This window comes from Tamandua tetradactyla, chromosome 4 (genome assembly GCF_023851605.1).
Source record: "Tamandua tetradactyla isolate mTamTet1 chromosome 4, mTamTet1.pri, whole genome shotgun sequence".
NCBI classification, from domain to species: domain Eukaryota; kingdom Metazoa; phylum Chordata; class Mammalia; order Pilosa; family Myrmecophagidae; genus Tamandua; species Tamandua tetradactyla.
Window position 1 is genome coordinate 80,888,228 of NC_135330.1, and position 247,206 is coordinate 81,135,433.

The following is a 247,206-nucleotide window of genomic DNA, read 5'->3' on the forward strand; positions in this document are numbered from 1 at the left end:
CATGAATCTTCCCGCTGGACCATTGCCTTGGAGATGAGCCTTGCTCAGGCACAAGATGACTTTTCATCCACATTCTTTTGGAGTCATGGATCACAGCTGCAGAAGACTGCTGGACTGTGGTCACTAACCCATCTCCCCGAGGTACCCTTGGTCCTATGCCTAAACTGGCTTTCTGATCGCTGGCAGCTCCTGCTTACAGGCGATGATTTCCTTGCTCATCGTGCAGACACCTCCTGGGCCCCATCTCACGTTCTCTCACCCCAGCCTTTACTCCAGCCACTGCTGTGACAACCAGCTTCAGGCAGGTGTCAACCTGAAGGCAGGTTGGCTCAGCTGCATTTTGTTATCTTTTGGGGCTTCTCTGAGACCATGTACTAGAACATCTGCGGGAAGTGGTCTGGCACTCAGGCCAGTACAGCCTGGATGAGAGGGAGTTCAAGCCCCACAAGGTAACTCTCAACGTATGGGAGAAGAAGGCAGTGGATAAATTCGGAGGTGCATTCTACATGGCCTCTCAGAAGTTTACCCACAGTGGCGGTCACTCAAGTGCATATCCTCGCATTGGCTTTCCCTCCCTCCCTGTTTCGGTGTCCTTATTCCCTCATTTCTGTTCCCTACGAGAGCTTCCCCAAATCAGCTAACTGCCTGCAAGCCCTTGCCTGGCTCTGCTCTCTGTGAGGATTCTAGGCTAACGCTCGCCTTAGAGGCTCATCCCGTCTGAGCTATGGCTCTCTGTTACTGTCACTTACTGGTTTCCCTGTCAGCTGCTGCACTGAGTCCTTTGGCCTCAGGCCTTTCTTCCTCGCAGAGACCCTGGCCATTGTCCTGAACAATTTCAGAATCTAATAAGATGGTCCACCCACCACCCAAGCGTTACAGACTGCTTTAATCTTCTCTACCTAAGTGACTCCACTTCACTGTCCCCACTGGAAATTTAAATCACCCTGCAGTGCTCCATCTCAGAAACCTTAAATGTCAGGATCTATCCTTAAACATCAGTATCCCACTGTTTGTCCTGATTCATCACTCTTGGCCACACTCTCTAGTCTTTAAGCCTCACTGAGTCCCTAATCCTTTGATCCCTCCGTTTTTATTCTCCTTGAGCTTTATTCCCTTCCCTATGGGTCCTAGACTTCACGCTCATTACTTCAATCACTCTCTTCTCTGCCCTCCTGGTCCTGCATATTTTGCCTTCTGAAACTTTTTTTTAATTGTCTAACTCATCCAACATCTCCATTCACATAGGAAGCAGCTGAGCACTGCTGCAGAAGGTCACACCAACCAGGCAGAATAGAGCCACTCCAGATATGGTCTCCAAACTCAACTGGACATTCCTCTCTTTCCGATCTCATTTGATTATGTGCCCTGTTTCCATGTTATCAGAGCACACTGAGCATTTGATATGCACATCATTCAACACATATTCAATAAGCAACTATTATATGGCAGGCACTGCGTTAAGTGTTAGGGATAGAATCAGGAATGGCAATTATGGTCCCTGCCCTCCTGGAGCTTGCATTGTTCGATAACACAATGTGCTTTATCCATTGTATTGTACTTGTTCTCTCTATCATTAGACTCTGCTGTATTCACTTTTTGAATTCAAAGTGTATATGGCATGTCATAGAGGTCCCGATGTATTTTTTTTGTATGAATGAAAAGGATAACTAAAGCCTACCTATAATATCAGAATTTCCCTATTCAACACTCAAAAGGTAATCTGCTCTCAGTGTGGGCCCTTGGGTACTATCTGCAAGGTGCACGAAGAAAAAATATGCAAAATGTGATTATCTTTCACTATTCCAAATGTTCTTTGTCATTCTTTTTAGGATGGCAAGTTCAAAAACAAAAATCTGTGGAGAAATTTAGGACAAATGGTGCCTGAAATGGTACATTTCCTCTCCTGTGTGGGTTTCCTTTTCCATGTCTTCTAAGTCCTGTATGTTTTGTTCTCTGCCTCCAGGTCTTTCTCCAGATCTTTTCTAGGCATGTGGTCTCTGTCTGCCCTGGTCATTACTTCCTGGGTTGCAGTGGGGAGTGTAGGGGCACCTAGTGACAATCTGGGTTCACATCCAGTTGCCTTTTGATCACAGGTGACCTCCCTGGCCAAATGGACCAACAAGTCTTGGGATGGGCATAGCAACCGAGAGGGACTTGGCTAGTTTAATTAAGTTGGAGAAGGCTATTTTATTAAGGGCAGGCTCCCTTCCTTCACATTGAAGTCGTTTATGTCCAGAGTGCTTTAGTTGTGGAGTTTTTTTTTTTTTTAACTTTTTTATTGTAAACTGTAACATATATAAAAAGAAAAGAAAGTAAATAATTTTCAGAACACATTTTAGCTAGTAAAGAGAAGATTTCAAGTTTGTCATGAGTTATCATTCCACTGTTTCAGATTTTTCCTTCTAGCTGCTCCAAAACACTGGAGACTAAAAGAAATATCAGTGTAGTGATTCTGCAGTCAGACTCATTTGTGAAATTCTCTCTTCTCTCTTATAACTCCACTTTCTCCTTTGATCTTTTTCCCAATTGATGAGGATCTTTGAGCAATGCCCATTTCTACTTTTTTGCATTCATAGGGGGTGTCCAAATAAGGGATTGGGGCATGTAATTAGTTGATAATCTTAGAAAGGCTGTTCCCTCTGTGTTTCAGGATTTATCTGGCCTAGGAACCCTCTGGAGGTTACAGGTTTCAGGAAAATAGACTAAGTGCATGAAACTTTCATAGCGTCTCAGGGCCATAGGTGCTCTTTAATTTTTTTTTCATTTTTAAACAGCTTTATTCGCGCATCGTACAATCCAACAATCACAATCGATATGAGGACATTCCTTTTCTTCCACAAAGAATCTCCCACCCCTGCCTCATACCCCTGTGCAGAGTCTTTTTACCTAATCATTGCATCGGTGTGTATTGGGCACATGTCCCCAGAAAGCCTGGTGAATAAGCAATAGGGTAAAGGGGAAAGAGCAACGCGGAGCGAGTCTTGCTGATGGAAACCGTCACCTCCTGGGTGAGCCTCTCTGAGCCACGCCCCATCTCGACCCCATTTCGTAAGAACAGTCTGAGTCTGAAGAGGCCACATGAGCCATCTCTGGGACTGGGTGGTACTACATCGTGTTCCTCTCTCCTGATCACATGAATGCAATGATTCTTCACATGTCTTCTAGACCCTGCGCATTTGGAGTGATGTTTTCTTGTTTATGTAACTCCAGGACTCAGCTAATATTAGTTATACAACAAATTCCAGATTAAATATTTTACCTCCAATTTGCATAGTACTCACAGCAAAGAAAAGGATTTCAAACCCAATTAGAAATACTCCAGTATTTTGCCATTATTTTGAAGATTGTTGAAGATATTTTTGGAATAATCCTTAAAGTAAAATTAACTTATCCGCATCAATAAAATACATATACGTTGTAAAATTCTGGTTTTTTTTCTGATAGAGAAAGTGACTAGAGTGAGCATATCCCCCAATTTCAGAGAGTTGGCATCAGACGCTGAGAAGTGCCTTTAAGATGCTACAGAGAATATCTCTGACCCAGACCCTTCTGTTCCTCCAGGGAGAAGGGGTCACAGTCAAAGTAAAAGTACAGGTTGGCACTTAGGTTTCAGCTGGGCACAGGGAAAGAAGGAAACTGAGTCACTGCAGAAGGTTAGAGACTTGAGGATGTCAGTGGCCTGCCTGGCAGTCTGACGTAGGACTTTCCTCTCCTGCCTCTTTTTTTTTCCTTTAATTTTTATGTATTTTTATTAATATATCCTCACATCATAGATTCCATCCAAATTACACAATCAATGGTTCGCAATAGCATTACATAGTTGGGTATTCATCACCGTGATCATTTTTAGAACATTTGCACCACTCCAGAAAAAGAAATAAAAAAAGAAAAGCCCATGCATCCCATCCCCCTTACCCCTCCCTCTTTTTAACCACTGGTATGGCAATCTACCAAATTTTAAGACTTACAGAAGAGGTAGGTTAACTAAGACTGTGTCGTTTGAGACATATATATGTGTATTAGTGGAACAAAATAAATCATCCAGAAGTAGATCCACAGAAACTCTGGCAGCTGACTTTTTTGTCTCACATTATTGTGGAACCATGAAAGACCTGGTCCAGCCCCCCTTAGATCCTGCCTGCCCGGCCACACTTGCACTCCAGGCCTCAGCCACTGTCAGCCCATTCCTTGACATCCCTCAAGCTGCACATGCTTCTCCTACTCCTAGCCTCTGCACTTCCTCTACCTGTGCTTAAAAGACCTCCCTCTCCTCTTCCCACCCCTTCTCTGTTTTACTGGATAAATGGATGCATGTGGTAGGAGATCCTCATACCACTTATTGTTTATATTTAAGCTGCATGATTACTTGCCTGTCTTCCCCCGTCGGACCATGGACTCTGTGAGGGAAGGGGCCGCGTTCATTTTGTTCCCTATTTATTATATCCCCTGCACTGCTGCACTGTCTGGCTCATGGCAAATGCACAACAAACTTTAGTGAATGAATGAACCCTACTAATGGCTTGTACTTCTGAATTGACCACTTGACTCAAGTTTTGCCTATCTAACCTGGATTTAGGGATGCTTCTCCCAGCTATACATTCTACTGCAGAATTCCTAAGCCATTTGACATCAAAATCCCTTTTAAAATACAACAGATATTTATAAAAATGTACTTTCATCAGTTGAAACAAATGTTCTACACCAATGCAAGGTGTTAATAATAGGGTGGTATACGGGAATTCTGTATTTTATGCATGATTGTCCTGTAACCCCATAACTTCTCTAATAAAGAAAAAAAATTAAAAGGCAAATGACCAAGCAGGGAAAATCTTCACAATATATTTAATGTTCTTGATCTAGATATTTAAAAAATAAGTTTAACAAATGAAATCCAAATGGAAAAACAGGTAAAGGATATGACAGACAATTCACAGAAGAAGAAACATGAATGGATAATAAATATGTGAAAATGTTTCAAAACCTAGGGAAGGCAAATTAAAATAAGATACTGTTTTACCTTTCAAATTGGTAACAATATTTAGAAATTAAACTACGCTGTTTTGACAAATGTACAGTGGCATGAACTATCTTATAGCCTTCTTCTAACATTATAAATTGGTATGATTTCCTGAAGGGCAATTTGCAATATGGCTCAAGGACCTTAGAAAAATCATCATAAATGGACCCAACAATTCTACTTCCAGGAATTATACTAAGGAGATAATCTAAATGTACATAATGATTAATGTGCAAGGAGCGCCCTCCTACTTTTGTCCATAGTAGAGAAAAATTGAGAATAACCTAAAAGAACAGCTAAATAAAAGATGGCACATTTATTTAATAAAACCTTAAACATCCATTAAAGAAAATGTGTTCAAGCAATATTTAACTATAGGAGAAAATGCTCAGAATGTACTGGGAAAAACAAGATACACAACTGTGTATTTCATATTGCTATGTTATGGTAAAATGCATAGGGAAGCAATGAAGCAATGTTAAGAGTGGTCTCTGTTGTGGGGTTATGAATGGTTTTTAGTTTCTTCTTTATTCTTCCCTGTTTTTTTTTTCTTCACATTTTCAACAATGAAAGGTTTTTATGTTTATAATCAAGGGAAAAGGAATAAAATGAAAGTAATGTATTGAAAGACTATTGGCAGGAAGTCAAGAGATATTAGGGGGTTGATTTATACTCATATTGGGAAAATAACAGGAAAACCATTGATACAATTAATTAAACTGATGAAAATTTGATCAGTTTGAGTTTTTATTTTTTTGCACTTTATGTAACAGAGAAAACATTTACACATGATCCTGCATGGATTCCTAAGGAGAGTATTTTGTTTGCCGCAGGGGTGACGGGTTTGGGTGTAGACAGGCAGGTCTGCATGAGCTGGAGAGCTGGGAGAGTACACCAAAGCAGGAAGGAAGGAAAAGTGGACAGAGAAACAGAGACGAGCAGACCTGGCAGCTGGCAGGCTAGAATAAAGTCTTGGGGAAGGATGACTCAAGGGAAATTTTGTAATAACGTTACCCATCATGTGAAGGGAACAGCTACTTGTCTCTACCATGAAATCTTCAGCAACATCTAGATAGCAGGCGGGCCACGGTGGCTCGGTGGCAGAGTTCTCGCCTGCCACGCCAGAGAGCTGGGTTTGGTTTCCGGTGCCTGCCCATGGAAGCAAAAGGAAAAGAACATCTAGACCGCACACCCATGCCCTGTGGAGTAGATATTGCATCATGGCGGTTGGTAGGAGAACTGCCAATAACAACACGGGATAAACACAGAGGATGCCGTGGAGACAGTAACTCTCTGAGTTCCCACTTGAAGGTCTACCTCAGTTTAGGACACACCTAAAAGAAACACAAATCCAAGTTCAATAGCCCTAAAAATTAATAATGACAATTTTTAAATACAGGTGCTACTAGCAAAGGAGAGAATTATACTGCAATGCATAGAGAAAAACTAGGAAGTTTTCCCCATCCTTCTTAATACAAAAGTTATGTTCTTCACAGCTGCTACTTCCAGTTCTCTTCTCTGTCTTTCCAAGTCTCCAACAATCTGTCTCTGTGCATCTAAATTCCTGCATCATTCTTTTCTTCATGACCTTTTCTGTGCACCCATTAACTTTCTCATAGTTTCTCTCAATCTTTCATCCATCTTTCATCATATTAATACAGCAAAGACACAAAGAAAATCATAGAGTATTCTTTAGAAGGTATGAGGAGAAAAGATATAATATTTAAGGTTTTATATTTATCATCCCTTACATAAATTTATCACAAGGAATAATTTAAGAGAAAAGCTTTATAAAAAACATTTTACATTTAATATAGAACATGGTATCAGAAAGCACATTTTCAATAAAAAGTTTGTGGGTTTTTTGTCCTTTTTTTCCATAGATCTTAATATTAGAATGATGTAGTTGAGTCAAAATCTAAATGTAAAGTGCAACATTAAATCCATTGTACATTTTCCTTTCATTGCCAAGGAGTACAAAAAAATCCCACTTTGTACAGATGTGTTATAAGAAAAGGAAAAGCCCATATTGAATATTTTTGCAAAATTTTAATACTATTGACTTCGATTATTCCAAAATAATTCATTATTTCATTTTGGACAGCTCACTTCTAAGTATCCTTAGAAAGCAAAATTTTAACCTTTATTTTGAAGTATTCCAAATTATGGGGTTTTTTTTACTGTGACACAGTTTGAGAATCTCAGGACTCTTTTTTCCTTTAAAAGCATCCTTCTTTTGGCTACAGATCTGTAAATAATGAGTTTGGATAGCATAAATCCATGATATAAAAGAAACGTTAAATATTAATTTATGTTGAAATTGTAAGACAAGATACATAACATACAGCCAAGGTTGTTGAGTATATGACATGTTAATAAGGCAATACTGCTTATGCATCAATACACAGGGTGAACAGTTTGCAGTCTTCTATTACATGATAATCTTTCAAAGAAAGTCTTCTAGAGAATGGCAGATCACCACATAATATTTGGGGTCATTATATGAAGCATGTTTTGCTTTGCTCTTTCTAAGAACATCTAAGTAAAAAACAATCACTAGCATTAGTTTGATCTACTTTATTTTCTAGAGCATCAGTTAGTGTCTTGAGATAGAGAAGTGCTTCAGGGAACCAAATTTGGGAAATGATGCTTGTGGCAAGAAGACTCTAAGATATTCCCCCAAATTCCTGCTTCCTGACATTCCTGCCTTTGTGTAATTGCCTCCCCTTAAGTGGGGATGGGACATGTGACTTCTCACCAATAAAGAATAACAAAGATGATGGGACGTCACTGTGAAATTATGCTACATAATATGGTGACATATGTCTTGCTAGCAGACTCTTTCTCTTGCAGACTCTAATGAAGAAACCTGCCTTGCTGATGAGGCCCAGATGACAAGGAACCAGGAGCAACCTCCAGCCAAAATCAACAAAGACCTGAATCCTGTCGATAGCCACAGGAGCTTGGAAGTGGATCCTTCCTCAGTTGAGCTTTCATATGAGAACGCAGCACTGACATCCGCTTTGACTGCAGCTTTGTGAGAGACTCTGGACAGAGAACCCAGGTAAAAAGCTGCGCCCAGGTTTCGGACCCAGAGAAAACATGAAATAAAAACTGTGTTGTTTTAAGCCACTAAGATTTTGAAAATATGTAGAAATAAATAATGAATGCACTGCAAGTTAGAATTGAAGTATTAATGCTAAGAAATTTGCTCTTTTCACGGAGAATGTCCATTATGCCAGAGGCTTCCATGTACAATATAAGTTACAGGGAAGATATGTTCCTTTTCTCTTCCTTTGGGAAAACCTTGGCTTTGTGGGGTGATATCAATTGATAAGTAATGAATGTGACATGATCCTGCCTTAAATTGACCCTTTTAAAATGAATTAATAAAATGGAGTTTTAATGGAGCTAGAAACTTTGTTTCCTTTGTAATTTTCCCAGCCCTTTTCCAGGCTGGTCCCATTCATTCAGCCTTGCTCTATTGTTCAATTTCTATGTAGGCAGGTTCAGATCCAAATAAAGACAACAGGAGCTAATATTTACCAAGAACATACTAGTGTTAGACACAGCACGATATGCTTTACCTTCATAAATTAAAGCACATCGCAACCCAGTGAAGTGGGCACTGTAGCTATCTCCATTTTACAGAGGTGAAGACCAAGGTATATAGAGGTTAAGTAACTTTCCCAAGGTCAAATATTAAACAGGAAGTGGCAGAGCCAGGCTCTAGACCCAAACAGTCTGAATTTAAAATCCAGGCTCTTAGTTACTCTGCACTGCCTGGAGAAAGAAAGATGAAATCTACCTGACTGCATTCTTTTCTGTACTCTAATTAAGGGATTTGTTTGTTGATTGTTTAACAATGGATTGGCATTTTCTAGAGATTACACATAGCAGAGATCACAAGTGCCCCCTCATTCTTGCAACCCACCTGCTAACCATTCTTTGATTAGATATATTTTGGGGAGTTCAAGAGATACTTGAACTATGCAAGTCCAATATAGGGCTTATCCTACTCGAATTTCATAGTAAATTTCAGAGCCTGCCTGCAATAGATCTCTGAATACCACCCCAGCCTACTCTCTAAGACTGTAAATCTTGCCCATACCTTCCACTCTATTCCAACTGCACAGCCCCTAATGTCAGCTCTGGCCTCGAGTCATGCATTAACTATGAGGAGTGCCACTCTACATGCTTCTCTTGTCTACTGCTGCAACCACCCCTGAGGCTCCAAATGCTGTTGTCTTCTTTGTGGTCCTGTTTGGCTCTATCCTGGATCACTTCTGACTCAGGACTGATGGCATCTTCCTGGATACCACTTAGTTGGTGTATCAGTTTGCCAATGCTTCTGGAAAGCAGTATACCAGAAATGGAACAGCTTTCAAAAAGGGAATTTAATAGGTTACAAGTTTATAGTTCTAAGTCCATAAATATGTCCTAACTAAGGCATCCAGAGAAAGATACCTTGGCTCAAGGAAGGGTGGTCTGGGAAGGCACGTGGCTGGTCCGTGTTCCCGGTTTCATTGCTTCCAGGTTTTGATGGCAGTGGTTTTCGCTCTAAGCATCTGTTGGCCTTCACTTAGCTGTTCCAGGACAAAACTTTCAATCTCATCTCTTATCGTAGCATCTGCTGGGGCCAGAGATTTATTCCCTTGCTTAGCACCTGGACTACTTCTGTCTCAATTTCCAAATATCTGCATCAGCTCTGAGCTTTCTTCACAATGCTTCCTCTTTTGAAGGATTCCAGTAAACTTATCAAGACCCACCATGACCAGGTGGAGTCACATCTCCACCTAATCAAAAGGTCATACACACAATTGGGCACATCACATCTCCATGGGGATAATCTGATGAAAAGTTCCCACCAGATAGTATTGGATTAGGATTAAAAGAAGTGGCTGCCCCCACAAGATTGGATCAGGATTGAAACATGGCTTTTCTAGGATATATAATAGCTTCAAACCAGAACATTCCACCATCTCGACCCCCAAAAAGAAATGTCCCTTCCATATACAAAATACATTAATTCTATTATAATATCACAAAAGATTTAAACCATTTCAGTAACAATACAAATGCAATACAAAGTCCAAAATAGTACAAGATCTCATCAAAGTCAGCTACAGGCATGGTCTATTCTAAGGCAAAAATTTCCTTCTGGCTGTGGACCTGTGAAACTCAGAACAAGTTATCTGATGCCAATATACAAAGGAGGGATAGTCATAGGATATGTTTTTCCATTGCTATAGGGGAAATCAAAAGGTAAACAGAGGTCACCAGAACCAAACAGTTCTAAAAACCTGCAGGGCAAACTCCATTGGATTTCAAAGTCTGAGAGTCATTTATTCTCAGAACTTTAGAAAGTGGCAGCCCCACCCTTTCCAAGGGCCTACACAGAAGCCTTGCTCTCTGCAAATGCTGGAGTGTGTTTTCCAGCACTGGAGAACATTGTGGGGACCACCCTTGCCTCAGCGCCACCCTCTCCAAGCATCGGGGTGGCACCCAGGGTTTCTGCCATCCCCAGGGTTTGTGCTCGTGGGACCCAGGCTCCCCACAATCCCAGTTTATGTGTTTCACCCTCTCTGAAGCCTGGGGCACCATAACTCTTCCAGAACATGTAGGCGGAAGGCCCACCCTCTGCCGTCAGGGCAAACTCACCCTCTCCACGTATAGTGGTGGGTCTGCTGTCTTGGCCTGGAGTTTCCTGGCTCCAGATGTTAGTTTCCATAGTTCTGCCTGTGAAGCCATGTTTCCTTCAATTTGCCCCTGTTCTGTCCCTTTTAGCCCAGATTGGCAGTGGTTCTGTTTACACAGATCACACAACACTCTTGTTAATTTTCTACACAGTACTCTGGAGTCATAACCATCAGATAATAGGACCTCCCACACATTCTTTCTGGATAACTCCATTTCCAATCCCTGCTTTTCCTGAAATGGCTGACTGGTTTCATGTTTGGTTAAATCCCCACATGGGGCCCTATTTACTGGGGTCTCACTTTCTGTAAGTCCCACATTTTTCAGACCATCAATTTCTGTTTTCTTTGTACCCAAGAGTTCAGTTCTCAATTTGTCTCTTTCCACTCACATTTACTATAAGCTGCAATGAGCAGCCAGAATGCATTTTTCACATTTAGTTTGGAAATTTCTTTTGCTGAATATCCAAGTCCATCACTCTCAAATTCTCTTTCCATCCACAAAAAATGCCTTCCTTCCAGTTTGCAATGACACATTCAGCATTTCTGTCTAAAGCCTTATCAAAAGTATCCTGAGGGTCCAGGAAACTTCTACCAACAGTTTCTGCAAAGTATTCTAGGCCTTCTCTATCAAGTATATCCCAATTATTCCAAAATCTTCCTATTAGTCATTTAAAAAGCCATTCCAACATGTTTGGTATTTGCAAACTGCAGCAGCACCCCACTTCTCTAGTACCAAATCTGTATTGACACCCCATAAGATTGGATCAGGATTAAAACATGGCTTTTCTGGGGTACATAATCACTTCAAACTGGCATAGTTGGTGTGGTAACCTGGAGCAGTTATGTACCCCAAAAAGCCTTGTTCTTTGAATCCAGCCCTGTGGGTGCAGACCTATTGTGGGTGGGACTTTTGATTAGGGGGTTTCAGTTGAGATGTGACCCACCCAATTCAAGGTGGGTCTTAATTCTTGACTGCAGTCCTTTTATGAGCGGAGTCTGGAGGGAGAGCACATGTGGTAGTTAGACTCACTTGTCACCTTGGTCAGGTGAAGGCACCTAGTTCTATTGCTGTGGACATGAGCCAATGGCCTGTGAACCTCATCTATAGTTGATTACATCTGTGGTCGGTCAGGAGGCGTACCTGCTGAAGTGAATGATGTTTGACTTAATTGGCTGGTGTTTAAATGAGACACTCAACATAGCACAGCCCAAGCAGCTCAGCATACCTCATCTCAGCACTTGCAGCTCAGCCCAGGCCTTTGGAGGTGCAGAAAGGAATCACCCTCGGGAAAGTTGTTGGAACCCAGAGGCCTGGAGAGAAGGCCAGCAGAGATCACCCTGGGCCTTCCCACATAAGAAAGAACCTCAGTTGAAAGTTAACTGCATTTCCTCTGAAGAACTAACAAAATAAATCCCCTTTTATTAAAAGCCAATCCATCTTTAGTGTGTTGCATTCCGGCAGCTAGCAAACTACAACAGCACACAAAGAAAGAAATACCAAGAGAGCTTGGAGAGAGGAAAACCCCAGAACTGCTAAGAAAGGATCCACAGACTCTGGACTCAGAAACTGAAAGCAACAGAACCTGGGGGCAGAGGACCAGCAGATACTGGCCATGTGCTTTCCCATGTTCAGAGGAATCCTGGACACCAGCAGTCTTTTCTCAGAGACGGTGTATTCCTTTTGATGCCCTAATTTGGACATTTTCATGGCCTTAGAACTGTAAATTTGTAAATGAATAAATCCCCATTATAAAACCCATTTCTGGTGTACTGCATTCTGAATGCTTTAGCAAACCAAAACAATTGGTGATTCTTTACCTGGCATGTATGAGACAGTCCCCTAGGTTTTTTTTTTTTTAACATGGGCAGGCACCGGGAATTGAACCCGGGTCCTCTAGCATGGCAGACAAACATTCTTGCCTGTTGAGCCACCATGGCCCACCCTCCCCTAGGTTTTTAAATACACTGAATCATATCTATTTAGAGGAGAGGCCCAGGAAACCATATGTAGGAAAAGCTCCCCAGTTAAGTCCTAAGAACCTTCAATAGAGAAATGGACTGGAAATCCAGTGCAGAAAGAGACTCCAGTAGTCTGAGGAGGTCCCCCTGCCTGCAAACCAGGACCATATGGATTTCAGGCAGTCAGCTGTGGCTCACAGGGTAACACCTGTGCATGCCCCACAGACTCCTCAAATTATGTACTATGTGAAAAGAACATGCGAATCTCCCGCGTGGGCATAAGCATTTTAGCTACTTCCAACACAGACTGATGCCAGCATGGGGACTTCCACTGATGTGGGGGCAGCAGTGCTTCCGGGCAGCTACATCTTCCCTTTGCATTCAACATGGTGAGTGGGCAGTGAGAAGCATGACATACAGGAGTGGAGGGGGCATTTCTGTGCTTTCCCCTCATCAACTCAGGCCCTGAAGTTGACATGGCCTCAATCCCACTCATTAACAGTTGCCGTCTTCCAAGTAATGCTGGACACGTTGTTTAGTTTATCAGTGCTCCACAATAATTCTTTGTACCCCTCCTTGAAATTACAGTAAGTATTAAGGGATACAAGCCCACAAACGGTTCTGGACTCCTTTAAGGCATAGAGGGGGAAAATATGAAAGGAAAGCCAGTGACAGTCCTGATTTTCTTGGCTTGACCCCTGGCTTTTCCTCCCTAACTACATCAAGATGTTCAGAATTGTTGACCAAGGTGAGAATGCCATCTCCATTAAAACAGGGAACATATTTTCTTTCAAAGTATTTTCAGTCTCCACACATAATATACATTTATCTCCTGTGGCAAACAGGATATAAACAGGAAATATTTACCCTAATGCTAATCCTTTAAGATATAATATCATGTAATAGGCAGGTATGCTCTATACCCAACTGAACTATTACCAAGGCAACTGACACATTTAAAGTCATGTTTTTGTTTGGCTGTACCTGCCGCCCATCCTTCACTTTGAACTCTTTGCAGAACTGCTTGGGGCACCATTGCATACGAATGCAGGCGTGCATTTTTTTTCTTTTGTTTATCCTAAGAAATATAAGAACTCTTTTACTTAAAACCAGCATTGTAAATTACATTTGTTTTTTATTTTGAGGAGAACACCTATCAATCTCTCTCTCTCTCCCTCTTTCTCTCCCTCTCTCTGTCTGCATCACTCCCTCCTTCCCTCCCTCCCGTTCTTTCTCCCTCCCTCGCTCTCCCTCCCTCTCTCTCTCTGTCTCCCCCTTGTCCTCCTCCTCCTCCTCCTTCTTCAGTATAGAGATGAAGGAGGAAAGCAGCTTCTCTATCTAGTTCTTAATCCCAGGCGCCTCATTGTGTGAGAACATTGGTAAATACATAAAAACTCAGATAATGATGATGATGATAAATGTAGTAGTAATGAGTCAAGAGGAGATACTAACAGACTTACCCATAACAAAAATGATTTCCTATATTTCTGCAGCTTACTTCATTACTCTAAGGGGACAACAAATATTAGAGGATTTCTTCTACTTTCTAAGGCAACAAATAGCTAATTGGAAAAATTTACCTGCATTTGTGGCAGTGGTAAGTAAAGAGCCTTCCTTCCCTTCAAGTCACATATTTAACTTTCAAGAGTAATATATTGGGAATATCTTCATGACCTGCTTCCTAGTTCATCTCTTGATAGTCAAAGAAAAGATTGACACCATAGGCTGTTGTGGACATTTTTGGGGGAGACTTGGGGTCTTTCAATGACCTGAAAGTTATTCGTTGTTACGAGAATGCCTTCATTATTGGCTAATACCTGCAATAGAGAGCACTTTTTCTAACCATGCTATGATGTCAAATGTGGTTCAACTCCGTATGGTTTAAGTACTATTTCAGAACTAGTTAATGGACATTTATTATTTAACAATGTCTTTTAAGGTCATTTGCAACCAGGAAGGATAAACTAACCTCTATCCTCTCTCCACTCCACTAAGAAACATGTTCATTACCGAAAATACGTAGTGACTTCAGCTTATTAATTTAAGTCGTTTAGTTCTTGATAAATAGGGGTGCAATAATTTGGCTAGATGAGTCAGTTGCAAAGAGTCTTTTAAAGAGAAAATACTTCACTATCATTACAGCGCATTTTTTCTGAAAGGCTACAAGCTGCTATTTAGAGGTGTTCCTAGACTTTCTCCCCATACAAATTCACCTTTTGAGGGCCCAGCCTCTCCAGAACATCAGCTAGTTCATCTCCCTCCCCCATATAAGTGACAGCCCCTTCCAACATGAAAAAGTTAGAATGGTCATAGCCCAAATACCCCTGGGATAGAACGATCAAAGGTGAGGGTGGAGCTTTACAGAGAAGGTAGGGTCTAACAAAGAGAGTAGGATTGCTGAATCATTACGTTGATATTTCTTTTAGTCTCCAGTGTCTTAGAGCAGGTAGAAGTAAAAATCTACAATTGAGGAACTGTAACACATGCCAAACCCTGAAATCTGCTCTACAACTAACTGCTATGCTGTGCTTTGAAAACTTATTGCTTTGTTGTATATATGTCATTTTTCACAAAAAAGAAAAAAAGAGTCATCCATGTTGCTTCATGGCTTGTAGGTCATTTCTTTTTATGCTGAATAATATTCTGCTGCATGGATGTATCCATTAATCCTCTGAAGGACATGTTGGTTGCTTATAGTTTGGGGTGATTATGCTATAAACATTTAGATGCAGGTTTTCACATGGATATTAATATTCACATCAGTTGAGAAAATACCTGGAAGTGTAACTGTTGGATCACGTGGTCAGACTATGTTTAGCTTTGTTGGAAATTGCCCAACTGCCTTCCCAACTGGCTGTACCACTATTATCTATTTTTTTTTAATAAAATAATTTAGAAATACTTAAAGCAAAAATAAATAAATAAATAAAATTCCCCTCTTGAGCTGCCATACTCACGGTCATTGCTCGGCACAGGCAGAGACTGCCATTATGGAAAGCCACAGAGCTCTGCCCCACTAACATGCAGATGTCTTCCCAGTGATCACCTCCAGTCTAGCCCGTGGAAGGTCACTGCCGGTGGGATCTCTAACAGTTGTGTCAGCTTCCTTTCCCAGTCATCCTTCGTGCACGGCAGCTGGGCTCCTCTTTGAGTCAACAGCAGTTCCACCCTCCCGATTGTCATAAACATGCCTGCGATGCCGACCCCAGTCTTCAGAGGGCTGCTCAGCTCAGCGCAATCCTTCCATGCGGGATAGCAGAGGAGCAGCCTTGTGCAGGAGGATAAAAGGAAGGTGGAATTTAATGAAATTACATCCCAGCCATTTGGAGCTGGAAGGGCTCTAGTTTCTGGACCTGGTTCTGACACTCTTCTCTTCCCAGCCTGGTAGAGGAAACTAGGTTAATCAGCCCCGTCTGACCACGGAAATAAGTGCTGCAAAAGAAACACAAATTGCTGAGCGCACAAAGAGGGGCATTTAAACGTGATTGAGGGAGCAGGGTATGAGGATTCTGGGAGAAGAGGTGAGGCTTGAGTTCGCTGTTGTTTTTTTTAAAGCAGTTTAATGGGGATATATACACATATCATACAACCCATCTAAAGCATACAACCCATGGCTCACAGTATAGTCACATAGCTGTGTGTATATCACCGCAGTCAATTTTAGAACATTTTCCTTACTCCAAAAATAAAAATACCATACCCCTCATACCCCATTATTATTGACCTTTAGCACTGGTATGGTACTTTTGCTACAAGCAATGAAAGGAATATTAAAATATTACTGTTAACTACAGTCCATAGTTTGCATTAGGTGGATTTTCCCCCATATACCGCTGATACTGGACAAAGGGTTGGGTTCTCTGACCCATGCACAACAGCCAATCTATGACACCCAGCTTTCAAAGGGAAAAAGCTATGGTACCCGCGAAGCAGGAGAGCAGAAGGCCTATGGTCCAAACATCTGTCTTCCCAAGTCTAAGGATTTCAGGGTTTTTGTGGATTCAAACAAGGAGGGGTGGAGGTGTAGCCATTACAGTAGCTATGCAGTAGAGGTACAAACGGGGCTGAGACCTGGCTGTAGTAACCAGGTTCATAGTAGGAAGTATGAACAAGGCTGAGACTAGGCTGTGAGAACCATCACAATGTTAAGTAAGTTCAGGCGGAGACCAGGTCATAATAACCAGTATGAGAATAAGTAGACAGAGGGCTGAGACTAGGTTAGAGTAAACCCTACATAGAAAGTGCAAACACGGGGGAGACTAGTTGAGTTTCAGTAGTTTCAGTTATTCCCGTCTGCCTAATCTAACCATATAGAAGGAAAAACATCTGTATAATGAGTTGTTAATCCCAATCATTTCTTAATTCTTAATTTTGGTGTTACACCGCCCTATTTTTAGCACCTTTTAATAGTGATGTACGTTTGTTCTAGTTCATGTGTGAACATTCTTAATGTTTGTACTATTAACCGGAGCTATCACCTCGAGGTCCCCATGTCACAGGGTCTCATGTGTCATCCTCTAGCTTTCTTTCTAGTGCACTCATGACCCTAAACGGCCCCTTTCAACCACTTCAAGCACACACAACATCAGTGCTGTTACTTATACTCACAATAATGTGCTTCCATCACCTATATCTACCTTTAAACATTTATAATCACCCTAATTAAAAATGTAAGCATCGGCTCCCCAGTCTCTACTCTCTTTCTGTCTCTTGGTAACCTTTATTCTAGATGTTCACTCTATGAGTTTGTTTATTATAATTAGATCATTCTAGTGAGATCATACAATATTTGTTCTTTTGTGTCTGACTTATTTCACTCCATATAATATCCTCAAGGTTCATCCATGTGGGTGTATGCATTAGGACTTCATTCCTTTGTACAACTGAATAATATTCCATCGTGTATGTACCACATTTTGTTTATCCATCCATCAGTTGATGGACACTTGGGTTGCTGCCATCTTTTGGCAATTGTGAATAAGACCATTGAGTGCAAATGCCTGCCCATGTCCCTGCTTTTGGTTCTTCTTGTGTATATACCTAGTAGTGGGATGGCCAAATCATATGGCAATTACATACTTAGTTTCCTGAGGAAACACCAAAGTATCTTCCATAATGGCTGTAAAGTCTGTATTCTCACCAGCAGTGAACGCGTGTTCCTCTTTCTCCATATCCTTGTCAACACTTGTAGTTGTCCTGGTTTTTTAGGGGCCATTCTAGTAGGTGTGAAACGAAATCTCACTGTGGTTTTGATTTGTATTTCCCTAATAGCCAAGAATGTGGAGCATCTTTTCATGTGCCTCTTAGCCATTTGTATTTCTTCTTTGGAAAAATGTCTATTCAAGTCTTTTACCAATTTTTAATTGAGTTATTTTTACTTTTATTGTTGAGTTGCAGATTTTTAATATATTTTAGATATTAAACACTTATCAGATATGTGATTGCCAAATATTTTCTCCCACTCAGTAGGCTGCCTTTTCCCACTCTTGACAAAACCCTTTGGAGCACAAAAGTATCTTCATTTTGAGGAGGTCTCATTTATCTATCTTTTCATTCATTGCTTGTGCTTTGGATGAAAAGTCTAAGAAACCATTGGCTACCACAAGATCTTGAGGATGCTTCCCTACATTTTCTTCTAGGAGTTTTATGGTCCTGGCTTTTATTTGTAGGTCTTTGATCCGTTTTGAGTTAATTTTTGTATAAGGCATGACATGGGGTTTTCTTTCATTATTATAATTATGGATCTCCATTTCTACCAGCAACATTTATTGAAGAGGAAATGTTTTCTTAATTGAGCGGATTTAGTAGCCTTGTCAAGAACCAATTGACCATAGATGTGAAAGTCTATTTTTTAACTCTCAATTCAATTCCATTTTCAATATATCTGTATTTTTGTCATTACCATACTGTTTTTGACCACTGTAGCTTTGTAATTTGCTTTAAAGTCAGAAAGTATGAGTTCCCCACCTTCTTTCTTCTCTTCCAAGATGTTTTTGGCTAGTCAGACACCCCTACCCTTCCAAATAAAGTTAATAATTGGCTTTTCCATTTCTGCAATGTACGCTGTTAGACACTCTATTGGTATTGCATTGAATCTGTAAATCAATTTGGGTAGAATTGATATCTTATTGGAATTCAGTCTTCCAATACATGAACATGGAATATCTTTCCTTTTTTTTAGGTCTTCTTTGATTTATTTTAGCAATGGTCTGTAGTTCTCTGTGTACAAGTCCTGCATATCCTTGGTTAAATTTATTCCTAGGTATTTGATTATTTAGTTGCTATTGTAAATGTAATTTTTTTCTTGATTTCCTCCTCAGATTGCTTTACTAGTGTATAGAAACACTGCTGATTTTTGCATGTTGATCTTATATCCTGCCACTTCGTTGAATTAGTTTATTAACTCTAGGAACTTTGTTGTAGATTTTTTGGGACTTTCTAAATATAGGATCATGTCATCTGCAAGTAGTGAAAGTTTTACTTCTTTCTTTCTAATTTGGGTGCCTTTTCTTTCTTTTTGTAGCCTAACTGCTATAGCTAGAACTTCTGGTACAATGTCGAATAACAGTGGTGACATTGGGCATCCTTATCTTGTTCCTGATCTTAAAGGAAAATTTTTCTGTCTTTTGCCATTCAGTATGATGTGAGCTGTGAGCTTTTAATATATGCCCTTTATCATGATGAGGAAGTTTCCCTCTATTTTTATCTTTTGAAGAAAATATAAAGATCAAGAAAGGATCCTTTTTATCAAGAAAGGATCTGGGTTTTGTCAAATGCCTTTTCTGCATCCATCAAGATGAGTATATGATTTGTCCCTTTTGATTTGTTAACATGGTATATTACATTAATCAATTTTCATGTGTTGAGTTACTCTCACATACTTGGGATAAAACCCACTGCATATGGTATATAATTCTTTTAATGTGGTGTTGAGTTTGATTTGCAAGTATTTTGTTGAGTCATTGTCCATCTAAATTCATTAGAGAAATTGGTCTTCAATTTTATTTTCTTGTAGTACCTCTACCTGGCTTTGGTTTTAGGGTAATGTTGGATCCATAGTATAAATTATGTGGTGTTCCCTTGTGTTCAATTGTTTAGGAGAGTTTGAGCAGGGTTGATATTAATTCTTCTTGGAATGATTGGTAGGATTCACCTATGAAGCCATCTGGTTCTGTGTTTTATTGGTTGGGAAGTTTTTGATGATTGATTCAGTCCCTTCATTTGTGATTGCTCTGTTGAGGTCTTCTATTTCTTCTAGAGAAAGTTTAGGTTGTTTGTGTGTTTCTAGGAATTTGTCTGTTTTATCTAGGTTGTCCTATTTGTTGGCATAAAGTTGTACACAGTACCCTCTCATGATCTTTTTATTTCTGTGGGCTTAGTAGAAGTGACTCTATCTCATTTATGATTTTATTTATTTGCATCTTCCCTCTTTTTTTCTTTGTCAATGTAAGGGTTTGCAAATTTTATTGATTGTCTAAAGAAACTACTTTTGGTTTTGTTAATTCTCTCTATTTTTTTTAATTCTCAATTTCATTTATTTCTGCTCTAATCTTTATTATTTCTTTCCTCTTGACCACTATGGGATTAGACTGTTTTCTTCTAGTTCCTTCGGGTTTGTTGTTAGGTCTTTGACTTTAGTTCTTTCTTCTTTTTTAATGTAGGTATTTAGGCAATAAATATCCCTCTTGGCACTGCCTTTGCTTCATTCATAAGTTTGATGTGTTTTCGTTTTCATTTTTCTTCGATACTTACTGATTTCGCTTCCAATTTCTTCTTTGACTCATTGATTGTTTGAGTGTTTTGTGTAAATATAATCATGTCTCACTCATATGGGCTAGCTATAATATACAAACTCAGAGACTTGAAGTCAAGAGATTGGGTTATCAGGTTGGGGCCTATTGTAAAGGGTCCTATATTTAGCAGTAACATATATTTAGGAGTTGTAACTGGTATTTCTAAATTCTGATTTAGAAATTTAGCTATTTGTAAATAACCTCATCATCCCCTGAGACTTTGGGTATTTATGTGGCACCTGAGACTCAGAATTAGAGCACTGAAGCTATGACAGATAGCATTACCCCATTTAGCAACTGTTTAAAAAGCTGAAAAAGTGATCAGACTTCACCTAGAGACATGAATAAAGCTGACATGGATGAGACTAAGGTAAATCAGAATACAGAGTAAAAGATGATATGGTCCATTATTTTCAAACTTCAAACTCTGTGCAGACAAAAGGGAAAGATGTTTATTTGGTGCAAAATTTATATGTTGGGTAGCACATTATCTAATTTAATTTGTATGGTCAGTTTATGTGAACACCATAATTACATGGAATCTTGAATAGGGCATGAGGCTTTGTTCATTTGTCCAGGTTAGTGTGATGCCCCAATATATCCCAGATCAGTTTGGGCAGAGAATAAAAGAGCATTTGCAAAGTCCTCTTGGGGGACTGGGAAGAAAGGAGGAAATATTCAACTTCCCCATCTGGTGAATTTTTTATATTCTCGCAAGCAGTGAGGACAACCAATTCAATAGTCTGAGCCCTCGATCTTGGGGTTCATCCCTATGAAGCTTATTCCTATAAAGGAGAAGCTAAGCCTACTGATAATCATGCCCAAGAGTCACCCTGAGAGAACCTCTTTTGTTGCTCAGATGTGGCCTCTCTCTTTAGGCTAACTCGGCAGGTGAACTCACTGCCCTCCTCCCTATGTGGAACGTGACTCCCAGGGGTGTGAATCTCCCTGGCAACATGGGACATGACTCCCAGGGATGATTGGGACCTGGCATCATGGGAATGAGAAAGCCTTCTTGACCAAAAGGAGGAAGAGAGAAATGAGACAAAATAAAGTCTTAGTGGTTGAGAGATTTCAAACAGCACTGAGAGGTTATCCTGGAGGGTATTCTTACACATTATATAGAGATCCCTTTTTAGTTTATGGTGTGTTGGAGTGGCTGGAGGGAAGTACCTGAAACTGCTGAACTGTGTTCCAGTAGCCTTGCTTTTTTTTTTTATTGTATAGTATGACATATATATAAAGCAAAGAAAGAAAAAAGCAATAGTTTTCAAAGCATTCTTCAACAAGTAGTTACGGAACAGATCCCAGAGTTTGTCATGAGCTACCATACCATCTTCTCATATTTTTCTTTCTAGCTGCTCCAGAATATAGGAGGCTAAAAGGCTTAAATATTTTTTTATCATCACAATCGACTTTTCTCCCTATTTTTTTTGTGAAAAATAACACATATACAAAAAAGCAATAAATTTCCAAGCACAGCACCACAATTAGTTGTAAAACATATTTCAGAGTTTAACATGGGTTACAATTTCACAATTTTAGGTTTTTACTTCTAGCTACTCTAAAATACTGGAGACTAAAAGAGATATCAATTTAATGATTCAGCATCCATGTTCATTTGTTGAATCCTATCTTCTCTTTGATCTTTCCATCCCTCTCTTTAGGGGTGTTTGGTCTATGGCCATTCTAACTTTTTCATATTGGAAGGGTCTGTCAGTAATATGGGGTAGGGAGATGGAACTATCTGATATTCTGGAGAGGCTGAGCTAGATTTAGGACTTATCTAGACTAGGGACCAATCTGGAGGTTATAGGTTTCTGGAAAGTTACAATAGTGCATGGAACCCTTGTGGAGTCTTACATATTGCCCTAGGTGTTCTTTGGAATTGGCTGGAATGGTCCTGGTTGGGGGTTGGCAGGTTATGATAGGTAGCAAGGTCTACCTGAAGCTTGCATAAAAGCAACCTTCAGAGTAGCCTCTCGACTCTATTTGAACTCTCTCTGCCACTGATACTTTATTTATTACACTTCTTCTCTCCCTTTTGGTCAGGAGGGAATTGTTGATCCCACAGTGCCAGGCCTTAATTCCTGAAGAAGACTGTATAACTATATAGTTTTTACAATGTGACTGTGTGATTGTGAAAATTTGTGTCTGATGTTCCTGTTATCCAGGGTATGGACAGATGAGTTGAAAAAAAAATAAATAAGGGGAGATAAAGGGTAAAAATAAGGTAGATTGAAATACTGTGGGTCAATGAGAGGGAGGTGTGAGGGGTATGGGTTGTATAAGTTCTTTTTTTCCTTTTTATAGTTCTTCTGGAGTGATGCAAATGTTCTAAAGATGACCATGGTGAAGAATACACAACTATGTGATGATATTATGAGTCTTTGATTGTATAATATGGTTGGACTCTGTGGGTGGATATTTCTCAATGAAAATGTTAGAGAAAAAGAAGTGTGTGTGTAGCTTCCATATATTTGCGAATTTTCCAGTTCTCCTATTATTGATTTCCAGCTTCATTTCATTATGGTCAGAGAAAGTACTTTGTATAGTTTCAACCTTTTGACATTTATTGAGACTTGTTTTGTGACCCAGCGTATGGTCTATACTGGAGAATGATCCGTGAACTCTTGAAAAGAATGTATATCCTGCTGTTTGGGGGGTGCACTGTTTTGCATATGTCTGTTAGGTCTAGTTCATGTATCATATTATTCAGGTTCTCTGTTCCTTATTGATTCTCTGTCTAAGTGTTCTATCTGTTGGTGAGAGTGACGTATTGAAATCTAAAACTATTATTGTAGAGATGTCTGTTTCTTCCTTCAGTTTTGCTAGTGATTGTCTCATGTATTTGGGGGTGCTCTGGTTAGGTGCATAAATATTTTAAGATGGTGATTTATTATTAGTGAATTGCCCCTTTTATTAATATATAGTGTCCTTCTTTGTCTCCTACAATACTTTTCCATTTAAAGTCTCTTGTGTTGAATATTAGTATAGCTACCTCAGTTCTTTTTGGCTATTGTTTTCATGTAGTGTCTTTTCCAACCTTTCACTTTCAACATATTCATCTCTTTGTGTCTAAAATAAGTCTATTATAGACAGAATATAAATGGGTGATACTTTTTAAATCCATTTTGCCAATCTGTTTCTTCTGATTGTGAAGTTTCACCCATTAACATTGAATGACATTACTGTAGAGGTGGTACTTCAACCATTTTATCCTTTGGTTTTTATATGTTGTGCTGCTTTGGAAGGATGTGTGGACCTTAGAAAAGCCATGTTTTAATCAAAATCCCATTTCATAAAGGTAGAATAATCCCTAGTCAATACTATATGTTTGAAACTGTAATCAGATCATCTCCCTGGAGACGTGATTTAATTAAGAGTGGTTGTTAAGCTGGATTAGGTGACGACATTTCTCCACCCATTTGGGTGGGTCTTGATTAGTTTCTGAAGTCCTATGAAAGAGGAAACATTTTGGAGAATGGAAGATTCAGAGAAAGCAGAGCAGAACAACATAGCTATGAGAAGCAGAGTCCACCAGCCAGTGACCTTTAGAGAGGAGGAAGGAAAATGCCTCCCAGGGAGCTTCATGAAACAGGAAGCCAGGAGAAGCAGCTAGCAGATGATGCTGTGTTCACCATGTGCCCTTCCACTTGAGAGAGAAACCCTGAACTTCATCAGCCTTCTTGAACCAAGGTATCTTTCCCTGGATGCCTTGATGGGACATTTCTATGCTTTAATTAGAACATTTTCTTGGCCTTAGAACTGTAAACTAGCAACTTATTAAACTCCCCTTTCTAAAAGCCATTTCGTTTCTGGATATTGCATTCCGGCAGCTAGCAAACTAGAACATATGTCATATCTTATTTTTTTTCTCCTTCTATCTTTGACTTATTCTTTTACTGATAATCCTCATCTCTCCTGTCTTTTCCTTTCAGCCTGCAGAACTTCCTTTAGTATTTCTTGGTAGGGCAGGTCCCTTGCTAATGAACTTTCTCAGTTTCTATTTTCCTGTGAATATTTTAAACTCTCTCTCATTTTTGAAAGACACTTTTGCCAAATAAAGAATTCTTGCCTGGCAGTTTTTCTCTATCAGTGCCTTAAATATATCATACTATTGCCTTCTTGCCTCCATGACTTGTGATGAGAAACAGGCGCTGAGCCTTATTGTGGTTCTCTTGTATGTGATGAATCAATATTCTCTTGCTGCTTTCAGGATTCTCTATCTTTGGCATTTGATGTTCTCACTAGTATGTTTCTTGAAGTATATCTACAAGGATTTATTCTGTTTGCAGTATGTTGTGCTTCTTGAATATGTTATATGTGTCCTTCATAAGAGTTGGGACATTTTCAGTCCTTACTTCCTCAAATATTCCTTCTGCCCCTTTTTCCTTCTCTTCTCCTTCTGGTATACCCATGGTGCCTACTTACACACTTTGTGCTGTCATTCAAATCCCTGAGACCCTGCTCAATTCTTCCTATTCTTTTCTTTACTGTTCTATGTCTTTAAGATTTCAACTGTCTTGTCCTCTAGCTTGATGGTTCTTTCTTCTGCCTGTTCAAGTCTGCTGTTGTATGCCTATAGTGTTTTTGTTTTATCTCTTCTACTGTGTCTTTCATTCCCATTGGTTTTGTTATGTATTATTTTATGTTTTCAAATTCTTCTTTGTGTTCACACCGTGTCTTAATACCCTTTATCTTTTTAGCCATATTTCCCTTCATCTCCTTGGATTGATTTGGGAGGGTTGTTTGATTATCTTTGCTTAGTTGTTTCAAAATCTCTCTCCTCTGAAGTTTTAATTTGCTCCTTTGACTGGGTGATATCTCTAATTCATACTATGGCTTGACAATTTTTTTGCTGGTGTCCAGGCATCTGATTATCTTGATGAGTTTACCCTGGAGGTCAGTTCTTCTCTCTTGCCTGGGGTTTTTGTGGTTGTCCTTGCTGTTGACAGGCTTCTTGCCAAAGCACTTTCTTGGCGCATGGCTCAAATTAATACAGACCTTTAGAATAGCTTGTTTAACTGGTCAGATATTGTCAGCTCTTCTTCATTTGATTTCTGCCGTGGATATAGCGTATGAGTTTTGAAATCACTCTATTTGTGCAATGTTCCACTCCCAGAAGAAAGCTTTCTTTCCCTGTTCTTTCTCTGGGAATGTTGATCTGTTTTTGATTTGCCTCTGTAGTTTTTTTAACATTCCTTTTGTTACCTGTAGCTGTTTTAGTCTGGAGGGCACATTCTGGGGGAAGGGTCACCCGAGAGAGGACTTTCTAAATCAGTTTTTCACAGAGCCAGGGACCCTGAATGGGCAGAGATTGGTTCCAATGTGCCCTGAGGAGGAAACCCAGGACACCAAACTTCTGTGGTGGCCCCAAGTCTGTGCTTTCCTGGCCTTCCCAGCAGATGACGTTCTTCGACCAACTGTTCCGGCAGTCCTGTGGTGGTACGGGGCCTTTTCGTTTCAACCAGCTATGCTCCAGTTGAGGATGTGGTTGAAACAGAGGCTTCCAGTCACTTTCGTCCATGGCAGGTTGAAACCGTAGCAGAGCTGGACCCAGCAATCTGAACGGGCTAATCAAAAGCAGCAAAAATTGTTGAGCTGTGCACTGCACTCCCCCGCCCCCATCCCTGTTCTTGGAAATGAGCTGCTCTTCAGCAGCCCCAAGAAAGGACTGTGTCTCTCCAGGGGCCCCACTTCCATCCATCAGGGACGGGGTTGAAACAGGGGCCATATACTGCTTTCCCTCTTGGGCTGTTTGAAACTGTAGCTGCTCTCAGAGTCAGGACTCTGTTCCAAATTCACTAATCAAGGCTGTCATTGGTGCTCAGCCGTGCCCCTCCCTGCTGTTCTTGGGGAAGAAGACTTATTTCCTGTCAGGGACTGGATCCCAGGGCAGCCTGCCTAGAGAGCAGGGATGGCCAGCAGCCTCGGCCACGTGGAGAGTTTTATCCACAGCTCTTCACCACAGGTTAGCAATCCCTTCCACTTTTCCCTGGATGGTACACAATATTATTCTGGTCTCTGGAGCCCCCAAACAGTTGTTTCAGACAGCTCCTGGCTGTTTACTAGCTGCTCTGAAGGAAGAACTGCATTTTGAAGCCCCTACTCAGCCTTCTTACCCGGGAGCCTCTTGAGGTCATTTTGAAGGATGAGTTGGAATCAGCTTGTGGATGAGAGTTCCTTGGGAGGCAGGAAACCTGAGTTCTGCATCCTGCAATGTCACTTGTATGATCTTGCACAAGAATCTCTCCATATATTAAAAAAAGGGGGGGCAGGAAAATCTTATGCAAGAGCACAGAGAACCCAGGCCATGGCCATTTCTCAAACCCTAGGACCCCATCAGCAGGAGAGAAGACTCAGAGAGGAACTCTTCACGCTGCTCACCAACAGCAGCAGTGCTTGGGACTCTGGCCACGGTTTTATATTTGAAATGACAAGTGAGAACAGTTGCTCTCTGAAGTCTTCTACCCTGAAAGCCACAAAGGTTTTCAGACTGGGTATTTCTCTTATTTCCCTGGGCTTTTGTACAGGTTTTCAGTGTTCACACTTAGGAAATGTGTCATGACCTTGCTTCAGTGGGTGCCTAGGGCAGAGAACAGGATCCTTCCCTCAGACGTTGGGCCTATATTTTGTTCTTGTTTACTTGTGACTCACTATTAGCATGTACTAAGTGTCTTTTCAGAGGCATACACTGTGCTAAAGCTACTGTTCAAATACAACGTGGTCACAGTCTTTACAACATGTGCAGCTCAGCAGGAGAGACTGACCAGGAGACCCACGGTTATAGGACAGTCTAATAAATCCTACCTGGATGAGCAGGACCTGAATGGGCAGGGGCAGGGGTCTTTCGGGGTGGGAGAGGTCAGGAAGGCATTCCTAGAGGCAACCCTTGAGTAGAAATTTTGAAGCAAAGAGTGAAATTAGCTGGATGGATACAGTGTATGTGTACAAGGGGTGGGTGGGAAGGCTATGGTTAAAACCATCCTCTGAACATAGAAAGATCTGGTTACGTCATGTCTTAAAATGCTGTGCATACAAAGAACCTAAAAAATAATCCCAGAGTGATTGCATATACCTTTCTCTTAGTTTTAAAGCCAACTACTAATGAAACTTAGTTTCCCTATGCAGTGTAGGGTAATCTTACAGTAGGAGGAGATGTCAGAGAACATTTATTCACAGTCCCCTTCATTGCCCACGTTTATTATGCAAAATCATTGAAAAAGAACTTTTCAGGTATTTTAATGACAGTCAAGTTAAAAGACAGAAAAATGCGATAGGTTTGAACTTCCTCTTTATATCCAGAAGGTCATGAGGCATGAAAGGTTAAGGACATGGGCCTGGAACCAGACTGGAATCAAATTCTGACACTCCTACTTTCTAGGTGGTGACCTAAAGCAAATCACTTAACCTCTATTACAGAGAGGTTTTGTCATCTCAAAAATAGAGACAGAAATAGTATCTACCTCATGGGGTAATCACAGAACCTGATAAAGAGTAAATGCTTCAATTATATACACATACAATATCCATCATTCTATCTATCTATATATCATCATCATTACTATCTATTTATACTGATCAATCTATCATCTATTGATCGATCAATCTATCATTCTATCGCTCTATGCATCATTTACCTATATCTATTTATCCATCTAGCTGTCATCTCACGACCTATTTATCTAATCTATCTCTAACCATCTTACCTACATAAGCCTTACCCCTGGCCCTATCCTAAATAGGCAGCTGGACCAAGTCAAGTTCCTTTGTTTACTCTTGCATTCATATCCACCCTCACCGCAGTTATCGCAAAGCTAAGGAAGAGCATAAAAATAAATTTCATTAGGAAATTTTGTTAGGAAAATTATGTGGGTTCTTGATATTTTATGACTGCGATATTTTATGACTATGAGAAATGAGTACCTCCCAGGAAATGTATCATAAAACCGGGAAAGTTAAATCTGTGAAGAAACTGCAGAGTGGATGTACACAGTAGCTGTGCCCTGCCCTTCCTGTGTTCCAGTGCATGTCTGTTCCCAGAGCTAGATAACCCAGCACACACAGGCTGTTGGCACGCCAAGCTATGTGGCAGCAGTAAGAGTCATGGGCGAGCTGGCGGGAACATAGCAATTGCCCTGTCTCTTCCTGCTGCTCACACAAATGCCTGCAGGCATTCTAGCTGGGGTTCCTTTCCTTTCTCAATGCCCAACATAAGTAAGAACATGGATTGATAATCATTTCAATTAAACTATATTTGATCAGTGCTAAGACTTGGAAGGAATGTAAAGTCTCATTGTGAAGCGATTAAATCATACCATGAGCAAGCTTGTTACTAGATTAATTCTTGGTTTGACAGTAATTCCATGCTGTGTTTGTGGAGGAAGGCCAAAGCCTTGGCCCCCCAAACCTTGCTTGCCCGTATACATATTCTGAGGTGCAGCATGCTCTTGTTTCAGCCAGCGGCTTCCTAGGGCAAGGGTCTTGACCCTTCCTTCTATGTTTTGAGACAACGTATTTCCAGAGAAAAGAATGTACGTAGGCAAACCTGATCAGTTTCCATTTCTTCAAGTTGAAAAAGAAGACTTGACCTGAAGGCTCTGTCATATTGCAAGGAAAAATGATTTGAAGATTGAAAGCTGTTTCTAAGGTATACTGTGGGGTTTTTACTACATTGTGTTTTATTTTAATGTGTGCTATTTCCTTTCCTTGGAACACTTTTCTTTCTTCAACCCTATTCTCTTATATCAGATGTCATCTCTGACTCTCCACCCCTGTTCTTGCCCCAGTGGGGTCGGATATCACTGCTGCATGAGTCCATGGAGAATGCTTTCTACTTTTCTTATCAAAATGCCCATCACATGTACTGTAATTGCTTTCTTCTTTAATTGTCTTCCTCCCTAGAAGAAGGTAAATGCTGAGAGGGTGGGACCCATGTAAGTCTTGTTTGCCACTGATTTCCCAGGGCATAGCAGAGTCTCTTGCACTCAACAGGCACTCAGTGAAAACTTGTGGATCGAATTTAGTCTATTCAGAAATTGTCAGATTTCTCCCTTTTTTTTTCAATGTTCTCTTCTCAACTACCTTTACTGCCATTCAGCCTATCATCACTTCACATATGAATTATGGCAAAGCCTCCACCCTTCTCCACCCTGCAATTCCCATCCTCCAAAATAATTAATGCATCAGTGGCACACTCATATGCCCAAACTTTTCCTGTCACTGCCTTGAAAATAATTTGCAATTGTTTTCTATTATTTATCAGATTAACTGCAATGTGCTCTCATTCCCAGACCTTAATGTTCTAGACTTACCTAAATATACAAACCCAGGTACCTGCTATTCCACAATATAAATTTCTATTTCTAGAAAGGCTTTCTTAGTAATCCTGCATAATGCTAAAGCTATTCTCATCTCTTTTATTACTTACTGTTTCTCTGTCTTCCCTTGTCATCCTTCTCTCTACCCAACTCTTTCCCATCCTTCAAAGCTCAGCCCCAGGCCCATGTCCAGGATGACTTCTGTCAGCCATTCACGTACACATTAATTGCACAGCTTAATTGTCTTTGAAATTTATAAACAACATCAGCACTCTTTGATGTGTTTCTAATTTCATAGACAATTTCATCAACTTAATTTTAAGATGCTTGAAATCAAGAATTAAACCTTGTAAGTAAATGCATCTGAACCTGGCCTGGCAGGTTAGATTCCTTGATATACTATGCTTTAAGCCTGTTGATTGGTTGATACACTAGAGAAGTCATCCCAGGTATTAAATTAAGACATCAAATAAAGGTCACATAAGAATGGTTTAAGGTACTTTAATTAAAATACTTTTGTACTACGTATTATCTTGTTACCCAAGGGAATAAAACTATAAGTCCAATATACTTCAACCCCATCCCAGGCAAGTATTTCTGAATGAGATCCCCAAAATTGTGTTTTGTGACATTTGTCAAATGTTCAAAACACTGGTGGGCATTTGACATTGCAGTTCCCAGATGAATGGAACAGCACTGAGCAACCCAAGCAAGGAGCAAGCAAGAAGAGGTGGAAATGCCAATTAATGCTGAAATAATAAGGACTGCTGTGAGATCCTCTCTACCGTCCATCAGTAAGGAAGTAGAAGCCAAGACAGGTCCAGTTGCTGGCAGGGCACATGTAGAAGAATGAATCACTGTTCCAGCCCTCTGGGCACTTCAGCCCAGTAAGGGCAAATAACTTATTATACAGAATAGTGTGTGTCAGATGCAAGCCCATGTGCTGAAGGCTTCAGTAGATGTGAGGGTTAAACTACACATAGTTGGTCTGGGATACTGAAATGAAATGAACTGCCAGGAAGAGAAGCCGTTGGGAGGAAGAAAGTTACTGATTTTGGTTTGTGCCCATTTGAAATGAAGGCATTTGAGTAGAACTATACTTAATTTCACTGGGAGTAGATTGAAAAAGAGTGACCTTGGTTGGGAATGTAATTTGGGGAGTTGGGGGCCTAGAGGGAACAATGCAAGCTGCCTCATCCAAAAAGTATGAGTTTTCCTACATTAAAAAAAAAATCTCTATCTTGAATTTAATAATCCTTGATTTCTACTTCACTGCATGTTCTGACAATTATTCCTGGGTCACGAAAGCTCTTTATCTAACTTGTACTGACGGATACTGTAGGCTTTCATCACGCTGCTAAGTTCCTGGGAAGCTTCAATAGAGGGGAGGGGGCAGGACCCTCACACTCAGGGGTGTGGCTGCTTAACAGCCATGGTGCCTGGTGAGTGGCCGGCTGAAGGACCGGGATGTGCCAGAACCAATCGAGTGGTTGGACTTGCACAACAGCTCTTCGTGGAAACAATCAAACTGTAAAACAAAGCATCCCTGACCCTAATTAAGAAAGTCCAGATCCATTCATGTCCGCGCCCTACCAATTAGCTTAAATTCTATGAATAACGCCCTTGTTTATTACGTAGTCCTTCAGTTTAGAATGCCTTTACATAAACTGCCTCATATTTATGCCTGCATATCTGCGTTCTAGCTGGGTAAAGCTGCCCTTCCTTGAGAGCTTTCTATATGCTCGGCTTGGATTAGATGCTTCACACACACAAGGTTGGCCTCATGGAACGTGAACTGTGCAACTGCACAACTGCCTCAGAAGGGCCCTGCACGTGGTTTAATGCTGTTGTTCTGTCCGCTCTGGTCTGAGGGTCCCGAGGCTGTGCTGTCAATCTCCGCTTCCAGATGAGCATTGATCTAAGTGTGCCCGAGGCCAACGTGCACCAGATTTACCTGAGAAGCTTGTGAAGTTGCAGATTTCTAACAAGTGGGTTCTGGGGCCAGGATCTGGGATTTTGCCTTTTAATTCACTGCCCAGGTGATTCTTGTGCACACCCAAGTCTGAGAACTAAAGCTGCATGGTGGTGGATTTCAACTCTCTTTTGGTCCTAACCCACGTAAGAGATGCATTTGATATCAAGACCCTGTCCACATATAATAAAATTCACAAAATAGGACCTGCTCCTAGTACTTGCTCTACGTATGAGACACGGGTGATTGCTTTATTCTAGTCTAGTCCACCTGTTTAATGTCTGTAGTGATTCACGGTGTGGGTCTGGACTTGTAGCTTGAAAAGCAGTGGATAGATAAAGAAGAAATGTTAAACAGGGCTTGAGTCTAACTAACACTTTGGAGAACTTCGGCAGAGAATAAAGAAAGAGAACTACTCTTTCATTTAGGATTGCTTAAATTAGAGGTTTAAACTTTTTCATGGCCCTCCTTAAAATCTGATTTTTAAAACGAAGGCCTCATCTCACTGAAAAATTCATATAAATACAAAGTTTCGCATACCTTTTCAAGGGGGTTCTGGCTCTCTTCCCTTCTTGGACTCAGATAGATAATCTTGAATGAAATTGTAGCTCTATGTAGAAGGAGGAGTAAAAGTGGGCAGTGTCCCATCATTGCATCATAGGGGGGTGGCAAGAAGTGCTAGGAATTTATTCCTTTTTAGACTTAAAGTTTATAAAGACTGATCCCCACTGGCTCTTCTTCCTTATTTTCTACTTATCTACTATCACAGGAATGCAGTCATTAGAGAAAAATGTTGCTGAAGAATCAGGATGGCTGCTTGGAAGCAGTTTTTGAGGAGGCAGAGGTCATTAATGGAGAATGGCAGAGGTCACCAATATCAAAGGCTGGGAAGGAGGACAAACGTGCTCCAGCCGTTCCAGACGTCCACTGTCTCTGGGTCAGGAATTGGGACATTGGAGGACCTAACATTCCACTCCGATGTGTTAAGGCTCTGACTAAGCTGCAGCCACAGCACGTCTCTGTTGTCTCCCCATGTAGCCCGGGAGTGATGTGCAACTTTGGAGCTGTTTGGGCAAGCCTAGAATCTTCGGTTTTCTTTACAAGAAGCCTATACCTATTCTCAGCGATAAAAGAATTAGTCAGATTCATCTCTGGACTCAAAATGGGGAAAGATCCTGCCTCTAAAACTCTGAGTCCTGGAAACTTGCCCGTGCATAGTCATCCCTGTCCATGTTATGAGCATTTTCTTGAGAGGACCCAGGAAGAGATGAAAGGAGGAGAGTCCAAGAAGGGTACTGTAGAGCTATGCTACTCAAAGTGTGGTCCACAGACCAGTGACTGTGAATTGTCCATTCTCCTTCAGTGATGAGCGCGGGACAAACTGAGAGTGAATGGAAACACGCAGCAATTAGACAGAGTAATTTTATGTCTGTTGGATCTCATAAAATTTAAGCTTGTATTTTGTATATCTATGTTCTTAAATTTTATTTTTCCTTTAATTTATTTTTATTATATTTTACAAAAGTATCAGTCTTTGACAGATTGAATATTTGGAGGGAAAAAACTGTTTCTTCAGCATAGAAGTGAGAGAAACGCTGCTGTAGAGCAATATACATCTATTGAGAAGCCTAGGAGAGTATTCAAAGGCCAGAGCTACAAATGCTTCCCTCAGAACTGGGTCAAATCTAAACGAATACAATCTTCAGTTGCATTTTGGTCAGCATCTGAGAGATCTGAAGTAAATGATCAATATTCTATTCTGGTGACTTTTCTTATTATTCAACACAGATTTTATATTTTTGCCATTAAGAGGAAGGAATGAGTACTTTCAAGTCTGTATTTGTACTTCACTGGGACTCTGAACATAGTCTGAAGCATTTAGTCTAAAGTGAGAGTGGTTATCTTCAACTAACAGGTAAAGAAACAGGTGTAGGGAAATGAACATAAGCAGGACATGCTGAAACCAGGAATGAGACCCAGAGTTCCTATCATTTCATCCATTTGGTATGGCTTAACATCCAGACCGCATTTCCTCCCCAAAGGAGATTCTGGTGGGTTTGGATTGCATTAGCTTATTGTTTAAAGCCCTTGCTACCACAAATAAATGATCTATAAAAATAACAGACAGCAAAGGAAAGTAAACAGCTTTCCTCAGTAATGCATTAAATTTATCTCACACACACAAAAGAGTTTCTACATGTTAAGCAGCAAAATACTTCTTCACTATAAATAGCTATGGTCTTACTTTAGGAAAGAATGTCAGAAAAGACGCATTAATACATTTCAGCTATAAATAAAAATTGTATTCCACACTTAGGGAAATAGAAAATTTTGAAGCATGTTTTTTAAAAACTAGGGCCTATAGACCCAAGGGAGTGAGTGCTGCTAGAATTCAAAGCAGTCCAAAGATAAGGAGAATTAAATGATTCCATTGGGAAAAAAACTATAAAGGAAATGAAAAGAGCAAGTAATGGTTCCCAGCATTATTTTAAAGCCTTCTCAGTAGACTCTCATGCTTCTACATTTGGTCATGAAATTCTATTCTGGGAAAGAATTCTTTCACATATAAGCACGCATATGAGTCCTTAAATATTTTTTCGCCTGAATGATTCTCCTGGACAACTTAAAACTTTGTTCTCGTCAGACAAATCTACTTGTCATCTCCTGTATACAACATGCTCATCCTTGCCTCCATGCCTTTGCCCGTTACACGTTCCTCAGAGAATGCCTGATTCACTCCTCTTCACACTTATTTGTCCTTTTCTTGTGTTTTAAAATGCAGTTTAAAGTCCTACTTCCCCTGAAAGTCTTTCCTAATTCACCTCCATGTCGAACTCCAACCCACTTAGTTGTTTCCTCACGCCCCTCATATATGCATTTTACACTACATTTTAAGGCAGTTTTTCCACCTTGTAACAGCTTTTGACTTTGTGTCTGTTTGTGGTGTGCATGTGTGTGTGTGTCAGTTCTGCAGGTGGAGTGAGACGAGGTGGGGTAGGAGGTCTGGTTTAACTGATTAGATTGTGAGCTCCTTGAGAATAGGGCCAATTCCCTCGGGTGGTATCAGAGTGGTGGGATTGGGCATTTTCCGTAAGTGTGTGCCTTTGGGCCATGGGGATTAAACGTGAGGATAAATGTGAACAGCGGGATACTCGGTGGGTGTTAAAGAATGGGGACCAATTGTGTATGCATGCATGTGTGTATACGTGTACGTATGCATGCATACGTGCATGTATATATGTGTGCAGACGTGTATGTATGTATATACTGTGATTTTGGTACAAGGCTTCAGACTTGCGCCTTTATGTTCTGATTGCTGGTTACTATTACTGCTGTTGCTGTTATGGTTGCTTAATAAAATGGCTCACGTTTGTTCTTCTGAGATAGACAGATGGTCAGAAAAACCAACACTGGTGTTAAGAACACACCTTGTCTTTCCCTAACTGCTTATCCTCCTTGTGCATGTGGGTATAAGTTTAGTGATGCTTGTATGGGACTGAGGTCATCCCCTCCTTACCCAGTATTTCTGGAGCATACAAAGAAGAAGAGGAGGAGAAGAGGAGGAGGATTTGTGGTGCTGTGCTTCAGAATTTATTGCTTATTTATATATATGTTATTTTTCACAAAAAAGAAGGAAAAAAGTCAATTGTGATGATAAAAAAAATTTAAGCCTTCTAGCCTCCTATATTCTGAAATAGTGAGAGAAAAATCTAAGAGGATGGTATGGTAGCCCACGACAAAGTCTGGGATCTGTCCTGTAACTACTTGCTGAAAGTGCTTTGAAAACTTTTGCTTTTTTATTTCTTTGCTTTGTATCTATGTTATACTATACAATAAAAACTTTAAAAAAAAAATCTTTGCTCTGCAGTAGCCTGTCTCTTCTTAAATGTGCATTGATTGAATACACTTAGAATCATTTCTAGCATGTTGTTTAAGAATTTGCTCTCCCCATACCATAATAAAAGACCTTAATGCCTTTTGCAACACAATTAGTCCACAAGCCCTATTCCAACCATCATCCAGGCAAAGTCTCTCTCCATTTCTGTACATAGGTGCTCCCACTTATTACCCTTTCTTCTTTGGGGATGGGCTAAGAATACTTTTCTGCTCACATGACCTTTTAGAGTAGATTACAGGAGATAATGTAAACAAAAGGTGTTAAAAAACACATATAAACATTAGCCCTTAATGAAGATGGTGATGATATGCATTGATGCTTCTATATGCAGTCTCCTCTTCACCTTCCTTTGCTGCTAGTGACCTTTGGATACTTAGTAATGAACACTGTATTTTTTTCCCTTAACTTTTCATATCTTTCCATTAGGACTGCATGTTCCTTAAATGCATGCACCTGACTTTGTATAGATGTGATTATAAAACCATGTGTCCTTCTCTTAAAATGGTCACTTTTCAGGGTTTTGTGCTTGTTCCACAGAAGCTGTCATCTTTCAGGGTTTTAAATGTTTCTTTAAGACCTGACCCATTTTGACGAATATAAGAAAATTTTAGTTTTAGCTGTTATACTTCTGATGTTTCATCAGATGTGGGATTTTCCAGCTTACTCATCCATACCACTCATTAAAGTTGCTTCTGAATGATTCAGTTAAAAACAAATTTTAAAAAAACAGAGATTTACCACTACCAAGACTACACAAAAGATCACCTATCAGATCAAGAGACAATTCCAAAAAAGGATATCTTAATGTGCAACATCAGCACCACGTGATTATCTATATACTCTCTCAGGGTGACCACTCGGAAGGTTCTGCTCACATTTTGCTATATTTGTATTTATGTAAAAATCAACTGCAACACGTTATACCTTATGCCGGATCTACTTAGAAGAGTAGGTCTTCAATAGCATGTAATTGATTTGTGACTCAGTATACAGACAGAATCAGGAAAGGGTTTGAAATGTAATAAGTAGATAGCAAAAGAATGGTTAAAAATTTTGCAAAGGAAACATCTAATAAAAACCCTTGGTAAACCTGGATTCTAGCCATGATAACTTCTGAGATACATATTCCTTTATTTTAATGCTTTTGAAGAGGCACTTATAACTTTAGGAGTCTGGATATTTGTTCCAGAACTAGAAAAAAAAAAGCATTTTAGCAAATAGTGGAAAAAGTTAATCTGGGAACCGCGGCAACTGAGCTGTTAAGCAATGGTGGCAAGTGCCCAAGACATTGGGGGACATTGTTTGGGGGGTGATAATGGAGGGCCACTTTGGAACATGAAGGCACTCTTACTTAGACTGGGTGCTTGACTAATGAGTGCCAATATACTAAGGCTGCCTGAAAGAAATATGGAATATGATTTAAATTTTTTTTTTTTGGAATAAAGTCCTTTTTATTTTTTCTCGCTAGCAATTACTCTTTATTGATTAAATCAACAGGAATCAGCACAAGATTTACCATACCAATGACCACCAAAAAATGGGTCATTGGGTTCTGGGGCTCACTCCACCTTTCCCGGTCCTTAATGGGGTTTAGAGGGAGAAACATCAATAACAGAGACCAGGCCAGATGGCTATGGGTCCTTCTTTCCCAGTTATTAGACAAGTTGCTCAATTCTTGCCCAAAGTAGGAAAAAGTCAATACTTCACAAAAATCTAATAAAGAATTTGACATTGCATTATAAGATCTCTTCGCAAGCTGTTTAAATGCTTTTCATTTTGCAATTTACTTAATGTGTGCATATAATTTACTTTTAATAATCCCATTCCCTGTGCAGAAATTAACCCAGTGCCAAGAAAACCCCTTAAAACTGGAATAGCTTCATTTTGCCCTTGGAAACAATGAACAGGTCACTGCTCCTCTTCTACCCAAGAGATAAACAAACCTGCTCCCAAACTAAAAACGTTACTTTCGATCTTGGAATATGCACAAAGGCAGCTTTTAATAGGCACCTGGAACTAACTAGGCAGGTGGACTTGTTTGGAAATTTCTTCTTAAAAGCAACTTTTGAGAACCATCCAAGATTGTGTACGAAGGCTTGAAGTCCAAACACCTTCCGTCCTATCTCACGAACCAGGCTCAAAGGAGGCGTTGGAGTTGTCAGAAGCAGCAGCAGCAGCAGCAGCAGCAGCCCCACGAGGTAAGACCTTGATAACTCAAGGCTTGTCAACGATACGGGCCGCCTGGTTTCCCTTCTCCACGATGCCCACGACCCACGCCTGGTGACCCTCTAGGTAGTTGGAAGATTGGATTTCGGAACAAAAGCCAGCCGCCTGTTCTCCCGGCAGACGGTTCAGTAACCCCTGAGGTTTCTGCCGAGGTTCCCTGAAGGAGCCCGAAGCGCCCTCGGGCCTTGCTGACGGCCGCCGTCTTGGCAATAGCCGACAGATTACGCATGACAAGGACACCTCGTTTCTCTGTCCTTGCGCGGGGTCCTGCGCGTGTCCCGGGATGCCGAAGCCTGTGACATGTGGCGGGCACTAAAGTGTGCGCGAAGCCGGCAGCAGGCCCGTGGAGGGCGGCCGCACTGAAGGCTCCCTGAGAAGCCGGCTCTCCCTCTTCTCCGGACACCACCAGTTTGATCCTATTCCATCTTTCACGGTTATCAAGCCCCTGGTGGGCACGGACGGCCACTCGGGTTCCTAAGGGTCTGGTCAGCACCAGCACGTCGCCAACCGCGGCACCGTCGGGCACGACGCGCTCACTCGGCTGACAGACCACGGTGGCGACCCCGCCAGCGGTCATCCAAGGACTCGCCGCGGTCTGCCCACCGGTCACCACAGGGCGGCCTCCTCGGCGGCAGCGCGAGGGCCTCGGACCACGAGGGGCGTTCTCTTCCGTCTCCTCCTCGCTGGGCTCTGCGGACGCTGGGCGGCACCGACCCGCCGGCACGTGCAGTAACGCCCCCGGCCTCCAGGCCGCTCGGCCCCCGCTGGCCCAGCTGCGCGCCCCGTCGGGCAAGGGCCGCCCACCCAGGGGCGGGAGGAGTCCGCGCTCTGCGCCCGCGCCGGCCCCCGCGCCGCCGGCGGCAAGCCCATGCCCAGGGTGGGGGAACTGGGCCCGGGTCCCGCCCGGCTGGCTGGCAGGCCGCCTCCGGGGCCGCCGCCTCGGGGCCTCCGACCCGGCCCCAGCCACGCGGCCGCACCTCGGGCCGCTGCAGTCCCGCCGGGAGTCCGGGCAGCGGCTCCTGGGGGCCCTTGCGGCCTCAGCCCGTCAGGCCGGAGAAGCCCGTCAGCCGCCAGCTGGGGCTCAGGCCCGACGCGGGGGCTCGAAGGGCGGGTAGCTGGAGAAGCCCCGGCCGGGAGGAGCCCACTGGCCCGAGGAGCCTTCCGCCGTCGGGCCAGACCAAGTCGCGCCGCACGAGGGACTCCAGGCTCTTCTGACGTCTGATTTAAATTTAATGGGTAAGTTTGGGGAAATTATTGACTCTAGCATTTTTTTTTAATTTAATTTAAATTTAGTGAAATTATTGAATCGTATATTCATTCCATCAGATAAGGGTAACCGATGAACTGGCCTTCCAGGCAGTGCGCTGGGCGCCGGACGTACGGAGCGGACCGGACACTCACTGCCTCCCTGGTGGGTGTTCTTACGGCAGCGACGGAGGAAGAACTGAACATACCTTAGAAGGAACAGGCATCTTCATTTCTACAGGAGATGGGCAGGAAAGAACACTCTGATACCGTTTCTTTATCTAAAGTAAAAAGTACTGACAAAATGGCTCTCACCATAGATTCCTACTTATTATATGAATCTTGTTGCACGACAGAAATATTGATATTTATCTGAAGCTACTGGAAATACAGAGAAAACTGTCAGCGATTGAAGATGATGCAATTTGTAATGATAAAATCTAATAAGTATATTGCTATCAATTAATAAAGCCAGGAGATATTACAAGATGTAGATCAAATACAAGTCACCCAGTCAGGAAGGCGGTGGTTTTACTTTGGTTTCGCGGGGGACTACCCAAGCTACTTGCGGAACCAGCTGAAGCTGTTTATCTGGAGGAAGGCCAAAACATTAAAGAGAGGAACAGTTACATTTAGATTGGAGAAAAGATCTAACTACTGCAATTCATTAATTAAAAAAAATTAATTAGGATGCTTGCGTTTGTTAAAAGAGAAAAAGAATCAATGCATAAACACAAAATGCTATATGTATTACAGAAGCCTCTGGTTTTGAACTACCTAAACACTGAAAGTGTCTTTCAAAATGTAAACCTCACATGGGCCTGATTTTTTCCTGCTTTGACTACTGCTCTACCTGAGGAGCTTAGAATAGTGCCTGGAATGATCAGGGCTCCATATTTTTGAATGAATAAATGATTGCATGCATGAAAAGTAAAGTAATAGTGTATCAATATTTATGTAGGAAAGGGGGAAAATCATCAAAATGTAAATGATGTTACATTTAACAAAAAATCTGAAAGGATTGGGTAAATTGAGTTTATGGGGAAAAAACTATAAAACTAATATTTTAATAATAACAAAATAAGTACATAAATTTAAGGCAGCAGTTCATGAAATATGTTGTCCATGAAATCAGATAACCACATTTCAAGGCTGTTTAAAAGGGGATTGAATTAAAATTAGCTCAACTTGTAATTGCTAATGCCAAGTGGAAGGTAACAACTCCTAGTGTAGGGAGGTTACCATAAGACCTTCAAAGGGCTTTTTTCTTCCTAGGTGACATTACCAAACTGCAGTTTTATACAGTTTTTATAGCATGGGCATATCTGCACTTACAAATTTATGAGTCTATGCACAACAATTATCTCTTTATTTGAAGATGATGCTATCAATATTGATTTCATCTGCATTTTTGAATGTTTGCTAGAAAAACCAAAACATAACTCACCACCAATGGTTGCTTCCATGTGAACACCTTGTTCTTTTGTTTACTGTCCCAGTTTGTACTGCCGACTCATGTGGGGATAGTCTGCCTAAATGCTTTTGCTGAGAAAGAGCCACCAGATTCCTGATGACAGTCCCTGGAATTGATAGATCAGCTCTATTGCTTCCCAGCACAACATAAGCATCTTATTCTATTTAAAAATTTTTCAATCTAATGTTGAAGTGCTTCCACCTGGCCAAGTACTTGCTGTCAGTACACTTTGGTTTATGTGTAAACTTGTTTAAAATATTGTTCTGTTGAAATATCAGTGATCATCAAACCTACGTTTAGAGAAAATGAATGCGTTAGAGTAACATCAAAATTAGCAACGCTATCTTAAGCCACCACTGTTTAGGAGATAAGACACAGTCACTTTGCTGCCCAGCCAATAACATTTATTGGGGGAAATGTTTTGCATGATGTATGAAGTCCTATCTACTCCTATAGCTCCAAGTTGTAAACTAATTATTCTCCTATAATATATTCTAAATTCTTATGCGATGCTTCTTAGAAATTAAGAAAAAGGTAGAAATGCAAGACAATTCACAATACAGGGCAAATCAATAAAGAAATTGGACATCAACTATTTGCTCTGCACTGTGCTAGGCTCTGGGCAAAAGGAGTTAAATATGACATATTCCCTGCCCTTGTCCAGCTCACAGCTGGGTATGGGACAGTCATGTACACAGTACAGTGACAGCAACAATAAGGGAATGTCCAAGGTACAGAAGAAGAAGAGGGAGTGATTAATTAACTCTGTGGGTTTAGGGTGTCAGGGAAGACTTCCAAGAGAGAGTTTTTAAAAATCAACTATGCCCGAGTCCATCGGGCAGAAAAGAGGGCAGGACAGTCGAGGAAGAGAACAAACGACACACAGGCACAGAGGAGTCAAGCAGTACGGTGTGTTTGGAGAATTCCAAACAGTACAACCTTGCTGAACCAGGGTGCTTGCGGGAAATGGAAGGAGATTAAATGTCATTTAGACGTAGGCTGTGCTTGGGAGGTGTGGAGTGGCACAACCTAAACAAACACACTGGCTGACTCAGGCTCAGAGAGGACATGTAGATACACGTCTGCGTGTACACTGATGGCTGTGAAGACAAGTGCAGCTCATGCAGTCACAAGGGCTTTTCAGTCCCTCTGTACCCATATATAAAATAGAAAAGGCAGCAATCTTCTACACTTCTTTACTTTAGAGGCCCTTTTCCATTTCAGTGATTTTACATTTCAAGTGCTCAGTGTTGACACAATAAAAATTTCCCTTATCCACCAAAGTGCAATCAAGATCCAGTTTATTTATGAAAAGAACTGATTGTTCTTTCCTGATGGATGTTAGCCATGTTTCTCTTTAGTGGGGACAGTTCTTTGTTACTGCACAGCATTGCCCATCTTGTAGTTTTCTTGTGGCCATTAAGTGAAGGATTCTAAGTAGGCTTGTATTGTACCTGAAACAAAGTACGCCCCAATAAAATATTGACTGACCAAGTCTATCAGACAGTAGATACAATTAAAGTGCATGATATAGGAAATAAACAGTTTTATGGATTTACTATTAACTGCTGATTCTGACACATTTGATAAATCTTTGTTTATAAATGACTACAAAATTCATTTGTATGAATTTAACATGTTTTTCATTAAGCTCCTTTAAAGGGATATTGTGATGTTAATTGGCTGGTTACTATTACCTAAAGCTTAGCCTCTTTGAACAGTACACTGCTTGGCATGTGACAGAGTGCTACTCAATAAATAATCATTTGTTGAGTCAAAGAATGAAATTAATAGCATCTAATAAAGACCTTTGATTTTTTAAAATTTTTTTATTAATTAAAAAATTAACAAACAAAACATTTAGATATCATTCCATTCTACATATACAATCAGTAATTCTTAATATCATCACATAGTTGCATATTCATCATTTCTTAGTACATTTGCATCGATTTAGAAAAAGAAATAAAAAGACAACAGAAAAAGAAATAAAATGATAATAGAGAAAAAAAGACTATACATACCATACCCCATACCCCTCGCTTTCATTTACCACTATTTCAAACTGAATTTATTTTAACATTTGTTCCCCCTATTATTTATTTTTATTCCATATGTTCTACTCTTCTGTTGATATAGTAGCTAAAGGGAGCATCAGACATAAGGTTTTCACATTCACAGAGTCTCACTGTGAAAGCTGTATCATTGTTCAATCATCATCAAGAAACATGGCTACTGGAACACAGCACTACATTTTCAGGCAATTCCCTCCAGCCTCTCCACTACATCTTGAACAACAAGGTGATATCTACTTAATGCAAGATCTTTGATTCTTAAGGAACTAAACTTCTTTATTCTCAATTTTGATCTTACAGAGAAGTTATGTCCAAAATTTTTAGTGGTCATCTTTGGAAAAGTAAACAGTTGAAATTAATTTTAATATATTTTATGCAGCCTAATACATAAAAATATTGACGTTTCAACATGTAATCAATATATTTATTAATGAAATGTTTTATACTCTTTATATAAAATCTGATGTGATTTTTATACTTAAAAAAATCTCGATTCAGATGCTAAATTTTTAACAGAAATAATTGCCCTGCATTTCAACTGCAAAACACTTACAGTTGGGAAAGTAAATTGATATACTGAAGATCTTTTCAAACATACTTAAAATACTTTCAATAACTGAATCAAATAAATATTTTAAACAAAACTTCAGTTTCTCAGCTATACTAGTACATATCAAGTGTTCCATGAGGCTAGTGTCCCTCCTATAGGACAGGGCAGGTCTGCAGAATTCTCCTCCACTGGGTCAGTGGTGCGCAGTGCTCTCAGTACATTTCAGGGTGTGTTTAGCGCCTTGTAGCCTTTTATTTCTTTTGTTTTCTCAGAACTTCATTTTCTCCTGAAATTTTTGTTCTTTACCCTAACACTTTAAGTTAGAAGCCTCTTGACCATGTCACATTTGGCTAATAACTCTAAATGAAATTATTCAAAGCCTAAACACATTATTTTCATTTCTTCATAGTCGCAAGGATAAGAAACGATGTGACACCCACAAATAATTTTGTTCATGAGCATCATCGTTATTGAAGACTGTGGCTCAACAGTTTTGATTCAGTCATAATACTGCCTTGTCATTCTGAGGGAAGGAGAGCTCACATTTGGGTAAACACTCAGTGATGCCTTAAAAAAACACATTGTTTAGCTTCTGTAAAACACATTTTCATTTGTTTCATTATATGCTAAGCCTGAAACTATGGGTACTGGGTATGACAAGGATTATTCGCATATGGAGAGTGTTCCTATCTCTAGTATATTTGTTTGTTTTAAAAGACCTCACTTTTTTTTTTTTTTTTGCATGGGCAGGCACCAGGAATTGAACCTGGGTCTCTGGCATGGCAGGTGAGAATTCTGCCTGCTGAGCCACCATGGCCAGCCTATTTCTGTCTCTAGTATATTTTGTTAGCCAGAATTATGGATTTGCTTTCCTAGTAATGATTATTTTAGAATGTACTCTCACTGTTATAGAACTTTTGCTACTCTAAGTTACTTTCTTGTGGGTTGATTTTAAAAACGTGTCTCTTATTACTATTACTTAATATTCAGTGTCTTAATATGTGAGGCATAGTATAGCAAATACAGTTAAGGGATTTGCCCAAGACTTCTAAATTTACGCTTAAAGTCTGTGGAAGTTACTGTGCCAGAATCCAGGGCTCTCCTTTAAGGTCTGTCTCTAATTAGCTGTTGCCCTTCACAGGGGGGAACCCGTGGGCCTTGGTGCCTGGTGCCAGATTGAACAGCACCACATATTCTGACTATCTTCTGTATGCTATTAGCCTGAGCCGTTTGTGATAGTAAGTCAACTGAGTGAAATTTTGTGAAATGGAAATAAATATACCTGTCAGGGTCGCCTCAAGGATAAAGTGATAGGATAATATCTAGTGTGCTTTGAAAAGCAAAATCCAAGCTACTAGTTGAAGGAATGATTCAAAATCCAATGGGGCTGGATACCCTTTCACAAATACTTGTTTATTCCCAGGTCAGTATGAGGACTCTTGTAACCTAAAGATTTCTTCTACGCCTCCAGCACTCAGGGGTGTGCTGACACCTGTCAGCAGCTGACACTGTCAGCAGCCCCTATGAGCAGCATGGCTCTAGTTGATCACAGATATGGAAGTAGAAGCTTCTGCCCTGGTAGTGTCAATACATCTTGGCGATTCAGAATTGTCACAGAGCCACTGTAAAAGCTTGGCATTCCCAGCTGCAATGGCAATGCCTGCATACCGTTTGAGGAGCAGTGAGGATCAGCAAAGGGAGCTTTGATTTTTATTTGCTTTGTGAAATTAGTAAGTGTTTACAAGATGAAATGCTAAAGAAATACATAGACTGCATAACTGGTGTTCTAGAAGTGAATATAAACGGGGTGAAAACCTTTTTTTTTCTTTCAGATAATTTTTTGTATTTGTTATTTTTAGGTCTTTTCGAACATATTTTAGGAGTCCAGTGTTAACTTTTCAGAAACAACCTTTAATGAATCAGGATAAAAACCATCTGGTGTGGGGATTCTTCTGCTTCAAATGGATGAACTTCAGGGGAAAGGAAGAATTTCCCACTATCTTAAGATTCCCTTTGGAGATTTATGGAAATAGATGAAAAAAACAAAACAAACTGGCTTCATCTAATATCTACTGCTCCTTCGAGCTTCCTGCTCACCCATGAGACGTGACAAAGCAATACTGGAAAGAAGAGGGATAGAGAGATGGTGAGGTTTTTGTTCTGCGGGGAAGAATATGCAAACTGGAAGCTCTCAAATAAGAGAGGAGAAAGGGCATATCAAAGGAATGATGGCCCTAGACATTGCGCCGTCTACCTGGACAGGTGTGGGGTATAGTGAGCTGAAGGTCGAGGAAGCCACGCGAAGAGGTGGGGTAGGCCCCAAACGGGACAGCTCTGCTCTCGCCCTGATCCAGGTGTCTAATGACACCGACCCCTGTCCCGGGAAGTGGTGAGCAGCCCGCGTGGTCGCTGGGACTCTGGGTGTCTCCCTCTCGAGCGCTGCCGGGCGCGCCAGGAGCGCTCCTTAGCTTGCCCTTCCCCAGTGCGGCCACCTGCCCGAAAGCCCACGCCCCGAGGGTGCTGGCCCAACCGACGGGGTGACCCGAACCCCACAGCTCCCTGCGGAAGGGAGAGGAGGCTCGGGGGAGGACGCACAATGGAGAAAGCTTGGGAACTGGAGCGCGGGAGGATTTAAGAACGGGAGAAGTCCTGCGGTAGGAGACGGGAGTGGAGGCACCGGGGTAGGGCCACACCCGATGCTGCCCCACGAGACGGACACAGATCGCCCCCGTCTTCGGCAGGTCCCTGTCGCTTCAGCCCCGCACAAACCGAACCAGAATAAAAATAAAACCACCAAAGGCTCTTACACGACCGTACACTCCGCGGGTGGGGCGAGAAACAAACCGACACAACAGGGCCCGGCCGGCAGGAGCGCGCGGAAGGAGGGGGAGGCGGCGGCGGCCCCAAGGCCCCAGCGAGGGCGTGAACCGAGAGGCCCCTCGGCCGGCGCCCGCCCACCCAGCGGCGGCCGCCAAGTGCCTCTGGGCGCCGCGTGCCGCGCCCGCAGCTCCGCGCGCAGCCGGCTGGGGCCGCGGGTACAGGCGGAGGCGCGGCGGCGGCGGCGAGCGCGCGGACCCAGCCGGGACGGGCGCGCCGGGACGCGGGGCCCGGGGGGCGGGAGCGCCGCCGCCGCTGAGCCCCGAGCGCGTGGCTGCGGCTGTGGCGGGGGGCGCCGCACACCTGAGGCGGGGCGCGGCGGGAGCAGGCGGCGCGCTGAGGCCGCGGCCCCGGGCAGCGCCAGGCAGAGATTTGAGGCGCCGGTTCGCCGTCAGCCACGGCCGGGAGAGCCTAGCGGGGCCCGGACACCGCCCCTCCGCGCCCCTTCCCCGCCTCCCAGCCCTCGGCGCCCGCCCGCACCCGGCGCCCTCCCTCGCTCCTGCCGGCGTCCGCCGCCACCGCCGCCGCGGGAAGCGGCTCCCCCTCGTCTTCCTCCGCGTCCTCGTGCCCCGTTCCCCGGCCGCTGGCTGCAGCGCCCCGCGGCCTGCGGGAGCCGCTCGCCCCGGCCCGGCCCCGGCCTTGCGCTCGCGTCTGCGCCCTCCTCCTCCGGCCCCCAGGGCCCGCAGCTCGGCGGACGGTGAGACCCGGTCCGACCCCTCCGCCCGCCCAAGATGTCGGCCCGGACGCCATTGCCGACGGTGAACGAGCGGGACACGGAGAACGTGAGTAACCGAGGCCGCCCCCGGCTGCTGCCCGGCCGACACCCCCGCCCCGCGCCGCAGCCTCGGCTGGGGCCGCCCCCGCCCGCGAACGGTTCTCCGCCGCGAGCCCGGCGCCCCCCTGCCCGCCGCTCAGCCCCACTCCTCATTCAACCCCATTTCCCTCCTTCCCTCCAGGCCCGGGGGGCTGCCCGCGCGCCCCCTTTGCGGAGGCCGGCCTCCCGGAGGGGTGTGCGTGATGGGCGGGCGGAGAGGCGGCGCCCGGGACGGCTGCATTTCCACCTCGGCGTCTGGGTCCCAACCCGAGTGTGTGCTGGGCGCTGACGGACGGGTCGGCGGGCCTCCTCTTCCACCCTTCTCTGCACCTTTCAGCCCCTTGCACACGCGCGCGCGCACACACACGCACCCCTTTCCCCCGCAGTGCCCCATGACTGTGCTTTTTGGAACATGGTGTCCACACTTTGGGTTGTGGGCAACCGGGGGCGAATGTCGGGAATGTCAGAAGGGAATGGAAGTAGATGTGTGTGCCAGAGTGTGTGTGTGTGTGTGTGTGTGTGTGTGAGTGCGTGTGTGGGTGTGGGTGTAAGAGTTCTCTCTGCTTGGTCCTCTTTAGGGGTGATGAGTAGAAAAATTTCAAGAAGAGCTTCTGTGGCCCTGGGTTACAGCAGATGTTTAACGCTGTGTGAAGCCAGTGTCTCTCTGTTAACTTCCTCAAGTCACGGTCAGAATTCAGGGCAGGTTTTACTTTAAATGTCTGGGAGCATCACAAGTTGCGTTTCTTTTGAGAAGGATTTTCTGTGTCAATCAAAGAGCCCTCGGGGTTGGTTTTTATTTTAATCAAGATGCCATCGTCGTCCCTGGTGTTTAAACTCTTGAAAACCAAAAGAGCAGTATCAGTTGTTCTTTCTGCTTTTTGGAAAGTACGAGTGTGTGTGAGTGTGTGTGTGAGATAGAGAGACAGAGAGACAGGGATCCTTTGTGGGAAAGGTGGTGATTTTTGTTGTTGTTTTAGATAGAAACTAAAACAAAACCCCTGTGACATGTAAATAGAACCTTTGCTTATTTTCTGTTAGGTTTTAAGGGGTTGGAGGGTGCTGAGCTCAGCCGGCTGTCCAGTTGTCTGCTTGTCTAGTTAACTCACCTGCCCTCTAGCTCTTGGTGTACCAGTGCCTTCATAGGTTGGTGAAATTAAATAATCAAGTGCTTTGGCGTTCTTAAACAAAATGAGAGATACGGGCGCCCTTTGAAGGGTTGGAGGAAAGTGTAAGCGTTATTTAATCTTGGAGAGTAGGAAAACAAAAACTTACTATAATTGTGTGAAGGGAGAAGAAATTCTAGTCAGAGGCCATTGTTAGAGGATGTAGTAAGATGTTTCAGAGCCTGCTTTTGTCCTTTCTAGTGTCGTGCATTTAAAATGATATAGTATAAGGCTGCTGTTACAACTTGTGATTTAAATTGCATCCCAACTATAGTTTTTAACGATACAATTGAAGAACAGTTTGGATTGGGAGATTGCAAATCAGAGAAAAAGATAAAAAATATTCATTAAAGTTGATTTTAAAGCCAAGTTCAGAATCTTTCCAGAGAAACTGTAAAATAATTCCTGCCATTCAGATGTGTGAATGAAAAGCAAGGCAAGTGATGACCTGTGTTTTTATTAGCAAAATACTGTGTGTTCACCTAGGATGGGTAGAAAAATACAACATTTTTCTTTTCCTTTGAAGTTTTGAGTAGTTTAGCTTGTTTCCATACTCACATTATATGAATAAGGAACTTCATTAGACACAAGATTAAAAGTATAGAAATACAAAAAAAACAAACAAACAGAAAAGGGCCTGCCACGGTGGCTCAGCAGGCAGAATTCTTGCCTGCCATGCTGAGACCCGGCTTCGAGTCCTGGTGCCTGCCCATGCAAAAAACAAAATGAAAGTGTAGATATATTCATCAAGGAAGAGTATAAAATGCAACATTGCATGCAGACAAAAAAGTGAATTTTTTAGCTAAGCTAAAATAGCGTAAATTTGATTGTACCTTCTGGAAATGATTTTTACCATGAAACTCCTTTGCTTTGTTTCTGAACATGTAATTTCAAAGTCACTTTTATGGTCTTTTCTCTTGCATTGTGCATAAATATATCTCCATTTAGCTTACTTTACCCACATCCTAATTTTTTCCAAATTGCTGTGGAAAATGGCCATTTTACCATAGCTGTTTAACGTTAAGTATGCACTCAACCGAAGCTGGAAGGGATACAGAAAAAGTATTAACATAAGACCTTTGCCCTCCAGGAGTTTACAGAAAATAAATTTTGTGTCAAATAAATAATAAACTGTAGAAGACACGACGTAGGAAACAGTATGTAATAGGGCTAAATTGGCTTATAAGTGCTATCGGTATTTATCAGAGGAATGACTAAAGATGGCTATAAAATTACCATTTGTTACTCTCTCTGGTTGGTAGTAAATGTCATCATCCAGGCTCACTTACTTACCTTTTTATGTTTTATGACCACTAAAGGCTTGTATGACCTTTGGAACATCAAAGACAATAACTAGAATAATTTTATTGACTTTAGAAATTAAATCAACAAATATGGTCATTTAAAAAACCTTCATAGGTATTTTATTGTCATTTGCAGTTAATATAAAAATTTATATTTTATTTAGATTTAGATTCTGCATCCTTGGAAATATATAGCATCTACCTTTCCCAATGTCATTAATACATATTGAGGATAAATGGAGAAATTCAGGAGAGGAATGCCACAGCACTGATCTCTTATATACTACTGCTAGTATAAAGTAGAGTGAAAAAGAATTGCTTTTCCTTGAGAACATTCCACACTTGCTTTTTCAGGAGTATGTTCTTAGATGAAGGAGTTCTGGCTGCATTGTTAATAGGCCTCAAATGGTTCACTATGACAGAACTACCAGTGATTAACTTTTAAGGGAATAAATGCTCATCGCGAAGTAAAACAGACCTGTTGCAGATAATAGAAATGATTTAGGCAAAATGCATTTGATTTTAGATTGTAAAGAGTAAGTCTCAGAAAAGAATGAATATTTGAAAGATTTTTTTTCTTTCTGTTAGATTATACTTGGGTAGTTACAGCATGTATATAGATAATATATTCCCGTTACTCTTATGTGCCTTTCAAAGAAAAAAAAAGAGTTGTGTTTTGTGTTTTGGAGAAACTGATGACACTAATTTTTATGGATAAAAAATGTGCTGACGAGCATTCTGTGATGAAATATTGGTCAGTATGATGAGAATTGATTTGGCTTGTATGTTTAAACATTGAATTTGGTTAAATTTATCTTAATATCTATCAAAAGGACTCTTTTTTTTTTTTTTTTTACATGGGCAGGCACCGGGAATCGAACCCGGGTCCTCTGGCATGACAGGCAAGCATTCTTGCCTGCTGAGCCACCGTGGCCCGCCCTATCAAAAGGACTCTTGGTGGTGATTCTTTTGATAGGTCTTGAACTCATTCTGGTGAGTGTAAGAAGTACTTGCTGTAACTGAGGTGGCCGTCAGTCGTTTGCCCTATGAGGTCATTAGTGATAATGTGAAAAAAACAGGAAGGAAGCGTGCCTTTGTACTACCCTTGGGTTGGTTCAGTGCCCGTGCAGCCCTCTTATGCTGAGCACCTTTTACACGAAGCCTCATTGCTGGCTGATTGTGTCTCCTCCCGAGACTGAATCCTGAGGGCTGGTCCTTCTTTCATTCTGTATCACCAATCAATGTCTTGTAGTGGTATATAAGAGATCAGTACTGTAGTATTCCCCTTTTGAAGTTTTTCATTTATCCTCGGAATATTTTAGTGACATTGGGAAGAGTCGCTCTTACAATTTGTAAGCTAAGCCACTGAACTCTTCAGAAAGAAAGTTAAGTAACCTGCCCAAGGATGTAATGAAACGGACATCTTCCACTGTTGCTTTACTCATGCTGTTGCTTCTTGGAGGCAGTTTTTTGTTTTGTTTAGGTTGTCGAGATTTTAAAAGAGCATATGAAATGATGCACTTCGTTAGAGGGAGAAATGGGTTTGTCGTGCACATCTCGTCTGCATCTTTGCTGTTTTCTCTGGAATGTCCTGTTCTTTTCCCCTTATCCCCAACTTACAAATCCTTTAATGCTTAGCTCATGTTTATAAAACTTCTGATGATTGATGCCAACATTGCCGTCTGCTGTAGCTGGACACCTACAGTTTATATTGGTGGTCCCCAAAGCAGGTCTGCTGGGCAATCCATCACCTCTGGCCTGTGTGCTGTTAGTTAGTCGTCGTCTTTTAGGCTCAGATTGTTTATATTTAGCCATACAACTAATATTTTTTTAACCATTTTTCCTTGCATCTCAGTTTCCTTTGGGGGCCATTTTCCCTTTTTCTGATGAACGTATTTAAAATTCTTTTGGTGAAGGGTTGTCAGAAACTTTTTTTCGAAAATTTGGAAATGTATTTTGTCCTTTTTTTTAAACTTTTAAAATTGTTTAATATAACATATATACAAAGCAAAGAAAGAAAAAAGTGGTAGTTTTCAAAGCACTCTTCAATGCGTAGTTACAGGGCAGATCCTATTTTGCCCTTATTCTTGAAGGATAGCTTTACTCATCGTATAGTTTAGGATGCTGGCTATCCTTTCACTGCTCAGAAAGTAATATTCTACTGTCTGCTGACTTTCATTGTTTCTCTTCAGAAGTCAGCTGTCAGTTGGTAGGTGATCTTTTCTGTCTCTTCAAGGTTGTCTCTTTTTCTTTGGTGTCTCCAGTTCCATTATAATGTATTAGGTGTATTTTTTTATCCTACTTGCTTCCTATGTCTGTGAATTCATACTTTCAATCAGTTCTGGAAACTTAACTGTATTCTTTACATATGACATTACTTCAGGCCTCTCTCCTGTTTCTCTTTGGGACACAAATTAAATTATGTTAGACTTTAACATTCGTTCCCCCCTCCCCCCCCCCCAGGATTCATTGTTTCTCTGTACTGCAAGCTGCATAATTTGTTTAGGTCTGTCTTCTGTGGATTCATATCTTTCATCAGTTCTGGAAGGCTATTAACCATTTTGCCTTTGAGTATCGCCTTACCTCTTTTCTAGCTAGTGTTTCTTTCTGATATTCTGATTAGATATGTTAGATTTTCTCATTACATCTTCCATATGTCTTAACCTCTCATTTTTTTCTATTTCATTGTTTTTCTGTACTCCAATCTATACTCTCTCCATTCTGCAATCTGTAGTACAACATGTACAATTTAATAATCCAGATTTATTTATTTACGTATTCTCAAACACAGTGTGTTATGGATCACCTGGGAAGATTGCTTCAAAGGCACACTCCCTATTTCTGGATCTTCCCACCCCATATCCCTGCTCAGTTTCACTAGTTTCAGGTCCCAGGATCTGTTTCCACAACCCCTGAGATAATTCTGATGCAGGTATCCTCTGACTGGGGTAGAAAAATACTGTTTTGTTTGATGAAGATAATTACATTGAATGCATCTCATCTTTAGATGAAAATAGAAAGGATTATAGGTTGATGGTTATATTTTAGGATGTGGGATGAGAAAAAATGATGAATCTTTCCTTTCAGTGGATGATGATAGCAGTAAAAAATACCAGGAATTGTCTTACCTGTAGATAATAAGGAACCAATGTGTGTTATCTGATAGTTTAAGGAGGGGGTAACAAAAAGAAATTCCATGTTCTTCCACTTCCTTCCCCCAGCTTTTTATGGTTAACTGTGTTGGGAGGGGAGTGGCCACAAGAAGGTTCACCATATGGTGCCTTTGATTACAGGCTGACTCTTTCTTCCAACAAAGTATTATTTAATACTGTGTACCACCATGTTCGTTAACTTCAGGTGGTAAACAAATATAAGCTGAGAAACAGTCCAAAGTTTAGGTGAATTACCTGTAAAGGATAGAGTAACAAGTTTATTTTAAATCATTAGAGAATGGCTGCTTTTCCTTGGAATCAGTGGTCGTGCTTTCACAATTTGAAATGAGGGTTTGCTCTTATTTTCTTTCTAGTCCCTTCATCTCAGTTGAGGATGATAGGCCTACCAGGGCAGATGAAACCTGTTCTCTGCTCTGGAGGGACTCAGTGCCTGAGAAGGAATATAGACAGATGAGCGTAGTAGAAAGTGACAGCATCTTGTCCTCTGAGTGATCCGAGCACAGAATAATAAAGGAGCGGGAGGCAGGTGGGCGTGCTCAAGAAAGGTTCCTAGCCTTTGAACCAAGACTTCAGAGATGAATGCCTCCTTTGGCGGGTAGCTCTGGGGACAGTTGAGTCTTTGGGAAGAGGAGGATATTGGGCTGAAGGAGTCTTCTGCAGAGGCCCTGAGTGTGGAGCTGAGCAGGACCCCATGGTAGGGGACAGCGTTTAGGGAGAAACATGGGCAGGAGAGTAGGCCAGGCTTTCCTTGCACACCTTACCAAGAATTGGTCCTGGAGGTCGTGGTAGCCTCTGTAGCAGTTGAGGAGAGGGCAGCATGATTAGATTTGCATTCTGTGTATTTTTATTGAGAGTCTTTCACACCATGCAGCCCATCCAAAGCGTAGAATCAGTGGCTCACAATATCATCACTGATCATTTTTAGAACATTTGCATCACCCCAGATAAAAAAAAAATAAAAAGAAGGCAAACCACATATCCTGTACCCCTCCCTCTTATTGACCACTAGTATTGTGATCTACCTGATACTTTTTTTATCCCTTATCCCCCCCCCATTATTTATTTATTTTTCGTCCTTATCTGTTTGTTTATCTGTCCATACCCTGGGTAAAGGGAGCATCAGCCACAAGGTTTTCCCAATCACACAGTCACATTGTAAAAGCTATATCGTTATACAGTCATCTTCCGGAAACAAGGCTACTGTTTTAGGTACTTCCTAACACAGCTCTACAGTTTTAGGTACTTCCCTCCAGCCACTCCAATACACCATAAACTAAAAAAGGATATCTGTATAATGCATAAGAATAATCTCCAGGATAACCTTTCGACTCTGAAATCTCTCAGCTGCTGAAACTTTTATCCCATTTCTCTCTTCCCCCTTTTGGTCAAGAAGGCTTTCTCAGTCCCATGATGCTGGGTCCTGATGAATCCCGGGAGTCAGGTCCCATGTTTCCAGGGACATTTACACCCCTGGGATTCATGTCCCACATAGCAGAGAGGGCAGTGTGTTCACCTGCTGAGTAGGCTTACAGAAGGAAGCCGTATCTGAGCAGCAAAAGAGGTTTTCTGGGGGTAACTCTTCGGCATAAGTGTCAGTAGGCTTAACTTCACCTTTGCAGGAATAAACTTCATACGGCGAGCCCCAAGATCGAGAGGTTAGCCTATTGAAGTTATCCCCACAGGAAATGGTGTCCCCTGCGAGTAATATCAGGAATTCCCCAGATGGGGAAGTTTAATATTTCCTCTTTTCTCCCTTGTCTCCCAAGGGGGCTTTGCAAATACTTTATTCTCTGCCCAAATTTTTCGGGGATATATTGGGGCATCACACTAATCTGTTCAAACCAACAAAATTTCATGCCCTATTCAAGATTCCATTGTAACTATGGTGTTTAAGTAAATGGACCATACAAGTTAAATTAGGTAATGTGCTGCCCAAAATATAAATTTTATACCAAATGAACGTCTCTCCCTTTGGTCTTGTGCAGAGGTTGAAGTTTGAAAATATGGGCCATATCATCTTTACCGTGTATTCTGATTTACAGTAGTCCTATCCATATCAGCTTCATTCATATCTCTAGTTGAAGTCTGATCACTTTTTCAACTTTTTATCAGTTGTGGTATAGGTTAATGCTGGGTTTCATAACTTCAGAGCTTTAACTCTGAGTCTCAGGTATCACGCAAACATAACCCAGAGTTACAGGGAACTGCCGGGTTACGCACAGATAGGTCCGCATCTCAGAATCTAGAAATGGCAGTTACAACTCTGGAATAGATGTCACTGCTCTAAAGAGCTTACAAGCTAGGAACCTTTACAGTAGGCCCCAACCTGAGAACCCATGTTTTTAACTTCAGTTTTCCGAGTTTGTATATTATAGTTAGTTCGTATGAGTGAGGCATGATAATATTTGTCTTTTTGCTTTTGACGCTTCATCCAACATATCGTCCCCAAGGTCCATTCATGTAGTTGTACGGCTCACGAGTTTATTCCTCCTTGTAGCTGCTCACTAGTCTGTTGTGTTTACACCACAGCTCTGCCATTCCACTCCTGAGTCGATGTTCCCTTAGGCTGCCTCCATCCATTGCAGGTCAGGAACACTGCTACTGTAAACACCAGTGTGCAAATGTCCATTCCTGTCCCTGTTCTCAGGTGCTCCAGGTATACACTGAGCAGTGGGGCTGCAGGGTCATACGGCCTCCCCACCCCAGCCTCCTGTGGACCCCCACACTGCCCTCCATAGGGCTGCACCTCGCAGCTTCCCTACCACGGTCATTGGGTGCATCTCTTTCTCCACATTTTCGCCAGCACTTGTGTCTCTGTTCAGTTTTTGTTTGTTTTTGGCATGGGCAGACTTTGGGAATCCAACCTGGGTCTCTAGCATGGATCTGTTCAGTTTTAAACAGCTTTATTCACACATCATACAATCCAACCTAAGTAGGTAATCAGTGGTTCTCAGTATAATAAAAGTCATGCCTTTGCCAGCACAATCTGTATGAGGACACATGAAAGAGCTGTTAATATAGTAGTTATAAAAACTTTTTTTTTGGTCTGTTGGGAGAAAGAGTTTGTAAAGGGGGAGATGTCATTGCTAGTTAGTAAAGAGTTCATAATGAGAAGATTTCATAATGAAATCCCATACTTACAAGACTGTAATTGCTGTGAGGTTAAAGAAACCTATAAAACCCAAAAATCACTTACTGGAGTAGAAATTAGAGCTTCTCTAGATATGGGGAAAAATAGGATGATATAAAGGGGCCAGGAGAAGGATTTAGCCAATGCTGGGATTGGTAATTCATTTCTTTTAATGATATTCTGTCTTTGTGATTTAATTACTGGCGAGTAGTTGTTTTTGGGGAGAAGATGTTTACTGCTGCTTTTTTCTGATTTACATTTATATTTCTATCATTACATCTTAAATTCAGCTGTTTTAAGAAGAGTGTTAATGCTATTTAAAGAAAGTCTCCAACCTGTTCCAGCTAATGAAAAGAGCTCAGAGAGAAATCAGAAAGCTGTGGTGCTAATGAGTGACTGGCTCGTTTTCCCAGGGTAGGTCGCGTAGCCTTCCTTCCTCATAGCACTTACCCATTTTGGTACTTACCTGTAACCTGCCTTGCATACTTTTCTGTACAGAAATCAATGTAGCAATAGTATCTGGCACATTGGCTTTCAGAAGATTGTGGAACTGCTTGGAGTGCTAGATTAAAAACGGAATATGGCAGTTAATTGCCTTCTTCCTGTTAAAGTACTTTAGCTCAGTTCAGGGAACCAGTGATTACTTCAGTGATAGCTTAGTAAATACACACAGTGAAGATTCGTTCATTCTGTGAAAATGTGCACGTGCTTTAAGGATCTGAGTGGTGCTGTGTAGATGCAGTAATGTAGTGCTATAAATTCTCTTCATTTCTTTGTTTTTTAGAATAGTCAGGCACCGGGAAACAAACCCAGGGGTCCAGCGTGGCAGGCGAGAATTCTGCCACAGAGCCATTGTCGTACCGCCCCGGTCATTTCTTTTTTAAGTTCTGGCCTATGAATTTATAAGTGTTGTGGAGAGCAATTCCCCTCACCCCCTCTCATCTTTGCGTTTGTAAGTTTTAAAGTCATCTGTTATTTCATTATATTAAAAAAAATTACTCAGAAAGCATATTGACATTTATGTTGATATTAATAGGTTATATTTGGGAATAATTACTGGGTTTTGTTAGATTTACAAAGTTTAACTGAACTGAATGTCTTGCAATAAAGCTTTGACTGTTAAAGTATTGAATTAAATCAAATGTAATGATTTAAAGAACAGACATCCCTTGTAATGTAAGGTTTTATACTTGTGGGAGTGAAAGAGTGATGAAGTATCTAAAAAAATTAATAACTGTATTTTTAGATATAATTTAGTCAGATGTTATCTTTTATCCCCTGGGGTCTCAGCTGCTTTAGCTCCTAATGTCATCTGGCAAGCAAGAGTGAAAGCTTTCCCAGAGGATTTGTTTTGAGGTGGAAGGGAGAGTATCTTAGGGAAAAGTGCCTGAAGAATTGAAATATAGGCTCAACCACTCCCTGTCCCTCTCATGTATGTTAACTCCCACGTCTAGTTTGTGTGGTGGGAAAGGAATTGCTCTCTGCTCTAATTGCGCTCTGGACCAACAGTTCTCAAACTTACTAGACTCAGTACTTCTGTTTAGAAGACATATTTTCTAACTTTTCTCTTTATAATTGAGAAAATAAATCTAAAGTAATTAAACCCACACAATTAAAATTGACATGGTATCAACCTTCTGAATAAAGGAGATGAAAAAGGAAAGCAATTTTATGGAAAAGATAAATATTTCAATATGTGAATTACTGAGCATGACACATCGGAACTTGCAATGACTTAGGTGGTTGCACGTATATATATATAGGATCACAGATTTGCACAGCAGCCGCCAGTGCAGATTTGCAGTATATGGTACTGGCAACTCCTGTACCGCCAGCATTGTTAACACCAGTGACGGATTTTCTGAAATGATGAACAACTCTTCATAAAGTCCCACACTCTAAACAAAGAAGTTTTCCCTCGAGTTATGTGGCATAGGCATCCAAGCAAAATTCCTCATATAGTAAAAGAGTAAAATAATGGTTTGTGTTTATTTTATATATAAAATTGAGTTAAAATGTAGGGTCAGATATTTATGAACATACTTTTCTACATAAATATTCTGTGGACTATATGAAAGTTATGTGGGACACGGGACAATTCTTTATCATTAGGACTGTTTAGTGTGTTTTAGGCCACCTGGCTGCCCAGGTCCCTACTCACTAAATGCTAGGAGTTCCCTCAGTCTTTGGATCAACCCCAGAAACACCCTACAGAAAACTGCCCTCTGTGGGGTGATACCACCCCACCCCTACTGAGAAAAACTGAAAGAAGCAAATGAAATATGAAATTATGTTATTTCATATTTGAAATGAAATTGTCAATTTTAATTGTTGGGCCGCTCAAGGCTGCTGCCTGAAGTATTAGCTAGTTCAGTCAGACCTAATGCTTAAAGCCTAATGCTAGTTTATAAATTTATAATATATCATGTTTCCATAAAATAAAAATATTTTTACATTAAAAAAAGCATTGTTGAGGTGGTGCAGTTTGAAAGGAGCTCCCACATGAACTGTATTTAGTGACATGGAAAAATCTCACAATATTGAAACAGGATAAAAATGGTGTTTAAGTATACCCCATCATATCTAGAGGCAGGATAGCTTGGTGAAGAGTACATACTTTGAAGCCAGGTCCCATGGGTCCAAATACCAGCTCTGCCTTTGCTTAGCACTCTCACTTTAGGAAACCACTTAATTTCGTTGTCGCTCAGGTTCTTTATCCACCGAAGTAGGGTAAGCATAGTGCCTGCTTTATAGGACTATTGTGAGGTTTAAATGCTCTAACACATATTGCCCTTAGAACAGTGCCTGACAGTGAAAGCTATGTACGTGTTAGCTGCTGCCATTATTATTATGTTTTTATTATTTATTATATTTAGATAAAGGTTGGAAGAAGTAAGTTTGCCAGTTCTAAGGGCTTATTTCAACATTTCTGGATTATGCGTGAATTTGAGTCTTAAAAATTTCTGTATTTTAAGTCAAGGGTTTATTTCCTTTTTATACCAAGAAAAAATACTAAATTTACAATGTCAAGTATGGATTTCTGGTTTAATGGAATGCTTTTAGTTAGTGTAAAAAGGCAAAGTGGAAGGCTGAATTATCTGTAAGTAGCTTGGAGAAAGGGAGTCCAAGCAGATAACAGAGGAGAATAGTTGTTTAATGACATCCGTTTACTCGGTGGGATCGGACACGCCTGACTTATTGTATAATGTTTAAGAGCACAAACTTTGTAGACAAGATGTCCCTGGGGTTTAATTCAAGCTTGGCCATTTACAAGGTGTGTAACATTGGACGTTTCCTTATCTGCGAAATGAGGATAATACCTGGTTGGGTGGTTGCCAAGTTTAAATTAGTAGTTATGTGCATCAAACTTTGCAGCAGTAGGGTCCGTTTGATACCATTAATGAATGAACCAAAGAAACAAGGACTCAAAACTAAGTTGATGAAAAAATTTGAAGTTGCTGACTAGAATACATTCTTCCTTCAACCCTGCAATGATGAAACAGCTAAATTCATGCTCTTTGGATGTTTTTTTTTCTCATGTTTACCATTTTCTTCATGTTAATACATTCTTTTTTCAGACTGTAAAACTATACTTGATCACTGCTTTAAACATAGCTAATGAAATCTCTCTTTGATGACTACAGTGCTTTTCCTGAATCCAGATGTAAAGGCAAGTCTAAAGTCAGGCATTTACCGATGGAGTTTATTTTGATAATGTCAGTTTTATTGATGGGATATAATGTTCTTCTACTGTTGCCTTGCCGAATCATAATACTTATATTTTTGCCATTTAGAAATTACAGATAATGGTTTGATGAGCAAGGTTTTGTTGGTGGAATTATAAAAAATTCCAGCTCTGTGTTTGTCCTTTCTCTTTAAAGAAGGACATTTCTCTTCATCTTTCTGAAAATGCTTGATTGGTACTTCTTTCCATTCAGAGGAATTAATTTCACCTTAGTCAAGTTTACCTAATAGTAAGTTAAACTAAGAAAACAGTCCTGTGTTCGACTTGTTTTAAAAGTAAGGAAATAGCAGTTTTACCAATAATATTGTATCAGCGTTTGAACAGGATGCAGGATCCTTATGTGGAATAAGGCTTTTAATACAGGGCTTACGTTTACACGGTTGTGGGAACTGGTTACACACTCCGGTTATAGGTTGCTGCTTCCGATTCTGGTGTTAGGAGGCTGAAGGCAGCAGGGTCAGTAGTCAGGAAGGAAAGGTGGATGAGGGGAGAGCAAGGACACTCTGGAACCTATGAGGATCAACTGGGACGTGTGTTTGTCTTTCACTGAGTCCAGTCTCTTAAGATGTGGGTGCCTGCAGGATAAGCTGCTGCCCTTCCTCGTAGAGTTGCTTACAGAACTGATGCAGAATTCAAAGCAAATGAAGCAGCTGCTCCAGGGGTGCTGAAGGAGCCTGGCCGCTGCCCCATGCCCACGAGATAGATACGCCAGCGCGTCTGCTGTCACTGTGAGCTGCACAGTGTTTGCCCTGCACGGACCTTCAGAGCATAGAAGTGTTTCGTTTCTGCATCTAACTCTTGTACAAATTTCTCTTACGGCTAATGCTAACACAGGAGAATAGAGGGAAGCAAAACACAGTTCCAGATTAGCTAACTTAACATACAAGAGGCATTTCAGTCCGTTCCTTGTCAACTTGGCCGTCCCTCTTAAGTGTGGAATGCAGCTGTGCTTCTCTTAACCATGTTTAACTTCCAAATAGAAGTTATACTTCCAAATAGAAGAACTTTCCCAATAGCAAAGTTATACTTTTGCCTAACATAATTCGACTATCCTAGTTATACCAAAAGCATGCTAATTCTCTTCTCAAGAGAAGTTATGAAGTACCTTCATCCACTTTTGAATGATGTTCATTTCTTTCCTAAGTCACACCCCCTGTTTTATACCCTACAGCTTGACTATTAACATCAAAAGTTAGGTTATGTTAGCTCTGTAATATTGGATGGTAGGGAAGTAGGGAAGGATAATAGAAAGAAAATAATTGGTTAATATATAGACAAATATATTCAAACCAACATAAGAAAGAAATACATATAACTGTCAGAGTTCTTGTTTCTACAATTCGTCACATGCTCAGAGATGGTAGTTATAGTTAACTTCTTCCACTACTATTTCCATAGTCCCTTTGTGCTTCAACAGATACTTGAGCTAATGGTAGTTTCTTGCCTGGTGTGGTAACCCAAACCCTCATTCCTGAAGGAGCTGGGTCGTTGGAAGTCTTGCCTGTATTAGGTTTTTGTAATTTTCCATTGACTTATGTCCAGACATGGGAGTAATATGAAGTGCCCCAGGGGATTTCCTGCATTTTAGACATATTCCTTCTTTCAGCCGTTGTGTAGTAACAAAGTAGTTTCCCCTGATAATCATGACCAGTCACCCCAGTTAGTGTACTAACCCCCTTCTTTGTTTGGCTAATCCCCCCTCTCTGCTTGTTGATTCACTGCCATGAAGAGCCGACAGTGGTCAGGTGGCAGTCTCACCTTCCTGGTTAATGGACCGTTGTTGTGTTACCTGGTGGACACTTCCCTTCCGTGAGGCACTAGGACTTCCAGACCAGGAGAATCTAAAATTGTGGGGATTAGGAACAAAAATTTCATTAATGGATCCCTAATAGTGAGAGGAGCCACTTCCATTTCTAGTTCTTAATTTCTGGACCTGTGAATCTTGGTTATGGAGGAAATAGTACTGTATACTAGTCGTTGGTTTAGAGCACATATTGCATCCTGGAAGGTGCTGCCCCAGCCCTGCATCGTATTATCACCCAATTTGGTATCATAACTGAATCTTTTTTTTTCTTCCTATCTATCCATATAGTTTCATTTTTTCAAATAACTTGTTAAAAATAAATGTTATCTTTTAGAACAGTTTCAGACTTACAGAAAAATTAAGGAAGTACAAAGAATTCTCCTGTACTGCACCTAGGTCTCCCTGTTATTAACATGGTAAGTTAGTATGATACATTTGTTACAGTTAGTGGGCCAGTATTGATTTATTTTTTTGTTTTTATTTTTTTATTGAAAAATAATTGTATACACAAAAGACATTAAATTTCAAATTTATTAAACAGTCGTGTCGTATCATATTTAACAATCGATTAATACGTTTAATCGTATTAAACAATCCACAATTTTACATTTTTATTTCTAGCTGCTCCAAGACACCGGAGACTTAAGGAAATATTAATATAATGATTCAGCTGTCCTACTCATTTGTTTAACCCTACCTTCTCTGTGTAACTTCACCATCCCTTTGATCTTTCTCCCGGTCTTTAGGGTTGTTTGGGCTATGCCCGCTCTATCTTTTTCATGTTGGAAGGGCCTGTCAATAACATGGGAAGGGGAATAGAGCTAGTTGATGTTCTTGAGAGGCTGGCCCTGCTGAGTTTTAGGATTTATCTGGCCTAGGAACCCACCTGAAGATTATAGAAGTTTCTGGAAAGTAATCATAGTGCATGGAACCTTTATAAAATCTCAGATAGAGCCCTAGGTGTTCTTTAGGATTGGCAGGAATGGTTTTAGTGGGGAGCAAACTATGATAGGTAGCAATGTCTAGCTGAAGCTTATGTAAGAGTAGCCTTCATAGTAGGCTCTCCACTCTATTTAAACTCTCTCAGCCACTGATGCCTTATCTGTTACACTTCTTTTCCCCTTTTTACTCAGGATAGGATTGTTGATCCCACAGTGCCAGGGCCAGGGTCAACCTAAGAGTTATATCTCATGTGTAACTGAATCTTAAAAAGACCATTGGACTATTTTATCAAGTCACCTGCTTTGGAGTTTTGGAGAACATTGTGAGGTCAGTGAATTTTCCAGGCAAATCCATATGTGGTGAGATTGCCCCTTGTGTGATGGAAGTTTCCCAAATAATCAACCTGCCACCAGGTTAACTGGCTGTCCTGGGGGTCCCACTAAGCCCCCCCAAAATGGTGTAATTTTGAGCACTTGACATTGTTCTGTGCAGTTGGCAAATTAGCCTTGTGAGTATTAGTGCATGTTGCTTGACCCATGTATGACCTTCATGCCTGCCAGTCTAACTCCTTTGTTCATGAATCCGTCAGGCTGGGTCGGGGTGGCTGGGGAAAGAGGCTGATTAATATCCACGGCATGAGTCATCCTGGTTCACAAGGCACACAGCATGCTGTGCCCATTCAGCACATCCATCCACGGAACTTCTCCAGTGTCATTAGTTTTTAAATCATGTTCCTTTATCTAGGTCCTTGATTATTCAGCCATTACTTGGCACTAGTCTGAATTGCTGTAGAATCGTGCATCACATCTTTCTTTTTCTAGGCAGAATGAACAGCCAGGTCTGCTGTTCAAAGTTCTGCTACTGGGAAATTGTCTCTTTGCCATCATTATGGAGCACCCAAGAGTGGTCCATAGAGCTGCAGCTGTCCATTTTTAGGCGATTCCAGCATATTGTGTGGAACCAGTGTAAACTAAGCTTGAATGTTTTCTTCATCTGTAAACTGGTCAAAGGGAGTTCCCCATCAGGCCATAGGTATGAATTTAGACAGAAGAGGCAGTGAAGCAAGAATATGGGCCTGGGGTATTCAGCCACTTGCTTGTGCAATGAACGTTTGCCTTCACAACCTGCTCAAGCCTTATCTGGTATATATCACTTCTGTTTGGTGGTGGAATTTTGCTGCACATGCCCAGGCTATGGCTTGATGAATCAGACAACACCCATGTCATAATGAGAAGCTTAGATTGAATGGTGACTTGATGGCTTATGATCAAATGTTCCATTTCTACTAGAGCCCAGCAGCAAGCCAGAAGCTGTTTCTCCAGGTGAGAATAGTTATCTGCAGAGGATGACGTAGTTTTGCTCCAAAAATCCTGAAGGTTTGCAATGTGATTTACTTACAGGGACCTGCTAAAGGTTCAATATAGGATTTCTATCTGCCTCGGATACTTCAAGCACCAGTGAGTCTTCTGGATTCAGGGGGCAGAGCAGCTTGCATGGTGGCCTAAACCTGTTCTACAGCCCACTAGTTATTGCCCCTCCTCAAAAGTGGCAGCCTTTTGTATTACCTGTAATTGTAATGTGGTACATGGTGCCTTCAAAATCCACGTGCATAGTGCCCTTTCTTAGGGGTATGAGGGCATAGATGCAACAATTTGTTCCTCACCTTGGAAGGAATCTCATTATGCCCCAGACAACTGGGGCCTAGGAATTTCGCTACGGTAGCTGTGGAGCAAGTTGCTACATGGTGTGTCATGGGAACACAGATTCAGGCACAAAGAAACTTTCAACACATAACTGCTTTATTGCTTACGCAGCACAAAGGATCCAGAAGAGCAGGAGAAGAGATCCCATTATGGCCGGTCTCTCAGGGAGGCCAGCTGCTTGGGTCGAGGTTAGTGGATCCCACTTTTCTGTTGGAGACAAGAAACCCTGTACTGTTTGAGTGTGGAGTATTTATCCACCCCAGAGAGAGGGTTCCTTGTCCCTGAGAATCCTTGCCCTGATAAGTATCTGGGGCTGCTTGTTCCTGCTCTCTGGACTTAAGGTCTCTCTGGCTTTTTCATTAGACCTAACATCTCCCCCTGGTTGAGGAATGGAAATAAACTGAAACATTATTTCCCAGAGGAAGAGTAGGCATTTGGATAGGTGAAAGCAGGGAAGTGGCCACTGAGTGTGTGCCTGTGACTTCCGCAGCGATGGCAGTTAGGGTTTCTGCAGGATTTGTTTCCCCCTCTCTGGTGTACATGTTTTATCAGCGTGTTCAGAGTAGTTGTAACTTCCGCATAACTAGACCCAGTCAGCACAACATCGTCTGCCCGTTGGACGAGGATGATGGCCTGTGGAGGGACAGGTGATTAAGGCCCCTAGGATTAGGTTAGTAGTTCTCAGCTGGGGGATGTTTTGCCCCCGGGGGACATTTGGCAATGTCCGAAGGCATTTTTGGTTATCACGTGGCGGCCTGTGCTACTCCATCTATTGAGTAGAACCCAGGGATACTGCCAAAGATGCTGCAATGCCCAGGACAGATCCCTGTCACAGAGCATTTTCTGGCCCAAGATGTCAACAGTGCCAAGGTTGAGAAACCCTGGCCTAGGTTATGACGTAAGTCTGTAGTTTTTTGAAACAGCCCTGAGGTGAATGAAGCAGCAAATTGCTTCTGTTGTTCTTTATGAAAAGATGATATTGGGGGAAAAAAAAGCATTCACCAGCTCAATTGGTGCATATCAGGTGTCAGGGTGTGTTGAATAGATCAGGCAAATACCAAAAAAAAAAGCCCCAAAAAAACAGAAACACATATCTGGAATGTCAGCTGCAGTTGGAATTACCACCTGATTAAGTTTAAATAATTTATGGTCATTTTCCAAGATTCATATATCATCTGCCAAATAGGCAAATTGAATGGAGATGTGGTAGGAATGGAGACATGGTGAGACTTACTGTTCCAGTTCTAGTTTGTAAGCTGCCAGAGCAATATACCAGAAACAGAACGGCTTTTATAAGGGTGGTTTTATTAAGTTGCACGTTTACAGTTCTAAGGCCATGAAAATGTCCAAATTAAGGCAGCAGCAAGAGGCTACCTTCACTCAAGAAAGGCCGATGACGCTCAGGGTTTCTCTATCAACTGGAAAGGCTCATGGCGAATATGGAGGCATCCTCTAGCTTTCTCTCCAGGCTTCTTGTTTCATGAAGCTCCCTCGGGGGTGTATTCCTTCTTCCTCTCCAAAGGTCTCTGGCTGCGTTGGTTTGTGCCTCTGAAGCTCTTTCCAAAATGTTCCTCTTTTTTTTTTAATTCCAGTAAACTAATCATGACCCACCTGGAATGGGTGAGTCACATCTCCCTCTAATCAAAGTTAATACCCACAGTTGGGTGTGTCACATCTCCGTGGAGAGAAGCTAGTCAGGTTTCCAGACTACATTACTGAATAGGAATTAAAAGAACCGTCTGCCTCCACAAGACGGATCAGGATTAAAACATAGCTTTTCTAGGGTACATAATCCTTTCAGATCGGCACACTTACTATCCTTGGATCTTTTAAGTCCTTTACAGTGGCGCTTATCTCTTTAGTCCCCCCGGGGAGCAGTATTGCTTTTGGTAAGCCCAGGTAGTTCTAGTGGCTTCTGTTTGCCCTTCCACATTTAATAGACTTTATTTCATAGGCCGGAGTATAGGTTCTGCCGGTATGAGTATGTGTATTCCAACTCGTCATTGCAGAGCCAGGGAAGCAACCGCAGGATGGGCTTGGGGATGCATTGGCTTCACTGTGAAATGTACCTGATCCGACAGTCCATCCATCGTCTCACCTCCGTAAGCCCCTGCTCCGATTGGTGGGACACAGTGGTGTTCAACCTCCCCAACTACTTCTGAGTCTGTGAACCAGCTCACACCTGGGAAGTGTGTGAGGGGCTGTGACTATATTGTGATTTAAGTCACAGTGTGTACTACAGTAACATAAGCAAAAACAACTAACAGGTCATGACCCTTCCAATGACCACGTCTTGTGTGAATTTCCCTTGCAGACCATGGTGACTCAGAACCATATAAGGTGGAAGCTCTGAAAAACACAGTCGCTGTTTAGCCAAGTTGACCAATACAGCAGCACCACAGTTATGTTGTTATTATTTGTATTGACCATGGGTGATTTTACTTTTCAAACTGACCTGTGCTGCTTATAAATGGTCATCTCAGTGCCTGCCTCGGCTTCAGTATCCATTTAGAACAGCTGAGACCATGACCACTGAGTGTGGCCAGACTCTGTGGGGGGCACCGTTCATACGGCTTAGAATGTGAAAGGCGTGTCCTAGAGTTGTGCAACACAGCAGCTCTCAGTAGGGCTAACAGGGCTCTTTGTGACCAGCATGTAGTACATACATATTTAAAACAGCTGAGTGTATCTGTTGACTATTCAACTTTGTGATGCGGTTTTCACTCTCTTTAGTGTGCAGGTACCCAGCGATGACATAAAAACCAGGCATATTACAGATGTTGATTTTGTCAGGTAAAATGTTGATGTGTAGTTGTTTTAAATTGAGGTAATATTTAGATACAAATGTATAGATATTATGGAATCAATTAGTTATTTTTTTAAAGATTTTTCTTTTGAAATATTTTCAAACTTAAGGGCATTTGCAAAAATAATACAAAACACATATGGAGCACTCCAGCATGCTACCCACCCAGACACCCAGACTTGCTGATTTAACATTTTTCCACATCTGCTGAATCGTTCTCTTTATCTTTCTTTTTACCTGTCAATCCATCTGGCTGGCTGACTATTTTCTCCACATTTGAGAGTAGGTTATTTGCACCATGCTCCATGAGCACATAATACTTCGATGTCATTTAGTAAGAGCGAGGATATTCACTTATGTAACTATTTTAAGTACAGTTATCAAGTTCAAGAATTTAACATTGACATGGAGCTTATAGTCCACTTTCCAGTTTTTTCACATGTCTAAATAATGTCCTTTTGGGCTTTTTCTCCTCCATTATTGGATCTCATCCAGGATTATGTAATGTTTAATTGCCATTTGTCTATAATTGGCTCTTTTTAAAAATCATTGTGGAAACATTTATATAAAATAAACTTCCCCATCTCACCCGCTCCCAAGCGCACCCTTCAGTGGGATTAATCCCATTACTGCTGTGCTGCTCTGACCAACATCCGCTACCAGGACTTTCCCATCACCCCAAACACAAACCCTACACCCCTTATGCGTTGACTCCCCATTACCCCTCCCCCTGCCCCGGTAACCCGTACTCTACTTTTTGTCTCTACATGTTTGCGTGTTCTAGCTATTTCATATTAAGTGGAATTATACAATATCTGTCCCTTTGTGTCTGATTTGTTTCACTCAACACGATGACATTGGGGTTCATCCGTGTAGTATTGCGTATCAGAATTTCATCCCTGTTTAAGGATGAATAATACTCCATTTTGTGTGCATACCACAGTTTGTTTGACCTTTCATTGCTATTGGACAGTTGGAATGCTTTGACCTTTTGGCTGTTGTGAATAATGGTGCTGGGAACATTAGCGTACAGATATCTGAGTGTGTGCAGTCCGTACTTTTGGGTATTTACCTAGGTGCGGTTGCTGGGTCACATGGTAGTTTTATGTTGAACTTTCTGAGTGCCCGCCAACCTGTTTTCCATAATGACTTTGCCTCGTACAAGGGTCCTTGCTTCTCTGTGTCCTCATCAATACTTAACTATTTTCCTGTTTTTACTAATAGCTACTCTAGTGGGTGTAAAATGGTATCTCATGTGGTATGATTTGTATTTCCCCAATGGCTAATGTTGATGAGCGTCTTTTCATACGCTTATTGGTCGTTGTATATTTTCTTTGGAGAACTGTCTATTCAAGACCTTTGCCCATTTTTTAATGGGGTTGTTTTAGTCTTTTTGTTGTTGAGTTGTAGGAGTTCTTTCTATATTCTGAATATTAAGCCTTTATCAGATATATGGTTTCCAAATATTTTCTCCCCTGTTGTGTCAGTTGTCTTTTCGCTTTTTAAATGAAATATGGCTTATCTACTTTTTCATTTGTTTCTCGTGCTTCCAATGTAAAGTCTAAGAATCCATTGAACAATACAAGGTCCTGCAGATGGTTTTCTTGTGTTTAAAAGTTTTAAGGTTTTAGCTCTTAAATTTAGGTCTTGATCCATTTTGAGTTAATTTTTGTATATGGTGTGAGGTAGTGGCCTATTTATATTCTTTTGCATGTGAATATCCAGTTTTCCAAGCAACCTTTGTGGAAGTACTTCATTGTTTTGGTAAGTATATCCATTCCCAGTCAAGATAAAGAGCACTTCTGTCCTTATCCCAGAAAGTTATTTTCTGCCTTTTGCTAATCCGTCTACCCCCTCACTGCCCCACCTCACATTAGGCTGTTACTGTAGATTAGGTTTGCTTGTTGTAGAACAGTGATCAAGTGGAATGAAGCAGTACATTTACTTTTATGTCTGACCTCTTTCATTTATCCTCTCTGTGAGTTTCATCCATGTTGCTTTATGTATCAGTAATTCATTCAGTTTTGTTACCAAGTAATATTTCATGTGTATGAATATCCAGACATTTCCATGTTGATAAATATCTGGATTGTTTTCAGTTCTGAGATATTATAAATAAAGCAGTTATGAACATCTTTTATGAGTCTTTTTGTGAAATTATATTTTCATTTCTTCTGGTGAAACATGTAAGAGAGGATTGCTAGGTCATGGAAAGGGAATATTTCTAACTTAATAAGGAACTGCCAAAACATTTCCAAAGCAGTTGTATCATTTTACTCTCCCAGTAGCAGTTATGCAAGTTCTCACTGTTTCACTTCCTCAGCAACATTTGTTATTGTAAGGTCTTGTATTTTAGGAATTCTAGTGGGTACATAGTGGTATCTCATTGTGATTTTCAATTTCCATTTCCCTATTGATTAATGAGGTATACAATCTTTTCTGTGCTTACTGGCCATTTGTATATATTCTTTTGTGATGTGTGTGACAAGTCTTAAGTCTCTATTAAATAGGGTTGCTTGTCTTTTTTGTTTGTTTGTTTGTTTGTTTTTACTGATTCGTAGAGTATAGATTCTAGGTGTAAGTCCTTTGTTAGCTCTATATATTACAAACATTTTTCCCTAACTCTGGTTTGTGTGATGGTATCTTTTGATGAGCAGAAAGTTTTATTTTTAAAACCAATTTTTTTTCTTTTATGTTCATTGCATTTTGATTCTAAGAAACCTTTGAGTACCCCTAAGTCACAAAAATATTTTTCTATGTTTTTTTCTTGAGACTTTATCATTTTTAGTCTTTATATTTTGGTCCACAATCCATTTAAAATTAATTTTCGTGTGGTGAGATAGGGTAGAATTTGTGAGATGTCTTTGTGTGTGTTGTGATTTTGTTTTTCCATCTTCCTTCCTTTTTTTTTTTTTTAACATGTAGATTTCAGGTTGTTCCAGCACTATTTTTTTAAAGAAACATTCTTTTCCTTATTGAATTGTCTTGGTCCATTTTCCAAAAAAACTATGGATTACATAAGTGTGGTTCTAGTTTTAGACTTGTTATTCAATTCCATTGCTCTATTTGTCTATCCTTATGCCATTACTATAATGTCTTGAGTACTCTAGCTTTAAGTCTTAAAATCAGGTAATATAATTTCTCATAATTTATACTTTTTCAAGATTTCTTTTCCATGTACATTTTTAAATGTTTTTCTTAAATTGTGAAATGTAACATATATACAGAAAAAGCAAGAAATTTCCAAGTACATTTTAACAAGTAGTTACAGAACAGATTTTAAAGTTTGGTATGGGTTACAATTCCGTGATTTTTCGTTTTTTTTCCGAGCTACTGCAAGACACAGGAAACCAACAGAAATATCAATATAATGATTCAGCATTCATACTCACTTGTTAAATCCTAATTTCTCTGTTATACTCTTCCTTCTCTTTAAATAACATATATACATGAAAGGAATAAATTTCAAAGTACATCACAACAATTAGTTGTAGAACAGATTTCAGACTTTGGTATGAGTTACAGTTGCACCATTTTGAGTTTTTATTTCTAGCTGCTCTAAGGTACTGGAGGCTAAAAGAGATATCAGTATAATGATTCAGTACTCATACTCATTTGTTAAACCCTACCTTCTCTGTGTAACACCACCATCACCTTTGATCTTTATCCCACTCTTTAGGGGTATTTGGGCTATTTTCATTCTAAGTTTTTCATGTTGGAAAGGGCTGTTGATAATTTGGGATGGGGGATGGAACTAGTTGATGCTCTGGAAGGCCTGGCCCCTGTAGGTTTCAGGACTTATCTGGCCCAGGGGCACATCTGGAGGTTGTAGGTTTTGCAGAGCTACCTTAGTGCATAGAACATTTGTAGAATCTTATATAATGCCCTGGGTTTTCTTTAGGATTGGCAGGAATGGTCTTGGCTGGGGTCCACAAGCCGTAATAGACAGCAGTGTCTAACTGAAGCATGCCCAAGAGCGATCTCCAGAATAGCTTCTCGATTCCGTTTGAATTGGATATTGGAGACCAACAGCCATTGACACCTTATATATTACACTTCCTTTCTCACTACTGGCCAGGATGGCACCATTGATCCCATGGTCTCAGGGCCAGGCCCATCTTCAAGGGTCATCCCCAACGCCACCAGTGAGACCTTCATTCTGGACATTACGTCTTATGCAGTGGGGAGGGCAATGGCTTCACCCACAGAGCTGGCTCAGAGAGAGAAAGACCACATCTGAGCAACAAAAGAGGTCTTCCAAGGTGACTCCCAGGCACACCCACAGGTAGGCTAAGCCTCTCTGCCACCACAGAGCCTCACAAGGGCAGGCCTCAAGCTCAGGGCCTTGGCCCACTGACCTGGGTGTCCCCAGTGCTTGTCACAGTATTGGGGGCTTCCCTGGTGGCAAAGTTCAATAGTTCCATAATTTTTCACCCATCCCTCAAGGGACCCCACCAATACTTACTTTCTTTTTTTTTAAACTTTATTTATTGTATAGTATAACATATATACAAAGCAAAGAAATAAAAAAGCAATAGTTTTCAAAGCACTCTTCAAAAAGTGGTTACAGAGTAGATCCCAGAGCTTGTCATGGGCTACCATACAATCCTCTCATATTTTTCCGTCTAGCTTCTCCAGGATATAGGAGGCTAGAGGGCTTAAATAGTTTATCATCATCACAATCAACTTTTTTTCCTTCTTTTTTTGTGAACAATAACATATATACAAAATAGTTATAAATTTCCAAGCGCAGCACCACAATTAGTTGTAGAACGTATTTCAGACTTTGACATGGGTTACAATTTCACAATTGTAGATTTTTACTTCTAGCTGCTCTAAAATACTGGAGACTAAAAGAGATATCAATTTAATGATTCAGCATTCATGTTCATTTGTGAAGTCCTATCTTCTATGTGTAATTCCACCATCACCTTTGATCTTTTCATACCTCTCATTGGGGTTGTTTGGGCTATGGCAATTCTAAATTTTTGATATTGAAAGGTCTGTCACTAATATGGGGTAGGGAGGTGGAACTATCTGATGTTTTGGAGAGCTGGGCTAGGTTTCAGGACTTACCTAGTCCAGGGACCCATCTGTAGGGTACAGGTTTCTGGAAAGTTACTCTAGTACCTGGAACCCTTGTGGAATCTTATAAATTGCCCTTAAATGTTCTTTAGGATTGCCTGGAATGGTCTTGGTTGGGGGTTGGCAGGTTATGCTAGGTAGCAAGGTCTACCTGAAGTCTTTGTAAGAGCAACCTCCAGAGTAGCCTCTTGACTCTGCTTGAATTCTGTCTGCCTCACTGATGCTTTATCAGTTACACTTAATTTTCCTCTTTTGGTCATGATGGAATTGTTGATCTGACGGTGCCAGGGCCAAACTCTTTCCTTGGAGTCCTCTCCCACGTCACCAGGGTGATTTTTACCCCTGGATGTCATGTTCCATACAGGGGGAGCCCCAGATTTTGAAAGTAATTCTACTAAGAATTTTTTTCATTTGTTTCTACACAAAACCTATTTTTTATGTTAACTTCTCAGTTTAGTATTTCTACCCCACATACAAGTTAGGGTTGGATTTTCATTTCTTTAACATGACCATCCCCCACCCTCACCCCTGCCCGGACTTAAGGTGTTAGATACATTACAAGCTTCCTGTCAGTAACTCTAAGCAAGGGGCGCAATTTTTCCTAGTTGTACGGAAACACAGCTATCAAACCTCTGAACTTCATACAGGGGGCTCTTTTCTAGTTCCCCTCACATAGGTGGTACTGATGCCACATTCCCTGTCCCCATGAGGGTGCTGGAACCACATCTCCCAATGGTTACAGCAGGATCCAAGGCCGTAAGGGCTGCCATACTGTCCGCTTGTGCTTTGATCACTCTTCATTCCCACCTCTTTTAAAGCTTAAAAAAAGAAAGTTTTCTCATTCTAATTTAAGCCTACCTGTGTTTGCAGCAGGAAGGGAGGGAACCACATCAATTAAGTCCACCATATGATTGGGATTCTCTTTTTTCTAGCCACACATTTTCTCTAGGTGAATTTAGTGAATCACATGACTTTGAGTAGTATCTATCTCATGTGACTCCCAAACCTTTATCTTCAACAGTGATCCCTGCTAAAATTCAGATGTGTTTATCAACTGTCTATTTGATGTCTCCATTTGGATGTCTAAGAACCCCAAATTTATCATAGACAGAACTCTTCATTCTCAACCCCCAATTTGCTTCTCTCATTAACTGCAATTTTTATTAAATGGTTCTACCATCAAAAATCTGAAATTTATTTTTAGTTCCTTTCTTTCTCTACCTCATATCAAATCCATAAGCAAATCTAGTTAACATGAACTCCAAAGCATATCACAAATACTTTTCTACATCTTTGCCTTCATTATCCTAGACCAAGCTACCATCATTTATTGCCTCAATAGAGCAAAAACCACCCAACAACTTTCTCTGCTTCCACCTTTGCATTCTCTCTACTCTCTATAATTTATTCTGCCTACAGTGGTCAGTGTGATCTTTCTGAAACAAAAACTTGATCATCTGTGACTGTCCTCATTCCAGCTAATATCTCTTATGTCTTCTCACCACACTTACAAAAAAGTATATCAAAACTCCTTACCCTGACTTACAAAAAGTCCTTCAGGATCTGACCCCTGCCTTCCTTCTTTTCCTGACCTCCTTTCATACTGTTCTCTGTTTTGCCCAGTGTTTGGAAGACAAACTGTCCTTATTCCTTTTTCTCCAGGACACCAAGTTTGGTCCTACCTGATTCACTTAGGAGTTTTCTCTGCTTAGGATGCTAAGCCTTCAACGCTATTACTTTGATCTCCACAACTGCATTAAAAATAGTTTTACAACAAACAGTAATTAGGAATAAGCTCAACAAAAGGCTTTTCATTGTAATCTACAAAGTGCTACTGAGAACTGAATTAATGAAAAGACATGCCATGCTCGTGGATCAAATTATTTAATTTCTATATCTTACTATGTTACTAAGATGTCCATTCTCTGCAAATATATCTATACATTTAATGCAATTCTAATCAGAATCCCAACAAGCATTTTTTAAAGAAATTAGCAAGTTTATTTTAAAATTTACAAGGAAGAGGAATGAGAGCCTTTAATCCTGTATAGATTGGTGTCACGCATTGTGCTGGTTTGGAAGGAAGTATGCCCCCTAAGAAAAGCCATGTTTTGATATAAATCCCATTTCATAAAAGTAGAATAATCCCTATTCAATAGTGTATATTTGAGACTGTAATGAGATCATCTCCCTGGTTGATGTGATTTAGTCAAGAATGGTTGTTAAACTGGATTAGGGGATGATATATCTCCACCCATCTGAGTGGGTCTTGATTGGTTTACTGGAGTCCTATAAAAGAGGAAACATTTTGGAGAGAGAGACTCAGAGCAGAGAATGCTGTAGCACCACAGAACAGAGAGTCCACCAGCCAGCGACCTTTGGAGATGAAGAAGGAAAACGCCTCCTGGGGAGCTTCATGAAACCAGAAGCCAGGAGAGTAAGCTAGCAGATAACGCCGTATTTGCCATGTGCCCTTCCAGCTGAGAGAGAAGCCCTGACTATGTTCGCCATGCGCCTTCTCACTTGAGAGAGAAACCCTGAACTTCATCGGCCTTCTTGAACCAAGGTATCTTTCCCTGGATGCCTATGATTGGACATTTCTATAGACTTGTTTTAATTGGGACATTTTCTCAGCCTTAGAACTGTAAACTTGCAACTCATTAAATTCCCCTTGTTAAAAGCCGTTCCGTTTCTGGTATATTGCATTCCGGCAGCTAGCAAACTAGAACATGCATGGATACATGCCAGAGTATATTAAGCAGATAATCAGAAAGTATTGGCAAAGTCCCCTGAGGGATGGGAGAAAGAATATGGAAATACTAAACCTTACCATCAGGGAATCCCCTGATACTATATCAAATTTTAGGGACACCAAATCAATAGGCCATACCTTAGATTATGAGGTTTACTCTTGTGAAGCTTATATAGGTAGCAGAGAAGCTTAGACTACCTATAGCCACGTCTGAGTGTTACTTCTGGAGGACCTCTGTTGTTGCTCAGATGTGGTCTCAGTCTCTCTAAGCCCAACTCTGCAAGTGACATCATTGCCCTCCCCTCTACATGGGACATGACATCCAGGGGTGAAAGTCTCCCTTGCGACGTGGGAGAGGACTCCAGGGGGTGAGTCTGGCCCTGGCACCATCGGATCAACAATTCCATCATAACCAAAAGAGGAAAAAGGAAGTGTAACTGATAAAGTATCAGTGAGACAGAGAGAGTTCAAGTAGAGTCGAGAGGCTACTCTAGATGTTGCTCTTACGAAGACTTCAGGTAGACCTTGCTACCTAGCATAACCTGCCAACCCCCTACCAGGACCATTCTAGCCAATCCTAAAGAACACTTTGGGCAATTTATAAGATTCCACAAAGGGGACTTCCGGAGAAGATGGCGGCTTAGTAAGACGCGCGGGTCTTAGTTCCTCCTCCAGAACAGCAACTAAAGAAACAGAAACAATACGAAACAGCTCCCGGAGCCATGACAGAGACCAAAAAGACAGCGTACCCCATTCTGGAACGGCTGAACGGGCAGGGAGAATCCGCTGCGGTGAGATACCCGAGGGGCACACTCTTTCCCGGGCTGGGGCGGCTGGCGATCGGGTCCCTTCCACACATGTGGCTTCCCGGTCTGACTGGGAACGTTGGATAGCGGGGCCCTCCCGCCACACTTGGCGTCTCGGGCCAGCTGGGCAATTTGGACTGGTACTCCCCCAAGCCGCGGTGGCCGGCGACCCCCCCTCCACGCGCGGTTTCCCGGGCCGACTGCGAGATTCGGATTGGCAAGTTAAAGGAGCCACAGCATCTTTTACTGGTGGGCCCCGCAGGCAGACGAGCGCCACGAGCGCCACCTACTGGGCAGGAAAAGAAAAACAGAGCCCAGAGATTTCTCAGAAAAACCTTTCAACCAGCCAGGTCCCACACCCAGGGAAATCTGATGAAATGCCCAGACACCAGCAGAAAATAATGGATCACGCTCGGAAAATTGAAGATATGGCCCAGTCAAAGGAACAAACCAATAGTTCAAATGAGATACAGGAGCTGAGACAACTAATGCTGAATAGACGAACAGAAATGGAAAACCTCTTCAAAAACCAAATCAATAAATTGAGGGAGAACATGAAGAAGACATGGGCTGAACAAAAAGAAGAAATAGAAAATCTGAAAAAACAAATCACAGAACTTATGGGAGTGAAGGACAAAGTAGAAAAGATGGAAAAAACAATGGATACCTACAATGGTAGATTTAAAGAGACAGAAGCTACAATTAGTGAACTGGAGGATGGAACATCTGAATCCCAAAAAGAAACAGAAACTATAGGGAAAAGAATGGAAAAACTTGAGCAGGGGATCAGGGAACTGAATGACAATATGAAGCGCACAAATATACGTGTTGTGGGTGTCCCAGAAGGAGAAGAGAAGGGAAAAGGAGGAGAAAAACTAATGGAAGAAATTATCACTGAAAATTTCCCAACTCTTATGAAAGACCTAAAATTACAGATCCAAGAAGTGCAGCGCACCCCAAAGAGAATAGACCCAAATAGGTGTTCTCCAAGACACTTACTAGTTAGAATGTCAGAGGTCAAAGAGAAAGAGAGGATCTTGAAAGCAGCAAGAGAAAAACAATCTGTCACATACAAGGGAAACCCAATAAGACTATGTGTAGATTTCTCAGCAGAAACCATGGAAGCTAGAAGACAGTGGGATGATATATTTAAATTACTAAAAGAGAAAAACTGCCAACCAAGACTTCTATATCCAGCAAAATTGTCCTTCAAAAATGAAGGAGAAATTAAAACATTTATAGACAAAAAGTCACTGAGAGAATTTGTGACCAAGAGACCAGCTCTGCAAGAAATACTAAAGGGAGCATTAGAGTCAGATACGAAAAGACAGAAGAGAGAGGTATGGAGTAAAGTGTAGAAAGAAGGAAAATCAGATATGATATATATAATACAGAAGCCAAAATGGTAGAGGAAAATATTATCCAAACCGTAATAACACTAAAAGTTAATGGACTGAATTCCCCAATCAAAAGACATAGACTGGCAGAATGGATTACGACCCAGCAATACCACTGCTAGGTATCTGCTCAAAGGACTTAAAGGCAAAGACACAGATGGACATTTGCACACCAGTGTTTATAGCAGCATTGTTTACAGTTGCAAAGAGATGGAGACGGCCAAAGTGTCCGTCGACGGACGAGTGGCTAAGCGAACTGTGGTGTGTACCTACGATGGAATATTATGCAGCTTTAAGACAGACTAAACTTATGAAGCATGTAATAACATGGATGGACCTAGAGAACATTATGCTGAGTGAGTCTAGCCAAAAACTAAAGGACAAATACTGTATGGTCCCATGGATGTGAACTGACATTCGAGAATCAACTTGGAATATATCATTGGTAACAGAGACCAGCAGGAGTTAGAAACAGGGTAAGATAATGGGTAATTGAAGCTGAAGTGATAGAGACTGTGCAACAGGACTAGATACAAAAACTCAAAAATGGACAGCACAATAATACCTAATTGTAATGTAACTATGTTAAAACACTGAATGAAGCTGCACCTGAACTATAGTTTTTTGTTGTTGTTTGTTTGTTTGTATCTTGTTTTTGTTTTTTTTCTTTTTCTATATATATTTTTATTATTATTATTATTTTAATTTTCTTCTCTATATTGACATTCTATATCTTTTTCTGCTGTTTTGCTAGTTCTTTTCCTAAATCGATGCAAATGTACTAGGAAATGATGATCATGCATCTATGTGATGATGCTAAGAATTACTGAGTGCATATGTAGAATGGAATGATTCCTAAATGTTGTGTTAATTTCTTTTCTTTTTTTTAATTAATTAAAAAAAAAAAAAAAAGATTCCACAAGGGTTCCAGGTACTAGAGTAACTTTCCAGAAACCTGTACCCTACAAATGGGTCCCTGGACCAGATAAGTCCTGAAATCTAGCCCAGCTCTCCAAAACATCAGATAGTTCTATCTCCCTATCCCATGTTAGTGACAGACTCTTACAAAATGTAACAGTTAAAATGGCCGTAGTCCAAACACCCCTAAAGAGAGGGATGGAAAGATCAAAGGTGATGGTGGAGTTATACAGAAAAGGTAGGACTTAACAAATGAATAAGAATGCCCAATCATTAAATTACTATCTCTTTTAGTCTCCAGTATCTTAGAACACCTAGAAGTAAAAACCTAAAATTGTGGAATTGTAACCCTTGCAAACTCTGAAATATGTTCTATAACTAATTGTGGTGTTGATCTTTGACATTTATTGCTTTTTTGTATATATGTTATTTTTCACAAAAAAGAAAGAAAAAAGTCAACTGTGGTGATAAAAAATATTTAAGCTTTTTAGCCTCCTATATTCTGGAGCAGCTAGAAGGAAAAATCTGAGAGAATTGTATGGTAGCCCATGACAAACTTTGGGATCTGTCCTGTAACTACTTGTTGAAGAGTGCTTTGAAAACTGTTGCTTTTTTATTTCTTTGCTTTGTATCTATGTTATACTATACTATACAATAAAAAAGTTTAAAAAAATGTATATGTATATTATTCAATAGAAAAGTTAAAAAAAAAATCTGGGGCTCATGGGACTGCTGCAGGAAAAAACAAAGGATAGATTATACGAGGAAACTAATTACCTTCAGGGAGGGTGAACAAATGCAAAATAAACAGAGAAAACCCATCCCTAGAATTGGAAATAATAGAACAATGTGAACAATTTGAAATAAACCAGAAAATAAGTTTGTTTAAAATAATTTTTTCAAAAAGACAGGAATAAAAACCATAATGAAAGAACAGGAAGTGACAAATAAGCTCATTAGAAAGAGAGCTAAATAGGAATTCTAGAAATGATATACATGAAAGACTTGATGGACTGGAATACAGATCCAAGGAAATGACTTGGAATGACTCACAGAGAAGGAGACATGGAGAATATTAAAGACTGGTTAAGAAACATGGGACATAGAATGAGGAGGTGCAGCATACATCTAACAAATAGTCTTGAAAGATAACAGAAGAAATCTTTGGGCAATATTTGAAAAAATGATGGCTGAGAGTTATGTAGAATTGAAGAGATAAAGATGTCTTTAAATTGATGCATACTGAATACTTGAGAATAAACAAAAGAAAAACTTAAAATAGAAAAAATCTTAACTCAATAAAAATGATTTCTAAAATGACAGTAGTTAGACTGTGGAGTTCTTCTCAGCAATATTAAATATTTTTAGAACTGAAATAATGTCTTTAAATAATGTGAGAGAAAATACCTGTCAACTTCAAATTCTCTCCTTAATTAAATGTTCCTTCAAGAGTAAGGACAAAATAAAGTTATTTGCAGACAAATAAAGACCAAGGTTTTTCTGCCTGCATGTCCTTACTTCTTGTAAGTAACTACAAAAATTGTAGTTCAAAAGAAGGAAATAAAATCTAGAGGAAAGAAGTGAGAAGTGCTGATAAACAAAGAAATTGCATGTTGATCAATGTAAGTAAACACTGACAGTAACAAAAAAGGACCAAATGCTTATTTTTAGATTGTTGAAAAAATAAGGTGAAATAAATATTCTAGAACAACATGGGAAAGGCCAGAGGAGAGAATGGAATTAAAAGTTCTGAGGTCGTGGATTACTGGGGAGTAGGATGGAAAATGGATTAGTCTTAAATTCAAGTCAAATTATGCATTTCAAATTTTAACTAAAAGAATAAGAATAGAATGTATCACTTCATACCAGTTTGGGATGGGCAGGAAGATTAATGTAGTTGAAGGCAGGAAAAGAATTAGGTAGAATAATGACAACACTGCGGGGTGCAAGGGTAGTTCAGTGGTAGAATTCTCACCTGCCATGCAGGAGACTCCAGTTCGATTTCTGGCCCATTTACTTCTTAAAAAAAGAAAAACCAATGGTAGTGCAATAAAGAAATAGTCACATGAAAATAGAATGAAATGCTTCCGCCATATAGCATTAAAAAAAAAATCACAACATAGACATAAAAGGGTTAAACTCACCTGTTTAAAGAAAGGATTTCTCAGCTTGAATAAAAACAAACATCTATATGCTGTTTAGAAGTGATTGCTTTAAAGCTTAATGATAAAGAGAGCTTAAGAAAAGGATATAACAGAATTCTAGCATAGTAATATTAATATCAGACCAATAAGGCAAAGAGCATTATTAGAGATAAAGAAGGTTATTACCCTAAATGATAAAAGAGATTATTTACAAGGAAGCTATTTTACTGAATCTGCAAATACTTAGCATGTCCTCAAAATATATAAAACAAAAAAATTAATATACTTATATAAGAAATGGACAAATAAGTTTTAAAGAAGCATGTCTCTCTAATCTATTAGTTCTCTAGTGAACTATAGATGAAGCAAACACATAAAATTAGTAAGAACAAACATATCTAGAAGAGGCCAAATAGGCTGTACTCATTAAGCATATATAGAATTGTGTACTTTCAAAACAGACTAATTCTCTTCTTATCAAACATACCTAGAACATTTCAGCTAATGTCTATGGAACCAAGAGAAAAAATTTTTTATTCTAAGTACAGATATTAGAAAAGAAGGACTGAAAATTAATTAGCTAGTTTTCAGTTTTGCAACTTAAAGAACAGGATAAACCAAAGGAAATTAGAGGGAAGGAAATAATAAAGATTAGAACAGGCATTAGTAGAAATAGAAAAATGAAAAAAAAATAACAACCAATAACACCAAAAGCTGTTTCTTTGAAAAGGTGAACAAAATAGGAGGGGATTCAGGACAGGGTCTTGGTACAAGCCAATATTTGGTGCTAGAGAAGAGTATCAGAGGGTAGGTTAGGAGGAAAATCTGGACTATGTGGCATTGCAGAACTGAAGGGAGTAAAGAAAGAGGGATCAACTGTGTCGATTGCAGCTGTTGGATTTGTTTACGTAGTGGTAACTGGTGATCTTGACAAGGTTAGTCCAGGTGGAGGTGAACCCTGTTGGGGTGGGCTGAAGCAAAGACCAAGAAATGGTGACAGCAACTTATAAACAACTACAAAAACTTCTTTTAAGAACCTTTAATGTGGGCAGGCCACAGTGGCTCAGCAGGCAGTAAAGCTTGCCTGCGATGCCAGAGGACCTGGGTTCGATTCCCAGTGCCTGCCCATATATAAAAAATAATAATAAAATAAAAAAAAGTAGAAAAAAAAAGAACATTTCATGTGTTCTTAAAAGCAGGGATGATGAATATGCAACTATGTGTTGATATTGTGAATTACTGATTATATATGTAGAACGGAATGAGCATATTCTAAGAATGTTTGTGTTTCTTTCCTGTAATTGTTTCTTTTTTAATTAATAAAAAATTAAAAATAAAAAGAATTTTAAAAAAGCAGGAAGTATGCCATTTGTTTGGTAGGGGCCACACAGTTGTGGCAGCATATTCTTTTAAAGAAGAGATACAGAAACATGCTTATATGCTGTTGGACAAAATCCACTGGAGAGTAAGTCATGAGGCAGGCGAACCAGAATGCCCTTGTAAAGGGAAGACTGACCAGGGTCCACAGCATTGGAGGTGGTTTTGGCTTTGGAAAGACAGACTCAATTCCTGAAGACAGAGAATATGGAGTTGTAGGTAGGCTGTAGTTTTGATGTGGGTTGATGACTGAATGGCTCTCTGTTTTTTCATCATGAATGCCCTATGAAGCAGAAAAATCAGTTGGCAAGTGGAGATATAAGAGGTTTGAGGGAAGAGGAGAAAGCACAAAATAGAAATTTTAGGGAAGGGTAAGGTGAGTGTATTCAGTCAAAGTATAGAAAATTGTGAGGTGGTAGTGAATTCGCATTTGAGATTTGTGGCCAGAAATTTTAAGTGAAAATTTAAAGTGAACGGTAGCCCTCTTTGGTGTGTGTCTCTAATAATGTTGAATTGTTAGATGAGATGTGGAATAGTGGAAATGGTTGGGTTCCCCAGTGGTGGGGAGTTGCCAAGCAAATAGGGAGGAGGGAATAGAGAGTAGGGTAGTTCAGGGTATTTGCAGGGAGTGGTTATGGTACAGGACCATGCATAAAAGCTGGGCAAGGGGATAATGAGGACATAGCAAGAATGAATAGTAGTGAGAATGGGGAGAGGTCAGTGGGTTAGAGGTTTTGAGGTTGAAGAAAGCTTGGAGTATTGCAGTGTAAGACACTGAGGACAAGAGATAATCAAATAAAAGCTCTCAGTGCTGTCTCTGCTTCTCTCTGGCAGGATTGACTTAGAGGGGATAGGTACAACGCAGAAAAGTCACAAAGAGCGCATTCAAGAGGGCAGTTGGATGATAGTGTTTATATTCATGCATGGCAGGATTTAAGTACTTCCTGGAATGGTCCATATCGCTTTCAAACACAAACTCAGAAAATTTTTGTTAATATTTTCCATTATGAGAAGTACTTAAGGTCTGCTGCAATAGAATAGACAGTGGTTAATGAAAATTTGGCTTGGGTGAAAGAAGGGACAGGGGGTTAATAAAGAAAAGATCAAGTATTCAGCATTTGGAATTTGGTCAAGTGGTGGTTAATAGTGTTCTGTTTACTTCTAGATTTTCTGGATTTTGGGATTTCATGGGCTCATAAAATTTGTTAAAAAAAAACAAAAAAATAACATCTTTTGGCAGTGAGAAGACCTTGCCAGCTTTTTATTTGCTAGGTTAAGTAGGGAAAAACCCACTATGAACTGACAACATAATTACTTAAATGAAGGCTAGCTTGACACCAGAAGAGTAGAAGGATGTGATCTGGATGGTCCTTTGAAAATGAGCGTTGGGCAGTCTTGCACTAACACATGTATACACATTTACATACACACTCAAATATATTTTCCTGACTTTGCTGAGGAACCATGTAAACTTCCCCGTTTGGGAATACCTGACTTGCTCATTTGAGACTCTAGGCAGTAACCTAGTTTGCCTTTTGGTGATACTTTTATTCCATAACAGCAAAGGCAGTAGCTGAGGTAGAACTTCGGAGTTAAGGAATCTGAAGGTCCTCTCAGACCCATGTAATTGATGAGGGTTTCCATTAAGTGCCCATGGCCCTTTGTGTTATTCCTGCTTCCTCCAACTGATAGCCTTCTGTATAGACCTCTCTCCCGCTTCGTGCTGTGTTGCAGTAGGTGGCCTTGTTTGAGGCACTAAAGTAAGACACGGGTCTCTTTCCTGGCTGGGATTTTCATCTCTGTTTATACAGAATGTAATTCATAGTATGGCGCCCAATAAATGTTTGAGGTGAGCTTAAGTGAAATAATGTGTCCTGATAGCAGCACCTAGCAGTGGAAGGAGTAATCATTTCAAGCAGTGAATTAGTGCAATTCTTGATTTTGGTGAATAGCAAATAAAACCTGCAATGACAATAAGGAAAACTCTTTAAAGAGATAAAACAAATGCCAAGACTATTGATTACCTGAATAGTGATAGCTAATATTTATTGAATGCTTAAAAAGTACCTCTCACCATGTTATGTATTATTCATCTGTTTACTCAACAAATAATTATTGAGTATATTTTCTCTATACCAGATCCTCCTTCTAGGCACGAGGGATACAGAGTACCCTTAAGAGAGAAGTCAGATGAACACAAGTAAACAAAAATAACAATTGTAAACAATAAGTGCTATACCTAAAATCTAGTAGAGTTAAAGAATGAGAGAAACGGGCTGGAGACCCTTTCGAAGTCTTAGTCAGAGAAGGCCCCTCAGTGCAGTTGAATCCTATTGAGCATCACCCCTTTGAATTAAGTAGGTACTATTTGTGCCCCTTTTCCCGCTGGTGATAATTTAGGAATACTCAGGTTAAATAACTTGTGCAAGGTCACACAACTAATAAGTAACAATACCAAAATTCAAACCAGACAGCTTGATTCCTGGTTTCCACTCCTGTGTTAAAGTCTATGGAAACATAATCAAAGCATTTTTAAAGGAAATATTTTGTTTGAACCCAGCCCTTTTTTTTTTTTTTTTTTTTTGCCTTTCAAAAACTGACAATCCAATTTATATGGACCAAGCTCCTTCTTCCTTGTGCTATCTTCCTTTTAGCCATTTCATCGTAGAGTAGCATTTCTGGAGGATACTAGTGGGAAAGAGAGGGTTGACAAGTTAAAATGGCTTACATCCTTACTAAAAACATACTTGGTGGATGGAATATTTTGGGTGTTCTCTTTTACTTGTTTTCTATTTTTTGAGTAATGAAATGTTCAAAAATCTATTGTGACAATGAATGCACAGCTATACGATGATATTGTGAACCACTGATTGTACGCTTTGAATGATTATATGATATATAAATGTATATTTCAATAAAATTGCAGAAAAATAACAAATACAGAATAACAGAAAAAGAGTGAGTTGTTGAGCTTAGGGAACGGGAAAACTCATATTTTAAATTTCGTCCAAGTTCTGCCTAAATTTTGATGTTCCATTAAATGACAAAATGCAAGAAAAAAAATGGTTGTTACGTGGATGGTATAGATGGAAAATGACATTGTGATGATGGTATAGATGGTATCATGATGTTGATAATGAGAAAATTAGGATTGCTCTTTTCATTTGTCAGGAAGTTCATAATAAAAAGGTATTAAATTTAAAAAAACTATTGTTGGTAAAGGACAAAGTAGAAATGATTGCATTAAATGGATTCTATATAGCCTATAGATTTAATTTCTCTGTGTTTTCTATGCCCTTCATTTGATACCAGTAACTGAGCATTTTTTGGTTATGAATTTTTTAGTCTGTAACTTCTTTTTGTGGCATGGACTGGAACTCTATTTATTAACTAAAGGCTGTGTGTGATCTGATGAATGTAAGATACTAGACAGGGGGAAGCCCCACGATGGTTCTGTACATTTTTTGGATATTCAGTTCATTCCACACATGAGAGAATGTTGTTGGCCAGGTGTCTTCTGGAGCTAGAGTCGAGAGGACCCAGCGTCTCCAGAACATCACCTAGTTCCATCCCCCATCCCATATGATCCAACAGCCCTTTCCAACATGCAGGAGCTGGAATGGGCTTCTTCAGATCTCTTCAGAAACCTGAATATCTGAAGGTTAAAATTGGTTCTCTGAACTTTCCCCTTATTTTAAAACAATTCTTATTAGATCCACTTTTCTGATGTTAAGTGAAAGGCATTAGTTCCATTTTGGTCTATGATAATAAAGATAGTACTTCTAATACATTGTAGTTTTGAGCATATTCCAGGCACTGTGGTAAATGCTCTGTATCATGTAATCCCTATTAAAAACCATGTGAAGTGTAGTAATATCACTTTTTATAGATGAATAAACTGAGGCTCAGAGAAATAACTTCTCCGGGGTCACTTAGCTTGTAAGTGGCATAGACACTCTTCAGTCCTAGGTCTCTTTGACTGCATCACCCCTCTTTCTATCCATTTATTTTGCCTTGTGTTTTTTTGTACACCCTATTACTTTTAACGTTTTTCACTCCCATTTTGGATTTAGATGTGTCTCTTATAGGCAGCATATAGTTAAATTTAGGTATTCCCCCCTCCCCAGTGTAAATATCTTTTTCTTTCGAATAGGTTCATTTGACTCAATTATGCTTAGTGATATGATTTTTTTGTTTGTTTTTTTTTTTTGCGTAGGCAGGCACCAGGAATCAAACCCAGGTCTCCAGCACAGCAGGCGAGAACTCTGCCTGCTGAGCCACCGTGGCCTGCCCCGTAATATGATGTTTATGTTTAGTGTTGTTAAATTATTTTACTTGGGCCTTTTTAATGCTTTATTTTTTATTTTTTTTCTCTGTTAATTTTATTTACAAATGTTTATATCCACCAAACATATGTATACTTTTTAATGTTTTCTGATGTTGGCACTCCTCAGGCCCTCAAGATAGAACAGTGAATAAAATAGACACATCTCTCTGCTTTTAATGGGTGGTGAGGGATGAAAAAAGGGCTAATAAACTCTCTCTAGGTAAATAAGCAGGGCCTGGGGGCTGTTTTATCAAATAGATCAGAATATACCTCACTGTGAAGATGCAGAAAGATGTGAAGCTGCTGAGGAGGTGTCCAGACAGGCATCTGGGAGAAGAGCGTTCTGGGCAGAGGGAGCAGCTGGAGCAGAGGCCCTTGTGTGAGAGTCTGCCGGATGCGTGATGAACAACTCTGAGGGCAGTTCGGCTGGAGCAAGGCGAGTGAGAAAGGCAGTACCATGAAATGGGGTCAGAGAGGCAACGAGGGACTAGATTCTGTTGGGCCTACCTAGTAGACAAATTTACGGACTTCAGGTTTTACTGAGAGAAATATTTTTACTCTGCAAAATAGCTTTTGTAGGAATTTTAACAGACAATAGTCATGATATATGACTTATGTTTTGAAGAAATACTCTGCTCTGTTAAGAACAGACCAAGGAGAGGTAGGTGAGAGAGAGAGTGAAGGGTGGGAGCTAAGGACAATGCCCGAGTTTTGAGCTTGCACGCTTAGTAGGGTGGATTTGCCATCTGCTGAGATAGCAAAGACCATGGTGGGGCAGAGGGAGCAGGAGTTCAGTTTTCAACATGTTGAGATTGAGATACCTGCAGAGATATCCAAGTGTGGAGGTCACATTGGCAGTTGGATACATAACAGTTTGGAATTTGGAAGAGATGACGAAAGATAGAAATTTGTGACTTGTTATTTAAAGTTATATGGACTAAATTGCCTTCGCTCCTCACCTTAAATGAAGTCTCATACCAATTGAACTTCTTAGGAGGGGGAGGCAGGATACCACTGTGGTCCTTTGGTACAGAAGACAGACCAGCAGGTAGTCTAATAGCACCTTGGGATGAGGTCTTTGAACACATTATATTCCATCGGAGCCACGTTAAAGACCTCTCTGTTTGTGAGCCCCCAGACCACAGCGTTCTGTGCGTCAGGACCCAGCTATTGTTCAGTCTTCACTGGGCTCATCTACTTCTTTATTCCACTCAGTGGGTTCCTGTGAGCTTTTTGGCAGGATATCAACATGCAGCTAGTTCAGTCCAAGTTCAGTAGTCGGGCAGCAGTTTGGTGCTGTTGGTGTTGCTGGAAGCTCCTTGACATACAGAAACATCAAACAGCGGTGCCCTATCCCGAAGAAGTGCTGTTGGTTCTGCCTTTACACAGGATACATGATCTCTAAAAATACAGTCATCTCAAGGTCGCTCAAGCCCTCAGTTAGACCCTTTGAGAAAAGGCCCAGCTTTGGAAAGAGCAGGACAGACAGCCTCGGCCTGCTTACCTGCTCCAGCACCTGTTGGGAGAAGGTCCCTGTATCAACCCGGCCTGTGCCATCTGTCAGCCAAAAGCAATGGAGAATTAGCACAGGTGAGCTGAAGTGCGCCAGGTCTCAGGCCAGAAAATGAGCTGCTCAGAAGTGATAGCAAAGGACAAGCAGTTCCAGGTTTTCCTTCAGCTCCAGGGAGACCATGTGGGGGTCATCAAGGTGGCAGAGGAAAATTTGGTATTCGATGAGGTGGTCCAGTGACATTTGAGGGAGAGTTTTGACTTTGAAAGTATGAATGCATAATTTAATAAGGGAAGCAATAGAGATTTCATAATAACCGTAATTTAAAAGAAGATAAACTTGAGAAACAGGAAAAGCCTATAATGATTAAAATAAAGGAGATTAAGGAATTGATACCCAAAACAGTTAAGGAAATGTTGACGAAGAAAATCCACTTGGGCCTAATTGCTATTATGACAAAACTAAATCCTCCCTTGATAAATATTTCTTGTGACAATAGTAGAGAACCCAGACCAATCGGGGCTGAAGAAAGAAGGTTAAATGCCGGAACATTTGGAACCCCACTTCATCCAAACCATGGCTGTAGAGGGGACAGAGGCAGAGGGGGTCTTGGTTTCCTTGCGGGCTGAGGGCATGGGGCAGAGGTGGTTTCTTTTCCACCCCTCGAGGGTTTCGTTAGGGATTTGGCGGCAGAGAGTTTGCAGATTTTGAATATAAAAAAGACAGCAAAGTTGCATAGCCTACAAACAAGTCTTTGAACAGGGGTGAATTTCTAGCTCTTTGTGGTCCTGAAATTGGTTTAAGTCTTTGCAAGGAATGAAGAAGTGAATTCACTGTGTATTTGTCACCAGCACTGGGGTTTGTTTTGTTTTTCTGCTTTATTTCAAAGATATAATAGTTACTTGGGGGTGAGGGTGGGGTGGGGTTGACAGGGACTCATCTTAAAAAATGAGCATTATATATATTTAGACTAGTGGAGGGTTCAGTAATTTCTTTTTTTTTTTTTTTTTTTAACATGGGCAGGCACCGGGAATCGAACCCAGGTCCTCTGGCATGGCAGGCAAGTGTCCTTGCCTGCTGAGCCACCATGGCCTGCCCTTGACACAAGGTTATTATTATTATTTTTACACAGTAATTTCTTATGTATAGTTCAACTGAAGTAGAATTTCCATGGGACTAAAAATATTTTTTCATCACTGAGAGGGTTTTTCTTCTCACTAAATTATATTTGGCAATTATTGCAAGTTTCCTGCAGATGGGGCTGTGATGCTGTGTTTTGAGCCGTAGGGGGGTTGTGCGTGCGCATGTGTGTGTCTTTTATTCTGGAAATCCTTTTTGGATTCTGTAATATCCCTTTTGAGGTAGCTTATTTTGTCATATAATTAGGGTGTTGGATGTAGAGAATTTTCAGTCAACTATGTACACACAGTAAATACTGTTTCTTAGGTAAGGTAACTTTTTAAAATAGTTGTACAATTCCATTATATTCCGTTGCCACAGAAACATGAAGAACTTTGTATAGCTGTATAAAAAGCTATACAAAGCTTTTTTGTATATACTTTTTTTAAAGAATAAACATTTAACATTCAGCAAAAAACATCTTAAAGTTATATGACTGGGTGAGATTCTCAAAGGAATTAGTGTAGTGTGACAAGAAGACAGGATACCAAGGTCTGAATTCCTGGGGCATTCCAGTATCAGGAAGTGGTGGATGACAGATGCAAAGAACAGCAAGAAGGGACAGTCAGGCGGTGGTCAAGAAAGTGTTTAAAGAGAAAGGAGAGATCCCCTGTTTCAAAAGATGCTAGCTGGCCAAGTAAGATGTTCTCCTCTCTTCTGGTCTCTGGTTTGTATTTCTTTTCCCCTTTTAATGTAATTTCTCAGCCTATGAGATAGCCAGCAGTAGCGGCTAAGAACGTTCATCACCGAGTAACCACACCCCCTGGGTTTCGGTTCCAGCTCTGCTATTTACTAGCTTCAGAGTGACATGGGAGCCCTTCAGGTTATCCTCTGTGCCCTTTCGACGTAGTCTCATAAGTAATTACCAGAGTTCGTGCTCCTGTCACGAGATGTCTCAGGCTCCACTTGTAAATCTCCTAAACCCAGACTTGGAACTAGCCATTTCTTTATAGAGGGGCCCAGGGTTCTCATGGTTGCTGGGTCGTTTGTGTTATTAGGCCTTTTGTGTGGCCAAATTCAGGAAATACACATTTTGTTAAAGTAAAAAAACATACATTCATACTGCTAGTTCTACTTCAAATTTAATATCACAGGATCTCTATTTTGAGTTTATACTGAAAATTTTTTCGCCTTCCTTCCTTTGGTCTCAAAGAGTAGGTGAAGTTCTAAACTATAGGCAGTGTCTTCCTTAGCCCTGTATTTTGAGTACTTAATCCTGACCTGATTGGCTTTAATCTTGTCTCTAAATACCAGGTTATGCATGAATAAAACAGCCCCTCGAAGTCCGGAAATAACAGTTACCACTCGGGACTCAATGTGACCCGTGTAAGAGCTTATAATCTAGGCCCCAGTTTTCTTTTTTCTTTTTTTTTTAATATTTTTTTTATAAACAATGAACAAACATACAAACATTCTTGACATGGTTACAATCAGTGGCTCACAATATCACATAGTTGTGTATTTACCATGATCATTTTTTGAACATTTGCATCACTCCAGCAAAAGAAAGAAGAAACAAAAAAGAAAAAAACTCATACATGCCATACCCCTTACCACTACCTCTCACTGACCACTAGTATTTCAGTCTACTCAATTTATTTTAACCTTTGTTCCCCTATTATTTATTTATCCATATTTTTTACTCCTGTCCATACCCAGATAAAAGGAGCATCACACAAGGTTTTCACAATCACATGGTCACATTGTGAAAGCTATGTCATTATACAATCATCATCAAGGAGCATGGCTACTGGGACACAGCTCTACAGTTTCAGGTTCTTCCCTCTAGCCACTCCAATACACTATAAACTAAAAAAGGGATATCTATATGATATGGAAAAATAACCTCCAGGATAACTCTCAGCTCTGCTTGAAATCTCTCAGCCACTGACCATTTATTTTCTCTCATTTTTCTCTCCCCCTTTTCGGTTGAGAAGGTTTTCTCAATTCTTAATGCTGAGTCTCAGCTCATTCTAGGATTTCTGTCCCATATTGCCAGAGAGGTTTACACCCCTGGGAGTCATGTCCCAAGTAGAGAGGGGGAGGGCAGTGAGTTCACTTGCTGTATTGGCTGAGAGAGAGAGAGGCCACATCTGAGCAACAAAAGAGGTTCTCTGGGGGTGACTCTTTTAAGTAGGCTTAGCCTGTCCTTTGCAGGGATACATTTCATATGGACAAACACTAAGACTGAGGGCTTGACCTATTGATTTGGTTGTTCCCACTTCTTGTGAGAAGATCAGGAATTCTCCAAATGGGAAAGTTGAATTTCTCCCTCTTTCTCCCCATTCCCCAAAGGGATTTTACAAATACTTCTCTATTCACTGCTCAGATCAGTCTGGGATTCATCGGGGTGTCACACTAACCTGGACAAACCTACAAAAGCTCATGCCCTATTCAAGGTTCCATGTAGTTATAGTATTCAATTAAACTGTCCATATAAGTTAAATTAGGAAAAACACTAATCAGACTATAAATTTTGTACCAAATAAACATTTCTTGCATTAGTCTTACACAGAAGGTTGATGTTTTAAAATATGAATGACTATTTTCAACACCCTGTAATATTGACCTTCTTTTGTTCTTCCTCATACAAAAACATTTTTTAATTTGTACATTTAGCTACTTCCATTGCACACTCAAGGCATTCCTAGATTATACCATCTCAGTCTTTTTTGCCTATCTTTCTTTCTGGTTTCATATGTGCCCCCAGCCCTTCTCCCTCTATCATTCTCACATTCAGCATACTTACATTATTATGCTACAATCAAGTAGTATTGTGTTACCCATTTCTGAATTTTTACAATCAGTCCAGTTGCACAATCTGTATCCCTTCAGCTCCAATTACCCAATCTCTACCCTATTTCTATCTCCTGATAACCTCTGTTCTTAACTGAAATTCTCCAAGTTCACTCATTAATGTTAGCTCATATCAGTGAGACCATACAGCATTTGTCCTTTTGTTTCTGGCTAATTTCACTCAGCATAATGTCCTCAAGGTCCATCTATGTTGTTACATGCTTCATGACTTTATTTGGTCTTAAAGTTGCAGAATATTCCATTGTATGTATATACCACAGTTTGTTTAGCCACTCATCTGTTGATGGACATTTGGGCTGTTTCCGTCTCTTGGCATTTGTAAATAATGCACTATAAACATTGGTGTGCAAATGTCCATTTGTGTCCTTGCCCTCATGTCCTCTGAATAGATTATCTAGCAATGGTATTGCCGGATTTTATGGCATTTCTATACTTGGCTTCCTGAGAAACTGCCAAGCTGTCTTCCACAGTGGTTGTACCATTTTACATTCCCACCAACAGTGGATAAGTGTGCCTCTTTCTCCACAATCTCTCTCACACTCGTTGTTTTCTGTTTTTTTGATAATGGCCATTCTGGTAGGTATGAGATGATATCTCATTGTGGTTTTGATTTGCACTTCCCTAATAGCCAGGGAAGTTGAGCATCTTTTCATTTGCCTTTTAGCCATTTGTATTTCCTCTTCTGAGAAGTGTCTCTTCATGTCTTTTGCCCATTTTTTAATTGGGTTGTTTGACTTTTTGTTGTTAAGTTAAACAATCTCTTTATATATTCAGTATACTAGATCCTTACCTGATATGTCTTTTCCAAGTATTATCTCCCATTGTGTAGACTGCCTTTTTATTTTCTTGACAAGGTTCTTTCATGCACAGAAGTGTTTAATTCTGAGTTCCCATTTATCTATTTCTTTCTTCAGTGCCCTTGCTTTGGATCTAGGAAACCATCTCCTATTACAAGTTTTATAAGATATTTCCCTACATTTTCTTCAAAAAGTTTTATGGTCTTAGCTCTAATGTTTAGGTCTTTGATCCATTTTGAGTTAATTTTTATATAAGGTATGAGATATGGATCCTCTTTCATTGTTTTGCATATGGATATCTAGTTCTCCAAGCACCATTTATTGAAGAGACTGTTCTGTCCCAGGTGAGTTGGCTTGACGACCTTATCAAAGATCAGTTGCCCATAAATGAGACGGCCTATATCTGAATACTCTGTTCGATTCCATTGGTCATTATATCTGTTTTTTTGTCAGTGCCATGCTTCTTGGACCACTGTAGCTTTGTAATATTCCTTAAAGTCAGGTAGTATGAGAACTCCAACTTTGTTTTTCTTTCTCAAGATATTTTTAGCTATTTGAGGCACCCTGCACTTCCAAATAAATTTGGTTATTGGTTTTTCTGTTTCTGCAAAGTAAGTTTTGGGGATTTTAGTTGGTATTGCATTGAATCTATAAGTCAATTTAGGTAGAATGGACATCTTAACTATATTTAGTCTTCCAATCCATGAATACTGCGTGCCCTTCCATTTATTTAGGTGTTATGTGATTTCTTTTAGCAATTTCTCAGAGTTTTGTTTGTATATGTCTTTTATGTCTTTGTATAGGAAAAAAATTATTCCTAGATATTTTGTTCTTTTGGTTGCAATTATAAATGGAATTTTTTCTTCATTTTCCCCCTCAGATTGCTCATTACCACTGTATAGAAACACTACAGATTTTTGAGTGTTGATCTTGTAACCTGCCACTTTGCTGTACTCATTTATTAGGTCTAATGGTTTTGCTGTGGATTTTTGGGGTTTTCGACATATAGTGTTATCTGCAAACAAGGAAAGTTTTACTACTTCCTTTCTAGTTTTGATGCCTTGTATTTCTTTTCCTTGTCTAATTGCTCTGGCTAGAACTTCCAAAACAGTGTCGAATAACAGTGGTGACAGTGGACATCCTTGACTTGTTCTTTATCTTAGGGGGAAAGCTTTCAGTTTTTCCCGTTGAGGATGATGTTGACTGTGGGTTTTTTATATATACCCTTTATCATGTTGAGGAAGTTCCCTTCTATTCCTATTCTTTGAAATGTTTTCTTCAAGAAAGGATGTTGAATTTTGTAGAATGCGTTTTCTGCATCAATCGAGATAGATCCTATGGTTTTTCTTGCTTTGATTTGTTGATAATGGTGTATTACATTTATTGATTTTCTTAAGTTGAACTGTCCTTGCATACTTGGAATAAATCCCACTTGGTTATGGTGTATAATTCTTTTATCGTGCTCCTGGATTTGATTTTCAAGAATTTTGTTGAGAGTTTTTGCATGTATATTCATTAGAGAGATTGGTCTGTAATTTTCTTGTAGTATCTTTGTCTGGCTTTGGTATGAGGTGATGTTAGTTTCATAAAATGAGTTAGATATCCTTCCTTCCTCTTCAGTTTTTTTTTGAAAAGTTTGAGCAAGATTGGTACTAATTCTTTCTTGAATGCTTCACTCATGAAGCCATCTGGTCCTGGACTTTTCTTTTTTGGGAGCTTATTGATGATGGATTCAGTCTCTTTACTTCTCATTGGTTTGTTGAGGTCATCTATTTCTTTTTGAGTCAATGTTGGTTCATGCCTTTCTCAGAAGTTGTCCATTTCATCTACGTTGTCTAGTGTATTAGCCTAAATGTGCTCATAGTATCCTCTCATTACCTCCTTTATTTCTGCAGGGTCAGTGGTTAAGCCTCCTCTTCCATTTCTGATTTTATTTATTTGTATCTTCTCTCTTTTTCTGTTTGTCAGCCTTGCTAAGGTTTCATCAATTTTATTGATTTTCTCAAAGAACCAACTTCTCTGGTTTTCTTGATTTTCTCAATTGTTTTCATGTTCTCAGTTTCATTTATTTCTGCTCTAATCTTTGCTGTTTCTTTCCTTTTGCTTGCTTTGGGGTTAGTTTGCTCTAACCCCAAAGTTGTTAGTTTGTACAGTATTTGCTCTTTATTTTCTGATGTGTTTAGCCTCCCAAATGTCCCACAGGTTCATTCACATCATAACATGCCTTACAACTTTGTTTCTTTTTGTAGCAGTGCAGTGTTCAATCATATGTTTACACTATCATTCGCCAGTCTACTTCTCAGTTAGTGCATCTTTCAGCCCCCTCCATCTGCTGGGCCTTATGTATAACATCCAAAATCAACAGTCCATCAACAGTCTCAATTTTAGATAATTTCATTGTTCCCAGGAGAAAGATAGCCAATTAACACACCCTCACCAAATAGAAAATCCAGACCTCCTCCTAAGTCTTGTCCCTCCCCCCATTATGTACCCCTGGTATTGCTGCAGTACTGTTAATATATTCCTGTTAAACATAGCCCATAGCATGGAATAGCATTTTTCCCACTATACCCCAGAATTATACACTCTTTGTACAAGGATAATAGCTTTGCAGTAGTTCATGCAAGAACTTATTTATATTTGTAGTACGTATCAGTGGGACGCATGAGTCTGTACAAACCCTTTCAGTCATGTTCACCTTCAATGTGGTGATATTACTGATAGAGCCACCCGTGAACCACCGTCACTTCTGTCTGTTCCCTTATTTATAATTAAGTTCACCCTCGTTAGCTAATGTTTACCCATCTCAAGCTTCTGTGTATCTCTAGGTCCCTTGTATACTTTATCATAACCCTCTGATTTTACCTTTTCCATGGTCATAAAGGTGGAATCATACAACATCTATCCTTTTGTGTCCTGCTTTATTTCACTCAGCATTATGTCCTCAAAGCTCATCCATCTTGTTATATGATTCAGGATGTCATTTCTGCATAATATTCCATCATATGTACATACCATATTTTGTTAATCCACTTATCTGTTGATGGGCACTTGGATTGTTTCCATCTTTTGGCAATTGTGAATAATACTGCTATGAACATCAGTGTGCAGATATCTGTTTGTGTCACTGATTTCAGCTCTTGGGTTTATCCAAGGTAATGGTATTCCCAAATCATAGGGCAATTTGATATTTAGTTTCCTAAGGAACTGCCAAACTGTCTTCCATAGCGGCTGTGCCATTATACATTCTCACCGGTAATGCATGTGTCCCAGTTTCTCCAAATCCTCTCCAACACATGTACTTTACTGTTTGTTTAATAGCAGCCATTCTTATATGTGTGAGGTAATATCTCATTGTAGTCTCGATCTGCATTTCCCTTATAGCTAATGAAAATGAGTGTCTTTTCATGTGCTTCTTAGCCATCTGTAATGGCTCTTCAAAAAAATGCTTATTCATATCTTCACCCATTTTATAATTGAGTTGTTTGTTGTTGAGTTGTATGATTTCTTTATATATTCAGGATACCAAACCTTTATCTGATGTGTGATTTCCAAATGTTTTTTTCCATTGAGTTCGCTGCCTCTTCACCTTATTGACAAAGTCATTTGAGACGCAAAAGTGTTTGATTTTGAGGAGTTCCCATTTAACTATTTATTTTTCTTTTGTTGCTTCTGCTTAGGGTATATAGTTTAGGACGTTACCTCCCATTACTAGATCTTGAAGATGTTTTCCTACATTTTACTCTAGGAGCTTTATGATACTTATTCTTATATTTAGGTGTTTGATCCAATTGAAGTTAATTTTTCTGTAGGGTATAAGGTAGGGGTCCTCTTTCATTCTTCCGGCTTTTAAGATCCAGGTCTCCCAGGCTTATTTATTGAAAAGACTGTTTTGTCCCATTTCATTGTCTTTGGCGTCCTTGTCAAAGATCAGTTTACCGTAGATTTGATGGTCTATTTCTGTACTCTTACCTCAATTCCATGGTCAGTAGTTCTGTCTTTGTGCCAGTACCATGCTGTTTTGACCACTCTGGCTTTATAATAAGTTTAAAATCAGGGAGTGTTAATTCTTCCACTGCATTCTTCTTTTTTAGAATGCTTTTAGCTGTTTGGGGCCTCTTTCCCTTCCAGATGAATTTGGTAACTAGCTTTTCCAAGTTTTCAGAGTAGGTTTTTGGAGTATTGACTGGCACGGTGTTGAATCTGTAGATCAGTTTGGGTAGAATTGACAACTACATTTAACCTTCGTATCCCTGATCACAGAATGTCTATTTAGATCTTCTTTGATATCTTTTATCAATGTTACGTAGTTCTCTGTATACAAGTCCTTTACATCCCTCGTTAAATTCCTTCCTAGATATTTTGTTCTTTTAGTTGCTGTTTTGAAGGGAATTTTTTCCTTAATTAACTCCTTGTTTAGGTCATTGCTTATGTATAGAGACATTACTGATTTTTGCACTTTAACTTTATAACCTGCCACCTTGATGAATTTTTTTTATTAGCTCAGGTAACTTTGTTGTATATTATTCAAGATTTTCCAAGTATAGTATCATGTCATCTGCAAATAATGGAAGTTTTAGTTCTTCATCTCCAATTTTGATATTGTTTATTTCTTTTTCTTGCCTGATTGCTGTACTAGAACTTCTAGTATAACGTTGAAAATAGAGGTGACAGGGGCATCTTTGTCTTGCTCCTAATCTTAGGGGAAAAGCTTTCAGCCTCTCACCATTGAGTACAATGCTGACTATAGGTTTTTCACATATGCCTTTTATCATGTTGAGAAAGTTACCTTTTATTCCTACCTTTGAAGTGTTTTTGTCAGAAAAGCATGTTGAATTTTGTTGAATACTTTTTCAGCATCAGTCAAGATCATATGATTTTTTTCCCTTTCGATTTGTTAATGTGCTGTGTTACATTAACTGATTTTCTTCTGTTGACCCATCCTTGATTCCTGGTATAAACGCTACTTAATCGTGGAATATATTCCTTTCCTGTGCTGTTGAATTCGATTTGCTAGTATTTTGTTGAGAATTTTTGCATCTATCTTCATTAGGAAGATTTGGCTTGCAGCTTTCCTTTCTTTCAGCATCTTGACCTGGTTTTGTTATTAAAGCATTGTTGGCTTTATAAAATGATTAAGGTATTGTTCCTTTTTTCTCTATTTTTTAGAAAAGTTTGTGCAGGATTAGTGTTAGTTCTTTTTGGAATATTTGATAAAATTCCCCTGTGAAGTCATCTGGCCCTGGGCTTTTCTTTATAGGAAGATTTTTGATGATTGATTGAATCTCTTTATTCGTGATTGGTTTGTTGAGATTTTGTATTTCTTCTTGAGTCATTGTAGCTTGTTTCTGTGTTTCAAGAAATTTGTCAGTTTCATCTAAGTTGTCTAGTTTGTTGACATATGGTTGTTCATAGTATCCTCTTATGATTTTTTTTTCATTTCTTTAGTGTCTGTGGTAATGACCCCCCTCTCATTTCTGATTTTGTTTATTTGTATCCTCTCCCTTTTTTTCTGCATCAGCTTTTCTAGTAGCCCATTGATTTTCTCAAAGAACCGACTTTTGGTTTTATTGATTCTTTCTATTGTTCTTTTGTTTGCTCTTTCATTTAAGTGTGCTTTAATCTTTTTTATTTCTCTTGTATTGCTTTGAGGTTAGTTTGCTGTTCTTTCTCAAGATCCTCCAGGAGAGCAACTGTCCTTGATTTTTGCTCTTTCTTCTTTTTTAACCTATGCATTTCGGGTAATAAATTTTCATCTGAACATGACTTTGCCACATCCCATAAGTTCTGATATGTTTTATTTTCATTTTCATTCATCTCCAGATAGCTACTGATTTCCCTAGCATTTTTTTCTTTGATCCACTCATTGTTAAAGGGTATGTTATTTATTCTCCATATATTTGTGAAAATTCTTGTTCTTTGGTGGTTATTGTTTTCCAGCTTCATTACATTATGGTCAGAGAAAGTAGTTTGAATAATTTCAGTGTTTTTAAATTTATAAAGACCTATTTTGTGGCCTAGCATATGATCTATCCTGGAGAATGTTCCATGATCACTAGAGAAGAATGTATACCCTTGTGTTTTGGGGTGTAATGACCTATATATGTCTGTTAGGTCCAATCCATCTATCAAGTTATTTAATTGTCTATTTCCTTGTTGATCTTCTGTCTGGTTGTTCTACCAATAGAGGAGAGTGGTGTATTGAACATCTTCTACTATTATTGTTGAAACTTCTTAAGCTCCCTTCAGTTTTGTCAGTGTCTGTCTCATGTACTTTGGAGGTCCTTGATTGGGAGCCTAGACATTTATGATTGTCATATCTTCTTGGTGAATTGACCCTTTATTTAGTATATAGAGTCCTTCTTTGTCTCTTCTGATGTCTTTACATTTAGAGTCTATTTTGTCTGATATTAGTATAGCTACTCCTGCTTTCTTTTGGTTACAGTTTCTGTGGAACATCTTTTTTCATCCTTTCACCTTCAGTTTGTGTCCTTGTGTCTAAGATGTGTCTCTTGGAAGCAGCATATAGCTGGATTATATTTCTTAACCCCTTCTCCCAACCTGTATCTTTTAAATGGTAATTTTAGTCCATTAACATTCAAATTATTACTGAAAAGGCATTTCTAGAATCCACCATATCCTTGAATTTTATTTGTCAGATCTGTGTATTATTTTCCCTCTTTCTCTTTTAATCCTTTAGGTTACCCTTACTGGTACTCTCCATTTTTGTGCCCTCCTCCTCCCTCTCCTTTTTTTTCCAGAGCTCCCTTTCATGTTTCTTGCAGAGCCAGTCTCTTGTTGACAAATTCTCTCAGCCTTTGTTTGTTTGTGAAAATTTTAATCTGTCCCTCCGTTTTGAAGGATATTTTGTCTGGGTACAATATTCTCGGTTGGACATCTTTTTCTTTCAGTACCTTGAATGTATCATACCGCTGCCTTCTCACCTCGTAGTGCCATTTGAGTAGTCTGAACTCAGTCTTATGTGGTTCCCCTTGGGTATAGTAGATTGTTTTTCTCTTGCTGCTTTCAAGATTTTCTTCTTCTCTTCAACATTTGACAGACTGATTAGTATGTGTCTTGGCCTGGGCCTATTTGGATTTATTCTTTTTGGAGTTGGTTGGGCTTCTTTGATTTGTATATTTATGTCTTTTATAAGGGTTGGGAAGTTTTCCCTTATTATATCCTCCACTAATCTTCCTAGCCCTTTACTCTTTCTTGTCCTTCTGGGACACTGATGATTCTTAAATTTTTACACTTCTGTTTTGTCTGTCATTTCCCTGAGATATGATTGAAATTATTTCCATCCTTTTTGTCCTTTGCTCTTTTTTTTTTATTATTAATTAAAAACAGAATTAACAAAACAATTAGAAATCATTCCAATCTACATGTACAATCAGTAATTCTTAATAACATCACATAGTTGCATATTCATCATTTCTTAGTACATTTGCATCGATTTAGAAAAAGAAATAAAAAGACAACAGAATAAGAATTAAAACAATAATAGAAAGAAAAACAAACAATCAAAAAACCTATACCTCACATGCAGCTTCATTCAGTGTTTTAACATAATTGCATTACAATTGGGTAGTATTGTGCTGTCCATTTCTGAGTTTTTATATCCAGTCCTGTTGTACAGTCTGTATCCCTTCAGCTCCAATTATCCCTTCTCTTTTTTTTTTCTTTTTTTTTTTTTTTAATTAACGGAAAAAAAGAAATTAACCCAACATTTAGAGATCATACCATTCTACATATGCAATCAGTAATTCTTAACATTATCACATAGATGCATGATCATCATTTCTTAGTACATATGCATTGGTTTAGAAGAACTGGCAACATAACCGAAAAAGATATAGAATGTTAATATAGAGAAAAAAATAAAAGTAATAATAGTAAAATCAAAACAAAACAAAACAAAAACCTATAGCTCAGATGCAGCTTCCTTCAGTGTTTTAACATGATTACTTTACAATTAGGTATTATTGTGCTGTCCATTTTTGAGTTTTTGTATCTAGTCCTGTTACACCATCTGTATCCCTTCAACTCCAATTGGCCATTATCTTACCCTGTTTCTAACTCCTGCTGGACTCTGTTATCAAGGACATATTCCAAATTTATTCTCGAATGTCTGTTTACATCAGTGGGACCATACAGTATTTGTCCTTTAGTTTTTGGCTAAACTCACTCAGCATAATGTTCTCTAGGTCCATCCATGTTATTACATGCTTCATAAGTTTATCCTGTCTTAAAGCTGCATAGTATTCCATCGTATGTATATACCACAGTTTGTTTAGCCACTCTTCTGTTGATGGAGATTTCGGCTGTTTCCATCTCTTTGCAATTGTAAATAACGCTGCTATAAACATTGGTATGCAAATGTCCATTTGTGTCTTTGCCCTTAAGTCCTTTGAGTAGATTCCCAGCAATGGTATTGCTGGGTCGTATGGCAATTCTACATTCAGCTTTTTGAGGAACCGCCAAACTGCCTTCCACAGTGGTTGCACCATTTGACATTCCCACCAACAGTGGATAAGTGTGCCTCTTTCTCCGCATCCTCTCCAGCACTTGTCATTTTCTGTTTTGTTGATAATGGCCATTCTGGTGGGTGTGAGATGATATCTCATTGTGGTTTTGATTTGCATTTCTCTAATGGCCAAGGGCATTGAGCATCTCTTCATGTGCCTTTTGGCCATTTGTATTTCCTCTTCTGATAGGTGTCTGTTCAAGTCTTTTTCCCATTTTGTAATTGGGTTGGCTGTCTTTTTGTTGTTGAGATGAACAATCTCTTTATAAATTCTGGATACTAGACCTTTATCTGATATATCATTTCCAAATATTGTCTCCCATTGTGAAGGCTGTCTTTCTACTTTCTTGATGAAGTTCTTTGATGCACAAAAGTGTTTAATTTTGAGGAGTTCCCATTTATTTATTTCCTTCTTCAGTGCTCTTGCTTTAGGTTTAAGGTCCATAAAACCGCCTCCAGTTGTAAGATCCATAAGATATCTCCCAACATTTTCCTCTAACTGTTTTATGGTCTTAGACCTAATGTTTAGATCTTTGATCCATTTTGAGTTAACTTTTGTATAGGGTGTGAGAGATGGGTCTTCTTTCATTCTTTTGCATATGGATATCCAGTTCTCTAGGCACCATTTATTGAAGAGACTGTTCTGTCCCAGGTGAGTTGGCTTGACTGCCTTATCGAAGATCAAATGTCCATAGATGAGAGGGTCTATATCTGAGCACTCTATTCGATTCCATTGGTCGATATATCTATCTTTATGCCAATACCATGCTGTTTTGACCACTGTGGCTTCATAATATGCCTTAAAGTCAGGCAGCGCGAGACCTCCAGCTTCGTTTTTTTTCCTCAAGATGTTTTTAGCAATTCGGGGCACCCTGCCCTTCCAGATAAATTTGCTTATTGGTTTTTCTATTTCTGAAAAATAAGTTGTTGGGATTTTGATTGGTATTGCATTGAATCTGTAAATCAATTTAGGTAGGACTGACATCTTAACTATATTTAGTCTTCCAATCCATGAACACGGTATGCCCTTCCATCTATTTAGGTCTTCTGTGATTTCTTTTAGCAGTTTTTTGTAGTTTTCTTTATATAGGTTTTTTGTCTCTTTAGTTAAATTTATTCCTAGGTATTTTATTCTTTTAGTTGCAATTGTAAATGGGATTCGTTTCTTGATTCCCCCTCAGCTTGTTCATTACTAGTGTATAGAAATGCTACAGATTTTTGAATGTTGATCTTGTAACCTGCTACTTTGCTGTACTCATTTATTAGCTCTAGTAGTTTTGTTGTGGATTTTTCCGGGTTTTTGACATATAGTATCATATCGTCTGCAAACAGTGATAGTTTTACTTCTTCCTTTCCAATTTTGATGCCTTGTATTTCTTTTTCTTGTCTAATTGCTCTGGCTAGAACCTCCAACACAATGTTGAATAATAGTGGTGATAGTGGACATCCTTGTCTTGTTCCTGATCTTAGGGGGAAAGTTTTCAATTTTTCCCCATTGAGGATGATATTAGCTGTGGGTTTTTCATATATTCCCTCTATCATTTTAAGGAAGTTCCCTTGTATTCCTATCTTTTGAAGTGTTTTCAACAGGAAAGGATGTTGAATCTTGTTGAATGCCTTCTCTGCATCAATTGAGATGATCATGTGATTTTTCTGCTTTGATTTGTTGATATGGTGTATTACATTAATTGATTTTCTTATGTTGAACCATCCTTGCATACCTGGGATGAATCCTACTTGGTCATGATGTATAATTCTTTTAATGTGTTGTTGGATACGATTTGCTAGAATTTTATTGAGGATTTTTGCATCTGTATTCATTAGAGAGATTGGTCTGTAGTTTTCTTTTTTTGTAATATCTTTGCCTGGTTTTGGTATGAGGGTGATGTTGGCTTCATAGAATGAATTAGGCAGTTTTCCCTCCACTTCGATTTTTTTGAAGAGTTTGAGGAGAATTGGTACTAATTCTTTCTGGAACGTTTGGTAGAATTCACATGTGAAGCCATCTGATCCTGGACTTTTCTTTTTAGGAAGCTTTTGAATGACTAATTCAATTTCTTTACTTGTGATTGGTTTGTTGATGTCATCTATGTCTTCTTGAGTCAAAGTTGGTTGTTCATGTCTTTCCAGGAACCTGTCCATTTCCTCTAAATTGTTGTATTTATTAGCGTAAAGTTGTTCATAGTATCCTGTTATTACCTCCTTTATTTCTGTGAGGTCAGTAGTTATGTCTCCTCTTCCATTTCCAATCTTATTTATTTGCATCCTCTCTCTTCTTCTTTTTGTCAATCTTGATAGGGGCCCATCAATCTTATTGATTTTCTCATAGAACCAACTTCTGGTCTTACTGATTTTCTCTACTGTTTTCATATTTTCAATTTCATTTATTTCTGCTCTGATCTTTGTTATTTCTTTCCTTTTGCTTGCTTTGGGATTAGTTTGCTGTTCTTTCTCCAGTTCTTCCAATTGAACAGTTAATTCCTGCATTTTTGCCTTTTCTTCTTTTCTGATATAGGCATTTAGGGCAATAAATTTCCCTCTTAGCACTGCCTTTGCTGCGTCCCATAAGTTTTGATATGTTGTGTTTTCATTTTCATTTGCCTCGAGGTATTTACTAATTTCTCTTGCAATTTCTTCTTTGACCCACTCGTTGTTTAAGAGTGTGTTGTTCAGCCTCCAGGTATTTGTGAAGTTTCTGGCATTCCGCCTATTATTGATTTCCAACTTCATTCCTTTATGATCCGAGAAAGTGTTGTGTATGATTTCAGTCTTTTTAAATTTGTTAAGACTTGCTTTGTGACCCAGCATATGGTCTATCTTTGAGAATGATCCATGAGCACTTGAGAAAAAGGTGTATCCTGCTGTTGTGGGATGTAATGTCCTATAAATGTCTGTTAAGTCTAGCTCCTTTATAGTAATATTCAGATTCTCTATTTCTTTATTGATCCTCTGTCTAGATGTTCTGTCCATTGATGAGAGTGGCGAATTGAAGTCTCCAACTATTATGGTATTTGTGTCTATTTCCCTTTTCAGTGTTTGCAGTGTATTCCTCACGTATTTTGGGGCATTCTGGTTCGGTGCATAAATATTTATGATTGTTATGTCTTCTTGTTTAATTGTTCCTTTTATTAGTATATAGTGTCCTTCTTTGTCTCTTTTAACTGTTTTACATTTGAAGTCTAATTTGGTTGGATATTAGTATAGCTACTCCTGCTCTTTTCTGGTTGTTATTTGCATGAAATATCTTTTCCCAACCTTTCACTTTCAACCTGTGTTTATTATTGGGTCTAAGATGTGTTTCCTGTAGACAGCATATAGAAGGATCCTGTTTTTTAATCCATTCTGCCAGTCTATGTCTTTTGATTGGGGAATTCAGTCCATTAACATTTAGTGTTATTACTGTTTGGATAATATTTTCCTCTGCCATTTTGCCTTTTGTATTATATATATCATATCTGACTTTCCTTCTTTCTACACTCTTCTCCATACCTCTCTCTTCTGTCTTTTCAGTTCTGACTCTAGTGCTCCCTTTAGTATTTCTTGCAGTGCTGGTCTCTTGGTCACAAATTCTCTCAGTGACTTTTTGTATGAGAATGTTTTAATTTCTCCCTCATTTTTGAAGGACAATTTTGCTGGATATAGGAGTCTTGGTTGGCAGTGTTTCTCTTTTAGTAATTTAAATATATCATCCCACTGTCTTCTAGCCTCCATGGTTTCTGCTGAGAAATCTACACATAGTCTTATTGGGTTTCCCTTGTATGTGATGGATTGTTTTTCTCTTGCTGCTTTCAAGATCCTTTCTTTCTCTTTGACCTCTGACATTCTAACTAGTAAGTGTCTTGGAGAACGCCTATTTGGGTCTAATCTCTTTGGGGTGCGCTGCACTTCTTGGATCTGTAATTTTAGGTCTTTCATAAGAGTTGGGAAATTTTCAGTGAAAATTTCTTCCATTAGTTTTTCTCCTCCTTTTCCCTTCTCTTCTCCTTCTGGGACACCCACAACACGTATATTTGTGCGGTTCATATTGTCCTTGAGTTCCCTGATACCCTGTTCAAATTTTTCCATTCTTTTCCCGATAGTTTCTGTTTGTTTTTGGAATTCAGATGTTCCATCCTCCAAATCACTAATTCTATCTTCTGTCTCTTTGAATCTATCATTGTAGGTATCCATTGTTTTTTCTATCTTTTCTACTTTGTCCTTCACTTCCATAAGTTCTGTGATTTGTTTTTTCAGTTTTTCTATTTCTTCTTTATGTTCAGCCCATGTCTTCTTCATGTCCTCCCTCAATTTATCGATTTCATTTTTGAAGAGGTTTTCCATTTCTGTTCGTATATTTAGCATTAGTTGTCTCAGCTCCTGTATCTCATTTGAACTATTGGTTTGTTCCTTTGACTGGGCCATATTTTCAATTATTTGAGCGTGATCCGTTATCTTCTGTTGGCGTCTGCGCATTTAGACAGATTTCCCTGGGTATTGGATCCAAAAGTTTGGAAGATTTTTCTGTGAAATCTCTGGGTTCTGTTTTTCTTATCCTGCCCAGTATGTGGCGCTCGTGGCACACGTTTGTAAGCGGGTCCCACCAGTAAAAGGTGCTGTGGGACCTTAAACTTTGGAAAACTCTCGCCGTCCGGGGGGTTCGCTAGCCGAAGCGGCTTGAGCCGGCCCGGGGTCCGAACGCAGGGAGGGTTGCTGGTCGCCGCAGCCCGGGAAAGAGCCCGTCCGAATTTCGTAGTCGGCCCTGGGCCACAAGCGTGGCGGGAGGGCACCAACGGCAGCGGCCCGCCCGAGAGAGTGCACGTTCCCCGGGAGTCACGGGTTTGGAAGGGGCCTCCCCCACCCGTCACCGTTCTCCGCGACCTGGGGATTTCCGATCCAATTCTCTCAGTTGGTCCGGGGGGCTGCGCATGGTGTGGGCGCCAGCCGCCTTGGTTTCAGGGGACCGCCTCTCCAATTCTCCCACCCGGCCCGGGAAGGGGGAAGGGAGTAACTCCGGCTGCTTGCCGCCCCGCCCAGTGAGGCCCGCGCGCCTCGGCGATCTCACCCGAGTTGCTCCTCTCAGCCAGCCAGCCATTCCAGGATGGGGTACGCTGTCTTTTTTATCTCTGTTGTGGCTTTGGGCGCTTTCTGTATCGTTTCTACTCCCCTAGTAGCTGTCCTGGAGAAGAAACTAAGATCCGCGCGTCTTACTAAGCCTCCATCTTCCAGAAAGTCCCTCCTTTGCTCTTTTGTATGTTCATAATTGATTGTCCTGTCTGCTAGTTTGCTTATCTTTCTACTGCCTCTTCAAATCTGCTGTTGTGTCTCTGTAATATATTTTTTATTTGATCTACAGGACCTTTAATCTCTGTGATACCTGCTGTTTTTCTGTTCGTTCTTTCAGATTCCTCTCTGTACTGTTCTACTGTCTTCTTGATGTCCTTTATGTCATTAGCCATCCCACTGATTTTATTTAGTAGCGTTATACGAATGTCTTTGATTAGTTATTCCAAAGTCTCTGTCTCCTTCAGTGTTTTAATAGGGTCATTAGACTGGGCTGTATCTATCTTCATCTTCATAGATTAGTGATCTTCTGTTGTCTTCACCGCATTTAAATATCTTGATAGGGTTAGTTTAGAAGTTGATTTCCTTTAGTAATGTAAAGCTGTGTCTCTGCGGATGGGTATGGAGCAGGATGCAGGGCGTGAGGAGAGGCACACAGCGCAGTGAGGGGTAGCGGTGCAGGTATAGGCGTGAGTCAGGGCCTCTATGCTGGTGGCTGTGAGTGTGGGGTGTGGATTGTGGAGTTGTAGAGGTGCGAGGTCCGAGCTGGGCAGGAGGTGCAAGTCAGGCAGGCCTTGAAGCACAGGAGCAGGGCGCAGCGTGAGGGACACAGAGGTAGGGCGCAGCAGGAGGGACACAGGAGCAGGGCGCAGCGGGAGGGACACAGAGGCAGGGAGCAGCGGGAGGGACACAGAGGCGGGGCGCAGCGGGAGGGACTCAGAGGCGGGCGCAGCGGGAGGGACACAGAGGCGGGGCGCAGCGGGAGGGACACAGAGGTGGGGTGCAGCAGAGGTGGGGCGCAGCGGGAGGGACACAGAGGTGGGGTGCAGCAGAGGTGGGGCGCAGCAGGAGGGACACAGAGGCGGGGCGCAGCGGGAGGGACTCAGGCAGGGTGCAGCGGGAGGGACGCAGAGGCGGGGCGCAGCGGGAGGGACTCAGAGGCGGGGTGCAGCGGGAGGGACACAGAGGCGGGGCATAGAGGGAGGCTGACGCAGGAGCTGAGGGGATGCGCTGGGGCAGGTACATGGGCGGGATGCAGAGGGGCACATGAAGTGTGCGGGTCATGGGTATCAGGGCATGGGGTACAGGGCACCAAAGTCGGAGCACAGGGATATTGGGGCTCTAGTGTGTCTTTGCACAGGGGCGTGGGGCCCAGAGAGTCTGGGATGCAGATGTGAGAGCATATAGGGGTGAGGCAAGTTTGCGGAAGTTGTGGGACATATGTCAGAGGTGAGTGATGAGGGGTGTGCCAGGCCGTGGTACGGGTTCTCAAGTGTAGAGGTCCTGTGGGGTAGGTGTGCCCACGTAGGATGGGGGCTGTATGACACAGCTGTCCATGATAGCACCTGCCAGTTGTAGGAGAAGGGCGCTTTTGCTGTGGGGTGGGGCAAGGGTGTACACATGTGCAGGGCACGGGGTGGGGTGCCTGGTAGGGAGATTGAGGGACTGGGTGATAGGGCCCTGGTGTGCACGTGTCCAGAGCTCAGGGGCAGTGGGGTGGGATTGTACCTGCATGGGCTGGGGGTAGATGTGGTGCGGATTCACAGGCCAGCTCTTTGTCGGAGCTGAGGGGCCTGGCGTGAATGGGTGCGTGCATGTGTGTGCGTCTGGGGGAGGTGGGTGCTGATGTGCACTTGCACAGAGCTCGGGGGTGCCAGATGGGGTTAAGTGACTGCATGGGCTGGGTGCAGGTGTGGCCTGATTGTAAAGGTCAGCACCCGCAGCCCAGATGCACAGGTGACTGCCTGCAGGAGGCAGGGAGGGGTGGGGGGCAGCGAGGGGCTGCATGCTGGTATGCTGTCTTAGGAGGGGCCAGACACGAGTCTTGTGCCCTTGCACAGGAGAGGTAGCTGGGCTGATACAGGGTTGCTCACTCCTGGGGCGGGAGTGCTTGAAGCGGGGTGGGGAGGCAGGTGATGGGGTTCAGGTGCTTGAGGTGGGGGGGGGTTGGGAATCGCAGGTCGCGGTGTGGGGGCAGCATGCAAGGAACGCTGCTTGGCTTCCTTCCTCGTCCCCATCTCCCTGTCCTGCATTCCTGATGGCTCCGGGCCTCCATTTGGAAGTGGATGTGCTGGGCTGTTTGCACTTGCTAGACGGTCTCTAGTTCTGTGCGTCTCAGTCCTTCTGCTTTTCAACCAGGGCCTCCCTGCGTGCTGTGGCAGACTCGCGTAGGTCACTTACACCCGGAGTCGCTCTCCCGGTCGTTTTTCTATCACTTCTCTAGCAGTTCTTCAGAGCAGGGGTGAACTCGACCTATATTTCTATTCCACCATCTTCCTGGGACTCTGTTCTATTTTTTTGGGCACTTAACATATATACCTACTTTCTAAATTGAAGCTGCATTTCAAGATGTGTTCAGAGAAGACTTGCTTTCCTTCCTGCCTTCTCATTCCTGATCCTTTCCTAAACCATAAAATAGTGTTATTTTAGTTTCCATTTATCATTTTTTTACTCATGATTTTCCTATTTATTTATGTATTCCATTAATCACTACTATACATATACATGTTAACCATATAAAATAGCTATAGCGCATCATTTTGTGTTGTACACCTTTCAGTTACATTCAGTGTTACTCTCTGATTCACCCCAGTAATTATAATTTCATATAGTGTTGAATAAAATGAAAGAATTGGACCATGTAATAGAACTTTCACCAGCAACTTTTACTTCACATGCATTTACATGTACTAATCTATTTGGGAAAAAGTTTAATATTCTTTCCTGCTTGTCGTTCTAAAATTCTGCATTTAACATTACCATATCTCCCCACAATCCTACATTATGCCCTGTACTGAATTTTGCGATTGAATTGTGTGGGAAAGAATTGTTGTTATAGGTTTATTCCCCATCTGGTACTTCTGGTGTGAACATTAACTGAGTATTTTTCACTTGATTTTTGCACTGGCATTTTTTCAGTATGAGAGCCTTCATGCTGATGAAGGAATTTGGAATCACTAAAGATTTTCCTCATTTATTACACTGAGATTTAATAAAGAATTTTCATGTTCATTTCATTAAATATTTTCTCCAGATGCCTTCTCCAGCATTAACTCTTTGTTGTTCCGCTATTGTCTCTTCCTTCTGTTAAATATTTTCTTGTCTTATTTTCATTTTTAGGAGTTACTAGTACTGTACATTTTCACTGTACACGGAGGCTGAGGCTCAGCTGGCCTGACCTCCAGGTCATTACCACTGTAGAGTCCCTCCTAGTCAGTCCACTCCCGTTTTTTAAGTTTAAATGACAAATAAAGGCATTATCACATTGATTACCATGACATAGAATTATGCTCCCATGTAGGTTCTCTCCTGTATTTGAGTCCCCGTTCATATGAAATGCTAACAGTGACATGAAATGCCACTTATTTCTCCTTTGTATTAGGGTATGTAACTTAGATGAACTATTGTAAAAACTTTGCCACCCAGAAATTTTGTAGTTTCCTCTCTGTTTTATTGTTTCGTAACATGGGTCACAAATTAATTGTAGTGATTTTCAGGTTATCTGTAAGTCATAATTAAAAATTCAACCTTCATGAACACATCCAGATATAAGTAGAATTTTTACCTATCTAGATACAACTGAGTTTTTGTTTATATGTGAAGTTAAAGAAAAATAAGTAGTTGTAAAGATTCGTAAGGTATATCACCTACTGGCCTATCTAAAAAAAATCTCACAAACTAGAAAAAGTAAATCTAAGAAAACAGGGATGTAAGAAACAATGGTGAATAACATAACTAGTAAAAACTACAGATGATTAAAAATAGTGTCTGATAATGTGGGTGCAAAGTTTAATGTAATTCTTTTGAAAATTTATGTAACAGAACAGACATATGTGTTTTAAAAAAATCTAAAAAAACAACAGAACAATACTTGCTGATTTCAACAAAACATTCTATACTGGTAGCATCCTAACCTACTTTTACTTCCAGTAAATCACTTATCCCACTCACCCATATCTCTGGTTACAATTCCATGGCCTTCTAGCAATTTCTTCAGCTATTCTTCCTATAACTTTTTTTTAAATTCATTAGACCCTCTCCTTTACTGGCCCCTACCTTCTCCCTGTCCATCAGCTCGTTCCTGTCTTTACCACCTTCTCTACCCAGTTAGATTTTATAATAACATCACTTCACTAACCTGCACTTGACTCATGCGGCTTTCTCTTTGTTGCCTTTTTATCCAGACCCCAGACCATGATGAACTCACATGTCTGCTTTCTTGGTAACCTGCTCCTGAGCATTTGCATATTGCTGAAGCAAATGCTGAGACTGGTCAGATTGGAGTCACAATAAATCCGTGTTCACCAACCTCAGCTAGACTGTCAGCACGGCCCAGCAGCCCTACCAGGCTTCCTTAGCAAATTCATTTTCCTTTTCTTACAGAGACAATTTCAAATCTTTTCTAGTCTCATTAAACCTCTAAGGTGTCTCCTTACTCTTATCAGGTGACTTTACACAGATAAAGTGAGAACCATCAGATGGGAACTCCCTCCACTTCCTCCTTCTAAAGATAAGCATCTTCCTGCATCTAAATCTAATTTGTCTTCCTCTCTACTTGTAGAAGAGATATCTTTCTTCCTGCTTAAGATCTCCATCTGTGCTCTGAATCCTCTCACTTTTTAACCTTCCCAGGGACTGTACCATTTCTCTCCTGTTCTCTCTTTCTCTTTCTCTCTCTCTCTCTCCTTCAAATGCAAACTTCTAAGCGGCATCGTCTGTCCTCGCTACTTCCACTTTGTCATTTTCCATTTATTTCTCAGCCCACTGCACCTTGACTTTTATCCTTTTAAATTTAAAAATACCCACTAATAGAACTTCGCAAGTTCTCCATCCTGTTTGAGAGGAGGAAAAACAGAAGGAGAAAAAAACAAAACAAAAAAAATTCAATGCATCTAGCAAAGACAAAAGAGAAAACACATAAAGTAAAACAAAATAAATCTCAGAAATAAGCCCAAATATGTCAGCAGTTGCAATGAATGTAGCAAGTTAAACTCAGTTTGAAAGAGACCATCTCTCTAATCTCTGTCACTGAAACCCAGGTGTGTAGTCTTTATCATGGTGCAAACAAGACAAAATGTAAAAGAAAGATTGGAAGTAATGAAGAGGAAAAGATATACCAGGAAAATAAAAATCATGAATAGCAATGGTGACATCAGGGTAGAATTCAAGGTATAATATAAACATCACACTGGACAGAAGGGGATTGCTCCCACAGATTAGTGGTGCCGTCTTACAAGATTTATGAACAGAGAATCACTAGGACACAACTATGTGCTTTATTTCATGACCTGGCATACAAATTTGAATATGTCGTGGAAACAAAAGTCAGGAAGGATAAAATTGATCCTTATTGTGTATGATGGTTTATGATATTCTGTTTCATTCTGTGTCCCGAGTCCTCCTAGTTCAGTGACTCACTAGAAGGACTCACAGGACTCAGTATTTGTAATCATAGCTGAGATTTATTATAGTAAAGGGGAGAATCAGCAAAGGACAGTGCTTTTGTGATGAAGCCCAGTGGAAACCAGGCATAGGCTTCCAGGAGTCCTCTTATGTGGTCATACAGGGTGTGCTTAATTCCTCCATCAGTGAGTTGTAAAAACGTTTGAAGTGCTGCCTTTGGGGAGCTCATTAGAGTCGGTGCAGGTTTTTATTGGGAACTGGTCATGTAGGTACCTTCTACCTAGCATGCACCAAAATTCCAGAATCTCTAAAGAAGCGCAGGTGTGCAGCATAAATCACATTGTTTTCATGATGAATTTAGGCACAATTCCACTCTTTCCATTTGGAAAGATTTGTATCTGTGTTGGGAACTGTGTATGAGTCAAGTTCCTACGTGCTAGCCAAGCGTAAAACTTAAAAACAGGATTTTCTAAGGATAGCAGTCTCAAGCCTGCTATGTTCACTCTTTTCTACACAGATTCAATTATACGTGTAATAATGACCAGCTAAACAGACCTCACACTTTAGTGGGTAATGAAGAGTGTGAAAAACACACAGTATATCCAAATGCTAAAAAAATCCCTCTGCTGACACCAAGTTTTCTTGAAGCTTCTGACTTTTTAATCTTTCCTCCTTCACTTGAAAATTTCTCAGTGAGTATTCCATATTTTGTCTTTACACTCTCACTTCCAGTGTTTAATATTTTTGAGAAATTTTTTAAAATATAGAAAAGTACAAAGAATAATGAAAGACCCATATTTCTACCGCCCAGTACTGGTAGCTATATTTGTTTCCAGGTTTCCTTTTATTATTTTTTTCTGTTTTAAGAAATAAAATAGTACGAATGCTTAGTCTTCTTTAACCAGCCCTCTTCTTATTTCCTCATTTCTTCTCCTGATGGCATCCACTGTCATTGATGGGTTTCCTTCAAGTCCACTTTTTATTTTTGTGTGCAAGTGTATCCACGACAAGTACATAGTTGACTTATATTCTGTGTCATGCTTTCTCTCTCTCCACACACACACAACACATATACATATTTTTTTTCTGCATGGGCAGGCACTGGGAATCGAACCTGGGTCTCCTCCGGGGCAGGCGAGAACCCTGCCTGCTGAGTGACCATCGTACCTCCCTCACTCAAAATTTTTGAGGCCTATTTATACAGATAAAAATAAGATTTATAAAGCTCAGATGAAATGCTGCATGATATTCTGTCTTATGAATGCATCACATTTTATTTTTCCACTCACCTTTTGAGGTTGTTTCCAAAGTTAGCCCTTTCATGTAGTATTGCAGTGAATATCCCTGTACATGTTAACATATATATGGGACAAAAGTAATGTATCCATGTATGTGAATGAGTATCTCCATATGGAAAATCCCTGAGTCTTACAGGACGTACATTTTCAGTTTTACTGTATAATCATGTCACAAAGTGGCTATGTGGATTTAACTCCCACTACCGTACTCCGAAAATTTGCACTAAAATATTTAAAATTGTTACATATATATTTTAATTTTTTGTCTTTCCGTTGGAACAAAGATAGTATCCATTCACATTTACATTCCCTGATTAAAATTTACCTTCTCTGAGGTTTAATATGTTGAAAGTGTTTATTGTCCATTTGTAGTCATCACTGAAATGCCTATAGTGTTGTCTGTTTTTTACTATTAAGGAGGTTTCTTTTCTCTTGTAACTTCGTTGAACTCAAATTAGTACTACCAACAAATATTACTTGCATTTTCTTGGTATATACATTAATCCCAGCTGCAGAAATACGATACAAATAAAACTTTTCCCTGTATATATTTTTCTTCTTAGAAAGCATTGCTGATACTTTATTATCATGCTGAATGAGAGGGTTTGACAGAATATTCTTATTTTATTTCTGTTGTTATGGTTTATTACTCAGTACTACTTTACATTTTTCTTGTATAGAGTTAACCTTGTGTCCTGATTATGTACCTAGTTGAGTGTAGTCATAATTCTTTCATAAGTCATTGAGTGGTATTGACTAAGATTTTCCTTAAGTTCCTTGGATCACTATTAGGAAAATGTTGGTTATTTTTCTTCATTAGTATCTTACTTTTTAGGTTTTAAAAATTAAACCCTGCTGGAGACCCAGGTTCGATTCCCGGAGTCTACCTATGCGCCTCCCGCCCCCCCCCAAAATTAAACCCATTTTTGGCTCTTGAAAATAAGTCAGATCCAAAAGACTACTTCTATTATGAAAGTCTGGAAAATTATGCAGGTATTCATCAGGGAGAGGCAGGACCACGGCTTTATCCGTCTACTCCTCTGGGTTTATATAGAACATGGCATGGTAACTGTGGGAAGATTTTGGTGGCAGTTTAATGACTTTTACTGTAATTGTACTTTATTTTTTGTGCCTTGTGCTTTTGAAAATAGATGACAGTCTTATCAAATGTATTTGCATCCCATTAAAATAAGCTTTAATATATGAATATATATATAAGCTATTTTTTCTACTTGTGATTCATTTACAGTTTGTTGGCAGTTATCATTTTTGTTGAATTTAGAGAACCAAATAAAATTATTAGCCATTTTCTAAAAGCATCTGGGTGGGGAACTTATAATAAAAATACATATTTAGTGGATCCCTTCATGTAACTACCACTATATTGAGTGTTAGGATGTAGTGCTTGATAATTAAAAGTTGTCGCAGATTAGTAGGAGATGGTAAAAAAGGCAGTTGCATTGTGAGATAAGTGTTATATAAAAAAATGAACTGAGTGCTGTAAAAGCACAGAGGAGGAAGCACAGTCCTGCCATTTCAATAAGCATTCTTTTTCTGATATTTAAATTTTCTGAGACGTATAAAACTAATTTTGCTGAAGCCGTCCAGCATTGTACCATTTAGAATGAAAATGTGCCTTGGAACACTGAATCAGAGGAAAGAAGAGGACACCATGGTGCAATGCCATAATATAATAAAAAGAAGCATACCAGTTACCAATCCCTCCTTCTGTTAAAATCAGAATATTCACTGCTTGGCTCCTTTTGAAATAGGCATTAATCACTGTGAACAGTGAGATGCAGCTGTTCTTTAAGTTGTCCTCTGATAAAACACCAGGGTTGTCATATTCTAAAGAGTACTAAGATAATGTGTGTGTGTGGGTTTCTAGTAAGATCACTTCATGTGTAGAGCTTGAAAGATCTGTAGAAGAGTCCTTGACTTGGGTTCTATGAACTGTGTGCCGAGAAACCTGTAAACTCCCCTAAGTTAGTCTGGTGTTGTTCAGATACTCTGGGTCCTTACTGTTACTTTTTGGCATGCAGTGGTTTCAGGTATAGACAGATTGATGTTAAAGTCTCCAATCATGTTGTAAATTTGTCAGTTTTTCCCTTTTATCCTACCAGTTCTTGCTTTCTTTAACATGATTATTCGGCCCAAACATATTTAGGATTGTTACGTCTTTCTGATGAATTGGCCCTTGTATCATGAAATGTCTCTCTTTACCGCTAGTAGTTCTCATTATTTTGCAGTCTGTTTTGCAGGGTATTATTGTAGCTACTACAGCTCTCTCTCTCTCATGCTTACTGTTTGCAAAGTGTCTCTTTTTCCATCATTTTTCTTCCAGGCTCTCTGTATCTTCATGTTTAGAGTAATCTCTTAGAGCCTACGTGTAGTTGTTTTATTTTTAAATTTTTTTTAGCAATCTCTCTTAATTGGATTATCTCATCTAGCTACGTTAACTGTGATGACAGATGTGTTTGGATGTACGTCTGCGTGGTGGTAAATTCAGATGGGAAGTTGGCTAGGTTGTGGTGTCCGTCGTTTTCTTGGTGAAGCAAGCACTGGCCTGATTGTTATTGTGAGGACGTTTCATGGATTTTAATCAGGTCACTTGGTTGCATCTGTGGCTGTTCACATCTCCGATCAGCAAAGGAGAACTCCTTCAGCCATGAGAGAAATCTCTTCCAATCAGTTGAAATTCTGAAAGGGAGAACTGATGATTTCATCAAGCAGAATTCCTGTTTCCCCCTCAGCCAGACAGTTTCTCCCCAGAAATTCATCGAAAACTTCATCCAAGTTCCCAGCTTGTGGCCTGCTGCCCCATGGAATTCGGACGTGCCGATCTCCACAGTCTCACAAGCCAGTTCCTAGAATAACTCTAACAATATTTACACACTCAGTTACTTACATACGTGTGTGTTTCCTGTTGGTCCTTTCCCCCAGAGAGCCCCGACTAATACAGATTATAATTTTGCTCTTCAGTTTTTCTTTGTTCCATCTCTTTTGGTTGTTGTTCCTGTCTTCTTCCTTTTTAGCTACTTTTGTGTTAATTAGATATTTATTATTCCATTTTAGTTCCTCTGTTGGATTTTTAACTGCACATTTTTCACTTTTTCAGAGGTCATTCTCGAGATTATAGTTTGCATCCATATCTTATTACAGTCAGTGTAGAGTTAATAATTGCACCAGTTCTGGTAAAACAGATAAGAATCTTGCATGATTCTTTTAAATACACGTCCTTTGTGCCTTTGTCTTAACACATATTTACATCTGCTTACATTACAGTGTTATAATTTTTGCTTTAAAGAGTCATATCCTTTTTTAAAAAATTGGAGAGATGTAAAAATTATTTACTCACATATTTGCTATTTCCAGAACTCTTTATTCCATTGTATAGATTAAGATAATCATCTGGGGTCATTTCGCATCAGGTTAAGCTTTTTCTTTAGCAATTGTATACCTCATAAACACTATCTGTGCTAGTAGCAAATTCTTTGAGTTTTTGTTTATCTTAAAAGTCTCTATTTTCACCTTCTGTTTTGAGGAATATTTTCACTGGATAAAGAATTTTAGGTTATATTTGTTTTTCTGCAGCATTTTAAACTATTGCTCCATTATCTTCTGACTTTTTAGTTTCTGATGAGAAGTTAGGTGTCATCTGTAGTGCTACTCTTGTTTATGTAGTGTGTGATTTTTCTCTTAAGGTTTTTTCTTTATACTTGGTTTTCAGCAGTTTATGACGTACCTATTTTTTATTTTCTTTATATTTATCTTGCTCGGAATTCACTGTTTGGAAGAATTTTAGGTCCATTATTACTTTTTTCTGTCCAGTTTCCTTTTTATTTTTTCCCTAGGGCTCCATTTCCAAATATGTTAGCCTGTGGGATATTGACCACAGTTCACAAGGAGTCTGTTCATTTTTGTTTAACCTTCCTTTCTCTTAGTTCTTCAGATTAGCTAATTTTTATTCATTTACCTTAAAATTAATTGAGCCTTTCTTCCATTTATGATCTGCTTTAAGCCCATATAGTGAATGTTTATTTTTGAATATTGTGCTTTTCAGTCTAGAATTTGTATTTGTCCCTTTTATGGGTTCCATGTTTCTTATATTCCTCACCTGTTCATTCTTTCTGACCATATTTTCTTTCAGTTTTTAAAACATTTGTAATAACTGCTTTAACGTTCTTGTCAGCTAATTCCAACATCTGGTTTAGTTTGGGCTTTGTCTCTGTTGACTGCTTTTCTCTTGACAGTGGGTCACATTTGCCTTTTCCTTCATGTAGTTTTTAAGTTTTGATGAATGCTGGATATTGAAAGGTTTAGGAGGCAAAAGGGTGAGAAAGAAGAAAGGTAGACCAGGAAATTTAAAGTGGGCGAGTTCATTTCTGCGCTCCCGGGTAGAGCTCGCCAAACCCAAGATGGAGGGGGGTGAATCTGCGCGTGGGCTTCCGTGTGGGCAGCTTTTAAGGGTGGAGGTCAGGTGACCTCCGGAAGGGGCAGTTCATCAGTTCCGGAAGTCAGGTGACCTCCAGAAGGAGCGGTTCATCAATTCCGAAAGTCAGGTGACGTCCGGAAGGGGCGGGTCATCAGTTCCGGAAGTCATGTTGGGAGGGGCGACACAGCCTCCGCAGCTCCAGTTGCCGTATCCTTTCCTGTTCCCAGACCTAACAGATATCACTGGTAATTTAACTCTATGAAGACTGTGGAGTATGCTGTCTTACTCTTGAAAAGAGTTGATTTTTGCTTTAGTAGTCAGTTGATGTGGTTTGAGTTAAATTGCAAATTACTGTCCCCTGTCAGGATAGGAGCCCAAATCTCTGCTTATTTTCCTGTCCTTTCTATGGCCTTCTGATGTGTTCCCTAGAGTTTCCGTTTTTCATACTTGGTTCAGGGCTCAGCAGAGCATCTGTTTTTTATATGCAGATTTCATGTTTCTTTTCTGTTACTTCCTTTCTCGCTTCTTATTTTTCAACCATTCTCTTAGTCCCCAGTTCCATCCCTTGCTCCTTTAGCCACTAACGTTCACTCTTTCTGCTTGAATTTCAGGAGCTAGGTGGACCGGGATTTGCTCCCAGGTGGAAATTTGTACAAATGCAAATTTCATTCTGTATGGTTCCCTTTTTCCAAAGATCAACTCCTCTCCAGTTTTTGCCTGTTTTTAGTGTCTTTTTGGGACTTTCCAACAGTTGTTTTTAATATTTTGTCTAGAGATTATTATTTTTTAATCCCCTGGTAGGTTTAGTCTGATACAAGCTATTGATACATTACCGAAGCAGAACTTCCTTATAGTTTCTAAATTTTTATGGCTTGTTTTGGTGCTGATATCAGCAGACCAAAAATTGGTTGTGATGTGTAAAAGTAGCAGATTCTAGAGTCCTAGGAAGAGTGCTATGGCAGCCTCACCTTTGGGTTTAAACACAGGATCTGCCTTCTCAGGAGCATTTGTATCTTTTCTCGTGAAATAAATTCTGTAGTTGTCGTAAGCGGTCATGATTTATTTATCTCTTTATTTATGTAATACTTTTATTTTGAAATCGTTTCAAACTTATAGGAAAGTTGAAAATATAATGCAGAAAATTCCAATATATCCCCTACTCAGTCACCCAGATTTACCAACTTTTAACATTTTGCCACATTTGTTATGTATTCTTTTATCTCTGCGTGTTTTCTAAACATTGCAGAGTAGATCACATGCATCATGCTCCATTAATACTTCATACTCGCATGTCTGTTTCTTAAAGATCATGATATATTTTTGGCATTAGAGTAATTTTAATAACTTGATATTGTTTCACATAAATGACATCAGAGTACTAACCATAGCTGAGAATGATGAGCCATTCATTCTATTAATTGTTGGGTAATTTGAAGAGTGTTTTTCTTTCTTTTTAGTGTTTGTTTTAACCCGTACCTATCACCTTTCAAATTTGGCCTGAGGACACTCACAAAAAAATCCAAATCTTAATTGTAGTTAACAAGTCATTCTTGTTCTGTGGTGCATGCCTGGTCCTTCTTCATAGTTAAATAATAGGTATCCTCAGTTTGAAAGTGTGTTAAGAGAGAACAAGATCATAGGTTCTTGATGTGTGGATGTGTACACATGTGCATCTGGAAGGAGATAATAAATAAATGTAACTTTATTTTTGCAGTTTAATATATTTAGAGGGAAAAGGTGAATATGAAGCACGTATTTTAGCAAGGAATTATTTACATTTAAATATTAAATATTCAAAAAGATCTTTCACAACATTAATTTCTCCCCTCATTTTGGATCATTTTGAGTATACAAGCATACTGCTATTTCTCCCATCGTAAATACGAAATTCTAGACCACTCTACTTTGAATCAGTGAATATCTGATTTTCCCCTCTTCACCTTTTACTGTTTTTAATTTTTTCCCCTTTTGTTATTTCTTGAATACAATCCAAGCAAGAATTTACCCCCATCATTACACTGAAGTTGTTCTTACGAAGATCATTCCTAAAGGCAGTGCTTGTTTGTTCGCCATCATCTTATTTGACCTTATTTTATGTTCTCCTTGAAACACTTTCTTTACCTCACTTCTGAGACACATGTCTTAGTTTATAAAAGCTGCTAGAAAGCAGAATACCAGAAATGGAACAGCTTCTAAAAAGAAAATTAAATAAGTTACAATTTTGCAGTTCTAAGCCTATGAAAATGCCCAAACTAAGGCACTGAGGGAAAGATAACCTTAATCCAAGAAAGGCTTATGCCTGTGGAACACCTCTATCAGCTGGGAAGGCACACCGATCCCTTTCTCCTGGGCTCTGTTGCTTTCAACCTCTGTTCCTTTGGGGGTTCCTCGCTTTGCTTCTCCTGGGCTGGCTTTCATCTCTTGGCTTCCCTTGGTTCTCTCCAGGTTCTGGCTTGCTTAACACCTCATGGCAACATCTGGGCTTCAGGCATCTCCAGACATTGTGTCTCTGTTCTCCAGTTGTTGGCCTCTGTGTCAGTTCTGCTCTGAAGTTTCTACCAGTTCTGTCATTTTCTGAGATTTCTCCAAAATGTTTCCCCCTTTTGAAGACTCTAGTAAACTTATCAAGATCCACTTGGAATGGGTGGAGCCACATTTCCTTCAAATCAAAAAGCTCCACCCACAATTGGGTTGTCACATCTCTGTGGAGATGATCTAATCCAAAGTTTCCAGCCTACAGTATTGAATCAGGATTAAAAGAAGCAGCTGTCCCCCCCCCACAAGATTGGATCAGGGTTGAAACATGGCTGTTCTGGGGTTCCTAATAGCATAGACACTTTCTGTCCTAAACATTTTTCCTACCTATCTGACCATTCCATCTTTGTTTCCTCTTATTCCTCCTCCTACCTCCTCACCTGCATGTGGTGGTGCGTGGAGTTCAGTTTTTGAACCTCTTCTTTGGACACTCACTTCCTAAGCAAGTCTTTGGAAGTCTTCCATCGAGTCTTTGGGCTTTACCAGCTCTTTTTTTGCTGATGCTTCCTAAATTAATGTCTCCAGCCCAGCTTTCTCCCCTGATCCTTAGCCTCCTGATTTGAACTCCTTCATTTCGTTCAGATCTGTTCTCAAATGTCACTTAATCACATCCTTGACAACTCCAGACCTCACTCTGCCTGATTTTTTTCTTTTCGCACCATGAACCACCAATTGACATTTTATAGATATACTGGTTTACATATTTATCATCTCTCTACCCCCCTGCTGCTTCCCTCCACTAAAATGTACTCTTCATGAGAACCGGGATTTTTTCTGTTTAGTTTTCTCTCGTTTCTCTAGCCTGTAGAATAGTGCTTTTCCCACTGTAGGTCAAAGTACATTTTTGTGATTGAATTAGTAAATGAATCACTGAATGGTGAGATGGAAGATGGAGTTCTACAAATAAGATGAAACAAGATGCTTTAGAATTAGTTTGGTGACTCTCTGTTAACCCAGGAATCCTTAATTCCATTCTCAGTGCAGTGTGGAAGAGGTTTTCCTGCTCAGCTGTTTCTGATCCTGTGTATGGGAGAAGATTCAGTGCTTGTCTTTTTAAATATCTGCTTTGACAGCAGTTGATTAGTAACAAAAGTAATACAAATAATAAATAAATACATGCATATGCACACACACACAAACGCATATGCACACACACACAAACGCACATACATATGTACATCTTAGCCAAGTTAAGTGGAAGATCTTCCTTGCCTAGGAGAAAACAAAACCAAACACTGAGCCTGGTATATCCTTGTGGGAAGATCTGAGTTTAGTAATTAAAGTTGGGGCCTAATGGAACCTTAGATCCAGTTTGACTTCTAAGATGCCTGTTTCTTTGATTTTAAAATGACCTTCATCAATTGCCCTAAACTTTATAGTTCCCAGGCTACTTTCCAACTTTGACACTAAAGTAAGGAATTCTCTCATGTAGTTTAATCCTTTAAAAAGCTCCAGCCAAAGTAAAGCACCTAGTGAAGTTCATCTGTTATTGGAACTGAGTGTAGTCCATCCATTTTTTAAAATAGGGCAACCATTTCTATTTCCACAAAACTGCAGCCCTATGGCCAACTCTACTTCCAAAATAGTCTTAACTAAAATGATTGCCGTATATTTGATATGTTACTTGTGTCGCTTTCTCAGGACCATATTATATATTACACTATTAATGTTGGGAACAACATAAAATACTGTTGTTTGTGTGGGATATTTTCACATTCAGAGGACAAGATATGAGGCATAAACTCCATAGAGTCCAGCTCACCTCAGTGTGCTTATACACTTTATAGTGTTTCTATAAAATCTGGCATTAACACCAGAGAATCAGAGCCACTTGGTGCATATCTGAGCCATACTTTCCTCGTAGAAAGTGGGTTACCATAGTACACTCTTGGTAGAGTTCAGAAGATGAAAAGGGGTGGTGCATGTAAAGCATTCGATAGAGCTCCTAGCACATAAGGCTTTACTAAATGATAGCTTTCATTTTCATTTTTCCTTCTGGATACTTAAGACATTGCTGTGTGATTTTTAGTTCTCAGAGTAGAAAATGTTATAAAAGCCGGAATCCTAATCAGCCGGATTTTGTCTTGATTTAAAAAGTTGTTTGAGGGGAAGGAGAACTACTTAGAGTGTTTGTGTGAGACAGACATGTGCTTTATCTTTAATAGTTTTTTTTCTTTAACACTTATTAGTTCATTCGTACATTTGTTTATTCATTCATATCCTATTTGCTAGCCAGACTACACCTTTCCTTGCTTTTTAAATCTGGGTTAATATGGTCAAATGTGCAGGGATTTATATCATAGCTTAAACCACTTGAATGTCAATAGTAAGAATGTGATTTAGCTGTAATTTTTTCTTTTGGACTATGAAGTTTCCACTATGTAGGCCTTTGAAGGAGGTGTGCAGTTTAATTTACTATTTTCTTATGTGTATCTCTTCTAGGAACTCACAAAACATGTTCTTACCTTGGGACTTTTCTATTTGTTCATTTCCCTGCCTGGAATGTTCTTTCCTGACATGTGGCCTCACCATTTGGGTCTAGTTCAGATGTCACCTGTTAACTGTTCTGTCTACTGTAGCATGTGCCCCACCTCTACCCTAGTCACTCTGTCACATCTTGACACAGCCATTCTATGTCTTCTTTTCCTGAAATGTCATATTCATCCTTCAGGAACTTTTCAGCTACCTGTTAACGTCAGTAAAATTCTTTTCTGCTTGAGTTAACCTGAGTTGGTTTCTGTTGCTTGCAGATAAGAAGCCTGACTGATACAGAAATTGATATCAGAAGTGGTTGTAGACAAACGCACACTCGGGGAAATGGTGGAAATTTAGGATTGGTTATTTGGCCTAGGAGATGGCTTATTTTTGCCTCTTTATGTGGTTTTAATGAACACTTACAATGCTTGTCATTTACTGTTTTCAGCACCTTTACATAAATCACAACAGCACCACGAGGTAGACATTATAATTAGGTCTGTTTTACAGATAAGGAAATAGGCACAGAAAGGAATTAAATAACTTGGCCAAGTATGCAAAATTAGAAAGTAGAATTTCAGTTAGTATTAAAAGCGGGAAAAATTCTGTTACTATTCAGGAATTGGAATCTGGTGAACTGTGACATCTGAAATTGAAGAGCTGATCAATCTGTTACCTCTGGTGACTCTGAGTATGGTATACATGCAAGGTAAACTTTAGGGTTATGTTGCCACTGCAGCAGAGAGAATGAAGGAAATCAAGGTCTGCTGGAATGGGTGGCCTCTAAGTTCCCAGGCTGCTATGACAAATACCACCCAATAGGTTGGCTTAACAACAGGAATTTATTTTCATGGTTTCCAAGGCCGGAGGGCTTGTTTCTTCCTGGGTCAGTAGCAGTCTGGTGGGCTGGCAATCCTTGTGGTTTCTTTGATTTCCTGGCCCATGGTGATGTCCTCTCCTTTCTCTTTCTGGTTCCCACTGACCACTGATTTCTAGCTCCTCCCCATGGTTTTCTCTTCATAAAGTCCCCAGTAATAGGGTTAAGAGCCATTCAGATTCAGTTAAACACCTTACCTTAAACTAGCATCTTCAAAAGGTCCTTTTACAATGGGTTCACACTCACAGGAATTAGATTAAATTCAGAATATGGTTTTTTCCCCTTGGGGTACATAATTCAACCTACCACAAGTGGACAATTTAAAGAAAGAATGACAAGATGTAAATTTTTATTTTTCATCTGAAGGCTGGAACTAAAACCTACAGACATTCTGATTGAACATACATTTTTATGTCTAATAGCCTTAAGGTTGAGACAGCTCTAAAATAAGCTTTTTAATCCAGCATGATCTGAATTCTTTTTCTTGCCTGGTTTCTTATTTGAGAGGTAAGCCTATTCATCAAGAAAGATTTATATCAGCGATCCAGCTTAATGTTCAGAGAGTCCCTTCAAGAAAAGGTGTTGTGGCAATCCTAGACAAAGATGTAGCCTTTTTGAAATGTTCGGTTGGGTGGGACTTTATAATGAGACATGTGTACTATAAAGTATGTGTTATATAGTCCGTTTTAATCTGTTATATTATTATTATTTTGGGGGGGTGCATGGTCCAGGAATTGAACGCAGTTCCCCATGGAAAACGCACATTCTACCACTGAATCACCCATGCACCCTTTAGTTTATTATTGAAGACTCATAAAGGTAGTCTGTATAAGTTGGATGGCTCATAAAATAATCATACTTAATATTGAAAGTTAGGAAATCTTTAAAAAGGAAAACAGTTTGGAGAATATACCACCCTTCCCAATTTGGGTGGAAAGAGTGGAAGGAATAGTATTTTTAGAAGTGCTCTCTGTCCTCTCCTCTGCTTTCTGAGTACAGACCGCGTTGGTTATACGCCTGCTCTTCCTAGAACCTTCTAATGAGTATGTAGGATCAGTCAGAAATAAAATTTAATCCTGCCTCCCCAAAAGTTACATCTTAAACCAGAGGTAGAAAGCCCTTGGTCTAAATCCAGACATGTGATCTCTTTTTTGTATGACCTGAACTAGGAATGGTTTTTACATATCAAAGGGCTGTTTGTAAAAAGGGGGCGGAAGGTAATGGGGGGACAGTATGTGACAGAAACGCTATGTGGCTTCAGAGTCTAAAATATTTACCATTTAGAGTTTTGCAGAAAAAGTTTGCCAACCCCATTGTTATACCAGCAGCTAGAAGGAAAAACCTAAAATTGTGGAACTGTAACCCATACCAAACTCTGAAATCTGCTCTATAACTACTTGTTGTGGTGCCTTTCAAATTAATTGCTTTTTTTGTATATGTGTCGTTCTTCACAATAAACAATAAATAAAAACTGTAACCCATACCAAACTCTGAAATCTGCTCTATAACTAATTGTTGTGGTGTACTTTGAAATTCATTGCTTTTTTTTGTATATGTGTCATTCTTCACAGTAAAAAATAAATAAAAAATAATTTTTAAAATGCCCACAATAGTACTATCACACCATCTTCTAAGTATTAGTCCATTGTCTATTTTCACTATTTGGACTAAAGCCCCTAAAGCCCCATAGCTTAATAAAATGTTAAACACAAAGTAAATACTCAATACATATGAACTAAATTGAAAGAATTTAGGTTACTCATGCTCCCAATTCCCATTTAGAATGACTTCTGTGCCGGAACTGCGAAATAGATACGGGAAACATATAAGCAAGTATTTCTGTTTAGGGTTTTCATTACATAGCTCTCTTTTTTCTTTGTAGACTTTACTGGCATTTCACTATGTCTGATAGCAATCCCCTAGTTGCTTATAAATGTTTACCTATCTTTCTCCTGTGTTTTCCTCTTAATATAATAGTAATGACAGCTTCATGAATCAGCAAACATTGCCTTGTAACAAATCATCCCAACAAACCGTGGCTTAAAACAACCATTGCTTTTTTTTTATGAGTCAGAAAGTCAGTTGGCAGTCAGATGAATTAATCTGGGCTTAGCTGGGAGTGGCTCTGTTCCGTGTATTTCTCATCCCCTTCCCGGGATCAGCCTGATCCTTCTCATGGTGATGGCAGAAGTTTAAGACAGCAAATTGAAACACACAAAAGCCTCTTGAAGACTAAGATGAACTTGCAAACTGTGGTTTCCAACTCATTCTGTTGATCAAAGCAAACTACAAGACTGAACCCAGAGAGTGGGGAAGTATGCCTCACCCTCATTGGGAGGGCACTGGAAAGTTACGTGGCAAAGGTTATAGAAGACAGGATGTACTCTGCAACCCCATCATTGGAAATTGGGTTATAAGTCAAGTATTTTAATTCATGCTGCTATTATGGACATCCAAAATCTGGAGAGCAAAGAGGCATTCCACAGAAGTCATTCTAAATGGTTATCAGGAACATGAGTAACCTAAATTCCTTCAATTTAGTTCATATGTATTGAGTATTTACTTTGTGTTTAACACTTTTTATTAAGCTATGGGACTTTAGGAGCTTTAGTCCAAATAGTGAAAATAGACTGTGGACTAATACTTAGAAGATGTGTGATAGTACTATTGTGGGCATTTTTAAATTATTTTTTATTTATTTTTTACTGTGAAGAATGACACAAATACAAAAAAAGCAATGAATTTCAAAGTACACCACAACAATTAGTTATAGAGCAAATTTCAGAGTTTGATATGGGTTACAGTTCCACAATTTTAGGTTTTCCCTTCTGGCTGGTCCAAGACACTAGAGACTAAAAGAAATATCAGTATAATGATTCAGGAATCATACTCTTTTGTTAAACCCTACCTTCTCTCTTCTAGCTCCACCTTCTCCTTTGATCCTTTTTTAAAAAATTATTTAATTTTTTAATTGATATATATTCACATACCATGTAATCATCTAAAGTGTACAATCAGTGGTTCACAGTATCGTCATATAGCTGTGCATTTATCACAATCGACTTTTTTTCTTTTTTGTGAAAAATAACACATATAAAAAAAGCAGTCAATTTCAAAGCACATTGCAGCAATTAGTTGTAGAACAGATTTCAGAGTTTGGTATGGGTTGCAATTCCACAGTTTTAGGTTTTTACTTTTAGCAGCTCTAAGATCCTGGAGACACAAAGAAGTATTAATATAATGGTTCAGCAATCATACTCACTTGTTAAACCCTGCCTTCTTTGTATAACTCTACCATCACCTTTGATCTTTCTCCCACTCTTTGGGGGTATTTGGGATATGTCCATCTAACCTTTTCATGTTGGAAGGGGCTGTCGGTAATATGGGATGCAGCCGGTTGGTGTTGTGGAGAGGCTGGTTCCTCTGCGTTTCAGGACTTCTCTGGTCTGGGGACCATTGTGGACATTTTTAAAACTGTATATAAATGTAGCAACAGAAGAGAAGGGTAATCAACTTTGCCTAATGAAAAGACATTGAAACCTCTGTTGAGATACTCAGATTAAATCTTGAAAGTTGGGCAAGTCAGTAGTAGTTGTGGCAGATGTTACAGCAATTTGTTAACCATTAGAAATTGAGTATAATTAAAGTCTTATTTGCCCAGATAATAGAAAAGTCACCAAGAGCTAATGAATAACTTTGTATTTACCTCCTTCTTAAATTATTTATTGCAGTAATAATCAAACTTGGTTATACATTGGAATATCTTAGAGGACTGTTAAAACACAGATTGCTAGACCCTACCCCAGAGTTTCTGATTTAGTAGGTTTGAAATGGACCAGAGTATTTACATTTCTAACAAGTTCCTAGCTGATGCTGATGGTGCCAGTCCAAGAACCATTGAGTCATGTAGCCTTCCTGTGTGTCTGGCACTCTGAAATATAGTGAGTATATTAAAATGAAAAGAAGTCCCCCTGCCCTCAAATTGCTTATGATAGGGTTGTGGGGACAGACAAGTAAATATACAATGTGAAGGATACAGTGATATGTGGAAGTAAAGGTTGTTATGAGAATACATCGAAGGGTGTCTAACTTAGAATGAGGCCAGAGACTGCAAGTGTAGAGGATTCTCTATCAGGGATTTAATCCTGAGTCAAGTTTTAAAAAATACTGCAAAAATTCAGAAAGTAGGAACAAATAGAAAAATAAGCTGAAATCAGGCTTTACGTAACAGTGGTAGATGGAGTCTTCGGTGTTGTCATTAAGAAATTTTTGATCAAATTTTTTAAAACAAGCTTTTGCTTATAGAGATAGGACAGTGTACATCTGATTAGTTACATTGCAGATATAAAATATTCCCTTCCTTTGCTAGTTTTTTTCTACTCATCTTCAGCTGTTTCTAAGATGACAATTAGAGAAAAATGTTTATCATATGTGATTTTATTTTTTTGCAAAAACTGCTGGAAATTTCATATATGTCAGAATGCAGGCAAGACTGGACAAGAGTCAGAAGAGTCAGATCTGGTGAGAGAAGCACTGGGTTAGGCGTGTACCGAGCACGCCCGTGAGCAGGACCAGCTGTTTCACTGCACCTGTGGGCGAGGTGGAGACTCTGAGACAGAGGAGGAGGAGGGGGAGGCTGTGGACCTGGGCAGGGGTGGACATACTCTCCCTTGAGAGTGAGGAGCTAGCGCAAGAGTTGATTAGGAGTTTATTTGAAGTTGGTTTGTGACCTGGATGAGTCTTTTTGCCCAGCAAATGGGAAGAATGAGTATGATGAATGCTGCACTAGTTTAAAGAAAACTCAGAATTGCACTCATGAAGTTGTGTGTTGGTGACCTGTTAATGAGGCCTCCTGGCCTACGTGGTGACCTCAGCGTAACAGGTGGACACCTTAAAGGATTAAGGACTGTTGGCCGCAGCTATGACCCTAAGGAATGTTAAAGTAAAACGAGAGAGAGACTGGGATCAGGGGATCCGGAGACATCAGTCTTCAGACAGGTTTATTTTCAGCCAAGTACAAAATTATATACTAGCAAGAAAGGTGATCAAGGTTGTTTGCATGCAAAAGCTAAACAATGCAAAAACAAGTTCAAGGAGGTAAATACTTTTGACGCTAGGATGTTGATTTCCCTTAAGCAAGTCTCTTCCACACCTCATTGTGCTTTATCTGCATATCTCAGCTTCTACTGAAGTTCCAGATCCTGAAAGCTCAAGTCTGCATTTCCTTACAGACTTGTGTTTGCAAGCTTTAGGTTAAACAATAACCTTTTTAACTCCTACAAAGGACCTGACTTCTAGGGCTCCTAGTCCATCCAATTCTATTTTTGTAATGAAAATAACATGTCTATATCAATGTAGAATGTTTCATTTTAAATAGCTATATTCCCTCCAACAAAGAGAGCAGAAATCAAGTAGAAATTGTAAGTAGAATGCTCACACTTTCAAAATATGCAGTGCAGTGTGTTTTCACCGAAGATGAGTTGTTAATGGAAATTATTCATATTTTTAATTGTCCTGTCCATAATGTACTTAATTAACAATGAAATCTTGTAATCTTTTTCTTAGAATACATCTGTGGATGGATACACTGAACCACACATCCAACCTACTAAATCAAGTAGCAGACAAAACATCCCTCGGTGTAGAAACTCCATTGCATCAGCCACAGACGAACAGCCTCACATTGGAAGTTACCGCTTACAGAAAACAATAGGGAAGGGAAATTTTGCCAAAGTGAAATTGGCAAGACATGTTCTAACTGGTAGAGAGGTAAGTTTTCATGATGCCTTTTACTGTTTCCTTAGATCTCTCCAGAGTCTTGTTAAAAAGCTTTCTTATATGTTGGAGAATCAGTGACCGTTGCAGGATGGTAAACACTGGCATATGTGCAAGTGGTACATATCTCATGGCATAAAAACTGACCTCTTAACGTCTAGGAAAGAATCATCCTCCTATATTAGGATCTCTTAGAAATTAGTTGTGCTGCCTAAGAGCCTTCCTTAGGCTTCTACCTTTCATGTGGTTTCTGAAGAACATTTCTGATTACCATTGCTAATGAACCCTAGGAACAGGGCTAGGAGAAGTTCTTAATAATTATTGCTCAAGATAAATTAGGTGTAAATATGCAGAGTCATCTACTAGTTTATATTTGTTTAGAGACCATGCTGAACAAATGTTGTTATAGAGGTGTTTTTCTTAGCTAATAAGAGAATTTGACTTCTAAAATCCTATGTTTTAAATTATGTGCATTTATATAATAAAATTTTTTATTTGCGTATATGTGTGTTATGTATATATCTCTGTGTTGAGGTCAAAGACTTTATTTAAATAAACATCTAACATTCTAAATTACATAATGTTTACTGGATCTACGACATTATTTTTCAAACCTCAATAATAAAATATTTTTAAAATAAGTTTTCTCTTTGCTGTATACCAAATATTGCCATATCCCTCCCTGTTCATTCTGACCCTGGAGTGTTCAGATACCAGCTACACTAGGCAGAAACTGAACAGAACATTGAAATCTGTTTTGTCAGTCTGCTGTAAGCGAGCTTGGGTGGCTGATCTCTCTACTCATGGAACCATTTTATTCATATAATGATTACCTTACTGCAAGTTTATAAGCCCCCCCCCAGTTAATTGTTGCTTGTCAAATTTATAACTAAAATATTGAGATTCAAGGTGATTTTTGCTTTAAAATGAGAAATTTGGAAGAAATTACAAAGGCTTAGTATTATTGATTTAGGATCAAATAGGTTAAAGATTTTGGTCAGTAGAGTATATTTCAAGGCTGCCAGATTAGCAAATTTACCACCCAATTGTTTGAATACCAAATATGTCTAAATTATATCTAGTTGGAATGAAACAACAAATATTTTCTTCATATGTTTTAATTCCCTAAAATATATATTCTTAAATATAGTTTGATTCTCTTTTTTTTAGGTTGCTGTCAAAATAATAGACAAAACTCAGCTCAATCCTACCAGTCTACAAAAGGTACTTAACTGTTTTAATAGTAATAAATAGTTAGAATATGAGTTTATTATTAATATATGATTCTGTAATCTCAATTATCCTAGTTTTCCTATTAGGTACAGTACTACATTTCACCAATCATATAAAGAAAATACATATAAAACATAATTTTATCAAGTAGTTGTTTGAAAAATACTACTCAAATGCATGCATCATGTGAAAGAAATCTGTCACTTATAATTGAGTAGAATAAAATTTTGTATCCAATATTTTGAAGTATTCAGGATTCCACTTAGTGAAAAATCTAATTGAAGTACTATTGTCCAAAGGTGTGTTTCTTTTATTGCTTCACTTACTCTTCTTCCTAAGAACTAGTCTTTCAACTAACTTATAATAAAAGATATGAACATTTTTTTCATGGGGTGGAAACATAGAACAGGGAGAAAAAAGGAAGCAGTGAAAACTTGGATTGCCCTGGTAAACCAATGCTGTTTCATGTTGCTTCAGTAATTACTTATGGGAAAACTTTCTCAAATGCACATTTTAATACTTTGAAAATGAAGCAGATATTTTAATGTTTATGACATACATGCTAAATTAGTACTTAGTGAAAAAATATGCATTGCAATTTTCGTCAGAATATAGTGGGATCATAGTCACATATGTAATTGTGACATAAATACCTTTGGATTTGTGAATAGTCTTGTCTTAAGAAACTGTTAGAATGGTGTGTTTAACATGCCTGCTGTGCCAACATTAGATTAAAAACTTGGGTTGATGGCCTATGGATTTATATCAATTATAGATTGTGGAGAGGTGACTTTGCTAATGTAGGCATTATGCAAAAAAGGGGGGGGGCAAAATCCCCTTCCCCCTCACCGTACTTCCCAAGCATTTAAAATCTTAAACTTATAAGACTTTATTTACAAAAAAATAGGGATTTGCATTTCCACTTAACTTGGTGCCACTTTAACTCAGATTTGTGTTTATCTGCTTCTACTTAGAGATCTGTCTTTGTACTTAACTGAGATTCTTTTTAAACTTACTGCCAGTATAACTTTTCTTAGCACTGACATTTCTGATTAGTGAGAACATACAAGTTGTTTGCTGGCCTCTGTTCTTTATGTGAGTGTGCGATAATAAACCTTGTTGGCATCACCCCCGAGAGACAATGCCTTCTAGTACCAGTCCTTCAGCGAATCATGTCGTAGACACCTCCCTGGGCAGATGAAGTACCCAGGGATGCCCTTTTAAAAGCCTGAGGCAGATTATCTGGCACCCCCTGCTGGGAACCATTTCTGCAGAACTGTACCAGTGGCCCTTTCCATGACCCACTTAGCATTTCCACTTTTTCGGGATTAAACTGTAGATTTTTCAAGTAAATGGAGTGATTTCAAGTGGCCGTTTAGAATTACTCCAGGCCTGTAGTACTAGGTGGGTATACAGCAGTGAGACCTCTTTCTGTCTTTCCAAGTGGGGCCAAAGAATGTCAAATAACTACAACGCTGTGCTTGTTAAAACATATGATTATGAAACTGGTTGTTGCTTTATTTATCTAAAAAATGCAGTGGTGAATGACAAGTAATTTCTGTTATAAATTGTGCCAATCTGACTCAGTGTTGCTTTTTGAAACTGACATATAAAGAATCATGGCAATTTTGCTTTCCTTAATCTGTGAAAATAAAAGGAAAGGAAAAATTTTAATTCACTAATTTGCCAATATACAATGTTGATTTTGTTCTTTTAAAAATAATTTGCATCTACATTCATAAATTGGCTTCTGATAAGTTTTCTAAAAACAGATCAGGGCTTGATTAGTTCTCATGAATCATAGAATATTCAACATTTATTAAATGTGACTAGCATCTCCCAGTGAGTTGTATTCAAACAATAAATAGTGGAATGAAAAGTAATCCGTTTGTTTTCCTTAGCATTGGCTGTCAAGTCATAAAACATAGGGAAACTTGCTCTCCATGTCCTACGGGTGCCTGCTTGTTAAAAGGCAGAGAATAGCACATTTACATGAAATAAGGGCTCATTTTAATCACTTAATGCATAGTGAATCTCACCTTCAGCAATCTTGGGCTAAATTTTGTTCTAGATTTTCATCTCAATTGATTTCCCTCCATTTTCCTTCTTATGTGTATAATATATTTATAGGAAATTGCTTGCCTTTGCCCAACATCAGTGATAGATAAAAGTAATCCGATGTTGATACCACAGCTATTCAAATCTTTGAAATATCAAGTTCTTAAAAGAGAATGGTCTTTGAAATTGTTAAGCCTTTTGGCTTTGATGTTGTTCACATGTTATATTCATATTATTTGTATTACGTATTTTGAATTAGTGGAATCCTATTTAATAACTTTTTGTCATTTGAAAGTGTTTGAAGTAGATGCCCTATACACTTCTTCCTCTTCAAAGCATGAATGGCACCTGATATCTTGGTGGTGTGTGGAGGGTGGTCCACACCAGTGACCTTTGGGAATCTGCCAAGCCACCTGGTACTTTTGGAGGAAAACCAAAATAATGAAGCAGTATTGTTCCAGTCATAGTTCACAAGTTTGAAATGTAAAATTATGTTTTTCTCAGAAACTCTACCAGGTTTTGACACTTTAATTGCTGTACAAAGTGTCTGTTTTTTGTTGACCAGTCTGTTTCAGTTCACAGTCAGGTAGGGTTTATCTCTGCTTACCGTTTGTATTGTTTATTAATTTGTGTTTTCTGTTCTACTGTTTTGCATTATATTTCTAGTTCACAAAAATGACCCAGTGATTCAGAAGTGATTTTCTAAATAGTAAAACCTATAATGAATAGGATAGTGGATAAAATTTAACCTCAAAAATTAATAATCCATTTATCACTAGTACCTGGTGTTATATAAAGAGCTGTCAGTGACCTGAAGCCTTTTAAACTTTTGTGAATTGTAAGATAAAGCTTTGAGATCTCCCTGATAGACTAAATTTTCCAGAAAATGTGCAAAATAATCTTTATCATGTTGATAAATTTGACCACTAAAAGTAGAGAGGAGAACAGAACCATGGAAGCAAAAATCAAAATTAAAAATCTTTTATCAAATTACCACACCAAACTTGTAAAATCAATCACAAAATTATTCGCAAGTATTTTGATCAAGGAGAAGGCAGATCTCTCTTTGGTAATATTTCTTAAGAATTGTCTCTAGATATCTCCTGTTGAAATATTAGTTGTTCTTATATGCATATTTGCAAGCCCCCTTCGGGGAATGGTGAGAGTGGGGAGAAATTCAGCTTCCCCAAGTCGAATTCTTGATATTCTCACAAGCAGCGTGGACAACCAAAGCTACAGGCTGAGCCCCCAGTCTTGGGGTTTGTTCATATGAAACTTAACCCCACAAAGGATAGGTCAAGTCTACTTAAAATTTAGGCCTAAGAGTCACCCCAAGAGAGCCTCTTTTGTTGCTCAGATGTGGCCTCTCCCTCCAGCCAACATGACGAGCAGTCTCACCACCCTCCCCCTCTCTGCGTGGGACATGACTCCCAGGGGTGTGGACCTTCCTGGCAGTGTGGGACAGAAATCCTAGAATGAGCTGAGACTCAGCATCAAGGGACTGAGAAAAACCCTAGAATGAGCTGGCAATTAACATGAAGGGATTGAGAGAACCTTCTCCACCAAAAGGGGAAAGAGTGAAATGTCAATGGCTGAGAGATCCCAAACAGAGTTGAGAGGTTATCTTCTTGGAGGTTATTCTTGCGCATTAAGTAGATATCACTTTGTTGTTCAAGATGTAGTGGAGAGGCTGGAGGGAACTGCCTGAAAATGTAGAGCTGTGTTCCAGTAGCCATGTTTCTTGATGACAATTGAACAATGATATAGCTTTCACAATGAGACTCTGTGAATGTGAAAACCTTGTGTCTGATGCTCCTTTTAGCTACTATATCAACAGAAGAGTAGAACATATGGAATAAAAATAAATAGTAGGGTGAATAAATGTTAAAATAAATTTAGTTTGAAATGCTAGTGGTAAGTGAAAGTGAGGGGTAAGGGGTATGGTATGTATAATTTTTTTTCTCTATTATTTTATTTCTTTTTCTGTTGTCTTTTTGTTTCTTTTTCTAAATCGATGCAAATGTTCTAAGAAATGATGAATATGCAACTATGTGATGATATTAAGAATTGCTGATTATATATGTAGAATGGAATGATTTTATTGTTTTGTTTGTTGTTAATTTTTTTTAATTAATAAAGAAAAAAAATCTTTTATCAAATTACCAAACTTGTAAAATCAGTCACAAAATTATTCGCAAGTATTTTGATCAAGGAGAAGGCAGATCTCTCTTTGGTAATATTTCTTAAGAATTGTCTCTAGATATCTCCTGTTGAAATATTAGTTATTCTAATATGCATGCTTTACAGCATATTTCACTTTACTCTTGAGCTAAACCACTTTTCTACTAACTATTTCTTTCAAGCAGCTCTTGTCACATGTGCATGCATCTATGAAGGAAGAGTCCTACCCAGTTCTTATGTGTCATTGAAAACCTAAATGATGAAGTAAGTTAGTATTTTGTGAGATGGGTTGTGGATAGGAAATGTTGTCTGAATCAGTTATAATGAAACACCACTAGGGCATTTTTTGGTTTGTTGTGTTCTGTAAGGAATGATACCGCCTTGCAGATACGCCCAGAACACTCACTGTTTCATTCTCATGAAATTAGTGGTCAGCAGCAGGTCTCTGATCTTAATTTGGATTGAAGGAAATACTGGACATGGGGATTATAATCATATCATGGCTACTGGGCGATTTCTCTTTAGCGTGCACTGGGAAGAATTGGTGGGAAGTAGAACTTTCACGCGGAAAGATGATGGATTTTGAGGGAAAAGGTGTTAAAACAAGTTTTATTTTTCCCAACATGATACCAATAATATTAATATCAAGAGTTTCAGTGGCTGAGGATAGGAGAACCACATTTTCTGAGAAGACCAAACTGTGTTTCAGGAGTTAAACGAGATGTCCTGCACCCCGAGTTCTCGCCCAGTGTCCTCTCTTCGTGAAGGGCCTGTCCTCCACTTGTGCAAGCCAGAAACCTCGGACTCATCCCTGATTCCTCCTCCTTCCTCACTCTCACCATCTAATCCATCTTGAGGCTTTTGTTTTTTACATTTCTTGAGGATGTCTACCTTTCTCTTTTTCCATCATGACCACTCTCGATGAAGCTACTGTTATCTCTGACTTGGAATACCCCAGTAGTTTTCTAACTGATTGTCTACACCCACGTTGCATCTCTACACAACACACACACACACACACACACACAGAATTTTTTAAAGGGCATTAAGGATGCAAAATACAGCTTTACTTATGCTATCCCTCTGTTTAAACTTTTAGATGGCACTCCACTGTTTTTAGTCTAAATATCAAACATATTAATGTGTATATAAGCCCTATTTTCCTCTTCCACCTCATAGACTATCAGCCCCTTACATTTCTCCCCACCCTCCCCATTCCCCCTTCCTCCAGCTTCAGTGGTTTTGTCTGCTCCTTTCATCCTCTTTCTTCCAACCAGCGAACTTTAGCGTTTCATACCCCACCCTCTGTCAAAGGCATATCTCCTCCTCTTCCCTTAATTCTTACCCATACTAACATGTTCCACCTCAGAGTCACTTCTTCAGAGAAACCTTTCCTGTTTTTCCCCAAAAAGCTTATAGAGATGGATCTCCTTTCTAGCCTTCCACCTCCACTGGGCTGTAAGCTCCGTGAGGGCAGTAAGCATCCGTTTTTGTTCGCTGTATTTAGCCCAATGGCTGGCATGTAGCAGGCACTCAAAAAATAAGTTCAATGAATAGCTTAGTGAACAGTTGCAAACAGCATAATTTCTTCTTTTGATAACCTTAAGTTATTGCTGTTGGTATGATTTTTCATCACTTTAGAGATTCTAGTTTTTAAAATTGTGATAAATCTTGAGAAATGTTACATAAAAGTGTGGTTGAATTAATGAATTAAGCCCTGTGATATATGAAGTTTGAGGCATAATAACTGTATGGTTCATTTATTTAGTAAATGTTTTAAAATGAGCACCAGTTTGGAGAGAATCATTTTATAATCATGATTTACTTGTCACCTACATAAAAACTCGAAGTAGGAACAAGTCTTCCTTTGCTTTTTCTTTGTTCTTTCACTTAACCAAGGGTTCTTTGTAGATATATGTGCTTTAGTTTTTGTTCCTTTTCGTTTGCATAGTAGTTTTTGTTTGTTCATTTTTGGTGTCTGTATTCTTCTTCCAATTTTTAAAACCTCAGTTTTAATCTCTTGTTTTTATGGCTGTAAAGTATACATCAGTTGTTGACATTCCCAAGAAACTTCTTAGGATTTTCTGGAATAGAATTGGAAAATTTTTCTCTTAAGGAAAATGAAAGAGGCTGGTAATCTTTAATCACCTGTGAATTTTAGACTAACCATCTGGAATTATTTAAAGTCCTGTTATCTTATTTCGTTATTTTAAGAATCATACTCCTCTCTTTTTCTAAGCTGGGCATTTGCAGTTTGTTGACATGGTAAACTTTTCTATTTGTAATTTTTGGATGGAAACTTCAAAATGTCTTTCTATCCCCAAAATAGTTGCTTTTCCATGATATTTCTTTATTGTACTAAAATGTTTCATTTCTAATCTCTTATGTTAAAATAAAATATTACAGATACAGTGAAGCCCACATATACCATTTCTTGGTTTCCTGTCTTTTCTTACGTTGAAGTAACTTCTGTCCTGAATTTGATCTTTCTCATTCCCATTTATTATTTTCTTTTTTAATCTTTATCCATAAAATACTGTGTGATTCAATTTAAAACTTTCTGTCCTTTTTCAACTTGCTTTTTTCATTTAAAATTGTTTTATAGTTTTTTGGTTAGTATATATAACTCCAGTTCATTTATTTTCACTGCTGTTGCTTTATTTTGTTCTGTAATTTTACCAGTTGGTCCGTTCTCCCTAACGAACATATTGCAACTTATCCATTCTCCTATTGATGGATATTTAGATTTTTCCTGGTGTCGTATTTTAGTTTGTTTTTGCTGTTGCAGACAATGCTACAATGACCATTATCTTGTATATCTTTTTGAACAGATGTATAGAGGATATAGCTGTCCATGTGGAAGTGTTGGATTGAAGAGCATATGTATCTCCAACTTTAATAGATAATATCAAAGTGCTTTTCAAAGCAGTTTTGCCTGTATACACTTCTGCCAACACCACGAGATTTGCTGTTGTTCCATATTTTTGTCAACATTTTATATCATCATACCTCACGTCTCTTTATTTTGGCCAATCTTATGGATGTGAAATTGTATCTAGTTTTAATTTTAATTTCCATGACTGCTAGCTAGGTTGTTCATATTTTCAAATTTATTCTATTTTGATGTTTACATCTTCCCTCTGGAATTATTTGACTTGATACCTCATTCAATTACAATTATTGAGTAACAACTTTATCCCCATAATCGTGCAAGACGTTAGTAGAGACTCAAGCAATATAAATTGGTATCAGTGTAGAAATAAGAACCTTGCAGTCTGTCTGTGATGACAGAACTTTGGAATAGTGGGACAGTCTGTCATTTAGAGTATTTCCTACTCCTATTTTGCAATGAATATTTGACTAGAAGTTGTCAAGTTTAGAAAATAATGCTGATCAACCTTTTATTTTGGTTGCATGGTTGAGGAATTGAACCCGGCCTCCTGTGGGGAAGGTGAACATTCTACCACTGAACCAAACAACCATTTTTTAAAATGAGAAATTATCTAAAATATATTTGTTTAATTATATTCAGATCTCTTTCTCTAGAGCCACTACTATTTTATGGGAAAATCAAGAAGTTGACCTAAGTTGTTGTAGTGTTACTAGCAATAGTTTTGTGAAAAATTTGACTTCCTAATAAGATATCTGAAGGCTTGGAAAAGGAGCAACAAGAGGATCCTAGAAAGTAAAAGTTTGAAAGTTTAATCTGTCACTCTCTGTAATACAGCCAAATAGTATATATATAATCCCTCAATAAATGTAACTTCTGATAGAGCCTAGATGAGGACCTAGCAATCTCTTGGAATTGAATATCACCTACAGGGTAAAGCAGTGTCCGCACTTCAAATGAATAAGCCAATAAACTGCTGTTGAAGATGCAGGTAGAAAGTTAGACACAGATTGTAGTGAAGGCACAGAAGCTTGACCACTGCCTTCACCAGGCTCTTCATGGCCTCTGAGTTGTCCTCTGTTTGCCTCAGCATCAAGCAAGCAGAGAAGACCTGTGACGTAGATAAAACCAAGTGCAGTGTAAGGTTGACACAGAGAAGACTACATGCATTGACTGACTGCTGTTGATGATTTGGGAAATTAATGCGGAATGTCGAATCTATGGCCAGTTGGTTAGTTCTGAGTGTGTCACATGTCCCCACCATCAGAACAGAGTAATAGGCATGAAGGATGGAAGAAGTAGGAAGGAACAAGGAGTAGTAGTGCAAAGACAAGGAAAATGTCATTTAGGCAAGTATTGATGATGCTAATGGACGTTGACCCATCTCAACCTAAACCCAAATCAGGAAGGATGTATTGAAAGGTAAATATCTCTTATAGACTTGAGGATTGTTTATTAAGTTCGGTTATCTGGAACAAGATCAAGGACCAAGAAGGAAACAATAAGGGCCTCTGAATAACAGAATAGCTGCCACTAAGTCCAAACAGGGAAGTCCCTGCTTTTACATCGTAGAAATCTATCTCAAGCTCCCACTCAGTACTATGTCTCTGACCACTCTATTTTAATAAACTCTGTCTTAATTTCCAGCCCACGAGGGGTTAATGAATTCAGAGCTCTCTTGCTAGATTTAGATATGATAGACACATTAAAACATCACAACTTGTAAATGAGAAAGAAAAGAGCTAAAAATTAGAATCAGAAACTCAAATAGTTGTATGGGGCTATTTAATATTCTTGCAGAGAGCTCTGTTTTTCTTACCCATACCTGGAGCATATGACACATATAGTAGTTGATTTTTATAACAATTATTCTCCATCTCAGGGTCAACAACTAAATATAGCTCTGCTGTGACCCCTCCCCCCATCCACGCACACAGCTTTCCCTCCTTTCCTAAGGAAAGGTGAGCACTAATGAGATTGGCATCCTTGTTGGTAGGGGTCAGCTCTGAGTTTTAAAAAGTAACATACATAATGTGCCTCTCTCTCTCTTCCTCTCCCTGCTCCTTTTGACACATACAACTGGTGCAGAAGACTCTGACATTAACTCCAGTCTCTTTTTTTCTGTGCAGCCAGTTGGAAAATAAGAGTTTTAGGGAGCGGTGAAAGTGTCATGTGAGGAACAGACATTATAGACCTTTGCTGAAGCCAGGTGCTTCTGCTCAATTTGCCAGAACTCTTTAAATTTGGAAGTTTAGTGCCCCAATCCAGCTGACAGTTAAATGTTTCTGTTTCTTTGGGGGGAGAGATAATTGATAGGGCAGGATTCTGGCATTTTATGATCCTTAGTCATAAAACTGCTTTAAAGCATCCTAATCACTCCTTCCAGCAGCAGCCATTCTTTGTCTTTCCACAGTTGCCTCTCAGTTTCAGCCAACACACATCCAACCCACATACATATTCGTGTTCTTTCTTGTTGTTTTTGCCTTTCTCCTTGTCACAGCTGGGTGTGAACGTTAGGGGAGCAGAGGTGTAACTCAGTATGTTTTGCAGAGAACAGCTCATCTGGCAGGTTGGTTAAGGGGGGGCCAGTTATAAAGATTCATATTGTACCAAAATGCTTGTGAGTTGTGATATTGTAGTTATTTCAGCCAACTTAACTGATAAATAACATTTTTATAAGAAAACCAGAACAGGTGGAGAAAGCAGAAGTAATTTATTTGTGAGTGCACGAGAGCAAGACTGGTACCACGGACTATTTTTGTAAGAGACACATAATGGTGATAATACAAATAAATCAAATGATATCTGGGTGAGCTGAAAGTAGAGTCTCCCTAGCTGAGCCCCTAGATGAGAAAGTACCTGCCAATACCTTGATTGCAGCTTGTGAGACTTGTAATAATGCTGCTCATATAACAAGTTCAGAAACTTTAAAATCTAGATAGTAGAGCAAAACCAAACTAAAGGCTATTTGTGTTTATTCTTTTATAATCTCTGGGTGTGGGGTAGAAATTCAAGGGCAAAATCCGTATTTTTTAAAATAAAGTTCAGTATTTTTAAAATTACCTTACTTATAAATTATGCATTTTTCTTATAAAATGATTTTTTTAATGTTTAAACTGCTAATTTTGTTACTCAATACTTTTGAAATAATTTTATGAATGTTATTACAAGTCTTTCATAATATTTGAGTTTGGGGAAGAACCTTCTTTGGTTGCCTCAAAACCTAGGATCATTAGATTTGTCAGTTGTGATTTCACAGTTATATGTAAATTTTATCTGCTCCTGTGCCATAACACGAAACACAAAAGATGGAAAACTGAAAGTCATCTTCTGAAAATCTAACCCACAGAGTCACACCCCTTCTGTGTCCACCCAGGGAGTACCTGGGCAGTGGTCACCTGAGGAGGTGCCCTGCAGTTCATCTGTGCAGTTCTCAGAGAGGCGAGGACCCTGGTCTAAAGGGCAACGTGAAGTAAACAGGGAGGAGCCCCAAGGTGGTGTCAGGAGCAACAGAAAAGCTCTGAGTGAGTTCTGGGGGACCACCCACTGGAACAGAGGATGAGTTCTGGGAGACCACCCACTGGAACAGATGATGAGTTCTGGGGGACCACCCACTAGAACAGAATCCTCCACAGGGCTCGGGGCAGGGCAGCATCCCCAGTACCCTAGGGTGGGTGGGTTTCTCAGTCCTCACTCCGGCTACTCTCACCTGGACTCCTAGCACTGCCTGGGCACACTTTCTTCTGAGCTAGGGCTGTCTGCCTCAGACCAGGTCTCTCACCGTCCCTTAGAAACCTGAGGAAGAAATCGGGTATATGATCTCTGACTGTTACTGGTGAGGCCCTCCTATGGAGTCCCTCCTCCTAGAGAGGATCCCTCCTAGGATGGCTGGAACCAAAACAGATGGATAGCCAAGGACTTTGTTGGACAGTCCACACTCCATACTGTCTCCAGACATCTGGCATTGGTGAGCATTGCAACAGCCTCCTCAAAAAATAGCTCATTTACAAAGTTACCTACCACATACTAGGGTAACTTTCCAGAAACCTCCAGATGGGTCCCTGGACAGATAAGTCCTGAAATGCAGAGGAGCCAGCCTCTCCAGAACACCAACTAGTTCCATCCCCCATCCCATATTATAAACAGCCCCTTTCAACATGAAAAAGTTAGAATGGTATGTATAGCCCAAAAACCCCTACAGAGTGGGGGAAAGATCAAAGGTGCTGGTGAGTCATACAGACAATGTGGGGTTTAATAAATGAGTATGATTGCTGAATCATTATAATGATATTTCTTTTAGTCTCCAGTATCTTAGAGCAGCTAGAAGTAAAAACCTAAAATTGGAATTGTAACCCATACCAAACTCTGAAATCTGTTCTACAACTAATTGTTGCAGTCTGCTTTGAAATTTATTGCTTTCTTGTATATATGGTATTTTCCACACGCAAAACAAAAAATTTTTAAAGTTTGAAATTAAAAGAAAAAAAGGCTCAAGAAGACTTCTGATGCTGCTCCCACCTCCACCTTCTGGCTCACCCCTCTTGGTAAGGCAGTGTGGTCTGTGAATGCAGCTGTCCCTTAATGAGTTAGGGGTTCAGTTTCAACAAAGCTCCTTTTAAAAAAAGACTGCACCTGGTTGCCGTGTTTCGAAGGTGACAGTCGAAACTCTTAAGAGGGTCCTGAGGTAGAGGTTGCCTCCCTTTGTCAGAAGCTCCAGTCAGCAAAATCATAAGTAAAAGAGGCTTATAACTCAAAGGGCAGTAACAGAGTGGGAGTAGTAGAGTGATGCAGTAATCCTAATACATCTGTAGACGCGTGTGCCCCACTATCCAAACCGAAAGTGTCATTTGCTCTTACATCCTTGAGAATTAATATCATCGGTGGTTGTATCATCTTCTAATCTGAAGAACAATAATACTTATAAGATCTTGAATGTAATGTAATATTGATTGCTGGATGATGTTGTAAGACTGTGTTTAGCTTGGAAAGACACTGCAGACTGCCTTCTAGAGTGGCCATCCTATTTTGCCTGCCCATCAGCAACGACGAGAGTTCTTAACTCTCTGCAGCCTTGCTATATTTGATGATGTCAGTTTTTGTACTTTTAGCATGTGGCTGTACATTTTAACACAGCTTTAACGAACTTGTTATAAAAATGGTAGTCCTTAAGGTGTAGTGACTTTTTTTCCTCTCAGTGGAAAAATTTTCAAGATGATTGCCTTTCTCATTAAAATATATGGCTTTTTGAGAAAGAGTAAACTCATACTACTATGATATTTGTGAAGCTAGTGAAAACTAGGACAGATGAGATTACAATAAAATACAGTGGTAGACTAAGAAAAATAAAGCTAAAGATATAAAAATGTAACAAAAATTAAAAATACAGTGGTATTTATTCCCATAAATGTGATTTATGGTTTCCCTATATTTTACTTACTGTTTATTTTAGAGCTAAAAGTAACTCAGATTGATTGCACATTAACTTTAAATTTTATTCTAATAAGAATATTACCAATTTTTGGCTTTTCTATTTTCTAAGACAAGTTATTTGATTTTTAGTCTAACATATGCTCCAAGACAATAGAAAAAGACAATAAAAGCCAAATCATACTTTTGGAAATTGGACCATATATTGTTCAAAAACTAAAATGAAAGGGAGGGGAAATAATATTTATGATTCATGTGATTTGTCATTTTGTTTTGGTTTTCTGTAAAGTGGTAATTACATTTTTGTGCCTTAATAGTATTCCTCTAGTCTCCCTAAAAATACTACATGAAAATAGTTTCTTTCCTTAAGTTTTATTTAACTATAGATTTCTGTCTTTTGAGTTTTCATGAAGTATCTGACCAACCAGCACAGATGACTTCAGACAGTTGGACGCCCAGGGAGGGTTGTCTGTGGATAAAGACGGTGTGAAGGATTGCTCTCCTTCACTCTCATTGCTTTACTTTTGTCCCTAGGAATGAAGAGTAGTCGAATAAAGCATAAATTTTATTGTGTATAGCATATTAACTCACTCACAGAACTGTAGGATTTTGCAACTATAAGGAAAATTTGGTTAAGAGTAAAAATTCCCTTGGAAACTATGTCTCGTTCTAGGTTGTATCACTTTCTGTGCAGAATAAAAACTGAAAAACAGAGAAGCAAATCTCTTGTTTCCCAGTTCATTGCCAGGTTCATGGAGGGTCTTAGAATCATATGAATTTCTTTAAATGGACGGTTCAGTTGACTCTACTCAAGTATTCCTTTTTTAACAGAATTATATTTACCTATTCTCTTTAACAGTTGTTTCGAGAAGTACGAATAATGAAGATATTGAATCATCCTAACATAGGTATGAAATTTTTACATGTATTTAATAGCTGATACATTTTCCTTAATATGAGGATGCTTGAAAAGATAAATTACAATAAGATGCAATTTTAAAGGTTTAATATAAACAGAAGAAAAATGAAAATCTGAGGGATAACCTGAGAAAGTGATACTTTGGATGAAACTAGATTAGAAAGAAGTAAATTAATGACTACAAATTGCTGTTTTCTACTCTCCTGCTATCTGCTGCTTTATACTAAAATAGTAGACATGACTTGGAGTTAAAGTTAATACATACAAACATGCTTTTTGTATTTCCTTACTACATCTCTCTAGAGATTGCTTGCCTTTAAGTATTTACAAAAAATGAAATCAGTTAATTTGATAAGAATTTGAGTTTGATCATAATTTATAGGCAAAAGAACTAATTTGCATTTTAAAGAAAATAAGAAGAGTTGATTTCAATTTTAATGAGTTTATTTCAGGAGGTTCTGAATTTATCCCTATCTTTACAAATGAATTTATTGATCAGATGTATTATTATTTAAAGTCATTTAATTTTAAGAAGTGAAAAACAAACCTTTTCTTAATCTGTTTATTTTTTGAATACTGGTTTCTCACACATTTCACAATCTTCTCTTTATCAGAGATATTAACTCTTTGTGGTGAATAGCCTCAACCACACAATTTTGAAAATTTAGGTTTTAAGTATTAACTTTTGTTGTATTACATAAATGTTGAAATATTTATTTTTATTTTTGTTTTCTGTATTATAGATTATTTGACATTTTATGATAGGTTCATTTTAACATGGTGTCTTTTAAGCTTCAGTTAAAATTTTCTTTTATTATTCTGATTTTGAGACTCACATTTTAATTGCCTTATTCTAATTAGAAAAAGAAATGTTTTTTTTCGCCCAGAAACGTAACTCTTTTTTGACCCAGCAGTTGGTTCCAAATCACTTAGTGGGAAGTAGTTTTCCTCTAGGAGTAATAACCCTTGAGAGAATTGTTAAATTTTGGATTTTATTTAAATATTTTTAGTAAATTTTCTACTGGTTTAGTGTTACCTTAAATTTTCTTAAAGCACATGACAGTTATGCTAGCATTTATAAAATTATTTCTCTAATATCTTTTTCAGTAAAATTGTTTGAAGTTATTGAAACAGAGAAGACCCTCTATTTAGTCATGGAATATGCCAGTGGTGGTAAGGATGATGTGGTTTAAAAAGTTATCTTTGATGTGACATAGAATTATCAGTGCCTCGATGTGCTTTATAACATTGATGTTTTTATTATTGCTAATGAATTTTTATTAAAATGCTTTAAATTATAAGGAAAATTCAGTGTTTATTTTCAAGACCTCTTAATGCTAAATTTTATTATTGAAATCTTTGCTTAATTCATATTATTTAGAGGCATCTTCTGAAACTCTTAATTTTCCTTGTGACCTATGAATATTTTAATTCTCTTATCTAAATTTTATAATAATATATTGTAATATTATGATTAGATATAATAATATATTGTAATATTATGATTAGAAGCTGTTTATTATTACAAAGAAGATATTAAATATGGAATGTATTTAATAAAACTTAAAGTAAAAGAATTTCTAGGTCAAATGTTTCTTTCCCTGATTACTCATATATGACAGATTATCCATTTTCATAAATTTTCAAGATAATTTAGAAAATGTTTCAATTTAAATAAGTATTGATTTATGTAATTTTAATAGTTACAAGACTGACTTGATAGAATTGTAGCTTGCATTTTCAGTAGACTCTAATGTTTATTTTGACTACCATAGTGCCAAAATTAAATGATTTTGGAATATTATTAAAATATATAATAGAAGATCACTTTCTTATACTGCGCTTTCCCTCGAATGGGAAAGAGGGATGTCAGCTCAGTACTGCTGTTCTGGTGGGCGCAGAACTCAACTTTCTCAGGAATGAATTCAGAGGGTCTGGAGTTAAATCATTTAATAAGTAAACAATGATATTTAAAGGTGGATTTTAAGAGCTCAGAGAATTTAGACAATTGAAGAAGAGGGAGGCTGGCCGAATATTTTAACTTAACTTTTTGCTAATCGTTAGTAACACAGTGTTGAACTTAATGTTGAGCCCTTTTTAGCTAACAAAGTTTATAGATTTTTATGCTGACTAAGATTTTATATAAAATGGAATAAAGAGAATTTATTCTCATCTGTAGCATCTGAACTATATATTTTATATTGTTTCTGACTACAAATTTTTGTTACAAATATTAAATATGTTAATTGCTTTTTCAGTTGTCTGTACAGATCGACTGTTTTGGTAGATTTGGTTTTTTATAAAGCTTTTTCATCCTGAAAATATTTCAGTGTAGTTTTTTATTTAACTTAAAATCCTTTGTCATTAATGTGTATTATTATAAAATTTTTTTAATTATGTTAATACAGCCATGTAAATTTGGATAAAATTTAGGCTTGTGATATAACTAATGAAATACATTTACCACATGATGAATTTTTTCCCTTTTTGTTTCTATTCTTTAGTTAGATTCTGTAATAATTTGGTCAGCACAGGCTCCTTGAGTATATTTTCAGTATAGTGACTTGTTTTTTGGGAAAGGGGCTGGGTGCACTTCAGTGCGAGAACCTGCAGACTGTAAAAGCTGCTGGGCTCCCGTCTGTTCTCACGAAGGCCCCAGGCCGGCCATGTGGACATGTTGGGATGAGGATGGTGACCCGGCGACTCTCCACGGGTCCTGGTGAAGGGGGCTCCGCTGGAGACTGCGGGGCACCAGGGCTCCTCCCTGTGGCCCTCAGTGGCCTGGTCAGAGGCCGTGGGCAGAGTGCGGACGGGGCAGGCCTGGGACTCAGCCCAACCAGCTGCTCCCGCCTTCAGTTCCGTTCTGGGTGGTGGGTTTTCTTCAGCTTGGGACCCTCGGCCACCAACCCCGGGAAGACAGCAAAACCCAGCATGATCCCATGGTAGAAGGATCTAGGGACATTTTCTTGCCTTTTTGAATCTCTTAAAAAATGACAAGGTAACACTGGAAAATAAAACACTTAATACATGGCCTCAGAAATTTCTAGATGTTTTTATAATTGAATCTGGCATGCATACCAGAAATCTAGGACGAACGAGGGATGAATCAGACAGCTGCGTCTCTGCCGGGAAGAGACTCTCGTTCGCTAGCGGGGCAGGTTTCAGTGGTTGGGTCAGCAGGGAGCTCCTTTATGATTCGGAACCATCTCTAGTCCAAAGGAGCCCATTAAAAGTAGGCATCAGGGTGACTCAGGAATGGTACATTTATTCCCTCCTTCATTCATGCAAGCAATACTTATGAAATCTTCATTATCTACCAGGTAATATTTGAGGTACTGAGACTAAAGTGGGGAACAAATATAAACTCCCTACCCTCAGAAAGATTATGTTCTAGTTGGAGAGACAGCTCACAAACAGATAATATATAATAAAGTGAGGGACTGAATCATGTAAAGACCTGGGGTATGAGCATCCCAGGAGAACTTAAGAGTCAATCCAGATATTTAAAGGCTCTGATAAAATCCTTCCCCACCTAAACTCACATATCTAGAAATGAGACTGAATTAATTATTACAGCAGGGTGCCCAGGACATCCTTTCATTTCTCTGTTCTCATCATCCTGTTTAGTCACTGAAGTATGCGTCATGTAACATGCTGTCTGATATTGTAGACGTATTAATTTCATCTGACATCCATCTATTACATATTTGATTTTAGTATTTTCTTACCTCCCAGGATTGATATTGCATATATTCCTATGTAATATTTCAGTAGACTTAGGTACAAATGTGTCATTTATTGAGTGCTTACTAAATGCCAGTCACTTTGCCCAACACATGCATTATTCCATTTGATCCTCACCACAGCCATGTGAGGTAGGAAGTAGATAGAAACTGAGTCTTAATGAATTAAGAAATGTCCTAATGTTACTCAGTAGATACTTAGTGGTTAAACCAGTATTCATACCCAAATTAGTTTGATTCTAAAGCCTGATTTTTAACTATTCTGCCCCTTATAAGAGCTCTTTAAGTCGTTTCATGAGTTAAATATATATATATATATATATATATATATGTACGTACATATATAGATTTTTCAGTATGTTGCAAGTTATAATTGTAGGACATAAAATAATTTTTTCATATTGTAACTGAATATCAATTTGCTTTTTTGCTGATATTGACTAGAGGAGAATGAAGAAAAATCACCTTATAAACTGTAAGATATAAAGTTATGAATCCAATAGAATTTTTCTAGTTATTTTTAAATTATTTCAACAAATGTTTGTTGTCTACCCACTTTTTGTTCTATCATGGGGACAAGGGTATAAATTAAGCACTGATATGATGATGGTGTTCAGGTAGTTTATAGATTCATTTGGTGTGGCAGAAGATACATGCAGGAATGATTTAATTATGTATATTTTACAGGTGATTGCCAAAATAGATGAGTAGAATGAGAATAAACGTAATCTGAGTGTGAAAAGGTGAAGAAGAAAATCATGTGGAGGGAAGTAGTCAGATGGAATCTAATCAAGACTTCTTGATGGATAGAATTTAAAAGAGAAATCCTACATGATATGTCTTCTTTATTTTGTTTGAAATGTAGGCCCCAAATACAAAACTAAATGTGATTTTTGATTGCCCATGCTGTGACTACCCTTTATTAGGACAGATAATAAAGAGTTGACTGTATTTTTATAGAATACATGGAAGGAGAAAGCAAGTTTGCTTTATGTTTTTATGACTCATTTTTAAAGAGTTTTTCTGAGACAGAATCTGCTATAGATACTCAATTTTATACATAATGTATTTTTTCTTTTTTTAAAAATTCTTTTATTAATTTGTGGCTTATAAAGACCTAGCAGAAAATTGTGAGCCAAAAGTTTCCTTTAAATCAAGGCAAAAAAACTTGAAATTGCATATGTAACTTGTAAATTGACAATCTATGTATATTTTTACTTGATTTACCTTTCTGATTCAGGTGAAGTGTTTGATTACTTAGTTGCCCATGGAAGAATGAAAGAGAAAGAGGCCCGTGCAAAATTTAGGCAGGTATGGAAAGTAGTTTTCAACTTTGTTTTCCTGATATTTTTAGTGGTGAACAATGGGTGTATCATAAACTGGACAAACTGAGTACATGGTATTTTAAAAAGAAAAATTCATGTTTCTTACATTTGATGAAAATGGGAAACTTCTGAAAAAAAATCTGGTTTTCCTGAACATAAATTTGAAATAAATGCAGGTGGTTATTTGGAATAGTGAAATTTTTATAGGTGGGACTCACCTTATTAATTCTTTGAGAGCATTGGAAACATAGACTGGACAGAGATAAAAAAAAATATGTCACCTTTAAAACTTTATAATTATCATCAAGTATTATTAGATATATGTATATAGCATTTGTGTTACTATTGGAGAGGTTTATATATTACTTTCCTTTATAATTTAAATAGTTTTGTAGATGTAAAGAATGTAGTCAATTTTATTTAGCCAAGCAGGCATGGAACCTTGAAACTGTGACAGAGGAATATGATTAAGATATTCATGTTGCCAGTTCAACTTGAATATGACTTGCTACAGAAATAATAAAATAAGAAAAACTCTGTGAAGTCCATCTAGGTTTTGATTTTTCAGTTTTGGGAATGAAGTGACTAAAGTAAGCCTGCTTTATAAATTATTGTAGAAATGACAAATTAGTGAATTGTAATTTGTTCGTAAACTCTATGAAGTTTGAGCAGCAAACTTACCATATCCAAAACTTTCCTTCAGTGAATTTAAAGTCTTTTGCTTAAAAATGATTTATTATTAGTTCTGTAAGCTGAACAATAATTCTACAGTTGGAAGGTACCTGTAATCAATAAATTTGGGAAACACTGAATACTATTAAAAGATGTTTCTCTAAGAGATTTACAGGTATTCCAGCATATTAAAAGATCTGAGAAGTCTAGAGTGGGGCGGGAATAAAAAAAACCCTATTTCACCATTTTTTGTTTTTGATTTTGGCATAGCATTCCCCAAATTGTTTTACGGTGGAGTGAGTGAGTTCATTTTGCAGAGCCTTTACTATTAATGTCTCAGGATTACTACTTTTTGGAATGCTGTTTGAGAAATGCTGTATACAGAAGACATGCATAGCCCTTTCATTAGGATAGATTCCTAGAGGCATTCATTTAAATTAGCTGAATCTAACAACTGATGGTGAGAAAGGAACGTTGAGAACCTGAATGGTGTTCATCCCCCTACTGCTAAATCTTTGCTATCCTCGGATGGAATCCAGGTTTACCCTTCATAGCACAGTCATCACTTTATATATTATTGTTCATCAAATTAGTCATAGTAGTTTGAATAGCAGACCAGCAAGAAAATTCCAATTGACATTAAATATTCCTGTTGGGGAACTGTTTAAATAGTTGAAAAACTGATCAGACTTCAACTGGAGATATGAATGAAGCTGATTTGGATAGGATTGGGGTAGATCAGAATACAGGGTAAAGGATGATATCGTCTATATTTTAAAACTTCAACTTCTGTGTGAGACCAAAGGGTGAGATGTTTATTTGGTGCAAAATTTTTATTTTGGGTAGTGTATTTCCTAATTTGACTTGTATGGTCAGTTTAGTTGAACACCGTAATTACATGGAATCTGGAATAGGGTGTGAAATCTTGTTGGTTTGTCCAGGTTATTGTAATGCCCAGATACATCCCAGAGTAATTTGGGGAGTGAATAAAGAAATATTTGCAAAGTCCCCTTGGGGACTGGGGAGAAAGGAGGAAATATTCAACTTCCCCATTTGGAGAATTCCTGATATTCTCTCAAGCAGTAGAGACAACCAAATCAATAGGTTGAGCCCTTAATCTTGTGGTTCACCCCTATGAAACTTATTCCCGCAAAGGATACGCTAAGTACACTTAAAATGAGGCCTAAGAATCACCCCCAGAACCTCTTTTGTTCCTCAGATGTGGCCTCTCTCTAAGCCACATTGGCAGGTGAACTCACTGCCCTTCCCTCTATGTGGGGCCTGACTCCCGAGGGTAGAAATCTCCCTGGCAACATGGGACAGGACTCCCAGGGTAAGCCAGGACCTGGCATCGAGGGATTAAGGAAGCCTTGACGAAAACAGGGTCAAGAGAAATGAGACAAAATAAAGTTTCAGTGGCTGAGAGATTTCAGACAGAGTCGAGAGGGTATCCTGAAGGTTGTTCCTACACATTATAGAGATATTCCTGTTTAGTTTATGGTGTGTTGAAGTGGCTGGAGGGAAGTACATAAAACTGTTGAACTGTGTTCTAGTAGCCTCATTCTTGAAGACGATTGTATAACGATAACAGCTTTTACAGTGTGACTGTGTGATTGTGCAAACCTTGTGTCTGATGCTTCTTTTATCCAAGGTATGGACAGATGAGGAAAAATATATGGATAGAATAAATGGCTAAATATAGGGGGTTAAGGGGTAAAATAAATTGGGTAGATTGAATTACTAGTGGTCACTGAGAGGGAGGGGAAAGGATATGGGATGTATGAGTTTTTTTCTTTTTTCTTTTTATTTCTTTTTCTGGAATGATGCAAATGTTTTAAAAATGATTGTAATGAATACATAACTATGTGATGATATTGTGAGGCATTGATTGTACACCATGTATGGACTGTGTGAAGTAGGTTAGGAAGTAGGACAGAGATATTTTCATATAAATCCAAGTAATTATTAAAGTTGGCTGGTATTTTGGAAAGAAGTATCAATTATTTTGAAATCTGCTGAATTTCCTCACATTGCAGAGATTATTTGTCAAATGAATGTTTTTTAAAAGGTAAAATATTTGGAAATATTTTCTTAATAATATTCATTTATTGTAAGTAATATATGTATTTAATAACTACATGTGTTTCTGGAAATAATAGAATGGTAATTAACTTTTTTTAGAATAAGGGATAAAACACTGTTTCATAATTTTCTGACTAAAATTTACATCTATATAAATATTTATATTTTCATTAGAAGTTGTGTGGTTTTATAGAAGAATCATGCATAAAATACAGGATTCCCATATAGCACCCTATTAGTAGCACTTTCATTGGTGTGGTCCATTTGTTCCAGTTGATGAAAGCACATTTTTATAATTGTACTTTTAACTACAGTCCATGGTTTAAATTAGGGTTCATTGTGCTGTGCAGTTCCATGAATTTCTTTTTTAAATTGTTGTTCTAGTGTTATATACGAATCTAACATGTCCCCTTTTAAACACATTCAAACACATAATGCAGTTAGTTAGGTTCACAATCCCACCATTTAATACCAAAGCTTTTCCTTCATCCCAAATAGAAACTGTACAATTTAAGCTATAACTCCCTATTCCCTACACCCATGCCATCCCCTAGTATCCTGTATTCTAGGTTCTGACTTTGTGACTTTGCTGATTCTAATTCTGTCAGTGAGATCATACAAAATTTGTCCTGTTGTGACTGGGTAATTTCATGCAACATGATTACGTTTAAGGTCTGTGCATGTTGTCACATATATCAGAACTTCATTCTTTTTTCTGGCTGAATAATATTCCATTGTGTGTATGTACCACATTTTATTTATCCATTCTTCGCTTGATGGATACTTGGATTGTTTTCATCTTTTGGTAATTGTGAATAGTGTTGCATTGAAGATTTGAGTGCAAATGTTTGTTCAAGTCCCTGCTTTCAGTACCTTAGGTACTGAAGTGGGATTGCTGGATCGTATGGTAATTCTCTACATACCTTTCTGAGGAACTGCCAAACTGTCTTCCACAGCAGCTATACAAATTTATACCATTTTACATCCCCACCAACAATGAATATTTCTATTTCTCTACATCTTCTCCAACACTTTTAATATTCCTTTTTTTTTCTTTTTGAACTTAAGCCATTTTGTGAGTGTGAAGTAGTTTCTCATTGTGGGTGGTTTTTTCTTTTTTGGGGGGGAGGGGGGCAGGGTTGCGTGGTCCGTGAATTGAACCCAGGTCTCCTGCGTGAAAGGCAAGCAGTCATGGTTTTGATTTACATTTTCTCCATGAGGCTAATGATGGTGAGCATCTTTACACGTGCTTTTAGCCATTTGTGTATCTTCTTTGGAGAACTGTCTACTCAGGTCTTTGGCTCATTTTTTACTCGGGTTGTTTGTCTTTCTGTTGTTCAGTTGAGGGATTTCATTATATATTCTGAATGTTAACCCTTCAACAGATACGCAGTTTCAAAATATTTTTTCCCATTGTGCAGGTTGTCATTTTACTTTCATGATAAAATCCTTTGAAGCAGCTTTTTAATTTTTTTGTTTTGATGCTGTCATTTACTTTTTCTTTTGTTGTTAGTGTTTAGGATGTAAAGTCTAAGAAAACATAGCCTAACACAAAATCCTAAAGGTGCTTTCCTATGTTTTCTTTTAGAAATTTTATAGTTATGACGCTTGTATTTAGGTCTTTGATCCATTTGGATTTGACTTTTGTATATGATGTAAAGTAGAAGTCCACCTTTCTTTTGCAAATGGAGGTCCAGTTTTCCTTCTAGCAGTATTTGTTAAAGAACTATTCTTTCTTAATTGAGTAGTCTTTGCCTTCTTGTCAAAAATCAGTTGACCAGGAATTGGAAAAATGGCGGGAGCTTCGGAGCCGGTCCTCGCCCCTCCGGTGAACGAGGTGACAGTGGCTGGTACAGACGACCTGACCTCGGTCCCCAGTGTGCCCCGAGAGGACTTCAGGGTGCGCTTCACCTCGAAGCGGGCTGTGGCGGAAATGCTAGAGCTGTGCGGCCGCTTCTTGCGAGGGCTCGGGGACACGTGACCAGAGGAGATTCGGGAACCCGCGCTACGAGATGTGCAGTTTTTCCAAAGTGCTTCTACTTTGAAAGGATTCCACTAACCCAATCAAGACCCACCTGGAGTGGGTGGAAACATGTCTCTACCTAGCAAGTTTAATCCCCGCACTGATTGAGTCACATCTCCGTGGAGTGAGACTTCCGGAGAAGATGGCGGCTTAGTAAGATGCGCGGATCTTAGTTCCTCCTCCAGAAGGGCTACTAGGGGAGTAGAAATGATACAGAACAGCTCCCAGAGCCACGACAGAGATCAAAAAGACAGCGTACCCCATCCTGTAATGGCTGACTGGCTGAGAGAACCCGTTCCAGTGAGATCGCCGAGGGGCATGGACTTCACTGGGCGGGGCGGCAAGCGGCTGGAGTTCCTCCCTTCCCCCTTCCCGGGCCGGCTGGGAGAATTGGACAGGCGGTCCCCTCAAGCCGCGGCGGCTGGCGCCCACACCACACGCGGCCCCCCGGACCAACTGAGAGAATTGGATCGGAAATCCCCAGGCCACGGAGAACGGTGACGGGGTGGGGACCCATTCCAAACACATGACTCCCCGGGAACGGTGCACTCTCCCGGGCAGGTCGCGGCAGCTGGCGCCCTCCCGCCATGCTTGGCGCCCCGGGCCGACTAGGAAATTCGGACGGGCGCTATCCCAGGCTGCGGCGGCCGGCGACCCACCCCATGTTCGGACCCCGGGCCGGCTGGCACTCTTCCAAGCCGCTTTGGCTGGCGAACCTCCCTGAGGGCGAGAGTTTTCCAAAGTTAAAGGACCCACAGCACCTTTTACTGGTGGGACCCGCAGACAAACGTGTGCCACGAGCGCCACATACTGGGCAGGATAAGAAAAACAGAACCCAGAGATTTCACAGAAAGATCTTCCAAATTGTTGGGTCCACCACCCAGGGAAATCTAACTAAATGCCCAGACACCAGCAGAAGATAACGGATCACGCTCAAAAAATTGAAAATATGGCCCAGTCAAAGGAACAAACCAATAGCTCAAATGAGATACAGGAGCTGAGGCAACTAATGCTGAATATATGAACAGAAATGGAAAACCTCTTCAAAAACGAAATCGATAAATTGAGGGAGGACATGAAGAAGACATGGGCTGAACAAAAAGAAGAAATAGAAAAACTGAAAAAACAAATCACAGAACTTACGGAAGTGAAGGATAAAGTAGAAAAGATGGAAAAAACAATGGATACCTACAATGATAGATTTAAAGAGACAGAAGATAGAATTAGTGATTTGGAGGATGGAACATCTGAATTCCAAAAACAAACAGAAACTATCGGGAAAAGAATGGAAAAATTTGAACAGGGTATCAGGGAACTCAAGGACAATATGAAACGCACAAATACACGTGTTGTGGGTGTCCCAGAAGGAGAAGAGAAGGGAAAAGGAGGAGAAAAACTAATGGAAGAAATTATCACTGAAAACTTCCCAACTCTTATGAAAGACCTAAAATTACAGATCCAAGAAGTGCAGCGCACCCCAAAGAGATTAGACCCAAATAGGCATTCTCCAAGACACTTACTAGTTAGAATGTCAGAGGTCAAAGAGAAAGAGAGGATCTTGAAAGCAGCAAGAGAAAAACAATCCATCACATACAAGGGAAACCCAATAAGACTATGTGTAGATTTCTCAGCAGAAACCATGGAGGCTAGAAGACAGTGGGATGATATATTTAATTTGCTAAAAGAGAAAAACTGCCAACCAAGACTCCTATATCCAGCAAAATTATCTTTCAAAAATGAGGGAGAAATTAAAACATTCTCAGACAAGTCACTGAGAGAATCTGTGACCAAGAGACCAGCTCTGCAAGAAATACTAAAGGGAACACTAGAGTCAGATACAAAAAGACAGAAGAGAGAGGTATGAAGAAGAGTGTAGAAAGAAGGAAAGTCAGATATGATATATATAATACAGAAGGCAAAATGGTAGAGGAAAATATTGTCCAAACAGTAATAACACTAAGTGTTAATGGACTGAATTCCCCAATCAAAAGACATAGACTGGCAGAATGGATTAAAAAACAGGATCCTTCTATATGCTGTCTACAGGAAACACATCTTAGACCCAAAGATAAACATAGGTTGAAAGTGAAAGGTTGGGAAAAGATATTTCATGCAAATAACAACCAGAAAAGAGCAGGAGTGGATATACAAATATCCAACAAATTAGACTTCAAATGTAAAACAGTTAAAAGAGACAAAGAAGGACACTATCTACTAATAAAAGGAACAATTCAACAAGAAGACATAACAATCATAAATATTTACGCACCGAACCAGAATGCCCCAAAATACGTAAGGAATACATTGCAAACACTGAAAAGGGAAATAGACACATATACCATAATAGTTGGAGACTTCAATTCCCCACTCATCAATGGACAGAACATCTAGACAGAGGATCAATAAAGAAATAGAGAATCTGAATATTACTGTAAATGAGCTAGACTTAACAGACATTTATAGGACATTACATCCCACAACAGCAGGATACACCTTTTTCTCAAGTGCTCATGGATCATTCTCAAAGATAGACCATATGCTGGGTCACAAAGCAAGTCTTAACAAATTTAAAAAGATTGAAATCATACACAACACTTTCTCGGATCATAAAGGAATGAAGTTGGAAATCAATAATAGGCGGAGTGCCAGAAAATTCACAAATACGTGGAGGCTCAACAACACACTCTTAAACAACGAGTGGGTCAGAGAAGAAATTGCAAGAGAAATTAGTAAATACCTCGAGGCGAATGAAAATGAAAACACAACATATCAAAACTTATGGGATGCAGCAAAGGCAGTGCTAAGAGGGAAATTTATTGCCCAAAATGCCTATATCAGAAAAGAAGAAAAGGCAAAAATGCAGGAATTAACTATCCACTTGGAAGAACTGGAGAAAGAACAGCAAACTAATCCCAAAGCAAGCAAAAGGAAAGAAATAACAAAGATCAGAGCAGAAATAAATGAAATTGAAAACATGAAAACTGTAGAGAAAATCAATAAGACCAGAAGTTGGTTCTATGAGAAAATCAGTAAGATTGATGGGCCCTTATCAAGATTGACAAAAAGAAGAAGAGAGAGGATGCAAATAAATAAGATTGGAAATGGAAGAGGAGACATAACTACTGACCTCACAGAAATAAAGGAGGTAATAACAGGATACTATGAACAACTTTACGCTAATAAATACAACAATTTAGATGAAATGGACAGGTTCCTGGAAAGACATGAACAACCAACTTTGACTCAAGAAGAAATAGATGACCTCAACAAACCAATCACAAGTAAAGAAATTGAATTAGTCATCCAAAAGCTTCCTAAAAAGAAAAGTCCAGGACCAGACGGCTTCACATGTGAATTCTACCAAACATTCCAGAAAGAATTAGTACCAACTCTCCTCAAACTCTTCAAAAAAATCGAAGTGGAGGGAAAACTACCTAATTCATTCTATGAAGCCAACATCACCCTCATACCAAAACCAGGCAAAGATATTACAAAAAAAGAAAACTACAGACCAATCTCTCTAATGAATATAGATGCAAAAATCCTCAATAAAATTCTAGCAAATCGTATCCAACAACACTTTAAAAGAATTATACATCATGACCAAGTAGGATTCATCCCAGGTATGCAAGGATGGTTCAACATAAGAAAATCAATTAATGTAATACACCATATCAACAAATCAAAGCAGAAAAATCACATGATCATCTCAATTGATGCAGAGAAGGCATTTGACAAGATTCAACATCCTTTCCTGTTGAAAACACTTCAAAAGATAGGAATACAAGGGAACTTCCTTAAAATGATAGAGGGAATATATGAAAAACCCACAGCTAATATCATCCACAATGGGGAAAAATTGAAAACTTTCCCCCTAAGATCAGGAACAAGACAAGGATGTCCACTATCACCACTATTATTCAACATTGTGTTGGAGGTTCTAGCCAGAGCAATTAGACAAGAAAAAGAAATACAAGGCATCAAAATTGGAAAGGAAGAAGTGAAACTATCACTGTTTGCAGACGATATGATACTATATGTCGAAAACCCGGAAAAATCCACAACAAAACTACTAGAGCTAATAAATGAGTACAGCAAAGTAGCAGGTTACAAGATCAACATTCAAAAATCTGTAGCATTTCTATACACTAGTAATGAACAAGCTGAGGGGGAAATCAAGAAACGAATCCCATTTACAATTGCAACTAAAAGAATGAAATACCTAGGAATAAATTTAACTAAAGAGACAAAAAACCTATATAAAGAAAACTACAAAAAACTGTTAAAAGAAATCACAGAAGACCTAAATAGATGGAAGGGCATACCGTGTTCATGGATTGGAAGACTAAATATAGTTAAGATGTCAATCCTACCTAAATTGATTTACAGATTCAATGCAATACCAATCAAAATCCCAACAACTTATTTTTCAGAAATAGAAAAACCAATAAGCAAATTTATCTGGAAGGGCAGGGTGCCCCGAATTGCTAAAAAACATCTTAAGGAAAAAAAACGAAGCTGGAGGTCTCACGCTGCCTGACTTTAAGGCATATTATGAAGCCACAGTAGTCAAAACAGCATGGTATTGTCATAAAGATAGATATATCGACCTATGGAATCGAATAAAGTGCTCAGATATAGACCCTCTCATCTATGGACATTTGATCTTTGATAAGGCAGTCAAGCCAACTCACCTGGGACAGAACAGTCTCTTCAATAAATGGTGCCTAGAGAACTGGATATCCATATGCAAAAGAATGAAAGAGGACCCATATCTCACACCCTGTACAAAAGTTAACTCAAAATGGATTAAAGATCTAAACATTAGGTCTAAGACGATAAAACAGTTACAGGAAAACGTTGGGAGATATCTTATGAAACTTACAATTGGAGGTGGTTTTATGAACCTTAAACCTAAAGCAAGAGCACTGAAGAAGGAAATAAATAAATGGGAGCTCCTCAAAATTAAACACTTTTGTGCATCAAAGAACTTCATCAAGAAAGTAGAAAGACAGCCTACAAAATGGGAGACAATATTTGGAAGTGACATATCAGATAAAGGTCTAATATCCAGAATTTATAAAGAGATTGTTCAACTCAACAACAAAAAGACAGCCAACCCAATTACAAAATGGGAAAAAGACTTGAACAGACACCTCTCAGAAGAGGAAATACAAATGGCCAAAAGGCACATGAAGAGATGCTCAGTGTCCCTGGCCATTAGAGAAATGCAAATCAAAACCACAATGAGATATCATCTCACACCCACCAGAATGGCCATTATCAACAAAACAGAAAATGACAAGTGCTGGAGAGGATGCGGAGAAAGAGGCACACTTATCCACTGTTGGTGGGAATGTCAAATGGTGCAACCACTGTGGAAGGTAGTTTGGCGGTTCCTCAAAAAGCTGAATATAGAATTGCCATATGACCCAGCAATACCATTGCTGGGTATCTACTCAAAGGACTTAAGGGCTAAGACACAAACGGACATTTGCACACCAATGTTTATAGCAGCGTTATTTACAATTGCAAAGAGATGGAAACAGCCAAAATGTCCATCAACAGACGAGTGGCTAAACAAACTGTGGTATATACATACGATGGCATATTATGCAGCTTTAAGACAGGATAAACTTATGAAGCATGTAATAACATGGATGGACCTAGAGAACATTATGCTGAGCAAGTCTAGCCAAAAACTAAAAGACAAATACTGTATGGTCCCACTGATGTGAACGGGCGTTCGAGAATAAACTTGGAATATGTCATTGGTAACAGAGTCCAGCAGGAGTTAGAAACAGGGTAAGATAATGGGTAATTGGAGCTGAAGGGATACCGACTGTGCAACAGGACTAGATACAAAAACTCAAAAATGGACAACACAATAATACCTAATTGTAAAGTTATCATGTTAAAACACTGAATGAAGCTGCATCTGAGGTATAGGTTTTTTTTGTTGTTGTTGTTTTGTTTTGTTTTTTGTTTGTTTTTGTCTGTCTGGTTGTTTTTTTTGTTTTGTTTTGTTTTTTACCATTATTATTACTTTTATTTTTTTTCTCTATATTAACATTCTATATCTTTTTCTGTTGTGTTGCTAGTTCTTCTAAACCGATGCAAATGTACTAAGAAACGATGATCATGCATCTATGTGATGATGTTAAGAATTACTGATTGCATATGTAGAATGGTATGATTTCTAAATGTTGGGTTAATTTCTTTTTTTTCTTTTTTTCCTTTAATAAATAAAAAAAAATTTTTTTTTTTAAAAAATCAGTTGACCATAAATGTGAGAGTTGATTTCTGAACTCTCTTGGATTACATTGGTCTGTATGTCTGTCCTTGTGCCGGTACCATGCTGTTTTGATTACTGTTGCTTTTTAATACGTTGTAAGATAGGGAAATATGAGTCTTTCAGCTCCATTCTTTCTCAAGATGGTTTTGACTGTTTGGGGACATTTTTCTTCTATATAACTTAGATAATTGGATTTCTATTTCTGCAGTGGATGCTTGAATTTTGATTGTGATTGTCTTGAATCTGAAAATTGCTTTTAGTAGAATTGACATCTTGACAATATTTTGTCTTCTAATCCATGAACACAGAGTGTTCTTCCATTTCTTTTGGTCTTTTAAAAATTTCTTTTGGTGATGTTTTTTAGTTTTCTCTGCAAAAGTCCTTACCATCCTTGGTTAGATTTATTTCTGGGTAGTTGGTTCTTTTAGTCACTGTTTTAAATGGAATATATCTGTGTCTGGATTTGCTATCCATTATTGAAGTGAGGATTTGAAATCTCGTACTATTGATGTAGAACTGTCCATTTTTCCCTTTAAATCTGAGAGTGTTTGCTTCATATATTTCAGGGTCTGCGGTTAGGTGCATATATATTTATAATTGGCATTTTCTTGTTGAATTGATCTCTTTATCTGTATATAATGACCGCTTTTGTCCTATGTAACTTTTTTACTTAAGGCCTATTTTATATAATTTTAGTACAGCTACCCAACTCTCTTGTTTACAACTTGCGTGGTATATTTCTTTCCATCCTTTCACTTTCAGTCTACTTATATCTTTGAATTTAAGGTGAGTCTCTTGTAGAACACATATAGTTGAGCTATGTTTTTTTATTTATTCTACCAGTTTCTACCCTTTGATTGGAGAATTTAATCCATTTGCATTTAAAGTCACCACTAATAATGCAGGACTTTCTCTTGTCATTTTGCTATTTAGTCTTTTTAAGTCTTATACTTTTTTTATCCCTCAGTTCCTCCATTAATGTGTACTTTGATATTTGATTGCTTGTATTGTACCATTCTGAGTCCCTCCTCATTTCTATCTGGATATATTTTTCATGTATTTTTCTTATGGTTAGCGTGGGATTAAAATTTAACTTCCTAAATACATACCAGTCATATTTGATCTGATAATAATTCGACTTCAACAGCATATACATACACTGTTCCTATAACCCTGCTGTCCCCCCAACTTTCTTTGTACTTGTTACAGATTATATCTTCGTATATTCTATTCCCAAAACCACAGTTATCATTACTTTTTATGCATTTGCATTTTCACACCTGTAGGAAGTAAGAAGAGGAGTTGCATAACAAATTACGTATGAAAAAATACAGTACAATGTTGTATCATTTATAATTACCCAAATTGATGCCTTTACTGGAGTTCTCTATTTCTTCGTGCCACTTTGAACTGCTTTGTAGTGTCCTTTCCTTTCAGTTGGAAGAACTCCCATTAGCATTGCTTGTAGGGCAGTTCTAGTGGTGGTAAACTCCTCAGCTTTTGTTTATTTTGGAAAGTCTTCATCTTCCCCATGTTTTTGAAAGAAAGTCTCACTGGATATAAAATTCTTGTTTAGTAGTTTTGTTTTGTTTTCCAGCCCTTTAAATATTTCATCCCACCACCTTTGTGCCTTTATAGTCTCTGGTTAGAAACCAGGACTCGGTCTTACTGGGCTCCCCTTGTGTGTAATACATTGTTTTTTTATGGCAGCTTTCCAGTTTTCCTAGCCCTCTTGTTGTCCTTTCCATTTGACAGTTTGGTCAGCACATGACAGGGCACATTCTTCTTCAGGTTGATCCTGTTTGCTGTCTCTGGGCCCCTTGGGTGTGTGCAGAGAGTCTCATCCTTCGCTAGATTTGGGAAGCTTTGTGTTATTATTTCTTTGACTAGTCCTCCTCTTTCTATCTGGGACCCCCATAATGCATATATTGGTGTGCTTAATATTACCCTAGAGATTTCTCAGGCTCTTTTGCCTTGTGTCATTCTAGTTTCTTTCTCCTTCTCGGCCAGCCTCCTTTCAATTGTGTTTGTCTTCATGTTCACAGATTTGTTCTTCTGTCAGCTCCAACCTGCTCTTGAAACCTTTGTAGGAATTTCTCGTTTCATTTCTTGGGGTCTTCAATTTCAGTATTTCTCTTTGGTTCCTTTTAAAATTTCTACCTCTTTTTACGATTCTCATGTTGTTCAATCACTGTTTTCCTAATATCCTCTTGTCCTTTCTCTGTATTTTCCTTCTCCTTAAGATACTGAAGATGGTATTTTTAAAGTCTTTGGTTGGGATGTCCATGCTGGTCTTCTTCATTTATGTTTTCTGGATTTTTATTATCCTCTTCCTTTGCAAGCACCATCATTTCCTGTCCCTTTGTTTGACTTGTACTCTTGTCACACATACTTACTTTATTATTTTAAGCTATTAACTCTGGGATTTACTCCCTGAGACGCCTGTTTCTTTAGTTTGTAACCAGTCAGCAACATGGCGGGGATTTTTGTGTCGCCCTCCCATCAGGAATGTGAGCTCAAGGCTAGTGCAAGTGCAGGGTCCTCCTTGTCTCTTCTGGACCCGGATCTTGTCCTGGGCTTGTGTTTGCGCACAGCCTTGGGGGCTCCCCTGTTTATGGGAGTTTGAGTGGCTCCTCTGCTCCCCAGGATAAAGACCTTTCCTCTCCTTGTTCCACTGCCAGGTTTACAGCAGGTGAGCTAGAGCAGCGTCCACCTCCATTGTCTCTTACACTGCTGTCACTGTCTCAGCTACTTTTGTGCAGAGGGCACATGCTGGTGGGTGGCAGGGATCCCAGAGGAGGCCTCCAAGTCATCCTTTCCTGGGTGGGTCAAGGCCACACGCAAGCTCCACATTGCCAGGAGACGGGATGAGGAAGGGCCAGGAAACGTGCCAGGGTTTCCTCCATGGTTCCTCAAACCTGTGCTTTTTTGACCTGTCCAACAAATGAAGCCCTTCGCTGATCTCCACAGCTCTGAGGAAGCAAATTGTCTTTGTCTCCTCCATTGCCCTTCTCTGAAGTGGGTTAGAACAATGGCTGCTCTTAGAGCCCAGCCTCCGGTGGTTAAGCCAAGCCATGATCAGCAATTGGCCTGTATCTTGGAGAGGTGGACATGAATGTCCTTTTCCGGCAGCAGCAAGCTGTGTCACCGGCCACACCCCACTGCTGCCTTCTATGAGTGCGGGGTCTGGGCCATGCTAAGTACGTGAGAGCATTTTACTTGTATTTACTGTAATTCACCAGCCTCTTCCCTGATGCTGTACAGTGTTCTACTGATTCCAGCGTTTCAAAATAGCTGATTCAAGCAGTTCCTGCCTGTTTAGTAGTTGTGGCAGAAGGACTGATTCCTGGCGCTTTCTGTCTATCCTGTCATCTTCCCACCATCCTCTCTATTTGTTTTCCTCCTTCTTTTCTTTCTTTTTTTTGGCATAGGCAAGCACCAGGAATCGAACCCCGGTCTCCGAGAATTCTGCCACTGACCCAGTGTTGCAGCGCCCTCTATTTGCTTTTAAATTTATTTTTGAGGAACTCTGTTTTCCTTTATGATTTAATTAAAGCTCCTGAGAAATTAATGTAAATTTATTTTTATTTGCTCTGTTTTATGAAATTATTATTATTTTCATTTTTTTAACAGTGAAGGAATGTACTGTACTAGAAAGTATGTATTATGCAAAGATATGCGAGAATCGACCCCGCTATTAGATACAGCAAAGGCACTATGACAATTTATAACCACGTTAACAGCCACCACCTATATAATACCTCTGCATTCTTTATGATTTGAGGGCCTGCGGGAAAATCATAATACTGATGCATTCTTCCAGGATCAAGGCTGTGACTTAGAACATGACATTTCTGACCTACTTCTAAGTAACTGCAAAGTACCCCAGCAACCATACGTCACTGTCAAACACTGGCATGTGTGGTCTGAGAGTCAGTGCATGGCTGATGCTCCATAATAGAAAGACTTAGGGAAGATCCTATATCCCATTTTTTTAAAACTTTCTTATTGTATAAGATGACATATATACAAAGCACAGAAAGAAAAAAGCAGTAACTTTCAAATCAACTCTTCAACAAGCAGTTACACAACAGATCCCGGAGTTTGTCATGGGCTACTGTTCCATCCTCTCAGATTTTTCCTTCTAGCTCCTCTAGAACATTGGAGCCTAGAAGGAATATATATATACTGTTATCATAATCAACTTTTCTTTCTTTTTTGTGAAAAATAACATATACAAAAGAGTAATAAATTTCAAAGCACTTCACAACGGTCAGTTGTAGAACAGATTTCAGAGTTTGGCATGGGTTACAATCCCACAATTTTATGTTTTACTTCTAACTGCCCTGAGATACTGCAGACTAAAAGAAATTCCAATATAATGCTTCAGCAATCGCACTCATTTGTTAAACCTTACCTTCTCTGTATAACTCTGCTATCACCTTTGATTTTTCTCCCACTCTTTACGGGTATTTGGGCTATGCCCATTCTAACTTTTTCAAGTTGGAAAGGGCTGTCAGTAATATGGAATGGAGAGGTGGAACACGTTGATATTTTGGAGAGGCTGGCCCTCTAGATTTCAGGACTTAACTGGTCCAGGGACCCATTTGTAGGTTGTAGGTTTCTGAAAGTTACCTTAGTGCATGGAACTTTGCAGAAGCTTATATATCACCCTAGGTGTTCTTTAGGATTGACTGGAGTGGTTTTTGTTGGGATTTGGCAACTTATGTAGGTAGCAATGTCTAACTGAAGCTTGTGTAAGAGTGACCTCCAGAGTAACCTTTTGACTCTATGTGAACTCTCTCAGCCACTGATACTTTATTTTCCACCCCCTTTTGGTGAGGATGGCATAGTTGATCCCACGGGCCCCAGGCCAGACTCATCCCTGGGAGTCATCTTCCATGCTGCCAGGGTGGCTTTCACCCCTGGATGTCATTTCCCACATAGTGGGAAGGGCAGTGATTTCACTTTCAGAGTTGGGTTTAGAGAAAGTGAGGCCACATCTGAGCAACAAAAGAGGGCCTCCAGAAATAATACTTAGGCATACCTATTGGTAGGCTAAGCTTCTCTGCTATATACATAAGCTTCATAAGAGCAAGCCTCAAGATCAAGGGCTTGGCCGATTGATTTAAGTGTCCCTAATGTTTGACAGAGTATCAGGGGTTTTCCTGGTGGTAATGTTTTAATAGTTCTATATTTTTTCTCCCATCTCTCAAGGAACTTTGCCAGTGCTTTTCAGTTATCTACTTAATATCCTCTGAGATGTATCCAGGCATTACGTAAACTATACAGGATTAAAGGCCCTCATTCTTATGCTGGGCTCCCTGTGTTTCGATTGTTGAAATGATCTGTGCAGACTAATTAAATTATGTGCTGCAGAAAATTTAGGTTCTGGACAAAATAAACCTTTCTTCCTTTGGTCTCAAAGAGTAGATGAGGTTCTAAAATTTAAACAATATCTTCCTTACCCCTGTATTTTAAATTACCTTAATGCCAACATGATCAGCTTCATTCTCATCTCTAAATACCAAATTATACATATATAAAACAGCCTCTCAAAATCCAGAAATAGTAATCACCAATCCGCACTTTATGTGGCTGCTATAAGACCTTACAATCTAGGCCTCTGTTTTCTTATAATCATTTTCTAAATGAGACCATACAATAATTGCTCTTTTGTTTCTTGCTTATTTTGCCTCACCAAATGTCCCACAAGTTCATTTGTAGTGTTGCATGCCTCACAATTTTGTTCCGTTTTGTAGCAGCACAATATTTGATTATATATATATACACCATTATTTGCCAATTTACTTCTCAGTCAGTGCATCCTTCAGCTACCTCCATTCATTAGGCATCATTTATAATGTCCAAAGTCCGTCATCACTGTCAGTTTTAGAAAATTTCATTGTTCGCAAGAGAAAAATAACCAATAAACACACCCTCACTGGGTAGAAAATCTAAACCTCCCCTTAATTCTTGTTCCTCCACCCATTATTTACCCCTGGTGTTGCTGTAGTACTGTTGATGGTTTCCTCTCAAACATAGACCGTAACATGCAGTAACAGTTATCCCTGTATACCCTGAACTTTACATACTCTTTGTATGAGTTTCATACCTTTGGAGTAGTTCATGCAAGAACTTACTCATGGGCGGGCCATGATGGCTCAGCAGGCAGAGTTCTCGCCTGCCATGCCAGAGGACCCGGGTTCGTTTCCTGGTGCCTGCCCATGTAAAAAAAAAAGAGCTTACTCATATTTGTAGTTTTACTCAGTGGGACACATGGGTCTGTACAACCTCTTTCAGTCATGTTCACCTTCAATATGGTGATGGCCCACTAGAGACTCACCTTCACTTCTGTCTGTTCCCTCCATTGACATTCAAGCTCATTAGCTAACCATTCACGCATCTCTACCTTCCATGTGTCTCTAGAGCCCCTATATTCTATATTAAAAGCCTCTGATTTTGCCTTTATTGTCGTCATAAAAGTGGATCTTATATCCCTTTTATGGATGTATAAAATGTCTTGAGATGCGAGGAAAGTTGGGTTTGTAGATTCAGATTCCTGCAGTGGCTCAGCAGAATATGCCAGAAATTCTCTTTCATGGCAAAAATTGTCCAGTGATAGACAATTATAAACTTCTGTTTTTGTCTGTTAGCTCAAAGATCATAGAGTTTAGTTAGGGAAAATGCATGCCCCATATACCAAATTCAACTAATTATCTTTCTTGTCTCAAGAATTTGGCTCTTAAGGATTTGGCTCAGGAAAATGGTGATTCCATTAATGTTTGTAGAACTGCTTTCTTAAAGATCATTGTCTCTGATATGAAATTCTTGGCCTCTGGTCATGTTTGGTAACCAAATCATTGTTCATAACATGCTTTTACTGTATCACTGCAAGGGTGTGACTTGGAATGGTAACATGATCAGCAGATATTTTTCATTCCTAATATCAAAATAGCCTTATATAGCCTATATAATATATTCAATGAAGTGTATTAATGCTTACATATAAATTTCTCTCTCTTGGCTAATGAGCATATTTTAATAAATGTATATTGGGTTTTAAAATTTTGAAGCATCTAACTTAAGAAACTAGGTACTGCAAATATTCATTATTGACTTCTGTATTTTTGGGACTCATACTTCAAAGTGATCATTTCTAGTCACCCGTTCAAAAACATTCAGTGGTTTTGCAGTACCTGCTTAGTTTGGAATTCAGGAGCTTTTGCCCACCTATCAAGGTTTCACCCTTCTTATCACTGTTTTTCCACCTACATTTCCAGTGTTCCTTGATTACACTGCGTCCCCTCATCGTTCTTGTGTTTTACCACCTTAGCACCCTTCCCATCCCCAAATCTTCATAAATTAAATTATTACTATCCTTCAAGGGTGGGTTATATCAGATAGCATGTACTCCAGGAAGCACTTCCAACTGATACTATTCTTTATTTTTAATGAGTCCTTTCTACTGTGTTCTTCTCTCATTCTACCTTGTGTTATGGTTATGTTGCGTGTTTTCTCTTCCTAATTAGAGTGTAAACTTTTTAAGGGCAAAGTCCACGTAGCATTTATCTTTGGATGCCTCAGCAAGGAGCTCTTCTTCCTGCACATAGGAGGTGCTCAATAAATAACTTGAAGCAAAAGGAATTTAATTGAATAACGTATTATTCATTATGTTTTGCTAATTTTGGTTTTTAATCCATGTCTCCTCTGTCTTTAAAGCATTTTTAATACACATTAGAATGATTTTACAATTCTGAAATGTCAGATTCAGTTCTACAACTTAGAAGTTCATTTTTTGTTTTAACTCATATTCCTGTTAGCATGGTCATGTTTCACATTGCTTTTAGACTTAAAAACGTATCTCCATTTGTAAATGCCTAACAAACATTCAGCTTTTATACTATTTACATTTAACTGAATCCATAGAATGAAATGTTTGGTTATCCTCCTGTACATTAGATACTAATTATTTGTACAAAGTAACTTAATTGATTGCTATCAGGTTCTTTCCATTCCTGTATTTTATGTAATAAAGTAAATTACTCTCATAGAATTATTTATAATCTCTTTCTCATTTGTATTTTTGACCTTTAAACTGGGTTCCTCACTATTTGGCCTTAGTCCCCAAAGACCCGTACCGTAATGGTTCAAAATTATAGCTGCTTACAAAATTTAGTTACAGGAGTAGAATACTTTGCACAAGTGAATTAATGACACTTTTTCTTCTTTTTCTCTGTGGTTTCTTTTCTTTTCTTTTCTTTTTTTTTTTTTGCATGGGCAGGCACTGGGAATCGAACCCAGGTCTCCCTGCTGAGCCGCTGTGGCCGCCAGATTGGTTTCTTTTTAAGGCTCACATATTTTCCTCTCAGTTTATACAGATGAATACAGGATGTTGGTAAATACCACACTGATTATTCCGAGCATTGTCCTTACTAAAGAAACATACCTGAATGCTTTTGATATAATTCCTAGAGTAGAATTTTGGTTTTTGAACTAAAAAACCACCTATCTTAAAATATTGATTCATGCGTGCTAATGCTGTTATTCTAACACTGGAATGAAGTATTTAACCCACACTACAAACTGTACAGTTTTATCATGAAAACAGATAAATATAACAACCCAGTAAAAAAATTCTCACCAACTGTCACAAAGGAATATTTTAGCCTATTTTAGCAAGAGAATTTACTTTTTTACACTTTCCCCATTTAAGAGCAAAAGGGTTATCACTTCAATATGTACAGTTTTCTGAATTAAAGAATAGTGAATTTATTAAGCATTACCCTGATACTGAGTTAGTAATTTAGTAATTTATCTGAATTAGAGATCATAATTGGGGAAAAATCAGGATGCTTTTTATCATAAAATCATTTTGAGCTTTTTATGCAAATATCTGTTTCAGATTGTATCAGCCGTTCAGTATTGTCATCAAAAGTGCATCGTTCACCGTGATCTTAAGGTAAGCAGCTGATTTCATAACAGAAAATTCTTAATTTTAACAGATATTTAAAATATTAATGGTATTGTTTAATACCATTAATTAAAATGTAATTTTTATTGTTTAATTGTGCCAGGCATTTTACCAGGTAATTAGTTTTTATTTAATTCTCCCAGCAACTTTGTACAAGAAAATGTTTTCACTGAGCCTATGAAGAAAATATGAACAATAAATTAACATTAATGGCTAAAGAATTTTAGTTTAATTCGTATTTTTAATAGATAAATACAGGACTTTTGTCCCCAACTAAAAATGCCCAAGATCCCATTCCATTACGAATAAAGTCAGGCCACAAATCCAGGCTTGTCTGATGTGAAAGATAATGTTCATTCTTTCCATCAAAGATCAAATAAATAAGGAAGGTTTTCAGATGTTTTTATGAATGTTAAATGCATGAGGTTAGTGTAAATGCATGTAATTAGTATAAACTTAGAGTATAAAGATTGATTAATTAGACATCTTAATAATCTTTTAATGTACTATAAAAATGACCCTAAAATAATAGTTTTTAAGTGTTAAATTGCTGTATTTTTGCATTCTCCCATCCACCTCCCCTTTTTTGAGGTATGAGTGATAGTTCCAGTTAAAAACTGTGTTGCGCTTTCTGTTTCTGAGCAGAAAAGCTTATTGATTTTTCTTAAGGTATTATTTATGGTCTCTGGATTGTTATTCTTTCAAAAGTCAATGTGGCCAATTTCTGATCTCCTCTTATGAAATGTATGGGTCACAGTAACTGATACCAGCAACATCAAAGGCTAAATGATTTGAATAAAAATCAACTAGATTACTTTAATAGAACATTGTAGAAAGTTGCACCCAAAAAAGAATGCACCTTCTATTAAAATATTCATAGAAAATTTTAAGGTAATGGATCACATACTAGGCTCTGAAGGAAATACCAAAATGTCGAGACTGTGTAGGCCATCCTCTCACACTGTAAATGTAAAAGAATTGCACACCTCCAGCAATAAGTAAAAAGCCTTACAGGGGAAAAGAGGACTCTTCCAGAGCCAATCTTTGATAAAAAATAAAGTGCAAAACAAAATTATAAGCTATTTTAAATTAACAACAATGAGAACAGGAATTATGAAAACCTGCGAGCTGTTTTTAAAACCTTCCTTAGAAGAAAAACTACATGCCTTATGCAACTTTATTTACATATAAGAAAAAGCAAAACCGTGAAGAGAAATAAAACTAAATATTTGATCCAAGAAGTAAGAACAAGTAAAAAGAAAGTCAAAAGAAGAAAAAGTTTTATTTCAAAAATCTTCCCTGCCAAAAAGGTACTAGTTTCAGATGGTTTTACAGGTTAATTTTGGCAAACTTTGGCGGACTGTATCTTGGGTACTATTGGATACTGTTCTTTCAGGGACACATTCTGGAGCACAGATAAATATAGAAAAATTCTGTACTTATTCTCCTAGTGTAGCCCAATAACAAACCTGACAGACTCAGAAACCTATAGGCTAGTTTATCGTTAAAAAAAAAGAATTCAAAAATTCCTAAATTATATTAGCACATAATATATTAAGATTATTTAAAAACAGCTATACTGCCTAGTCAAAAATATTTTTTCAACACTGGGAATTCCACCAAGGCATTTATGAAATTTGCCATCCCTCAATATGTGATTGAAATGAACTTTAAAAACTTGGAATGAAAGGAACTTTTCTTAATATAAAAGGTTTCAGGTGGAAACTGTAAGCATATACTTAACAATAAAACACTGGCTTTCCCATTAAAATCAAGAACAAATAATGACATCAATTTTGGATGACATCAAGTTATTCAGCGTTATTCAGAGGTTATAATCAAGAAAATGAACCGAGGTATAAATATAGTAAACGAAGAGACAGATTGAAATTATTTGCAGATACAATTTTTTTTCCACCTAGAAACTCAGCAGTTCAGTAGAGTAGCCGTATTGAAGAATGATAAACCAAAACTTTTGATATTGCAATCTAAAAGGAATCCAAAACTCTCACTCAGTGGTGGTCATGTGAACAACATATTATGGTATTTTGCCGTACTTGCTTTCTCCCTCCCTCTCTCTGTTTTTGAAGGTGTAATTATGTATACATTTTGTTACAGTTGAGCCACTTGTAGAATATTATCCTTTGCCCCATACACAGCAAAAACATTGCTCTACGTAACCACAATGTCATTATCTCACTCAAGAAATTTAACATCAGTTTATCTTTTAAAATATAGTCCATATTCAAATTTCTCTGTTTGTCCCAAAAAGGCTTTTCCAGTGTTTTAACCAATAAAAACTCATTCATTAGTATTTTTAGTTTCCTTTCATCTAAACAGTACTCTGATTTTATGATAATGACATTTTATAAGACCCCAGGCCAATTATATTGTAGGAGGTCCCATATTACAGATTATTTCATTAGATTCAAATTAAATTTTTGGTAGGAAAAGATTCTCCGTTGTAAAAATAGCTTTATAAGTAATAAGTAATCTGTGGAGTGATACTTCGAGAATGTCACTATATCCTCCCTCCTCACCAGTAATAGCAGTGAATTGCAAAACTTGCTTATTTGCCAAGTAACCTTCTTAGAAATTTTAAATAATCCTGCTTTGGTTAGCATCTTAAGCTCTTTTTTTCTAACACTAATGAAATCTAATTTTTTATTTTATAAATAATATTAATAGTAAATAAAATAATGGAATAAACTTGGAATGCTCTTAAAATTTAAAACTTTTAAGTGAGGTTTTTATGCAATTTTATTTACATAGGACATAATGCTTTCACGTGGAGTAAGAAATGTGTAGTAGTCAAGAAATGGCTGTGGCCAAATAGGTTTTTCAAAGAAAGAAAGTAGAAACTGTCAGCTAAAACTTTCAAGTCTTCTTTTCCTTTTTCGCTATTCCTCCAAATTTAACTTGGTTGTTCTTATCTAGGAGTCTGTTTTTCTGGGTTTTTTTCCCTTTTCCTATCACCCCGTTATAACACTGGTTTGAACAGTGTTTGAAAATACTGTACTAAACAGTTCTTAAAGGTCTAATCCTGTATTTTGGCTCCATGTTTCTGCACTTAAAGATTATCTACTCCAACTTTTTGTATTTCTGAATCCCCTCTCTTAGCTATTATAAGGGAAATCACTTCCCTAAAGGAAGAGAAAGATGATGATTGTACTCTGCCTAATGTGTTCAACTCTGTTTATCACATTTCTTATATGAAAAATATCATCAAAAAATAAGGTTCACCACCCTGTGTTTTTCCTCTAGTCTAGTGGAGGGAGTTCCCCCACACTTCTAGAAGACCTCGGAACCCTCTCCACTCTCCTCTTATGAGGAAGCCAGATAACTTTGATAGTTTTCTAGACGTGCAAAGTCCAGCTTACTCACAGATGCCCATGAAATTCGGTGCAATAAGGCTGTTACATCAGAACATTGGCATAACATATTTTTTCACACAGTCCGTAATTATTATGATCTAATATAAATCTACCAGATTCATATGCTTTTCTAATATTTGTCATAAATGATACCACATTTTTAATTGCATAGTCTTGTGTGCTAGGTGTAGGTCCATTTTCTAAAACAAAACAAGAATAAATAGTACAAGCAAATGCACCTTACAAATAAAAAGGGAAGAGGAGGAGGAGAAGATATGCGATGGGTGTAGTGCTTCACAATGACTTTTGGAGCCTTCAATGATATAAAAAAGTTTTGATTTTCAGTGTAGGCAACTTCTACTCCAAAGTAACCTATAACTTTGTTAGTCTGTCAGTTATAACGTAGAGTTTGAAACAAAACATGTAAAAGCAAGTCCTTTATAGAATTCCCTGCATTTACAAAAGGCACATTTAAAGTTTTTTTCTTTGGGAAGTTCTTTTTTTAGAATTTAGGGAGGAAAAATGTAGGAAAATTCACTGATTTCTACCACAGTATACCTCCAGAGGAGAGTCTAACTTGAGAATAACAAAAGAAAGTTTATAATGAACAGCAGATCTAACAGAGGTTTATATTGATATGTTTTACAGAGAGAACAGTGTTTTTTTGAGGCAGCGTTCTCCAAAGGAAGACAAATTAATTCATTAGTCTCAGAACACCTGAAGGGCAGTTGTTTCGGATATACCTTGAGCCTTGCTTGTTAACCAAACCTATTAAAATAGGCTCCTTTGGATAAACTTCTTGGTTTCAGTCCAAGATGGATTAATGTACTGATGACTTATGTATTGTAGAATATGTCATATTAACAAACACTTCCAGAATTTTTCTTACATTGGGAAAAAAACTGGTTTTAAATTACCTATCTTAAAGAGATCCTTATATGCATAAAAGCAAGAGCTTTCCCTTCCTAGTCTTAAAATTCAGTCTTAGATGTAATTCTGAGTACTTTTACGTTGAAGAACCATGCTGAGCTTCTGAAATTTGATACTGTCTTTTAAAATGAGAGGCAAAAAATAAATGTTAGTGATCTGAAACAATTACAGTATTTTCATCAGCTCTTTACATTGCCACTTTTATTATTTTCCTCTTAGGCTGAAAACCTTCTCCTTGATGCTGATATGAATATAAAAATTGCTGACTTTGGTTTCAGTAATGAGTTCACAGTTGGGAACAAACTGGACACGTTTTGTGGAAGCCCACCCTACGCGGCGCCTGAGCTGTTCCAGGGGAAGAAGTATGACGGGCCCGAGGTGGACGTGTGGAGCCTCGGGGTCATCCTCTACACACTGGTCAGTGGCTCGCTGCCCTTTGATGGTCAGAATCTGAAGGTACCACCGCATCGGATATTGTGTTTCATTTTCAAACATGCTGTCTTCAAAAGCTAGTTGTTAAGTGCTTCCTTTTGCCTCTGTAAGGAGCTGCGAGAGCGAGTCTTACGAGGGAAGTACCGTATTCCCTTTTATATGTCCACAGACTGTGAAAATCTTCTGAAGAAATTGTTAGTGCTGAATCCGATAAAGAGAGGCAGCTTGGAAGTAAGTTGTTTTTGTTTTGTTTTGTTTCTTACTCCAAATTTAAAGTTGAACAATTAAAACATTCCAGGAACTGAAGAACATTGCTTATGATTTTTGCCTGTGTTATTTCAGGAAAATTACTAGGTCATCTAATTTGCCTTTTGTTTTGAGGTAGAGAAAATGCCATCATTTTTTTACTAAAAAGATGTTCATGGTAGTTTTCTCTAACGATTAATACTTCTTAGTTCTGTGTGACATATTAAATTACAACCACAAAAAATAAAAACAAAATTAATATTTAGTTGAAAGAGGAAAACCTCTCTCAGAAATTGCTTGGTCCAAAACAGGAGCCTTATACTTAGTAGGTACTCAATAAATATTTCAGGGATAAAAGATGGTGAAAAGTCTGGTCCACTGAATGGTTTATCTAATACCCAACATCAGTATAGAGAATTAATTAATATTTAATAACATATTGGAAACAGACATTTCATTTTTTAACACACCGTAATGTCACCTGCATACATTTCCATACCTGTGGAATAGATGCTGTTATAATCACAGACACTATAGAAATGTGCCACATGTTACAGCCTAATCATATCACATTCCTTCTGACACTGCAGGTAGTATTTTGCCCATCTCTTTTTTGAAATGATATTTTAGCATGTACTAAGACATTTTAGAGATTCCGTCTGTATTGTTCATTGGTGCTCTTTTACCTTAATTTGTTTGCCTTAATAGAAGGGTAGAAAACTCAGTGAATTAACTCCATCTGAACTGTACTTTTTTAGTGTAGCAATGGGGCTTTCTGGCACGGACTCCCTGCTGGTTAGGAGGCAACCTTATAGTGAGCCATCCCTGTGTACAGAGCTCTCAGGTTAGTTTGGGCTTTGTAATCTTATTTCCACAAGTATTTTTATATATCCATAAAAAAGAAACGTGTTTTGATGGAAGTGAAGGGATGGTGACTTCCATTGGGAAATTATTTTAAATGCTTTATATCAGTGAGTCAATTATTAGGTATTTTTTAACTGATTTATTCATTTAAATGTGATTAGTTCCTTCCTATGAATTTGTTGTTACTGTTTTTTCTTTGGTGGGGAAAAGGATGTTTTAATAATACTTTAGTAGAAAACCTATGCAACAGAAAAAGCCCACTTTCCTGTCACTGCTTGTCTAAACTTACCTGCAGCCATTATTTATAGATAATTATGTAAAGTAGTTAAAATTGTGGATGTTGCAATAGTAGCTCAGTGGCAAAATTCTCACCTGCCATGCCAAAGACCCGGGTTCAATTCCCAGAGCCTGCCCGTGTAAAAAATAAAGAAAAAATTAAAATTGTTCTCTTATCAGTTCTGAAATTTTATGGAAACATATGTCTCTTAATCCTACTATAATTATGACCCACTTTTATCATAGGAACCCACTTTATTTGTGTAAAGTTTTGATAAAATGCCCAGTTGAAACTCAGCTCAGCTAATAAGCAGAGCAAAAAAAAAATAACAAAAATCGTTTTGGGGAATAGATATTATAAATCTCTATGGGCAGTTAAGATATGCTTAGTATCTTAAGGATGATTAATTTACAGTAACTACATTTTTAAAATCTTAAAATGACAAGATTTAAAGTAATATAGTTCTTGATGTAAAAGTCAAATTATTGTTAAAAACAATTGGTCATCAGAAACTCAACTTAATGTACTTGAATATATGCTTGTGTCATCAACAGAATCATAAGTTCACATTGGAAACATTATAGTTGTCACAGATATCAATATACAGAGCCTAGTCTGCTTCACAGTTCTAAGAAATTCCTTCACAATAACTGTATTGTTCTCTTTGAGTAACATGTCATAATTTAACTGTTCTCCACTTGCTGTACACTTGAGTTGTTTCCATTGTTTTTGATAAAACAATTTGGTATACTTTTTCCCCTGTGGGATATATGCTTAGATAAATTCTCCAGGCATAGATACATTGGGTCAAAGCATATGAACAGTCTTATATCTCTCATTTAGCATTGCCAAAATTTTGTTTTTGAACCAAGGTTTTTGAACTTATCTGTTTGATGCCTTTATGGTAATAATATAGTTTGTCATAATTGCTTTAATTTATCTCTTTTTTATTAGAGGTAAACTTGACTCTTTTTGGTTAATAGGTTAACTGTCCTTCAGATATAGACTCTCTGTGTCTCATAACTACTTGTATGAAGGAGTCTGGTTAATCAGCCTTATAGATTTGATCCAGTTTTGTGCATTTTCATATGAAATATTTCCCTTGTTAATTTCCACGTTTTAAAAAATGAAACAATGCATTAATTTTCATTAGTGTTTCTTGAGTATCATGAATTATTGATGTTAGAATAACCTCTGGTCTTTCTTCACTGTATACTTTATTAACATTGAAAATTAACTAAGAATCTTATGTGAATACTTATGGTCTTATTAAAATAACTTGTTAATCTTACATATATTCTTGCTTCTCACACATATTTCTTGAAGCCTTTTACTATATCCTGCCCCATGAAAGTGAAATTAGTTTCAAATTCCACCTGTTTGTCAGATATTTCTAGATTTAAACAAGCAGTCATATAATTTTTTTAAGTTGTATATATGAATGCTGTCATCTTTGCCTCGTTGCAATAGTAATAGTACCATACATGATTTAGAAATGGTTTGTATTATTTGGTGCACAATATTTTTTTCTCCATTTATTGTTATATTGCCACATCCAGGGTTTTTTTTTTTTAATTAAGAACTAGAAAACTTTTCCGCTTTCCTTTCCATGTACATCATTCTTTATTTTGCCGCTCCTTAACCAGAATGGACTGTATTACCTTTCAGAATACTGCAAAATTTGAGCCCATAGCAAAGCTTCTTCTTAGCCCCTCTCTGTCATCTTGAGTTCCCCCCAAAGTATTTATTTTGATTTTTGGCATCTTTTTCACCTGCTGCTAAGAGAATCTTTTTCCATTGCTGTTTCTAAAATGTTGCTTTACCTTGCTTATGTCTGCCCAGGACAAGTGATAGTGAAGCAAAAATTAATGAGTGCTTTTTCAGTGAGTGATCTCTTGGTACAAATTTAGAAGTATATGGTGTACTTTACAGAAGTTGAAACCATTTAAGAAAAACTATTTCCAACTGACTGTTCCTAAGGTCCATGGTGTACCTAAGTATAAGATGTTTATTGCCCAGTGTTTAATTCTTTATAATTCATCTGAATCATTATTTTATTGGTATGTTCTTTTATAGTCAGCAAGTAGTCATTTATGTTCATTAGAAGTGATGGGTAAAGTAAATGTTCTTTTAAGTTTGGAGTCTTGTTTGGCCTCTTGTTTCTCATTATGAAAAATCTGAAATGAAACCTGAAGTGGTATATTAGTTTATTCATCTGGTTTCTGTGTCCAGTGCAATTTGTTGTCCTAGTATAGTGCTTTGTACCCTGCCTGAAATGAACCAAACTGTGAACTCCTTCCTGTCACACAATACCTGAATTTCCTGGGGATATTTCTTCCTTGATTTTTGTTGATAATTTTTGTGGTTCCTACAGAGGAATTTTATATATGCGTGAGGTTCACCAACTAAGTTCAGGTACAGCTGCACCTCTGTCTCTTTCACATAGCCATAAACTTTTTTTTGCTTTCTGCACCTTATTCTTGATAAGGAACCTCAGATTTAGGGTTAATAGAAATACCCTCAGTGTCAGAATGCCCCATATGATCCCTTACTTAAGCAGATCTTTTTCCTTCCCACCGAAATTTCCTTTCCATTCTGAGAAGCGTTATTTTTATTCTGCTTTGAAATGCAGCTACTGTACAACACGCTTTGCTAAGTGAGACTTCTTCATGTATGTACAGGCAGAATTAGGATTAATACAAAGGACCCCTCACTCCCAGTGACTAAGATAACAATGGAAAGCAGACTTTGCTCATTGTCTAGCTGCTACCCTGTTGCCTTTTCTTATCACTTCCTTTTTCCATTTTCCCTGGCTCAGCATTGCCACAAATCTATTTTTGTGTGAGGACCGTAGAGTGAGTGCTCCTTCTATGTATATTCCTATGGCTCTTTTTCCATTGCTGTTTCTAAAATGTTGCTTATATTGCTTGCTTAATAAGTTACAGCATTTCTTCATTGCTTATAAGATCAGGTCTAAATTCTTCATCTAGAAGATACTCACCTTCCATTCTTTCATTGCATGTGACCTTGGTTGTTCACCAGGCTCTCCTCACATTATCCATCTCCCTTAATTCTTCCACAAATACAAACACTACCGTATGTTTCAAAGGTTAGTTCAGATCCTGCCTTCTTATCATCTCTTCCCTGAAAACTGTACCCCACACAGCAAGTTCCTTTTTTTGGTCTTTGTTAATACCCACTGTTGATAGGACAATTTGGGATAGTTACTTTTTTTTTTTTTTTTTTTTTTTTTTTTAAAGAGGGAGGAAGGGAAGGAAAGACAGAGAAAGAAGGAAGGAAGGAAGTAAGGAAGAAAGGGAAACATTTTTAAACATTTTCTTGTTTTATTATATTTTGTTTGTTTGTTTGTTTTTTACATGGGCTGGGGCCGGGAATCGAACCGGGGTCCTCCGGCACGGCAGGCAAGCACTCTTGCCCACTGAGCCACCGCGGCCCGCCCTGGGATAGTTACTTTTATATTTTTAGTCTTCTTGAGTAAATCTTATTTCTCCAAATAAAAGACAAGTCTCTTAAGGATTCAGTCTGCATAATATGTGTGTGTTTATCTTGGACAAATACATAATAACTTCTGTGTGAAAACATCACATGATTTCTTGCTGAATGAACCAGTAAAATTTCACATTTGCTAAAGTAGAGCTAAAATAAATGACTTAATGTTCTCGTTGACCAAACATAATGTAGATTTTATTTCCTAGCAAATAATGAAAGATCGATGGATGAATGTTGGTCATGAAGAAGAAGAACTAAAGCCATATTCTGAGCCTGAACCAGATTTCAATGACATAAAAAGAATAGGTAAGTATTTAAAATTGTGAGTGGTAATGTCTTTGGGTCCTGATAGTAAGAGTCCTGTATAGTCTACCAAAAGAGGGTTTGAAAATATAAATAGGGAGCAATTTTATTTGAAAACTACTTCCATTATAATCTTTTTCTGAATGTACAGTAAGCATTACTACATATGTCATAGTCTAATTCACTTGTCAACAGTGATAAAAAAATTAAAATAATGCAAACAAACCTTGTATTTTCCTTTCAGCAATTCAGCATAGAAAGATATAACTGATTTAAGTACCAGCAAAACTCAGCATATAGTTTAACCAAATTTTAGAGTCACCAGACTTAAAGGAATGGACACTCTGGCCATCCCTTTCTATCTTCCAGTCCCAACAAGGTCCATCGTCCTCCTTCAGCCAGTCCTGCTACTTCCCTACCCAGCCAGCTTCTGCTTTCAACTTAGGTCACTTCACTACCCCTTCCCAAAGCCATCAGAACCTTGCATGTCTGAGTCGTCTCAATTGTGCTCCTAGGCCTGAGGGAAGCATGGAAGGCGGAGGAGCATTCTAGGGTGTTTTGAACCTGATCTGAATGGCACTTGCAGAATTCAAGCCTTCCAAAGAAGAATGCGCCTGCCTGCAGATCACATAAATTGTTAAGAGATGAGAGAAGCCCTCTCTGAGTGTCTGAAGGCGTCCTGAGAAAGAGAGTTTGTCTGTGCCACAGACAGACAGATGCTATAGCTCTGGCTGGACCAAGGAAGTCAGTTCAGGAATGAGCTGGACAATGGCAGATCGAGTGGATCCATGAGTATTAAAATCCAGATATGACTGTTTGTGTATGGATGTTCACATATAAATATGTAACCCACCATGCAGAGATTTCTGCATGAGAAAAATTGTGAACAGATTGTATCTGAATATAAAGTATCTGGATCTTAATAATCCAAAACTTTTATAATTAAAAATTTTCGAGGATTATATTAGATGTTGTCTAATGTTGACAAACCCATTTTTGTTTGTTGTATTTCTAGACATCATGGTCACCATGGGTTTTGCACGAGATGAGATAAATGAAGCCTTAATAAATCAAAAATATGATGAAGTAATGGCCACTTATATTCTTCTAGGTAGAAAGCCACTGGAAGTAAGTTTTTCTCCTTTTTAAATTTATGTGAATTTCTCATAAGCTATGTGGCAGCTAAATATAAGATACCATGTTAGCCAATATATTCATTCTTTGTGGTGTAAAAAATAGTATAAATACTTAACATTCTTAATTTTAGAATTTAAAAATCAACAGAGTAAATTACAAACTACTCTCATTTGTGAATATCAAGAAAGATAAGATTTCAAGTGTTTAAATCTCTTGTGATTACATTTGTTTTGTTAGGAAAGACCAGGCTAATGCCTTGCTTAGGGGCATGTTTCTCCATCTAGTCTTACAAAATGACACCCCCCAGAGTTGCACAATGCACAGCCTGTGCGTCCAGATGGAATAGCCCTGCCAGTGGTAACATGGTTATTCTATGTGTGCAAAAAGGCAATGGCTGAAATAAGAGACAGTCACAGGATTTACAACAAAATGTTTATCTTAAATAATTTATAAAGATGTTTGGTGATGCTTTGCCTTGTAGAGTGGCGAGTGACTGATTTATTTGATAAGGATTTCTCGAGTCCAGGAGAGGCCTATAATAAGGAGATAGGTAAATAACTGTGTACAAATGATGATTGAAACAGAAAAGTAAGTGATCCTTTACAGAAGCAAATATAAAGGGTATAAACCTGGAGACGGCAACGGAACCCAGAGCCACTGACAGTTATTGACAAAATGACGTGTATATAAATGTCAGAAACAAAAAGACAAATATTATCATGCCTCACTCATATGGATTGACTATAATATACCAAGTCAGAGAATTGATGTCAACAGCATGGGTTCTCAGGTGGGGGCCTATTGTAAAGGTTCCTAGATTGTAAGCTCTTACAGCAGTCACAGATATTTAGGAATTGTAGCTGGTATTTCTAAATTCTGAGATACTGAGCTGTTTGTATGAATCCTGATCATTCCCTGAAACTTCAGGTATTTGTGACCACTGAGACTCAGAGTTAGAGCACTGAATATGTGAAAGTCAGCATTTCCCCATTCAACAACTGTTTAAAAAGCTGAAAAAGTGATCAGATTTTGTCTAGAGATGTGAGCGAAGGTGATCTGGACAGGACTGAGATGAATCAGAATACCAGGTAAAGGATGAAATGGCCCATATTTTCAAACTACCTCTGTGTGAAACCAAAGGCAGAGATGTTTATTTTGGTGTGAAATTTAACTTGTACGGTCCATTTACTGGAACACCATAATTATGTGGAGCCTTGAATAGGGCGTGAGATCTTCTTGGTCTATACAGGTTAATATGATGTCCTGATACATCCCAAAGTAATTGGGACAAAGAATTAAAAATAATTTGCAAAGTCCTCTTGGAGAACTGGGGAAAAAGGAGGAAATATTTAACTTCCTCATCTGGGGAATTCCTGATATTCTCAAAGCAATGGAGACAGCTAATTCAATAGACTGAGTTCTCAATCTTGGGGCTCACCCCTACGAAGCTTATTTCTGCAAAGGAGAAGCTAAAATCTACTGATAATTATACCTAGGAATTACCCCCAGAGAACCTCTTTTTTGCACAGATGTGGCCTCTTTCTCTAAGCCAGCTCAGCAAGTGAACTCACTGCCCTCCCCCCTACATGGGACATGAATCCCACAGATGAGCCAGGACCCGGCATCATGGGATTGAGAAAAACCCTCCTGACCAGAATAGGGAAGAGAAAAATGAGACAAAATAAAGTTTTGATTTCAGGCAGCGTCGAGAGGTTATCCTACAGGTTATTCTTATGCATTATATAGATATTCCCTTTTAGTTGATGGTGTATTGGAGTGGCTGGAGGGAAGTACCTGCAACTTAACAGCTGTATTCCACTAGCCTTGATTCTTGGAGAAGACTGTATTGCATACAGCTTTTACAGTGTGACTGTGTGATTGTGTATGGGCAGATGAGTAAAAAATATATATAAGGATAAAATAAATAAATAATAAGGGGAGATAAAGGGTAAAAATTGGGTAGATTGAAATACTATGGGTCAGTGAGAGGGGGAGGAATGAGGGGTATGGGATGTATGAGATCTTTATTCTTTTTTTTTTTTGGAGTGATGCAAATTTTCTAAAATGATCATGGTGAATACACAACTATATGATGATATTCTGAACCATTGATTCTGTAATGTGGTTGGACTGTGTGTGTGTGTGTGTGTGTGTGTGTGTGTGTGTATGGCTATTTCTCAATAAAAATATTTTTAAAGAACACATGTATAGGAGGCATTTTATAGAATAAGTTGGAATTGTTTATAATTAAATAGTAACTTTTAGTAAAGTATGACCTTCAGGCTGACATTTCTTGAACCTACTGTTTACCAGGAACTGTATCTAGTATTGTGAGTAGAAAGGTCAGTAAGTCTATGATTTCAGGGAGTTCTCAATCTAGAGAGGAGATAGGTAGTCAACAGTATGAGACTGCTTGCATATGCTCGGACAGGAGGGATACACAGTGTGTTCTGGAAGGTCATAGGAGTAGTGCCTACAACAGTGGGATCAGAGGTGAGAGTGGGTGTAAATGATGTGTCAGAGGTAGACTGAACAGTACTTGTTGACCTATTTGAAATGAGGGACCAAGACCCTCAGCTCGCAGCATAAGCAACAGTTGTATAAGGTGCATTTGCCAAATTAGGAAAAGAGTGGATTTCACAGGAAAGACGGCAAGTTCTATTTGGGAGAGCTGAATTTGAGGTTACTGTTGGATGGAGCTATCTAATAAGCTTTTGGATATAAAGATCTGTATTTGGTGGGAGAGAGGTGAATAGAATTCTAGATATAGGAATTTGCCTCAGAGAGCACACAGAGCACAGAGTAATGTACCAGGAACTAGTCTAAGGACTTTACGTGTATTAATGCACTTGATCTTCCAAAGGGCCCTACGAAGGAGATACTGTTCTTATGGTAAAAGAGAGGAATCTTCAGTGAAGCTGCTGACAGCCAAGGAAATGGTGTCAGACAAGCCAGGTCAAGAGAATTGTAAGAAAAGGCAGAGTACACATGGTTATTTCTAACATCTTTGAATTGTTACTACTAAGATTTTAAATTTCACACCTGAGATCTTTAATATTCCTGTTAACTTCAAGGTAAAGGATGCACTAATTTTACCTGTATACCAGCCATCCCATGCATGAGTGAAAATGGAGTTTGACTTGTATTGAATATAAACTACTGAGGCATTATAGTTTGGAACCAGGTTCACTTGGTTTGAATCTTCATCCCCACCCCAGTATAGCCACTACCCGTATGTCTTAGGCAGCTACTTAATTTCCCTGTGCCTTAGTTTCCTTAGGGTCTTTGAAAGTCTTTAGAACACTTCCTGGTATATCAATTCTGCTTGTGTAAGTTATTATCTCTTATAATCACCAATATTATCCTACCATGCATCTTTAGTATCACTTATATGAATTTAGATTGTTTATTGGGATGCCAGTGATTCAGTCAAAAGTTTGCTGGTAAAGTATTATTGCATTATGGAGAAAGAAATGATGTATTTAGTTTTACAATCCATGAGCACAAAACGTCCTTCCATTTATTTAGGTCTTCTCTGATTTCTTTTAGTAATGTTTCGTAGTTTTCTATATACAAGTCCTTTACATCCTTGATTAGATTTACTCCTGGGTATTTCATTCTTTTAGGAGCTATTGTAAATGGAAACTTTTTCTTGATTTTTTCTTCCAGTTGTTCTTTGCTTGTATATAGAAACACTACTGATTTTTGCATGTTAACTTTGTACCCCACCACATTGCTGAATTTACTATTTCCAGTAGCTTTGTTTTGGATTTTTCAAGATATTTTTCTATTGAATAAGTCATTTGCAATTAGGCAGTTTTACCTTTCCTTTCCAATTTGGATGTCTTCTGTTTCTTTTTCCTGCCTAATTGCTCTAGCTAGAACAATGTTCAGCAGCAATGGTGACGGTGGATGTCCTTGTCTTACTCCTCATCTTAGAGGGAAAGCTTTCAGTTTGTTCACCAGTAAACGTGATGCTACTGTGGGTTTTTCATACATACCGTTTATCATTTAATAAGGAGTTTAAACGAAACCCTGATGATGGTCACGGTTTCTCAACTGGAAAGGCACATGGTGAATATGGTGGCATCTGCTAGCTTTCTCTCATGGCTTCTTGTTTCATGAAGCTCCCCTGGGGGGTGTTTTCCTTCTTCAACTCCAAAGGTCTCTGACTGCATGGGCTTTCTCAGCTCTGGAGCTTTTTCCAAAATGGTTCCCTCTTAAAGGACTCCAGTAAGCAACCCCACCTTGAATGGGTAGAGACACACCTCCATGGAACCCATCTAATCAAAAGTTACCATTCACAATTGGGTGGGTCACATCTCCATGGGAACAATCAAAAAACTCCCACTCAGTAGTCCTGAATGAGAATTAAAGGGCATGGCTTTTCGGGGGTACACCACAGATTCAACCCGGCACAATAGTCTATCCGTTATTGAAATTGGTGCATTAAAACTCACCACCCTCCCCAGTCTACATGAGACATGACTCCCAGAAGTGTGGACCTTCCTGGCAACATGGGACAGAAATCCTGGAACGAGCTGAGACTCAGCATCAGGGGATTGAGAAAACCTTCTCGACCGAAAGGGGGAAGAGCGAAAGACAAAATAAGTGTCAATGGCTGAGAGATTCCAAACAGAGTCGAGAGGTTATCCTTATTCTTATGCATTAAATAGATATCACCTTGTTAGTCAAGATGTAGTAGAGAGGCTGGAGGGAACTGCCTGAAAATGTGGAGCTGTGTTCCAGTAGCCATGTTTCTTAAAGATGATTGTATAATGATATAGCTTTCACAGTGTGACTGTGTGATTGTGAAAGCCTTGTGTCTAATGTTCCCTTTGTCTGCCGTGTCAACAGACGAGTAAAACATATGGAATAAAGATGAATAATAGGGGGAACAAATGTTGAAATAAATTTAGAGTGAGATGCTGGTGATCAGGGAGGGGGAGGGGTGGGGGTATGGTATTTATGAATTTTTTTCTGTTTTCTTTATATTTCTTTTTCTGAAAAGATGCGAATGTTCTAGGGAATGATCATGATGATGAATATGCAACTATGTGATGATATTGTGAATTACTTATTATATATGTAGAACAGAATGATCAAAAATAAAAATGTTTATATTTGTTTGGTGTTTTGGTATTTAAAACAAAATTAAAAATTAATAAAAAAGAAATTGGTGCATTAAAGTCTCTGACTGTTAATGTAGAACCTCTGATTTCTCCCTTCAAATCTGTCAGTGTTTTCTTCGTATGTTTTGAGACTCTGCTGTTAGGTGCATACGTATTTATAATTGTTATGTCTTCTTGTTGAGTGAACCTCTCTATCAGTATATGATAATCTTCTTTGTCCCTCATAATAGTTTTTTACTTAAAGTCTATTTTATCAAATATTGGTATAGCTACCCCAGCTCTCTCTTGGTTACAAACTTCATGATAAGTATTTTTTTTCATTCTTTAACTTTCAATCTACTTATGTCTTTGAATTTAATGTGAGTCTCTTGTGAACACCATATAGTTGGATTGTGATTTTTTATCCATTCTGCCAATCTGCCTTTTGACTGGAGAGTGTAATCTGTTTACATTTAAATAGACTGGTTATAGTACAGTACTTTTCTCTGCCATTTTGCTATTTAGACTTTGTAAGTCTTACACCTTTTTTGACCCTCAACTCTTCCATTAAAGTGCTAAATCCATATTTATTTAGTTTTTTTGCATTGTGCTATTTGAGTTCCATCTCATTTATTTCTAAATTTATTTCTGATGTATTTTCTCTGTGGTTACCATGGTGTTAAAGTTTAACGTCCTAGATCTATAACAGTCCTGTTTGATTTGATATCAACTTATGTTCAATAATATACACATACAGTGTTCCTATGCTCCTCCACTCCCCACCTGTTTTTGTACTTGTTACAAATTATATCTTTGTATATTGTGTGTCCATGTCCATCGTTGTATCATTACTTTTTATTCATTTCCATTTTAGCACCACTAAGAAGTAAGAAGTGGAGTTATATAACAAAAAATACAACACAGTAGTATTGGCATTTATGGTTTCCTGTTTGATTACCTTTATTGGAGGTCTTTATTGCTTTATGCCACTTTCAACCACTGTCTAGTGTCCTTTCCTTTCAGTCTGAAGAACTGCATTTAGTATTACTTATAGGGCAGGTCTTGCTGGATATAAAATTCTTGGTAGGCAAATGTTTTCTTTCAGCATTTCAAATGTTTTCTATGATTGCCTTTGTCCGTCCATGGTTTCTGATGAGGAACCAGCACCTATTCATATTGGCATTCCCTGGTTCATCACTCAGTGCTTTTCTCTTGCAGTTTTCAGCACTCTCTCCTTGTCCTTGGCATTGGACCGTTTGATTACCATGTGTCTTGGCATGTTTCTCTTTGAGTTTATCCTGTGTGGGGTTTGTTAGGCTCCTTGAATGTGCATATTCAGGTCCTTCATTAAGTTTGGGGATTTTTCCATCATTCTGTGTTCGAATATTCTTTCTACCCCTTTCTTTCTTCCTCTTTAGGGACTCCCATAATGCGTATATCGGTTGTGGTGTCCTTCAGGTCTCTTACTCTCTGTCCTTTCTTTTTTGTTTACTTTCAGCTTCACATCCTGAATCATTTCATTTGTCTTGTCTTGAGATCACTGGTTTCTCCACCCACCTCCAGTCTGCTGGTGAAACTGTCTAGGGAATTTTTCATTTCAGTTATGGTCATCTTGAGCTCGGTTATTTCTGTATGGTTCTTTTAGAGAATTTCAGAGATTCCCATATGGTTCATTCACTATTTTCCTCTTATCCTTCATTCCTTTCTCTGTGTTTTCCTTTATCTCTGAGCATGTTGATGATCATATTTTTAAGTCTCTGTGTGGTATGTACAAAGTCTCGTCCTCTTCATTGCTGGCTTCTGGATTTTTTCCCTTGTTCTGTGGCTAGGCCATCATTTCCTGCTTCTTTTTTGTCTTGTAATCTTTTGTTACACACTGTACATTTCAGTATTTTAAAGGGTAAACTGTGAGATTTAGTCCCTGAGTTGTCTCTTCCTTAATTTTTTTGTCCAGCTAATAATATGATAGAGATTTTCTTGAATACCTGTTGTGGTATTTACCACAATTTACCAACCTCTTTCCTTTCATTCTTTCTTGTAGAGACTGTACAATATTCCACTAGACTCCAGGGTTTCAAAATAGTTGATTCAGACAGTTCTTGCTAGTTCAATAATTGTTTTGGTGGAGGGACTGATTCCTGGATTTTCTTATTCTACCATCTTCCCACAATCCCCTTTGACTCTCTTAGTCCCAGTTTTCCATCTGTTAAGTGCAGGTTAGTATATCATGGTTTTGTAGTAAGAGCTTGACATGGTGTCGTATTATACCATGCAGTAACTGACAGATGTTATTTAGTGCATTGATTAAACCAAGCATCCAGTGCCATCTGCACAAGATAACGGATTGCATGTACTTACGGAAGCATGTTATGTCCAGTTTCCTCCCTTCCTGTTTACGAGCTTGAAGTTCTGTATCCAAACGACATATATATATATATTTAATCCTGATTACTACTTGTATAGCTTTGAATGGATGAGGAAGTCAAGAGTGCACACTGGTTGTGTGATTTTTTTGGTTTTCAAGTCCTGGTGGTCTTTCTCTTCCTTGCAGTTGGAAGGAGGTGAATCCTTATCCAGTGGAAACTGGTGCCAGAGGTCACGGCCCAGCAGTGACTTGAACAACAGCACGATTCAGTCCCCTGCTCATCTGAAGGTCCAGCGAAGCACATCAGCAAATCAGAAGCAGCGCCGGTTCAGTGATCACGGTGGGGAAAACATTCAAATAAGTGAAAAGACACACAGACTTTACCCACACCTGTGTTTTCTAAGCATTATATGTTCACACCTCTGTGTGCTTGTATATTTGTGCCTCATCCCATTTACCACAGATTTACATTACTGGCTGATAAATATAGTCCCCTTTACAGGACTGGCTTAATTTTTATAATCAAGTAGTTTAATGTTCAGAGTGAAAATATGAAATACAGGTATTCTTTATACAGAGTTTCTTGTTCGTAAGAAGAAAGTGTCTCAGTTGCTTTTCAGCTCACTGTACTGTTTTTTTCATTTTAGTGGGTCCATCTATTCCTCCTGCCGTGTCATACACCAAAAGGCCTCAAGCTAACAGTGTGGAAAGTGAACAGAAAGAGGAGTGGGACAAAGACGTTGCTCGTAAACTTGGCAGCACAACAGTTGGATCAAAAAGTGAGATGACTACAAGCCCTCTTGTCGGGCCAGAAAGAAAAAAATCTCCAGCCATTCCAAGTGTGAGTAGATACTCTAGTATATTACAATTTGTGGTAGTTATTTGTTGTCAGAACTTTTGTCAAAGTCTTTGAAGATCTTCATCTTTTGTTTTATTTTTTAATGTTTCAAAATTTTAAAGTGAACCATACATTTGAAGACTATTCAAAAGAAGACAAGGTTCTCATAGATGTAATTCAAGAACAAAAAAATGTAATATGAAGTCTAAAAATACAAGTAACACTCAACCTCACCCAAAAATGGTACATGAAACTTTTCTGCCTCACTTTCCTGTTGTAATATTTATTTGATGTTATAGTGGGACATTTAATATTAAATTTACAGATAAGCTTTTAAATGAAGGAATACTCGGTTAATAATAATAAAGCCAGCTCCTATTATTCATTTAAAACAGCAAACTCTACAAATCATTCAGTGGGAACTGGAAGGTAAATTGAGGCACTTTTCTGTAAAGCATCAGAAAAAGATGAAAGTATATAAAATAGGAAAGAAAACTATGACATGTGAAAGACATAAATAGAATCTGTAGCATTTGGGTAATAGGAGTTGCAACAGAAAAGGTAGAAAATGAAGGGAAGGAAATATTTGAAGACATGACAGTGAATAAAGAAAGATAAGACTTCATTTTGAAAGAATGCAGAATAGCAAATAGATGCCAAAAAGAAAACCTATCCCTGGACTCGTTCAAGGGAAAATTATAGACATCAAAAACAAAGAGAAGTGTTTACAAAGTTTCCAGAGTGAGAGAACAGGTAACCTTTAAAAGAACAAGAATCAGACTGACATTAGATTTCTAAGAGCAACACAAATGCAGGAAGAGAATTGGAGTAATATTTTTTAACTATTGAAAGAAAGGGACTTTTTAAAAAATTAAACATAACCACATACAAACACAAACATTCTCACCATATGATCATTCCATTCTTCCTATACAGTCAGTAACTCCCAATATCATCACATAGCTGTATATTCATCATCATGATCATTTCTGAGAACATTTGCATCAATCCAGAAAAAAAAACAAACAGAAAAAAATTCATACATACCATACCCCATCCCTCCTCCCCACCGACCACCAGCATTTCAATCCACCAAATTTATTTTAACATCTGTTCCCCCACCATTCATTTATTTTTAATCCACATGTTTTACTCATCTCTCAATAAGGTAGATAAAAGGAGCATCAGACACAAGGTTTTCACAATCACACAGTCACACTGCGAAAGCTGTATCATTATACAATCATCTTCAAGAAATGTGGCTACTGGAACACAGCTCTACATGTTCAGGCAGTTCCCTCCAGCCTCTCCATTACACAAAAGAAAGGAACTTTGAGTCTAGAATTTTATATCTGGCCAAATTGTCACTAAACACGGGTACAAGATGAAGCATATTCTTTGCGTAAAATGTCCCAATAGTTGTGCTACATTGCCACCTATCTGAAAACACCCTTAGAAGAAGTACTTATAAGAGGAAAATAAGATCTAGAATGTTTTGCTGTAAAATATATGGGAATTGTAAGTGATCAAATAACTTGTTAAAAAAAGTAGTAATACACACTCAAAAAAAGGAAAAATACTGAAAATTCAGGACCAGAATTCTGGACAGAGTCCAGGATGAGTAGATGAAGAAATTAAAGGATTATGAGAACATGCTGAAATACTTGCCTTGTTAGGCAAAAGATAGGGTTATTTTTAAGAAATCAATAGGGGTAAGCAAACATGAAATCCAGGAACTTTGGGGCAAATTATATGAGAGCAAAAAAAAATAGGATTTATGACTTTTAAACCAACAGAATGGGAAAAAAATGATCTAGACTATGGGAAGTAGGAAAAAAGAAGAAAGAACGAATACTTGAGTAGAAACGTGAAATAAGATGCTAGAAAACCCAACATAAACTTAATCGTAAGCAGTGTAAATGGATTAAAGTCACTTAGACCTGTTGTTTCATATAGCTGATTGAAACTGTAACTTTTTGAGTATAAGATTAGATTATCACATAGTCTGAGAAACAGACATGCATTATTCCTTATAAGAATTGATGCATATGACAGTTTACCTTCCATCTGATCTCCTTGGAAAGAATTGAACTATAGTAGGGTTTAATAAAAGTTATTTTTTAAAATTCATTTTCCTAGGCAAACCATCATTTCCCTTATCTAAACATCAACCAGAGGACAATTTTCAGAGTTTCATCACCTCACATAGCAGAAAGAAATCATTTGGGAACACTTATTTTCTACCACCCCTTATAGTAACCTGCCATGTGACTCAGCTCAGTCTCCTTTACCAATGAATATATGCAGTTTTGACTGCTTCCATGCCTGCCTTAAAGTAGTGCTGCTTTCCTAAAGTTCTCCCCTCATATTATGGAAATCCTGTCTCGATAGATAATTTCAAGTCCTGCCTCTCAATGGGACCTGTTACTGAATACTCAAACCCTCATCATCCTTTCTGATTGTTAATATCATGTAATTTAACTCTTAGTTATATGCTGTCTTATATTTTTCACTGTTATTTCTTCACATTAATCTCATATCCCCAATTATATTTATCTCCTGTTTTATACTGACAGAGTAGCCTCCTCAAAATCATTGCTAAACTCCATAGTTTGTATTTAAACCATATTTGTTAATTTAAGGAAAGCATAAAAACTAGGATACTTGTATACATTCAAATTAGTTTCGCTATATTTATTTCTCTTCTGTGTATGTTTAAACGTAAATCTCAAAAGATATTGGTAGAATCTGTTCTTGGCCACTTAGTACTAGAACATATTATTTATTTACTGTTTTAGTTTTGGTAATTTGAAAAGCCAAAGGAATACTTTTTGGTAAATAAGCAATTCAGAGTGTTTAAAATAAAATTAAGTCGCCCCTTTCCTATCTTTCACCTTCCAGTCTCACCTAATTAACTAGTCCTTTGGTGTACCTTCTTTAAATGGCAGCTCCAATCTGCTGTCAGAACCTTCCTGGGTATTTCTCCTTTCAGTTGTTGTGTTCAACTCCAGTATTTCTGTTTGGTTCCTGTTTAAAATTTCTCTCTCTTTCCCAAGATTCTCATATTACTCATTCATTGTTTTCCTGATATCCATTAGTTCTTTATATGTATTTTCCTTCATCTCCTCAAGTATTTTTAATATGTCTTTGCTCCGTATGTCCACAGTCTGGTTTTCTTCATTGGTGTTTTCTGGATTTTTATAATCCTTTTCCTTTGCATGGGTCATTATTTCCTGTTTGTTTGATACTCTTTTGTTGCACAGTACATATTTTAATATTTAAAATATTAACACTGGGATAAAACCCACTTAATTATGGGGTATAATTCATTTAATGTGCTGTTGAACTCAGTTTACAAATAACTTGTTGAGGATTTTTCCATCTATATTCATTAGTGAACTTGGTTTGTAGTTTTTTTTTTTTCTTGTTGTACCTTTATATGGCTTTGGTGTTAGGGTGATGTTGGCTTCATAGAATGAGTTAGATAGTGTTTCCTCCTTTACAGTTTTTGGAAGAGTTTGAGCAGGATTGGTGTTAATTTTTCTTGAAATGATTGGCTGTATAGTCCTTGTTTTGGTGACTGATTCAGTCTATACTTAGAGTTGGTCTGTTGAGGTCTTCTGTTTCTTCTAGAATCAGTGTAGGTTGTTCGTGTGTCTAGGAATTTGTCTGTTTCATCTAGGTTGTCTAATTTGTTGGCATACAGTTGTTCGTAAATCCCCTTATGATCCCTTTTTACCACAGGGTCAGTAGTTATGCCTCACCCCAGCTCATTTCTGATTTTATTTGTGTCTCCTCTCTTATTTTTGTCAGTCTAACTAAGGGTTTGTCCACTTTCTAAATCTTTTTGTGTTTTTTTTATCCTCCATTTCATTGATTTCTGCTATAATCTTTGTTATTTCTTTCCTTCTGCTTGCTTTGGGGTTAGTTTGCTGTTCTTTTTCTAGTTCTTTCAACTATGCAGTTAGGTCTTTGTTTTTAACTCTTTCTTCTTTTTGGAGGTACGCCATTTAGGCTATACATTTCCCCCTCAGCACTGCCTTTGCTCTGTCCCATAAGTTTTGATATGTTGTATTCTTATTTTCATTTGTTTCCAGATATTTACTGATTTATCTTAGAATTACTCCTTTGACCCACTAATGGTTTAAGAGTGTGTTGTTTAACTTCCATATACTTGTGCATTTTCCATTTCTCTGCCTGATTTCCACGTTTATTCCATTATGGTCTGAGAAAGTGCTTTGTATGATTTCAATCTTTTAAAGTTTATTGAGACTTATTTTGAGACCCACCATAATATTTCACCCCGAGAATGTTCCATGAGCCCTTGAGATGAATGTATATCCTGCTATTTGGGAGAACTGTGTTCTGTGTATGTCTGTTAAGTCTCATTCCTTTATCATATTCAAATTTTGTTTCCTTATTGATACTCTGTCTAGGTGTTCTATCTATTGGTGAGGGTTACATATTAAAATCTGCCACTATTATTGTAGAGATGTCTAATTCTCCCTTCAGTTTTGCCAGTGTTTGCATATATTTTGGAGTACCCTGGTGTCATGGTTAGGGACAGGTTTCAACTTGGCCAAGTTGTGGTACCTGTTCATCTGATTGGGCAAGCGCTGGCCTGTCTGTTGCAATGAGGACATTTCATAGGATTAGGTCATGATCACGTCAGCTACATCCACAGCTGATTCCATTTGTAATCAGCCAAAGGGGAGTGTCTTCTGCAATTAGTGATGCTAAATCCAATCATGGGAAGCCTTTTAAGGAGGACTCAGAGAAGACAGGTTTCATTCCTGCTTTGGCTGGTGAGCCTCTCCTGTGGAGTTCGTACAGGCCATCCATTGGAGTCATCGGCTTCGCAGCCTGCCCTGTGGATTTTGGACTCTGCGTTCCTACGGTCACGTGAGACACTTTCATAAATTTTATATTTGCAAGTGTTCCCTGTTGGTTCTGTTTCTCTAGAGAACCCTAACTAATACATCTTGGTACCGGGAGTGGTTCTTAAGGAACAGAATCTTAAAAATGGGTTTTTATGAATGGTTTTCTGCTCTGACTGGGCTCAGAGACACTAAGGACTCTGATTCCCGTAATCAGAATGACACTCCCAATCCATGGACTGAGTTGGCAAAGGAGATAGTCAAAATATCATCATTCGATTCTCCTAATGCTTCGCTTATACGAAGCCAGACTCTGGGGGATAATGTTTTTGACACCTTTACAGAGTTTTGTAGGAATAAGAGTTATAGAGATGTTGGTTGGTTGTTGTTAGATACACTGTCTACATTAAAGGGTGAAAGGGATGGGCTTAAGGCTTCAAACAAGAAGCTTAAGTGCCGTCTGAAAGATGTAGAGGTTTCTATGAGTATCCTGAAGGAAAATTTTATTTCCTGTAGCCGTAGACTTGAGATCTCTGAAAATCAGACTCAGAATCTTATTGTTAGAGTAGCAACTTTACAACGTAAACTGAAATCTCAGTCTTGCATGGTGTCTGCCGTTAAAGTGAGGGCATTGATTGGAAAGGAGTGGGACCCTGAAAAATGGGATGGTGACATATGGATTGATAATGATGTTGGGGGTGAGGTTGAAACCCTAGACCATGCTGAGCCTTCTTTAGATAACCCTGTAATAGTCTGCCCTGAGGACATAGCCGCCCCACCTCCAGCCTGCCTTGAGGAGTTGGCCACCCAACCTCCTCCTGAAGGAATTAGCCCTAGAGTTATTAATCCTGTTCCACCAGATGAAACTGCAAATGAAAGCCCTGAAGCAAATGGCTTGGAAGATATTTCTAATTCTTTTCATGACCCACCCCCACCACCCCTCATTTCTTCTAGACCTATAACTAGACTAAAGTCCCAACAGGCCCCTAAAGGTGAGGTACAAAGTATCACACATGAGGAGGTACGTTATACTCCAAAAGAACTGTGTGAGTTTTCCAATTTATATAGACAGAAATCAGGGGAATATGTGTGGCAATGGATTTTAAGAGTGTGGGATAATGGTGGGAGAACATAAAGCTGGATCAGGCTGAATTTATTGATATGGGCCCACTAAGTAGAGATTCTGCATTCAGTGTTATAGCTAGAGCAGTTAGAAAAGGTGTTAACAGCTTGTTTGGGTGGTTGGTTGAAACATGGATCAAAAGGTGGCCAACATTACCTGAGGTTGAAATGCCAGAACTGCCCTGGTATAATGTAGATGAGGGGATCCAGAGGCTTAGAGAGATTGGGATGTTAGAGTGGATTTATCATGCAAAGCCTGCTCTTACACCCCAGAAATGTCCAGAGGATGCACCTTTTACCAGAGCAGTGAGAAATAAATTTGTGAGACTAGCACCATGATCCCTCAAGAGCTCTGTGGTTGCACTTCTCTGTAGGTCAGGTATTACTGTAGGAACTGCTGTCACTGAGCTGGAATCCTTAAACACAATGGGGATGACAGGATCCCGAGTTGGCAGAAGCCAGGTGGCAGCACTTAATCACCAAAGACAGGGTAGACGTGGGTATTATAATAGACAACAAACTCAAAGGAGGCATCAAAATTATATGACACGCAGAGATTTGTGGCATTGGCTAGTAAATCATGGGGTGCCTAGAAATACAATAGAAGGGCAGCCTACTAAATTCTTGTTGGAGCTGTATAAACAAAAGAGTTCTAGGTCAAGGGAACAGAAGTCTAACCTGAATTACAAAAACACAGAGTCACGGCCCCTTAACGAATTTCCAGACTTGAAACAGTTTACAGACCCTGAGCCCCTTGAATGAAGGGGAGGCCAGGTCCCTATGGGGAAGAAACCTGTTACACTGCCACAAATTTATACTGTTAACCTTCCTCTAAGTCTTCCCCAAGGAGACCGACAGCCTTTTACCAGGGTAACTGTGCATTGGGGAAAAGGAAATGATCAGATATTTCGGGGATTATTAGACACTGGTTCAGAAGTGACATTAATTCCAGGGGACCCAAAACGTCACTCTGGACCACCAGTCAGAGTGGGGGCTTATGGAGGCCAGGTGATCAATGGAGTTTTAGCTCAGGTCCGTCGCACAGTGGGTCCAGTGGGCCCCCAGACCCATCCTGTAGTTATTTCCCCAGTTCCAGAATGTATAATTGGCATAGACATACTGAGCAACTGGCAGAATCCCCACGTTGGTTCTCTAACTCGTGCAGTGAGGGCTATTCTGGTGGGAAAGGCCAAGTGGAAGCCACTAGAACTGCCCCTACCAAGCAAAATAGTACATCAAAAGCAATACCGTATTCCTGGAGGGATTGCAGAGATTACTGCCACTCTTAAGGACTTGAAAGATGCAGGGGTGGTGATTCCCACCACATCCCCATTCAACTCTCCTATTTGGCCTGTGCAGAAAACAGATGGGTCTTGGAGAATGACAGTGTATTATCGTAAACTCAACCAGGTGGTAACTCCAATTGCAGCTGCTGTTCCAGATGTAGTATCATTGCTTGAGCAAATCAATACATCCCCTGGTACCTGGTATGCAGCTATTGATCTGGCAAATGCTTTTTTCTCAATAGCTATTAGTAAGGACCACCAGAAACAGTTTGCTTTCAGCTGGCAAGGTCAGCAATATACTTTCACTGTCCTACCTCAGGGATATATCAACTCTCCTGCCCTATGTCATAATCTTGTTCGCAGAGACCTTGATCATTTCTCCCTCCCACAAGACATCACACTGGTCCATTATATTGATGATATCATGTTGATTGGACCTAGTGAGCAAGAAGTAGCAACTACTCTAGATTTACTGGTAAGGCATTTGCGTGTCAGAGGATGGGAGATAAATCCAACAAAAATACAGGGGCCTTCTACCTCAGTAAAATTTCTAGGTGTCCAGTGGTGTGGGGCATGTCGAGATATCCCTTCTAAGGTGAAGGATAAATTGCTGCATCTGGCCCCTCCCACAACCAAAAAAGAGGCACAACGCCTAGTGGGTCTTTTTGGATTTTGGCGACAACATATTCCTCATTTGGGTGTGCTACTCCGGCCCATTTATCGAGTGACCAGAAAAGCTGCTAATTTTGAGTGGGGACCTGAACAAGAGGAGGCTCTGCGACAGGTCCAGGCTGCTGTGCAAGCTGCTCTGCCATTTGGGCCATATGATCCAGCAGATCCAATGGTGCTGGAAGTGTCAGTGGCAAATAGAGATGCTGTCTGGAGCCTTTGGCAGGCCCCTATAGGAGAATCACAACGCAGACCCTTAGGATTTTGGAGCAAAGCCTTACCATCTGCTGCAGATAACTACTCTCCTTTTGAGAAACAGCTTTTGGCCTGCTACTGGGCCTTAGTAGAGACTGAACGCTTAACCATGGGCCACCAAGTTACCATGAGACCTGAGTTGCCTGTCATGAGTTGGGTGTTGTCTGACCCACCAAGCCATAAAGTTGGGCGTGCACAGCAGCACTCTGTTGTAAAGTGGAAATGGTATATACGAGATAGAGCCAGAGCAGGTCCTGAAGGCACAAGTAAGTTACATGAAGAAGTGGCACAAATGCCCATGGTTTCCACTCCTGCTGCCACATTACCTTCTCTTTCCCAGACCAGAGCTATGGCCTCTTGGGGAGTTCCTTACAGTGAATTGACTGAGGAAGAGAAAACTCGGGCCTAGTTTACAGATGGTTCAGCACGATATGCAGGTACCACCCGAAAGTGGACAGCTGCAGCATTACAACCCCTTTCTGGGGTGTCCTTGAAGGACAGTGGTGAGGGGAAATCCTCCCAGTGGGCAGAACTTCGAGCAGTGCACCTGGTTGTTCATTTTGCTTGGAAGGAAAACTGGCCAGAGGTGCGTTTGTATACTGACTCATGGGCTGTTGCTAATGGTTTGGCTGGATGGTCAGGGACTTGGAAAGACCATAATTGGAAAATTGGTGACAAAGAGGTCTGGGGAAGAAGTATGTGGATAGACCTTTCTGAGTGGGCTAAAAACATGAAGATATTTGTGTCCCATGTGAATGCACACCAGAGGGTGACTTCAGCAGAGGAAGATTTTAATAATCAAGTGGATAAGATGACCCGTTCTATGGATACCAGTCAGCCTCTTTCCCCAGCAACTCCTGTTATTGCCCAATGGGCTCATGAACAAAGTGGTCATGGTGGTAGGGATGGAGGTTATGCATGGGCTCAGCAACATGGACTTCCACTCACCAAGGCTGACCTGGCTACAGCCACTGCTGAGTGCCCAATCTGCCAGCAGCAGAGACCCACACTCAGCCCCCAATATGGCACCATTCCCCGAGGTGACCAGCCAGCTACATGGTGGCAGGTTGATTACATTGGACCACTCCCTTCATGGAAGGGGCAGCGATTTGTTCTAACTGGAATAGACACATACTCTGGATATGGGTTTGCTTTCCCTGCACGCAATGCTTCTGCCAAAACTACTATTCGTGGGCTTACAGAATGCCTTATCCATCGTCATGGTATTCCACATAGCATTGCTTCGGATCAAGGAACACACTTCACAGCAAATGAAGTGCGGGAATGGGCACATGCTCATGGAATTCTCTGGTCTTACCATGTTCCCCATCATCCAGAAGCTGCTGGATTGATAGAACGGTGGAATGGCCTTTTGAAAACTCAATTACAGTGCCAACTAGGTGGCAAAAACTTGAAAGGCTGGGGTAATGTTCTCCAGGAAGCTGTGTATGCTCTGAATCAGCGTCCGCTGTATGGTGCTGTTTCTCCCATAGCCAGGATCCATGGGTCCAGGAACCAAGGGGTGGAAATGGGTGTGGTGCCACTCACTATTACTCCTAGTGATCCACTAGGAAAATTTTTGCTTCCTGTCCCTGCTACCCTGAGTTCTGCTGGTCTACAGGTTTTAGTTCCAAAACGGGGTGTGCTTTCTCCAGGAGAAACAACAGTGATACCATTGAACTGGAAGTTAAGATTGCCACCTGGCCACTTTGGGCTACTTATGCCTCTGGATCAACACACCAAGAAGGGGATTACATTATTGTCTGGGGTAATTGACCCTGACTATCAGAAGGAAGTAGGACTGCAACTACATAATGGAGGTAAAGAAGAGTTTTCTTGGAATATAGGAGATCCCCTGGGGCGTCTATTAGTACTACCATGCCCTGTGATTAAAATCAATGGAAAACTGCAACAACACAATCCAGGCAGGACCACTAATGGCTCTGAGACTTCAGGAATGAAGGTTTGGGTCACCCCACCAGGCAAAGAACCACGGCCAGCTGAAGTGCTTGCTGAGGGGAAAGGGAACATGGAATGGGTACTGGAAGAAGGTAGTGATAAATATGAACTTCGACCACGTGATCAGTTACAGAAACGAGTACTGTAATGCTGTTTTGTTTGTGTTATACTATTTAAGTTGTAAGATATCAAGTTTAAGAATGAATGTTGCCCAAGGATTTGCATGCTATTCTGGAGAGATTTAATGTGTTTCCAGTTATATGCAGGACAGTTGAGTATTGTCAGGTAAAAGAAAAAAATGTGTGCTTATTTGTTTTCATTTGGAAATTAAGTATGGTCTAAGGTGATATATATATATATATGTGCCAAGTTGACAAAGGGTGGACTGTCATGGTTAGGGACAGGTGTCAACTTGGCCAAGTTGTGGTACCTGTTCATCTGATTGGGCAAGCGCTGGCCTGTCTGTTGCAATGAGGACATTTCATAGGATTAGATCATGATCACGTCAGCTACATCCACAGCTGATTCCATTTGTAATCAGCCAAAGGGGAGTGTCTTCTGCAATTAGTGATGCTAAATCCAATCATGGGAAGCCTTTTAAGGAGGACTCAGAGAAGACAGGTTTCATTCCTGCTTTGGCTGGTGAGCCTCTCCTGTGGAGTTCGTACAGGCCATCCATTGGAGTCATCGGCTTCGCAGCCTGCCCTGTGGATTTTGGACTCTGCGTTCCTACGGTCACATGAGACACTTTCATAAATTTTATATTTGCAAGTGTTCCCTGTTGGTTCTGTTTCTCTAGAGAACCCTAACTAATACACCTGGTTAGGTACATTAATATTTATTAATATACAGTGTCTTTCTTTGTCTTTTACACAGTTTTGAATTTGAAGTCTTTTTTCCCCCCAGTATTTTTAGTATTGCTATTCCAGCTCTTTTTTGGTTACTGTTTGCATGAAATATCTTTTTCCATTCTTTCGCTTTCAATTGTTTATGTCTTTTGGTCTCAGGTGAGTCACTTGTAGACAGTATATAGTTGGATGATACTTTTTTATCCATTCTGCCAATGTGTGACTTTTAAAAAAATATTGTTTTTGGAAAATCTTCACACACATGTATTCCAGACATGGTGTATAATCAGTGGCCCACAGTGTCATCACAAAGTTGTCTATTCATCAACATGATCATTTTTTAAAACATTTACGTCACTCCAGAAAAAGAAATTAAAAAGAAAAAAAAATTTTCATACATGCTATACTCCTTACCTCTCCCTCTCACTGACCATTAGTATTTCCATCTACCCAATTTATTTTACCCTTTTTCCCCACTTTGGTTACTTAGTTTTTATCCATATTTTTTTTAATTCATCTGTCCATACTCTGGATAAAAGGAGCATTACACACAAGGTTTTCACAATCACACAGTCACATTGTAAACATTTATCTTTATACCATCGTGTTCTGCGTTTCAAGGCTACTGAAACGCAGCTCAAGTGTTTCAGGTACTTCCCTCTACCTACTCCAGTACGCCATAAACTAAAAAGGAATATCTATATAATGCATAAGAATAACCTCCAGGATAACCTCTCGACTCTGTTTGAAATCTCTCAGTTACTGAAATTTTATTTTGTTTCATTTCTCTCTTTCTCTTTTTGGTCAAGAAGCCTTTCTCAATCCCTTAATGCCAAGTCCAGGATTATACCAGGATTTCTGTCCCTTGTTGCCAGGGTAATTTGCACCCCTGGGATTCATGTCCCATGTAGGAGGAGGACAGTGAGTTCACCTGCTGAGTTAGTTGCCTTAGAGAGAGTGGCCACATCTGAGCCACAAAAGAGGTTCTCTGAGGGTGACTCTCGGGCCTACTTATCAGTAGGCTTAGCCTATCCTTTGTAGGCATAAGTTTCATAGGGGCAAACCCCAAGATCGAGGGCTCAGCCTATTAGTCTGGTTGTCCGCACTGCTTGAGAGAATATCAGAAATTCTCCAAATGGGCAAGTTGAATATTTCCTCCCTTTTCCCCATTCCCCCAAGGTCCCCTTCTTTATTCACTGCCCAGATTACTCTGGGATTTATCAGGGCATCAGACTAACCGGACAAACCAACAAAATCTCACACCCTGTTCAAGATTCCATGTACTTAATGGTGTTCAACTAAACTGACCGTAGAAGTTAAATCAGGAAATGCACTACTCAGAACATAAATTTTGCACCCAATAAACATCTCTCCCTCTAGTCTCACACAGAAGTTGAAGTTTTAAAATGTGGACACCATCATCCTTTACCCTGTATTCTGATTTAGCTTAGTCGTATCCAGATCAGCTTCATTCATATCTCTGCTGAAGTCTGATCATGTTTTCAGTTTTTTAAACAGTTCTTGTATGGGGTACTGCTGACTTTCATAGCTTCAGAGCTCTAACTCTGAGTCTCAGGTGTCACATAAATACCTGAAGTTTCTGGGAACAGCCATATTATGTACAAACAGCTCAGTATCTCAGGATTTAGAATTAATAGGTACATCTCCTGAATATATGTGACTGCTCTAAGAGCTTACAGTCTAGGACCCTTAACAGTAGGCCCCAACCTGATAACCTGTACTCTCAATGTTAGTTCACTGAGTTTTATATTATAGTTAGTTCATATGATTGAGGCATGATAATATTTGCCTTTTTGTTCCTGACATTTCATTCAACGCACAATCCTTAACATACAAGCCTAGTTTCATGCCTCACCACTTCATTCCTTCCTTCTCACAGCCACTCAGTAGTCTGTTGTGGGATACACCACAGTTTAACCCATTCCGTTCCTCAGTCCTTGTACCCTCAGGGCACATCCATTCATCATGGAACAGGAGCGCTGCCCCCACAAACACCAGTGTGGAGCGTCCACTTTTGCCCCCCCTCAGGTCCTCCAGGCACACACTGGGCAGTGGGGCTGCAGGGTCACACGGCCTCCCCACCCCAGCCTCCTGTGGACCCCCACACTGCCCTCCACGGGGCTGCACCTCGCAGCTTCCCTACTGCACTGAATAGGTGCATCTTTCTGTGTATTTTCTCCAGCACTTGTTTGTCTTTGTTCATTTTAAAACAACTTCAGCAAGTAACTTTTCATTGGGAAGTTTAATCCATCAACATTCAGTGTTATTACTGTAAAAGCAGTACATACTTCAACTGCTTCATCCTTTGTTTTTATGTCATATTATTTTTGTTTTATTTTACCCTTGTGATTACCCTTACTGATAACCTTCATTTTTTACTTTACTCCAAACCTCGTTCTCCTGTCTTTTCCTTTTAACCTGCTAAACTCCCTTTAATCTTTCTTGTAGGGCAGGTTTCTTGCTGATGAACTCTCTCAGTTTCTGTTTATCTGTGAATATTTAAAGATTCTTGATTTCTAAAGGACAGTTTTGCCATAGAAAGAATTCTTGGCTTTCAGTTTTTCACTTTCAGTAACTTGGTATATCATACCACTGCCTTCTCGCCTCCATGGTTTCTGATGAGAAATCAGCCCTTAATCATATTGCAGTTCCCTTGTATGTGATATGTCACTTTTCTCTTGCTACTCTCAGAATTCTCCCTTTGTTTTTGGCATTTGACATTCGGTTTAGGATGTGTCTCAGAATAAACATATTAGGATTTACTCTGTTTGAAGTATCTTATGCTTCTTGGACATGTATATTTATCTCTTTCCTAAGAGTTGGGACATTTCTCACCATTATTTCTTCAGATATTCTTTGTGCCTCTTTCCCCTTCTCTTTTCCTTCTGGTACACCCACAGTGTATGTGTCTGTGTACTTTGTGCTGTCATTCAAATCCCTGAGACCCTGCTTAATCTTCTCCTTTCTTTTTTCTCTCTCTTCTTCCATCTGTAAGATTTTGATTGTCCTGTGTTGTAGCTGCCTATTCAAATCTTGTTATATGACTCTAGTGTAAAAATCTCTTTTATTGTGACTTTCCTCCCGATAGTTTCTGTTTCTTTTTATACTTTCAAATTTTTCTTTTTGCCCACCCAGCATCTTTGTAGTATCCTTTCTCTCTTTCACCATATTTATCTTCATCTCCTTAAACTGATTTAGGAAATTTGTTTGAACATCTTTGATTAGATGTTTTGAAATCAGTGTCTTCTCTGAAGTTTTGATTTGTTCTTTTGAATGGGCCATATCTTTTTCTTAGCATGGCTTGTAATTTCTTGCTGATGTCTGGATATCTGATTACCTTGATGAGTTTACTCTGAAGGTCAGTTCCTCTCTCTTGCCTGGGGTTTTTTTGTTGTTTAGCTTTGCATTAACAGCACTTGTTAATGCAAAGCTAACAAGTAACAACACTTGTACTTCTTTGACATTTGGTCCAACTTATTCCAGACCTTTTGAATTACCTGCATTTAATGATCAGTTTTTCAGCTCTTCTTCATCTGATTCTTGCCCTGGATATATGGTACAATTTTAAAGATTGCACTATTTATGCAGTTGTTTCACCCCCTGGAGAAAGCTTCCTTTCCTCTACTCCTTCTCCAGAAATCTTGATCTGTTTGTTTTTGTTATTGTTCTTTTGTCTCTATGATTTTGTTTCGTTTTGTTTGTTTACTCTCCTTTTGTTGTCTCTTGCTCCTGTTGCCTGAACGGCAAATTCTGGGAAGAGGGCGCCATGGAGAGGACTTTCTCAAGTCGGTGTTTCCCAGAAATCAGGGCCAGGAACCCATGAACGGGGTGGGGTGCAGACCCGCTCCAGGAGCCCCGGGGAACAGGTCTGTAAAGATGCCAGGCCCATTTTGACAACTCCCAGAAGCTGGACTTTCCTGGTCTGCCCAGCAGATGGTACCTGAGCAGGTTGTTCCCGCAGCTCTAAGGAGGCCCTGGGTCTTTAAACATCCACCACGTCACCCTGTCAGGAGGTGGACTGAAACGATGGCCGTGCTGTCCCTGTTTGGGGCGGGCTGCAACTGCAGCTTCCAGCCGGGACCTGCTCCTCCGAATCCATCTGTGAAGAGCTGTGACTGGTGCTTGGCTGTCCCCTCCTCCCCTCCTGTGGAGGGAGGACATCCATATCCCTGTCCATCTATGCAGCCCGCCAGGGACAGGTCCCTGAGGTGACCCTCCTGGGGAGTGGGGAATGGGTGCTAGCTGCTGTCGCTCAGCGAGCTCCTCACAGTTTGTGACATAATTTCTCAGCCTCTTCCTTCTGTTCTTCCCTGGACCCTGTACAGTATTCCCCTGGTCCCCAGAGCCCCAGAACAGTTGTTTCAGACAGTTCCCACCTGTCTACTGGCTGTTTCGGAGTAAGAGTGGATCCTGGCGCTGCCTGCTGTACCCCCTTCCCCAGAAGTCTCAAAATCCAAGTCAGCACCCATTCTTGATAAAACCAATTAGAAAGCTCAGAATAGAAGGAAACTTAACATGATAAAGGGCATTTATGAAAAACTCCCAGCTAACATCCGATCACTTAGCGGTGAAAGACTGAAAGTTTTCCCTGTAAGATGAGGGACAAGACGAGGATGCCCACTGTCACCCTGTTACTCAGCCTTGTGCTAAAAGGTTTTGTGAGAGCAGTTAGACAATGAAAGTAATATAAAGCATCCAGGTAGGAAGGGAAGAAGGAAACCTTTCACTGTTTGCAGGTGACATGATCCTATATGTAGAAAGTCCCTAAAAATCCACAACTATGCTCCTAAATGCATTCAGCAAACTGGTGGGGAACAAGATCAACACTCAAGAATCAGTAGTGTTTCTGTACCCAAAGAGCAATCATAAGAAATCAAGAGTAAAATTCTACGTACAACAGCAACTTAAGGAATCAAATATCTAGGAATAAATCTAAACAGAGGATGTATACAACTTTGTTTTAGTTTCCTAAAGTTGCTGGAGTGCATTGTACCGGAAATGGAAAGGATTTTCAAAAGGAAATTTATTAATTTGCAAGTTTGCAGTCCTACAGCCATAGAAATGTCCAAACTAAGACATTCAGAGAAAGATACCTTAAATCCAAAGAAAGGGCTGATGAGGTTCGGGGTTTCTCTCTCACCTGGGAAGCCACATGGTGACATCTGCTAGCATTCTCTACTGGCTGTGTGGGTTCTGTTGGCACTAAAACTTTTTCCAGAACAGTTCCCTCTTAAAAGACTCAGGTAAGCAACCCCACACATGGATGGATCGAGACACATCTCCATGGAAACCGAGTAATCAAAAGTTAGTGCCCACAATTGGGTGGGTCACATCTCCATGGAAACAATCAAAAAGATCCCACCCAGCAATACTGAATGAGGATTAAAGAACATGGCTTTTCTGGGGTCCACAACAGATTCAAATCAGCACAGACTTGTCCACAGACAACTGTAAATCAGAGAAGACCTAAATAAATGGAAGAACATTCCATGTTCATGGATTGGAAGACTAAATATTCCTAAAATGTCAATTCTCCCCTAAGTAATGTACAGATAGAAAGCAATTCCAATCAAACTTTCATCAACCTTCCTTGCAGAAATAGAAAAGCCAGCCATAAAATTTGCGTGGAAGGGTAAGGGGCCCTAAATAGCCAAAGTCATTTTGTAAAAGAATGAAGTTCAGACCGTCTCACTTCCCAGTCTTAAAACGTTTTACAAAGCCACAGTAATCAAAACTGCATGGAACGGGCATAAGGACACTCATATAGGTCAATAAAATCAAATTGAGGGCTCAGAAATCAACCCTCCCATCAATGGCCAAATGATTTTTTAGAAAACTTTTTTTATTGTATAATGTAACATATATAAAGCAAAGGAAGAAAAAAGCAGTAATTTTCAGACCATCTTAAACAAGTAGTCACAGGACAGACCCCAGAGTTTGTTGTGTACTACCATAACCATCATTACAAATTTTTCCTTCTAGCTGCTGCAGAACATGGGGGCTAGGAAATGGGGGCTACCAAATGATTTTTGACAAGGGGGCAAACACCACTCGTTTGCGAAAGAATCATCTCTTCAACAAATGTTGCTAGGAAGTCTGGATCTCCATTTGCTTAAAAAAAAAAAAAAAAGAAAGGAAGCCCTCTCCCTTACACAAAAATCAACTCAAAATTGATAAAGGCCTAAATGAGAGAACTGACTAAGCCCTGGAAGCAGCTTCAAGACCTTTTGGTGGGCAATAGTTTCTTAGCCTTTACATACAAAACACAAGCAAAAAGAAATATATATATATATATATAAATGAGACCTCATCAAAATTAAAAACTTTTCTGCTTTATAGGAGTTTATCATGAAAGTAAAATGACAACCTACTCAATGGGAAAAAATATTTGAAACCACATATCCAATAAGGTTATTAAGGAGTTATAAAAAGAAATTCTACAACTTAACAACAAAAAGACAAACAACCTAATTTAAATATGAGCAACAGACTTTAATAGACATCTCTACAAAGAATGTATATGGGAGGCCAGAAATCACATGAAAATTTGCTCAACATCATTTAGCCGTCAAGGAAATGTAAATCAAAACCATAGTGAGATACCATTTTATACCCTCTAGAATGGCTACTATATAAAAACTGGAAAATTACAAGTGTTGAAGAGGATGCAGAGAAATAGGAGCAGTTATCCATTGCTCCCGGGAATGTAAAATGGTTCAGCCACTGTGAGAAACAGTGGGGTAGTTCTCAGAAAGTTAAGCACAGAATTACGGTATGACTCCGCGACCCCACTTCCAGGTCGTGCCCCGAAGAACTGAAAGGCCAGACCCGATGAGACACTTCACACAGGCGTCCACAGCAGCATTACGCACAGTTGCCACAAGATGGCAGCAACCCCAAGTGTTCATCAGCTGTGGACGGATAAATGAAGTGTGCTGTATATGTACGATGGAATGTTACTCAGCTGTAAGAAAGAAGGAAGTTCTGATACCTGTAACAACACGGATGAACTTTGAAAACATCAAGTTCAGTAGAATAAGCCAGACACAAATGGGCAAATACTGTGTGATCTTACTATTATGAAATAACTAGCATAAGCCGCTCAGAGTAGAATCTAAAATGTGGGCTACCTGGGGGCAGGGTGGAGACAGAGAATAGGGAGGTCAGGCTTGAAAAGGACTACAAGCTCCAGTTTGGAATGATGGAGATGTTTTGGTAATGGACAGTGGTGATGGTAGGACAACACTGTGAACATACTTAACAGCACTGACTTATGTATCTGAGTGTGGTTATAAGGGAAAATGTTAATTTGTATGTATGGCGATAGAATAAAAACCTTTTTTTAATCTGTGGAAATGCACGACACAAACATTGAATCCTAAATTAAACCATAAAGTATATATGGATAACAGGACAATTATAAAAATGTACTTTCTTCTGTTTTAACTAATACATCACCCTAATGCAGGTGTAAGGGCGTTTATGGGAACCTTGTGTTTTATGCAAGATTGTTCTGTAAACCCACAATTTCTCTATTAAAAAAAATTTGGAGACAGTAAAACTTGTATCTTTCCATGTTTTTATCATATATATATAAACTATACAAAATTCTTTGCAAAAAGAGGATGAGGGAAAGATTGCTTCTTTCTAGGAAACTTAGATCAGGAATGCTGTCGTGAGTATAATACATTTTATATAAAAATTGTGCTACAATTATATAAAATATAATCACTTTAAGCTCAAAGGAGTTGTCCACTTAGTTGGTTGCTTGGGAAATGCTGTAATTTTTATATATCCGCTTCAGAGAAGTTGCCAAGCTAAGGATTTGCCAGGGTAATTTCTACCTTTTCCCCCTATCCTAAACAGAAAAGCCTGGCTGGTTAGCAGTCCTCAGAGCTTTCTTATTTGAACTACTGGGTCAGTTATAAATGGTAGTTTTATAAATGAACCTGTGCCAAATAGAATAAGTGACATAGTGTTTCGGTAAGTTCACTTGGCATAATTGTACCCTACAGTACAGCTGTAGTACATTCAGTGAATTGGTGGTTGCACCAGAGTCACTGGAAACAGGGTAAAGGCAAGGGACACAGCACGTGAGAATCCTGAATCCAGAAGACACAGTTTTGAAAGAGAAGCTAGTTCAACCATCACTGTTTTGGGAAGAAAAGGAATGTTACAAAAAATAGCCAGAAATATTTTATTTTATTTTTTAAATATTCTAAAACTAATAAAATTTGACCAAAAAATGTTTAAAAATAGGTTATCATGACAGTTGCCCAAATGATGAAATTATCAGAAGTAAAAATCCTTATATAGGTACATTAAGTGCCTGTGGATAATTTTACAGCCTCTCAGTAATTGTGGTGCAATTTTGATAATTTTTCAGGATTTTTTCCCATTTCTAGATTTCTTTTGCAGTATTTTTCCTAGATTTTAAATTTGCAATAAATTTCTATGCAATTTAAACCACTTCAATAGCAAACCTACTGTAACAGCAAAGTTTGAAATAATTTAAATGTTAAAAAATCAGGGGCCTCTTGGTTAAAGTACTTTAGGGTATATGTCTCTAAAGCTGCATACCCTGCAGCTGTAAAGATTTGACATGGATAGATGTTAATAACACGTTGAGTGTGAAAGCAGGTTATAGACGGTATGTTTCAAACTATGAAAGATAGATTACATTTCTTGTTTTTTAAGAACCTCAATGAATATCAGTTTCATAATTGATTTTCCATAATCAAATCCACTTTCTTTTGCTTTCAGTTAGCATGGATCATGCCTTACCTACAGAATATTTTTAATAATCTTAGCCTGCTTTGCTCCCATATTTTTTAGTTTTAAATTTATGCTTGTTTTGTAACTGGTGACACAATTCATTCCACCTAGAAACCTTCACTGTTAAAGATTTGAAACCTGCCCTTGATTCTCTTCAACCTTGGCCTTGCCCGCCGCCACCGCTGTCCTGCTGGGCGCTGCTGTCCCCCGCTGCGCCATAGCTGCAGCTGCTCGCGCCGGCCCTCGCGGCCTTCTGCTCCCTCCCGCTCGTGGCTCCGCCGCGGCCGTCCAGTCGGTTCGCTGCTGCTCCCATGGGTCCCGTGGGACAGATGAGGAGTTGGATGCTCGCTGGGTGGCATACTTCAACAAGCCAGGCATCAATGCCTGGGAACTGGGTAAAGGGATGAACACGCTGTGGGCAGTGATCTGGTTCCAGAACCCAACCTCACTGATGCTGCTCTGCGGACATGCAGGCGGTTAGAGGTCTCTGCTAGTGCAGTACGCGTCCTAGAGGTTCAGGACAAGGCAGGACCTCATGAGGAATTCTACCCCTTTGTCATCCAGGAACTTAGACCAACTTTAAATGCATTGGGACTCTGCGCTCCAGAGAAGCTGGGCCTTGACAGAGGGCAAACTCCCATGGATGGGCTTGCCAAGGGTTTACTGGTGTTGCCAATTGATTGTAAACTGTCGCCTGGAAATATTAATGATAACATACTACTTTATTCAAACAAGTTTTCCTTTATTGAGAACCAAACCATGTCATGGTAACTTGGACCTTAATAAAAGGGAAACGGGTTTGAACTGAAATTAGGTGTTGTTCCATGTGTTTGTATCAAGAAGCAGAAAATGAAATACTGTAGGGTCACTGGCTTTTTATGGACTGAGAGACGGCTTTCATTCCCTGAAAGTCATCTGACATGAGAGTCAGGTATATAAACATGTTTTGGGTGCTCTGGCTGGTAAATTAGCTGAAGGCTAAGAGTGAGTTATATAACCAGTGCCCATCTGTGGGAACAAATCAAATTGTGCACCTTACCAAAACAGGTGAAATAAACTTTAAAAGTGGCACACAAAAAAAATCTGCACTTACACAGTTGTGCAAATGTGATGCTGTTTTGTTTTCTCTGAACTTAACTCAAGCATATATTTATGAACTTTCTAGCCTTCATGACTTAATAAATGATAGGTTAATTATGTATTTTAAAGAATAGTGAAACCTTGATTAGCTAAAAATAGGGAAATTTTCTGCTGAAGTCAGGATTAAACCAAAGAGTATTTTCTCCCTTTTAAAAATAATTCCTATACTAGTAATTAGAAACATAATTCTATAACAGGAAATATAAATTATTTTGACTGGCAGAACCAGGGTCACGGATCAGTATGTGCATGGCGAGAAGAATCTCCCTATGTTCTACCCCTCTTTGCTTTTTCTTTTCTCCAGAGTTCCTTGAGACTTGGTTTGCCTCCTGGTTAAAACCTGAGCCTGCAGACAGCATTCTCAGCAGCACTGCCACACCCCTGTGGGTGGCCTCCCCTGGGCACACCTCCAACTCTGGAGCGTTAGTAATCTGTTCTAGTTTGCCAGCTGCCGGAATGCAATACACCAGAAACAGAACAGCTTTTAAAAAGGGAATTTAATAAGTTGCTAGTTTATAGTTCTAAGGCCAAGAAATTGTCCCAATTAAAGCAAGTCTATAGAAATATCCAATCAAAGGCATCCAGGGAAAGATACCTTGGTTCAAGAAGGCCAATGAAGTTCAGGGTTTCTCCCTCAAGTGAGAAGGCACATGGCGAACACAGTCAGGGCTTCTCTCTCCTCTGGAAGAGCACATGGCGAGCACGGCATCATCTGCTAGCTTCCTCTCCTGGCTTCCTGTTTCATGAAGCTCCCCAGGAGGCGTTTTCCTTCTGCATCTCCAAAGGTCACTGGCTGGTGCACTCGGCTTGTCATGGCTGTGTCATTCTGCTCTGCTCTCTCTGAATCTCTCTCATTCTCCAAAATGTTTCCTCTTTTATAGGACTCCAGAAAGTTATCAAGATCTGCCCAGATGGGTGGAGATGTCATCACCTAATCCAGTTTAATAACCACTTGTGATTAAGTCACGTCTCCAGGGAGATGATCTGATTACAGTTTCAAACATACAGTATTGAATAGGGATTATTCTGCCTTTATGAAATGGGATTTAGATTAAAACATGGCTTTTCTAGGGGACATACCTCCTTTCAAACCAGCACATCTCCTTAACAGTCCTGAGACTGGGGGGGCTGGCAGCCCACACTCTCCAGCCTGGGCCCACGTCTTGTAACTCCCCAGGTTTCCTGTTTGTCATAATATTTAGTGTAGAGTTGTCTCTTGCTCTAGTCTTGTAAAGCTGCCTGTACAACTCCTCTGCCCTTCTCTCCATCACCGTCTTAAAAAAGGAATAAATAGAAATAAAAACCCAGTTTTCTTCCTGTTTCAAAATGACTGCTGGCTGCCGCTATAGGAAAGTATGTTAAAATTTAATGATTTTGCTTCTTTTTGCTTTATCTTTTACTCCAGATGTCTAAAGTAGAGAGAGAGGAAGGAGATAGATCTTTTTAATATAAGATTATGATAAGTTAAAATTTATTTGATTTTTAAAAGGATTTTTTTAAAAATCATCTGCAACTTAAATATGTTTCTTTGACTTTCCACAAATACAGGTAGGATCTTAAAATTGCTTTTTTCTTTCTTTTAAAAGAATAATGTATATCCTGGAGGTAGCATGGCAAGAAGAAATACATATGTCTGTGAAAGGACCACGGATCGATACATGACTATGCAAAACGGAAAAGACAGCAGGTAAAATATCATAATACTGAGTAGTAATGAGTTTGTTTCAGCATCATTGATCATGCTAAAATTGCTATAGCAAATGGATCAAGAGGAAAATACATACAAAATACCAAGGTCACAACCAACCATTCTTATTAGGATATTTTTCCTTCTGCACCACACTGGGAAGGATGGGAAAATATTTAAGGAAAGGAAGGGGTAAAATCTCCTAACCTTTGAGTTTCTGAATAAAAATTGGGAGTAAATATTTCCCTCTGACACTGCAGATCGTCCCATCTTAATCTGATCTTTTAGATTTGAATCTTATTCTCTTATGCAGCTGTTGCTTCCTTCTCTTCTCCCATTTCCCCCTTCTAGCAAAATGATTATTGTATCCAAATAATGAAGGCTCTGTCTTCCTTTATGTAAAGAAATTGTAGCTGTATCCACTTATCAGTCAGAACCATGTAGCTCTTAAAGTGTTTTATTTTAAATAACGCTAACTCTGTTATTATTTTTAAATGTTTAATTTCTGGGCAGGCCGCGGTGGCTCAGTAGGCAGAGTTCTCGCCTGTCATGCCCGAGACCTGGGTTCAATTCCCGGTGCCTGTATATATATATATATTTAAGGGATATATATCCTTTAAATGTTTAACTTCTTTTCATCATAACCTATAAGTTAGCAGTATAGTACAAATGGATAGGGAGCCAGTTCTAATAAAATTTCATTCTCATTTCCATCCCTGGTCATTTATGTAAAGCAGACAGATCATTCTCACATTTGCTTGCTCTCAGTTAACTGGAGGCAATAGGTATGTAAAGTAAGTATTATTATAAGGCATAAGAAGATAAACTTGTTTTCCTAGAACATAAGATACTTTAGGCTAGAAAGATAGCTGAAAATTGATTTCCTACTTATTGTTTTTCCTGTACCAAGTCCTAATGTACAATCTCTTTAATCTGCAGTAGTTAACCTATTGATTGATGATGTGAGCTAAAAGTATTATCATATTTCTAGAGCGCACACCTTTCATGTAATTATGAATTCTTCAACCCATCACACCAATGTGTGATTTATGGTGGAGTATGTCTCGAGCCTAAATCATTTTGTCTGAAACTATCATATGTCCACAAAACTAATTTCATGCTTTTCAGATTCATGTACAGAGCAAGGATGTGTGGACAACAGTGAGGAACCCACCTTATGCACTTACTAAGGCTATTCATTTGTTTCATTAGACATCAGTAGCTGTCACTATCAAGTGTTCCAGTCACGAAAGTGTTGGTCCAGTTCTCAAGTTTTAGAAAACTGCAGTTTTTCTTCCTGTTTCACGTTGCCATGTCCTTCTCCCCTCTTTTATACCGGAAGCCGTGCGGAGATGTCCGCAAGCAGCGTGTCTTCTGCAGGCTCAGCTGTGGCTTCTGCAGCGCCCTCGGCCCGCTCTCGCCACCAGAAGTCCCTGTCTGCCTCTGGTCATCCTGTCACAGCCACACCGCCAGCCCCTAAGGACAGCTCTGGAGCTCACCGGCCTGGGTAACGTGATGCTTGCATTTCATTTTCCTGTTGTTGTTAAGGTTTTTTAAGAAGTTTTACCTTATGAAAACGAAATAGAGTTATCACATTAAATGCTTTCGTAAAAGAGTCAATGTTTGTGGCAGAGGAAAAGTTGAATTGTATAATCTAAATTTATTGCATGCTTTAACCGTTATCAAAAATGTTGCTTATAATTTAAAGATTTCATTTTAAATCTATCTGGAAAGTAAAGTATTGCTGTCTAGTTTACCATTTAGGTAAATTGAGATTTGTATGGTTTGATTTAAAAAAAAAAAAAAAAAGAAAGAAACCACACTAGACCAGGAGTAATTGCCCTGACTCCTGCCACTTACTTATGCTTAATAAAACTGGGCTGGAGTCCTGTCGTGAACAAAGCGGATGATCTCAGAGAGCCCCTTTAGGAATAAGGTTATATGTCTGTTTTTCTCTATTTATATCTGTTTTAGTTTTTCTCAGACATTTCAGCGCTTTGATTATTAGATTTGTTAATCATATTGGCAGTGTCATACAGCTGCCCTGAGGCCTAAATTATAAACAGAAAATGATTCTATTCAAAAGATTTTTTGATAAACAGTAAAATGCTCCACATTTCTGAGTGGCTTAAGTTTAGAGAATAGTGTAATTTGTATTTGGTCCTTTGTTTTGGTATTCCTGATTCTAAGTCCAGTGATACATATCTGTGTCCCTGTTTCAGTTCCTTCTTAAACTCTAGTGAGCAATTTTTATAAAAGGGATTTCGTTTCAAGCTGAAATTTTATCTCTTCGTAATTATACAGTCCATGCAATCAGCCACGCATTACATCTCTCATAGGAACAAATAAAATAAGGTCCAATGGAAGTGGCCATAGCCATTGTTTTCTAGCTTTTCGCGTGAGAAAAGCTTTCCCGGTCATTATTCTGAATACTATATCTTCATTTGTCCCAGAAGCACAACCCAGAGAGCGCCTGCCGCATCCCCGTCTGCTCACAGCATCAGCGCCTCCACTGCGGACCGGACCCGCTTTCCCCGAGGAAGCTCCAGCCGCAGCACCTTTCATGGGGAGCAGCTCCGAGAGCGGCGCGGCGCTGCCGAGCACGGGCCCCCTGCTTCCCCGTCGCACGAGGCTGGTGCCTTCCCGCACGCCAGGAGGGGGACCTCGACCGGGATAATAAGCAAGTTAACGTCCAGATTTGTCCGCAGGTCAGTCCCCATGTCCTGTCCTGTTTTGTCCCCTGTAGGTATCAGAATATACTCCTTCTTTCCTTTGATCTTTACAGTAATGCCCTGAAGTGTTTTTGTGCCATTTCACTAAAGCTGCTCTTTTACCGAAGTAGGAAGGAAAGATTCAGGAAGATACAAAGTTTAAAACCTTAGGAGAAAGAGGGGAAGAAATGGTCAAGATGAGAATTTTTAAATTTTATAAAATAGAGTAGAAAGAGCAAAAACCTGACATGAAAATGTGAGTTTTAACAAAAAAAATTAGGCCGTACTTAAAAGTTTTGATTTAGAAAAAGAAATTAAATGAGTTTACATTTTATTTCAAATAATATTTCTCATCCTAAAATACTTAAGAATTTCTCACTAATAGTATACAGTCTACCCTTTTATCTTTGTATAAAAATCCTTTGTACTGGAATCACATAGATTACATAAATAACTAAACATCATAAAATCAACATCAAACCATGGTAAAAGCAAAATGAAAACTTCTCGCCTAATAACACATGAAATTGTTCTCTTTTCTGTAAAGTAAATGTACAGTTAACATTGAATTTCCAAGGAGTGGAGCACAATTCAGGTTGCTGTAAATCTGACCTATTATACTGTCCTATTAAATGCTCACTAAAATCCTGTGTTGGGCAGAAAGTACTATGCTAGGTACAAAGCAAGGTAAAGCTGAATAATAGAGTCTGTGCCCTCAGGATTCTTAGAGTATCGAAAGGAGCAGACACGTAAACAACTAACTGACCTAAAACCAAACGAAGAACCTGTGAGAAAGAAGTGCCAGCAACATGTGGAGGGTCGGGAGGAAGACGCAGTGATTTCTCTCTGGAAGGAAGGTTGAGGCTTGATGCCATGTAGTTATTTGAGCTGAGCCTTAAATAATGGGGTAGTTACTTTTAAAAATATTAGCTAACTATTTAATTTCCAATGTTACTAGTGTTCCTAGGATTTCAGAGAGTCTGTGTGAAAAAAAGGAGAAGCAGTTTTAGTTTCCTGCTTAGTCATGGAGCAATTTATGGACTCAGTTCATGAATCAGTTTGCCCAGGATCACCCAGCTGAATTTAAAACTTTCAGTCCTCGTGAATTTCTTATCGCATCAGTCAATTACTTTGTACTATTCACACGGTTACCATGGAGTATGACACCTTGACTGAGCAAGCCTAAATGGCTTACCAACAAATCAGCCTGAACGTTGGATGACAGGACTCGGTGACCATCCACAGGGTAGCAGTCAGGTCATCCATAGTTTCTGCTTCTGGAATTCAGTAGACTATTTAAGGCCATTTCTAAAAGCCAGTATTTTCTCATGGCTTTTAATCTGGTTAAACCAAGATTAATTTTAAAGCAAAAAAAATGGATGGTTTTGAGTTTACACTGGATTACTAATTGCACATTAAGCATTGTGCAAGGTATTTCTCTTACTCCACGATAAAAACTTAGATTTTAGAGGAAACAGTCTGTCTCTCTAGACTAAAAGTCAGGGGAAAGAATGCCAGAGAAGGAAAGTTGGAGGTTAAGATGGAGCATCTCTGTGCAGTCATTCAGCAGAAGCGTGTGAGACCTGCTGCAGGGTGGGCGTTGTGCTGTGCACAGCTGGCACCGCAGTGGCCATGACTGGCATGGCTCTGCCTTCCTGTCTTACAAATGTTACACGCAGCTGAACCTTTTGTTTTTCACTTGGCTTCTGGCTTACCTCCCACCTCACACATTAGCAGTCCTTTCTCAGGCCTGCTCCTGTGCTGGTTCTTTTCAGGTCCCCTTGCATTTTCCCCCCAACCTTCAAATATAAGAATGCCCTAGGACTCCGTCTTTGGTCGCATTCTTCTCTGGTTTTCCTCACTCTCTTGGTGCCCTCATTCAGGCTCATGACATCCAATTCCATCTAATAGAAACCCTCAAACTGATCTCTTTAGCCCGGTCTCTCCCTGGAACTGTGAGGCTGTTATCCAGCTGCCTACTCAGCCTCTCCACTCGGATGTGTAATAGACTCGCAAACAGAACATAACACCATGCTACTCTTCCAGTTACCCAGAGCATAAACCTTGGCATCATCGTTGACTCCTCTTTTTCTCAGACCACATTGAATCCATTAGCAAATTATGGATTTCCAGAATCTGACTGCTTCTCATCATTTCCAACACTGCCATCATTCTCGACATCACTGTCAGTCTTTCTCCTCCTAACAGGCCTCCTACTTTCTACCCTTGTCTACCTAGTCTGTTTTCAAAAATGTAAATCTAATCATGCCACTCCTCAATCAAAAACCCTCACATAGCCTTCATCTTTACTCGGAATTTGCTACTCAAAACCCTTACCTGATCATGAGGCCCTGTGATGGAGTGCAGCTTCCCTTTTCCACTCTGATCTCATCTTCTCTCACCCTTCGCCTTGCTGACTCTACACCAGGCACATCGTGCCCCTGACCTCCTGGAGCACAGAAGACACCCTGGTGCTCCAGGAGTGTGTACTTGCTATTCCTTCTGCTTGGAACCTCTTTCCCAGATGCTTGCATGTCTTACTTCTTGTTACTACTTCAGCTCTTTGCTCAAGTGTCACTTTAGCAAGTCTTTCCTCATCTGCCGTATTTACAACCGGTCCCTCTGCATCCCAACACTGCCTGTTCCCTTTCGCTACTCTATTTTTCTCCATAGCACTCCACACTACCTGGTATCGTGTGTACACTTATTTGTTCCCTGTCTGTATCTCCCGACTAGAAGATAAACTTTATGAGACCGTGCATCTTCATTTGTTTTGTTTACTGCTGAACCCCAAGTCTAGAACAGTGCATCACAGAGAGTAGGCACTTGGTGTGCATTTATTGAGTGACTAGATGAATAAAGAAGACTCCATTTTAAAAGTAAAGAAACAGATTAATTAATAATTCTGATAAGTGGTGCTGTGAAGGAAACAGGTCCTATATCAGAGGGTAAGTCTGGGAGAATAAGAGTATTCAGTGTCAGCCCCTGAAGGGAGCCAGCATAAAAAATTTGTAAGTATTCACGATGCTCTCATTAAGTTTTTCCTGTTTTTCTTTTTTGTATGCTATATGGCAGGGGTCACATTTCATTCTTTTTCCATATGAGCATCCCATTATTGCAGCACCATTTGTTGAATTTTTTGTTTGTTTTTGTTGGTTCTGTTTTGTTTGTTTGTTTGTTTGGTTGTTTGGGAAGTGCATGGGCCAAAAAAGGAACCTGGGTCTCCCACATGGCAGGTGAGAATTCTACCACAGAACTACCCTCTCACTCCCACTCATTAAGTTTTGAACAGGAATCTCTGTGGTAGTTAGAAGGCTTTTTGTTTTTTGTGTTTTGCTTTGAGCTGGGAGGAGATTGTTTGCTATCCTTTGTCAGCAATTTGGTGGGTTATTTTTTTTTAACATCTTGATCTTTAAAACAATGTATAAGGTATTCCCTTATGTGGCATTTTGGTAGCTTGAGATTGAACTGTATAACATACCATAAATGATTTAGTGCAGGAAGATAAGCAAAACATTGGTTTCAGTAAAGAGAGTGATCCTAAGTTCTTAAGGAACTGACAGGCTGGAAAAGAATGCAGCTGATCTTTCTACATTCGCATAATATCCACTTTGTGGAGGGTGGGTGTTTAGAGACAAACTAGAGAATTTCTCCATTTTCAGGATACAGTCCAGCCTTATTATTTAATATTCTTAACTGAGTTCTCAGGTCATCAGCTCTGCCTACTTGCCAGTCCTTCTCGAGTCTATCCTGGGTTGAAGCCCTGCCTTCCTCTCTGCTCCTCTTTCCTTCCTGTCTTCACTGCGCCTAAAGCCTGGAGAAGTGGAACCCTGTGTGCCCGGCCCTGGGACTGGGATACTCAGGGGCAGGGCTGACCTTGAGTGCAACGTGAAGGCCAAGACGCCTCACAAGGTCTGGGGGCCAACTAAGTTGCAGTACCACTAAGTGATAAGAAAGATGGAAAAAATAGGATTTTATAGGGAAGAAATAAAGGAAATTGGATTGCTAAGCTTTAAAAGGGGAATGATACAGATTCAGGGCTGATCATTCATGTGTTTGAAAACCCGTATTACAAAGAGGAAGCCACCCAGTAGAGCTCCCGGACGCATGCAGAGAGTTATGCTGAAATGATCTCATGAGAGAGCTGTTGGCTCGTCTCCAGAAAGAACTTCCCAGTTAGGAAAGTGATTTATACTAGAACCTTCTATCAAGGGAGAATACGGACTTAGCATTTCAAAAATCTTTTAATATAGCATTTAGAACCAGCTGCTTTGGGTAGGTTCTGTGTAACTATTTGCTGTGAACTGGAGAGTATATCAAACATTATTTTCTACCAATAGCTCACTTACAGGGAACAATCTGATCAGTATGGTGCTCTGCTATACTAAGGTATTGGCTTTTTAAGTTTTAAAAGGTGAAGAGTCAAGCCATGTTGGGTTTGGAATTAGAGCCAGCTGTGCCTCCTGTACCCTCATCTGCCTCCCACCACTGCAGAGTTACTGGGCTATCTGAGACAGCAGTAGCCCAACTGGCAGAAGCTCTTCTAGCCGTTGTCCTTGATAGCGTCCAGTAAAGAGTACCCGCATGTGGGAAACGATGTGATGAGTCAGATGCTCTTTCAGCAGGTGTAGCTGGAGAAGCAGAGGCTGACAGGCACTTCGTTCACAAGGCTGGATGTTCAGCAGCAGTGGAATAGGTCTCTGCTAACAGTGATTTATAAGGCAAAATATAAACAGGACTGGTAATTCCAGAAAACTTGTGTCTCTTCCTATTAAAGGAGCTATTTATTTTACCTAAGCAGTGAAAATCAAGAGCATTACTATTTTTCTTGCCAAGTTTGCACACTGCCCTTCTGTATATATCAGTACACCCACATATAACTGAAAATATGCATTTTCAATTTGGACCTACTCAAAAATGTTTTATTTATTTGTGTGCTACAATGAAAATAGATTTGTATGGATGGAACTGAATTTTTATTATATTTCCCAATGAAACTGCCAGTTATTAAAAACAGAAATTTTGAATGTAGAATGTATTTAATGATCCTTTTTAACTCAGAAAGGAATTAATTTTTTACACTATATGTTAGAGTAAAAGAAAGTCCTATAGTTGGAGACCCCGAGAGTCATGTGAAACTTGTATTTTTAACAACTAATGACCGATTATTTTAGAGTGTAGTCTGTGGGTATGGTTTAATGGTTTGAGAGTGACAGAAAATGCGCGTTGCATTCATTTTACGTTAATAAAATAAATGTTACTGGAATGGTTAGACATTAAGAAAGCGTTAAACTTCTAAGGTTCAAATTAAAGATTTTCCCAGATATTTAATAATGCTTTGTTCCTCGTTCACAATCTATCTCTTAATATATTTAATATACCTTTACTATATTTAAACTCATTTTGGTGTATTTCAAAAATACTAATTACACTCAGCAGAAAGACTATTGGTAGAGTTTTTCTGACTTATTAGCTGCTTATTTCACAGATGGATATACAGGTAGATCAATGTTTCTATTTAAGATTGAATCTATGTTTTAGAATCACCTGCTCAGTAAATTGTTGATTACTGTAATATTTTATCATGTGCATGAATTGTTAGCATAACTACTGAAAAAATGCTTATTAAAAATTGATATTTTTAAACATTCTTATTTGTGTTCAATTTAATTTAACTACAAGGTTAATTTATACATTTTCTAAATTGAGCGACTACTAGAATTGTATTTAATAACTACTAAGAAGTTGAATTTTGTGTTGATAATTGTAAATAGTTTTAACTTTAGACTGAACTAAACTAAACCAAAAGATAAATTTTGACCTTAAATATCATGACTGGGAAATTGGAAGATAATTAAAAAAAAAAAATTCTAAATTTTCAGCTAGCATCTCATGTGTGAAAATATTCAGTAGACGCTCAATAAATTATAGTTATTTGTGGTTATTATGCAAAACATTAGAAATAGTATTAGACTGATTAGTAATAGAAGAATATTGTGTTAGAAGTTTGCTCAACAAGTTAATTCAAAATAATTTTAGAGATAGATTTTCTTGATGTATTTCTCACTTTTTATCATTAAATCTCAACCTTCACTTTGTTTTGAGGGATGCGAGTGAAGGTGAAGCCAGAGGCAGAACCGACCCCTCCAGGTGAGGAGCCACTATTAATACTCCGCTGCCAGCTCCCTGTGTGGGAAAATGTGCTTTGGGAATACAGTGCTCCGTAAACCGGAGTAGAACTATTAGCTAGTAATATGTATATTTAAATTTTTTATATTGGGGTGGGGATTCCTAATGTTGCCTAGTATGTAATTCAGTACAAATTAATTAACCTTTAGTCTGTGTTTTCTAACATTATCTTGAACTGTCTACTTTATAAAGAAATAGCCCTTCTGTTCTATAAAATGTCTAGCAGATGTAAAATTAATATTTTCAATTGTACCAATCCTTTTCTCATTAAAATTCTATAGTTAAAATTAGTCTAAGTTAGGCAGCACAGTATTTCTTAACACTGGGGTAAGCCAATATGTCGGAAGAATTGATATTGATAATATATTTTATAAGTATTCAGTGTTGGACCACATCTGAACATCTCAGCCTGTAGAAACTTGCATTTGCTGTGTGTTCATCCTGGTGCTGAGTCTCAGGCCTACCGGAGCATGACCTGAATCACCTGTGTACCTGATACGACACAGATTGCTGGGTCGTGCCCCAGCTTCTGACCCAGAGGGTCTGGGTGGGCCCTGAGAATTTGCATTTCCAACATATTCCCAAACGATGCTGTGCTGCTGACCTGGGGACCACGTGATCTGTGTGTTTAGTGCTTATGCTCATATTCTATAAATGACACATTTAAAAAGTAAAGATACTAAATTTTCTTGGGTATGCACTAACATTTTTTTTTCACCAGTTAAACACTGGCCTCAGATTTTATTTCTAATTTTTAAATTATTTGATATATAAAACAGTAATGAGCTTTGGAAGAACTTTATTAAGCATTCCCACATCCTTTTAAGGAAACTGCTATATTTGTGTTTAATCATTGTACTTAAAATGTTTCTTTATTGAGTTAAGTTTCTGAGTCACCACAGAAGGGAGCCAAAGGGAGCCAGGAAGATATTTTAACCTTCTGCTATTTTCTTTTTTTTTTACATGGGCAGGCACCGGGAATCGAACCCGGGTCCTTGGGCATGACAGGCAAGCACTCTTACCTGCTGAGCCACCGTGGCCCGCCCTCTGCCTATTTTCTTCTGAGAAATTTAATAGTGTTGAAGTCTCACAAGTGGCACCTAATATTGCATTTTTACTCTCTTAATATGACTAAATGATTTCATTTTCATTATAAGAATTTAATAAGTGATCTTACATAAATGTTTACAAATCACTTTTCACATTCCCTTTTGTTTTATAGTTGCTGGGTTTTATTTTCTTTTTTTGCTGTTGAACAAAGAATTATTGAATACCTATGAACTATAAGGTACTGTGCTAGTCATTTAATCCTCACGATAACCACATGAAAAGTATCAGTTTTACAGATGAAAAAACAGCAAAGAGCTTGGGTGGAATCATCCAGTTAAAAACAGTCACAAATGTGAATACCTCTCATGTCCGAGAAATGGCATGGCATGATGGTTTAAAAAGCACAGAATCTGGAGCCAGACTGAGGGTTTGAGCTCTGTTCTACCACTTACTTACCTATGTGACATTGGGCAAGTTACTCAAACCCTTTGTTTCTCCGTTTTCTCATCCATCTGCCTCATAACATTGTTTGGGGGATAAATAAATAAATAGTACGTATTAGACACTTAGAGTAGTGCCTGATACCTAGTAAGAGCTTAGTTAACGTTAGCTGTTAGAATTCATATCAGTATTTCCAAGAGTTTTCTTTATTTAACATTATCAGTGGTGATACATTTGAAATATAGGTAGAAAAATATCTGTATTTGCCTATCTTAAGATCGTGGGGCTTCTGAGTGGAATGAAGGAAAACTAGACTCATAATCAAGTCACCTGATTTCTAGTCTTTGCTTTTCAACCTACTAGCTCTTTGACCTCAGAAAAGTCATTGAAACTTCCTGACCCTCAGTTCTGTTTTTAAAAATGATATAATGTTCCAGCAAGAGGTCTCTAAAGATCCTTCCCAGCTCTGATGTGCTTATTCCATCAAGTGAGTTAAATGTGTGATCTGGATAAAGGCTGCTTGTTTGGTCTCCAAGCACAGAGGCCTGCAATGCGATGATATACGGTCGTTGAACAAAAAGAGACTGAGAGAAAATGTCGAATAAATACTTTCCAAACCCATCTAACAGTCTTTGGAAGTTTATTCTCTCTACTTATTCCTTCCCTTATTTTCTCAATCTTGTACAATTTGCAGAGTTTTGGGAACTCAGATCCCGAGGGATAAGGGGGAAAACGTAAAAACATATGTGTGGGTAGGTGTATAAATGTATATATTAACATGTACTATTGCTATAAAAAATTATATATTTGTATAAAATATAATTTATATAGTAGATTATAAACTCCTTTCAAAGTATATCATTTCCCCTTATGTTTGTATAGTAAATTATAAATTCCATTCAAAGTATATCATTTTCCTGTGAAATATAAAGTGAGATGAGTTCATTTAAAATTACAACCTTTATTTTTGGATAAGTAATCAACAAATTTAACTACAGGGACTTCTAAATTATGAGTAATCTATTACTCTTACCTTTTCTGAGATTATTTGAAATAGTTTTTCTGGTTCTGTGCTATTTATGTGGAGACACGTGATAAACAAAATTCAGTGAGGTTTATTCACTTAACAAATACATGCTGATCATCTTCTATGTGCTCAGCACAGTTCTAGAGGCCTAAGATGAATCAGTGAACAGAGCAGAAAAATCCTTGCCGTCTGAGTTAACATTCTGATGGTAGATGGGATAAGAAATAGCAAATGAATTAAATAGTATAAAGTGCTATAAGGAAAAACTTAGCGCAGGTTAAAGGGGTTGCCGTGCCAGGGTGGGAGTTGGGGGTGCTGCAGGGTGGTTAGGGCAGGCCTGTAGAGCTGAGCAGAGGTTTGAAAGAAAGGAGGGAACCAGCCATGCAGCTCTCTGCAGGCAGCATTCCTGGTGGAGGGAACAGCCTGTGCCAAGGGCCTAAGGAAGAGCACGCCCATTGTGTTTAAGCAGTAGCTCCGAGGCCAGTGTTCCTGGACAGGAGGGAGCAAGGAGAAAAATGGTGGGAGATGGAAGGTTAAGGTCAGGTGTTGGAGTGTAGGTCATGTGGGACCTGTATACTGTTTTCTTAATGTTTAAGGATATCTTTGAGTGAAATGGGAAACCACTGGAGGATGTTGAGATGAGTGACATGACCTGACATTTCTACATAATTTCAATGCAACACTTTCTTAACATTGTTATAGATAATTCCCTTTCCTCTATAGTCATAGCTACTGTTCTTTTTCTGTCTTTCTGCTATCCAGAAAAGGCAGGAAAAGGACATTTCTCTTCATGTTTCAAAAATGTTATTTACAAGAAAGATATTAGTAGTCCCTGTTTTGTATATATGTACAGAAAATGAATATCTCCATTTTTACAGATTTAAACAAGAATATGGTAGAAACTTAAAGAATTAAGTCCTTCACTTTGGGCTGCATACTTATCACAAATATATTAAGGAAATATGTTATTTTAGAATGAAAATATTAATATAATTCAAGACAGAGGTGTCCTGAAGTGTGTTTTTGTAACAAGATAACATAAATCTGAAGTTAGTGTACAAATTGGGTAGTTTGATTAGGCACTGAATTATGACTACTTAGAGTTTATGTGTGTTTTTATCTTTTTGCTGGATGAAATTTTTCTTTCATTATTACCCTTTTGCTCTCTTCTTCCAGAACTACATCAGGAGAACCAAAAGAAAGAGACAGGGAAGAGGGTAAAGACTCTAAGCCACGTTCTTTGCGGTTCACGTGGAGTATGAAAACCACGAGTTCTATGGACCCCAGTGACATGATGCGAGAAATTCGGAAAGTGTTAGATGCAAATAACTGTGATTATGAACAAAAAGAGAGGTTTTTGCTTTTCTGTGTCCATGGAGATGCTAGACAGGATAGCCTCGTGCAGTGGGAGATGGAAGTCTGCAAGTTGCCACGGCTGTCGCTTAATGGGGTCCGCTTCAAACGAATATCTGGGACATCCATCGCCTTTAAGAACATTGCATCCAAAATAGCAAATGAGCTTAAGCTGTAAAGAAACCCAAATCTACAGGATCAGGGAAAATGCATCTATGTACGAGGTACAGGCTTTGAATGTACTGGTAACATCTCATGTGAGGGGCCTGTGAAACTCCCCATGTAGAATTTGCCCTTAATGCAATAAGGTTATACATAGTTATGAACTGTAAAATTAAAGTCGGTATGAACTGTAATAAATATCTGTGGCTAAAAAAGTAGATTAACATGTACAGGTAAGTACATTGTGTATTTCTGTTCATTTTCTGTCTATAGAATTGTATAATAAAAAAGATGATTGCTTAAAACTTGTATAGTTGTCTAGATTTCTGCACATAAATGTACATTTCATGCTTTAAGTTGAAAATGTTCTTCACTGTTTCGTTTACATTTTGGTGGGTTTTTAAAATTCTTACCTCTATCACGCAATTTTGAAATGTGTCCAGAATCAAAAGCATACAAAAATAGTCTTTACAATTGTAGCATGGACTTTTAAAAATTATGTAAAAACGATACATGAATTTAAGCCAGAAGCTGAAAAATAGATCAGTTTTATTATAAACAGAATTATTCCTGCTTACCTTTGCTGTTGTTATCCTTGTTATCAGACAAGGTTTAGTTGAAAAGATATAAAATATTTACAGTTGGACACGTAGTTTTTAAAATAAAGAATAGCTTTGCCTTGATCTAACTAAGAAATAATGAGAAAAAACAAATCAAACGTAAATCAAAATTTTTTTGAACATTAAAGTGTTTTTCTGGCCCACTGCTAATTGTTGCAGCAAAATTATGAAAAATAAATACTTTATCTGACTATTAGGGCATAATCTGTCACTTAGATTTGCTGCCTTCAGGATACCGTAATGTAATTGCGGAAATATAATATTGAGACTGTTTCATAGCACAAACTCATTTTTACAGTGTTGATCAATGTATCAGTTAAGAAATAATGCCACCTCAGGAATTAACTGGCATTGGGAACATTTGCCTCATTCTCCTCCCATCCTCTTCCTCCACCTCCTGCTACAATAATATCTGTAAGTACTTATGAGACATTTGAGCAAAAATATATTTATAACAGTATATTGTTGATTTCTGCTTATGTGGTTGTTTGATTTGTTCCCGTGTAACCTATTTGTTTTTCATATTTTGCCAGATTTCTTGTATTTATTTCATATCCTTATGCCTATAATGTGCAGTTTTGTAACTGGGCATTTGCCTACTTTTCTTTCATAGTTAGTGATATATGCGATGTAAAACCACTAGTAAAGGTACGTTTTCATACTTGTTATTTTATACTGAATTAGCCTTGGAGGTTGACTGTGCAATGTTATTTAATGTTGTAATTACTGTAATATCAACATATGAACCCCATCTGCACACTTCAGAGAAATAGAAAGTATATTAAAATTTTATCAGTTTAAAGAAAATAAAGCTGTGATAAATGCTGTAATTCTAGCCTACATTAGGGAGCTCTAAGTGTAGGTGATGTGCCATTCTGTAATGGCTTCCAGACTAAGATGAGTTTTACATTCTGTACTGTACTGTCATGTAGCTTTCTTCTGTAACAGTTCCGTTCTAAATTCAAGTGTTTTTTTGCCTTAGCACAGGGTGGTGTTTGAAAAAAGAAAAAATTGTGTAGCTCCTTTTTAACCTATTGTTCATTCGAAAAATTGATCCAAATCTTTATCCACTTTCACTGGTGCACACTGAAATTTTACTTGAACAGTTCTCATAATAAAGCACTTGTCATTTGCTCTTTAAGAATGTGGATTACCTATTTTCTACTACAAAAGTATTCTGTATGGGGAGTTGATTTTATGAGTTCTAAATTTAGCTGGCAAAAAGGTAAAGCTGTGTAGGTTTTTGAAGATATCATTATGACAGGAAGTTTAACCTCTTTACAGTAATTCCTATCATTGAAATACCTTGAGAAAAAATACACGTGCTTACTCCAAGTTAGAAACTGATGTTTTTCACATTTTCTCACCCTGGCCAACTTTTCTATGAATTAAAAATGAGATCTCAATATTCACTTTAGATTTTCCTATTTTATATGTTAGTAACAACATAAATATTTTGAAGATGTAGAGGAGTTTTATCTGTTTGCTTAAATTAAAATGCCAATTTATGTTTGTTGGCTATGTGATATCAGGATTTCTTTGATTTCTCTTTAAGTTTTATTTGATATGAATCCTTATATTAAAAATAATTATTTTGTAGAGACTCGGACACAATATTTGGTAAATAGAAATGATACTGTGAAATATACTCCAGAACCTTAATCTAAAAGGCCTTTTACAAAGTTGCTGATTTTCTACCACAATGCCATTTCACAATGTGGGCACCAAAAATAACATATTATGAGTGAGGTACCAATTTAATGTAATAAGTGATTACATCAATTGGCATGTTTAATTAATTCAAGATAATCTTTGCCTTCATTTTCTTTTTTTTTTTTAAGTTTACAGGTTTTATTATCAAAGTCTTGTAAAACAAATTCAGAAACTGAACATCAACACGGCACAGACTGTGGCCTACTTTTGTTTTTATTGCACAAAAGTGAAGTTTGAAACTCCTGTAACTAAGAAGTTACCTAACTACTTTGCATATAATGTGGAATCACTGAGTGCATAAGATTAGTATTGCAGTAGCAGTAACACAAATTTATATTGGTTTTATACAAGTTGAGATCAAATAAAAAGTACATTATCAAGTAGATTTGTCTTATTTTAAAAGCATATAACTTAAATTACATTACCCCTTTTCCAACATTGAGCTTATAACAAAAGAGTGGAAAATTGAAAGTCAGGACAATACATAACTTTCTTTCAGAGTTGGACTTAGGATAGACACCTTTCACTGATGTTGTGGAATAAATTATTCAGCAGGAGAAAAAACTCCCATACACTGTATAGAAAAGTATACAACTCTATTTTAAAATATGCTACTTTTCACTCACTGCCAAAAACAGTTTTATTTGAAATCCTCTGTTTGTATGATTAAAGCCTAATTAGCCATCAAAAAAGGTTAGTGCATATATAACCTTTCGCAGTTAAGCAAAAGCCACAAAAATTTAGCCACCAGGCTTAAAGGATTATCTATTTCTAATGTTCATTTCCAGATGTAAATATAAGAATGTTAATTTGTCATGTCAACAAACAAGAGCATAAGTAGATCCATCATGTTGGAGGATTTTAATGACATTTAGGGTACTCCTGCCACAGTTAACACGTGATCAGTGCATTTTCTACATGGCTCAGTTACGGCAATGGATCAAATTCTAAAAACACTGTAAGTGAACTTAATAAAGGAGACCACACAACATAAACAATCTTTCATTTTTGTTATCCAGCAGCACCAGCATAGTAAAACTGCTTGGTTACCTGATCAGATTTCACCATGACAAGAACTGATTACCCATGTACCATTTTCTAGGAGTTTTTGATGTAAGTAATATCAATATCAGAATTTTATACCATTTATAACTCGGAGCTGTATACATCTAGGTTTGAGATGAACAAATATAGCATTAAGAAGTCACACAAAGGGATGAATGGCACTGGTGCATTTTGTATGCAGCTGGATTCCTTGTAGAGGCAATGCTCATTCGCTCGTATCCATGTTCTCTTCATGGAGATCTTCCCCGTTCACTATGGATTCCCTCAGTGAGTTGTTTCCCTTTCCCGCAGAATATTCCTTTGTTTTAGGGAAACTGCTTCTGTTGGTTTCTTCTCTTTTTTTCTTTTTCTGTCATACCCGTGTTCCTCTTCATTATAATCCTGTATAATTTTTACCTCTTTATCACTCTCTGATCCTTTTCCTTATCTTGACCTTACTTCCTCTCTGTTCTATGAACAGAGATGGTGAGACAATCAGTTTTCTTTTAGGAGACCTAGGGTTTTTAGGAGATCTTGTTCCACTCCTGCTTCTTCATCATCTCTCTCTGCTTGCACATCTGGAACGTCTGACTGTGCTATAGCTTTTTTTAAAATTGTGTAATATAACATATATACAAAGCACAGAAAGGAAAAAGCAACACTTTTCAAAGCACTCTTCAACAAGTAGTTACGGGACAGATCCTGGAGTTTGTCATGGGCTACCAGACCATCATCTCGGATTTTTCCTTCTGGCTGCTCCAGAACACTGGAGGCTAGAAGGAATAAACATTTTTTTATCATTGCAATCGATTCTTTTTCCTTTTATGTGAAAAATAACATATATACAAATAAGCAGTAAATTTCAAAGCATAATACGACAATTAGTTGTAGAACAGATTTCAGAGATTGGTATGGGTTACATTTCCACAGGTTTAGGTTTTTTACTTCTAGCTATTCTAAGATACTGGAGCCTAAAAGAAATATCAATATAATGATTCATTAATCATACTTGTTTGTTAAACCCTACCTTGTCTGTATAACTCCACATCCCTTTAATCTTTCTGTATCACTCTTTAGGGGTATTTGGGCTATGCTCATTCTAACATTTTCATGTTGGAAGGCACTGTCAATAATATGGGGTAGGGAGATGAAACAGCTGATGTTCTGCAGAGGCTGGGCCCTCTAGGTGTCGGGTCCTAGAGGCCCATCTGGAGGGTTGTAGGTTTCTGGAGCTTTACCCTACTACATGGAACGTCTGGAGAATCGTCTATTGCCCTAGGTGTTCTTGTGTTATAACTTTTTGGTGCTGTTTTGGAACACTTCTTTTCTTTGTCTTCTTTTTGTCTCTAGTTTGTGATGTGCTTCTTGACCTTCTACCTCTTTTTCTGGAATGAGAACTCCTCTGTCTGGGACTTCTGGACTGTCACCTGCTCCTTGACTTAGAATGTGATCTCCTCCTCCAACTGATTCTTGGTCGCCTATGTCTAGAAGATTAGGGAGTCCTCCTTCTAGACCGCGATCTTGACCTTGAATGCCTTCAATTTTCTTCCTTCTCATCTGGTTCTATAGCAGCAGAAATTAGAGTGTGTGCTTCTCGTACTCTTTTCATGGCTTCCTCTATTTCTTTACCAGAAGCATCTGATTTCAGACTTGGTGAAACAAGACCAGCAGCTGCATGATTCCACTTGGGATCAACAGTACTTATAAGCTGCAGCAACTGGTCTTGGGCGAGAGACTGAAAGTTCAAGTTTGCTCTAGGAAGCCCGAGTGCAGCAAGGGCAGGATCAAGAGTAGGAGCTGGTGAAGCAGCGGGCGGAACAACACCAATCTGGGTAAGTGGATTACGAGCAGATAGGAGTCCACCACCAGGCAGAAGGCCTGCTGGTGCCAACAGAAACAACACCGTAGTTCATCAGGAATAACTCCTGCACGTGGTACTACTCTCAAAGCTCTGTCAGTGGGTCCAGTGTCAGGTGCTGTGCCACAGCTGCCGAGTCCGGATTGTGGCACTCAACAGAGCAGACAGAGGAGGAGACTGACACAGGTGAGTCATCCAGCGGGAAGAGCTGCAATTCGTAGATTTTGGAAAGGGGCCTGGGTCCATCGTTGTGTTCTCACTCCTCAGTGTTGTAGGATTATTTTGCAGTCTCAACTGAGGAAAGACCATCTGAAAGAATACTTCAAAATTTGAGCAAAGTTGGCTCAGCAGGTAAGAATGCTTGCCTGCCATGCCTGAGGACCCAGGTTCGATTCCCGGTGCCTGCCCATGTAAAAAAAAAAAAATGTGAGCAAAGTAATGACAGAACACAAGGCTAGCACCAGCAATGGAAAGGGCTCCTCTCTCTGCCACGTTTTTCAAGTATCTACTGAGGTGCCCATGTCTTAAGACACATAAAGGGATTGTAAGCAATGGTCCCTACCCCTCCAAGAATCTGCTCCACCTGCAGAGACATAATATAAACACAAACAAAAACATGCACCCAAATAGGAAACGGTGAAAGTGCTTGAACAAGAAGTACAAGTAAAAATTCCTGTACATGTTAAGGAATTCACAGAAGGATAAGTTCTTTGTAGACAGGAGAAACGAAGATTTGAAGAGTGGATAAAATTTAAGAAACAGAATGAAAAGGACCCTCCAGATGGGAGGAATATATAGTAAAAGACTCAGAGATAATATTAACTATGTGACACATGTTTAAAATGAACTGTTTATTCTAGAGAGTGGCACAGTGCAGATAAGTGGATTAATAGATTATGGAAAGCACTGATGTGTCGTCTCAGCTTGAACTTGATCTGTGGTTAGAGGGGAGCAATTGGGAGGCTTTTTGAGCCAAAGAAGCCTTCACAATTGGTTATTAAAGAAGAGTCAATCATTAGCTCACCATATTTGTCGCATGCCAACGTGCATCACGGTTTAGGTGCTGGGAAAAGAACAATGGAAAAAAAAGGTTTAATAGAAATATATGAGCTGGACTGAAGACTAAAACCAGGAAAATCTTTTTAGAGGCTGTTAGCAATAAGATAGAGAACTTATGTAGGAGTGGTTAACATAGGATGGAAAGGGTGAAATGGTGTATTTGAGTGTCATTAGGAAAGCTGTATCAACCTCATTTCATGTGCAGAATATGTGTACTATGAAAAAGACTGGAATGGGAGTTGAGGAGATGCCTGGTTTATGATTGAGGTTTCCAGGTTAAATATCAGGACTTCTCCCTCTATCTAAAAGGGAATAGTAGGGACCAGATTTGCCCTCCCAGCTGAGACAATGAAAAAACAAATATATGAAAGCATCATTTTCAAGATAACGGGTATCAGTCAACAAAGGACAGTAATTCCCGGGAGGTAACAAATGAAATGAGCCCTGAGAATCTACAGGCTATTGCACAGGGAGGGGAACAAAATGGGGCCTGATACTCTTCCTAATTGAGGAGATACGAGATCAGAGAGCCAAAATGGCTAGAGTTTGCAGAGCAGCCAATTGCAGATGAGAGAGCAGCACCAAAAGAGACCTGAAGGAAGATGTGTAGAGACTGGCACATGTATGTGAAGAAACTTCCTGAGGCTGGTGAAAGAACCACCTGAAAGCTTCAGAGGGAACAGCCATTGGATCTCGTATAGGAGTAGTGCCTGTCCTGCCAGCCAGAGTAGAAAACCTCATAATTCATGGGACACTGGGTAGTGTATTCAAAATTTTTGCCTCAGTTCTGGGAACTAATCAGCTCTAGACTAAATACTGCCTTGTTCCTGCTTAACAAAGCTTAAAATGCAAGACCTTTTAAATAGGTAACTATTTCCAAGTAACATAACAATGTCCTAGAACAAAGCTTGAGAATATTTGTAAGAATATGTGAGAATATTTTTACCAACAAGGTAAAAATTCACAATATTTAGTATCCAATCAAAAATTATCCTTAATAAAAATATGCAGGAAAATACAATGCATGATGAGAAAAAGAATCAATTAACCCAGAATGGCAGATAATAGAACTAGTAGGCAAGGACATGAAAAGTTAAAAATATTTTCCATATGGCCATGAAAGTAAAGGAAAGGTAAAGAATGTTGAGCAGAGACATGAATGGTATAAAAATATATATAATTTGAACTAGAAATAGATGTTACAATGTTCGAGGCTAAAAACATACTGAATTTAATTAGCAGCTGATAAGACATTGCAGAAGAAAACTGAACTTGAAAACAGCAGTAGAACTATCCAAAATGAATCACAGAGAGAGAGAAAAAAAACAGCTGATAACCAGCTTTAGGCAGCCACAGATATGTAGCTAGGATTCCTGAGGAAACGGGAGGGAGGAGAAAAAAGGGAAAAAAAAGAGATACAATGGCCTAAAATGTCCAAATTTGATGGAAACTATACGCCCATAGATCCAAAGAGTTTAATGAACCCGAGGTTAAGAAATATGAAGAAAACTGTACCAAGGCTTATCATAAGTTGCTTAAAACCTGTGATAAAAAGAAAATGAAAATCTTAAAAGCAGAAAGAGGGCGGACCATGGTGGCTCAGCAGGTAAGAATGCTTGCCTGCCAAGCCCAAGGACCCGGGTTCGATTCCCGGTGCCTGCCCATGTTAAAAAAAAAAAAAAGCAGACAGAGAAAAAAGACATATGACATGCAGAGAAGCAAAGGTAAAAATTAGCAGACTTCTTAGCAGAGACAGTGGAAGCCAGAAGACATAAGAGCAGCATCTTAAAGGAATTGAAAGAAAAAAAACAAAACAAAACACTGCAATTTAGAAATCTACACCCAGGTAAAATATCTTTCAAACTGAAGGTGACAGCAGAGGTTTCCGGGTAAGAGGGTGGAAAAGTAAGCCTCAAGACTCAGTTCGTCCACAAGGGCAGCTAATAAATGGCCAGGAACTGTCTGAAACAACTGCTGAAGGAGCTCAGAGACTAGAAGAACACTGGACACTGCCTAGGGGAAACAGAAGGAAGAGACGGCTAGCCTGTGGTGAAGAGCTGTGAGTGAAGGTCTCCGTGCCGCAGAGGGTCCTTGTCCCCACTCTGTATGCAGGCTGCCCCAGGGTCCGGTCCTACTGGAAATAAAGTCTCTTCCTCAAGAATAGGGGAAGTATGGCTGCGCACCCATGGCAGCTTTTGATGAGCAAATGGCTTTGAAGGCAGTTACAGTTTCAACTAGCCCAGGACAGAAAACAGCCACAGCCCCTGTTTCAATCCCATCCCTGACAAGAGTGGAAGTGGAGGTGAATGGGAGACAGTGCATTCTTGGGGCAGCCGGCAAGTAGTTCGCTGAAGGATGGCTCTTCCCAAAGAACGGGGTGGCATGGCCAAGTACCAATCAGCTTTTGATTAGCGAATACGGAATGTTGGGTCCCAACTCTGAGGGCAGCTAGTTTCACCTAGCCCAGGACAGAAAGCAGCAGGCAGCCTGTTTCACCCCTTCCCCCATAGGGATGGTAGCAGGGAGTGTTTACAGTCACAGTGCCTTCTTAGGGCTGTGGGAAGAGTGTGCTGAAGGGTGGCTTTTCCCCAAGAAAAGGTGGGAGGTGGGGGGGATAGACACAACCCAGCAGTGTTCATGCCTTTGATTGGTGAATTCAGATTGCTGAGTCCCAGCTCTGTGCTAGGGTTTCAACACTGTCCCCAGTGAATGGAGCTGCTTGAGAAGTAAAGGGACATTACTACCTTATGACTGCAGTGAATAGTTGGCTGCAGAGAGCCATGTGTGGTGCAGACCAGGAAAGCACAGATTCAGGGAGCCATCAAAGAAAAGTTTGTGTCCTTCTGGGTGTCCTCCACAGGGCACTGGAACTCATCCACACCTCCTTCGTGGATCCTGGTCCTGTTTTGACTGGGAAGTACTGACTTAGAAAGTCCTATTGAAGGCAACCTTCCTCCCAGAATTTGCACTCCAGAAAAAAAAGCGGCTAGAGACAACAAAAGCCATGTTAAAAAAGATAGAGGCCAATAAAAAAGAAATAGAACAAATCAACATCCATAGAGAAGAAAGAGGGGTACGGGGTGAAACAACTGCACGAATAGTGCAATCTCACGAATTGTGCCATATATCCAGAACAAAAATCAGTTGAAGAAGATCTGAATACATCTGATCAGTTAAACACAAGCTATTCTAAAGGTCTATAATTGAGCCACGTGTCAAGGAAGTGCTTTAGCTCAAAGGCAATCCGCAAGAACAAAAACAACAACAAAAACCCTGGGCAAGAAAGAGAAACAGACCTCCAGAGCACGCATTAAGACAATCAGAAGTCTAGACACCAGCAAAAAATCACAAGCCATACCACAAAGACTCTGGAAGATATGGCAAGTCAGAGGAGCAAATTAAGACTTCAGAGGGGACACAGAATTTGGAAAAACAAAGATGTTCAAACAAATCTAAATAAATCAAGAGGATGAAGGAAAATATGGCTAAAGAGATAAAGGATACTGGGCTGGTTTGAAGTTGTTATATACCCCAAAAAAGGCCATGTTCTTTTTGAGTGTTTTTGTTTGTTTTTTGTTAATCATTGTGCCTCTAAATTTTTTGAGTGTTTTTTTTGTTGTTGTTGACCTGTGGTGGATGGGACCTTTTGGTTAGATCATTTCAATTGAAATGTGACCCAACCATTCAAGATGGGTCTTAATCCTTTTACTGGAATCCTTCATGAAAGGGTAAAGGACAGAAAAAGCCAAGAGGCATATAGAGAAAAAGCCCCTGGAGGAGCTACAGATGCCAGTGGCTTATATTCATAGAGGTATCCTCCTGTTGATGCCTTAATTTGGACATTTCCATGGCCTTAGAACTGTACATTTGTATGCTAATAAATTCCCATTGTAAAAGCCAACCCATTTGGTATATTTGCAATATATATATATGGTATATTGCGTTCTGGCAGCTTTAGCAAACTGAAGCAGATACTAAAAAGACTCTGACAGGCATACAGAACAACTTTAAAGTATAAAAAGAAATGTAACAAATTAGGCACAACAGAAGGGATTTAAAATACATTAAGGCATATAACAGATATAAACAGGCAGAAGGAAGAATCTGTGGACCAGAAGACAGGATAATTAAAATCTTAAAGACAGAAAAAGAGAAAGAGAAAAGAATAGATAAAATTGAGCAGAGTCTTAGGGGTTTGAATGACAGCACAAAGCACACAAACGTGCATTGTGAGTGTCCCAGAAGACATAAATATCCATGCCCAGGAAGCACAATGTACTCCAAACAGAATAAATCCTAGTAAGTCTATTCCGAGACATATACTAATAAGAATGTCAAATGCTAAAGATAAAGAATCCTGAAAGCAGCAAGAGAAAAGTGATTCATCATTTACAAGGAAACTGCCATAAGATTAAGTGCCATTTTCTCACAAGAAATTATGGAGGTGAGAAGGCAGTTGGTATGATAAAGTACTGAAAGAGAAAAATTGACAGCTAAGAATTATTTCTACAGCAAAGCTGTCCTTTAAAAATGAAGGGGAGGACAGTGCAATGGTGGCTCAGTGGCAGAATTCTCCCCATTCCCGTACCCTGATCAGGGTACAATTCCCAGTGCCTGCCTATGCCAAAAAAGGGGGGGGGGGATTTAAAATATTCACAAATAAGCAAAAACAGAAAGGTAATCAACAAGAGACCTGCTTTACAAGAATTACTAAAGGGAGTTCAGCAGGTTCAAGGAAAAAGATGAGAGAAGCTTGGAGTAGAGTGTAGAAATGATGATTATCAGAAAGGGAAACTATAAAGGCAAAAAAAGACAAAAATAAGATATATAAAAACAAAGGATAAAATGGTTGAAGTACTGCCTTTACAGTAATAACACTGAGTGTTAATGGATTTAATGCCCATTCAAAAGTAGCAGATTGGCTATATAATAGATTTTAAAAAGTATGATCCAACTATATGCTGTTTACAAGAGATTCATTTAGAAACACAGAAATAGGCTGAAAAAGAAATGTTGAGAAAGATATTCCACACAAACAGTAATCAAAAAAGAGCTTGGGTAGCTCTATTAATGGTGGGACAAATAGATTTTAAATGCAAAACTGATGTAAGAAATAAAAGACACTATATGCTAATAAAAGGGTCAATACACCAAGAAGAAATCCCAATCATAAAAATTAATGTACCTAACCAGGGTGCTCCAAAATACATCAGACAAACACTGGCAAAACTAAATGGAGAAATAGGCATCTCTACGATAATAGTTTGAGACTTCAATACACCTCTCTCCTTAGTACATAGAGCATCTAGACAGAAGATCAATACGGAAGCAGAGAACTTGAAATAACATGATAAAGGAACTAAACCTAACAGACCTATACAGAACATTGCATCTCACTTCTTCTCAAGGGCTCATAGATCATTCTCCAGGATAGACCACATGTTTTGTCACAAAAACAAGTCTCAATAAATTTAAAAAAATTGAAATTATTCAGAGCACTCTCTCTGATCATAATATAATGATATTAGAAATCAATAACAGGCAGAGAACTGGAAAATTTCACAAATACATGGAAGTTAAACAACACACTCATAAACAACCATTGGGTCAAAGAAGAAATTGCAAGATAAATCAGTAAACACCTCAAGAAAACTGAAAATAAGAACACAAATATCTAAATGTATGGGATGCAGAGAAGGCAGAACTAATAGGGAAATTTATAGCCCTAAATGCCTACATTAAAAAAGAAAAGAAAAGAAAGAGCTAAAACCAAAGACCTAACTGCCTATCTGGAGGAGCTACAAAAAGAACAGGAAGCTAATCACAAAGCAAGCAGAAGGAAAGAGATAATAAATATTAGAGTAAAAATATGAAATTGAGAATAAATCAATAGAATCAACAGTAAGGAAGGTTTTCTTTGAGATCAATGAAATTGACAAACCCTTAGACTGACATAGACAAAAAGCAGATGCAAATAAAAAAAAAATTTTAAATGGGAGGTGGGACATTACTAGTGACCCCAAAGAAATAAAAAGATTCATAAGAGGATACTATGAACCATTGTATGCCAACAAATTGGACAACTTAGATGAAATGGACAAACTCCTGGAAACAATCTATACTGGCTCTAGAAAAAACAGAAGACCTCACCAGGAAAATTACAAGGAAAGAGACAGAATCAGTCGCCACAAACCTCCCAATAAAGAAAAGCCTAAGAGCAGAGGTTTCACGGGTGAATTCTACCAATCATTCCAAAAAGAATGAATACCAATCCTGCTCAAACTCTTCCAAAAGACTAAACAGTGGGGGAACACTACCTAGCTCATTCTATGAAGCCAACATCACCCTAACACCAAAGCCAAATAAAGATACAACAAGGAAGAAAGCTACAGACCAATTTCATTAATGAATATAGATGGAAAGATCCTCAACAAATTATTTTCAAATCAAATCCAACAGCACGTTAAAAGAGTTATGGACAACAGTCAAATGGGTTTTATCCCAGGTATGCGAGGGTGATTAAACACAAGAGAATCAAATAATGTAATATACCATATTAACGAATCAGAGGCTAAGAAACCATATGATCATCTCAATTGATTCAAAGCCATTTGACAAAATCCAGTATCCTTTTTTTTTTCTTTTCTTTTTTTTTTTTAAACACAGATAGGGAGTATTTATTTATCACCTCACCTTGTTCCAAAAGAGATTTAAGGCAGCTTCAAGTAAATTAAAACAAGTGAGGGAAAATGAGACAAAGGGAAAATAAGAGCACAAATTTTAGATGGTTCCCACATAGAGGTTCATATACGAAATGTATGAAATGAGGTATTGTGAGCTTGCTAAAGATGGGCCATAAATTTAGCTCTGGCCTCCTTAGCATCCAACTCAAAAAGGTAAGCAAGAAAGTGTATAGTGTTGGTGGGGACCTTTTCATCACCAAAACCCTCAGGGCTCAGTTGTGCCAACATCTGCTTTTCCACAGTGACCTGTCCTTGGGCATGTGGACCTTGCATGGTCCAGTTGGTGAGACGGTTGAGTCACCTGTCACTATAGTGATAGATGGAGAAGCACCAGCATCCTTTTTTGATAAAAACACTTCAAAAAAAGGAATAGAAGCACACTTCCTTAACATGATAAAGCACATATATGCAAAACCCATAGCTAACATTGTACTCAATCGTGAAGGACTGAAACTCCCTTCCCCCCCCCCCCCCAAGAGCTAGCATAAGACAAGGATGCCCTCTATTAACCCTGCTATTTGACACTGTACTCGGAAGTCTAGCTAGGGCAGTTAGGCAAGAAAAAGAGATAAAATTCATCCAAGTTGGAATGGAATTAGTGAAACTCTCACTATTTGCAGATGACATGATCCTATATAGAAACAGTCCTGAAAAATCTACAACCAAACTGCTAGAGCTAATAAGTAAGCTCATCAAAGTGGTGGGACACAAAATTCAACATGCAAAAATCAACAATGTTTCCATACATTAGTAATGAGCACTCTAAGGAGGAAATCTTTTAAAATTCCTCTTATAAGAGCAACCAAAAGAATAAAAATGTCTAAGAATAAATTTAACTGAGAAAGTAAAGGACTTGAACCCATACAAAAAACTATAAAACATTGCTAAAAGAGATCAAAGAAGACCTAAATAAATGGAAGGATATTCATAGGCTGGAAAACTATCATTAAGATGTCAATTCTACCCAAACTGTTTACAGATTCAACACAATCCCAATCAAAATTCCAACAGCTTACTTTGCAGAAATGGAAAAGCCAATTATCGAATTTATTTGAAAGGGTGAGGTACCCCAAATAGCCAAAAACATCTTGAAAAAGAAGAATGAATTTGGATGACTCACACTTCCTGACTGTAAAGCATATTACAAAGCTACATTGGTCCCAACAGCCTGGCACTGGCATAACTAGATATATTGAGCAATGGAATCAAAATGAGAGTTCAGAAATAGAGCCTCACATCTATGGTCAATTGGTCTTTTTACAAGGCTGCCAAGTCCACTTAGCAGTGGGACAGAGCAGTCTTTGCAACAAATGGTGCTGGGAGAACTGGATATCCATATCCAAAAGAATGAAGAGATGCTTATCTAAAACCTTATGCAAAAATTATGTCAAAATGGATCAAAGACCTAAATATAAGAGCCAGGACTATACAACCCCTAGAAGAAAATGTAGTAAAACTTCTTTAAGATCTTGTGGTAAAAGCAGTGGTATCTTAGTCTTTACCCAAAGCACAAGAATGAAAAAAAGATAAACGGGACCTCCTCAAAATAAATACTTCTGTGTTTCAAAGGACTTTTTCAAGAAAGTGAAAAGTCAGCCTATTCAACAGGAGAAAATATTTGGAAACTACATGTCTGATAAGGATTTAATATCCAGAAAATATAAAGAAATCCTAAAATTCAACAACAAAAATAAACAATCCAATTTAAAAATGAGCAAAAGATTTCAATAGACATTTTTCCAAAAAGGAAATTATAAATGGCTAAAAAGCACATGCCGAGATGCTCAAGATCAGTAGCTCTTAGGGAAATGCAGATCAAACCCACAATGAAATATCATTTCACACCTACTAGAATGGCCACTATTAAACAAACAGAAAACTGCAAGTGTTGGAGAGGATGTGGAGAAACAGGAACACTCATTCACTGCTGGTGGGACTGTAAAATGGTGCAGCTCCTCTGGAAGACAGTTTGGTGGTTCCTCAGGAAGGTAACTATAGAATTGCCATGTACTTCTACTAAGTGCATACCCAGAAGAACTGGAGGCAGGAACATGAACATTTGTACATAGTGGCATTATTCACAATTGCCAAAAGATGAAAGTAACCCAAGTGTTCCTTAACTGATGTTTGTGGTATATACGTACCATGGAATATTATTCAGCTGTAAGAAGGAATGAAGGCCTAATGTATGGGCAACATGAATGAACCTTTAGGGCATTATATTAAGTGAAATAAGCTAAGACACAAAAGGGGCAAATAAATGATCTCACTGATATGATCTAATTATAATAAGCAAGCTCACAGAGTGAAAATCTAGAATAGAGGTTACTAAGAGATAGAATGAGGGTAGAGAATAGGGAACTGGTGCTTAATTTGTGCAGGATTTTTTTTTTTCAAAGAGAGTTTATTACTATGCATGTAATAGGAGAGCAGACAGCCTAACAGCCCAAAATCTGTCCCCCTGAACTGCAGCAATTCAGGTGGGCAGGGTTTAGAATAATAAGCACTAGCCCCAGATGATATAATTATGACTGATCTAATTATCGGGCATGCACAGATTGTTCACCTGTTTAGTCACCAAACGTACAGAAGACAGTGGCGGAATGAGGTATAGGTGGCTTGTAGGTTAAAGTCTAAGCTAGTGCGCATGTCAGGTGGGCCCACTTAGGTTAAATCCAGTATTGGACATGAAGATAATTTGGGACTTGGGGTGGGTTAGTTCTGGGCAGGCCCAAGACCCTTCATTAACAGCCATTAGTGGCTGTCTTTAGTGATTACAAGACGCTGAAGTTGAGAAACTGGATAACTAGGTACAGATGAAGGTTAGTCACACGTTTTTACAATCGCAGGGGCAGAAGATAAGGACTATGCAACCACTATCAGAGATCAAGGCAGCTGGATTACAATTCAGAGATTTCAGGTATTTCCCTGAACACACTGATATGCCAGAAAGCAAAAAGGAATATCTACATAGCCATTCAGTAAACAAAATCATTCCTTAAGTCCTGATTTCTCAGTTACAATCCCTCCATCTCATTAGATAATTACCTCTCAATTTTGAGGGATATCTGAGTAATGCCTCTTCTAACTGCTTCAAGGCTGAAAAGTGGCATTGTTACTAAGGGCAAAATATGAACCGATGAAATCAGTTGTTATTCTTGGAAAGTCCAGTATCTCTGGATTTCAGTGCTTCTCTGGAATGGGAACAATCTGGAGGTTTCAAGTCTCTGAAGAACAATCTTAGTAAGTAAAATGTAATAGAGCACAGCATATCTTTCAGGGTTTCTAGGAACTCTGTTGTTTGGAATTTGCCATATAGGCAGTTGGCAATATCTGGCTGAAACTCGCATAAGAGTAACCTACAGAATGACCTCTCAAATCAATTTGAAATCTCTTAGCCCTTGAAACTATTTATTTTGCCCCTTTTGGTCAGTTCCTCCATGATGTTAGGGCCAGGCTCATCCTTGGAACTTACAGCTCACAATGCCGGGTCAGTTAGGTCCTGCAGTGCCAGGGCCAGTTATGTTTTCTGTTGCCAGTGCCAGGCTCACACCCCTGGAAATTATGTCCCACACTGGGGGGAAGCTCATGGTTCGAATTGAGAGACCACATTTGAGCAACAGCAGAAATTTTCTGGAGATGGTTCTTAGGCACTAATCCTAAATAGGTTCAATTTATTATTACAGAAATAAGTTTCATAAGGGCAAGCCTCAAAGTTGAGGCCTTTGCTCATTAAATTGGGAGCCCCTCTTGCTTAAGAAAAATGTCAGGAATTCCCCAGGTGGGGAAGCTTAATAGTTCTGTCTTTCTCATTCCTCAAGGGACTTTGCAAACACTTTTTCATTTTCTGCCCCAAATACTCTGAAATGCATCAGTGCATAGCATTAACTCGTACGGAACATTAAGTTTTTTTTTCTTTTTTTTAGAAGTTTTTTTTTACATGGGCAGGCACCGGGAATCGAACCCGGGTCCTCAGGCATGGCCGGCAAGCATTCCCACCTGCTGACCCACCGTGGCCCGCCCTGAACATTAAGATTTTGATTCATATCAAATAAAACTGAAATAGGTTGTTTGACTTGACAGATTAGATTAGTGCAAATTTTGGACAAAATAAACATTTTTCTTTTATCTCAAACAAAAGTTAAAGCTTTAGAATACAGACAATATTATTCTTTACCTTGTGTGTTGATTTACCTTGATCAGTTTCATCACATCTTTAATTGGAGTTTGATCTCTTTTTGTTTTTGTTTTTTTAACCATTGCTGTGTGGACCTATGCTAACTTTCAGAGCTGGAGAACCAAATCTGAGTTTCAGGTGTCACTCAGACACTTAAAGTTCCAGGGAACTACTAGGCTATACAAAGAGTAAAGCACCTCAGAATTTGATGATAACAGTAAAACCTTACAATCTGAGCTTTAGTTTTTATAAGTATTTTTTAAATGATGCTTCCTTCAGAAATAAAAACACTAGATAGTTGTTTTATATTAAGAAACCATAGCAGAGATTTTGTTCTATTTCACTTTTATACATTTACCACAGTTATGTTACTTAACAGATAAAATATAATAGATACATTTGTCCTGCCTTTCTTTTAAAGTTTTTCTTTGTTACAGAGAGAGAGCTCTGAGCTATAGTTGAGCAGGTATACTTTTAGAGAAGTATTAGAGCAAAGCAGTACAACTGACAATTTAGCTGTTTCTATGATCTGTAGCCTCTTAAGAATAACTAAAATCATGACTGACAACACCGTACCATTGTTTCACATCGTAAAGATTAGTATATAACATGGACAGTGAGAACATTGTCAAATTTTTACAATTTCTAAATGCATGAATAATATTTTATCTGTACAAATTTAACCAGCAACAGGATAGAATATTCCTTTTAACCGCTGTAATACTTCCCAAACACCTCCTATGCAACAGGTTAAACTATTTTAGCACCTGACTTATACAAGGTGAAAGAACAAACTATTTGTAACAGTTTTTCCCTTAACAGTGAGACGACTTGTCTTCTGAAATAAAGGGTCATGCCAACATAAGCATTAACAAGGATAGTATTCTCATATCCACATTATTATTATTATTTTTGGGGGTGGGGGTTGGGGAAATATATGGACCAGGAATCCAACCCGGGTCTCCCACATGAAAGGTGGGCATTCTAACCACTGAACTACCCGTGCACCTTGTCCACATTATTTTAACAGGGAGAAAACAAAACTTTAGTTCTCTATGAATACTCAGCTTAACACAAAAGCTTTCTTCTTTTAAATAATGTGATACACAGAGCTTTTGAACCTGCATATTTCCTTCCAATAACAGTATTTATGAAGGGGAAAGAGACAAAGATACTATAAAATAATGAAGGAAGGAGGAAATTTATGTTTAGGTTTAGAACACAGCCAGGCATCTATGTACTTTATACTCAGAACACACAAATGATTACTTTATAATGTATCTAAAATCTCTTAGTCCAATTCAGCACTACCTTCAGAGGTCAGGAAAGCCCCAACTTTGAAATATAATCAGCTTTTTTTTTTTTAAGGGATTTATATCCAGAAAAAACTTAAATTTTCTCAGCATTATTCCCAACTCCTAAATAATGCCAGGAATGTGTTAGTTCACAAAATTAAGTTATGGTTTCTGAAAACTAGTTCAGAGTTCTATTTGTTTAAATGCTACTTTCGTATTTAAAGATCTTACATGTGTCATCTCTTCTATGACTTCTTAGGTCATTCTTTATCTGCTTTTTAAGTTCTTCCAGCATTTTTATTCCTTTGTTACCACTGTCTTATTCTATGCCTTAGTACATGTATATTTTAGCTAGAATATAAACTCTTTGAGGCTAAGACTTCTGTCTTTTTTATTCATGACACACTGACATTAACAAATTCACTACAAAATTGAAATTCTTATACATACTGAGGTAAGAAATGCCAAGTAGCAGAAAGCCAGATTCTTTGAAATCCAAGTAATCAAGGTTATTAAAAAATCCATTTATACTTCTTACTAAACTTAAACAATCTCTTAAATAGCGTATATTTGAAGCATCAGCATATTCTTACTTTATGTAAGTAATATTATTATCAGGTACATTGCTCAGTGTATGTAACTTAACCTATCTAGTTAGGCTATTTTAAGAAGAATTTTGAGAATATACCACTAGCTTATTTTTAGTAAGCTTATGTAGATTTAAGGAGAACACACCCAAGCAGAATACATCACATTTGTTCAATTTAAAATTTATCATAAAATTCCTTTATCTGAGGTTGAAAAAAATCTCTTTGTTTTAATAACATCTTAAAATGCAAACAATTTTAAAAGTATATTGACTATCAAGTTCTTGAAAATAAACTGCAATTGTTTACTTTGTCCCAAGTCTAAATTCAGGAAAAACTTTTCCATATCTCTCAAAAATCTTTTGTTTTACTTACTGAAGTTTGGCAATTACATTTTATTCAATTTAGTCCTATCCCGAGGCTATTTATATTTTAATAAAAATCTGATTACTACAGTTACCATTGCAAATGTATCATTGGATAAAATAATATTAATAAATATTGCCTATTTTCTAGCATTCTTTATGCTTAGCATTTTCTAATCACCAGGCCCAGTAAAAAAAAGAATTCCAAACCACACCCCGCCATATCGTTTTTGGCCTGGCCTGCACCCGTACCTGCTTTAGGTGATGGGCCCCAGAGCAGGGATGGGTTGCACACAGAAGGGTATCAGGCTTGCTGGGCTTGAAAGTTTTAGGTGAGGGCCATGGAATTTTGAGAATTCCTATGCTCTTCTTTTAACCATTTCCAATTATTAGATTTATTTTACTAAAAGCTGTGACCAGGACCATTGGAAAAGGTCTTTGTCTTTTCCAGGGGCAGCCCTTTCGCAGTTTTCTGCTGCCTTAGGGAAATTCCAGGGATAGTTTCTTTCTAATGTCCCAGTTTGTTTACAGTAATTGCAAAACTAAAGTTTTGAATCGTGTCATTCAGAGATTTCTTTTACTCTTTTACTTCCAAAGTACCAATTTATATATTTATATCAAACACCTAATTATTCTAAGCAGTTCAAATAGAGCTCTTTAAGAATATTCTTATTAATTTGTTATTACCATTCAGAAGTATGAGAATATACATTGAAAATGTATACAGACATAAACAGGAAATTAGTTACTCAAAGCAACAGAAACACAGAAATATTTTTGAGAGAGACAAATAAAGGATTGAATATATTATCCCATTTCTACCTTTTTGCAGAATAACTCTAACTGTAATATCTTTAACTATAATGGCACTATTTTCATTTTAAATCATATTGAGGCCAGATTATGTCATAGAAACAAAACCTTTTTTATAGACTCATAGCCAAAATCTTTTCAATTTTCAATACAGCCCAAAGGTTCTCTTTGAAAAAGAATTTCTGTGATCAGTAACCAGTTAGGAACATTTGACCAATACAAATGCAGGAACACAGCTTAAAGACAGAATAAATTTATGAAATATGTAACAACATGGATGGACCTTGAGAACATTTTGCTGAGTGAGACTAGCCAAAAACAAAATGCAGGAACACACCAATTAATAGCTAGCCTGAACACTCCAGCTAACAAACAGGCATTAAACACTTAACACACTGATTAACAATTAAACATCAACTCTTATTAAAACACACTGGCTAGCATTTAAACAGGCTTATTTAACATCATTAAATGCCAATTGATTCCTGGACTACTCATTTTTTAGGAGTATAGTCAACAGACAAATTTAGGCCAGGCCCTCAAACCCTGTACAGAACACACACCAAACACATCAATTAACAATTAAACAGACACCAAACACTATCACACCAATTTAATAATTAACCAATACCTAGGTAACCCACCAGCTAAACTTAAACAGGCCTACTTAATTTCATTAAAGATCAGTTGATTGTTGGATTAGGTCAGGGTTTCAAACCCTGTACAGGACAGTACCCAAAATCAGGAGGTGTAGAGGCCAGAACAAAGGGGATCAAGACGCACGAGCCTGGCCTGGGTGAAGGGGACTCAGACCACCTATTTACTCCCTGGTCCCCCTTTATCCTGAGGCCCACTCACCCAGTCAGAGGTCCAGACACAGAACTGGAAACGGTTTCTCTCTTTGAAGCTTCCTTAAGGTGCCAAAAGTCTCCGGAGTGCCGGCAGAACAGAGAAACCGGCAGCCTAATTCAGTCCAGTGGCCACAAAAGGCATGGTTGCCCGGCTCACCTGTTCTGCGGGGGGCTCCAGAGAGTCAGGCATTCGTCCCAGAGGGTCACCAAATTGCTACCGGATAAAGGCCGGGGATTGTGCCCCATGCACCCAACAACCAATTCCTGAGACACCAGGGCTTCAGAGAGAGAAAGAGTTTATTACTACAGGCGTAGCAGGAGAGCAGACAGCCTAACGGCCTGAAATCGGTCTCCCAGCATTTTAAATTAGGTTGGTTGCATCTGTTTGGAGATAGATAGAGATGAGGGCAGCACGCTGCGATGGTAATTCACAACAGTGGTGTGTGTGTGTGAACGCAGCTGGAGGAGACAGCAGAGGATCGTGAAGGCCACTGGAAGGACATTTGAGTCCTAGAAAGGTAAAACAGTCTAGATAGCTAGAGGATAAAACATGGGCAGTATAAAATAGTGAACTTGTGGATAATGACTGTGGTTAATAGTACAAATGTAAGAATGTTCTTTCATGAATTAGAACAAATGCATACCACTATTATAAGGCGGTACGGGGGAAAAATATATCTAATGCAAACTACGGACTATAGTTAAAAGAAATATTTTAATATTCTTTCATCCATTATAATAGTAGTGCCACACCAATGCTAAGTGTCAATAATATAGGGGGTAGAAGGGGTACAGGATTTTTCTTTCTGGAGTAATGAAAATGTTCTTACATTGATTGTGGTGGTGAATATACAACTCTGTGAATATAGTGTGAACCACAGATTGTACACTTTGGATGAACTGTATGGTACCTGAATCTGTCTCAAAACTGCTTTTTAAAACAGTGAAGGTGAAACACTTTTCAGACATAAAAAAGATAAAGAATTCATCAACAGCACACCTATACTACAAAAAATGTTATAGGAATTCCTTTATGCAGATGGGAATCTGGATCTTCACAAAAGAAAACAAGAGCACCTGAAATAACTAGGTTTAGAGGAAAAATAACAAAAGTATTGTGGAATATAAACATGTGAGACGTAGAATTTATGACAACATAGCACACAGGCTTGAAGCAAAGACATGGAAGTACACTCTTGTAAGTCTCTTGTACCATAGTGTAGTGGTATAATATTACTGAAGATAGGCTTTTATAAGTTAAAATAGTCTATAAACCCTAAGCAACCAATAGAAGTATGTAATAGTTATATCTAATGAACCATCAAAGGGGATAAAATGGAATTTTAAATATACTTAATCCAAAAGAGGACAGAAAAAGGAAAAAAGGGAGGGTCAGAGGACAGACGGGGAAAATAGAAAACAAATAACAAAATGGCGGTTTAAACTCAACCGTATCAATAACCATATTAGATGTGTATGGTGTTCAGGCTCTAATTAAAAGACTGAGATTGTCAAAATGGATAAAAAAAATCAAGACTCATCTATATGCTGCCTACAGGAGGACCACTTTAAATATAAAGACACAAATAAGCTAAAAGTAAAAGAATGAAGAAATGGTGAAACTGCCTTGTTTAGAGGCAAAACAATATCCTAAGATCACAGGGTAAATACGATCATGTTTGAATTAATCCCAGTATCCCATATCAGTAGATTACAGCTCAGGGCAGAGACTCGCAGGCTGAGATGATAAACCCGTCCGGATGGAAATGCAGGAAATTATGAACTGAAACATGGAGGAGAAGCTGGATCTGAAATCAGATTTGAATGTTATCAATAAACATGTGATGGTTATATCATCAATAACTGAAGTAATATATAGTCATCGCCCATCAGCTGGTCTTATAGGGAATACCAAGTAAATTTATAGATATTTTCAAAACTGAAAATCATACACCGTGCATCTATAGGTTTGAAAATATTAAAAATGAATTCTCTCACTTTATTTTAGGAGTACATAATTTCATGTTTTCTTTTCTCTAAATTAATATTCCAACTGAATTATCTGTCCCCAAAATTAGAATATGCATTTATATAGAAACTTTTCTATATATCATCCAGAAATGTTTTAAGAGCCAGAATGGTTAAAAGTTAAAATTTTTCATGTACTTCATTGGTATGTACTATCATTTGCATTTTCTATATATATAACAGAACACCAAAATACATTTTCATGAGTATAAAGCAAGAGGACTCTCTAAAGGTGAAGAATATATAGAGGATGAACTGTCTGAAAAAATATACATACTTTTAAAATAAGTTCCCGTTAGAATGGCAGTAAGTGCAAAAAAAAAGTATTTCAGATGTGGAATATCATCTATCAGAAACATGTTTTGGATTTAGGGCCGAATCATCTTGAGCCCCGGTGTCTTGGGCATCCAGACTCGGGCTTCTCCTAATTCCTTCTGGGGGAAGCGCATTTCTTATTCAGGATATTTTTCTTTTTAAATATCCGTTTCACTTCAGGAAATCAATGTTTTTCTTTAGGTGTTTTGGCGATGCCCAGGTCAGTTAAAGCCATGCTATCATTTTTTCCCTTAAATTGAGAGGTGTTGACCGCAGGAAGACGGCGTGCTTTTCCTCCATGATTTTGATCATGACCATTTCCAAAGGATTTGAGCTGGGATTGGCCGCTGCGTTGGGCGGCGGTGACCCTGCACATCCGCCACCGGGAGACCCGGACTTCCAGAGGTGCCGACTGAGGCTCGGGGGCAGCTGCGTGCTGGGGTCCTTCGGTCCCTGCCCCCCCCCGCCCCCACCTCTATGGACGGAACGGGAGCCTGACACGCGCACGAAGAACTGTGGCTCTATGCCCCACGGCACCTGGTCCCCAGGAAGTGCCCCATGTACAAACGCTG

The 247,206-nt window shown here is 38.8% G+C and overlaps 1 protein-coding gene and 4 pseudogenes across 11 annotated transcripts; 3 read left to right on the forward strand and 2 right to left on the reverse strand.

Moving 5' to 3' along the window:
* Window positions 1–36,507: 36,507 nt before the first annotated feature.
* On the reverse strand, window positions 36,508–38,757 carry LOC143680305 (selenide, water dikinase 2-like; annotated as a pseudogene).
* Window positions 38,758–46,454: 7,697 nt separating this feature from the next.
* On the forward strand, window positions 46,455–225,395 carry MARK1 (microtubule affinity regulating kinase 1). 11 transcript variants are annotated; one of them, XM_077157894.1, is made up of 19 exons: window positions 46,455–46,890; window positions 128,176–128,379; window positions 129,556–129,609; window positions 143,034–143,082; window positions 144,201–144,266; window positions 148,077–148,147; window positions 168,139–168,195; window positions 172,731–172,967; window positions 173,055–173,174; window positions 178,047–178,146; window positions 179,159–179,271; window positions 186,943–187,096; window positions 187,404–187,597; window positions 210,133–210,233; window positions 211,576–211,740; window positions 212,687–212,941; window positions 219,050–219,094; window positions 220,356–220,421; window positions 222,828–222,854. In XM_077157894.1, exons 1-18 carry the CDS (start codon window positions 46,840–46,842, stop codon window positions 220,411–220,413), a joined length of 2,094 nt encoding a protein of 697 aa, XP_077014009.1. In that variant the 5' UTR covers window positions 46,455–46,839; the 3' UTR covers window positions 220,414–220,421; window positions 222,828–222,854. The 11 variants fall into 11 exon arrangements, with proteins under 11 accessions (XP_077014009.1, XP_077014008.1, XP_077014005.1 ...); XM_077157893.1 differs by lacking the exon at window positions 220,356–220,421 and having other exon boundaries at window positions 173,058–173,174; window positions 222,828–225,395; XM_077157890.1 differs by lacking the exon at window positions 220,356–220,421 and having other exon boundaries at window positions 222,828–225,393.
* On the forward strand, window positions 86,393–87,878 carry LOC143679270 (protein LSM14 homolog A pseudogene; annotated as a pseudogene).
* On the forward strand, window positions 207,558–209,876 carry LOC143679279 (cytochrome c oxidase subunit 5A, mitochondrial pseudogene; annotated as a pseudogene).
* LOC143680306 (serine/arginine-rich splicing factor 11 pseudogene) lies at window positions 222,189–229,451 on the reverse strand (annotated as a pseudogene).
* Window positions 229,452–247,206: the final 17,755 nt, after the last annotated feature.

Coding starts and splice junctions, on each gene's coding strand:
- MARK1 (XM_077157890.1), top strand. CDS start 46,840: ATGTCGGCCCGGACGCCATTGCCGACGGTGAACGAGCGGGACACGGAG. Junction 128,380..129,555: donor ATGTTCTAACTGGTAGAGAG/GTAAGTTTTCAT, acceptor TCTTTTTTTTAG/GTTGCTGTCAAAATAATAGA. Junction 129,610..143,033: donor ATCCTACCAGTCTACAAAAG/GTACTTAACTGT, acceptor TCTCTTTAACAG/TTGTTTCGAGAAGTACGAAT.